Genomic DNA, 281,329 nt, shown 5'->3' with positions numbered 1-281,329 from the left:
GTATTTGGAGGAAATTTCTGTAAGGTTCTTGGGTGGCTGCTGTAGACAGTACTGCACTGTAGAATTACGTGTGTCATTTGTCCAAGTGGAAGCCGCTGCTGTGCCCCCAATTTAAGCTCATATACAGCACTACAGATATTGTGCCAGGATGGCTGGGTGCTAACGATGTCCCTTCTCTTCTTTTAGAGATGCTCACCTGTAACTTTCACTTACCCTTTCATGCGGACATGTAGGTCCCAGGAAAAAAAGGAAAGCTTACATTCTCTGGAAAAGGGGGTTGGCAACTTATGAGGACTATCAAGATATAACAAAGCTATGTAGGGGGAAAATGAGAAGGGCCAAAGCTCAATCAGAACTCGGCTTGGCCACTGCAGTTAAAGACAATAAGAAGAGATTCTTTGAGTATATCAATAGAAAAAGGAAGACTAAGGAAAATGTAGGCCCACTGGTGAATGAGACGGGTGCCCTAGTGGTGGAAGACACAGAGAAGGCAGAGTTACTGAATGCCTTCTTTTCTCCGGTCTTCACTGCTAAAGCTCTCCCTCATGAATCCCATACTCTGAAGGAAAAGGGGAAGGTCTGGGGAGAGGAAGATTTTCCCTCAGTTGAGGAGGACCAGGTCAGAGACCACTTGGCCAAGCTGAACATTCAAGTCCATGGGCCCTGATGGCATGCACCCGCGAGTGCTGAGAGAGCTGGCGGATGTTATTGCTAGACCACTCTCCATCGTCTTTGAAAGGTCATGGGAGAACAGGAGAGGTGCCTGAGGACTGGGGGAAGGCTAACATCACTCCAATCTTCAAAAAAGGCAAGAAGGAGGACCCAGGGAACTACAGACCGGTTAGTCTCACCTCTGTCCCTGGGAAAGTAATGGAGCGACTCATTCTGGATGTCATCTCCAAACACGTTGAGGAACAGGAAGTGATTAGAAGTGGCCAACATGGATTTACCAAGGGTCAATCATGCTTGACCAATCTGATAGCTTTCTATGATGTTATAACTGGTTGGCTGGATGAGGGGAGAGTTGTAGATGTCATCTACCTTGACTTTAGCAAGGCTTTTGACACTGTCTCCTGTAACATCCTCATTAGGAAGCTGAGGAAGTATGGGCTAGGTGAGGCGACAGTGAGGTGGATTGAGAGTTGGCCGTGGGACAGAACTCAGAGTGTTGTGATCAGCGGCACAGAGTCTAGTTGGAGGCCTGTAACCAGTGGTGTCCCCCAGGGGTCAATATTTGGTCCAATTTTGTTTATTATATTCATTAATGACCTGGATGAGGGGACAGAGTGTATCCTCAGCAAGTTTGCTGATGATACCAAACGGGGTGGGGTGGCTGACACCCCAGAGGGCCGTGCTGCCATCCAGCGTGACCTGGACAGGCTGGAGAGCTGGGCAGAGAAGAACCTAATGAGGTTCAGCAAAAGCAAGTGCAAGGTCCTGCACCTGGGGAGGAAGAACATAAAGCACCAGTATAGGTTAAGGGCAGACCTGCTGGGAAGTAGCTCTGAGGAGAAGGATCTGGGGGTTGTGGTAGACAGTAAATTATCCATGGCCCAGCAATGTGCCCTTGTTGCCAAAAAGGCCAATGGAATCCTGGGCTGCATAGGGAAGAGTGTGACCAGTAGGTCGAAGGAGGTCATTCTCCCCCTCTACTCTGCACTGGCGAGGCCACAACTGGAATACTGTGTCCAGTTTTGGGCTCCCCAGTTCAAGAGGGACAGGGAACTGCTGGAGCAAGTCCAGTGAAGACCAACTAAGATGATTAAGGGCTTGGAGCATCTGCCTTATGAGAAAACGCTGAGAGAGCTGGGACTCTTTAGCCTGGAGAAGAGAAGGCTGAGGGGAGACCTTATTATGGCGTACAAGTCTCTAAAGGGTGGGTTGAAGGAGGATGGAGCCAGGCTCTTTTCAATGGTTCCCAGTGACAGGACGAGGGGCAATGGGCACAAGTTAGAACACAGGAAGTTCCGTTCAAATACATGGAAAAACTTCTTTACGGTGAGGGTGACAGAGCACTGGCACAGGCTGCCCAGGGAGGTTGTGGAGTTCCCTTCCCTGGAGATTTTCAAGACCCGCCTGGATGCAGTCCTGAGTAATGTGCTCTGGGCAATCCTGCTTTGGCAGGGGAGTTGGACTAGATGATCTCTAGAGGTCCCTTCCAACTCTGAAACTCCGTGATTCCGTGAGAAAGCATTGCATTTTCCAGACTTATCAGTGGATTAAAGTTAGCAAGGCAGTTGAAAACCCAGTCATTTCTTTTTAGCTAGCTTATGATATGTAAAGGAACTCTGAAGTGTTTCTTTTTCTCCCCAGATGAGGAATGTCAGGTAGACTATTTCCTGCCTTTCCTCTCTTAAGAATATGGCGTGCGAGGTCTCAGAAGTATAAAATTGCTTTTCCTTAATCAAACAGACAAGAGTCTTGGAGCTTTAATAGAGACATATTTTCTTCTCAACAGTTCTCAAGCATTTGCGCTACATTGGATTTAATGCTACAGGAGTTTTAATGGGGCTGAATAAATCACTTCTTTTGCTGTTCATCAAGTGACACACTGGTGATATAGCCTCCCTTAGAGATCTGGTAGACCTTTCAGGAAAAAACAGCATTAAAACCAGACTGAATTTACTGTGTTTAAAAAATGGCAGTGGAAAAACATGCCTCAAATACATAAATGTTACTGTTAAACACAAAAATGTCAAATGTGCATGAGAGCTCTTCTATTCTTGGAGACCTAGGTTATATTCGGTAAATATATTCAGTTACTAGTGGTAACTTGGAAGACACTTAAGTGTGGGGAAGAGGAGGGATAGCTAAACAGAAGGCTGACAAGGGGGTGCAGCTGCGGAAGCACGCGTTGGCTGGCTGAAGCTGCGGCGCAGCAGCCGAGGGATGAGTTACAGCTCTTCTAGGTCACAGCACAGTTTGTTCTTTCTGATTTATGAATCCCACGCTTCGAGTATGTCTTTGCTGTGTTAATGGCTTCGTTACTCAGGAGTGTGTGCGTATCTTAATCAGGCACTGGTATATTGTGTATGTCAATCATCAGGCAGCAACAATATGCAAACACACTGCTACATTCTTACCCGCTTGAAGAGGCTTTTGCTTTGCAGAATGTAAAGCCAGGGGTATGTCGCTGTGTCTTCCAAACTGGACTCTGAAGAGAGTTGTTAATAACTAGTAAGGACACAAATAGCTCTTACTTGTTTTACAGTTAGATTAAGCTTACGGCGCATTACCATGCGAACATTACGACCTGTATTTCCAGCACAGGCACTCAGCTCATGCATAGATGCTGTCAAGCCAGGGAGAAGGAAAATCAACAATGCTGAAAATAAATAAAAAAATACGCTTACGTGCACTGCAAATACATCGCATCTTGTTTATTACGTACAACTCCTCTTCTGCAACTCCTCCCACCCTATTAATAAAATGCCCTTAAGGTTTCAAAGTGGAGAGCTCAGCAGTTGCAGATGCAAAATGACAGCGGTAGAGTGATCATGATTTATACCACCCGCAGATCAAGTCTGAAGGCTTCATTTACATGCTGCAAGACTCTGCACAAGGCTTTGCCCAATCTGGTGCATGGGAAACCTGGCGGTGAAACAATTCAGTTGCGTTATAAAATTAAAAAGCGTTCTAAAGACTTAAGGCATTAAGTGCTCTTTGCGTGCTGCTGTATTAAATTCATAAAATACCCGAAGCCTGGCTCTAATGGACTGTAAACGAACTCTTGGTGAAAAATATATCAAAATAAAATTACAGACAGCCTGGGAGAATGCCTTCCAGGTTCCTCATAAAGACTTCATACCAATTAGCAAAGCTAGTCCCAGAGAGCGCGGAACAGGCTTTACACTAGACCTTGCAGATGCTGGGACAGGACTTTGTTTTTTACAGTACCAGTATTTACACTGACTATGGGCTTGAGCGATGCAAACCGCAAGATTTGCGGTGAGAGCAAGGCAAGTGGTATTATTTGGAAGGGAAGATAAACAATATTGTTACTACCAAGAAACTAGGAAGTCAGAGCTGCGTGGGCTGAGTTCTGTCCTTATTTGGCTTCAGGGAATTATGTGATTTTATTCTATGACTCAAGAGTTGTTTTTGCAGCATTTGCGTCACCCAGAAAAGTTGAATCTGCATAAGACCCAGCATGTTCCAGGAGAGAATATTTTGTTCTGTAATGTGAACTCACTAATAGACACTGACAGCTTTCATGTTTTTTCTTTTTTTTTCCCCATTATTGTCATTCAGGCATAAACTGCAAAATGTGTCAGAGCTATCAGGTTCAGCAAGTACATGCAGTATCAGGGAAAATCCGAACACTCGGAGAATCATTTTACAAATCAGCAACAGTGACTTTAGTTTCTTGAGCAAGACATAAGCTTTTAATTTGCCTCCTTCAGTCTCTGTTCACATGTGGAAAAAACACAGCCTGTGCATGAATTTGATAATTTAACCTCCTCCCTCAGTTCCACCCAGATCTGACCATATTATTTCACTTGCAAAGCCTCACCCATTATAGTTGCCACAAATTAATCACTGCTCTGAAGTGTAAATGTTTGTATTTTTCCATCCAGGAGGTTTGTTAGAGGATTTGGCATATAATACTGTAAGGAGATAGCAGAACTGAAAGTAGGTGAGCTTGGGCATCAGTTTGAAGATGCTGTAAATCCAAGCAAATCCAAATTTAGGGCTTTGAAGGCTGGATCGCAAATGCTGCAGCCCTGTGATGCAAAGTGCTGATCCAGTATTGGCTCACTCTGCTTGTTCAGACGTGTTCAAGTGTTTCTGAGAAGTTATTTTTGCGCTGGCAGGCTTTATGAGAGATCAGGTGGTTTCTGCCCATGCGGCTCTGTGTTTCTACAAGGCTGGGTATCATTTCTCTTCCTGCAGCTGGCATGGAGCTGTCGTAAAAGCATGACGCTGACATAAATACCGCTCTGGCTAATTAGACAGAATTGAGGTTGTGTGCCCACACCCAGCCTGGAGCAAGTTGGTGGCACCACGCAGATTGGCTTTTATTAACAGCCATGGAAGAGCCTCAACCTCCCATCCATCGCTCAGCACCGGGTAACAGCTTGAACGTAACTGGAATCTCAAGCGAAATGAATTTTTTCTTGTTCCAAGTGCCTCGCCTGCGTCTGAGGGAGGGATGCTCGCCTTTTACCCCTGCTCTTTGCTGGAGAGCTCTGGCACCAGACTTTGACTATAGTTCACTCTGTCGTTTGGCACTGAGCTCGGGCAGGAGGGTGCATCATGACCCTGAAAGCCATTTATGTAAAGAAAACTTCCTTCTCTCTCACCTACTAATTTTTTTTATTTTTTTTTAGCAGCTGAGTTTTGCCAGTGATCTTCTCTTGGCTTTTGCTTTTCATTTGCTCAGGTTTTGCCAAGAAAAAAGGCTGAGGCTGAGTAAGGTGTGCTCATCTCAAGCTGCAGCCTTGGGCAGGGGGGGCACTGCACTAATCTCCCGGTCTCTGTCTCGCCTCTTGCGTCCAGAGGAGAAGAAAATGAAGCCGACACGATTATCAGATCCCATATTACCCCATCAGAACTGGTCACTCCACAAATTCTTGGTGATTTAATTCCCCCATTTAATTAATTCCTCCCCTAGAAATGATTAGCTCACATTAGAGACAAATTACCTGTTAATTTTCCATTTGGTAATTAGTGCTCTTCTAGGCCCTGGTTAAGCTTTCCTGCCTTATGTCAGATTTGTTCAAAAGCAGACACTTAAGTCTTTTGATTTGGGTTTCTGTTGATCTTGCTGTTTCCCGTTTCGTGTATGGGGAGACAGGCTGCCTTGTAGTCAAGGCAGGGGTCTGATAATGCCAAAGGGGCTTCCTGGAGAGGTGGGTCCTTCCCCATCTCTGCTGTGGACTTCCCGTGTGTCTCGGAGAGATGGAAGACCAAAAAAAACCCAAACCCAAATTAATTACAATGCAAAACTTTGACCTTTGCAGCTTCTGCTCTGCTGGTGCCCAAAGTCTTTGAGCCTTGATTTTTTATCTGCGTGAGCGTTTGTCAGGCACGGGGCCAGGGGCATGGTGTCCTCGACAGGGGCTGCAGCAGTGAGGGCTGGCTGTGAGGGCTTTCAAGGTGGATGGGGGAATTTTCTTGGGGTCTGGTCTCTGCTCCTGAGGCTGCTTCTGCGTTTTATCTACAGATTGGTTCAATGCAAAATGCAGAAGCTGTGCAGGAAACAGAAGGCAGTGCTTCCCCCCCATGCTGCCCCCCCCCGGATGTGTTTGCAAAGCCCGGTCTCCTCTTTCAGTATGTTTCTGCCAGGCAGAAGCCTGCTGGCATTATTTATTAATTTTGCTGCACAGTGTCATGGTTTCGACAGGAGGGGGGGATAGTCCCCTTTTGATCCACGTTAGCCTGTCGCTTCTGCTGGTACAGCACTTCTTTAGGGGAGAGGGTGCTGCGGGTTTGGCTCTCCCCTTAAGGTGGAAGGCAGAGAGCTCGGATCTGCCATTTGTCAGGCGAGCACTCAAAAACCTCCTGGTTGTACAAACCTTGGGTGATGTTGCTCACGTTAACTATTGCTGCGTGCCACTGAGCACAGTTTATCCCTGCGTGCTCCCAGGGGAGTGGTGGCAAATGCTCTCTTCAGCTTCACCTGGGCTGGAGGTCAGAGTGCTTGCCAGAGAGATTGCCCTCCTCGAGAGTGGCTGCAGGGCCGAGCTCCCGAAGAGAAATAAGGTGGAGGAGTGCAAGGTCTGTGAGCAATGCCCCAGCGATGCCTCATGGAGTGTATTTGGACTGGGCTGGTTGGTCATGTGCGGCCATGACGGAGAAAAGGCAAATGCCCAGCTGACTTTTATGGAAAGGCAGGCACGTTCGATGCTTAAATACACATAATGTTTAGATCTCCCTCAGTTGCTGCCTAAACCTCAAGACTCCCAAAGCACTTCTGTTCTTAGGTGGTTCAAACATTCAGGCCTGGAGCCTCAAGGGTATTTTAGCATCTGTGCTGCTGACATCTCGTGAATGCCTAATCCCTTTTAGGTCTCTCAAATGTAAACAGAGCCACCTAAATGCAGGTATTGCCCGGCACAGCCCCAAAGCTGCAGGGAAGGGCTCAGACGAGGCGTGCTCGGATCTGGGCTTTGCTGGCGTAAGCCAGCCTTGCAGGACCATGTTACTGCCCTGGCTGCCCATCCTGTTCCCCTGCAGATGCTGCTGTCCTTCGAGTGGGGAAGGACCTATGTGTGCTCTTTTCCATACCCTGTGGCAAGGCCTGATGCTGTAGCCCTTCAGCTACAACACGCAGCCAACCTGTAGCACTGGCAGGGTCCCTCAGACCTGTCAAAGGCACCTACCAAGCATCTACCCAAAATAATAGGCTGAGGGTATGCTGGCTTGGTGCTTTAATTCATCGCTTCCACAGTCCGCTCTTTTGTTTTGCGATTTTAAATTGCACTGCTAAAAATCATAGCAGCAGCCCCAAGCAGCAGAAGTTTCCCTATCCCATTTAAGGGCAAGACAGAGGGAGAGGATGTGTTTCGGATGCCCCGGCGGCGCTGCTGAGCAGGATGAAGGGAGGTGCAGCCCTGCACAGCCAGGCACGCTGTCCTCTTCCCGGTCCCCACACCCTCACATGCCAAATGTGTGACCCCAGCACAAGCACAGTAAGTCTCAGAGGAGAAGTGTGAAAGCTCTGCCTGAATCAAAGGGAAATAATAACCTTAGTGAGAAATTCTGGGTAGAACACAGTTTTTTTTTGAGGGCTGCGGTGTCTTGCAGAGCCCCGGTGTGATTTATTTTTAATGCTGGATGTCTAGCCCTCCTTCGCATTTCCCACAGCTCAGCTTCATCAATGTGCTTCCGCATCATCTCCCTCCCCCTGCTTCATACGTGTGGTGTTTACCTCCTCGTTTATTTTGTTTCCCCGCGGTACTTGAAGAGCAGATGTTCCTGACTCTCTGTTATAACTCAAATCAGGTTGGGTAGATCAAACAACTTGTTGCAACGCACTTGTTACTGAAGCGCAGGTGTCATAGCACAGCTTTTCTGACAAATGCAAAGAGGGTTTGCCCCCGTCTGCAGGCTCCTGCGAACCCAATGCAACCTGCATGGCATCTCTAGATGCAACCTAGAAATGCAGGCTGCAGCTTTGCTGCTATCGAGCTAGCAGGAGTCAAGCTTTCTCTTTACGTTGCCAGTTGCTAGGCTTGGGACTCAGTGCTGATCCTATCCGAGAGCACAGAATTCGCCCTGCTGCAGAGGAGCTATTTCCTCCATCCCCGTCGATTTGATGTCTCAGAGAAAGCTGTTGTGCCCCTTCTGCCTCAGATACTGTGGTCTCCTGCAGCTGGCAGGAAACAAAGCCTTTTGCATGAGCAGAAGTGAGGTACTTCTGCGATCCATAAATACACCCCAGTGTGGGGGATTTGCTGTGTTTGCCCATAACATGGCCACGGGGCTTTTTTGGTGATGCCCAGGATTGGCACCGAGGAGCTGTCAGCAGACCATAAAATCACAGGCAGGCAATAAGTGGGAAGCAGAGTATGCAGGCATAAATCATAGAATCATAGCATGGTTTAGGTTGGAAGGGATCTTGAAGATCACCTAGTTCCACCCCCCCTGCCATAGGCAGGGACACCTCCCACTAGACCAGGTTGCTCAAAGCCCCATCCAGCCTGGCCTTGAACACCTCCAGGAATGGGGCATCCACAATTTCTCTGGGCAACCTGTTCCAGTGTCTCACCACCCTCAGAGTAAAGAATTTCTTGCTAATATCTAATCTAAATCTACTCTCCTTCAGCTTAAAAACATTACCACTCATCCTATCACTACACTCTGTGATATAGTGTCCTTCCCCATCTTTCCTGTAGGCCCCTTTTAAATACCGAAAGGCTGCTGTAAGGTCTCCCTGGACCCTTCTCTTCTCCAGGCTGAACAGCACCAACTCTCTCAGCCTTCTACCTTGATGGCTGTTGTCCTCCCTACCCCAAACTCTGCTAGCTTTAGTCATCTTAGACTCATGCAAAAACTCTGCACACATCAAGTGGTGGATGTTTGAGTAGCTGCATTACTGTAGCTGGAGAATTTAAACTTCTTGCAGAGGAACTTGGTGGAGGCCTGGAGAAAGCATTGTGGCAGACGGCTGCTGTTGGCTGCACCAGCTGCTCCCAGAGCAGCTCCCGACCCCAGCAACTGCTCTGTCTCCCCTTCGCTGTGCCCTGGAGCGATGCTGGGTTTCACACCAGAGTTTCATGCACTCCATGTTTGGGCTTCTTGAGTTTCTTTGTCCTTTACCCATGACACATCCTTTCTTAGTGGTCCAACACATGCTGTTCAGGTGCACTGTAGCATGTGAGTAAGCTTTTACTCATGCAGCTGCAGGGAGGAGCGCTAGAGACTTTCTCATGCCCCTTTCCTTTGCTAGGAGGGGGCACGGGTGAAAGATGTGGCTATTGGTATTGTAACATTAGCTGGAAAGAGGACTCAGCCATAATGAACAGTTCTTCGTAAGTTCTCTTGCTGTGTTTTCAGCCCATTCCTTTGACTGCTCCGGGCTTGATTATGCACTGAATGCATTGCCATTTTCATTACATGCTCAGGAAGGCATGATAAGTTCATTTAACAAATCTTCCACATCATCTCTAAGTGTATACTGCTCTAACCTTCTGTTTAGTGTGCGGGTTATTATGTTATTGAAGTTTATTCCTGATTTGATGATTGGCTTCTTTCCTATCTGCCAACATCTTTGACAGACAACAGAATTATGTTTTTAGATCTATTACCAGGTAATTACTGCTGCTTCACATGAGGGAGTGCTCCTTGTTACTTGGTGTTCAGAAGCGTTAGTCAGGCAGGGGAAAGCGCCACAACAGGTAGAGCAAAAATCACACTGCAGCACAGTTAGAGCCCCCCAGCTCCCTTGATCCAAGAGTCCCAGGGCTTCTGGCTAATTCTCCCCAGGTACCTGACCTGGCTACAGAGCAGGCTCCTGACAGAAGCACCTGAGCTAAGCGGAGACAGGTAAGTGATGAACCTGCCCAAAATGTTGATGCTATACAGTGGGGAGAAGGTGGCACTGGTCCTGTCACGGAAGCAGGAGAGATGAATCACCAGGAGGTAAATAAACTGTCTGGCGATGCCTGGAAGGGCTGTTGGCTTGGATAACGTATTGCCTGTTGTGTGTTTAGAGCAGAAAAGCTGCTTCAAAAGGTGTTTGAGTGCTGTATTTTAAGTTCATTGTGCACTGCCCGTACATAGCTGTGGAGGCAACTTTATTAAGATTAATGGCCCCACTAGCCACTAAGGGGGAATTAAGCAGAGCTCATGCCATGTGTCCTTGCCTTTGTGTGCATACCATACAGCCTTCCCATTAGATAACATGGAACTGCAAGTAGTCACTGCCTTGGGCAGCAGCCTGGGGAAAGCACTGCGTGAGGAGTTAGGCAGGAGACAAGCAGGTCTCTGTTTATGACACAGGCTGGAAATGACCCCACAGATGCCAAAGGGCTGGGGCAGAGCACCTCCCCAACTGCTAGTAAAAGCAGCATGAGCCCAAAAAACCCCCGGGCCTCCCCTGCTGTGCCTGCCCACACCACTGGCACCCTCGGACCGGCTTCAGCAGGGAGGACAGGTTGGCTGGTACGGGTGCTGCCAGCCTCGACTTTCCCGGTCTGCTAGTGGGACACACGAGCAGTAGCTGCCCGCTCGGCCGCACGCCAGGCAAAAGTGGTGGTGCAGCACAGCACGCTCAGCTGAGGGCTGCTCGAAAGCAGAAATGAGGGCAGGGCTCCCCACACCTCACACAGAAAGACAGGCAGCGCAGCCCCTGTTCAGGCTTCACCAGCAGCGATTCATCTCTGAAATGAGACATTTGAGTGGGGCCAGCCAGTTATAGAAAGAAAAAAAAAAAAAGTAATAGAGGCCAAGAGTCACAGCGCCGATGTGGGAGATGTAGATTCAAGTTCCTCTTTAGCTTTAGTTAATACAGATCTAAGACCAGCTACCCTCTCCCTCCCCAAGGCTACTCTGAGTATAGCGGGGAGTCACCCAGTAACCCCAATGATGTTGTTTTTCAGCATGGGATCCACACACACGTATTGCAAAGGGAAGCACGAACTTGCTTCCCAAGTGAGTGCCCAGCCCCTCACTGCAGAGCAGCCCACGCTGCTCCTATTTCACTGGAAATGTTACTGTTCGATTAGCACAAGTGAGATGTGAAACCACATCCGCAGGATGGGCTGGGAGAGACCTCATGAGCTGGTGTAAAAGCCAGTGGCCTGGACAGTCTTGGAGAGGGTCTCTTGTTCCAGCCCTCACCAGCAGTGGGAAGATTTGACCTTGATGGAGCTACACTCCATCCCCCAGGCTCCTTGTTCCCTTTGCATGGGGTCTCCGTGATGTCTAACTGGGCTGTTTCAGAGGTTTGGGCTGACAGACAAATACACTAGCCTGTGGTTTGCTGTGCACTGCAACTGCTTCAGTCTCCCTACCCTAGAGTGTGCTGTTCCCTTTCAGAAGATGCTCCTGCTGCAGCTGCAGGCTCCTGGGCCTCCACTCCTGCTGCAGGGCTTGGCCATCGTGCAGTGGCTGGGCTGGGGCTTCAAATCTGTTCCTACCTTGACCCTCTTCTCTTTCTGCTGCTTCATCAGCCTCGCTTCCTTATGGTCCCTGTGGGTAAGCAGCTTTTTGGCGGCTATTTCTTGCCGAGCATTGCTGCTGGCTACCTTGTCTCGTCCCTGCTTCCTCCTCCCATGGACCAGGATGTGAAGACTCCCACAGAGTTACTCCTGCAGGTAGCCCACAGTCAGCTGAGCCCTGCCACAAGCTTTGCCCTCGAACTCGGTCTGGGCATTGCAGCATGCCCAGCACTGTCCATGCTCTCGGTCCATGGGTAGGTGCCCACTGAGGGCTGTGTCTGCATTGGGGCCCAGGCTTCAGCAGGAAAATCTGTTTTTCTGGCAGTGCCTGGGTTTTTCTGGGAGCTGCTGGCACAAGGATGGGCTGAGGTGCCTCAGACCTCGTGTAAAATCAAGGCATGGGGGGTAGGCTGTTGTAGAGGGATTGTAGATACAGGGTCTCTACCTAAGCACGCACACAGCTGTGCAATAGGTTGGGCTGGGGAATCCATCCCCGCTCAGACCAACCCAACAGCCAAAAAAAATGCAATTTTCACCTAGATCAGCTCTGTGGTGGCAGCCCACTGCTGGGTGGCATACCTGCATGCCTGCACCACCATGGGGACATGGATCAGCAAAGTGGCTGTGGGCTACCGTGTGCCACACACAAACCCAGGCCAGCACAGTTAATGTAAAACTGGGCAATGGGCTCTTCTTTGGTTTGTGGTGTCCTGCCAGGGAAGCTTGGACATTTTTATGTACACCCAGCGGAACAAACCTGGACACTTGGCAGAGGCCGCTGAGGGAAAATGAGGGTCCAAAATCGGTCTTTGGGGTGAGATGGGTTTATTTCTGAAGGGCTAAAATGCAGGCACCCAATCTTCTCCTTGCACACGGAGGTCTTCAGCTCCATCCCAGGCTGCTACCATGCCGCACAGCCCCTGCAGTGCTGCCGGGGAGGCAGGGAGCAGCCAGAAGAGATCCCCTCCAGAGACCTCGCTGCCAAGGGGCCCTCCTGCAAGCCCACGGAGGCTTTCCGAAAGTGTGGCCGGCAGTGGCGGTGGTCACCAGCAGGGTCTCCTGGAAGCAAGTGATGTTCTCCATGCTGTGCTGCCTGGGATCTGTCCAGTCCTTCTGACCCTGCAGAGGTGGGGAGGGGTGGTGGGACTGAAAGGGAGCAAGCAGCTCCCCTAAGGACCTCCAGCAGCACAAATAGGCACTGAAACACAAATGAAGAACTGCAGATTTGTCATCTGGCTTTAGGGCAGAAGTACAATGTTTCCAGGACATGAACACAGCACCCCCAGCCAGATTATTTGACCATACTGTGGCAGTTTTGCTCCCCTTTTTCTCCCTCTCTGCTCTTCTGGGGCCAAGCTGCACCAGCCACTGCCTCTGTCATGAGACACAGTGGGGGCCATTTTGACAGCCCGGAGGTACTGTTGCTGGTGGCAGCCCTCCTTGCTGAGGATACATGGGGACAACATCGCAGGGGGGGACACCACAGCAGCTTTCTCTTCCCAGGGTTTTCTTGAGGTGGCGTGGGTCTTCTCTGGCTGGGTTGACACCAGACAGCATGATGAGGGCACGGCACAGCAGCCTGAGGGGTGTGGGCAGGCTGCGATGGGGCTCCAACATGAGGCAGACGGCTGCTGACAATGTGCAACCTGCAGCACCCAGGCTGGACAGGGACTCACGGCCATGGGCTGGGTTGAAATGAGACTCCTGGACCCTTGGGCAACTCTCTAAGTTGGCTGTTGTGCCCTCAGGGCCCTGGAGCTAATGCCTGAGCAAAGTCTGGGGGCCTGACAGGCCGCACTGAGCCCTGTTTCTGGCGGTGGCACAGGCTGTGCTGAAGTTGCAAACCCCAGCATGGCTGCATTGGTCCGTCCTGTCTGCTGGCAGCACAGCAGGCCCCTCCGCAGAGGAGTCCTCCTCCCTGCCCCTAAACCTATACTGTCCGGAGTTGTGCACCAGCTGGGTGACTTCCCCCTGACATGCAGCGCGGGTCCCACAGTGAAGAAATGCTGAGGCAGCTGCTTCAAAGGTCACCCCGGCGATTCCGTGCGCCGGAAAGGCTCAGATGCGCAACACAGTTGCTGCTGTGAGAAGAGGGGAAGTATGCACCCAGCAGTGGCTGCTGCGGCCGCTATTACAGAAGCTCAGGAAACCAAAGCCCGGGGCAGGCGGAGGGGCTCAGGCGCTCTGTGGTGTCGAGACTTCACCCCCCTGCACGAGTCCCATGAACGCAAGCAGCTCTTAGAGATGAAACACAGGGGAGCGAAGTTGTTCAGCAGCCTGCAGAGTCAGGCAAGCAGCTCTGCCTCTTCACTGCTCTAAGGAGGGCAGCGTTTGGCTGGAAGCATCTGGACGTGCGATGCTTGAGATCCAGCTTAACCCAGCGCTGGTGTCTAACAACGTGGAGGTGTCCCAAAAACTGCATGCCCTTGGCTGTCTTGTCATCCTCTGTCGGTGAAAATGGGCACTGCTGAGGCCCATGGTGGCCCCCACAGGCTAAAAAGGGTGAGATGAGACCTCTCTCACCTTCAGTGAGGTGAGAAGAATCCCACCAGCTGTTTTTAGCCAACGTTTGAAAATAAAGGGAATATTTTAACCTGCAGCTGAACCAGAAGAAGTGGTGGCCAGTGATCGTTTTAAATTGTATCAGTGCTTGTTGATAGAGATAGCTCCTTAACCCAATGTCACGTGAAATGCCCCTGGCCATAAAGAAATGGGTTGTTAGAAGCAATTTTGCATCAAGTCTGTGCTGGCTTGCCCTGCAAGGCAGGCTTATCCTCACTGCCAGCTCCTGAAGCTGTGCCAAGGCTTATGTCCCCAGCATACACTGACAAAGCAGAGCCGGCTCCTCCGGTCAAGGCTGAATTCTCTGAATTCTTTTGGTGGAAGAGCAGATATAAATATCTATTTTCTTTTTTTTTTCTTTTCTTCAGTGGCAGCGTACTCTGGTGCTTTCTGGGCTCGGCTCTACCACTATGTCGACGTCTGGCTTCTCTGAGTTCCCAGATATTAAAAAGGGCAGGACAGGTCATGAAGAAGAACCCTTGGTGGCAAAAAAAAACAACGCAGATTTGCAGTAGCAAGATCTGTTCCAAGTCTGCTTCCAGCCTGGCAGCCACAGCAGCTTCCCAGCCCTGAGCGTTTTCAGTGTGCTCAACTCTCGGCATTAACCAGCCATGAGTCATGCTCTGAAAAATGCTGAGGTGTGGTTTAAAGCCCAAGTTTGTTTCTTTTAAGAATAAATGCAAGGCTTCTTTATGTACCCTCTGGTATTTAAGTTTTTCTAGCTAAGAAGACTAGAAACTCCTCCTTACCAGGCCTCTTTCTCACAGTCGTGCCCTTTCAGGACCAAGGGTTATCAGGAAATGAATCAGGAGTGGCAAGAGCTGGCAGAAGTTCACAGGAGGTGCTGGGTGGCGAGCTTGGTGCTCCTGCAGTGCTCTGCTGCTGCTGAAGCCACCCGCAGGGCGATGCTCCTGGACCAGCTGGCTGCCTGCAGCAGGACACTTTCCTAGAAACTGCGACCTCGGTGTGTCTCCCACCCCCAGCCCTACAATCTTCCCCCGTGCATGTGCTGAGATGTTCTTATCTTCTCCCTGCTGTGGTCTGGAGGTGCACAAGGCTCCTGCCCATAGATGATGCACAGAAATATACTGCTGTAAGCCCTGGAGCTGCTGCTGGCCCAGCAGGAGCTCCAGGTGTGCCAGCACAGGGTGGCTGGTGAGGCTGTGGGTGGGAGGGCTCCTGCTGGCTGTTTCAGCTGTTCCTACCTCCAGCTGCAGTAGAAAAGGCCGGAGTGGGGCCTGGGCTGGATCACCAGGCCAGCTGCGGCCATTGATCTATGTATGTGGGATGCTGACAGCAGAGCTGCTGTCAGAAGCTCCTGCAGGAGCTGATAATATCTGCACTGAGCTATGGTGAGGCAGCCTGTTGCAGTAGCTCTCCGAGAGGTGTTCCCTACCAGCCTTCCTCCAGCTTCCACTGGGGCCGGCTTCTGGCAGCGTTGCTAATGACATCTCTGCTGATTTTGCTATAGGCACCTACTGCCATTGTCCTCCCCCCACCCAAAAGTGACTACTGAGGCGCATACAGCTCCCAGTTTAACAAGCCCCACCAAACCCCTCAACCTACCAGCCCCCTACCCCACCGTTGTGCATAGCGGAGGTTCCCAGGGTCCTCCTTTAGGGGATGTGTTTTGCCAGGTCCTGCAAGCTGCCCCTCTGGGGGAGGTGGCTCTGCAGAACATAAAAGCGCGTTCCAGGGTCCAGGGCTCAGTGGTGCTTCATGTCCTATCCCCACTGGTCCATTACTGTGGAAGAAGAGCAGCGAGGCACAGGAGAGCCCCAGAGCCTCAGCAATAATCTGGTGCCTCAGTGCAGACCAGTCCCTCCTCGTTTCTGGCAGCAGATTTAGCACTGCTGTGCAAACCAAGCAGCAGGTCTAGTCCCTGGGGAGCTGCCGACTGATCACATGCCAAATTGTCCCCAGGTCCCATGTACCCTCCTTGCCCACTGCTTCCACCCCTTGTGTCCAGCATGTGTACAGCTGGGGAAAGACAAGATTTCTGGTACCACCTTTAGGGCTCTGGTAAATGTTGGGGAAAAAGGAGCTGCGAATAGCGCTTCCCCCTCCTCCCCCCTAGTTTTTTTCATGGCCGAAAGGCCGGTGATCTGCTTTCTGTGATCAGACAGGTTGTGGTTTCCTGGTATTCTGGGTCCTTCAGAGGAAACATCAGCTGCCCCAGTGCTGGTGAGTGCCCAGCTGGTGCCACTTCTGTCCCCACAAGGTCTCCAGCAGCTTCTGTTCCGTGGTGGAGGCTGCAGCATCCCTGTGTGTGGCTTTGCAAGTCTCATTCCTCCTCTGTGCAAAGCAGCGGTGGTGCAAAGTGCAGAAGTGCAGAGCTGGGCAGTTGGTATCCTTCAGATAAAATGAGTGTTATGTGGGTCACCCCCTTCCATCCAGCCTGCCCCCCAGCACCAGCCTGCTTATACGCTATTTAGACAGACAAATTTCCTGAGGTGCTAGCCAGATGCCTTAAGGCTGAGGGAAAGCCAAAACAAAATAAACCTGATGTAGCTGTGTGCTTTCATTTGCAGGAAGAGCCAAGCAGCAGCAGGCTGGTTCCCAGCTGAATCTTTCCTGCTGTATCAGGCATAAATTCATCAGGTATTCCATTTCCAAGGAAAAAAAAAAGGTAGGATAATTCACTTAGAAATAAAGAGTAGAGCTATTTTTCCCTCTGACATGGTGAATGCAATTACCTAAAGCATGGGAGGCTGAAATAACTCACTTATTGAGCCCCCACTCTCCAAAGAAACCATCATCATTCCATCAGAAAAGGCTTTAAAAACCAATTCACATCCTGAATGCTAAAACATCACCACATACAGAACCTGTCCTTACGATTTCCACGCAGCAACTGCAGCATCACAAGGAAAACACACACATAGGCAGGGTAGAGTTCATTATTATCAAAGCCATATACACTATGCAAGCTCCCCGTGTTTGCTGGCCCTTCTCCCAGTGCTGTTGGCATCTCCTTGTCCTACAGGAGCAATTCCCATCAAAGGAAAGCATGCCGATGTTAGCAGCGTGTGAGCCACACTGGGGCTGGGAAAGTGTGCACAGGGGAAGAGAGTCCCAGGCTGTGTCGGTTTGGAGAGCTCAATGAAGGGAAACCATAAGCCTGTGCTTGCCCCCGAATATAATCACATTTAGGCTGGATCCTCTGCTCCCACCTCCTCTGCCATTATATAATGGGGAGTGGAGTAATGACTTTCAGCAATGCTGTTTGAATGGCAGCGGTCCAATTCTGGAATATATCTTTTTTTTTTTTTTTTTTTAATGGTGGGGGGAGAGTAGGTTGGCAGCGGAGAGAAAGCGTCAGTTTGGCTTGTCTGCAATCTGTATTTTGCTTTGGGAGCTTTAGAGGACAGACACATTCTTCCATCTCCGTTAATCTGATACAGAGGATTTTCCTGCCATTAAATGATAGCTTGCGAGAAAAAAATGCCAACTTTTCAGAGACTGACTCGTATGGCTAATGGCAGCCTCATGAGCAGGAGAGAGGACACAGCTACTGCCCAGCTAGGTAAGCAGTGTATCTAAGATGATTTCTGTTGGGAATTTTAGTTTTGGCTGTTTGGCTGGTTACGCTCATCTGTGCCAGCACCTATTTCCTGGGAACATGGGCAGTTTCTTACTGTTGGTGATCTTTTCCCACCCCAGATGATAGGACCCTGCCCTTGGCACGGCCGGTGGGAAGAATGCGGACGAGCTCGTGAAAAGGTATAACAAAAAGCTGCAGGATTCCCCAAGAAGGTCAGTGGTGGAAGAAAGATACTCACCAGGAAGGTGCTGGGGACTTCTTCAGTTTGAAAGCGTGTGGAAAGGAGCTTTTTCCTTGCTCTTCCTTTCTAAACATAGACCTTATTGTGGGAAAGTGATGCAGGGAAATGACAGAGGATGAAACCTGTCTCTGCTCTTCCTGTGTGCTTTTAGATCCCTCAAGTTTGCTTACCACACCTGAAATGCCACTAGTGAATAATCAAGGTAATGTTTGCCATCATTTTAAATGGTGAGTATATTCTTATTCTGCATTACTCAGTAGGGGGTTAGACAGCTTGTTTGGAAAAGTGTAGGTGAAATACTCAATTATTGCAATCCTTGTCTCTTTACCCTTCTGAAAACTCTGCAAACATTTTCTCGGTCTCTCACTCTTGCTTTCAAATACTGAATTACTGTAGTATTTAAAAGAGCAAAAGACATCATCCCTGGGTGGAATTTTGTTTATTCCTTAATCTCACAAATATTTTTGACCTTATTGCTGTATTTCACCCTTTTTCTTAAACACTCATTTGAGCACCCTCTGTGTCAATGAGTTGGAGGCATCTTCCAGCTGCTGCCCTGTCTGCTGCCATGGTGTAAAAAGCAAAGAACATCCTTTTTGGGGAAGGGGAAGGAGTAAGGAAGGAGACGTGGGAACGTTTCATGCTATGTTGGTCAGAGGAGATTTGGCCAACAGTGGAGAGCTGAGCTCCTGTGCTCCAATCAGTGGCTCTCCTGAGGATTTGGTGGGATTCCTTTGCAAGAGAAAGAGGGACAATTGCCACAAAGACTCTGGTGCTGAGGGGCTCCTCTGAGCTCCTGTTGGCAGGGGTTTGTTCTCTAGTTGGATGGTCCTCAAGCGTTTGTTTTCCGTGTACTGCACAATGCAGAGAGATACACTTGTAAATAGAGATCTTAGAAGTGTGCTGTGAAATGCCACCAGCAAAAGACCCTGACCTGGCACTAAAAACCCCTTGGGTATAAGGAGAACAGGCTGGCTATGGCTTGAGTACGGACATTTCCTTTATCAAGTGATTAGAGAACAAGCAAGGGAGGGCAAGGATAGGATTTGGTTAGCAGTGTCCTCATTCCTGCGCTGCACAGTGTACACAGCTGCTGGGGGAGGTCTGCTCCAAAGGCCAGAGATGTGACAGAGCTTGGGGTGACTGTAGCTAAACATTGAACTTGCTTGGGACAGTCTCACATATAGGACAGCCTGTGCACATATGTCCCTCTGGATGTCACCCTGAGCCCATGCAAAGCTCTCATTTCAGCAGCAACACTTGCATCCATCGTGTCCAGACAGCCACCTGTGGTCAGACATTTGGGAACAGGCAAATCCTTAATCTGTCTGGCCCTCAGTTTATGTAACTGCCTAACAAAAACAGCATATGCCCCTGTTTGCAAGCAACATCGTGAACTGGTGCAAAGGGTAGCAAACGAGGCAGCCTCTGGGCCGCCTGCATGAAGAAAGAGCAATCTGAGGCCGGTGTGTTGTCCCCCATCTTGTCCTTAGGCTCCTCACCTGTTGTCTACCCAGGGCCCTGACTGAAGGGGGCTTTCCTTCAGCCGTGGCTGTTAGATAAGGGTTCAGAAAAAAGGAGAAGAGCATACAAACAAACAAAATGACCACCTGTCTTAAATCCTTCCCTCCTTCACTATCATTTATCTTTGAAGTGATAATGTTTTGCTAATTCTCTGGTCACAGTAGCGTGGCCAGACTTGATGGGACCTGAATTTCGATAAAGAGGTCACAGCTAAAGTCCTTTGGGGATGGTCCCTCCACATATCTTAATCCCTGTTCTACATGCAGTGACTGGGTTGGTTCGAACAGAACCAGGCTGGGCAGCTTCCGGGTTGATGGCCTGTCAATGGGGACCTGCCCAGCAACTGGTTTTGCAAGTCTCCTGCTTGAAGAAGCCATGGGCAGCGTAAATTCATAAATACAGTACCGTGCATGTTGCCTTTAAAAAGGATGGAGAAAGGGCAGTGCAATTGCAGTTCAAGCTGTAGTTTGGTCTGTACATTAAAGCCTTAGGGGCTGCAAAAATAAAAGCTTGACACTTGTTGAAGCTGATGCTTCCTGGCATATCACCTCACAAGTCTGTCTTAATAAAAATGGCCATTGGGAATACAGCTGTAGTGGGCAGTTGCTGTGCTGCAAATCAGTGGGGAGAGGCAGCCTGGCTGCTGGGACCTTCCCTCTCTGGAGAGTCAGCAGGAGCGTGGGGGAACGCCTGTTCCCTGTGCCTCAGCCCTTGGGGCTACCAGGCACGCAGCAGCGGCGACGTGATCCCAGCAGTGCTGTAATAAAGGTGCTGTTGGTAAAGACGGTATCTTACGTCTTGTTGAAAGAAATATAAAAGGCTTGTGCTTGTGTGGGAGCCAATGAACGGCAGCAAAAAAAACAGTCAGTAGCAATACCACTGTTTCTTGCTGGTGACTACATGGAGAGTTTGCTGGTGTGGCTTCTCATTTTGTTGAGTGGCCAATAGGATGTTCCTTTGAGACTAGTTACAAAATGAGCTCTGCCTTCAGTTCTGCCTCTCTAATGAGTTTATTTCGCAGGCATCTGGATGACTGGATGCTTTTTCCTCACAAAAATGCCTGTCCATGGAGACTGATGTCTCCTGTTCCTTTCGGTCTTCTCCGATTTGTTCCCAAGAGCTTTTACCTTCTCTTCCTCTTTGTACATCCACCTGTGTGGGCCTAACTTGAAAAGAAATCACAATAGCCACACAACTCCCATGTCAGCCTGATAAAAGGACAAAGCAGCTGCTCCTATCAAGAGTAAGACATGATTGCAACTGTCTTGAGAATTTTGGCAAAATGGTAAAAACTGTGCTGGAGGTGCAGAGTATCTTATCTGTGGTGAGACCATGAAGAAAGCAGCTGACCAATATCCCTTAATTTGTTTTTCCTCCTGTCTTTCTACCAAAACACGATGGGAATGTATTTTAAAACACTGCATCCTTAGCAGCTGATAGTTCCCCTTGCAGTGCTGCACCAGCTCATGGCTCTGGTGGAGAAATGTTAGGCTGAATGAACAAAGAAAAGAAAGAAGCAAAAAGCATGAATTTGATGTGCCCCAGGGAACTAACTGATTTCCCCTGCCTGCTGCTGGACTAACATATGCTGCCCTCCCCTCTTCCCCACCCAGAAATACTGCAACCCATCCACAGCTGTTGGCCTTCAAAACATATCTCTGCTTGCCTCCTGGCCAAACCATGTCCCCGTCAGCTTGCAAAGAGACCAATCACAGAGACACTGAGAAATGCTTCAGTCTAGGTGATTCCCTGCCTTGGGGACAGAAATTAATCAGAGATGACGTTCTAGATGATGTTTTATATAAAAATATATATATACACACACACCAGCAACAGGTTTTTAGGAATCTTTCACTAGAGCTCCTTGGTCAGCACTGGCGTACAAGTAGCGAGTGGCAATTAGCCTGGCTAGAAGGGAGGAAAAGACAGCATAATTTCTTTTTCCTGTCATGACTAATATATTTGCTAACGGTGCATCCTGATTCTCTCCTCCCATGCCTCCGTGGGGACGGCACGTTCCTCTCTGACAGTGATCCTTTGGGTCCCCCATGTCCACGCGGTGTGGGCCTGCGTGCGGTCCTGCCCTGCCAACTGCGTGTGCACTCAGGAGAGGAGCTGCTCTGTCCTCTGTGATCGTGCTGGTCTGGGGCAGATCCCTAGTGAGTTCCCTTGTGAAGCCTCCTCTATCAACCTGGACAAAAATAGTATCAAGTTCCTCTCCGAGAGAGCCTTTGGGACCTTGCCTTCCCTCAAATCCCTGTCGCTCAACCACAACAATATCTCCTTCATCACTCCAGGGGCTTTCAAGGGACTGCCCAGCTTGACCGAGCTGAAGATGGCCCACAATGAGTACATTCGCTATCTCCACACGCGGACTTTCACTGCCCTCAGACGACTGGTCAAGCTAGACCTGGCAGACTGCAATCTTTTTAATATCCCGGACAGGATCTTCATCGAGCTGCCTGCTCTGCAGGAGCTCTTCTGCTTCCAGAACAACTTCCGGAGGATCCCAGGTGCCATCAGGGGCATGGAGAACCTGACCCACGTTTACCTGGAGAAAAACAGGATTGAAGCGGTAGCCTATAACTCCCTGCAGGGCCTGGCCAAGCTGAGATACCTGAATCTGCAGGACAACAGGATAAATGTCGTTCACGAGCGAGCTTTTCAGGGCTGCCAGAAGATGGAGTACCTGTACTTGAACGACAATTTGATCAGCGAGCTTCCAGAAAACTCCTTCGATGGTCTGAGGTGCCTGAAGATGCTCAACCTGGGAGGGAATTTCCTCAGGAATGTTTCCAACACCTGGTTCAGGGACCTGGGGGAGCTGGAGGTCCTCTACCTGGACCGCAACAGGATCAACTACATTGAGGAAGGGGCTTTTGAAAACCTCACCAGCCTGGTCGCGTTGCATTTGAACAGCAACAACCTGACGACACTGCCCTTTTCTGTCTTTCAGCCAGTGTACTTCCTGGGGCGGCTGTACCTCTTCCGCAACCCCTGGGAGTGTGACTGCCGCATTGAGTGGCTGAAGGAGTGGATGGAGAATTACAGACTTGTCAGGGATATTCCCTGTGCCTCCCCCTCCTCAGTAGCTGGGATTGACCTGATGGATGTGCTCTACGAGAGATCGCCAGAAGGTTACTGTCTTGACCCAGTGGAGCTAAACATCACGTCTGAAGGCCCAACCCCAAGTGAAGAGCCTTGGTCTACCACAGAGAGCAAGTTCAACAGCCTTATCTCCAAACTCTTGCTCCAGATGGGCCTTCCTGAAGAGGTGGCAAACACCACTGAAGTCTACAGTAACACCACGCAGTTGGATGGACTTACTGATGGGGTTTCTTCTGGGGTGGGGGAAGACAGTATCAAGGCTGTCTCCTTCTCTTTTTACCTCCCAGCGCTTATTACAGTGATTGTTTTGCAGTTCAAATAGTCCAAGGGCTGCCTGAAGCATGGGTCCTGCTTAAGCATTTAATCCCTGTATCTACCTAGTCATTAGGGAAAAGTTTGTATTGTGGGCCTCGGAGGCATATCTGGCTCCAAACTCTCCTGGTTTGGGTTGCTGGGATCTGAATCCAGATTCCCCCGGGAGCTGGTGGGGTCTGGTTGAAGGCCGGGTCCCACTCTGTGTGAGAAACCTGCCCTGTGGGATCTCAGAGCCTCTTGGACACTTGCAGAACTGTGTGGAAGAGGAACAATGAAAGAATGGCAGTAGGATTGAGTTTCGCTTAGAGACATGCCATGTGCCCTGCTGAGAGCAGAGACAAGAGTGTTCTGTATGGATGGTGATGCGGCACTGTATATTCCGTGACTTTATGAGATCAAGATGAGGCAGCAAAACCAGATCCCTTCTTCATATCCTGACAGACACCCACACTCACGGCGGGCGCTGCTGAAGGCTGGCGAGCTATTCCTGATTTCCACCACTGTGTGCGGGGGGAGTAGGGCTGTCCTGGGCAGTGTCCAGGGATGCAGCACTAACCCTTGTGAACAGAAGAACAGCATCTGGGGAGGGCACCTGCCACAGGTGGGCCTGGGACAGGCACAGTGTTTTGGCCCTGATTACAGACAGGATTTTGATCCTTTCTCCCCCTGCTGCACAGGTGCAGGAGAACCCAAGACGGACCCATGTTTGTCAAAACATTCTTCTCTGAGGAAAAGCTATTTCAATGTAAGAGCTTACTTATTGATATCCATTTCAGATGTGTTTTTATTTTTCAATGAATATATTACTTCAAGGAATATATTGTTTTTATTTGTAGATTATTTCATGGCGTGACAGCATGGGCAGAACATGGTGGTGACAAATGCAGCCAGGCCCTACTAACTATTTTGCATTTCCACTGCTAATGTGTACCACATACCATGTCATATTATGCTGTACTAACCAACTAGGCTCTCACTTTCTCTTTATACGGCATCTTACATGTTTTATCTTTGAAATCTTCAGTGAAAGCTGCTACTGTGACCAGAAATAAATATGTTTTCTCTATCAGAGGACATTAATAAAATTATTTGATATTTTGCTCTCAAAAATAAATTAACTGTTCAAAAGAAATATTTTTCTTGAGATCCTTGAATTACTCTGGTAGGTTTTTTTGTAGGCTACTCGAATGGGTACACATGAATGTCCTTTTTATGCTGTAGAGCAAAAGGCGAGCTATTTGTTGCAGCATAAAGAATAGACACTGTCTTAGAACATGACTGTGCTTACATTTATGTTAAGTAGCAATGTTTATAAAGTAAATGACTATATAGAAATACATTTCTGTGATATTTTAACTATATTAATTAATTATACATGGCTTATCATACTATGGTGTGCATGTTCATATTAAATGATACAACATATAGAATCCTTAATTGCTGCTAAAATGTCATGAAATAGGAATAAAAATGGAAATTAATTAAAAAACCCCTTTCAAACATTTTCCTAAACCATTCCCACCCCCAATTCCTGCCTTTTCATGAGCAATTTAACATGAATGTGACCTCCACCCTGCCCTGGCTCCGTCCCTGCAAGTGCTGGCGCAGCAGCAGCTGAGGGTGAGCTGCCCTGGCTCATGTTTTGCTAAGGTGGTGGTTCAGTACGGACAACATGTTGGCTATAAACAACTGAGGGTGGCTGTCCTTGCCCCTTTCCTTTCCCACAGTGACACGTTGGTGGGTACCCAAAAACATAAGCAAAGGACAGGCCAGCTGAAGATGGGTTTCAGGCATTGAATGACTGAAAAACATTGGGTAATGTACAAATTCAATGCAGGAAGACCTTTTCTTAGCAGCCCCTGTGCCCTCTTACATCTGTGATTGTCTGGGAGAACTGGAGAAATAAATAAACTTTTTCAGAAAGGGCTCAATGCTTCAGCAAAGGTGCCTTGGGTTGGGTCTGTTCACATAGTCCGGGCCAGGCCAGCTGTGAGTGAGAGTTAATGCCGTCGGCCTCGAGCAGCGCTGTCACCCCAGCGCATCTCTGAACAACCCTAGGGAGGGTCCCACAGCCCATAGGGTAAAGAGCTCTGTCGAAAGCCAACATCGGCTCACACAGAAAATGACTGCGCGTTCCTGACCTGCCGCAGCAGCCGCCACATGAGATGGGGAAGCTGCTTTTTTGCCTGCGCATTTTGCCAGCAAAAAGGCAGCATCTCCAGCAGCTTCAAGACAAATGCCTCGGGGCAGCATGCTTTGGTCTGCAGCACGCTGCCCAAAACGACCCACTGCTTTCTAATTAGCACCAGCGATTTCTAGAGGAAAGCTCAGTACAGGGAAAAACCGAACCTTCCTTGTTGCGATGTCTCCTCAGCTATCTGTAGCTCGACCACAGTTTTTCCCCCGGGAAGAAAGATGCCAGATGGTTTGATAAATGCCTATTTGACCTGTTCCATGAACTAAATTCAGTGAGTTTGGATTTCCAGGCTATTTACGAATCCATTAATCTTCTTAAGTGCTAAATTCATCTGTGCATTATAAAAGGCTGTTTTTCAAACCCAGCCCAGCCCAATGCTGTAGAGGCGTATTATGTTAAGGACGCCTTTACAAGAGCAGCATTTCATCCTGTCAGGGAAGGTTTATCAATAGGCTTGGCACAGATGGTAGGACATTGGGCACAAATGGTTGTATTTCACTTCCTATAAGTACGGATGCCTCATGACTGAATTGTTTTTATAACCCGCATTTTCATTTTCTGCACTGAAATACATTAGAGCTGAAGATTGTCTTACTGTGCAATTGTTGAATGTGGCTTTCAAGTTAATTTGTGCTTCAAAGGTGCTTCTGCTTTATCTGCAAGAATGGCAGATCTGAATGTGAGGCATCTTAAAATGTAGGTTTTAGCAGAGATCGCACTGTCAGGTGACAGACAAAGGGACTGTATATCGTACTTCACTGTGCGACAATGGGACCAGTGACCTTGGGCATTGCTGATTTAAATGTCTCTTGCAGTCAAATGCCCTAAGTGCTTGCCCCAGAAAGCTTTCCCTGTGCTGCTGTAATACAGCTGTGGCTGCCTAGAAAGTGTGTGGCTTCCCTGCGGTAACGGGGACAGACTCCATGCTCTTCCGCTCTGAAATCCTGCACTTCCCTCTGAGCCGAGCGATCAGCAATGTGCGTTTCCAGCCGTACAGAGCATCTGGCACATGAGCGCTCCGAGTCGATCAGGAAAAGCCCGTGAGTCTGTGCATTGCTCTCGCTTTGCTCCCCTCGCTTCCGCGTCGCTCCTTCCTCATAACCCTCTTTGCTCAGCTTGGGCATCGGCTTTTGTGGGCGCTTATCTGGAAGAGCAGCAGTCTTCTGGGAAGGACGGTGAAGTACGGCCCCTCAAAAGCCCTGACAGGACTTCCAGCACTGCAAAAGCTTTGATTAGATGAGAAGTGCCCGGTTCATTCTTTCATGACCCTTGTTTCTGAGCTCTTAGCAAAGGGCTTGTTTCACTGATTACGTGGGTAGATGCCAACACATAATTGCATTTTTTTCCTTCATTTTGAATGTCTTGATTAGAAAACAAGTTAAATTAGGGATCTGCCTTTTGAATGTATAGTTTGATTTGTTTGTTTTCTTTCCTGCTGCTAAATTGTGCTTCAGCTGGTAAACCTGAACTAGCTGTGGTTCCAAGTCCATGGCTCAGAGTCCCTTCACAAATCAATGCTGTTTTCAAAATCTGCTTCTGGACAAAGACACCTCCAAAGATGTCACAGAACTGCAGTTCAAGCCCAGCTGAGATGCCAGTCTCAATTTACGCTGCCTTCGGGATGCCCATGTCGCTGTGCCATGGACTGAGGTACTCATAAAGCAGTTTCTGCTCTAGGAGGTACAGTGTTGAAGGGCCTGAGGCTGAGGGCGAGAGGGCAGCAGGAGGGAGAAATCATGAGTACAAGGGGTACTTCATCACTGCTTGAGGCCACATCATCTGCCAAGCACCCTGTTGCTACTTCCACAGGAGCACATGGGCATAAAAGCACCATGGTGCAGTTGCACTCAAGTCCTCCATTGCCCTGCTCTCTGTGCACTGGGGAGGGCAAACCCCTAATGGCCTCACAGCGATGGGGTGAGCATTTCATTGGTATTCATGTGGATGTCCTTCAGTTGAAGTGATGTGATTCTGTGTGTGTGGGAGGACATCATTCTAGCTGTCACCCATGATATCCCTTCAGTAGGGTCCCAGCATACAAAATCATTGCCCTGCACAGATTCTGCACTCCTGTCCCAGGTCAGGCAGAAGCTGGGGCGGGAACTGGTAGGAAACCTTCAAACAAACCTTTTTTTTTTTTTTTTTGACTGATTGGTCATTTTTGATTGCATTGACAGCCTGTAATCTGGAAGGCATGGAAAATGGCTGAAAGCGTCTGCCAAACTGGTGTCTGTTTAGACTAACTATGAACATTTTCAGCAAAACCCCATCTGGGGGGTGATGATGGCACTCTTCAATCCTGCCCTCAGTGTGAGGTGCCAGGCATTTACTTGAAGCAGTGGGGAGGGGTGTTCATGAATTGCCTGGTTTTAGGATATACCTCCTGATTGAAGTTTATTCAGAGAGCTGGTGTTCCCAAACTGAAGCATCTGAGGCAATTTGGAAGGCAATTTGTTTTAATGTGTGGTACCTGTTAACACAGTGTTCTTCACTGTATTCTATGCTCTATGACGATTGCTATTAAATTGGAAAGGACAAGTGGTCAAAGTAAATAGAAAAAAGAAATGACCTGATTTTGGATATCACCTCTTGGTCTCAGAATTCTGCCGCCATGTTGCATTCCTAGGGGTCGTAGTTGGTGTTTAACATGAACATTGGCTTTATGTCCCCTTTTTGTTTACTTTAAACTTACAGCTGCGGCCAGTAACCTCCTGTGAAATGTAGCTATTATTAGTTATTTTGCTTATCTCATCGAGTCTTGCATTGTTTTTCTGTTTTGGAAAGAAATATGAAGTCAAGGGTAAGAAGAATCACAGTAAATAAAGATAACTTTTTCTAGAAAGGCAGCAGATGCCGGCCAGCTAAGACTCGAGAACTTCATCGCCAATTTTGAAGCGGGTTATTGTGTATTTTTAGCTATTTTTTGTCTTTACGACATCTGGCTGCTAGCTCTTAAAAAATTTTTGAGTTTTCGCCTGATAATTTTTGTGGTCACAAAGTCAAGAAGGAACCAAATCAACTGAGTTAAAGTTTCTTATTCCAGAAAACTGCTATTCCTCCTTTGGAGTATATGAAGCCTTGCAAGAAAATAGCCTGTAATGATCACTGCTGCCCCAGGGTGGGCAAGAAAAAAATACTTTCTAGTTACATCAAGCATACCTTTCTAAATGTCTGCCTTTGTAGAGTCAAGGTATGGGTTTGTTGCACAAACACTAATAATCTTGGTCCTTCCTTTCCCCCCACATGAATGTGACAGAGACCTGTGGAGTTTGAAGAATCTGTTGCAGTGATCTCCAAAACAGTTTTAAAAGAGCTTTGTGGAAAATGTTAACCATGGAATAATAACCAAAAATAATAATTAAAAAAAAGCACCACGAGTATTACTTTAAAGAAAAGCATGTAGTTATTTTTTAAGCATAACAATATAATCTTAATACTGAAAATGAAAATGCGTGACGTCTAAGAAGCAACTGTATCAAGGGATACTACCAAGTGGCCAGCTGTTGGACATGCTTCAGATATTATATGATGAAGATGTACCTATAGGCCAAAACCTAACCGTGCACAAGATCAGGACAAAAAGGTCTCTTTGTTTTGGGGCAAAGCTGGTCTTAAACTCTAACATAAAGATGAATACAAATAAGGCAATTGGGTCTTTCTGGACAGAGTAGGTCTTGCCCAAAGCCTGATTTTCTTGACCGTGTGGTTAGTTGAACCAGTCTGATCTTGTATTCTGTGGTTAGTTTTTGCCTTGAATGTGAAAAATTCATTACTGTTGCAGTTTTTCTCACCTTTGACCTTCACCACATCCTTCGTTTTTTATTGTACTTCCCTCTTCATCTCTCTCTTTTAAGAACTGGTTTAGAGTTAATTCTTAAGTCGTACAGCTAAATCTTACATTCTCTATGAAGAATCCCAAGGCACTTTAAAAAGACGTAAAACTTCCATTAGCTCTACTGTACTCACCCGTCCCATGGTTTGCTTTACACGCATACCCTATTTATTTGCTTTTTGGATTAACAGCTAATTTCACTTTGTGCTTATTCAGCAACTAAGATGAGGGTTTTGACCTGTGACAGGAGCCTTGTGATGTGGCTACAGGTTTGCAATGAGACAAGCTTAAGGTGTCCTTCTTCTGACTCCCCCTTGTTCCCCCCCACCCCTCCTTTCCCCGCTTGCAGCTCCTTGTTCCAGTTCCAAGCCAAAACTTACCCGTGCCCTCGTTGTGCTGCTGCAAAGAGGGTGGCTGTGCTTGAAACCAGATCACTGAAATGTCCCAATTAAAACCAGCATCCTCCCCCTCCCTCTTTTTTAATGGTTAGGAGCCCAACTATTTCCCCTAAAATTTTATGAGTCAGCTTGGGCATAAACGGGTTAAACAGGATAATAAGAAGAAAATGTAATTGCTATATCTGGAAGGGGGACAAGCTACATTGGAAAGATCATACTCAATTGGTGGTTTGCACCGTATGATTTACTCATGCCAGCATGGCTCTGGTGCGAAGGTACAGGGAGAGATGTTCTCTTTTTTCAGGACCCAAATAAATTAACAATTGAATTTTAGAAACACTTCAGCAAAATAGGCCCTACACTGTAGTTTAAGACAAATGCTAAAAATGCTCTTATTCTAGGACATTTGTCGTTAGCTCTACTTAGTGCAAACAGCTTATTTTGAAGATGACATCTTTGCAGCTCATCTACGTCCTCCTGCATCTTCCCTGAACCAATACACATGCAGCCTCTGAGTTGGTTACTATTGTGCTTTAATCAAAATGTTGAAAACCAAGTAAACATCTAACAACTGATCAGATCTGACCACGTGCTATGAAAATGACCACTGGGAATTATCTGGCTTCAACCGGAACAGGGTCAAGCCATGCCTTGGTCTAAGAAGAAAGGAGGAGTGCAATTCTGCGCGAGGACACAGAGCTTGTTGTGTGGGATCACGCAACACAGAGCTGTGGTTGTGTGTGATCTTCAGGGAGCTTCAAACCACCACAGCCCGCACCTGCACTGTAGCCCAAGTGAGGTGGAGGTCTCAGGTAGTGGTCCTGTTCTCCCTCTCTCCTGGGCTAGTGCTAGCATTTGCACAGCTGTGTGACAGCTGGATTAGGAACGGCTGTCCCTGGGTCAGTCTTGGACAAAACTGGTTACCTGAACTGGCTCTTGGGGAATGAGAACAGGGGGAAGGGGCTGTTCCCATCAGTAGCAATGGGGATGGATAGTATAGATCCATGGGGAGTATAGATCCATGGTATAGCACGGATTTCAGCAGAGAATCTTGTCTGAGTATTGTGGTGAGGGCTGCACCAGTGGGCTGTTAATCGCTGGAGAGGGGTGAGCTGTGAGCGGTCCTGGAGGAAACAAACCGCAGGGCTGGCAGGAGCTGTGCCGAGGCAGAGTTCGGCAGCCAGGGCTCCCCCCCACACTGCCCTGCCAGCTGGCTCCCACACCCAGCCTGGAGTCCCACCTTGTCTCCCCCGTAACTTCTGCTCCTCACAACCCTCCCAGATGCGTACAGCCCTTGTGTCTGTCCTGGGCAGGAGCTTGGTGGCAGGAGGAGCAGCAGAGGACAGGCAGCAAAATACAGGCAGTGAGGTCTGGACATGGCAGGTGTTTGCTCCAGGTCTGGATGGGTGAAACGGGGTTATGCTGGGAACTCCGTAGGACATGCCTATAGCCAAGAGGACGTGGACTGTGGGCATTGATTTTTGGATAACAGCCAGGTGTAAAAAATACACGTAGCTCAGTGGACTTTTACTGCTGGGCTTTTGATGATGAAAACAAAGCTGAGTGCATGGTGCCAGGAGTAAGCAAGTGGGCAAACATGATAAATCAGTAACAAAGGACAACTAGCTGTGTGCATATAAATTGGGATGGAGTTGGCAGCAGCAATTCCTCACCGTGCTGAATGATTATGTCTCAATGTGCTGTGACAATGTGATATATATCAGACACTATGTGGACAGGCGCTTTCTTGATGTATGAGACTGGCAAAGAGTCAGAAGACAAAGTGTAGAAATAAATGATAAACGTGCAATCAGACAAAGCTTGTTGTAAATATCTGTGCTGAAACAGGCGATGATTGATTATTTTAATAGGCAAAAAGTAGCACTAAAAGTTGTAGATGCAGAATTTTTTTAGGTCAGTAAAGCTTAAAGTAGGCTTTGATGAATTCCAAATTACTGGAAAGCCAGGTAATTTGGAGCCACGTGATAGATAAAATAGATGTTGCTATATGTAAGGTAATACATATCAGAAGACACATGAACTGTTCACAGGCATGGCTGGGCTCTTGGGGAAAAAAAGACCTGAGAATTGCTGGGAAGGGCTGGTAGATCAACGGACATAAACCGAACAAAATACTGTAAGTAACAAAGACTGGGAGAGGAAAAATAGAAAATGATAATGCAATAGACTATTATGGCATATTATGGATCCTGATCTGGAATATGTCCAGTGTAGGTCTTGCCACCTCAGAAAAGACATAGCAGAAATGAAGTGTGGTGACAGAAGTAAATGACGAGTCATGGAACTAAGATTTCTCATTCGCCAGGACTGATAGGACTGGCTTAGTTTAGAAGGAGAGACCTAGAAGGTGGTAAGTCTTGTGGAAGCTATGAAGCTTTGTCTCCTTTGAAAGTGGCTGTGAGCCAGCCAGTTAACCAACACTGCAAGATCATGGGCAGCATGGGACACAAATGATCACAAATTCTTGAGACAAATGAGACATCTGAGGGAGCTTTTGGAAGTGCTCGCCAAGCCCCTTTCCTTCATTTATCAGCAGTCGTGGCTAACAAGGGAGGTGGAGCTTAGCAAATGTGACACCCATCTACAAGAAGGGTTGCAAGGAGTTTGGGTTGGGTTGCAGTCCCACCATGTTGGGCGGGACTGTTGATCTGTTTGAGGGTAGGAGGGATCTACAGAGGGATCTGGACAGGCTGAATTGATGGGACAAGGCCAAGCGCACTTGGGTCACAGCAACCCCATACAGCACTACAGGCTTGGGGAGGAGTGGCTGGAAAGCTGCCTGGAGGAAAAGGACCTGGGGGTGTTGATCAACAGCCAGCTGAATATGAGGCAGCCATGTGCCCAGGTCACCAAGAAGGCCAACAACATCCTGGCCTGTGTCAGGAATAGTGTGGCCAGCAGGACTACGGAAGTGATTGCCCCATTGTACTCAGCACTGGTGAGGCTGCACTTCAAGTACTGTGTTCAGTTTTGGGCGCCTCGCTACAGGAGGGACATTGAGGTACTGGAGCAACGAAGCTGGTGGGGGGTCTAGAGTACAAGGCCTGTGATGAGCGGCCGAGGGAACTGGAGAAAAGGATGCCGAGGGGAGACCTTACTGCTCTCTACAACTACCTGAAAGGAGGTTATTGCAAGGTGGGTGACAGTCTCTGTTCCCAAGTATCAGGCAATGGGACAAGAGGAAATGGTCTCAAGTTGCACCAGGGGAGGTTTAGATTGGATATTATGAAAAATTTCTTCACTGAAAAGGTTGTCAATCGTTGAAACAGACTGCCCAGGGAAATGGTTGGGTCACCATCCCTGGAGGTGTTTAAAAGTTGTGTAGATGTGGTGCTGAGGGAAGAGGTTTAGTGGTAATTTGGCGGTGCTACGTTAACAGTTGGACTTAAGGATCTTAAATGTCTTTTCCAACCGAAATGATTCTATGATTCTGTGATCTCTGCTCTGTACCATAGGGTACAATGACCTTCACCAGAGGGTGCCCTGGGGACGTGGAGGTTCACTTAGATTCATGGTGCTTTTCTACTTTCTTCTTCCTAGCTGTCACTTTTAAGAGTGGAGTTGCATTTCCCAGTTCTTGGCTCAAACCTTGTCTGTGGTGGGTCCTCCAGTGACTGGTGACAACCATTATAACTGAGTCAAAACACGAATTGCTGCGAGAAAACAGCTGTGAAGTTACTTACATCCCACAGACTGCGAGGTCCCTCTTTTTAAGCTCTGTGAGCAGCTGCCTTGGCACAGTGAAGCCTTCCTGATGAGCACTCACCCTGAGCCAAGAAAACCCTCCTCCTTTCTTCCAGCCCTGGGAATTTCTCATTTCTCAGTCTTTGATCAATGAAAGATCTTAAACAGGACACTGCCCATGCAGCTTAGTATTAAAAAAGCTAGTCAGTGTTTAACATCTCTGATTTAAATACTTGCATACATATATCTCACACTGGAAAGCTGCCTGTCTTTTGGGCAGACAGTGGAACGACGCCTGTATCTGCAGCACCTACTGAAAGCCGTATCTGAACACCACCGAATGTTACTGTGATGGCGCAAAATCTGTGATGAAGCCCCAAGTTACTTTACGTGGAGCGTGCCTGCAAACGCTGCTCAGGGGCTGGGGACTGTTCAGCCTCACCATCAGCTTTAAGCTCCAGAAGAGTTGTTAATACCTGTATATCCCGGTAACACCTTGTAGCCTTACCTATGCTTGACACTCTAAAACATGTGGTAAGCGTCAGGTCCTTATCCACACGGCTTACAACCTAAACAGACAGCAAGTGACAATGCAGGAGAGGACTTGTAGGGAGAGGTGACTTACCCCATCTTGCACAGCAGAGGAGTCCTGCAGTAAAGCACAGCTCTCATGCTGCCAAATCTGCTGCTGTGTTTCTGAGCCTTTATCTATTTATTTTCTCTGTAGGCAACTTTTACATTTCTCTTTGTTCATTCAATCCTACTGTTTAATTTCTATTGACAGGTACCTTATAAATCCCAATGGGGTTGGGTATGAACTGTTGGAAAGAGCATGTGGATTACTTAAGAGAGGTTCAGGGATTTTCAAACGACAAGAGGAAAAAACCGTAGTAATTCAAGTCTGCCTTGTTCTGTGGATTGAATTTGTAACATACAATCACCTTGCTTCTGATCTCTGGTACCCAGAAAGATGCCTAGTTTTAATTAGTAAAACATTTTCTGTAGCATTTAAAATTTTGGGCTTTTGTTGTTGACTGTTGCCCTAGCCTGGGGCCAAAGCTCTCCAAGTTCTTCTCTGCTATAGCAGTTTTGCAACCGGTTTCTTTTTCACAGGCACATGGGAACCCTCAAACTGTTGGTGCTAAAACCCTTCCGAGGCAGACCCTGGCAGAGGCAGCTGCTCAAGATGCTAAAACCAACAAGGTATTTTCCTGAAAGCAGGATCGCTTTCCTTTTCCTTTCCTAACACTTAGGAAATACCCCCAAGGCTTTACTGAAATGCTTATTTTGATAAGTGAAAAACAAGAATACTTTACTTCAGGGGAGTCATCATGATTAGCTAATTTGTTTTTGAAGCAAATCTGCTTTTTATGCATTATGGAGTCTATTTGTATGTATTATATGAAAAAAACACCCTCAGTTTTGAAAATTTTCATAATAAACAGAAAATAACCCCGTGGAATTTATCTTCTTTCACCTACTGGGTGACTTCATAAATCTTTACCGATTTATTAAATAATAATCTTTACTGAGTTATGCTTTTGACACAGAGCTTTTGTTTTTATTATATCCATCCTAGTAAACAGAATGGCTGTAAGGCAGAGTATGGAGATGCTTAGACATCTAAATTGCTGAATTCAATGAAAAAGCACTGAGATTAAAAGGGAGTTCAAAATACGTAATTTTTGTGTAAAACGGGGATGGATCCTTCAGCATTCAGTATCATGTGCTGTAGCGTTGTAACCTGTAATACTTACTGTTAATTAAGATAAAATATTCTACAAAACTATTCATCAATATCTCTCTCCTCCTCAACTCCCTCTGGCTAATGTGGAGATGAAACTTCAAAGGCCTTTTGTAATAAGGATACTAAGGAATATAGAGGGGCAGGACATGTTTGCCGACTGTTGGGAAAACGCACCTTGACATCAAGTTTCCAAGTGTGATGCCACCTGCTCCCCCTTTCCTCAGTAACACAAAGATGGACCCAAGCATAAGACAATTCTGCTGTTTTGCATCTATTTTAATTTCTTTTTGTGCATTCAATGGATTTTGCAATTCATTCAATGCATTCAATGCAACCCACAGCAGATCTGGTCATGGGTTGACACCATGGAGTTCTCCCTACTCTGCTGCGTCTCTTTTAAAGGCTTGGTCATTGATATATTCCCCGGTTTGTTAACTGTGACAGTCAGCACATTCCATGTGTTATCCCAGTTATTGTCAGGACTTGGCTCACCACTGTGACCATTTTGTGAAAAACAGTGAAAGAGAAGACTCCACCTGGATGGCTGGCAATGGAGACAGAACAGTCTCATGTTTCAGCTTCAAGATGAGTTACGCTTCAAACCACGAGCAAATTGCTTCCTTTCCCTTGGGTATTTCGTTATGCAGATGGCAAAATTGGCTATGGCTATTGATAAGGGAAAATTTGCAATTACTTTCCTAGTACTCAACATGAACTCTTTCAATGATACAGCGTGGAATATGCTACTAGTTCAGTTATCTTCCACAACACAAAACCAGGCTCAAGTTAAACATTGGTCATAAGAACATACGGTAGAGATGTGGCTAAATTTAATTTGCTTGTTACTAATCTTCTCACGGCAGTTGCTAAGAAGAGATACAGCAGAATGCATGGATGTGCATAGACAGCCCACACCCCCTCTTTATTTTTTCTTAGAAAAAGGTTAAGACTACACGAAAAGTGATCAACTTTCTGTCTAAAATCTTAACTGAGATTACAGCTACAGGAAACATATTTCAGAGGTTAAAAATAAATTATTTACGTAATGTACAGGTCTGGGAAAGAGGCCTTAAAAGCCTTTAACTCTGAGGCTAAATCAAAAGAAGTCCAAAAGCTTCTGTACTTGCTTGAGTCCAGCTTCCACAGGATTGGAGCAGAAGACCGCTAAAAATCACTTCAGGGGAAGAAAGTAAAAATTACTGTAGGTGCACTAACTGTGAGTATCATTAGAAAGAAAACCCTGCCCTCTAACTTAAGCTTGTGCAGTCATCCTCATGGTATGCACACAAGGCACAGTCACTCAGAAGTTACTTGTGCCCTGCTTGTCTATGCTATGTTTCCTGTTGTGCAGGTATTGTAATTTACACGCGACTATTTGACATAATGTGCAGCACTCTCCTTGGTAAGTTACGGGTAACTCTTAGCTCAGTAAAAGCACTGAAGAAACTAGACTGAGAGACAGGCTTATTAAGAAAATGAATATGCTTTACATAAAGACAGCAGACTTTCTGTAATGTCTACTTTAGCTCATTCTCTGTCAATTTAGCTTATAAAACCAGATGACTCTTACTCAAGTCAGTTGAGAAATGCACTTTTCCTGTAGTTTTCACAAATCCTCTTCTACCAAGTATTTTAAAACCCAAAATTGAGTTCTGTCTTCTTTAAAGATGCTGGGAACTAATTCCAGTGGAAGAGAATGGGACCAGAACCATTTGCATCGAACATTTCAACCTAGATTTGCAAAAACCAACATGAGCTTTGGAAGCATTTCCAAATATCTGTTTAAATAATAGCACTCTGAAATAATTTCCTTAGAGAAAAGAATAAAAATGGAAAAAATACTGAAGTTAGTTTGTGCATTAACTTTTCCTAATGGCTCTAGTATCCAGTTCTTGAAGCATACACTCCGGTTCTGCGCGGCTTAGGCTGTAACCTCTCATCTTCTGTGTTGTCCTTTCAAAGTCAACTGAGTACCCCTGCTCACAAAGCTTCTGAACTAGGTAGCAATATTTTCACTTAGAGGCTGGTGGCACAGCATCTTTCTTGACCCAAATCAAATAAAAAGAAAACCAATGCTAAATCACATGGAAGAATTCAGATTTGGTGATGAGAGTAAAAATGTCCCTCTGATTTTAAACAGCAGCGTGCTGTGGGTTGCATGACAGTGGCCGGGATTGTCTAAACTAGGTTACCATTTCCATGCAATAATCTTACCACTCTGAGACATTGAATAACCTAGTGTACTTTTATTAAGTAAATGGAAGCAGAGGTTAATGAACATTTATTGGACCAACTTAACACCTTGAAATCACAGGCATCAGTCAGACTGAGAGGCAGCATACTGATAAGATCAAGTTTTCTTTACAAATCTATGAGCCCCTGTACAAAAATAAAGTATAAAAGGGGCAAACAGAAATATGTTTCTTCCCAATCCCAGGGCTGCTTCTGAGGTCACATTCAGCATAAATTTAGAGAAGTCCAAGAGGCGCTCTAAATTATGCAGTGATATTTACAGTATTAGGAGGACCCTTCTCCGGTTGGAGATTAAAAAAAAATTAAACAAATGATAACATTAGCTCTGCACCTACATGAGTCTTCCCTATGCAAGTGAAACTTCCAGCTGAACGTATGGCAGCCTTTTGTCTTCTACGTACCACACAAATAACACGGACGCATCAGAAGGGTTTGGGCAGGGCGGGAGGCAGGGCAGGCGTGGATGGGGCAGACTGAGGAGTCCCAGGCTGGCTCTGTGCATCCTGGGGGGACTGCGCTGAAACCGGTTCACGGAGCTCACTGGGCTGCGTGGGTCAGCTGTACTTAAAGCCTAGGGGATTCCAAGTTAATCTTTTGCTACTGAAGGTTCCCACAAAGAAAACAGTCTGTGGTAAAGAGGAGGCAGGTCAGTACACTACCTGATGTGCTTTACAGTTTCTGTCTCTCGACAATAGGCTATACAGTAAGAATAAAAGACCCAAAGCTCTCCAAGTCAGTCTTTCTACTGTGTAATATTAACTGAATGGTAGCTCCACTTGGGAGAAGAAAAGCATATTAGTTACATTAAATCACTACTCATTGTCATCTACATAAGGCAGAAGCACCCTCATGGGCCTTATGAGTTTTCTTTCCTTACAGGCTGGATACACAGAAACTTCAAGAAATTCACATTAACAGAGTCAAAAGTACGTAGTCAAAACATTTATGGTGGACTATATCCCAATTATCAAAATTACTTTACCTGTTTAATGTCCTAAACATTTGAGATGAAGAATGTGTCACTGAAGTCAGACACCAATGCTTACCAGAGAAGTTTGTAATTCTAACATCAGAAACACACCACTGCTTGATTTTCAGTAGGTCTTCTCATCTTTGTGCTTTACTGGGAAAAGAGGTAGTTTTGAGAGTGAATGAACCTGTCATTTTGATGAGCTCGGCTAGTGCTAATACTCCCATCGCAAGAGCTGATCTACAGGGACACTTGCTAAGGTTCATCCAGGACTAAAATGACATGGCACAACTACTTGAAAAGTTACCTCTTACTCACTAAATAGTTCACAGTTTGTACCCATCCCCTTTTACAGGGGCTAAATTCAGAACAGATGAGCAGCTACTATTACTCCAATAGGTTCTCTCTTACTCACTGGCTTGCTTATGCGAGGCCCATACAGATAGTTCCTCGTCAGCTGTTTTCCAACATTCCGCAAACTACAAACTCAAGGGACTCGGTTATGGTACTTGTTTTAGGACTCAGTCACAGAACTGCGATTCCAGCCGTAGCGTAAGTGGGTTCAGCAGGTGGGGTAAAGAGACAGATCAAGTTCCCTTCTGCACTGTAGGCTGCGAGCTGTGCTGGGAACGCTGCACAAAATAACCACCTTGCCTGACCTGGCTGGATGGGATGCCTTGCTGGACTGAGATTTCGCCTAAGGATTTTACAAGAAGGACAGAGATTTGACCACCCGACCAGCAGTAGGAGTAGGCAGAAGAAAATTAGCAACCTATGCACTTGATGGTAATCACCCCTATGATAAAGGTTGGGCTGCGAGAACCTTTTCTGATTACACGTGCAGTGTTGCCAAACAACCGGAACAGCCCACAGATCAATTACAGCTGACAGTTCAACTTTGAGGATAAATCCTTGGAGAACACAGTATCATTTTAATATAAACACTAAACTTCATACTATACAACAGCACAGCCAACCAAGCTTTTAAAATAAATAATTTTCAGGAACACCTCTTGGTGGCAATGCTTGCTTCTGGTAACCGCTTTCAGAGAAGAAATGCAAACCATCTGGGCCAGCGAGAGCTTGAGGAAGGGAAACAAAACACCGGGTCAGCACATGGTTAAATTTTTTTTTGCTTGGCTCTGCTCTAATTCTAAATTTGTTCAACCTGTGCCGGTACAGGCGGATCAGAGCTCCTGGAACAGCCTACAGGCTGTGCCCCTGGCGGGGCCTTCCCTTAACAGACTTTAAGAAACCTTTTCTCACTGCAAGAGTCACTGAGTTGTTCTTGAAACTCCCTGTGATGAAATGAAGGACCCAAAAGCATTAAATTGTTGAACACATAAAAGGAAGTATATTTAAAATAAAAAAAATTGGTCAGACTGTAGAGTCAATTACCATTTTGAAAGGAATTTACAGGGCTGTTGTAGATGAGTCTTTTGGAATAGTCAGTTTATCGCAATGCCTAAACTGGTTTCTTCATTGCACAGTATTTTCTTTTAAAATGTGTGCATTTTTTAACAATTACATACATATTAAAAATCAGCATATCTTTGCTTAAACTTAATTAAAACGTTAATACTCTCAGACAACACAGATCTGAAATGGTGAAACCAGTAATTGCCCCCTCCCACCTTACAACAAATTAAATTGAGACAAAATTACAAACACATTTCACTACATGATTATTATTAATAAAAATCAGTTTGTTTTTTTTTTTTTTATAAAGTTGCCCAAAATGCAAGGGATGTGCATAGGTTTACAACTTAGTCAGAATAATATTTTACTTTATTCCCTTGGGTACGTGTTCCCATGAACGGAATGTACTTTGCTGTAGATTACAGGTTTTTTCAACACAGATACACCAACGGCATGAACGCTTGCGACTGTCCACATGCATTAAGAGTCAAGACCCAATTTCAAATTTCTAAAAGTTTTACAGAGTTCTTCAAAGAGACAGTATCACATTATCTGGATGTTACACAAAAGTACTCAAAAATACTATCCTAGGAAAAAAAAAATGAAGGCCTTTAAAATTTATGAATTTGTTTCATAACCACTAGACTAATTATTTCAAATAAATAAAGGAAAGCAAAGTATTCCAATCCATAAAATCAGACTCTAAAAAGAATGTAGTGTTCCACCCCCAAGTTAAGGTAACAGAATCATATTATTATTACTATTAAAATAGATTATAGAAAGCAGCATCTATTTTGTGCAGTTTTTAGGGGCCCTTGAAATAAAAAGCTATGATTTCCAAAAATATAACATTCCAAAGGACTGAATAATACATATATTTAAAGATACATTTTATTAAAGTTTAGGAGAAATGATTTAAAAAAAGATACTGTCTCTTTAAATTAGTGTTTAATTTGTTTTTCCCCCTCCTCCTATCTATTCGGACATGACAATAATTATAAATTTAGGTCACACTACATCTAGGTAGTCTCTAGGGGCCAAGACCTGTTGACACAAGGTCAAGAACGAAGAGGTTTTCCATGTATGAGGTGGTTCCCAGTAATGACAGATTATTTTTTTCAATTCTCTCGTGACCGGTCTAGTAGACCCAGGAGACCGGGACCCACTGTGAGGCTGTACACACAAGCTCGATGGCTTCCTCCAGGTGCCTGATAGTTTCATCAATTTCATTGTTGATAATTGTTAGGTCAAAGTAGTGTGCATATGTTCTCTGTAAGATTTCAGACTCCTTCTGCAGGCGCTGAAGAGATTCATCCTGTTCAGCGGTCAGAAAAGAAAATGGAGAGAGAGAGAAGTTGGATCCTTTCATATTCCTCTGCAATAGCTTTCTCACGGTTGCTTACAGAGAAGGAAATGGGCAAAAAAGCCTTTGGGAGGCCTAGGTGGTTTCGATCCCCCACCTAAATCTATGGAAATAACACGGGAGGAAAGGCGCAATTTCTCTCTTGAAGCTGACATTCAAACAGCACTCGGTTATTGACATTACTTGAGACAAAACGCAAGTCTAGCATTAAAAAAGCAAGGCAGAGGATGGAAGCTTAGAAAAGCAGCACAGACATGAGCAACGGAGACCACATCTGAATAAAACGTACAAAGTGCACAAATATGAGCTATTTGGCCTATGTCCAGGTAAGAACACGAGAAACAGGAGAGAGTATATTGTCAGGTATCAGCTGTTCCTGGTTTTGGTAATGTTTTCTGTTCAATGTCAGTCTTCTGGGTCTACTTCCTTTAATAGTCATTTACTGATAAGGAAGTTCTCACTCCGCATTACTCTATGGTTCCTATTTCAGAGCATGCCATTTCCAGCATCTCTTAGTGTGACGTCCCGAAGATGAACCACACAGCCTACGCTCAAGGGCCAGCGACAGCAGACTGGTGCTCTCCATGGCTTTGTGTCAATGTCCTTACAGAAACAAGTGCATCCTACTTTGTGGGTGCCCTGATTTGTGGGTGTGCAGCCAGTGACGCTACAGCCATGGGCTTTGTTAGGGAGGGCTGCCTTTCTGAGAGCGGGACTGCAAAAGGGTTCTTTCTAGGGCTCTGCGGCAAGTCTAAGTTTGAATTCCCCTCCTGAAAATTCCCTTAGAAATTAAAAATAAAATAAAATAATTTGCTGCTTTCAAGAACCTTGAAATCACCACGGGAAAGCAATCAAGTCCTTCGTGCCCCACAGGTTTGGGGTGGATACATGGCAAAATTACATGCGAACAGTACAGACTCCTACTGGTCTGGAGTATCTATAGAGTCACTCTACTTGATCAATCAACTGGGATACCAAGAAATTATTCTGGGAACAGGATTTTATCCATCTAATAAGAGACTCCCGCCTCCCCTTTCTTCTGTTTAAACCTCCCAAGTACTTGTAATTACAGTGACAAGTAGCTGTGGAACAGTGGCTTTCAGGTCCTCTGAAAGGAAAAACCTGCACTGAGACAGTTCTCCTTCCCTGTAGCTATGAAACCAGCCACTTCTGGGAGGAGAAGTTCTGTACCAAAGTTACAGTTCTGCTTCTCTCCTGAAGCTGTTGCCTCATATGAGGGGGGGATGTCACCTTCACTTGAGAATCACTACAAATTTCATTCAAAGTCAGACAAATACTCCTCACATGCGCTTCCGTACAAGGGATGGTCCTTGTATGGGCCATCATGCATTGTGGGCAACACCTGGAACTTCGTAGAAAATACCAGTGTATGCAAATTTAATTTATGCTCTTAAAAAGTTGGACAATATGGATGAATACTAATATTAAATATTTTTGTGGAACATTTCACATGGCCCAGTGTCTTTAAGCCAAAAACCTCGTTAGGTAAACTGCCAGCTTCTCATAGATTCCAAAAGAGACATCAATTTCTATCAGCAGAGGATCTAAAATTTTCTGCTTAAACTAACCTACAAAGGAAAAAAACCCATACTCAGCAAGCAGAATATTTTCAGTGCTTTAAACATTTCTAGCTTTAAATTTTATATTTAAAGCCAGTCTTAGCAAAATCATGTTGCATCTTTAAAAGAGTTTTAATCTCATGGCACAAGGCTAACAGTACCTGAAAAACACCCACGAAGCCTTACAACCGTTAAGTCATATGTAGCTTTTTAACTGCTATTCAGATTTCCCAGTGTGATCTTTACCTACAAGTATGAGAATGAACTTTTCTCACTAAAGCATCTATCTTACTGTGACTGACAATAAAAATCTGAAAAACTTACGGCTATCTCATTTTAAAAAAATAACTGGTAGATAGAGAAGAATGAATGCTAATATTTACCTTAAACACATAGGTGTCACAAACAAAGAGTTTCAAAAATTCTTTAGATTTTAATATTTTTCTGACTTAGCTTTCCTAGATCCAACTTTACTGGGATCAAAGTGGGTTGTATTTTGGAATATCTGATTTTTCTAGCCTGTTGGAAATGTAAAACATCATTACTTCTTTCAGATACTTTTAGGGGCAGTAATAAGTTTGGGATAGGCCATTGCAGCAGTTTTCAAATAGGTTCAAACTTTCTCAAGTTCTGCAAAAAGAAAAGAGATTACAGTTCTTGATTTTTGTTTTAATCTGGGACCAAATTTCACCTGTGTTTATGACAGAGTATCTATCTGTACACTCAAAACCACGTCAGACTTGGCTAAGTGTTTCCTCTGTGTCTGTAAGTCTTAAATGCCAAAATTCATCTTCGAAGCTAACGCTTCCTCAAAGTTTTCGCAGTAGTAAGTTCCTCTCAATTTCTCTAAAATTTCTTAATTAGATTTTGAAAAGTGAACACCCCAGATTATTCTCCAGGAAGAATATTCTTCAGCTGTTGTGCTCTCAATAGTGTCAAGAAAGAATCTATTTATCAAAATGTTCAGCTAGCTGCAGACAGAAACATGAATGGCCACAACTTCAGTAAATTCACGTTTGGGAGCGGAACATGTCTCTCCTTCTTCCCTCAGCTCTCATGCAATAGGCATTTCATGTGGGTCCAGTTGCAATGTGTCCATTACTGAAACAGACTTTTCTTTCCCATCACTAGAATTCAGTTCACTTTCCCGATCTTCTCTCCTTCTCCACCACAGCTGGGACAGAAAGGAGTGAAACATGGCTTTTATCCATGAAATCTCTCCCATGTGCATTATGGCAGCCAGCGATATTTTCAGTCTCTGAGGTCTGGGGGTTTTTTTTGCCTTAAAGTACATAGGACAATAGCTGCCGCTTGTGACGGTCAAAGCACAACCTAACAAATTACTAATATTCCCTTCTAAGGCTGTGAACAATGTATAAACACACCATCAGGCCTTTGCCAATTTTGCTCCAACAGAAAGAAATTATCCTCCATTTAAACAGCTGGTGGACTGCAAACTTTTTAAGAAAAACTTCTATTCTTTGGCTGTAGGAAGGATAATTTTAGCATAGCTAAAATTCAGAATAATTTAGCTCAATAAAGATTTACACATGGCTCAACAAAGATTTATATCAAAAAAAGAGGAGCCTGCAAACTCCTCTCTGCTCTTGTCTGGGAAATGGGAGGTAGAAAACAGCCGGAGGAAAGAGGAACTACTCCAATGTTTCCCGATATGCTCTCTCCTCTCTCTGTTTTAGCACAGCAATAATATTGATTTAAGTTTCCTTTGTGATCAGATAGGTGGGTACAATCTGGGAGATTTCCTATATGACTTAAATTGGTTTTGTGCTTTGCAGAATTGCTCATAGTGCACTGCTATATTCCGTTGGAAAGCATAATATTTAGTCTCCTAACTCTTGCTGTGCGGTCCTTGATTATTGAGATATTTTGTGTGGTCTACGATAGGCTAAAATGTCTCAAGAAAGATACTTTTAAGATCAGGCCTCTGCACTGATTTTACCGCAAAGTTCAGATGTACAGCTGTAAGAGTAGAAATTTTACTCTCTAAATTTTTTTAGTAGCAGATAATTTTAGCACAGGTACCTGAAGTCATTATTACATTAAATTTTTATTCCAATGGAAAAAGTAATGTTGAAGGGGAACGAACATATCTACATTCTAAAACTACTGAAATAACCAGGACTACCTTGTCAGCCCCTAGCTGGTACTTACAGGCAATTTTCTGCACCATTTTGGCAGCTATGTACAATTAGTACGAGTGCAGGAAAATGAAAAGAAAAGCAAAGATGAAATTTAAGAAAACATAAAGGGGGAAAAAAGGACAGTCATTTACAGAAGTGTTCTCAAAAAGCGTAAGTAAAATAAACAAAGCAGGATAAGAGGATAAACAGAAAGGGATACTCATTATGCAGATGAACCTTTCACAAAGGAAGCATGAATGGGAAATATGGAACACACTCTCCACCCTTGTTTGCTGCCTTGCAGGCTGCTAACACACAGACACAATTTGCATATCTCCCTTCATGCAGCCCAGTAAACCCTGGAAAACGGGATCTTCTATTTAGGTAAGGTCTGTTGCTACTACCATTTCCCGCCCCTCCCTTTCCTTAAGTTTAAATGATTCATAAATTAGCATGCTTTATAAGTGTGGCTTCAGTTCAGCAATTCATGTGCCTGAGCGAAACCCTGCATGCATCGAGACTTTAGTCACAAGACCTTAAAATAAAGACACAGTTTTACAGCATGAATGCAAATATTTTGAACATAACACTTCTACTAATATTTCTTCGGCATGAACAAGTATTTCCCCACCATTACTATAATAGGTACATTTCTGTCCTCTTCCCAGTGTACCACCGAAAGCATTTTCTCCCTCATATGACTCTATATGATATCCTACAGCTGGAAGATTACAAGTTAAATACCACTGGTAGATGAGTGAAGCCAAGGCAGACTATGTGGGAGCAAAGACACAGATATGGAGGCAACAAACCCAGACAATTACACAGTTCCGCAGTGTACCTGGCTGCCTGAGCGCTGCTGTAAGCACAATGCTTGCCTGACACATCCTAAGAACAATTCTAACTATTTTTTAAGTGATGCCATGCCATTTGCTTGCACTAAGGCAAATTCAGTGTAGAATACAAAATGTTAGTATTTTCTCAAGATCGTACTGATTTACAGCATGCACCAACACCAGCAGTTAGACAAACTCACTTCACCAACATTGCAAATTATGATGTTCTGAGAGATCTTTGTCTGTACACTCGTGTGACATTTACCAGTTAGGGCATGGACCCATTAACATGTGGTGAAATGACATAACTTACTGCTCTTAAAAGACCCTTCTTCCCCCTCCCATCTTCTCTTCCTGGCTACACGCTTTCACTGCTTGTTCTGGCGTGTGTGCTTGACAGAGCCTTTGTGAGCTGCTTGAAAACTGACAAAAATGCAATTTGGAGCGAAAGTACCTCACTAAAGGATCTAGTAAGTGCCATGGCCAGTGCAGACTGGCAGTACGTGTCCCAGAAGCAAGTTAGTGAGAATCACTTGCTTCAGCAACACTGAACTAGCAGAACGCCTCAGCTGCCAGTAAAATTGCAGCTCGAGGCCAGTATTTTTCACTTTCCACTTGCTATTTTAGTAATCATTCAGGATATTTGCATTTAAATGCTTGTCTTGTTCCTTATTTTCCTGCAAGCCTCTGCAGTGATGTCATAGTTTCATACTTATGATACTGTAATTACATTTCTATAGAAACAGGCTGTAGAGACAGGGCTTCTGACTTTTGCGTGATCAAGGAGACATCTAGGAGATTTGGAACAGATTCATGGTAAAATCCAATTGATTAAATAGCTTGATATCGGTTTAAAAAAGGCTGAGCAGATAAAAGTGTTTGTATAAACACTGTTTACCCTGTTGTGAGCTAAATCCAGAACTGCTTGATATCATCTTTGAAATCAGTAGCAATCTGCAGAGCAGATGCTCTACAAAAACTAAGTAGGAAATTCAGGATGTGGACCTCCACGAATATTTAACATTATTCCACAAGCAACTACCCCTTTGGTCAAAGCTTCCAACCCTTAGAGAACAGTCTTCAAAATTAATAAGCCTACTCCTGATATATATTTGCTGTATAGAAAAAATCCTAAAAGATAAAAGTGGGATGACGGCACAGTCACGCACACCCATTTCTTCAGTTCCGGTCAGCTGTAGTCTCGTGCTAGCATTGCAATTCAGAATTGAGTAATTTGTGCTAATAATTTGTCAAGGATTTGGAAATGGATCTTTGAGCTGCTTTCTAAAACTAAAAATATGTAGTTTTAGAATATATCACGTGGATCCTTCAACTTGAAGTTCAAATTTTGAATTAGAAAAACCAGCTAATAAACAATAAATACATCTCAATCAACTTAATAGTGCTGCCATACAACTGTCTTTCTGCCTCTCCATTTATAGACAAAGAAACAATTAAAGAGTCTTATCTGCATATTTGAAACTCATCCTTAATTCTGTCTCTGATAGGACATTAGATTACAACATGCCATACCTCATTAATGCCTGGGGTAATCGTGGGTGCAGCAATAAAAACAACAAAAGGAGCAAACTCTGCAGTTCTCAGGACCTTCAATGCCTAGGTGAAAAAAAAAATCAGGTATTTTAGAATCCCCCAAGAATGAGAAATAATTTTAGTCACACAAGCAAAGGGTACAAAATCATGACATGTTATTTGTTTTTAAACTGATATGGAGTCAAGACCTTAGTAATACAAACACCTAACTTTCTGCATTATTTTACATTTATAGTGGTCAAACTGTATATTTATCCTAAATTAAAGTGAGTTTTCAAGATGATGAAAGCTTTAGCATTTTCAGAGACTCTTCCCATACTGTCTCAAAGAGTGCAGATTTCTGTTTGCATTTAAACTGAACAATTAACACCAGGTAAAAAAAAAATCAGTCATTCCATAAATAGGGAAAAGAGCCAACTGTATTTTAGAATGAATATTGATTAGAGTATAATTTTTTGTCTGACTTTTTCTACCTACCAATTTTTTTTATTAATATTTTCTGAAACAAATGAAAAAGTGATGCGAGAGGTTTGATGTTTTTAAAAAGTAAGCATAGTGGAGTTTTAAAAAGGTGAGCATAGCACTAATGCAGTAAATGCAGCACCAATCCCCTGAACCAAATCTATGCAAAAGAAAAGAGTTCTCATTAAAAAGTTGACTTAGTCATAATTTACTGAATGACACACAGAGCTGCCGTATGTGAAACTTTGGTACAGATCCAAGCTAGACTGCAGTGCAGGACAGCAAGTAAACATATCTCAGCTGAACACAAACGGACGGTCAAGATAAAGTAAGACTACTAAAGGTCAGTCTTTTTTTGCTCCTTCCACTTCCTGTCTTCTCCGAAGTTTTTTTTTTCCTTTTCTTTTTCTTTTTTATTTAAAAAAACCCAAACAAAATCCACAATCCATCCTTTTCCCATACTAAAGAGGTTTTCATCTCTGCTGCTTGAAACCCACCAACATCTATGCCAACCTCCTCTAAACTAGAAATAAACCCCATATGTGAAAATCAAGAAAACTCACATAACTGCAAGTACCCAAGGGAAAACAGGCAAGCAGTGTAAGATAACTAGGAAGAAATCCACAAACAGGGTGGCCTTAATGAGCTGAGATGGATGCATGAGGAAGCTGGTTAAGAAAGAGCCTTGCTAGACACAGGCTGGAGGAAGTGTAGCAAAGGCGGCTGCTACCAAATGTAAATATATTCTAACAAAGATTAAAATGGCATCTGAGAATTGTAATGCTTCTGAATAATGCAAGTTGAAAAGGTTTACCAAGAGAGTTTGCTTTTAACAGCTGCTCCGTTTGAACTAACTATAAATGCTCCTCTCCCTGAAAAGGGTTAAATGTGGGATTTTATTTTTCAGAACAGCACCACACCAGCAAGCTATGTGAAGTTCTTGAATCCATTCACACAGAAGAAAGAAGGCAGTAAATTTAAATAGACAACACCGGTCACAATTTTAATTTGTCTTTCCTCCCATTTCCTTCAATCTGCTAGAATAATATCATGTTTGTCCATGTTCACATTGTTCCACTTAACAATACATATAAACACATCCCTGTGAATTGGAAGTCATGACTACATGGATGTTTCAAAGGAATCATAACAGAAGTTTCCACTGAAGATTTTATATAATGAATGAACAAACTACCTGTGTTTCTTGAGAGCCTGATTCTCCTCCCTGTCTGCTTCCAAAAAGTATAATACCACAACACAGGAAGGAGTTTATAAGTAACAACACTGATCTGGTCATTGTGCAAGCAGGACCAATATTGGTGACTGACCACAAATGTTTCTGACGATGCTCGATAGTGATACGGAGCCAAGAGTCAGTTAGGAACAAGATTACCCTCTAACACAGCATCAAAGAGAAATTTTTGAAAATATCAAAACATTACTCCTCGCAGGCAATGACAATCAGTTGTTTTGATATGTTTCACTGGACATGAGGCGAACATAGTGAAAAGTTACATGGTAAGTAGATTTTCAAGCCACAGTGGTTGCATACAAAGCTAAACTATGTATTGGTTTCTGCTGTATGCTCTTCTAACCAGATGATTACCAGAATCCTACTTCACAGATTGATACCTTGTTGTTCCAGGGACTTTTTTTCCCACATTACTGTGTGCATTACTTATCAAGTGTGCAATCAATAAAAATAAATATATCTCAATAAAATAAGGTTGAAGGATTTGTGATAAGTCCCCTTTTCATATACTTCTAATTAGTTACCTGAGGTTCTACATCAAGTATTGCAATTAGTCCCTGCTCATGGATCTTTCGTATTGTTTCCAGTTTTGTCCCATACATTGCATCCTCATGGCTGCCATATTCCAAATATTCATTGTTTGATATATCCTGCATCATTTGGTCATGTGATACAAAGTAGTAATTTTTCCCATTTTCTTCATCTTTCTTTGGAGGTCGAGTTGTGTCTGAAAGTACAAAATTTTTTTAGTACAAAAGCAATATTAATCTTATATATGGCTTTTTGTTTGGTTTATCAATACTTATTCAGTGAATGATGACCTGTCAAATCACATATAGAACAACGAAGGTAGGTAGAATGACAGAGCTTGGGAAAAGCAGGAGCCTGGGGGATGTGTGCTAGGAAAAGCGAAGATGAAGGGATGAGGAAAAGCTAAAAATAAAAAGGTAACAGAGGAAGAATAGAAGATCATAAATAATCTTTACCTGGTTGAGACAGTAAGACACTATCATCTGCTTTCAACAGCAAACAAAGGCTAGATCTCACAGTTTTTAGAAAACTATCTGAAACACCACTTCTCTTCCCAAACTAATCCCACATCTTCCAACAACTCTATCATAATTTCAAACAAGGTATCAAGAAATTGAACTCATCTTCTATTTTTAATTATACCTATTACTGTTCTGAGGATTATTTAGCCATGTTCTAAGGATTAATTATCATATTTCAAAGATGAAAAGCTCTGTAGAAATATTATTGAACATGGTTATTATTTTAAGGAATTCAAGAACAATGGATTATATAACTCATATAATATCACTGTACTACTCACTGCTGCCCCAGGTCTCCTGAACTTGCATACTCTTATATTGCCCCTAAGTCCTCTTCTGTAAAAATATTTCTGTATTTTCCTTTTTTATTTAAATTCTTATGAGGTTTTCTTCTTCTGAGTGTGAAAGTATAAGTCTAAAGAGTAGGCGAGGGCCTGATTACTTGTTGCCAAGTGAGATGAAAGCTACTTAGCAATAATATACTTTATGAATATATTGCTTCTGCAGACCTATGTGTTGAGATGTATGGCCTACTAATCCTTTTAATTAACTACTATTGTGTGTGACATGACCTTTATGATCAGGATTTCAGTAGGTAGATAATTTCTTCATAAAACATTCCCCCAAACTCCATACCCAACTAAAGGCCTATCTCAAAAGCTACCTAATCCTACCATGGTTTTGTAAAAGAATGCAGAAAATGCAGTAAAATGCAGTTGGAGAGAATAAATTCAATTACCTAGAGTCAGCTGAAAGACAGGTCAGGTTCCCATAACACATAACACTCATAAATATATGATTTATTTGTACCACTAACATAAGGAAGTAATTTGGGTCTCCAAACACCAGCATAAAGTGCTATTTTAAATGCCTTAAATCTGAAGCATATGTATAGGACTATTAGATATAACACAGGGGTTAAAGGAGCCCATTGCTCTTCTGGACTGGGGCTGGAAGTCAGGTGATGTCTAAAACAGGCATCTAAACATCATACTGATGATTAAGCACCTGAATTTCATCCTGATTTGCAGTCTACTCTTTTTCATCTCATACAATCAGTGAAGCAATTTCAGTGCTTCCACAGAGCAGGAACTTAATGCACGAAATCTAAGGCATGGTCGTCACGGAATAGGTGAGACCATTTTAACAGGTATTTGAAGATAAAATAACTAGTTCAGCTTCTACCTCACCACAGCAATACAGTTAGTACTTGAGAGAGACTGGGTGAAAAGCATACTGTAAAACATTTGTTACTCTTTGTTTTAGTTCTTTGTAACGGAGAACATATTTGCAGGGTTACCCCCTTCCCCCCATATAATCTTGCCTGTATTGAATAACACGGGTACAATGTACATCACATACTCCTGGCACTGCGCTTTTAGAGTGTCTAATCCAGGATTTTAGTGTCTCATTATGAACAGTAGTGTGACAAAGTGCAGTTTCACATTGCTCCTGGGGTAATCTAATGGCTTGTGCTTTCGAAAGGGCTAAGTCTTTTTGTCTTCCTTCTGCTGGCACTGGTCTTTGTCTAACTCCTTGGCAAGCAAGCCTGGGGGGCTTAAATCAGCAGCCAGCTAATCCTTTTCCCCTTCCAAAAAGGTTTACAGGCAAGTTTTAGCAACAACAAAATCCTTAAAGGTAGAAAAACACCTTAATGCTATTTTAAAGCAAAGCACTAACAAGATATAAAGAAAGTTAAATTAAGGCATAACGGTGATCAATGTCACTTGGAGCCATGTATGGTGTTTCTGAAGTCAGCCTGAAACAGAGCGGACAGAGTTAGCTGCTGGTTGCTCTTGTTTCAGAATGCCTGGCTTGAGGAAACAGGGTGCATCTCCAAGAGATCACGTAGTAGAATATGCAATTCCTGCCATGGTATTGCTAGAGTTTGTCGCGAAGGGAAAACAATCCTCTGTTCTTCGTAACAACCCACTTGTAAGCAGTGAAGTTAATTGCGTTTTCTTTTTCTTATTGTCATCTCTGGGAAGTTATTTTAGTAAAACACCAGACCTCAAGGCTAGGCTGTGAAAAGTAATTTAAAACATTCAGATAAGCTACAAATAAAGGGCTTCCTCTAAATCCAATTTATATTTCTTCTCATGGAAGTTATACACGGTTTTAAATGTCAAGGCTGTTCCAAGTCTTACCTGAACTGTAAACGTAAAATTAGCGCAGAAAAACATTTTAGCCTTCACTCTAAATTAACAAACATTTGGGGTAGAGAGAAGTATGCCTAACAAGAAATTTTATGAATACTAAGAAAAATTCGATGTAAAAGTGGTGCTACTTGCCACCCCTCTGAAAAAAAAAATAAATAAAATATACCCAGTCCTATCACAGTTCCCACCTTTAACATAGAATTCGTCTCAGCAGAACTGAACACATGTAGTACTACAATGGGTGTGTTGTCAAGGATGATACAAACACTTTTGCAGTACATTGAACATTGCTACTTACGAGGAATAGGGTAAGCAAATCTGTCCGGGTGTTTTGTGATGAGTGTGTTTTTTATGTGTCTTCTTCCAACACCGTGTGCACCTAATCCACAACACAAAAAAATCAATTATAAATTTTCCACCAGAAGGGGTTCAAAACTATGCTATTATGTTCAGAATAATAACTCGAAATTACCTAGTAAGACTAGTGTTTTCCTTTTGAATGCTGGCAGTTTTACTACTTCTTCATATGTGACGAGATCTAATTGATCAAACACTAAAACACAAAAGAAACCCCCACAGGGATAAGAAAAAAGGCATCTTAAGGGTGATAATTAATTGCGCTACAATTTATAACTTTAGCAAGTTTTAGATTTACAATACAAAGTAACACGTTATGGAAAATAAAACCATTTCATTATGCAACTTTAACAAAAGTGTTCATTTAAAAAACTGTTAAAAAGCAATAACAAAGCTACTGAAATGCTCAGGAAGATTTGCATGTCCTCTCATGCAGTATTCAGCAGACCACAAAAATTAGCTAAAACAGCATGCCATTCACGTTTGCATTCCTAGGAAATAGCAATACTAAAGAAAAATCTGTAGACGGTGACCAACACAAATACAATATGAGAACATCTATTTACACTAAAGATAGAGCTACTTTCATAATCATGTTTTAACAAGATCTATGAGAAATGTACAGAGAAGAGCGTTAATACTTGGTGGTATTTATTCTTCAAAACTACCACCATGTAAATTGTAATTAGAGTTCTCTTTAAACACACGTGCTAGTTAAATTGACATGCTTTTACAACTTGCGACAGAATGAAGAATTCTAACGAAAAGTGATAGCATTACATAAAAGAACCTCTACCATATTTAGGGAAAAATTGTAAAAGTATTGTTTTAGAAATAATTTCAACTGCAGTTCAAATTGGATGCATTCCATCATGCTTATCAATCTATTGTCAATTGCCAAGGTATAGAATGATTGACAAATCAAGTTTTGTTCATTAAAAGCAACTTATTCCTCCCGTGCCCAATAACACAACATCTCTGGAAATTCTTGCAGAATTCTAATGAGAAAAAAAGCCAGGAGGCAGTTAATTATATTTATAAAGATTACAGCAATCAGCAATTGTGAGCAGAATAATGAACAAGAGTTTTCAGTTCTGTATTTATGCATGCTATAAAAAGAAGGGAGGAGAGACTGCATCTGAAGTATGGGATCTTCGAGTGTTTCCAAGTCCTAAGCTGGTGTGTTCACCTCAAGTATATACCATTCATCTTTTAGGATCAGTCTGGATATATCCCTCTCCCCCTATCCAAAACCCCTTAGGAGAGCAGGCAGTGGCAGAAGCTTTAGTTTGCTTGCTCCAGAAGTCCCTAGCCACCAAGATCAGCATTAAGAGTGTGGAGCCTACCAGAAAGCACATACTCTTCGTACTAAAGTCCCAGTTAAACAGCAAAGGATTTAACTCAATGAATTTCTTTTTATAGGGCAGATTTTTCAATTCACTGGCAGTCTTTTTACCCTAGAGGAAGAGTACAACTACTTCAATTTGGTCAAACTATAAATTAGTCAATTGACATACTCAACTCTCTGAGACCTTGAAAAGATACAGATATGAAAACTTCCTAGTCCATTTGAAGCATTTTGAATTTCATCCTAAAGAAGAATCTCTTTCAACCTTTCCCCAAATATTACAAGCAAGAATTTAGTCATCTTTTTCTTCCATTCCACAAACACGGAATTCTTACTACTGTTTTATTTTTTGCAACTTCACACTATTTAAACTAATTAATAATTAATTTCATATTAGAAAGGGTTAAAGACCTACAAACATGTTAAACAGTTTTACTATTCTAACCATCTAAGCCTGCAAGTCTTTTTTTCCATTAAAAAAACCGTAATTTAAAAATCAATCCTTTATTTTCTTCTTGAACAAAACCACATCATGTTAGATACAAACAACAGGATCAAACAACAGAAATGATACATATTAATGCCTTCATCACAAACTAGCAGCATGGAGATGTGTCTCAGTCTACATGGATTTAACTAATGATCGTAGGGTTTTCAAATGCAAAAGAAAAATGACTAAGTTTTTAATATACACAAGATACGAGGAATACAGGGCACATTTAAAGACTGAACTTTGATGCTTCTGTGTTACTAGCTAATAAAGAAAAGGAATTCTCGAAAGGAAACAGTAAGAAGCAAATAAAGAGGCATTGTCACTTGACAGGTTACTTACATGCACAGAGGCCATTGGGAGTAAGACAGCATGAAAAATGTACAGGGGTCATTGAGATATGGCTTGTAATATATTAGTAAAATAAAAAGTATATGCACAAAATAAACTTTACCATGCAATAGTCTAAACACAAGGCAAATAAATCACATTAAGAAATGATAAACATATTTTATAAAAGCTTGGCAGTCTTCTACATTATGCATAATATGAAGCATAGTTCTAGTATGTTCTAAAGAGGGTTCTTTTATGAAGTCCTGCAATAACATGTCAGTAAAATAAAAAAATGTATCTAGATATCACTGCAGTATCTCTAGAGCATTTATAAAAATGTCAGTCAATCTAATAATGAAAAATATTTGATTTTTACTGTGGGCTTTGGTTTAAAACTGACTTTACAATGATAAGATGTATGATCATGACATTGTCTCCTGAAGGACACAATGCTCTAATATCAGGTATGGAGGAAAGAAAAACAGGATGATATTCTTCTCGTAAAGGAGAATATATTTGCTTTTAATTATAAAAAGTAACTGAAATATTCTCCTCTGTACTTCACAAACTGCCTGATTTGCAGAATAACTTCAGTCCTACTTTCAGCAATATCCCAATATATCAACACCAAAATCTTAGCTCCCAAATCATTAACCAGCCACACAAATCTTAGCTGACAATGAAGTATTTTACTAGGTCATTTCTCAGCACCCCAGTTCACTCTCATCCCTAAGACAAAAATAACAGGGAAGTCCAAATAGGTTACATACTGCTAAACGATTTATTGAATTTTATAATAGGATATAAGAGAATAAATTCTACTTCCTTCTGAGAGCAAGATTTTGACATCTGGATTAGACTTCTCAGTTCAAAATTAATGATACTTATTTTGGATCCAACAGAAGAAAAGATCTGTTTTTTATTCTGAGACAGATACACTGAAAGCTTGCAAAAACCAGTGTTGGCATATTTCTGACTAACAATACCAGCCGAGATAGGTAAATTCAGTACCACCTTAGTTAAACAAACTCATGCAAGCACCATAGCATTTCAGTAAACCTCTTTATATCCTACATTGGGCATAATTCCCTGGAATATTACTGGCATCATCTTTAATACCTCAGGGACACTAAGATCAATAAACATTCCTAAGAGAAACCTTGATTCCAATCTGCGCTTTCATTAACTTTTTGACTTCTTAGGGGGAAGGGGAAGCGTCAGATGGTATTCTGAAAAGAACAGTTTCTTTTATGGATCATTACGGTAATTTTTAATGTCCATGTTTCTAATTTTTGGCAAATAACGTGCTCTGATGTAAAGTGACTAACAGCACTGATGGTGGCAAGCCCTAAGGCAGGCAAACTGTGCAACTGGAAGTGCTGTCAACCTTTTCCAAAATGTCCCCCCTACATCAAGACAGGAAAGTCTAGATTACCTTCCTTTCTGAGATTTAATTGATATGAAGTCTTTGAGCTAGTTTTGCTCCTAAACATATTGCCTGCTCCTTCTCCTTCCCTGGCCATCCTCTTTCTTTTGCTTATTCCTTCGTAGCACGCCGTGCTTAGTCACACTGACATTATTAACTATGTAGCTGCACTGTGAACTGTATTAAGAAATATATCTGCCCTGAAGAAAAAGAATCAATGTTTTTCTGTTGGGTTGTTCTTCAGCTAGTCCAGTTAACAGCACGGCCATGCAAAGTTATACTGGCACAACTCAAGGGAGTAGCAACACTGTGGGAATGTATGCCAGCAGCAACTGATAATACTTTAATATCAGTATTGTCAAAGACTTTAGGTCATAAAACCCAGTTTAATCTCAACAGTTTTTGTTAAGGTCATAATTAGTAAAACATGGTTTAGTGCTCTGCAATGAAGTGAAAACATTAAAACAACCAGAATGTCAAACCAGCAAAATGAAGGAAACAAGTTAAAGCTTTCAATCTCTACTTGCCTCATAATTAAATATTTAGAGACATTCCAAAAGGGTTTTCAGGGTAATGAGTAATTTTATATTTAACTGTGAACATCTTACATGTGACAGTGAATTAAGGAGTATAAATGACAATTACTGTTCTTTGACTTTCTCAGATTTTATTTTCAAATGACTTTTAAGTGAATATAAATTCTGTAGTGCTGATGTGCAGTACTGATATGTAGTACTCATAGGTACCCAGGGATGTTGTGGATGCCCCATCCCTGGAGGTGTTCAAGGCCAGGCTGGATGGGGCTTTGAGCAACTTGATCTAGTGGGAGGTGCCCCTGCCCATGGCAGGTGGCTTGGAAATAGATGATCTTTAAGCTCCCCTCCAACCTAAACCATTCAATGATTCTCTGATTCCATGTATTATGAGCTCTGATACTGCACACAGATTGTACAGGTAAGGAGAAATGTGAAGATATGGATTTATACTGTTTAATCTGTGCGTTCAAGAATGCAACTGAAAAAACCCATAAATCAATGCAATATATAAAATACTTTCATCGCACTGGTATATCTTTTAATTCTAATAAAAATCTCTGCAAGTCTCCTAAGAGAATACAACAACATACTTATCATCACAGTATGTGATAACAATGCAAAAGCAACAGAAACAGTTTCAACACATTGAGTATTTTATATTAAAAGAACTAAATTCCACTCATGAATGAAGCGGTCTTCCTTCTTTACTGCTAAAACTAATGAATTTTGCTCAGCGAGGATCTCTTACTCTACAATTCTGCTTTCAAAATTTTCTAAAACAATTCCGTTTTTCAGCAGTCTAAATAGAAAACCAAAACTTAGGATTCAGGCAGAAATCACTGCAAGGAGGATGAACTTCCACAGTTGGTTCTATTTGGTAGCTGTAAATAACACACTGACTACACAATGGCTCTTATTCCACTTCCAGCTGTAACACTTCAAGAAAAATCCCCTTTCATTATGTTTTCACATATATAATCTATAACTACAAACACATACTAACAAGGATGCAACTGAAGAGTCTTCTGTAGAGCACAGTAGTTATAGAGATTGCAAAATTCATATCCTGTTGGTTTCTAGGGCTCCTTCAAATATAAAAACCAAAACAATGTAAGCCTTTATTAGGATGTATTATGAGGCATTTATTTTGTTGCAGCTCATCTCTCACTGATTAAGCTGTGTGTTTAAATAGCAAAGAACAAGCAGAGTAATGTTGGCACAATTAGAATTTTACTTATATTTTTTACTTATATTAACTTATTAGGTTTATGTAACAGTGCCAGCTGAACAATTAATGGCAAGATTTAGATTGGGAAAAATTTAACCTGTTAAAGATACTCGCCTTTTTTTTTTTTTTTCATACCTGCATTGTGCTTTGCCAAATATTTGTCTTTGTACTGCTTTTTTTTCTTTCCAAACCAAGTACAGCTGGCCTGTTGCTCCTGTTTGGTCTTCTCCATGGCAATACAAGCAACTCGCCTGGTGTATGGAGGAGAAAAAAAATTTTTTTGTTGTAATCAATGTGTTTTTAAAAAGCCATACAGAATGAATTGGAAAAATAAGACTTTTTAATAGTACAAAAGTACAGTAAAACTTTTCAAAATCTTTTTTTTTTTTATTACTTAAAAGCACTTCTGTACAGAGGTATTTTGATATAAAGAATATCTTCTTTGTGGTAGATCATTAAAGCTCACAGGGAGGAAGAGCAGCTACTAAAATTGCTGTAGACCACTCTGCAGTAGATTAGACTGGAAGAGCATGAGGACTGAAAAGACCACTATGGTCTAAATTACTTCACAGCACGTTCTGTTGTGGAACTATCTTGAGGTGGATCTTTAGGATGAAGTATGGCAAGTGCTCCTGTTGCAATGTATAGCAGTGTCTCCCTTTTGTTGGGGCTTGCAAGGGAGCTCTCGAGATGGAATGAAATGTCTTGTCTTTGTTTCTCTTCTAGCAAAATCTCCCTTAGCCAGTCCAGGTGGCACAGGTGCTGTTAAACCCTTTACAGCACTCTAAATCTTTTAGGCAGCAAATCTTGTATGAAATATTTTGGGCTAGATTATCCGTATTGATAAACTTTCCAGAAGTATGGCCGTAACATTCATGGCCCAGGATTTGCGTGCCACAGTTTGTGCTGATACATTTAAAATATTTACTAAAGACCCTCTCAAGAGCTCTGTGTTGCTTTTGCGGTACTCAGTGCCATTGCTGTTCATTGAATCTGTCATTCAAGAATCTTTTCACTGTGATGTCTTTCTACTTGTCGGCTTTCACATCAAAAAGGAAAAGGAGAGAAAAACCCCAAAGTCCCTCAATGACCTTTGTGCTTGATGCCCTTCTAACACCTTACTCCTGCAGCACTTGCATACAAGCAGTACTAATGAAAACAGTGTAGAACGTAAAAGAGAAATTAATTTGACCCCCTTACAATTTGTATGTAGCCTTCAATCCTAGATTCCTAGTGTATTAGAAAGCAAAACCACAGGTGTTTATTTTTCTAATGTAACCACACATATGATATTGTATGCAACCCTTACTGCTATACATATTCGAGAAAAAAAGAATCAATGCCACACAAACTGAGGCAATATATACTTTTAAAAAACAAAAAAGAAAAAAATTGATACAACAATTAGCTATACAACAATGAAAAGCATGTAAGACAAAAATAAAAGCAAAACTAAATTCATTTTTACAGAAAACTTAAGTCATACCATTCTTGAAGTTCAGGAGAAGGAATAAGACCTGCAGTACCATTTTTGGAGTTCTCAAGTTTACCCTGCCACCAGTTGTGATCATCTTTGCTAATGATTTGGATAATATCACCAACTCGGAATCTGATGCCAGCTTCTTTGCAAGGAATGAGGTCATCCTTTGCTGGATCATATTCAAATTGTGCTCTTACATATATCTATAAAAAAGAGTTTATAAAAGACACTGCGACATTATTTCTGGGACAGTATTAAGAGTAACAGGTGAAAATTTGATCTGTGCATGTAGCTACACATACCGTTTGCAACAAGCAAAGGAAGAAACAGAATGGCAAAAGCGTAAGTGATAGTTGAAAATGAAACAGAACCCCTCCCCCCAGAAAACAATGGAGATATATGATGTTATTTTGAAAGCTCATGCCGTTTACATACTGTAAAACCTGAACAGCAAAAATGAACACGTGTAATAAACCAACAGAGTCCCCCAAATCACTGTTATCTATCATGAATCATTACAAACTAAAAGCCAGCAGCCAACACCTGAGCTGTACTGTGTCTTCCAACTGAAGTCCCATGGTATGGGACTTATATTACAGGGAATTTTACTGGACAGTACAAAGGACTTTGGCTACCTCGCTGATCTTTAGTATTCAGAATGAAAATTTAGTACCTTTTTTTAGTTTAAATAGGAATTTTTGTGTTGCACCTATCACATATAGTTATTTGGGAGGAATTTTCAGTAAAAGTCTACTCCTGTATAAGTGAAAACTAACAATTTGAGTAAGTTATTCTCCAAAGAACATTAACAGAAAGAATTCAGATTCTGACTTCACAATTTAAAATAATACACCAATACTTGCTTTGTGTGTTAGTGAGGTCTCAACCTGAGAAAATAAAAGTGATCTCCAGTGCTGGTTGCTAATTACAGCCTTGATACATCCAAGGATCTTAATATTGGAATTAAATGTCACGTCCAAGATGGGTAATTTCTACAGTTTATGAACTTCGACCATCACCCTATAGCATCTCAGACAGCCATGTATATTCTACTGCTGATTTTCTTACTAAAAATTGACCGATTTTTAAAAAAATAAAATACATTACAAAGTAATATCCTTCATTTAAACTGTAACAAACACTTTTCAACTTTTCTCAAATTCTGCTCCAAAAATAGCTGTAACTATGCAGTGTTAGCACCATTCATGGCACTTTAAAAAGTTCATTCCTACAGTAATCCAATCTTCAACCCAATACATGAATAAATTAACTTAAAATGGCTAATCACTACTGTCTCGTACCTGATGCATTTTTATCTGTTTAAGTGACAGCATCAGATGGTAATACCAATATAGAATGCAAATTTTAATATACTAAATCTGACCCTTGTTCTGCTGTGCATTGAGTCTGTGAGTTTGGACAAGCAACCCAACTTCTTTAATCACTTGAAAAATAGGATATTTTGAAAGCAATTATGTTTATTTACTAATTGGCTTTCTATGAAGTAATCAGTATCGAACCAATCCTTTATTTCCCCTCAACCTTATCTAACATAGGTCCAGAAAAGGGAGTGGTATTTTTTCCACCTAGAAAATTCCTTGCTTTTCAAGTCCCTGCTCCAGTTTGAGCCATTATCCACCATATATTGGCTGTTCATGGAACGTTAAAGAATTCCTTACAGATAGCAAGGTATCTATTATCTAAGCCCTTACTATCTTCAAGGATGACAAGCTACCAGAAAAACATGGTGGTTCAACGGGAAAAGACTCTTGAAAAAAACAGGTAACTATAAATATGTGAGTATGAGGAACACCATTATTCTGATACTGCCTTGAACAAACCCTCTTCTCCTGGGAAAAATACCTTATGACAGGAAACCTCAAACCTAACACAACAGCTTGGAAGGTCTTTCATTGTGCCTTCCCAGGACTACATTCAGGCAGCTGGAAACTTCAGAAGACAACAGAAAGCTGAAAGAACCATGTAGCTATAAGCTTTAACAAATGGGAAATGAAGTGAGAGTAATCCATCCTTGTAACAGGTATTGCAGCCAACTTAACCAGATAGTACCATAAAAAGATTGTCAAAGGCAACAGATCATGGAGTCCATTGACTCTTTTGATTGAAATTGCAAGAGTTATTATTAAAAACCTTGGCAGAGTAAGAGGTTGAGCCCACAATTAAGATTCAGATGCAGATTCTGGAAGGGCTGTATATAAACGGAGCAGTTACTGAAGCTGAATCACAAATCACTTGATGGTATGTGTTGATTTGGAGGCCGCAGTAAAAAAATAGTGTTTTAAAACTGCAAAGGGAATCACAGGGAATCCTCTGCAGAACCCTTAAGTGCTTTCTTGGAATCCTCTGGAGAGGGAAGGTCTTTCTTTGGTCCATGACGACATGTACTACTGTCAAGGTAACAAAGTTAAGAGAGGTTGCTGAATCTGGGCCGTAGGACTGAAAATGTAAGAGGCTCTCTTCAGCCTTACCAACTCTTACTAGAAACTGTCCTTAATGTTTTTCTTTGAAGAGCTTTCTTAATGTTAAGAGCAAGTTATAGGCCACCTCAAGCTTTAGAATCTTTGTCAGTACAATGTTTTAGAGTAGCGTATTAGACACTTGCCATACTAGTCTCTGTTTCAGCTAAAATATAAACTTGAGCTTTCCTCTAAGATGAAAATCTGCACAAGTCACTGCACAACAATAAGTCTATTAATGCATTCTGAACTAAAACATCTCCAGTTAAATTCATAATGATTTTGTAACTCGCACACATGGACACATGAAAAAACGCTATTTTGAATTAGCCACAAACAAATGAGTTAAAAAGAAAAATGAAAAAAAATGGAAAAAAATTTCCAAGCTTAAATGTTTTAGTCCAGCACATACAGAATATGAGGGGGAAAACAATAAGCAGGGATGTTCACTAGCAGCTAGGTTTACAAAAAATCCCATGGAGGATATCTATTCACCTGTCGTCCTTTTGGTTGTGTGGTCGATGGCAAGTCCTGCAGAATAAAGTCAACCCAGGAGAAGAAATTTTCATTTTACTTTTTAAGGGCATACAACACCATGTGTTAGTGATTCATACAACATTACAGTAAAATGGTAAGTCAGACAAAAGTATAAAGCATTGACCCATGTTTAGAAATATTTTTTTTCTTAAAGAAAAATCAAACCCAGGCTGTTTAGCAGCAAGCTGAAGAAAGCAGGTAAAAAGTTTAAGCAGATAGAGAATGTGCTTTTTAATAAATAATTCAGCATCTTCAACACAAAAGCACCATCAAGTGAAAGAGGCTCTTTATGTGAATGCCTTTTCCACTTAATACTTAGCCTTGTTTTTAAAAGAGAAGGATGTCTATTATAAATATTAAAAATTATTATTAAAAATGTATAGTGTGATTAATTGTGCAGAGGAATAAGATTGTAACTGCAAATTCAATTTAATTCACAAAAATGTCTTGAATTTTTCATCCACAATTATTTTTCATTGTATTAATTAATAAGCACTTTACCTTATGGCAAATAATTTCCAAGTTGTAATTTTTTAATAGTTAAAGGAGTAGTTTCTCAGTTTTTTTTTTTAGCTAGTCCCACGAACTCATGATATTGACAGCACTCTTACTGAAAGAACTTGTGTGTACAGTTAATACATTGGTCCAAACAATGACAAATGATAAACAACACAAATTTTAACATTAATATACTTTAGAAAAACAGATCAACGGCACCTTTCAACCTGAATACATACAAAACAGAAGTACTTTGTGTTAAAGATGTGATGGTAATAGCTTGGTTTGTAGTGCAGTTTAAAGCCACTTCCTTTTGCTTTTCATATCCAGGCAAGGCTCATATTTCACAAAGTATGTGCACGTACCACAACAGCAGAGGGCACACCAATTCGTTAACTCAGATAGCGGAAACCAGTACACGTTCCAGAGGTCTCTCGAAACACAAAACTTAAAAAAGTCTAAAATGTCTTGAAATACCAACTGCACAGTTATTCTTTCTTCAAACACTGCTTCCAAAGTTCAGGATGGAAATAAGACTTCTACTTTAAACATTTGCTTAGTTTTGAGGAAACTGCTAGCAACAATTTAAGGATGACTGAAGTGTCACATCACAGTCATTAACATTTAATTCACTATATGGCTTTTAATGAGAATATGTTGGAAAAAAACCCTTAAAAAAGAAAACGGGGAGTTACATATGTAATAAACTTGGTTCTATCGGCAGGACAAAATTTTCCACTGACCACACGATAACTATAACAGTAATGGCAGATGAGCACCAACAAAACTTTCACACTTTCTCTGTGTGGAACTGGAAATCTTACCGAAACAGAATTGTTAGTGCTGCTATGACCATTAGCTGGGGACTGTCTGGATGTAGAGGGGGAATCTCTCTGAAATAAGACACAAGGTTCATTAACAACACAACACTATCACAGGAACACAGATATATTTAAAAGAACAGTTACATCCACAGCCTTATAACCATTTGCTTAGCTGCTTCATCTGTGAAAGTTTCCACACTACAAACTCTGTAAATCTGAGAAGTTTTTCCACAGTTTAAGATTCAAGTTTGACATTTTGATGCATCCTAGGTAAAAACTATTTTTATATTGCCTTAGCAATCAAACAGCTTTTTAATTACTGAATATCTGGGACCTCTTGGATCCCATGCGGCTAACAATGCTAAAGGCCATTAGTCATACAGATGTCTTTGTGAAAGGTAACCACCTGAAGTTATATGCTAAATAATACTTTGAATAGAATGAGGCACATACTCCATTTTAAAGATGCTTCTAAATGTTTTTTTCAGCTATGTGGTGGAGGTCAGTGTTGATTAGTTTCTACTCTGTAAGATGCGTGTCTGTGTAGTGTCTTCAAGACACTAAAGCTAATGCAAGAGAAGGAAGTTAGATACTCTCTTCTCCCTCCTTATCCACTTTACACCATACCACGTTTTTTTTTTCTTATGGGCTTAAAAACATGAAACTTTGCCAAAATATAACACTTTAAAAAAGCCACCTCTCTTAACTCAACCAGTGTGGCGCTACCCTTCAGTGAGGAGACAGCAGACACAAGGTGCATAAGGGGAAATTCTGCAGAAAGGGTAATAGGAATTTCTGACTGGGTCTTGCAGAGGCAAGGAAGTCACTTGTAAAGAAGTCTTTTTCACACGCCATTTTGATTGTATAGTACTTATATCAGCCTTCCAGTACCTGAAGGTGGCCAACAAGAAGGCTGGAAGGGACTTTTTACAAGGGCATGTAGTGACAGGATGAGGGGGAATGGCTTCAAACTGGAAGACGGTAAATTTAGAATAGATATTAGGAAAAAAATTTTCACTACGAGGGTGGTGAGGCACTGGAACAAATTGCCCAGGGAAGCTGTGGAGGCCCCATCCCTGGAAGTGTTCAACTGGTCTAGTGGAAAGTGTCCCTGCCCATGGCAGGGGGTTGGAACTAGATGGTCTTTAAGCTGCCTTCCAAACTATGATTCTACTTAATTCTGTAAGATCAGATAATTGAGACACCTCTTCAAGAAATAAAATAATTCATTCATACATTAAAAAAAATTAATCCCCTTTACTCCCAAAGGTATTTTGGAATATAATATTCCATGTCAAAGGTCAATTTAGGAATGTCTGGTGATCTTACATAACGTCAAGGATAGCAGAAAAAAGGGCTAAAAGAGTTTTCAAAGAAAATGAAGTTAATTCTGTCCCGTTTTATCAATACAAGTGCCCCTCGTGAACAAATTAAAAACAAGAATTGGAGCTAAACTGTTCATGCAACAATTTTAATCAGGTAAAGGTCCTCAACTACTCTACTTATACTAATTATGTGATAGCATTCACAGGTATTTAAAAGCATCAAGAGAAGTTAAAATGACAGGCAATACTTTATCACTCTTGCTGCCTGTACGCTTGATGCACAACAAACTCATTTAGAACTTCTGCACTTTTTTGTGGACTCATTATATATGATTTCATAGAAAGGTCCATATACAGCTATCTACATGCTTTTAACACAGTTGAGGACCGATCTGACATTATTATGGCTGTAAAATCATTGTGGTTCCAAGCACGTAGGTCTGTATACTTCTGCTGTGTGCCTAGAAACAAAATGGTCATTTGTCTCTCACAGTTATTTGCAACTGGCGGAAATCAGCTCTAATTCTATTTACAAAATCACACCAGCACAACAAGTTTCAAATGTTCAAATGAGACCAAATAAGCTATTCATTCCTGGAGAAAAAAAAAAAGAAAAAAAAAGAGAAAGAATAAAGAAAAGCCTAAAGGCACTGTTATTCAGGTTTTTTTTTTGTTGTGTGTACAGGAGTACCAGCATCACCTTTATCAAATAGCAGCTCAGAGATATTTCTCCAAAAAAGCAGTGACTTCTTTCTTTTACAAAGAGATTTTTTGCTTGCTCTGCAATTCTGTCTCTGCGAATTTCTCATTTTCAAGAAGAGGCAAAATACTTATTTTACTTTTTTTTTTTTTTAGACCTGGTTTGTTATGATCTGCTTAGTCAGTGATGGTTTAGCAAGGGAAACCTTTGGCAAGCGATGCAAGCACCCAAGTCATTTGGAGAAAAACAAGTTGAGAGTAACCTGGCGATAACCGCTATTTCCAGACTCTCTTGAAGGCTCCTCTCCCTTTGAAGGAAGTTTTCTCGTTTTGAGAATCTTTTAATTTGTATTCCTCCAACAATTCTCAACAGAAGACAGCATATTACTCAAAACAAATGTTCATCATAACATACTGAGGAAACGACACATTTTTCAGTGTTACTGGTGATTTCAGTACTAACTAAATGAAATTAATCTATCAAGCTAGTCAAGAGGCGCGTGTACAATTTTTAAATAATTAGACAGTTCAGCCACAATTTCAAAGGCATTTGGATTTTTAATTTCCTAGGGACCTGGTCTTTCTTTGAAAAAATACCAGACTCAAATTTTAAGAGAAAAACTGTAATTATGCACAGTTTAATCAGTCAAATCAATGAGTAGAGAGACCCCTGTAGAATGCTAGGACTGCTTAGAACTGGACTGGAAAACTTGAGCTTTGGTTGTGAGTTTGTTTCACCAGTAAATCAGAAAAAGCCCTAGTTATCCCCTAGTTCTCCTGGGGATAAGTGCAGAAAAACACTTGGAGGATCCAACGATTCTGACTAATGTAGAAGTGTTATCATCATATTTCAGTATAACTTGACTATATAGGCTTCCCAATCTTGTCTAGCGCCTAGCCAAATAACAAAATGGCAGTCTTTTGGATCCTTGCTCTTCAGTTTAAGTACCACAACCAAAGTCTTAGAGGAAATAATCATAAGTATTTCCAAATGATGGCAAAACTAGTTTCCTGTTGATTCCTTGTTCTTAGGTGTGGACCATGAATGATAAATCAGAGTATTTGAGATGCAATTCTACAGCAGAAGTCAATTATGTCTACTAGATGTAGCCTGATCAAATTAGATACCAGTAAGAACAGTTAGATTAGAAGCAAGCTTTTTCTGTCTTAGTAATATCCCTCAACATTTGCTTCTAGCTTTTATCAATGGTTAAGAATTTGATTCATCATCTGAATCATAATCCTGAAAAAATTTGTGAAAGAAGTTCTCATGCTAAACGCCAGTGTGATAATTAGACATGTTTTGCTGTTTTTTCCAAAGGAAGGTGAGTCCATTTTCCTCTCTTCTGTGAAATAGATAGTCCTAAAGAACCTAAGACACAAAGCTAAGTAAAAGAGATGAACTGCTACTACTAAAATGACACCTAATGGTATTAATTTAAAGCTGTATGCTGAATTATCTTCTCCAAATAATCATCTTTCTAACAGGTATATTGTTTAACCAGTTTGTCAGCATAGTCTAGAAATTCAATTTTAATTTTTTTTTAAAGCCTTTGCTTTTAATGAAAAACCTTTGCTTTCACATTTATACCTTCTAAGAAAATCAGCCTCATAGGTGAAAACTGTCAAACCTTCTACCTCTAAAACCTTTTAGTTCTTGTTGACTTCTATTAAAAGTACAGAAGGCAACGAAAAAGCAGTAATTTTTTTTTCTTTCAAACAGATTGTTCTGACAATCACAACAGCAGTTTCTGTGTGTTCTAGCATTTGCTGAGACACAAAAACAATTAGGGTGAAATCACAGCTCTAATTAAGATAAGGTGCTTGACTTCAACAGGGATTGTGATTTCACTCTTGGAATTCTAATTTGGGAACTGTTTGCGCAGTTAAGCATGTGGCACAGAAAGACTGGCATCATCTACATCGCGCATATGCCATCTGTATGCTTAAATTGGAACAGTATCTCTCAAGTAGCCATTTTCTAGAATTTAATTCCCTTCAGTTGCAATCCGGAACACAACTTTGTAAGCAGAAGGGAATTAAACGTTACTGTGCAAAAACCATAATACCAAGTTTCTAGTTCAACAGGAAGTAACTCCAAATCTGTTTTTCTTCTGTAGTGACAAATACCAATTTTTCATGGAAACATAATATTAAGCCACATGTAACTGTTACAGACAACCATCACAAATTTACCTCAACAGGGTTATACAGAAACAGATTCTTCAATTAACCCTTAACAGCCCAAAGCAGTAAAAGAATGTTTAATGCCTAAAAAAAGGAGGATTGTTTCTCAGCTTAGCAACTTTAAAAGACTTCCAGGAGAATGAGTTTAAATTGTAAATTTTTTTGAAGGGGCTTCCTAAATGTCTGAGTTGAGGATCCCCTTGCCTGTTTTTTGGTTTTTTTTTTTTTTTTTTTTTTCGGATAGGCTGTAAAGAGTTAGTTAAGGTGCTGATGAGATGAATATGAAGGCAGGGCTGAGTAGGTAGATGGGACCTACTCGTGTTCCGTTATCTTTGTTGTAAAATTGGTGTGCGTGATCTAACAGGACAGGCAGAAACAATTTCCCAGAAAGCAGTAACATTCAGCCATCAGCAGGCAGTTAGTTACAGGACTGAGGAAGAAATGGGATGGTTTCTTAAATTCATTACCTCACAGGATGAAGATTGTGTGCGATAACTTGGCACAATCTTAAAGGTGATACTTCCACGCATTTCCCTCTGCAAAAAGAGAAGCATTTCTTTAAAGACTAAGGCACTGAAGATAAAATCTCCAAATCACTAATGCTTGAAAGTAAAGCATCATAGTTTGAGAGCAGCAGTATGTTTTCCTAAAGTAAATGTTCAGAAAAGCTAAAATGCTATGGTTAATAATGTCATTTCACTTATAAGCAAACCTTTAAATCATCTCTCATTGATTAAAAAGATAAACATACATTTTAAGTTTGTTCACCTGACCAGTTTTCAAATGTCTAGAACCTATAGCTTTATTTTAAGGTGAGAGATTCAGAGATGTGTAGGTTTCTTCCACATCAATCTTTTCTTTGTAGCTATATTCTTGTGATCCACAGTCTTTGCTACGAAAGTGACATTTTCTTCCCTTTCATCATGTTGAATAGAAAAAGCATATTCAGGTTCTGGGAAGTTGCATATTACTGTACTAAAGGTAGAAATGTAAGAAACACTCTTTCATCAGAACAGAACATGGGGTCTGCTAGTTTGCATTTACTGTAGTATAAGAATATTCATAACAATTAGTAACTGCAGAATAGCAGCAGATTGTGGCAACATATTTGCTCAGCCATATCTTCTTAAATGACCATTTGAATACAAGTGTCACCACATGGCTGACAACTGCAGGACTCGATATGGGCAGAAAGGTAAGAAGATAACTTCAAGTGATCTTGGAGTTTTTCCACTATCTCTCTTTGGCTGGCTTATTGTGAGTCAAAAAAATGCTATTTGCCTGGACTCACTTAAGCTTGTCTATATGAGTTCTGGACACAATTAGTGATACCATCCAAGATTCCAAGATTAGGGTTGCATGCAGAAAAATTTGCAAGTGTTACAGAGTATCAAACTGACTCTACTAGCAAGGCCTAAGATGGAGTTTTCCTGCAAAAAGCCAGACTGTCTGAGCTGAAAATACTTGTTTTTCTTTGGAATATCAATAATCATGAGCCACAATAGTTATAAATTGAAAGAAGGGATGACCCAGCTACATATAAGGAACACATTTTTCCCTACAATGATAAATAAGTATTGGAACAGGCTCCCCAAAGAGGCACCTGTCCTATCAAATCTCTGCCCTTGGATATTTTCAAGGCTTAACCAGAGAAAGCCCTGAGCAACATGGGCTGAATGCAACTTTGACCCAACTTTGTGCAGGAGATTGGACTGGAAACTCTTGAAGTTACTTCCAAACTGAACGGTTCTATGATTTATTTTCCATGTATTTGTGTAGCAATTATACCGATAGTTGAGAAAAGTTTCTTTTCTCTCATAGTATACTCAGTGACTACACTTGGTGTAGACTGGAGATTTAAAACAAGGGCATGATGTTTATAGATTAACTTAGGATGAGTAACAGGAGGCAAGCAGTATTTTTTCTGTTATGTCTACTAGAGACAAGAGAAGAAACTCCTGCATTGAGTGGTCAACATGGATTCACCAAGGGGAAATCCTGCTTGACCACTCTCCGATAGCCTTCTGTGATGGCATGACTGGCTGGGTAGATGAGGGGAGAGCAGTAGATGTCTACCTTGACTTCAGCAAGGCTTTTGACACTATCTCCCGTAACATCCTCATAGGTAAGCTTAGGAAGTGTGGGTTAGATGAGTGGACAGTGAGGTCGATTGAGAACTGGCTGAATGGCAGAGCTCAGAGGGTTGTGATCAGAGTCTAGTTGGAGGCCTGAAACTAGCGGTGTTCCCCAAGGGTCAGTACTGGGTCCATTCTTACTCAGCACGTTCATCAACGGCCCAGATAAGGGGACAGTGTGTACCCTCAGCAAGTTTGCTGATGACACAAAACTGGGGGAAGTGGCTCACATGCCAGGAGGCTGTGCTGCCATACAGTGAGACCTGGACAGCCTTGAGTGTTGGGCAGAGAGGAACCTGATGAAGTTCAAGAAGGGCAAGCGTAGGGTCCCGCACCAAGGGAGGAATAACCCCATGCAGCAGTAGAGGAAGGGACCTGCTGGAAGGTCCCTTCCAACCTCTACCATTCTGTAATTCTGTGATTTCAACAAAGGAAACTCAGACATTAGAAAATCTTTCAAAAATGTGGAAGAGTTATACACTAAAGTCAACTGCCCAGAGAGTTTGGGGAACTTCCATTACTAAAGCTTTTTAAGAGCTGGTCAGACATACATCTGTCAGGAATGGTTGGGTGTCAATGGTCTTTTCCATGGGACTAAATGGAATAAATAAAATGATACGTGGAGGCGCCTTCTACTATTCCTGGGTATAATGTGCAAACAAGCCACTACTAAAAAACAGGGGAGAGCCTGTAGAAGGCTTTAACAGCTGAACAAAGGAAGACTTTTTGTTACAGGCACACACAGTCTATCAGGAATAGAAGAAAAAGGGGAAGTCACAATGCAATTACATAAAAGTTCTGTCAAAATAAGACAGGCACTGTTACAAAGAACATGAGAAAGATTTCAGGCACTTACAAGCATTTTTTGTAGTTGTTCTACAGTTTGATTTGCCACACTGATTCCATTTATTTCTCGGATTTCATCCCCTACATGTAGCGTACCTGTGGAGTTAACAAGACACATAATGACTTCAAACACATTTTTACAAATGGAGATAATTTTAAGACAGTACTAATATTCATACAAAGGCATAAATACGAAGCAATATTAAAATAACTTTTTCAGCTAGATTCAGAAAAGGACTTTGGTAGCTATGTATTAAGAACAAAAGATTATGAATCTGTCTTTTAGAGGGCAGTCAATACACCAGCATGAGATGCCCAGGTACCCTATAAAGTACATGGGGAAGACATGAGTCCCTTACAAGGACACTGCAAAAACCCACACATTGAAAGGAAAGTCACCTGCAACTAGTCAGCTGGAAATGTTGAACAGAGATATTCAAGCAGTATTTTGACAGATGACTACTTAATGCAGTTTGGCTTCTGGACATAGCCTTAATTTTATCTGTTGGACTGCTGTATTTTTTCATTTCTCTGATTTTGATCTGCCATAGGTACAGTATGCATTTTATATACATAAACTTGACTTGACTTCAGCTTAATGTAAATGATTGGTGCGACTATGTACAATGTCAGATGATGAAACAAACACCTACTTAGCTTAGGCAGGTCACAAACTGACCTGCTGAAGCTGTGATGGGAATGGCATGCTACAACATGGCTTTAAGACACTACAAAAGCTCAACAGGGAAGAGGCACTGAATGAATTAATTATCTTCAGGATTAGAAGCCACCTAGGAGGCTCTTTTTGGATGATAATTTCTGACTTGAGCAGCTCAAGCCCATCTAATTCTCTAGCAGTTCTCAAAAAAAAAATTTCCATGGGTTATTATTAGCCAGAAGATGTTTTTCGTTTATAATGAGTTATGACAAGACCATTTACTTGACATACATTTCTTTCGGCTGTATGATTGAAATAGTTGGGGCAAGCATCCTTTTCTAAATACTGTACCTAATATAATAAATCTTACTTGGAAAACTAGCAACTGGCAAACTTTTCCTAAACTAAAACTTACCTATGGAGAATTACCTGAAAAATCAACTAGAATCCTGAAAAATCCTTAAAATACTTTTCCTGAACCATAATAGTCAGTTTTTCCAAAGAATACCATGCAAGAAAAAGTTTCAGTGGGTAAAAACACATGAAAATCAAACTGTGTGCCTGCTAAACACAAGCACAGCCTGAACCAAAGAGAAGAATCCTAAAAAGCTCTGTTGCTATGATTCCCTTTGGCCTCTCTTCTGTGAAACAGAAGCTCACTTGGCAGTGCTACAGGAGAGAGCCCAATGTTTACAAAAACTTTCAGTACTCTTATGAGTAAGTCCTTCAGCCACATTAAACGCTCCAAACAGTTCTACAGGAGCTGATCTGCTGGTAGTGAGATTATAAAAAAAGACTCATCACAATTCTTCTTCCACTCTTCAGCGGAAAAATGATCACAACTGATAGTTTACAGAATGTGAATTCAAGTCCTGCATCTGCATTTCAAATTAATCTAGTTCACATCTAGAATATTAATAACCAAATCTCTAGTGAAACACTTTGAGTTTTGGCAGACTTTCTCAGGAAGGCATTCAATACCCAATTCTTAAAAACATATTCTGAAAAAAATAAGGCTCTGTGTTGACTGTATCAGGGCAAAATTAAATTGTGTTTGAAGTGAGTGTAATTGTTATTAAACAATAATACTGAATCAGAAACAGCATATGCCCTAGAATAGTATAAAGAGTCTTTGGCATTATACAAAATATAAATCTGATGGAATTAAATATTAGAATGAGAATCAGACTCAGTAATATCCCCATATCAAATAATTTCAATAGTGGACTTAAATAAAATCCCCTCTTCTGGAGCATTTCCCATTTCTGTTACTCAGACAGAAATGAATATTGTTCTGTTCATGCCTAGAATGGCATGATAGAATTGTCTAGGTTGGAATGGAGCAGTATACATAAAAGTTAGGACACTTAGCAGTAGATGGTAATTCTGTTTTTGGGGGTGGACACATTGATAAACCACAGGAAGACATTTTCAATCTGAAGGAAGTGGCTTTTATTATTTGCAGAAACATTTTATTCTTTATAACTATTCCTGTTGGAAAATAGTATTTTTGACATCTTTGAGTAATGATTCTTCTGCACCATTTGTAGATCCTATGATCTTAACCATCTAGTTTTAGTTGCTTTTGGTTCCTTTCCTATTGACAATGCAGTGTTTATTTAGAACTAAAGCTATTCATGACTTACTAATGTATAACACATCTGTAATAACAAAGAATGAATGTATTTCTGGAGTAAATGATTTCCTTCTTTGTCTTTGCAAATCAGAGTGAGGACAGTTTTAGGAGGTGTGTGCTCTTGCTCTGCACAGAAATATGAGAAATCCTACCCTATTAGGAAGAAGACAGAACAAATTCTTGGAGTCCTTATTCGTAAACATGTTTTGTAGCCAAAAGAAAATTCTGTTGCTTGGAAAGGCTGTGAATGTATAATCATATTTTCACCATATTTTTTTAGAATTGAATAAACATTATCAGGGGCATCGGTGTTTAAAAAAATCTGTGTGAGTTTTACATTAAGCTACTTCAAGAATGTAGCACAGACAATGTACAATTGCTGTTTTTCTGGTGAGGTTAAATGTGTAGCCCCTCCTCTCTCTTCTTTGGAAATCTTTTAAAATGCCATATTGGTACCTCTTCTTAAATGCACCTTAAGAATGAATTCACATTTAAGCACATATGCCCCAAAACCAGTCAGCAGCAAAAAACCTATGGTTTAAGATACTGAGAGCTGATGATAACTCAGGCTATATGCAGATCCCCTGAAAATAATATTTACAGTATGAGTAGTGTGAACAGAATCCACAGGTAAGAAGTGAATGGACAACTGAGCTAAGTTAAGGCACAAAGGTGAAAGCCAAGACATAACTAAAAGCCTGAGATCTAAGATACAATTCATTTACTTATCCTAAAAAAGCAGGCAAGTTTAAAAAAAAAAGACAATTTTTAATGACTGAAACTGGTGTTTCATTTTCATTGAGCTCAATCCTCTGGAAGGTGCAAGTAGAAAGCATCTTTACAAGCCTGTCTCCCTACTTCAACTTCCCCACCTTTTGAATAAGGACAGCTATAATCAGCTGGCATAGAGACAGGAGGCAGACTTCACAGCAGTTACTATTTTGTGATTGGAAATTGTGCCTTTTGTCCTTAATATTGCTAGACCTGAAATTATACAGTTTCTGTAGCCCTCCCAGTAGATCTATAATCTAGTCATTGCTGTTATTGCCTGGCAGTTTTCCACATAGCAAGAGGAGACAGCGGAAACTAAAACATTAAAAAAACCTAAAACAAATAAAAGCCACAGAACCTGTCAATAGCATTCAAACAGATGCTGTGCTTGAGATCGCTGTCAACTTACATTTGTCTTGTTCTAGTCAATAAAAATATTCTAAATATAAGTATTGTGAATGAAGTAGTGAAGCTAGGAAGCACCTACAGCACTAACAAAATTATAAACACTTTAAAAAAAAGGATGACAATACTATGGAAACACTATAGTTTGAACAGTATAGTTCATTTTTAAAATAATCCTATGTGCAGAAGAGCTACCTCAGCTAGATGAAGCACATATAGAATGGGTTAAATTTCCCAAATTTTTAGAAATAAAAGACTGTATCAATTAAAAAGAAGAGAAGAGTTCTAATGGGCAGTTGAATTTTTTTTACCCAGTTTTAACAGGTTTTAAAACTTCTATTACCCCGATTATGGATCACAGTCATGTGAAACAATGCTCTGTAGAGGATCATAGAATCATGTAAGCGTTTTGGGTGGAGGCGACCTTTAAGAGCATTGAGTCCAACCATAAACCTAACACTGACAAGATACCACTAAACTGTGTCCCTCAGCTCTACATTTACATGACTTTTAAACATCTCCAGGGATGGTGACTCAATCAATTCCCTGGATGGTCTGTTCCAGTGCTTGACAACCCTTTCAGTGAAGATTTTTTTCCTAATATCCAATGTAAACCTCCTCTGATGCAACTTGAGGCCATTTCTTCTTGTCCTATCACTTGTTACCTGGGAGAAGAGACCGACCCCCACCTTGCTACCACCTCCTTTCAGGTAGTTGTAGAGAGCGATAGAGTCTCCCCTCAGCCTTCTTTTCTCCAGGCAAAACAAACCCAGTTCCCTCAGCCACTCCTCAGAGGGCTTGTTCTCTAGACCCCTCACCAGCTTTGTTGCCCTTCTCTGGACAAGCTCCAGCACCTCCACGTCTTTCTTGTAGTGAGGGGCCCTAAACTGAACACAGTATTCGAGGTGGGGCCTCACTAGTGCCGAGTACAGGGGGACGATCACTTCCCTAGTCCTGCTGGCCACACTATTCCTGATACAGGCCAGGATGCTATAGTCCTTCTCGGCCACCTGGGCACACTGCTGGCTCATATTCAGCTGGCACATGGCCCTGTTGAACCTCATACCATTGGCCTTGTCCCATTGATCCATCCTGTCCAAATCCCTCTGTAGAGTGCTCCTACCCTCAAGCAGATTGACACTCCTGCCCAACTTGGTGTCATCTGCGAACTTACTTAGGGCACACTCGAGCCCCCCCTCCAGACCATTGGTAAAGATACTAAAGAGATCTAGGCCCAATACAGAGCCCTGGGGAACACTACTTGGGACTGGTCACCACCCAGATTTAACTCCATTCACCACAATTCTTTGGGTCTGGCCATCCATCCAGTTTTTTACCCAGTGAAGCATATGCCTGTCCGAGCCATGACCAGCCAGTTTTTCCAGAATGCTGTGGGAAACGGTGTCAAAACCTTTACTGAAGTCTAGGTAGATAACATCCACAGCCTTTCCCTCATCCACTCAGCAGGTCACCTTGTCACAGAAGGAGATCTGGTTAGTCAAGCAGGACCTGCCTTTCATTAACCCAATGCTGACTGGGCCTGATCACCTGGTTGTCCTGGACATGCCACATGATGGCACTCAGGATGATCTGTTCCATAACCTTCCCCAGCACTGAGGTCAGACTGACAGACCTGTAGTTCCCCAGATCCTCCTTGCAGACCTTCTTGTGGATGGGCACCACATTTGCTAACCTCCAGTCACCTGGCCCCTCCCCAGTCAGCCAGGACTGCTGATAAATGATGGAAAGGGGCTTGGTGAGCACTTCCACCAGCTCGCTCAGTACCCTCGGGTGGATCCCATGTGGCCCCATAGACATGTGTGCATCTAAGTGCTGTAGCAGGTCACTAACCATTTCCTTTTGGATTATGGGGGCTTCATTCTGCTCCCCATCCCTGTCTTCTAGCTCAGGGGAGGTGTACCCAGAGAACAACTGGTCTTACTATTAAAGACTGAAGCAAGCAAGGCATTAAGAACCTCAGCCTTTTCCTCATCCTTTGTCACTATGTTTCCCCCACATCCAATAAAGGATGGAGATTCTCCTTAGTCCTCCTTTTGTTTTAATGTATTTATAGAAACATTTCTAGTTGTCTTTTACAGCAGTAGTCAGATTAAGCTCTAATTGGGCTTTGGACCTTCTAATTTTCTCTCTGCATGGCCTCATGAAATCTTTGTGGTCTTCCCGAGTGGCCTGTCCCTTCTTCCATAGGCCATAAACTTACCTTTTCTTCCTGAGTTCGATCAAAAGCTCTTGGTTTAGCTGGTCTTCTTCCCTGCCAGCTCATCTCACCGCACATGGGGATGGCTAGCTCCTGAGCTTTAAAGATTTCATTTCTGAAGAATGTCCAGCCTTCCTGGACTCCTTTGTCCTTCAAGACTGTCTCTCAAGGGACTCTGTCAACCAGTCTCCTGAGCAGGTCAAAGTCTGCCCTCCTACCTACCTACTGCTACCTAAGTTCTTCCTGCAACCTTAGAGCAATCTGCTTTTAATATTTACTTTTAGAAGTCAAATAAATTTCAATTCAGAGGGTCCTCTAAAGGAATATAGAAGTCTATATGAATTGCATCTTTGCTTATATGAAAAGTTTTACCTTTCCTGCTTCTTGACAGGTTTGATCATGTCAAGGAGACAAAGTGAATACATCAGGGAAAGAATTACTGTACCTTTTCCGTTTCATGTTTTGCCTTCCTAAGTACCTGTTCCTAGCTTCCTCTGAAATAAAACAGTAGGCTGGAAGGAACTTTGCTCTGACAAATGACAAAAGTCTTTGTGTCCATCAAAATAAAAAGATGGCAAACTGGAAAAACTAAAGTAACCCTTTTAAGGCTGCAAACCAAACTTGCAGCTAACAACCTAACAAGGAAGTTTACCTGTTTAAAGTAGGACAAAGCCCAACTATTTTTTGACATCTGATCTGGATGTACAAAATGGAAAAAAAGGAGTAGAGTGGAGATGAGAAAAGATGCATGTCTACAGGGTTTCCTATAGTAGTGAAAACTGAAAATAAAGATTAAAGGTCTAGGCACAAGAAACATTTTTATTTTGCAAATCGTTTTATGAGCCTCAACATCAAAAGTACAAAGATTCTCAAGAATTCTGTGAAAATATATGGAGAAATTTCATTTTTTTTGTTGATAAAAGCTCTTCCATTTTTGCAAGGAAAAGTATTGTAACTAGCTTAAGGATTTTTAAGTTTTTTTTTAAACGGAGGATTAAATAGGTACACTTCCAGGAATTGCTGGCATTTCAATCTTTTACTGAGCTATACTCCCATTATCCTAATTAAGGCCTAAATGAAACACAGTGGGCCCTCATCTCAAAATGCTCAAAGACATCTGCAACTGGAAGGTAACAAAGGCAGTTAACAGGACTCCATCCAGATACAGAGGTACACTACTATGGAATAGTAGCAATCAAAATGAGGAGTATGTACCATTACCTGGTTTGTACAAAATGATCTAAATAATTGTGTTTGAAGACAAAGCTATTTATGACACATGATTACCTTGCCGGTGAATCATTCCTCCGTGCATAATTCTTGCCACAATGCAATGGTTCAGCTCATTCATCTTTAAAGTGATTCCCTACAAAAATAAATGTTTATATTCTTAAAATAAAATATTAAGCAGTGTGATTCTTGAGTGATTAAGAACAGTCACTTTTCCTAAAAGCTTGAAGGCAGGGTATAAATTTTAAGGTTAAACCAAAAAACTTTGCTGCTCACTTAAATATGAGCAATGAAAACAGATACTATTTATAAGCGAAGATGCAATAATTTAATATATAAGCATATAAGATTCTGTTTTGTTAAAAATGTAATTTTGTATTGAAGTGCAAAGTGTCCAGTTCGGTTTAAAGTGTAATCTGCAATACCTAATAGAAGATTGTTTCTAAACAAAAGCAGCTCTAGTGGTACAGCAGTATTATGAATGCACACATAGCACTTTAAGTTAAGTATATACACAGTACAGGTATCTACAATGGCTGCTGAACTATTCCAGTTATACTGGCAACCCTACTTTAAAGTGCAGAAACTGTCATTAAAATCATTATAATACTGGTCTTCACTGGTACAGAGTCAAGAAAAAATACTGAGGTTCCCTCCATACCATTGGTTCATCTGTGTTCTTCTGGAACTGCACCAGTCGAACTCGTGTTACATTCTCCATATCCATGTCGCCGTTGGCGCTTTCTGGAGAATCTCCGTTTAAGTATGGAGATGTGGGAGGAGGTGTAACTCTCAGCGCTTCATCACTGTAAACTTCATGTGCCACTACATCATGAGTTTGAAGTAAGGCCTAGAGGAGATTACAGCAACAAAACATCAGTCTTCCATCTCTGATGGCCCCCATTCATTCCTCAAATATTTTTTAAGCTTTCCAGAAATTAAAGGAAATTCAAGATATTTGTACCTCACTTTCTATATAGGAACTTTTGCTTTAAAGGAGTATAAGAAAAACTTCAGTAGACTGCAAATGCACACACACGTACCTAGCCTTTAAAATCTGCATGAGTAAACCTGATTTTCTACTGTAGATACGTCAATGAGAATGCTGCTGCTTCCCTCTCCCCTGCCTTCTTGACACCCGCAAAGTGTCAGAATTAATCCATCTTTATTTATGTGCCTAGACACGGAATTAGGAAGCTAGCTTTCTGAGCAAACTATTCTATAATAAATACCCTAGTAAAATGAAAAGGTATTCAGATCCTGTGGTATTTCATTCTAATAAAGACAGACTGTGGATCGGCACCGACTGAAAGAATGAAATACAGTTGTTTGTTGTTTACTAGCATAATCAATTCCATACCCTCCCCTTCACCTAGAGCACAGACCCAGCACACCCACACTGAGTTCAAACCACCTGATAAAAATTACAATCTAAACCAACAAAGTGCTGAAATACTACTTAATTAGTTTTACTCTGTTTCCTGATGCAAAGAATGGTACAACATGTAATTGATTCAATGTACTTAAATATCTTTGATAAGCAGAACAACTGGCTGTGAAAGAACTCTAAGGTCGGGCAAAGACATGAGGCCTGTGTAACTGTGAGAAACGTACCATAGCATTATGAGATAAAAGTTGGACAAAGTGTAAACATTTGCAAAGCAGTATTCAATAGTACCGGGCTTTTTAATGGTATGACATTCCACTGCCTCCAGGATATCTTGAAGAGCCCCGTATCACATCCATTTCACAGTTGCATTCAACTCTTAATAATGAGTATATTATAGCTAGCTTGCTTCTGTCCAAAAACTAAATACGATTTGTATGTGAACATGCTAGTTCTACTCCTATACTAACTCATCGAGGATCAGAGAGACATCCTGCTTCTATACCCAAATGGATGGGTTTTTCAGATAAGGATTGATAAATCAAGCCTAGTTCTTACGATTTCTCTACAATAGTGGAGTTATCAGCCACCAGCGCTCCAAGGTCAATCTATTTTATAGTTAATTTCTTGTTAATTTTCATTTTAACGCTCTTAGCTCTTAACTTGCAAAACCCATCAATCTTTCAAGGCTTGAGATCGGCCATCTAGAATTTGTTCTGGCAGAGAAATCTGACTCTGCAACATCTTAGTCTTCAATTAAAATGTTTAAGCAGAACTTAAACTGAAAAAGTGATAAAACCTCATCACTACAAGATGTATTTCTGAAGTGGAATCCAAGTCAGAAATTTTTGAGGCCTCTACAAAATCCTAAAATGGTTCCCAAGCTAGCACTTCTAAAGCATACCTTGTTATAAAAGATAACTTCATAAACAGTTTAAGTTCCCCTTCCTCAAATAACTTTCAAACTACAGTTGGGAATTCAGCATTATAATGATGGAACAGAACTCCCTAAACTAGCAATGTTCTGTCCACATTCTCTCCTGTGTTTCCAGTGTTTCGAGCCCTACACAAATACTATTTTTAGCTAAATACTAAACTGTATCTGCATTTTGGTTTTCATCTTATTTTGTCACTAAGCTCAAACTTGCAACAATTCCTCTGCATTAGTCTGTACTACTGAAGCAACATTTCGTATTTAGAGATCTGGACCATATATGTAAGTCAAACCACTTTAATTAAACAAATCAAATTAAGAATTTATTTAATTGGGTGTCTACTTTGGCGTGAATGCTCCTATATAGGTTAAAGGATTTAGCTTAATTCTCACTCTAGTATCTGAAAACTGTTTGCAGTTGTCCCAACTAAGACAAGAGCATCCATGTGCAATCACGCCTTAGCTCTGGTGGTTATAAAAGACATCCACTGTAAGAGCGTGTGTGGCCTTGGCTTTGCACGCGAGCACTCTTTAACAGGGCAGGGCGATCTTCTGTGTTGCCTTCAGCTCAACCTACTCAAAGCTACTTACTCAACTTCACGCACCTGCCTGTATCTGTTATACTCTCCATGCTTTAATATTACGTTTCTTATGTAACTCAGGGCCTTACATTTTTTTCACACCAAATACTTGCCTTGCTTTTAGCAATAATATACACCTGGCAGGAGATTCAAATATGGTAATTTGAACATTTTTAAAGCTTCGTAATTAGACTAGATAACTTCTCAATGTATTAACAAGAATTAACACAAATTCAGAAACACCAGTTATTAAAGTACAGCAAGCTCAATTTAAATATCGAAAACATTTAATACAAAGACTGCTATTGGTTTTTACTTAAAGATACTTGTTTTCATGCAGTTCTGTTAATTTTGATAATTTAGATTTTCTTTCCTGTCCCTTTTTCCTTTGCAGAACATGATAATCTTGCTGAAAACAAGCAAGAACTTATGAGAACAACTGCTTTCTACTATATACTGTCTGCAAAGAACAGTGTAGGAAGGCACATGATGATGGATAAAACTTCCAATACGTAAAAGTCTCCTCGTACAGTAAACATTTCAATTGCTGCAACATACTAAACATATATAATAGAACCTTTTACAGATAAAACTGGAGCATTTGAGAAGCTATTCAAAGTTGGGTAATGGAATAAAAGCTCCTTGAAATTTATACACAAGAAACTAGATATCTGGTAATCTTTTTAAAGAATTCTTAAATTAATTATCTCCTGAAAGACCCTTAAACAAAATTTCCATACATTTCTTTAAAATAAAATGTTAAGTGTGTACAGACTAAATTTATAATTTATTCCCGTACCCATATGGCATACAACTGAAACAACAAAAAACTTTGAACTCTAAGATCTCAGTCTCAGTAAGAGTACTTACAAACACATACTTCGTTGGCTTTGGTTCTGTAAAGGTCTATACATAGTCTAAACTACTAACAAATGAGACAGACTATGCGCCATTACTAAATAATAGTAAAATACTCTGTTATCACACAGGTGTTAACACACATGATCCTACTTATTATACTCTACAGCTTCAGTCTCTGTGCATCAGAGCTCAGCAACTTACTAACCAGAGTATTGCTCTGTACAATGCTTGGTAAACACATTGAGTGTGGGCTGACAATATTGTTTTATACAATTATTTCCCTTCTTAAGAGTATATATTTTAAAGGCTTTGGCTCTGAAGAAAAGTTTGGCAGAACGCCACATACATAAGAATAATTTCGTACCTTATACAAGGTGTGTCTGGGAGCAAGAGTGGGACTGATGGGAGCGGACGGTATTGCCTCTTTGACATCTGGAGACTATTTGGTATCTGCACCCTAAAGTTATGGTTCCACTGCAACATATGCTGATTCAACTGCTGCTTTACATGTTTGTGGCACTCCTCCCTATCACAGACTGCATGTTTCTGTCCCCTTACTCATTCTGGCTCTGGCAGTATTCCACTTGTCCCTAGTTCTTTTTGCTAGACTGGTCATTGTTTTGTTGGAGCAGTTTTCTACTAGTTTAGCACAGTGCAATACTGAAGTGCGGTGTCAGAATAACTGCAAGGGAGAGGATGAAGCAGGGGGAGAAGGGATGGAACTCCATCAACAAGCAATTTAGCTCGGGATGCCATAGACTAACTTACTGAAAATACTTGTTATGGAACTGCAGCTTATTCCCTATAAAAAACCTAAGCTTTTATAGAATCGCAGCAAAAGAATTCTGACAGATGGTTTTAAGTTTATGAGGATATCGGGTGGAAATAGAGATACCTAGAAAATATGATTTCCAACTCACTTTTCCTGTCCCTTGATTGGATACATTAAGTTTTTATATGCCACAATCATTTTTATTGATGCCTAGTCTGAAAATAATTTATACTTAAAAAAAAATGCTCTTTCTCCACAGTGCCTGTTTTTGCAATACTGTGTGGCATTATGCGAAAAAGTAAGTCAAATGAACTCATCAGATTCCAAATAAAGAAGCTGAGTACCACAGAGTATTGTTATTGGACTTCCCCCCCCCCCCCCCCCCCTTTTATTTTTTAAATCATTCTTACAATATGGCTAAGTACCATTCCACCTTGTTTTAAGTTCTATTTCAAGCAAGCGTTCCTGTCAAATGTTGAACGACATTTGTTACAGACTTCAGGATAGGTATCATCTCCAGGCAACGACATATCAGTGTGTTTCTGAGTACAACATAAAAAGCCAATGTCTGCATTAGCAATTAGTGCAATGAAATAGGAATGGATCAACAAGTAAAACAACTGGGTTAGTGAGGACCCAATGTCCAGACTGAATGCATTGCAGGAGTTTTCACTTCTGACCAGCTTCCATCTTGCCCTGTGGACTAAGTGCCCATCAACTGCTGGATTACACTGGCTGAGCTTCTGGTGTATATCTTTGAGTTTAATTTTATCTGAAAGGAGTCTAGTTTGCATGCTTTGAGACTTTTACATGATACAAGCCAAAGCGTTGTAAGGGGCCGATCAGGAGATTCACTTCAAAAACACACTCCTGATCTGATTTAAAGTACTAAAATAAATGCACTCGAAGCTACAGTGGCCATCAAAAGAACACACTGGGACATGCAGCTACCCAGATTTCATCTTATACCTGAATACGAGGTGGGTTTCAGCTCACTCTTTCCTGGAAATTAGGTTTATCCTTCAGACTTACAGTGATTCAGCTTTCAGGTAAGCAAATTCCACAAAGCCCCCTGCATATAATCTTTATGTTAGGGAAAGTCAAATTCATGATTTTAAACTGACAACAGCGTATAGCAGATTTAAGTGAACACTTTTATTTCTCAACTTATGAACTTCATCCACAGCATGAACAAAAGAAATCCTTTAAGTATTTTCAAAATACTGGACCTCAGTAACCCGAACCAAGTTATTAAGCAGTCATACCCCTGAATTTAGGACAATTACTGCCCACAAATCAGGTTTGTGAAACAGACACAGTAGGAGTTGATATGTAGCACAAATTCACTAGCCTATACAAGCTACTGACTTATTGCAAAATAATGTTAAATAAACACTTATTTTGCAATAATTTCATACACCTTTACCTTAAGACCACCTTGGGAAAAAGAAAAAAGAGGACCCCAGCTCTACCTATGAACATCCAAAACGATTCATTCTTTCGATTCTGTTATGATTACAAGTATCTAAAGGGTGGGTTGAAGGAGGTTGGAGCCAGGCTCTTTTCAATGGTTCCCAGTGACAGGACGAGGGGCAATGGGCACAAGTTGGAACACAGGAAGTTCCGTTCAAATACACAGAAACACTTCTTTACGGTGAGGGTGACAGAGCACTGGCACAGGCTGCCCAGGGAGGTTGTGGAGTCCCCTTCCCTGGAGATTTTCAAGACCCGCCTGGATGCAGTCCTGAGTAATGTGCTCTGGGCAATCCTGCTTTGGCAGGGGAGTTGGACTAGATGATCTCTAGAGGTCCCTTCCGACTCTGAAACTCCATGATTCGTGATTTCTATGTGCAACACAGCTTCCCCCAAAAAGACAGTGAAACTGCTCCATAATTAGATTATTCCAAACTCTTGACAGTTCTCAGCACAGTAGTGGGGCCCAATAGTAGTAGTAATAGAAACTATTTTGCCAGACCAGGAGATTAGAAATATTTTTAATAGGTATATTGTATTGTATGCAGTTTCATCACCTGCAGATTTTAGGGAGAACTTACTGAAATTCAGTTTTCTACTATAAAGAATATAAAAAAACCCCAACATCCTCCTCAGCCCCAACAGGAGTAGCATTTACTTACCATGAAATGAGGTTGTGTTAAAATACGCTTTAGCTCCTTTGCATCATTGTTCTCTGGGTAACATGAAATTTCTTCCAATACCTGCAAAACAAGTAGGAGAAATGCCCATAGTAACTTTCTCTTAAATAAAGCTATTAATCAGACAAATGAAAGTCCTCACTGGTCAGTCAGCTTATCTCCAAATAATTATACAAAACAATGTTTTGACAGGAAAGGCCTTAGGAAAATGTGCCCCCTCCAAGTGAGTAAAATATTTCCTTTGAAGGAAACAGTTCCTCTTTTTTTCAACTCACAGCATTCCTCCAACAGCTAAATATATGGAGACAGAAATGAAGTGCTAACTTATAGCACTCCCCACCTCGAAGCTCCAGATTTCAGCTTATTAGAGGGAGAAGGAAGCAGGAGGGATTAGCCTGCAACCTGATACTTTCACCTTTATTTTCCACATGTAACTACTTGGACAATGGAAGTGGAGTATTTTCCTTCTGGAAGCACCTCCCAAGACTAACGGTGAGGAAATTTTGCAGAATAGGACTACAGGGTGTCTATCAGTGTGACTACAGTTATTACACAGTGATTTAGTCTCCCTGTTCATTCTATTTAACCCTATTCTAACAGCACTATAAACAATGTTCTCCTATGACATTACCATCAACAACTGTACTTTTTTTACTAATAATACATAATTTTACTTTTTTTTTTACTACTTGCAATAAATAAACAAATCAAATACTGTTTGTCAGGTACAAGAATTAAGAACACCTGTGCGTATTCATCTTTCATCTTAATGGGCCACCTTCATTGCATTTCTAGCTCTGTTCTTAGAACTATCTATGATAAACTTGCTTTTCAAAATACCTGGAAACATATCTTTTTGAGACTAAGTAGTATATAAACTGAACAAGAAAGATATTGCATTTACCCAAGAGAAGTATTCCTTTTAAGACTTCTATTGTTGCAGCAAAGATTAAATGATGAAACTAAGTAATATATATAATCCTTACAGACATAATGGAATTATGAAAGTTTATGCAACGTGTTATGTAACTTGAGTAAGCAGTGGTAGAATTCCAGGAATAATTCAGATTGTAAGCCAGAATACATATCTGTATCTTAATGAAGAAAAAAATCATTCCACTTTAAATACAGTCAAACTTTCAAAGTAAAAAAATATATTTTAAAGCCATTACCTCTTTGGCTCTCTGTACAGCATCACTTGGAGGATTCCTGATTTGTGGTGAAGATTTTGTGTTTATTTTGTCATAAAGCTGAAATAGCAAGAAAACAAACTACTGAAATCATATGCTACTTTATATAAAGTAATGATGAGTGCTAACAATAGCCTGCTTATGTTACCACGATTAAGATGATTGTTAAACTGCAAGTCCCACAGATGTTTTGTATACAAAACCGCGCAGCTTTGGGTTTTGGCTTTTCATTTTTAAACATTTCCTGATTTGAACCGCGCCATAGATTCAGAGTTCATAGGATGACATGGGAAAGTTCAAGAGGTTAAGGGTTTCTGCAAACCTCCCATGCTTTTTCCACAGATTTACAGAAACTATATTCTTCTACTAGAAGTGATCTTATGAATCTTGAATAAATGCTGTAAATTATACATTCTGCTATAAAATCAAATTGATCTGCATATCCCACTTTTCTCAATAAATCAATCATTAAACATTCCAAACAGTAATTTAAATAAACCTCAGAATATGGGAAAATGCTCTCAAAGATAGAAAGCCTCAAAAGCCTAAGTCTTTGGAGAAAACCAAATCTTTCCAAGAAAGAGGACTCACAGAAACAAACAAACAAACAAAAGAGTACCCTTATTTTACTAGGATTTTACAGAAGAATGCCAATGAATTTAAATAGGAAATTGTAAGCATTCCAGGTCAATTATTTAAAAAAAAAACCCCAACTTTTAACATGCCCTCAACTATGCAAAACACAACAGGAGAGAGATCTATCTGCAATTTCAAATTAGAGATGGCTATTACACACTCTCTTTCATACAAACCTAAAAGATTGTACATGCTTTGAATAAATGAATGTATACTTCAGAATAAAAAGGAACTGTACGAAGTACTGTTTTCAAATAAAAACACTTTTGGCTTACATTTCAAACAATATAAAGATGGTCATGCCTGTAATTAATTCCCATTTATGTTAGACTACTTTTTTGAAACCTAAGACGGAAAAATGATACCAATAGCTATTTTTAGGATATCCGAGAAATTTTTATCACAGTAAGGGTGGTGAAACCGTGCAACAAGTTGCCCAGGGAAATTGTGGAATCTCTCAACTTTGGAAATACTCAAAATTCAACTGAAATTCAAAATAGTGTATGTAAACAAATATACAAAATACTCAAGGGACTCTGATACCTTCAGCAAATCCTAATACTGTGAAGGATGAGGTGATAAGAACCCCCCGTTTAGGCTGCTCAGCAAGGAGTTCTCAGGAGCTTTCTCTGAGAAGCTTACAGCTCCATCACTGCCTGAGGAGAGCCTCAAGTGTTTGAAAAAAGGAATCATGTCAAGCTACAGAAGTGCCCTCTTCTTTTTCTCACATGAAATACCATTCAATTTTAGAACAGCTATAAATCACAATAAATACAATCCAATATCATCATAATTTTCTTTGTGTTCCTTAAAAATCTAGTGCACATGTTGAACATTTCAGGTCCACACACAAATAAATACAAAAAGAATAAACAATGTCACTTCCAAAAAACATTGCCTGCAGGACAGTTATACCACTGTCTTGGGGAAAGAAAAGTAGGAAAGTCAAGCTAAATCAGTTCCTTCCACATCCAACAACTTCACATTATGCTGCCAAAATACTGCTATACTCAACAGCTTAAGCAGCCTTGACAACTGTTGAAGCTTTTAAAATAAAAGCCTTCTGCTAGCTTATAGTTCAGGAGATAATTTAGTTGTTGCATGAACAATTACTTCTTTTTACCTTTTCTTCAGTAAGTAAACAAAACCTACCCAAACTCCAGCAACCCCAAATTATTAAGTACCACATCTACACACTTGTTAAGAAACTGCATCAAGCACTGTGTACTGAGTAAAGTACAGTTGGAGCTGTTGAAAATGCACGATACCAAACAAGAATATTATCGAACATATTTTTCTAAGAGTCACACATGCATCCTGTTAAGGAAATTACAGAAAAGTTAGCAAGAAAATATTTTCATTAGTTATTTCTAGCAATTGTTTAAAAGCTGAGTCACTGAAGTTGCTGATTTCACTCAAGTCGCTATGTTATCATCATCCAGACAGAGAAACATTTTTTCTCACCATCAAAGATGGATAAGTTATCTCCTGAGACTAGGAAGGAGGCAAAAAGGCAAGTAGGAAGCAAAGTACCTCTAAGAATGTTTAGAAAAAAACAAGGTGAAGTTCAGACTAAACAAGGATGCATTTATTTTTCTGCAGCGCCTTCCTACAGAGGTATGGCACTTAAATTTCATCTTCCAGGTGGGCCACTTACTGAGATTTGCTTCCAAGGCACCAAACCATTAGGAGGGACTCTGACAGTACTTAAAAGAAAAAAAACCTTCATATATGCATTAAGTCTTAAAGCCTATCTATTACCCCAGCTGCGGGATCCATTCATTGTTTCTGTAAGTAGAAGACAGCCTCAGCTAGAGAAAGGATGTATTTTTGGTAGCTTCACTAGCATGAGCAGATCTCTTCTAGAGAATCTTGTTGGGTACTCTACCTACAAAGCTCATGAGAGTGGAAGGCACTCTTTCCAGTGTATAATGGAAACACTGCAAAGAGCCTATACCACACTACATTTTTACCATGAGTATAATGTTTTTTTCTCTAAAATTCTGTTCAACCTTAACTCTAAAAAGCAAGAAGCAAACAAAACCCACAATAAATCTGCTAAGAAACTTGAACCTCTCCAACTTGAAATGCATTTTTAAATGGTAAATGCCTAATTAAAACCAGGGACATTTCATGAAGGTATACTGATTTAAGAAAAAAAAGAAATACACTTTTTTCAGTTGTTTAACTGGGTTACCATCACTTAAACTCTACAAGCAAGGAAAAATAAAAGTGCATTTTCTGCACAAATCATACATGTAAGAACAAAGACAACAAGTAATACTTAAAAGAGGAGGAACTATGTTGGCAGGGGGAAGGGGGAATCTCAGGCAGCCAGAAAGCATAAAGTCAGCTACGTATGAGTTTCTCCCAGTGAAGACTACAGCCAAATACCATACCATAATGAGAATATCAATTAAGAAATAAGATTGTTTTATTTGTTTGTGGTGTGCCCACAATAGATCACTGTTCAGTTCCACATTCAAAATACAGGAAGGATGTCAAGAAGCAGAGAGGGCTCAGAAGAAGTTTTCCAAAAAGATCAATCATCTCTCCCTCTAGTATATTATAAAACGCCTAAAGAAGACAGAAGTTTGCTAATATAAGGGAATTCAGTTTAAATGACAAAACTATCACATGATCTGAGTAAAATGAAGTAGTCAGGACAAAGTCAGAGTAGAATTAAAGCACAAATATCAACATTGCAGATAATTAAAGATGTAACTGATTTAGTCTCTTGGGAATTTTTAAAAAAATCGGAAACGACATTTTTGAAATGGTATACTCTAATTCAAGGTAGTTCAAGGACTTTTTAGCTTGCAAGGGGACCAGGCTACATAATTAAAATTGTTTCTCCCAGTCACATATTCCATAAACAACAGATTAAGCTTTAAAATTTCAGTGTAAATTTGTTGGCAAATTATATCTGTATCAATAAACCCGGTGTTTTATGAATTATCCTAAAGGGAACCAATAGCAGTAGTGAAAGATTTATTTTTGCATGTGAAGTTACAGAAGATATCCACATGAGAAAATCCAAATAACAAAGAAACATGTTGTTTGTCAATTCCTGTACAGTATTTTTTTTAAACACACTGTAGATGTTCAGCTAGTTGTTACTATCACTGTGATCTGAATTACTTCTAAAACAGGAGCTGACCTTGGCTCTTATCATATCAAGGCTTCTTTGTCTTTTTATAGATGGGCCACAAATTTTTGGGTTTTAATTGCGGTTCTTGAAATGACGGTTAACACTATCTTGACCTAAAACTGTTTTTAATCCCTTTTTAACAACAAAACAGCAGTACTTATTACTGACATTTCATGTTAGCGAAAGAAAAATTTCCTAGTAGAGACAATCAGTATTGTTACCAAACTGCCTCAGTGTCTATTTTCACATCTCATCTGGAAACCACCTTTTGTTCAGGCCATGCAATTTCTCTCCAGTATAATGCATTATAACACTAAGTGATTTTGGAAAGTAGTGGCACAAATTACAATAGACAAGACAAATGCTATTATTACACACTGAAGACAGTAAAATGACAAGACTGTTTTAAAATCTGTAAATACAGACACACCAATACCCCATGAACCGTTTATCTTGTTCAGGTTCACATGTTACTAAGTATTTTAACACATCCTTAGGAGAAATTAAAATAATATTATGTACAAAATTGAATCAAAAGTCCTATTTCTACATTAACTGTTTATGTAGTCAAAGCAAATATAATAATAACATCCAACCAAGATATGTATCTTTAAAAGCATGTCAAGTAATAGTAAGTAAATCCAGAATTGTGTGTTCAGTCTGGACAGAATTTTTTAGCATTATGTTAATAAGGCGATTTCAAAAAACACATTAACTCCAACAATAATTAGTCTTCACTGGTTACAGAAGATGATTAGAAGCTTTCTGTCAGAACACAGCAGAAGCTGGTAAGCGGAACAATGTGTATACTATGCATTAAGGCAGCAGAACTGGTAAAGCAATCCTACATCCTTTGCAATCTTTGAAAAAAGACTGTTTTGCAATACTTTTCAAATATTTTTGCACTTAAACAATAGCTACAGCAAAAGCAATTCAGAAGAAGGAATTTACAGCTCCATAATTCGTCTCCTGAAAGCATGTGAATTTAGAGGTTTCATTTACATGCATTAACAAGAACATTTGTTCGCTTGGACATAAGAATCCAACACACCTTTACATGAATGTTTTACAAAATGTTTAAGAAAACGCAGAACACGAAACCTGTTTGCATACCTCATAGATTAAAGTAAATATTAATGACAATTCCAGCCAGACTTTATATACTCCTGTGGTACAGAACACATTACTATGTGCAGTTAGCTACACAACTTTAATCACAGAAAACCAGCCTGTTCACAATGCTGTTGTCTTCCAGCAGCCCTGCAACCCTCAGTCCTTCAGGGACCATACCAAAGGCGGTTTCTTGTGGAACAGAATTAACTGGTTCATTCTCGACTGTCCTCAACAGAATGCTCTTCTGTGTGACACCACCAGATTTTCAACAGGGCAAAATCTGTATGTGCCCTAGTGATGGGCTTTCTTTTTGCTGGGACACTCTATTTTTAAGTGATAAAAATTAACTCTGTCCCCTCCCTCCAGTAACCCAACCTCCAACAATTTCACTCAGCAATAAGCAGAAACATGATAGAAATTTTCTACTAATTAAAAAAAAAAGTTGTAAAATGCCACAGCAATTGTAACCTTTGGAATTTCCAGACTTTTGAATACTTAGCATTTCAGCCTCACTCCTCAGCACCAGTCCTTCTGCATTTGCTTCACAGAAAATCAAAATTAAGAGCTTGCTCTAGAAAAGCTCAACAATCACAACTGATATATTAACAATTCTTGATATAACAAACATAAACTGACATTATAGCCAATTAACAGAATAGTACTGCTTCTTAAAAAGACAAGTTTTACTTTAGATTTTGCATGCTAGAACATAAATGCTATGAAAATAATACCCACAACATGCCAAGTAGTGTCATTATCAGTTGACCAGCTTCGCAGGAGTCGAGACTTTTTGTCTTCTGCCTGTATAAAGGGAACGCGTTTCTTCTGATATTTAAAAGCAGGCAGCCCAAAGCCTAATCCACAATCAGGCAGGCGAGACAAAACAACAAACTCTTCTCTTCTGACTAGTTTTTCAGATGTGCAGAAATTCCTTTTTAACCATTTCCTGTAAGAGGAGTCAGAATACTGTCCGAACGCAACCCCCGTTCAATGTCACACTGAAAAATTGAGATACATGACAACTAGCAGAAATTTAGCCTCACTGCCTGGTCTAATCTTGAATGTAATCAAAGTTAGATCACGCAGGGAAATCAGTAAGTATTTTGTCTATCCAAAATCTGTAAGTTTATGTGATGCAAATGAGAAACTTTTCTTAAAAAAAGAGCTACTGAACTGCTAGAGCATAAAACCCCATGATCTTTCAACACAAATACACACTTTGTGAGAATTCAGTTGTAATTCACACAGATAGATACTGGGTTGCCAACCTCAAATATTAAATCCCCAAATTGAAACATCTAAAAAGAATTATTAAAACATCCTTATATTTTGATTTTTTGCTTTCTGAACAATATGACCATATGCAACACAGTGATATTAGAAGAGTGTTTTTCATCACTTTTAGGTTTTTGTACCATCTAAAAATTCTCGGGTGGAGGTGCTGCCCCTTGCACAGCAACATTTTCCAACAAATAGGCTTGATGCTCTGTTACCTTTCACAGCTCCCTGTTGTGGTACTCCATTTACCCCAGAGGTTTAATGTGCTGCAAGTCTGAAAGAAATCCATGACCTACTGAATTAAATAATATTCCCAAGCAGTAATATCAAAGCAGCACTAAAATTAAAGAGCCAATTATGATAACTGAGAGACTGTTCCATTCTTTCTTCTGCTAGTTCTGTTTCACATCTCCTTTTCCATGCAAAATGTTATGACCTTTCCATGGGTGCCTCTTTCCTTGGGATTCTACGCCCTCAAGGAAACACATCCCTGAAGGCAACAAATCCTACTGGAAAACACACTGAATAACAAGATCACAGTCAGCAGGGGCTTTATCTTTGTTTAAAGACAACTTGTTCTTTTAAACCCTGTTTTTCACTGTTAAGGACTATGCCCGAAGCTCACTGCTATTAATTTCCCAGCACAATTCTACAGTACACAGCCCCGTCTTGTAGGAAAGTTTGAAGCATATTTAAGACTCTACTTTGTGACCTCTACAGCATTACAGGTTACAGCCCTCCACAGCTTCAAACTTTTTTCTGTGTGATACACTTTGTGTATTGTAGGACAAGAATACAATCAACCTTTGCGTTCAAGTTCCTTACACAAGCTGTGCAATTAAACAGTCAACAAAACTACTTCGACAGAAGGTTTCAGGAAGTACTTTATCAGCTAAAATGAAGATTCTCTGACACAATATTCACAGAACAAGACAGTCTGAAGCAGTACATTAATTCTGTCTGAAAAGACAAGAGCTTGCTTCTGTCATGCCACAGAATTGGCAGCTGCCATCACTGCAGCTTGTTACTTCAGGCACTGACTTTCAGTAGCCTGACAGAGGTTATGTTAATTTGAAATACTCAATTTCTTTCTACATATTCACATTCATGCAACACAAAAATTATCTTTTATGTAATAAAAAATATAATCTTATAGTAGCAAAGAGAACCCTGAATTTAACTGTGATTTTGATTATTTATGTGATAGAATTGAAATACACATATCCTTCTTTTACTTTTTCGAGGAACTTTTGTCTGCAAAATGTAGGCTAACTGTAATTTGTTTTTAAAAGTCATCTGTATTCTTACATATTCATAATGTGTTCCTTGTAGATCAGGGTTACACTTGCTGCTACCTGTGTCAGAAATGAACATAAAACCAGATTTTCTTACGCCTTTACCTACAATAACAGGTAAGAAAAAATGGTGCCAGATAAACTCACTCAACCCTATGGAATTTCAACTTTTACTCCAAGCTGCTTCCTTTTTTTGGGACCATTCCACATTTGGGATTCTTCACTTGTTTTATTTTAAATCAAGAACTTAACTTTGGCGGGGAAAAAGACAGAAGAGGAAGCCCAACCAAACTGGGCAACACATTTTTCTCTGTGTATTAGTTCAATTCCCACTGAATACAAACAATTGTATTCTAGACAGTAAGAATGATGAATTTCATCATATTGCATACACAAAACCTGAAATTCTGCCCATGCAAATCTGACATACCAATGAAACTAAGTGCCAACTGGAAAATGTTTAATACATGTTAGCAGGTTGTTAATGAGCACATTTTTGATGCACAAAGAGGATACTACATGTTTCTTAGTGGTGAATGCCTTACTACTGGAGAAGGAGGAAATACATTAACTGATCTATTTCAAGAATCACAGAATCAACTGCTAGAATAAAATTTCTTGATCTTACAGTTTGCTATACATGACAACAAACACTGCCTATCAGATGTGGCCCTACTGAGTTGCCAGAACAGCATCTCAGTAAAGCAGAAATGATCGAGGTTCATTCTACTGAGGATGAATCTAAAGCAAAGGACAGAAGGTGACAGATATGGTATCCGTTTTATTAAGGTGGAACCCTGAAATGATCGTAGGCTTCCTTTCTGAGGGAAAACACATCCCACTAACCCCCTAAGAAGTGCACAGCCAAAGGACTGTGTAGGCATTGCTACCTTACTAATCCAAGGGATAAAAAGGAACCCAGAAGGAAATCCCCCTCATTGCCTTCACAGGCTCTGTCTATTGGTAGCAATTTGGTTACATGACAGTTGGAAGGAAATCATACAGCCCTTTGCCAGTGGTGACAATAGGCAAAGATGCCAAGTGGCATTACATACGTTACCACTCAACATTTTATCATCTAAATCTTGCACTGACTTATTTTGTATGCTTGGAAACACCAGAGGAACTAGAAGGTTAAGGCATAGAGCACTGAAAAGGTTTTCCATTCCATTATGTAGCTAACCATTGGGATATCTGTTGTATCTAACTTTTGATCAAAGCTTAAAAAAGTGAAGATGTATCCAAGTTTAAATTCTATAGGTTATAATCCTGTAGCAAAACTGCAGACAGTCATGAACTGTGGGGAAATCACATAAAGTTCAATCAGAAAATAAGACTATACAAACCTGTGCAGCTCTATACACTAAATCCAATGTGCTTACATATGTGGGTGTAACCATTTTTTAACTGTAGTTCTTATACTGCTGGTTTGGACAAGCAGCAATTTTAGCTTTCAGAATTATAAAGGAAATATTTATACTTATGTGTATTACCTCAAACCAGGACATTATGGCACATTGCTTTTTAGAGTCTTCACAGAACATCAAATATTTTCAGTTTGTTCTAAGTCAATCTTCGATCTAATTTTATTTTTTAAACTGATATAGTTAAAAGCAGACTCAAAGACCCACTTATGCTTATACGGGCTCAGACCACCTGGTCAAGTGTGATGATGTTCAGTAGTATCTGACTTGTATGTTCTATTTTTTTACAAGGGGCTAACTTTTTACCTTCCAGCATACATGAGCTATGAACAGTTTAGCTCTCTTGTAGAACATGTTCCTTTTCAGCAGAAACTACCACGTGCTATGTGCTTACTCTGTACATTCAAAGCCTTCACACTTCAGAGGTAAAAGAGCTGAGGAAAGGACTATACTCTTACTAAATAAACTGCAGGGTGTGTGGTTTTTTTTTTTCCCCACAACCATCCCTTTAAATTATGCCTCTTGATTAGCTTTGTATTTACCAAGAAGTCTTTTTTTTTTTGTTTTTTAATTGTGTCACAGAAGTACGGATAATAAATAGTTATGCTACTCCTCAAAAATCACACAAGACATTATTTCCTTCTATTTAGTTTCAGGTACCCCTAAATGCCTCATTCATGTACAATGAAACCAGACTCCAGTATCTGACAGCATTATATTTCACTATAAATTAGGACTCCAACCTAGTAATTTGTCTCATATTTTAAGAGAAACCCATATTAATACTCATCATAAAAATTCTATTGACCGTAGAAGCAGCAGTTCTCAACAAGTGACAACAGATGTTCAAAAATATGCCAGACAGTATATGTACATAGCTTGACAAAGATGAAGAAGTTGCAGTTTAGCAAAATTCTACATCATAAGCGATACATGTAGATAAACATATGTTCTCTCAAATTGGAAAGTATGGTAAGCAAAGCCTGGTATTGAATAATCTTAAGTGAATACTTGCTACACTTTGAAACCATAGTGACAAAACAAAAATTATTTAGATTTAAGTAGATTGACTAAGATGTTTTCCTACCCCCTCAAAGGGGGTGGGAACTCTTCAATTTCTGCTGCCTTAAGCTGACTGCAGATACCCAGGACACCCTTCAGTCCTTCACCGTACACTACAAGACATCTTCAGTAAGCCATCTAATCTTTTTCTGTTTCAGGAACTCTCTGCCATAAGCCCCTCCAGCCATATTTTTTTGGGGGGTCTCAACTCCATTCCTGTATAATAAACCAGGTTTTTTTCTCTGTTCACATTGCAAATGTTTTTACTTCTTTTGGAAAGATGAAAGAAGTAAAACTAGGGTCAGATAAAGGTACTGCTTTGCACATAGCGGTACCAAGAAAACAAGCACAGCAGTCGGAAAATCAACACAATGACAATCAATGGTCCCAGTAAAAAAAAAAACAAAACACTCTCATTCTGGAATGTATCAGTAGTACTGTTGTGAAAGGTGTGATCTTAGATCATTATTTCACGAGGTACTTTAGCATATTTGTAATTTTAAGGACACAAACCCCCTGTTATTGAAATAACATAGTCAATTTTTTTTTCTGCATCACATATGTAACTGAAGCTGATCTTAACAAAAACAAGGCAAATCACCCTTTAAAGGGAGAGCTTATCGCTCTCTACAACTACCTGAAAGGAGATGTTAGTGAGATGGGGGTCGGTCTCTTCTCCCAAGTAACAACTGATAGGACAAGAAGAAACGGCCTCAAGTTGCACCAGGGGAGGTTTAGATTGGATATTAGGAGAAATTACTTCACTGAAAGGGTTGTCAAGCACTGGAACAGGCTGCTCAGGGAAGTGGTTGAGTCACCATCCCTGAAGGTACTTAAAAGCTGTGTAGATGTAGTGCTGATGGACATGGTGTAGTGGTGGACTTGGCAGTGTTAGGTTGACGGTTGGACTTGATGATCTTAAAGGACCTTTCCAACCTAAATGATTCTATGATTCTATAAGCACCAGGGAAAACTAATCCCTCAACACAGGAAGGGCTATAAAAAGAGTTACGTTACATGGACAACAGCTTGATACATCCCACAGGATAACTTTTGCCCTGTCTTGCCCCCCCCTTTCCAATGTGGACAAATAACCTATAGCAGGAACTACAGAGCTGTAGTTAAGCCTAAATAGGCTTCATTCCCAATTCTGTCAGTTGAATTAACTTTTCAGGGTTAGATCACCATCTTGAAGAAAAGGATGTTAATGACCACAAACCTCATTCCAGGGGGAAACAGAATCCATGTAAAACTAGATAAATCCACAATGATTACAGAAGGTTGGCAAAGAACACAGCTTTTCACCTACTTTGTGACATTGAGCCTATCTTGCACCAAGAGGTGCCAATGTTGGAGTTACAACCATTTTTGTTTCTCCCTATCCACGTAAACTTTTTGTAATGATATACTGAGAATTAAAATACATTGCAATGAGCTCATTAGTACAAAGAACAGTCAACACGTACCAGCCAACTACTTGAATAACTGGAAGTAGGAGGCAGTGAGGCCTGACTGACTTCAAAGACAGAAGCACAGCTTACTGGGTTGTTACTATATTGCCTTTGGGTATTTCAATGTAAACTAAATGCAGACTGAAATACCATTCTGAAGTAAGCGAAGTGTTATTCAAGATTTGTTGGCTGTATCCCAGGTGCTGTAGCATTTCTTTCTTTTTGTCATTTCTCAGAGTAAGTCCCAAGCTCCTGGAGAAATAATAAAACCGAGAATCTGAAGTTTTAAAAGGAGAAAAAACCCAACAGGTAACCCTCATGGTTAAAAAGGAATTGAAACTAATCTGAACTACACTTAACATAAAAAGAAGTGAAGAAAATGTAGAAAGTCAAATAGGAAAATGATCCTCTTTACCTCAAAACAATATTGGTGAAGTTAATTATAAGTTCTACAAGTGTCAGGAATACAATTGTAGTGTTCTTTGATAGATCAGAGCTCGGTAACATAAAAATACACTGTAATCAGGTGGATTTATGCTTTTGGAGTAAGATATGTTGGTGCACAGACACACATGCTTGCACAAACACTCACAATAACACACCATTGACACAGAGGATATGACATTAGGTCAAGAGGAATGGGCTAAACCGTACAATTCTCATTTAAAGTACATACTTTATTAAGCTGAATTTCACTTGACGATTCACCACATCAGTACTATGCTTATAAATACTCAGAAATTACAGAACATTAGAAAGCAAATGGGTTAAATGCAAAAAGCAGCTACCAGTGTCATGCAATTTGACCCAGAATTTTGCATAAATTTCTCAAAAATGAATCTTAATCAATATAAAAGTTACTGTTAGCTCTTATTTGTATTAGTATTGAGACCCAGTCATATATCAGTGTTCTATAAGATACTATAAAAACACGGAACAAAAATGGTTTCTGGTCAGAAGGCTAAGTAGAAGACAAATTCGCTATATAAATTTGTAAGGCAGAGAAATAGGAAGAACAAGAAAACAATGAGATGATGTTGACTAGCACCATGACCTACACATCCCAGGAACACAGAAAATGAAATGCAGAGATATGAAGGGAGTGGAAAATGGAAGGTATTTTAGAGAATGAGTATGAAATAATGCAGAAGAAATTCTAGAATAGCCTCCGCTCTTAGTATTCTTTCAGATATGGCCTTCCAGAGAAGTTACCTTTTAGAGAAAAAGCATACTGCACTGGTGATGATGATCCAGCCCACCGGCTGAAGGAATTCTTCAAAGAGTTCTCCCTAAGGCCTGGTCAATGTTCTTCTACACTACTCGGGAAAGGAATTTCCACTGCAGTGTGAGACAGTCCCTCCCACTCCCTGGGGCTGAGCATGCTGCCTCTGCTGGACTGGGATGAAAGCCAGACTTGGTTCCCCAAATAGCAAGGTGCTTTCCTGCCAACATAGTTTCTTTGTTTGGTTTTTTTTTTTAACAAATATTTTCCATTTGCTTTTGTCTTACAAACATATCAATTAATTAAAAATAGGAAAACAAGGTGTTTTAAAAATGAGAAAGGATTATTTCACATAGGCATAACATGTTCTGAGGGAGTTTAGCAAGACACCTAGCACACATACACTTTCTGATCTGTTTTTGCAAAAGAAACACATTCATGTTTCACAAAAACACGTTCCACTTATTAGTTTTAACATAATCAGTATTCTAGAGGTTAAGGACCAACGTTGATCCAACAAACTTGAACCATGCTGTGTGATTCACATAGAAAGCCATTCTTACTCAAATCAAAACATAGAAAAATTAGGTGGTTCATGAAATTATTTAAGCTTTTTATACACAGCTGCTGGTTCTACTTTATTTTCTATATCACATGATATATATGCCATCAGTCTATTCATGATTTAAAAGAAAGGAAGAAGGAAATGAAAGCATCCTGAACACAGAAATCAAAATCTCTCTTGCTTTCTTTTTTTCCAAAGGATAAAAGAATTGTTAAATTAATACCCTTGTCTCAGAAAAGAGCAAATCAGGGATAAATGTATGAAGAGCTTAAAACATTTTCAAATAGAGAACTATAGTATCAGCCATGGCTAGACACTGCTGAATAATGGATGCTCTTACAAAAGACATTCAAATTTACTGTGCCAACATCCAACATTGAGAGGGTAAACAGAACAAACCCAAACAAATCCAGTAGAAAGCTTTAGCCAACCATGTAAGAGGCTAAACTGAGGTCCAACAACATTCTTTCTAGCAAAAGAGAAAATATGTTTCCTTAAAAGTCTGGACTTCAGGACCAAATCTGTTTGGATGACTGAGCTCAAAAGAAATACTAAGGGAATTCTGAAGTGTGCATGGATGCATGTTCCTTTGAAACATTACCGTTAGCAGCAAAGGATAACAGACACAAAAGCAAGATTCTCTGAAAAATCAGTATGCCTTAAATATATGCCCTATAAATATAAACTAAACTCTAAAGAGAAGAAGTGGCTACACATGTAGATGTGACACATATAGCTACTCCAAAATTCATTTAATCTCATTTAGTTAAAACCGTACACGTGTAATGCGTTGCGCCAGCAAAAGGTAAAATAAACTTTCTTCAAAGTTTGTAACGCTTCTATTGCAGATATACTTGCAAAAATAACAACACTTACCTTCACGATTCCATCTATGAAAATAATGTAACAAACTTCTTAAATTAACAGCCAAAAGATATCAGCCTGGAGAACTATCTGACTCGGGACAGACAGACGCAGACAAAGCCAGTAGCATAGAGAGGCCCCAGTCACACAAAAGCTGATATTGTTCTCCTTCTGAGTGAAAATCTCACTTGTAAATCGAACGACATCTGCATTCAGAATCACCCACAGAAAGCCTCCCTGGAGAGGTGACCAAACTACTTGACTCAACAGAAGAAAGATTTCTTGTCTCCTACAATGTAGGCAGCTACATAAATAGCAGCTTCTGGTTTTACATTTTAGCAAACCTAACCTCCTTTGATGCACTGATAGAGATGAAACAATGTAAAGATCTTCCCCGTGAGGCACAGCCTTGAGCCCCAGTACACTTTTCAAAACAAATAATCATTGAAGTAAAATACAGAAAATAGGTAATGTCTCCACAGTTAGTAACCTCTTCACATTTACTTTCAACTTCTTTATCAGTACTGCTGATACAAGACGGCAATGCCTCCCAGGATATCTTTCATGAAAGTCAATAAAAATATCTTAATCAAAGCATTTTATAAGGCTTCTAAAAATCTGTCAGCAGTAATAAAAACTGCTTCAGTACTTAAATTAAGCTCTCTTTTTCTGTAGGGTTATTTATATCCTTTACTTAACTTTATTACATTCTTTATTATTTAAATTGGATACCAGAATGAAACAATCTATAAAGCTTTATATAGGCATAAACCCAGACAGTTCTAAGTCACACACAGGAATGCCCTACAGCATTCACCAAAATTCTGATCATCACATTTCTAACAGAAGTGTGAAAAAAAAAAAAAAAATCTGTCCAACCCAAAGTTACGCTTTTACTTTACAAGAAAGGTCAATTATTAAACAATAAATTTTTTTAAGGTAGTGAATATTTCTAAACGGTTGTTTCTAGAAAACCCTGTTCTTTCCTCTCCACAGTAAACAAAATCCAAGTTTTTAATAATGGATTGTGTAAATTTTGTACAGGAAAATGCCACTCAACACAATAGAGGGATTCTGTAAAATTACAAAAAAATCACATGATGAAACTATTCAATAAGACCACATCAGGATATGCTGGTGTATTGGAGGATTTGACGCAGATTAAATATAAATTACTTTTTAAGTAGTTGGCACATTTCTCCCCCTTGTTTTGAACCGCTTCGGAACCCAAGTGGAAGATAGTTTTAAGACAGCTATCTAAACAGATATATATAAATGAATCAATTAAAAACAACCAATAGGGTGATAGGAACCCTGCTTTCTATGGCCTTCAGAGGTCCCTGTCCTCTTAACGCTGAAGTCAATGAATTACTGAGAAAGAGGACTTCTATTTTGTGATCTATATTACCTGAAACAAACACCACGTGGGTAACTTGCACTCTTAACGCAAAACCTGTCCTTTCTTTTTTTTGCTTTCAGAAAAAGAGTTAGGCCAGAAGCAAAAGAAGGTATTTAAGCAGCAGTACTGAACTATCATCACATGCCTAATCTAAAAATAAGGATAACTCCTGAGAAAGAGTAGGAACATGAGAACAAATTTAACTGTGGAAAGAGGCCAAGGAAAAGGAACAGTAGTTTCAATGCAAAGTAACAGCCACAACTTCACAACAGATTACAAAATTCCTACTTAGTGGAATATAACGCTTTACAGGTGGCTTGTTCTGCTGGCCTCATTAAACCCAAATACTCTGAGACGAATAAACAGTTTCCCTGACAGAATTTCATCCAAGTACAACTGATGATTTTTGCAGAGTTCCGAGAGAAACTGGAATAGTATCAATGCATAAACAGAAATCAATCTCCCACATTCAAGTTACTGAAATAAAAAAGCTGCCCTTTCAAATAATACTGTCTGTAACTGGCTTCAGTCTTTCAAATATGTATTTCCTGACATTGCAATCTTTTCGAATTTCATTTTGTATTATTATAATCAAAGTATCTTTGGGCAGATTCTACCATCCCCTTTCCACATAGCATACTAAAACAAAAATGCTTTTTGATAGCATTTTTTCTCACAAATCATAAAATCATAGAATGGTTTAGGTTGGAAAGGACCTTGAAGATCATCAAATATGTTATTATAGTGTGCATTTAAATGTATCCCTTTCTGTCTAAGAGAATGACCGTGACTTTTAAACAAAAGAATAGCAAAATGGTATGAATTCATTGCAGTTTTTTCTTGTTTAAAAAGCTACAGCAGACCATTACAGGAATATGAGATCATTAGTGAAGTACTAAGAACCAGACCGGTACTGTAAAGAACAGAAAAAAGCAAAAGCATTGCAGAAGTGTGAGTTAATGTCTGGTAGACCCGTCATATGGCAAAACTATTAAACTAAGGTCCTCTGGTTTACCAAAGCCCAAGAGTTATATGACAACATAATAATGCTTAATAAGTATCTAAAACCTTCCCCGCATGAGAGACACAAGTGTTTTGGCTCTTCTTAAACTCATGTTATTCCCTCCCTGTCCAGATCTTTATTTCTCATTCTTATGATCTGATCACCTTTCTATACTGCAGCATGCAATACAAAAAGACAGAGCACTTTAAGCATTTGGAACACAAGCTACGTGATCTTACACTGGGAAAAAAAGAGAGTCATATTTTAATGCAAATTGCAAGATGAGTTGTTGGAGATGCAGTTGAGGGAAGTCGTGAGCTCCTAATTCCTTCTTCCTGCATGCTTCGTGTCATTTTATCCAATGACAGTTTAACGTAAAATGCATAAACAGTTATCAAGAACAAAGATTTGAAGAACTGTATAATCTTGTGCCAGAGTAATGCCCTCATCACTAAACAGCTAACTATCTCTGGTCTCTTGAGTCATACAGGCAGCCACCTTGTTGGGGAAGCTTTACCAGAAGGCTTATGTTCCCATGCGGGCCAGTTCAGAACCCTGCAGCGGAGTCCTCTTCCAGAAGGAAGGACGTGTGAATTTGAATCTTTTAAAGTTGAAGGATGCACAGAATCCAGGTGGCCCACTATTCACCAGTCACTAAACAAATTCTAAGAAATCATCTACAGATGGTGAGGGATGGAGCATTAGCCTGCAGTGATGCTGAAGGTCCCTATTTTTTGAGAGAGTTGAAACTCAGCAAATACTTCTACCTCAAAACTATATGTTTGTTTTCCCAAATTCACGTGATTTTGCCGAAACTACAATGTATTTGCTTGTTAGACCTTCGCAGTTAAAAACTACTGGGAAATATAAACAGGACTTCTGCATGTGACAAGATAAGAAGAAACTCTGAAAACAGGAAGCCCTCAAGGCACGGAAAGATAAGCAGCATGCAAGGCTTTTTCTCTCAAACACCAGACTACTTGCTTTGCAAAATTATTTTTGCAAAATAGAGCGCTTTATATTTCTGGAAGAAAAAATAAAAGAAAATCTATCAACCACCTGGTATCACAGCTGTACGTGTAGCCGGACAGTGAACTATGCTTACAGATAGGCAGTGAAAAAATGGGAACCAGATCCTGATTATACCTAACAGGAGGCATTAGCCTTTATCTTGCAGCTTTGTAATTTTTGCACACTTCCTTGTGGAACACCCACTGCTGTCTTACGGACTAATAGCTCTCATGGACCACAGAATAATACAGATATAAATGACTGAGCCTATTACAGACTGTGCTCAAGAATAGGACAGAGACAGGCATACATAGGTATTTCACACAAAAAATGTCATACTCATAAGAATATGCATAAAACTGGTCTAAGATTATTACATTACTTTAAAATAATAAAAAAGGAACGAATCTGTACAGTTATAAAGTTACAATTCACATTTAAAATAAAAAAATAAAATGCAGGCCGTATCAAAAGAAAAAAGCCTTTTCTGATAAATTATTTTAAAGCAAAGCTGTATTTGCCAAGTCATTAAGCACTTACATATTCTAAAATATTCTGTATGTACAGTCCTAAAATGTATTTTTGTGTAAAAATGCTAGTTGACTGTTACATTTCACACCTAAATAAATTCATTTTGGTATGAAACAGAAAAAGAGAATATATTCGGGATAAAACAAAATATTATCCAATAAAGAACAGATAGAGAAACGCATTCAAATTGTTTGTCCCAGAAAACTTACATCTAGTAGTGTATGAAGATGCTGATCCTGGAAAACACTGTGAAGAAAATCTAAATCTTTTTCGCTGCAGTCTGTAAGTGCATGAATTTCTTCCAGGCTGTCCAGCACCTGTGAGACTGCTCCTATGGGGCAATGAACAGGAAAAAAAAAGAGAAAGAATAAAAATCAATAAGGCAAAGACTCATGGTAAACTGAACTTTGGAAAAGGAAACTTTCACTTCGTCTGGTACAGCTGGAACAGGAACTCTAAAAAGCAGGAATTTTTACAGGAAAACTCACTGAATAAACTTTATGTATGTCAACAGTGCCCATATATGGTGTAATTATACATAAGAAATGGTTTAAGTGAAGAGAGGTTAAAACCTGTTTTTATTAAGCTTGGCATTATTCTATTTTAGCCTGGTTTCCAATGATGTCTTATGAAGTTACCTGGATTATCTGCCCAACTGCCTGTCCTCAGCATTCTCACCCCAACCTTCTCTTTTTTCAACTTTTGAACTGCTGGCCAATTTAATCAAATACATATTCCGTACCAGTAAAAATTTGAAAGAACCAAAGCTCTCACAAATTCTTTAAAAATCAGCATCTGTATAGAGGAGGGAAGAGAGAGAAGGACCTGACTGCTGCGTCCTCTGGAGGAGAAAAAAAGGCTGTAACGTGAGCTCTGTTTTTTGTTCCATTTGTTCTGCTTGCCTGGTTATCTCAGACCCAGTTATAGCACTTGCTTCCTTTTGACCAGTGGATTGCTTTGGGCGATGGGAAGACGGGGATGATTTTTATATGGCATGAGGGTGAAAAGAGAAGCGAGGGATATGGGCACAAAAAGGAGAAACTGGAGGTATTATGGAAGGTGGAAGCCCACGAGGAGAGTATCACAGCAGGGGAGGATACAGAATCACAACACAAATCCATAGTAAACCAGCCCATATTGGTTCCTTGTGGAACAATTTGTTTTAAAAATCAGTTATCAGTGGTGGCTGACACTTGTATACGCTACTAGAATGCTAACCTTGGCTTATCTAAACACCCATAGCCCATGTCTTCAGTTTTTCCACAGTAGTATAAGCATCTGGAAAGATGGTAGCATATCCATTGTTAGTCTGCAAAAATGGTGGTGTCTGACAGTGACCTGCCGAATGCTTTTTCATAAATAAATTTTGAATTCTGGGTACAGAATTCTACACATTCTGTATTTCACTAATTTTTCCTTAATATGTTTATTCTGTTTACTTATTCATTTACTCTTCCTTTTGTCAAGACAGATAATATCTAAAAAATCGCTACATTCCTTGAAATTCCACCCTCCACTGTATGAACAATCCTTACCAGCCTCCCTTAACTCAAGCCCTTTTGTAATCTATTGCATTTCCAGAACGTAATAAAAACAAATAACCCAACCCCCTCTTAACAACACAAGGAAACAAGTTAAATTCACTTATTTCTCTGAAAACCTCAAAAAACTGGAATAAACATAACAAAATACACAAAACCTAATATAAAAAGACTTGTGACCTCATGGCTTAGAAGGACAAGTGAGTTAAAAGTCCAGAAACTCTTGCATCACATTTAGTGCAAATCTCAACCTAGGATTTTCCTCACAGTGCTTTGTACACCAAGGTTAAGAACCGCAATATTCCCTTCACTCTCAACTCGTGGCTCAGGAAGAATAAGACTACTTAGTCCTCTCCCATTAAGCGTGCCTGACTACTTATTTCCAACTGATATACTAATTTAAGTTCCTTTAAAAAAGTGGTGGCTGGTCAGCAAATAAAAAAAAAAATAATAAAATGGTTTGCCTTATCGTAGTTGCATGGGGTAAAGTGCACTGAAGAAAAGAAAAAAATGTTCCATCTTTAATAACGAATGACACGCTCAGCCAAAAGGAACTGTCCATATTGCTCTGCCTGCGCCACAGCTTCCATGCTGGGAGACACAGCAGGAATCCTCAGAAAATACAGGGACTAGGAATCTGCTGGTAAGAGCATGGAGAGATCACAGCTAAGCCTCAAAGACAAGGAGGAAAAACATTACGTAGGGACATAAGTTTCTGAGTTTCTTTTAACTTTTTCAGTATGTCAATTAAAGCTTGATGAACTTTGAGATCTTCAAGCCTGAAGGAATGTGCTTGACTTTCCAGGACGCAGTTGGCAGAAGGAAATCTGTTAGAATTCTCTTTTATTTCTCTTCTTGTCTTGCTCAGAGTTTAAATTAATTATTTTCTTTTCTAACAAAACTTCACTTTCTGGGTTCAAAGCCCTTTTTGTGTATTCAGAGTGTTTACTTTAAGGAAAAGTCAAGAGACAATTCCCTTCAGAGGCCTGGATATCTTAAGAGTCTCGAATACTGCTCAATGTTGCTCCTAACCACTAAAACTTGAGCTGAAACCAGAAGCAATGAGAAGTATGTTCGAAGTTGTCTGCAGTGCTGTATTGTTGTGAAACACTGAATGCTCTGGACCAACACATTATTTATTTAACAGTATTACTTACCGCGGGAATTTTATTTTGTGGAATACTTTGAGGTCTTTGAAACAGAAATAAAAGTTAGCATTTTTAAATATTTGCATCTCAACTACTTTTGAATATCTGGGAATTCCAAAATGTTAAGCTTTGTTTGTTAGATCTTTTTTCTCCTGTCCATTGTTTGCATTGAATAGACGGCTGTAAAAAAAAGTTTCCAAGAATATCCTTCACAAATTTGGTGAGAAGTTCAGTGTACGGTGACTTTGTTAATCCCTCAAAATCACAGTTCTACCTCATGATTTTTTTACCTACAATCTTATGCTGTATCTACTACCATGTCTTTCATGCATTTATAAATAACAGGCACCTGCATGAGAAAATGGCATAGCAGCAATATACTGACAGCATTTTATTGCATAAAAGAAGTGATAGAACAATTCTACAGGCATTTTTGCGAAGCCGTAAACTGTGTTACAGACATCTGGGTAACGTCTAAGAGTATCTTTCTGAAGAGTTTTAAATTCAGATAAAAGATACTACATAAAATAAAATTAACCAATCTTTACAGCACACCTTTCCCTAAAAAGATTCATATTCTATCATATTAAAGCTAAATTTCTTATCTTTGGGAAAAGTGTAAAAGCACTCAATATTTATAATTAAAGCTCGTACCCACTAGAAATAAGATTTAATCTCTCTTCTTCATTGAAAATGCGCCCATTTTAGCCTCAGCATAGATAATAAAGGAAGGACTTAAGTGGGTTATTATACAGTCATACAATCGAAAAGCTCAGATGTCTCATGGCCTCTAGCAGTTACAGACAGCATCTATAAATATAAAAATTAGAATGATGCATAATTATCAAGAAGCCAGGAAAAAAAAGGAAGTTGACTAACTTGACTGGCTTTGTTAGTTTGTTTTTTAAGACTCACTAAAGTAAACTTTATTAGAAAATGTTGCTTTCTGCCACAGAACTTTCAAGTGGCCCCAAACCACTTAGGTGAGATGAATCTCACCCTGCACCTTAAGTTACTATAAAAATATATACACATACGATTGTGCAGGAAAGGCTGCAATTCCAGCGATACAAGTAGAAGACTCTTCTCCACAGTAATAGTAACAAAATCTGCATCAAACATGGTTCTGTGAGAAGACTGAGCTAACTGTGGATCCATATATGTTCTCAGTGTGCAAATGAGCAGTGATATTCTGGGCCACGCACACAACCATGTCTTTCTTGTATTCCCATAAGAATATTTGAGAAAGGATGGCTGCAACTATCTGTAGTTCCCTTGGGGCTGATAAGTCTGAAAAGTCGGAAACCATGGCCTCTCACTATATTTAAAAAAAAAAAGCCAGAACGCTTACGACAGTGCTCTGCAGACAGAATTAGTACGTGAAATGTTTTTATAGTTAGTGGAATGACTTCTTACGGATCATACCAAATTGCTTCTAAGAACATGGAGATCGACTGAACAGCTTTCTGCCTACTGAGGCAGATCAATTATTTGTCTGTTAGACGTATTTGCTTTATAAGGCAATAACTTGGGATTACTTCGTCACCCAGTGTGTAGTGAAAGTTAGCATAGGTATTTCCTGCAGGTTCCGTTACCTCATTTATGGAGATGGCCATTCAGAAATAGTTCTCTTTTACAGCTGAATTCTTTCTCTAGAGTCTGTGCAGTTTTCATAGAGTCCCCTTAGTACCACCTGAAGTTGGTACAGACACTGGTTCATCAAGTTGCAAGCAGACAAAACTCTGGTAAAATAGAGTGCTGTTACTATATCCTGGCATCTAGCTATTCTAATCCGGAACAGCTGGTTTTCCTAGAGAAACTGAACTTTAGAGGTAGGTAGGAGTTACTTACTACTCCCTGGAAAAGGAGAGAAGAAAATAAAAGAAAACAACTGAGAATAAACTAAAAGAAATCTTTAACGCAATATTCCAAGAATTGTCTACATATTCTCCGATAGTAATATGTTCCCACCACGGAACACCACAAAAGTTTGCTTTTCCTGCAAGTTTTCTGCGAACAAGGCAGATGCAACCGACTTCCTCTTATGCAGGAGGCAGTACAGAGAATTACTAGCTTCTTTTCATGCAGAAGTGATCTGCGACAGCATATGACTAAAAGAGTGTTCAGGTAAGAAGACTTAGGTCTTGCTGCAAAGCAGAAAGACTACATTCTGGCTACAAACACATTCTGAGAGAGGGTAACAGAATTCTTGGTTTTATTTTTTTTAATATTGAAGATTACAAATGCGCAATTAAGTCTTGGTCAGTCATAAACCCTCTTCTGAGCAATGAAAACTTAAAGGAAGCCTGAACTTGTTTAAATACAAAACTATAAAACCATGACCTTTTTGCAAATCTCCTGCAGTTAGTATTGCAGGAAATGACTCTGCAGAAGACCTTACAACCACCATTATAATAATAGCACATTTTTATTAAAGGGACACTGACAAAATCTAAACCTCTTAGATTTGTAGAACTGTATAAAAATAATTTCCTGAGACCAACAACTCATTTCAATCCTCTTCATTCTTATAAGCTACCTTAATTTGGATCGGCTTTTCAATTATATGTTGCATACAAAGGTAAGTAACTATGCCTTGAAGATTTTACAGTGGTTTTTAAATTACTAACCAAAGCTTAGCTGCTATTTGCAATTTCTCTATATATCACAATTCAGTCCTTATGCCAGTCAATCTACAATTACAACAGGCTGATTTCTCCCAGCTTCATCTCTTGGCTGCCTTCTTGCGTGCAGCTGCTGGAAATGAAATTGAAAAACAATCCTGGCTCTCAAAGCACAGACATTTCAGAAGGTAGGATTTATGTTTCACTTTGTTCACAAAGAGGTCTGAGGCTAGCACATACAGCAAGGACAGAAGAAAAACCATCAGAAATCATCAGATTTTAGAGAGACCAAATATTAGAATCAGAATCAGACTAAATGAAGTGACTGGACAAAAATCTCATAAAAAAGCAAGCATGGGCATTATTATAAACTGCAGTTATTTTCAGAAAAAAAAAATCTTATAAATATTGTGAGATTCTGACAGAGCACATCTGGTGAAGTGACAATGAGATAATTTTACCAACTCAGTAATGTGAGATTCAAGTTTCATGGATTTTATTTGTTTCATGTATAACAAATAAAACAAAGATTCTTTGCTTCTGTTTTAAGACTCTAGCAACACTTATACCCTTAAATGACCTATTTAGTGATAATTGTATACATTAGTGCCTCCAGTAGTTTTGTTAGCATGTGATTATGATACCCTAAAAAACCACAAGGCATAAATATTTAACACATTAGGTAATTAAGTACTGTATCAAAATGCTGTTGAAATGAAGGGGTGTCTGTCAAATGAAATTTTCAAATCACAATCACATATGCATTTAAAACTGTTCACTTTAGCCAAACATGGAAGTCTAGGCTCAATATCAGCATAATTATAAAATACTATGCCAGTGTTAGATACAAGACCATGTTTGCCTTAGTAGTAGTGTACAGGAGTTAAAAATTTATAAGAAAGAACACCCCTCTTTCGTGTTGGTCCTGTAAAGAAAACACTCAACATTTGTTGTTTCCATTAAAGGCAAAAAAAAGAATCCTTTACAGAGACGGGACCTTTCCACTACTTGGGCTGATGTAACTTCTTAGATTAAAGAAAGCCAACTGAGGACCAGATGCTCTTCATCACTTTAAACTACATCCGCAAGAATCACTGGAGTTGCGATGCCTCTAACCTCACACAGTAATTTGTTGCTCTTTGCTGTTCACTATATTCCAGAGCAACTATCTCTGTAAGGGCATATGACAGCCAAAGCATGTGTGCATATACATGCCTATAATAGTTTAAAATAATGTAAGAGATACATGTTTCACATATATACACAACCGTGTAATTAAAACACAAGGCAAGTAAGGACTCTATCCTCCTCAAATTTGAGCTAGGTAGTGTTTAATTACTTCTTCCTTCTTGGACAGAAACCAAACAATCAAGTTTAGACACTCTAAATTTACAAATAAGCTACATTCATGCAGTTCTGTGAATGCTACTGCGAAGCAATTAAGACAGCAATAATATATATATACACACTATATAATATTTTTATACATGTATATGACAATCAGGACATGTCTAAATAGAGAACTAGAAAGATGGAGGTTTATAGAGACTACAGTGATATTGCAGAAAGAAGGCAGTTGGTGTGATGGAAGGGTATTGTGATTTACAACTAAATTAAAGAAGGTAAGAATACCTGTGGAATACAAGAAGGGAAAGAGGGCCATGTAAAGTCAGAGACAAACCCCAAAGCAAATAGGTGCAGGAGATAAAAACAGAGAGAAAGAGGAAAAAAAAGAAGGAGAAAAGAAGAGATGAAGGTTCCCAAACATAAGCAAAAACGCAGAGGCGAGCACTATATATAGAAATACAAAAAAAGGAGGGGGTGAAGGGAAGAGAGGGAAGGGGGCAGCGGAGAAACTGATGCTTGATTTTGAAGATGGTCTTTGTTTTAATCTGCATGCACAGGGGCACAGTGTGTACGCATGTCTCCAGCTTTCTCCTGTCTCCATACTTGGGACCTTTACACAGAGTTTGCCAATTCCTTTTCCCAGTTATCTCTCACTGACAGAAGGCAGTCTAGTGTCGTGGTAAAGAAATACGTAGAGAGAAGATACTGTTTTTCAGACCAGACCTACACATTAACATGCAACTAAATAAATAAATATTTTAACAAATGAATGTCCTTCCCTATTACTTCCTTAGACACTTTCTTCCTTATGGCAAAAATACATGGAAACCCTCTTCTGACCAATGTGAGGGCAGCACGTCTTATCAGTCAGTAAGTTTACTGAAGAAAGCCTCTATGTACAAAAAAAACAAACCCAAAACCAGTGGCAGAGGATCTGTATGAGGTTTCTCTTTTTCTCTACAACTGTATAAAACGAATACTGTTGCAAAACTTCTCTATATAAATCCTTTGATTTCTCACTCTCACATTACTGGACAGGCATTCTGAGATGGGGAACAACATTCCCCACAATCTATAAGATCAAAAGAATGAACCAAACAGCAACAAAAAATTCCATGACTTTGATTACAAAAGGAGACATGGACATATGTCTTGCTGCCCTGACCTAGGACAGAAAAAGAACTGTTAGCCTACAAATCTTAAAAACCTGAAGGAAAAAAAAACACTTTTTACAGCTTGTATTTTGAGATGCTGAATTGGTTGGTTTTGAAATGGTTGCGGTTTGCATCAAAGTGTCTAGAATTTCACACCTTCTCCTCAGTCTAGTATAGTCTGCAGGTTTTAAAAGTGCTTTTGCTTTCAGTCTCTCATGAAGCATGCAGCTAACTTGCAGCAGAACCTCCCCCCTACATGTCAATAATATTCCTTCATTAAGGAGACATACATTGCAGAGTTATTTCTATCAGGTGTATGCACATACAGAATGCATACGCATATATCATGTATCACACCAACACAGAATGATCAACGAAGTTCATGCAAGAGTATCGCAAGAAAATAATATATGACTAATACTACAGGATATGTTTAGTGTTAGGAGAAAAAAGCCCATTAGCCCATGAAAACATTAATTTTGGAACCAAAACCGAAAACCAAATAATTTTATTCTTTATTAATTTAATGAAAAGTACATTTTATTTCAGTTGTGTCGCAAATATTGAAAACAAAAAATCAGGTAATTTTAATACTGCCTCTAAACTAGAACCTTCAGAATTCCCTGGAAATCATATTACTTCTGGATGATTATACTTTCGAAGTTATAGACAGATTTAGTCAACAACATACAGGCTACTTTTCTTGAACAGGCAGTATTAAAACTGAAAATAGCAAAGAGAAGAGAAGAAAGCTGATTTTTAAACATGCAAAGACACACACCATAGCTGAATGATATGCCTTAAAGGAAAACAAAGGGATACCTACTTTCTGCTGCTAGAAGTCCTAGTAGGAAGGCAGCATTTGGACAAACAACAAACAGTATGAAGATTTCAGAACAAGCGATTTATAAAGCTGCAACCTAGCACACTATTTTAGCCACAAAATAGTATGAACAAACTGACAAGACCCTCCACCCCCCCCCTTTTTTAACATGGTTTCTATGTGGGAAGCAAATGGGACTTGTGGACTGGGATGGGAGGAAAACAAACACTTGGCATTGGGAGGCAGCACATGTACGCAGTGTTAGGTACCTATAACATCAGACTTTTTCCAACATTGGTTAAACTACTTTAAAAAACTCATGGACAAAATTATTTCAATTAAGAATATCGTAAGACGTGAACTGACGAATTATTTCAACATACTGCAACAAAGCATAACATTGTATTAATTAATATACTTATATTTACTAAAATTTAGCCATATTATATTGAAATAAATTTTTTTTTACAAAAGTTTCAGTGAGAACAGTTATGGGAACCGTTTAGAAATACAACCACTTTATTATTAATTTTAATTAACAGTGACTTTATCTACTTAAAAGTTTCTGTATTTAAACATAGCGGAACAAAGATTAAATAGCTGAAAAATCATAAAGATAATAATGGAGTACTGGAAACGCTCAAACCCATGATCTCAAAACTGGTAGTCAGTTATACCTGTAATACTAGATAAGGAATTAATAACAGTAAATTATAAGGTGAATGTAATTTTTTTTTCCAGGCACTTATACTTAAAGATGTTATGCAATACTCCTTGTGAATATTTACAAAATTAGTGGTAACTTTTGCATAACAACAAAAGTTGTCATAACAACTTTTGCATAACAACAAGTGTGTCGATGAGACTGACCGTTTTTAAGATATGGGCTTATATTGCACATATTTAAAGGAATCTAAATCCCATGAAACTACTAACCACTCACTCATTTGTGAGTTAAGCTAGTTCCATGTATGTTGGAAACAGTCATCTTACAACTTGGCCATACGTTTGCTTTTCAATCCCGCTCTGAAAGACTATCAAATTTAGCTATTTTCCCATTATTACTTTCAAATTTGAAAATCAAGATCTCATACTGTTAAAATTTTCTCATTTGATATGACAGTATAGATTCTAAGAAGATAAAAAAGAATGAAAATTTCAATTTACATACAGCAATCTTGAGACAAAATATCAAAATGCATTTATAAAAACGCCGTATGAAATTTGTGCCTTGCCATTTGAGAAAACAAGCTAGAAACACTGATGCGGACTTAACATGCTGGCTTTCTGTGCAGTGCAAAAAGCGTTGCTTCTATGCTCATCACCTTACACTGCTACCACAGAGCTCAGAAAGCACATAGATGTTCAGGAAGTACTGCAGCAGTGCTATATGTTAGCCTAGGCTAAATAAGTACATTTGGTCAGTCAGTCTGTTATAAAATATGCTGCTGCACTTTCTCTGTGGTTAAACCGAAACACACCGCTATAAAATACCTTACAGGAATTTAGAACTGTTTGCAGCAAAAAGCTATTCTGAAACTTGTTAGTCATGTTTCAGAATATGAGCGCTATAAACCAAGCAATTCAAGCAGGCATTATAGAGGAAAATCCTTTAACCAAAAAGTAAGATTTGCTTTAAACTAAAAACAAATTATGCATTTTTCCAAAGGCTATGGACTACCCACTGGCTTAACTCTAACACTGACTCAGTAGTTCTGGAAATGTGGCTACGAAAAAGTTTTTGGAAATACAAAGTTATAAAAGATCCTCTTCAATTTATTGCCTTTTCTAACCAGCAGCCTAAAAAACCTAAACATCCTGAATCTACTTAAAACTCCAAAGTAAACTAAATAGTCTTCCTGAATTCGGCTTCCCGAGTCAAAATTTCAAACAATTCCACAGCCTTTCCTTGGGCTGCCGCAGAATGGGGGACTGAAGAAGTAAAAGGAGGAAAAACGGAAAGCTTTATGCTGGTGATGTTCATTCTTCAGCCTGAGGTGTTGTTAACAAAACACTTGAAAATCATCTCTCCGTCCTCCTGTTAGGGGACAAATGGTCAGCGTATGACCCAGGCAGAGGAAATCCTCTGTCTTGATCTAGTGTGCAATCAGGTGATAGGAGAGCCAGGGAGGGCGGGGGAGAGGGGAGGAAGTAGGATGGGGAAGGGCAGCAGAGAGCAAACTGATGGTGAATTACTCTAGCACCTAATTAATTTCATGGTCCACTTCAAATACTCTCTACCGGCCCAATTTTTCTCATGTGCCAGATTTAGCCTTTAGGGCTGCTGATTCCTAACTTCTGATTTATATTTGTTTCAGCATATTAAAAACTTCCAAAACATTCACTGCTTTGGGAAATTGATATTTTACAGTGTCTTGAAGACAGGCAACCTGAAAAGCAAATGTTTTACATTCTAGCAAAACACATTTGCAAGATGCTCGTCATTTCAGCTGCTTAGTGGCTTTACTAAAGAAGTTACTGAACACAGCCTATCAGCAATAAAGTAATGTTTTAGTTTAATAAATAATTACCTATTTTTTCCAAACATTTCAAAAGCTTTTCTCATACTCCCTGCAAATTCAGCAAGTCAGTCTGTTAGCAACAGAATGACAGCGGGATTAAGTCCCTCAGAGGACAGTCGCTGACAAAAGAGAAAATAGATCACCCAGAACAAGCTGTGGGAACCAAGAATTACTAACACGCTCTGTTCAAATGAAAGGAAGATATGTACAGAAAAACGCCTGGTTGACTTTAAATGAAATTTACCTGTGTTCATTCCCATCTAACTTAGTTATGCAATTTGCGGACCCTCATTGGAAAGCTCTCTGAAGAGAATATCCTTTGTGATTCTGCATCTAAGAAAGTCATCTGACTTGCTACCTAGAGTGCCTTCATATCCCAGGCTGTTACTCTGGTAGTATAAGATGATGCCCAAAGGGTCCAGCAATCCCAGGGTGACTGAACTCTGAGGAAAAACACTTCTAGAATTATCTGGAAAAAGACAGAACTGAAATCTTCTGTTTCTGTGATTAGAAAGACCTGGAGGAGGCCAGGATATACAATTTGCATAACCTAATAAGCATTTACATTTCTGCATTTTTTTCTCAGTAGGGGTTCCACATTTGCGCATTTCTGACAAATCATGTAATTTTAATGGCAAGCTTCACAAAATTTTATGGGAGGATTAAATAGGCAGTAACATTTAAAATATTAAACGCTCTTCATTAGAGTTTATGGTCTGGAATAACATTATGAGATATTAGGAAGGAAACTTAAATAACCTTAAGATAGTAAAGTTTCTACTGCAATTCAAGAGTTTTGTGTCTAATTCCTATAAACTAGTTCAGTTTACAAGCTAGAAATACTTGAAAGCTTTATTAGTGTATTTCTGAAGAGGAAACGGAATATATATCTGTATCTAGCAACTTCAGAAGCTGAAAACTGCAGTATCTTTTCTTGCAAGCCTCAGTGTTTACCCTGAGATATTAACTACTTTATCAGCTAACGTAGCTGGTCAGAGAAGCATCATGAAACCTACCCACTTAGTATGGTTTCCTGATCACTGTGATCTCCATCAGTGAGACAAACAATGCTATTTTAGAGAATAACTATGCTTTCCTGAGCAATTCAAGCCATTGTTTCAGTTACTTCAGAGATGAACACAAGATAACGGTGGCTACAGCATAGATATTCTGTAGAATTTACACATGTACTGGATTCATGTATTCTATGAGCAGAAAAAAATAGAACTCGTACCTTTGCTCTATACTGATATCTGCAATTACATCATCCTATGAGGAAGACACATGCCCTGTTGATGTGAGACTGAAACTGGAAAGAGGAACTGCAGTTTTTAGATTAGGAAAGTTGCTACTGCGAATCATGTTGGTGGCCTATTCGTTTTACTGAAATGGGGGAACTAGCTGGAAACAAAATTAAAGCACTGCGAGTAATTCTGGCTGAAATAAACCCAACTTATTCTTTCTTTAAAAGAATATATGGATCCTTACTCACAAGTACATCAAGTATTCAAAAGCTGGCTGCCTGAAGTTAAGCCATGAGGCTGTGATTACCCATTTGCAAGAAATGATCTGAGATTCCCATTCACTTCTGTGGAAATTATGAGCAGTGTGCATCTCTAAGGACGAAGCAATCTTTTAAATTAAGTACTTAAACTTGAACTCCGAGAAGCGACATTTAAGAATTTCAACAACAAAAAACTTGCACTCAATTCCAATATTAAAGACATTGAAATAATTTATAAAAATTACTTGCTTATATGAAAGAGCAGAAAAAGAACACTTAATATATATCGATAAGACATTTTCTCACCTATAAAAATACTGGGAAAGAGAATTATCACACAGCAGTTCAGCACATGTAAATTCCTGAACTGTCTTCTAGTAAAGTTAGTGTTATAGCTAAAACAATCTGCCATTACTATTTAGTTGTTTAGAAAAATAAAAGAGATAATCCTATGGGCTTTAGATTTTTCTTAAAAGTTCATTTAATTTGATTCCAAATCCTAATTTTAGGTCAGATGAGACCAACCCAGACTTTTGCACTGCAAATGTTGTGAATAAAGCTCTGTCAAAATTAAGATACATAACTATGACAGGGCTGTGTTAGTACAGGGACTGCCAGGTTATTTAAATTTCTGAATACGGGGCCGAGGACAAAAGGACAGCTTGGAGTAAGACCACCATCCTGGGAGGCCTAGCTACGTGCTCATAGCACAGTAAAGGTATTATCTTCCCCTCTGAAGTTTGTTGGGAGGTCCATGAAGTACATGTCCTTGTCTCTTTCTGAAGATTACAGGTTACAGTATCAGAAATACTGTCCAGTGTGCTTTAAAGAGGAGACGTCTTAATCATACTGTTCTCTAAAACAGGAGGTCAAGAAACTCTTGTATACAATGGTTTCTTTTTATAAATAACTATTAGAAAGGTATGAGAACCTTGCTCCTGCCTAAGAATTCAAGACAAAATTTCAATAAGATTTACACTCAAGCAACATAAAAAGAAATATGAGGTTATAACTCTATTTATAATTAAATGTACATACAACAAATAAAAAAATCTGACAGAATTTCTGTAGAAACTTACACTGTGCAGATATTTTATCTTCATTTTCTCCAGTCACTAACACTATTATGACCGAAAATTATTTATGCTTTCATATTTAAATGTTAACTTAATATTCAACTTTATGAAATCACGAGAAATTAGTAAACACTTGGTACTCTAGTCAATATAGAATTAAGACAGGTTGACTGCAGTAAATATACTTTCTGTTAAAATACCTGAGGAAGTGGGGTCTTCAGAGAAGTCTGGCAGCTCTTCAGGGGGGTCACCATAGAAGGAGTTGAATTTGTGGCTTGACACAGCTGCTAGTACTGCCCCCTGAATAAAAATACCCACAAAGTCTAAATTACACAAAGAAGGATAAGGAAACATTTCCAGACAACTTAGATAACTCAATCTCCTGAGGTCTCCTGTGTGTTGACCTTCTTATTGAAGAGTAAATAAATTTTACAGTCTCCGGCACTGCTTCGCTGTTACCACTGATCATATCTAACAGAAGAACTGGTTGTACACTACTCTAATAAACGGTAAATATATTCTTTGTGAGGGGACTAATGAGAACAATTATTTATGGGAAAGCATTTAAAAACAGTAAGTGTGAGACAGTCCCATAGTACAATGTAAACAAAATAACTAATTTATTTCTCTTTCCCTCCAACCTAGACTGGGTGGCTTAGAAAGCATAAAAATTCACTCTTTAGAGTAACACAATGCGTTGTTATTTGAGAAATTGTCAGAATCTGACACTGACAGCACTAGGATATTTCACATCTATAAAATATCTATATGAAAATGTAATAATCTCAGACTCCCAGAACGAGTGTTACATGGGAAGCTACAAAGCCAGAAAAATGGTTATCCAGTCTGACATGTATTTACTTGTTCAAGTAAATTACAGTTTAACCATTCAGGTTTTAATGTCTTACAATTGTATCAGTAGGCAAAACGGACAACAAATAATTTCAGGAAACATTCTGCAGAACAGCGCTTTGGATAAAATGGTAGAAAACAAATAGCACAGGTATAAAAGCTTTCAGGAGACTAAATATAGTGGCCTCCCCAGGAAGAAATCTGGGAAAGACCTGATACTGCTTCTAGAGCAGGAAAACAGGCCATATTCTAGAATGTACTAGCAAACATTTTAATGAAAGCATTACCTGGACATACAGACCACCTAAGAGAAAGTGCTATTTATTATGAACTACAGCAACTGTTGCATCCTAATCATCAGTTGTTTTTGCACTTACACGTAACTTTTGCAAAGCAGCAACTCAGTATGTATATCTGTGTTTTATTACAAATTATAAAAAAAATCTCATGAATTCTAATGCTGCTTGTTTCTGTTAAAATTTTCTCAACCTTTTGGTGAATTTAAAAATGTTTCTGTTAAATTTTCTAAGATAGGACTGAAGGGAATTCATGTTGTTTTGGGCTAAAATGTTAAACTTGGCTGAGAAATAATATTGTATATAGTTAAACATAAAGGCGATAAACTGAAGAATACATCTTTGCTCTTCTTGAAAAAAGATATTGAAACATTATGTTCCTTTTATTATAAATGTAACACAATAATAACAGAAGCCATTGCTCTATTCTCTCTTCTCCAGTTCATATTACACTGAATTAATTTAGGACGAAGACCTCATATATACACCTCGGTTGATACCAGACAATTCGTGCTGAAATTTAGTTTGAAAACTATGCATTAAGAAAAAAAGGACAAACACCCTTAACAAGACATCACTGCAATAAACAACTGTGAGGGTCTGTTTTCAAGTTTTTATTTTATTGCTGACTTCAGAGCACAGATTTCTCTTACCACTTTTAAAATGTATAAAGTATCACACAAAATTCAAGTTACCTAATTACACTGTTTTAACACTACATTTATTTTACCTTTAGTTTTCTTCTTGCATTAAATTTTCTCAGTTGTTCTACTGTTTCTGGAAGATGAATCTTGTATGCATAGCGATCCCTTTCCTTAAAAAAACCCCACAAAAAAAACCAAACCAAAACAAAAGAAACATTAAATACAAGCTCTTAATATTCTCTGGACAATAACAAACTAGACAAGAAATGTACCAGCTAGTAAGTATCCTAAGGGGAATGAGGATTTGTTGCAACTTAAGGAAAACTTCAAGAAACTGAGAGGGATTAAAATATTTTGAAAGAATTCTTAACTTGGGCCAGGGATATTTTCTTTTTGTAATTTTGTTTCCCACTTTGTAGCGAGACCCATGCCTTTTGTTTTACTGTTGCGTTGTTAGTCTGTGGCTAACATTGAACTTTGAAGCTGGTAAGCACAAAGCAGTTCTGCTTCTTGGGATTCACAAATCCCAGTGAAGCAATGTGTTCAAGCACTCTTTTTAAGCTCGATGGCTGGTGGCACCAGGTGCTACCTTACAGGAAGAATTCTCCATTGTCGATGCAGACAAAAAATTTGCCAATGAACAGGTGACAGTGGGGGCAGAACTTGCAGCAGCTGACTACTTTCTTTCCCTGCTCCAAATCATCACGGAAGCTACATAAACATTTACTTTAAATTAATTAAGTGTATCACATGCACCTCCTGAATCAGACTGAAATCACCAGCAGAAGCAATTCAGTCTCTCTACAGAAGTAAAGCTGTCTCTGTCTCATGCTGTATTTGGCTGCTATCTATAAAACTTTTAGACAAAAATTCCGAGTCAGCAGGGAAGGCTGTTTATTGTAGGCAAAAATAAGAGAGGACTGACTGACAGAATGCTGGCCTAAGCTTGGAAACAAAGTTGTCTCAAACTAAATCTTCTCTCTCCTTGCTTGTCTTTCAACAAATAATGGCAACAGCAGAAAGACACCACAGACATTAAAAGTGCTATGCTATATAGGCAGAACTTGCAAGTTCATGTTACAGAATTATCTTTTTAAAAAGCCTAATCAGCTTAGTTGCTCAAACAACAAAAATGGCAAAGTTTTCTGCCAAAATAACCCCTCAATGAAATCCTTGCTTTGGCATCTAAACGTGGGTAAACTCACAAAGTGAGGAAAAAGTCAAATTACAAGCAGGTAAATACAGATCACCCGTGTTTACTACATACTCAATCACTGGAGTATGATTATTTAGGAATCTAATGTAAGAAAGCAGCACAGTTAAGTAGTATAACGTACTGCAATAAACTGCATGGCTACGTGCACAATAGGAAACAGGTCTAGATATGACTGAGCAAAGAAGAGATCAGAAATTACTCCTCTGGAGTTTGAGAGCCACAGAAAGACCCATGAATACCTTCTTCAAGCTTTATTCTATGCAGCCCTACTCCCTACACTCTGAGGCTGCCAAAGATGCCTAAGTGAGTTTGCTCTGGCTGTTACACAAGAGCTCAAGCTCCAGGCTCTAATCTTACAAAGCATTTAAAGCATATTATAGCATATTTTGTACAATGTCATGTACACTTTGAAAAGTTCAAAGAAACAAATCTTCTTCTCCCTTGAAGAGAAACTGGTATCTAAACTGCTGCTTTTACTACCTTTAACCAGGGATGATTCAGTGCTTCGTATACTGTTATCCTTTCTGCTGGATCCAGCATAAGCATGCGGCGTACCAGATCTTTGGCACTTTCAGAAATATGGCTCCATTGCCTAGGGTTCATCTGATTACAAGCAAGAAAAAAGAAATTAAATTAGTAATAAGAATATAGAAAAGAATCTGCTTTTTATGTAAAGTAATTGCAGAGATTTAACAGTGGTTGGTACTTGTAAACATTTTATTATAATATAAAAAGAAGTTTCTAAGTTTTTTAATAACTTACAAAATTGTACATCAGTTGCTATTGAAATGACATAAAAAATGAAAACAGCGAGCACTGTATCACAAAAGCTGACATATCCTTGGTATTATGTTATAATCACAGTATAATTTTCTACCTATGCTACATTTTGTTCAGATAAAAGTGACCCTTCAGTAGAAAAAGAAAAAATAATTAGGCTTTGTCTGACACTTACCAACGTATATGATCAATGTAGAAATGAAATCTACTCCTGTAATCAATATAAGGAGGGGCATGACAGTCATCTATATCAGCCCACAATTTCATGCCAGTAATGCTGACTAAGAAGGGAGTCAGCTAATGCCTGTTGTGAGTGTTGAGAGTGAACTGCTCTGGTCCTGTCCCACGGGTATCGTGGACAATGGCTCTTCCCTATAAATTCCTTTCAATTTTACAACAGTTAAGCCTCTTCAGCCACTCAGGTAGGAAAGCATACTGACATGTGATAAACAATACAAGCAAATGCAACACTTTCTAGAGCAGAACTGTATCTTTACGAGACTACAATGTGAAGGATGATTTAGAATATATTTGCATCTTATGCATATGTGGGTTTGTGTCCAACTAGTCAAGATAGGACACCTGATAAAACCATACTAAAGTAAGAAAATTCCTTCTGTGATAAAGGACTCTATCCTTAAGCTATTTCTAGTATTTCTTTAATTTATGAGGAACTTAAGTTTATTTAGTTGGTACACTACTAACTTTACAAGTTACTGAATGAAAATTCAAAATTATAACCAGACTCTTTTCAATGTTATAACCTGTTCATTTTAAGAGGTCCATTTTATTTAAAATCAGTCTTTATGAAAAATGATCGCCTTAAATTGGAGCACTCAGGAACATTATCTGGCTATGAAATGCACATTTAGAGTTGTGATTTGTCATTTCTTTTTCAGCTCTAATAAAATGAAGGTAATTGCAAATTTGCAGCAAGACTGTTTTGAAATCCTTATACTATTTTCACTGAATAGACATATTATTGTGGAAACAGGAACAGAAAAGGAACTGAGAAGACACAATGTTCTGGCCACGACTTTTTTTTAACAAAGAAAAGTTAACTTGTACACTTCCAGATGGTTTTAGCTGCTTAAGAGATTCCATGAAGAAATCTTCCATAAAGTGAAACTGGACCACCTACCAGTTTATGCAATCCCAAAACTAGAGCCATGAAGAAATCCTGCTGGTTTTGGAATACAAAAATTTAAAGAATGAAAAAACGCACTCTGACCAAGTGCAGTACCACTGCTGTCATTCACATTTTAGCAGAGTACTGTTAAGTTCATGCAATAAAATACTTCCTAAACGATATTGCAGACTATCAGACAGTTTTAGGAGTTTCCATTCTTAATTTGCGAATACGCAGCCGATGCATGACCCTGGTTGCAAAGTAGAGCAAAACGGATCTTAGACAAAACTGCAAGAACAGTGAAGTCGAAGCTTTAAATTTGTCTCCCTAATGGCTCTAGGATGCTTTTGTTGCGAAACATACTTGTCTTGCACACACATCAATTAGCTTTCAGTTGCAAGTGGCTCCTTTTGAATCATCCGCAGCACTTTACTTCACACTGCACTAAAAAGACAAATGTATAACTACATTTTTACAGTGACATGCATTTTGTTTTAAATTGAGACAATATGATGACCAGCCTTTATGATAGTTCTTTTAGTTGATTAAAAAAATTTAAGTGGTCTATAAACCTAAGGTAGCATACCGTATGGTATACTTCACAGCTAAACCTTATGGAATCCTAATGAGCTCAATGTACAATTAGGGACTAGTTGTTGCACTCATTTATTATTTCATCTGAGTAAATACTTCCATACTCTAATTCCTAACATTGATACTAAACACAGCAGGAACAACATATACTGGAGAGAGAAAATCATCTCTCTTCCTGTGCAACACAGACAGGCTTCTATAAGCTTCAAATTTAAATCAGGCTAAATACAAAAATCAACTTCGAGAAATTTTACCAGCAGAGCTCATCTCACTGGAAAAGGATTCAGGTATACTGTCATTTACCTTGTATTTTCCTTTAATAATGCCTTCAAATAATCTTTCCTTGGTTCCATAAAAAGGCAAACAACCGCTTAGCAGGATAAAAAGGATCACGCCACAACCCCAAACGTCTACAGGCTTCCCATAAGGTTCCCTTTTTACCACTTCTGGGGCCATAAAATGAGGTGTTCCTACACGTCCTAAATGGAGATAAGAGCAAAACTGAGTCAAAGTGATGCATGTCAAACAGGGAAATGAAGAATATCACTGCATTAGACTAAAACAGTTTTAACAAGTTTTGTTCATGGGTTAAACTTTTAACACAATTGTTTTTTCCTGAAGTTTAGTATTTATTAAATATATACAGTGAGACAAATCAATAGTTTCCCTTTTGCTTGTTTTATAGTTTTATAAATTGAGAAATATTCTATCTTACCCTGCAGCCTGCAAAACAAGACTTATATAAGAGCACTAAGATTCTTCAGTGAAACTTGTCATATAAAAGTAAAAATACGAATTTGGACAACCTTTGAAACAGGAATTATTTATCCGGAGAGCATGTACAGAAAGATATTACAGCGTTCTAGTCTACACTGCTTACTTGAAAAAGCTGCCTCTAATTGGCAAGAGCACGGTTTGGTTTGACACCCTGCCCCAAACCTTAGTCAGTCTACTGAAGCTGCCAACAAGAATGCAAAATGCTAGCAAACGTGTTCTTCGTTTATTTGAAGTAGTCAATATCTTACTGTAAATAAAAAGATAATGCCAATTTGTTTCACAGAGTGGTTTCAATGACTGTTACACAGTAACGGTCCTGGGACAGTACTGATGTTGGATTGGTAATGAATGTACATCCACGGAAACAAAACATACTTAGTACCAACTAATCTTTTGAGTGGGTAAATTGATTAGAATGACTTCACTCAATTTCTGCTTAACACGCTAAGCCAAATAAAAGAAACAAACAATTTACCTCTCCCTACAAATGTTTCCCATTGTAAACAGGTTTGTTTACACTGCAAAGGATTTGCAAGAATTAATCCTTGAATGCTCAGGACATCACTGACAAATACTGTAGTCTTTGGACTACCCTGGTTCCACCAAATACCAGCAGAAGAAAAAAACCCCACAACTGCAGCAAACCGTTACCGCTTGTACCGACTTCATAAGTTATTCTTGCTCACTGATACTAAAGTGGACTTCCGAGACTCCATTCAAGGCTTGCAGCACCTTTGTGCTGGCTAGGAGAGTTTACAATGCAGCCTAGAGAACTCGAGCTGTTTGCATGGCACATATTTAATTCAGTCTTGCCTTGTGAAGAGACTCTTGCTAGACTAGCCTATCCTGCACACCACTTGAATGCGAGCACAGCACTGGTCACAAACACCTAGGAGACTACCTGGCCGTCCTTCATCTATACCACCTAATCCAGGAATATGATCTGACCACGCTTTTTTAACTAGTCCCCACTCCTTTTCATCTAAAAGGATTAAAACACTGACAGAAAGACGGCAGATTTTTCACCATACTATTCTTAAGGAGAAACAACACGGTCGTTAAACTTCTGAAACTTCTGCACCTGGCTTTGTGTTAAACCTTTTCATTCCCAGTTCATAAGGCAATCCCTCCACCAAGCAAACGTTAGGAATCTGCCTGTGACAAAGGAACGTTACCTCACCACTAAGCTAGGTCAGCACCTTAAAAAGTCCATGCAGTCTAGGCTGACATGATAGCAAAGGGGAAGTTCCTTCCCAGGCTAAAAAAGAGTAAATCAGCAAGATGCTGCAAGTCCAGCTCATTCCTCGTACCACTGGGGGAAGGGGAAGGACATTTGCTCTGGACAGAGAAAGACAGAGATGAACATGGGAAAAAATTACTAACTCTTTGTGTTGGTTAGACACAATTTATAGGCTTATGATGTATCTTTCAGCCTAACTGATAAACCTCAAAGCCAAATCTTCAAGGTCACAAATATGAGGTAAAGAATTATCTCCTTAGATGACCCCAAGTCTCTCTCTTCTAGAAGCCTGGTGACAGGGAAGGGAAGGAAAATGGAAAGTATATATACCCAGTATGCACAAGTTGCTGAGAACTCTGTTCCCCCCCCCCCCCCCTTTCTTTTCCATGTGCCTGCAAATCTGTATCTGTAAGGGTTTCCTAACTTTTTTCCCCCTAAGATGCCATCATTTGCGACAGCAAAAGCATTAACATTTCCAGCTCTGTCTCAGGCTATGCGTGTACATAAGCAGCAACACTTGCCTGTTCAAACAGTATTTGTATATCATTTAGCCTGCTCACGTGACATCAGTGGTATGCACACCACAGCCTGGAAATCTTTAGTACAGAAGACATCATGCAAGACCACAGAGCAGCCTGGCTTACCAAGTCTTGTTTATCTCAGTGGTAAACTTCCTGGCATTTGGGTGCAGAGGTACCCATTTGCAATTTTGGACCAGCTGTAACCTTTCTTATGCATTTAAAAAAAAAACAAAACATTTGTGGTAATAAAGCTTGTTTAAATCTTTTTTATCAATACAAATGAAAAATCATATATACTCTGAAGATTCTGCCTTCCTACCAGTCTTTCTAATTACTGTTATGAAATATGGCAAGTCTAGAGAAAAGTGATTATTCAAAAGACAAGCAGCAGAAATCACTAGAAGACAAGATATCACAAGGACAAACAAATCTGTTTAAAGGAGGCATTAAAGTTCAGGGAGATACAGAGTCGTCTGGATCAAGTAGCTAATGAAACTAAGAGTCCTACATATCAAATGGTATCTAAGTTGATTTAATGTGTATTTCCAATAACTGTGTGCCACTCCTCTCAGCTTGGGACCTTCTTTGTGTCTTAAGTAAACAATTGCAGAGATGAACATGGTAAAAAAGAAAAAGACTATGTGCTGTGTGAAGCAGACCTAAAGGTTTGGTTTTTTTTGTTTTGTTTTGTTTTGTTTTGTTTTTTTTTTTGCTAATGCATTTAAGTCTGCTGGGTATTCGCAGTACAGTGAAGATCGACCTATGGAACATCTGCGGAAAATGTGTCCTTGCAAACAGTTACCCATCCTACATTTTCTTGTACAGTGTAAAACAGCATATTTAGCAGCAGCAGGTGCTACATGAGCAATACAATAGCATTATCAGGTGTAGGTGTTTAGCTGTCAAGGTGCCGGCAGTGGGGGGGGCTGCAGCGGTGGTTTCGGTGAAGAGCAGCTGGACACAGACAGTTCCAGTGGACCTACTGCAGGGCACAGCTGAGCCTGGCAGGCAAGATGGTGGTGCCTCAGGGAAAACAGGTGTAAGAAAGGCAAAAACATTGCCTGGCAGCGAGGAGAATGGAAAAAAGTGTGCGAAACAGCCCGTGAGCACCGAAGTGAGAGCAGGAGGAAGCAGAAGAGGTGCTCCATGTGCCCCGGTAGAGATTCCCCTGCAGCCCCCCATGCCAGAGCAGATATCCACCCTGCAGGCCATGGAGAACCCCATGCTGGAGCAGGGGAAAAGTGTGAGGAAGAAGGTGTGGCAGAGAGGGGGTGGTATGGACTGACCACAGCCCCATATTCCCCATCCCCTTGCGCCCCCCGGGCTTGGAGGGTGAGGGAGTCAGAAGCGAGGGCGTGAAGTTGAGCCTGGAAAAAGGAGGAGAGGAGGTAATGTTTTCATTTCTGTCTTTGTTTCCCACTACCCAAATCTATTTGAAACGGCAATAAATCAACCCGGGTTTCCCCAACTCAAGTCTGTTTTAACCGTGACGGTAACTGGTAAGCAGTTTGCATGTATTTACCTCGACCCATGAGCTTTTTCATCCTATTTTCTCCCCCTGCTCTGTTGATCTGAGGGAGTGAGTGAGCAGCTGGTGGGGGTTTGGCCCTTAGCCAAGGTCAACCCACCACACGTGGTTATGCTGGTATTAACACAGAGAATACTGATTAAACAGGGAAAAATAAGATTAATCTTCCTCCAAAGATACAGCTTGTTTCTTTCATTTCTAGTTTTCAAATATCACCTTACCCGATTTAATCACGGGCTATATAAAATAAGTAATCTACAGTGACAAGAGTATCAAAAGTGCGTATTTTATTTTGCTTCCTTCTCTCCTTCAGCAGATAATGTTTCAAATTAAAATTACTTTGCAGGAATTGATAAGCAAGAAAAACCCTTCATTATTTATATGCACTCATAAATACATGCAGAACAGAATAGTTTCTTGAAACTGAACATTAATCAGCTTCCCTAAATTTTGCAAAGCAGGGTCCTAATGGTGGACAACAATTTCAGATTTCCTTTCCCCCTCTACTTTACATCCTGACCACAGGGCGAGGAAATACATAAATACTTACAAAACTACTGAATATCAACAAGAAGCAAACATAACTTGCAACAGTACACTTATCAAAATTGCAGACAAATCACAACTTGCAAGCATTTCTTATGCAGTAGCCATCCACTGCCAGCGCTCTGTTCATTATCAATGACCTTCATCGTATTATAATTTTTTTCCATATACACATTTTTTTCTAACAGAACAAGCTTCTTGAGGTTTATTTCCTACTTTCTATGTGACAATAGACAAATTATAGCCTCTTGATACTTCAAGGCTCTTATTTTGCTTTATCTGTTGACCTCACATCAGAATGTGAGGCTGCATGTTTACTTAGTACTCAAGAGCTCTTACAGACAAACTGATAGATTTAGAAGTTATGATTAAAAACCACTGTCCTTCCCCCATCATCCCAATTTTTCCTTCTCCTCCCTTGGAAGTTAAAGAATTTAGATCATAGGCAGAACAACAGGATCTTTGTTGCCCTGGTTTAAAACCAGTATACCATAAAATCGACTTTAATGAGCTGCTTGACGTTGAGCAGAAGGAATAGACCGGTTCAGTAATAGGTAACATTCTACACAGCCGTTTAAGACCCCAACAGAATGCTGCTATAAACTAGATGAAAAATGGATGCTACTTAATAGCATGCTGAAAAATAAGTACTACTAAACATTAATATGCACTTTTAAATTTAATATGAGAACTCCATAAATAGAAATGAAATGAGAAAGAAGGCTAAGCGAACTTAATATGATTTGGTTTCATAATTCTTTTAGTGCAGATTACAAGATCCTGATACTTTAGATGGGGAGGGCTGTGGTGGTGGTGGAAATCCCAATTTCATCTCCATGAAAAAGCAAACCCAGAACAAACAAATTTAATTGGTTGAGACTGAACTGTCCAGTTAAACAAGGTAAAAAAATGCATATATATGTGTATGTATGTATCAGAAACTCAAAAAGGCTAAAGTCATTTCTGGGGCAGCTGTCATCCTCGTGACAACTAACCACTTCACTGTGTTCATTAAAGGAGCAAACGATGACTTTGAGGTTATCCTAAAAACTGCCCTACACAAGGACTGCCGAGCTCCACTTCTGAGCTGCACCTAGCTCAGCAAAATGAAAAGAGTGAACATATGTACCTACATAGACAGAGATTTTTCCTGTGTTGCAACTACAAGAACTGTAAGGTGAGTATCAGTAACAGGATAAACAAAATCTATACACAGCAAAGTTTTCTAAAGTTGGGGTACTCACTGCTCTTTACACCACGTATCACTTCTGCTGAAAATTATCTAATAGAAAATTTGCCTTCCAAACACACCCAGTGTAAAATTTTAAAATTGTTCTCAACAGTTCAGTCATTTAAAAATATTTTATAAGCTCTGGAATTTTCTTTGGTGTTTTGGGAGAAGCTTTGTAACTTTTTGGAGGCCCTGTGAGGAAGAACAGTAAGCAAAGGCATTTTTCTCTCTTTAATAGATAACTTCTGCCTTCCACAGGTCCCTTACTCTTCAGGATACAAGAACATTCATAGATATATTCAGATGACTGCCCATGAAAAAATAACATTGATTTATTTAAATAAGTGTTGCATGCATGCATACACACACACATGATTTTTAGTTGCATCTGTATGTGAGAAGAAATCACACGGAAGACTGGAATCAATTTTCTATCTATGTGCTTCTAGGTTCTTCTTACCTGTTCTAGAGCAGCATTAACTGAAAATCACCACTATATGAAGACTCAGCAGTGGTATGCATTCAGTGTGATACTTTCCTCCATCCAATTAATTGTAAATAAATGCCTACATCAACGTGTTTTCTGACTTCGGAAGTACTCAATGCCTGAATAGGTACAGACATTAGACATCTTATTTCTAGAGGTAAGCTTTCTTATCAGCCCCCTTTTGAGGTACGTTGGTAGTCTGGAAATTTATAAAATTGCCAATTTTGCTGATTTTTCCTGTGGCTAAACAGAGAGCTTCAGTCTTCAGGTGCTGTCAATCTGATATCATTCACAAGCACTAAAGATAAATATTGACTTACCTTTGATAATTTAGTTTCTATGACTCTTTCCATATTATTCCAGACAATAGGGCTATGCTTCCCACAAGAAGAAGAGTATATACAGAGACCCAATCAGATTTTGTCATCCCTAAGGCAGGGGATTGATGACCAAGATATCAGAAGGAGAGTCTTTCAACAGCAGTAGTATCTGAACGATGTATAAGGAAACAACTGGAACAAATAATTTTTAGGAAAAAAATGTGAGGTACTAATAAACATCACCATCTGACCTCTCACAATAGTGTAATAAGAAATATGTTCATAAATTAAGGAGTTTCTAAAAGAGTGGGATGTCCAGAATAATGTGGAAGGAATCGAAGAATCACACATAACAGATGAGATAGATCAATACTTTACTACTTTTAATTCCTTTCCACATTACTCCAGACAATAGAGATGTTTAAAGCAGGTGTATAGAGGAGATGACTATATTAAAAAAAAAAAAAAAAAAAAAAAAAAAGGAAAAAGGCAATTCAGCTTCAGAAGATTGTCTGAAGAAAATGTATTTTAAAGGATGCATCAGCAGGCAACTGGACATGAGTGTCCAAAAAATGAGCAAAGCAAAGATCACATGTTAACCAGACAAATTATAATAATTGATTCAATGGCCTTTTCAGCCATAAAACTATGATGGAGGAAGTAAACCTAAACTGACTTTAAAACATGTTAGCCTCCTGTAAGCACACAAATCGACCCAGATGTGAAGTGGAATGTCTGAGAGTCAGTAAACCACAGTTGTATCTTTTAAATAAACTTTTAAATAAAACAAGAGGCAAAGCTTTGAAACAGCTCACATTTTTTTAATTTTCAGGAAAAAAGATAGGGAAATAGTGCTCTTGCTTTGCAGAGGAAAGAAACACTACAATTTAAATGAAAGAAAAATACTCGTGTAGGACCTCAGCTTACACATTATTTACCTCTCCACGGAAAACAAAAGAAAGATTTGCCGTATCATTCAGACACTGATGATGAAAAGGAAAAAAGTCTATGCAGTGTGAATAAACAACATTTCAAAAAATATGGGTTTTAAACTGGGGTTTATCAAACCTCCAAGAAGATCCAGTTTGGTGAAGCACTGGAAGAGGCTGCCCAGAGAGGATGCGCCATCCCCGGAAACATTCAAGGTCAGGCTGGACGGGGCTTTCAACAACCTGATCTAGTTGAAGATGTCCCTGCTCATTGCAGGTGGGATGGACTAGACGACCTTTAAAAGTCCCTCCCAGCCCAAACCATTCTATGATCCTTTTTACATTGATGGGAACAGAGCAAAAATAAGCAATTTAAAGGACACCCCTGATTCCACAGTCTTATTTGCACGGAAATTTGCGGTAATGCCTTCCTTGCTATTTCTGTAGTCTAAAAGTGTAGCTGATGAAGAACCAGGAACACTTGATATTGACTTGCTGTAGTTCCATTGAAAACATACTAAGATGCTTTCCAGTAAGATGATGGCAGTTTTGTTAGGATACTGGAAGATACTATAGGATTCTGAAGCAATTTAGGGGAGTTAATAATACAGAAAAATCAATACTGGACTGGATTAGCACCATGGTATTTGTGTCATTTTGCTGCTAAAGTTAAAGAGTGAAAAGCAGTTAACTATCCATAGATAAGACTTGACAATTAGTATAGAACCTCATACCATTTAGGTCTACACAGTTATCTTATTTTGCACTCCTTGAAACCAGGAGAAAATAAGTGGATTCAGTGGAGGAAATAGCACTTGTGGACTCAATAGCTTTTGTTCCTTCAGACTTTTATACCATATACTAGCTAAAAATCTCAAGATTTAGCATCCAAGACATCTGACATCTGATAAATCTGTTGTCACATTTATTTACAAAAATATTGGGACAATTCATGCCACATTCTGAAAGAAAAATTGTCCAAGAAAGAAGACAGAGATCATAATGTGAGACTGCTATATTAAATCACTGACTTCCCAGAGGTTCCACTACTCCAGCTGCATCATAACCATGCAAACGCAGATTGTTTCCTGGCTACACCCTGTTCCATAAGAGAGAGTACACTTATAAATTACGTTGATCTGTTAACTACTGTGTATACTGCCAGAATTTACTCTTAAAGCACCTACTTCAATTCTTTAAATGAATACACTTAGCAAAATTTTCCACTTCAGATCGTAAGAACTGCAAGAAAAGACTTTCAGAGATTGGTAGCTCGTGAAAACAATTTCCTGTACCTCAGAAGATGCACATGCTTCTTATTCATTGCATTGCAGCTTATGGGCAAACATAGTGCAACAGAAAGTATTTCTTTATTTTTTATTCTGGTCTTATGAAAAATGAGTTTTAAATACTTCTTTTTCTTTAATTACTTATTTAATAATAATTAAACATTCTTAAAAATAAACTCCACTGGGTTGTTGGCTGATAAAATGCAGTCATATTCTTAAAATCTATTCCACAGACATTTTCATTAATGACATCTAGTATGATGTCATAGCTTGTTATCATGAGCTCCTTTAGACTTCTGTTAAATAACCCTCTATCTGCTACACACAATCTGGTCTTGTCAGGCACAGGTGTGCCAATGTCAAAAGGTAAGCAAAATGTCACAAACACAAATGCATGAAAGCAAGAAAAAAATTTTTTAGAATACTGGTAACCACTGAGCGTTTTGGCTATAGCAACTGCTATTTTAGGAGAAAAATACTACCACAAAAGAGAGTGACCATCATAGATACTGATGAGCTTTTGCATAATGGCTGGGGTTTTATGCAAGATGAAGGGAAGAGTCCTATCAGTTGAACTTTACTACAGTTGCATTACTTTCAATGTTGACATCCTTTTTCTAAAGGAAAGCTGTCCTTATCTGGTTTAAAAGGTAAAATACTCCTAGTACCATAAAATAAGGAAAGATAAAAATTTTTTGTTCTTGAACACCATGGTCATCTACACAGGGTTCACACTAGTAACGAGTATACTCTGCTAGAGTATTGTGGTAATACACATTACCTAGATACAAAAAGATTAATACGCTTTGCACTTGCTGTAAGTGTAAGGCAATGTGTTCTCAGTATTGTAAAAATTTTAAGGTGTTCTGAGCACTGAAATGGGTTAGAAGCACAGGAGGTTTTAGGGTCAGTAAGATATCCTTAACGCCATAATACCTTTTATTTAATAGAGAACTTCTTTTTTGATGTGTTAACCACCAAATAAAGGAATTGCCACGCTGAAAGAAAATAATTGACTATGTTAAGCTGAAATCAATGTTTTTTCACTAAAACTTAGAAAAAGAATGTGAAACTGGACAGGTTGGTTCACATCTGCTCATAAACTTCTCTATAAGTGAGAGTTTCTATTTCATTTAGGATACAATTGAAAATAAGAAATAAGTAGTGCCTGTATTTCATCATCAATACAAAACAAAACTTATCCATATGGATAATTTAATTTATATATAGATAAAGAATTTTTTAACAAGAAATTCATAGCCCAGTTCAAACAGACAGCATTGTTGACTTTCATATAACACATATGGGATGATACTGTAAAGTTGAAGAAATAAAATCTTGCAAGTGCTGTGTAGGGGACTGTCTAGTAGTATGCCTTCAGGTAGGACTCTGGAAGGGAAAAGAATTGCCAGATAACAGGTGTAGTTTGTGGTATAAAGACTGGAATGGAAGATGAAAGAGATAAGAAGAGAGAGATGGAAAGAAGAGATAAGGAGTCTGTTAAGGAGAAAGCTTCAAACAGGTAGTAGAATTGACACCTTCCACGGTATTTAAATAAAGCGGAATTACTCCGGGCATCCCTGAAAGCAAGAGGAATTTGAAGCTGAAAGTAACAAGTGCTAATGAAAAGGCTACAAGTTGGAAATGACAGTTGAGAGCAAGGGGAAAAAAACATGAAGGCAGACTGATACGGCAGAAGGCGACATGGATGAGGCAAAGGATACAGATACAGAGAAAACTATACTGACGAGGTTTAAGAAAGAAGCTTCTGTAAGCACTGCAAACAGAACCAGAAAAGAATGAAAACATTTTTACGTAGAAAAGGAAAGACTAGACCAGCACTGATAACTGCATGGAGGTTGAGCACATGAACGATGAGTGGGATCACAGAAGAGTGAATGGTAACAAGAAAAGAAGGACGTGATAGATTTTGGGAAAAACACCGGACTTTTTTTCCAAGTTGAACTTGAGGTTTCTTGCGAGACAGCTAGTAGCCTGAAAGAAAGTACACTGTATCTGGCTACCTCCAGAAGAGTAGCTAAAACCCAAGAAATGGATGAAGTTGCTCGGTGAGAATATAAAGAAGAAAAATGAAAGAATCCTAAACAAAAGTGTAGGAACTATCACTAAAAAAAGCAGTGGCTGAGATACAGAAAATTTGAGAAACAGGAAAAGTTAAGAAAGGAGTGACCTTTTTATTAAGGAAACAACAGTAGCTTAAGTGAAAGGGTATTTTCTTTGAAAACATGTATCTAGGTCTCTGGGTAATAAGATACCTGAACATTTCCAGCATACTAGTGATATCTGGAAAGAGAATGGAAGCTGTCGACATGCTTATATTGGATTTGCTTTTTATTTTAAAGAGCACTGAAAAGCCACATTGACGCAGACCTTTAAGTAGTTAGATTAGGAAATTTGAGTTTTTGAAAAAGCATGGTACTGAGAGGAAGTTACTCATTTTGAAGGAAAAAAACCCATAAAACTAACAAAATCTTTTGTTGTGATCTCCTACTCTGGCAATGAAAGCATCAGAAAATTGATTGGGTCTTCATCTGTGCAGGCTGATTAAAGCATAACCCTATTGTCTGGAACAATATGGAAGGCAGCTAGAGGAAGTAAAATCCACAGAAAACCAAAACACACTTAGTCAAAAAATATACATACGTATCAAGATTTTGATGTCTTATGCAATAATTACAATGAAATATTAAAACACAGAAAAGAGTCACATGTGAAAACTAGTAAGATTTTGCTATTAAACAGCGTAGCATTCTGACAGAAATTGCCAAAGAAACACAGGGGAGCATTGAGGATGCTGTAGTAAGTCCTTACTCAATTGCTTTCACATACATTTCAATCCTGATAGCATTTTCATTTGATTTGCTTTGTCAAGCATGGAAGAATTGTGACAAAGATTGTATTAAAATGGAAAATTCTTTGCTTTTTTTCAATTTTATTTTGATCAAACCAGTGTAATCTCCTGTTGAGTAACATTTAGAGGAATTTAATACTCAGTACATGAATGCACAACAATGTTACATTCTATTACCAATTTAGATTAACTCTGTGCATTTATAATGTTAACTAAGTCTTTAGTGCAAGATTATTTTTGAGCTCTTGTTTTGCAGGCCAGGCTGTGTCAGAAGAACAGAACTCTGCAGTACAACATGCACAACATCATATAACGTTGAAGGAAAATTTCTTACCTCCAGCAACTAGCCCAGACTCTCCTAACTGAATTGCTACCCCGAAGCCACCAAGCTTTACTGGGGCTGAATTCTCTTTTGAGGCAAGCAGTACACAGTGTGGCTGAAAAGACAAAAAAATAAACCAGACAAATTATTACATTATTTGCATTTAAGAACTTGTTTTCATAAACTTGCAAACAGAAGCTAGAATTTTTCGGGGTTTTTTTGAAAGAATTGCTTAGTTTCAGATTTATTTTTTTTCTAGCATGAACTGCTCTTTCTTCATTGGCTTCCCTTTCAATTGTCCCGGGCACAGCAAAATCCTTTCAGGACTTATCAGAACTCACAAGGAACACAAAGTGAAATAATAATAAAATGAAGATAAAAATTAACACCTACAATTTCTTACCTGGTATTACTTTTTCTTTTTACCTTTCACCCTTAAGCCTTACACTGTTGCAATTCTCCAGCAGAAACATCCTGCCTATGATACACTTTGTGGGATCTTATCCTTCATAGAGAACATAAACCACTATTTTGAGCCTTAATCACAGAATTCACTGATCACTTTCCAACTACAGAAAAGAAAGGAACATCCCTGTGATGTTTCTAATAAATATTCCAGTGAGGGGGGGAAATAGCTTAGGTTTCTAAACTGGATTTCGGGCGTAGTTTTCCATACATTTGATTTTCCACAGTCTTTCCACTAATAAGAGTGAGGTGTAACTTATAAAAATGGAATAATATTACACAGCAATTTGGATGGATACCGACTCGTGTAGGGGGAAGCAACATACAGACAAAGTCTATTAGAACACAATTTAATATTTAATTCACATAGCCAAACTAGTGCATTTAATATAGAACAACTTCCTGCATTTACTCAAAGCCTCCCTTTGCAGTCAACCATATTACTTAAAAGGAAGAATGTCAATTTTGTATACTGCTTCTTGAGAATACATTACTGGTTAAATTACAAAACTAGGAATGCAAAATTATGCAAAGGAGCTACAACAAGCTCAATCTGACTACCTGTAAAGTCATAATCTGTAACCATCCACGTTTTCTGTTAAAAAGTTTCAATTGTATGAGGACAAGCAGCTTCACGTAAGAATGCATAGCCTCTTTACAATTCTAACTAAAATCTGTAGAATTCCATAAAAGCTTGATTCCTAAGCAGACGATGTATTAAGAAAGTTAACATGGAAATTCTCATTTCAAATGCTAAGGAGAATATGAAGCCAAGACAATGTTCTTGAGATGATCATTAAATTTAGGCTACCTTATATCAGGACTGGTAGAATTCATTCTTAAATTTGCAATTTATGAATGTAATTTCCAATCCTTTACATCCTCTTTAAAATAGTATTACCAGGTGGTATTATCTCTGCATACTGTATTTCACTTCTGCCTTACTGAAATTGTTAAGATGCACACTTCAGGCACTTTTACATGTTCTCATTGCTGTCATTTCTAGTGAAAAAGATCAACCTCAAATTTCTAACCCCAGGCAAGGAGGAAGGTAGATGGGAGAACACCACCAACATAAGCAAAATGTACCATTTCACTGTGATGTTGATTCCTCTTCACCCTACATTTGAAAAAGTGATACTAGTTCCGTGACAGTATTAAAAAGAAGACAGGCTGTACCAACATAATTGTCATCCAAAAAGGAAGTCACTGACACAGCTCACCAGAAACAAAGTTTCTGAGAAAAAGATCCAAATCTCCAATTCAGACTGAAGCTCATAGAAAACTTTAACATAGAACCTCTCCCATGAAAGCCTAAATTAACAGAAAAAACGATCTTTTGAATAGCCTGAGTTTTGCTATAAAAATATCTTTTAAAAAAAACCAGTTGCAACACTAGGTAAACTTCCCCTTGTTGCTAATTGTACTGTGTCAGCTGATTCTCATCACTTTCATAGAGAAGCTGGTGCTTTAGCTTTCTAACAAGAGGACTTGCACGTTACTCCTCCCCGTCTTCACCAGCAGTTTTGAAAACCAGCAGAAGTTCTTACGATAAAAATGGTAAGTGGCTTGTTTTATACTTACACTACAATAACTCAAATTTCTATTAAAATTTCCCTTAACTGCAAAGGTACTACTGACCTTCAAACCTGTCTTGATTAAATATACCTATGTTTAAGCATTCCTGCTTGCTTACAGATAGCTTTTAGATATCATTAAGTTTTGTCATGTTTCTAATGTACCTGCAGTGCAATTAATATTTCTCTCATTGACCTAAAACTTGTCACTACTTATGCAAGTCATGGTGTCATGCATTTTTTTAGAAAAGCAACATAAACAAGGAATTATAGTAGTAGACAGGTTTCAAGATGTATTTGAAAGCATCGTTTTTTTTTAAACAAACTTTAAAAACTACTTCTTGCTCTGACAATATGAAATGCCAAATACAAAACCAGAAATATTCTAAAAACCGCTAACTTATTGTACGAATTAAATGCAATTGCAAGATCAGCCAATGTAGGATGTGAAAACTTTCAATAATTCAGATTCTGTATGTTCTTACTAAGAATTTTACCTAAAATGCTGCGATTTTCACTGCTGTAGCTATATCACACATTTAAATGTAAATCTGCATTTTTAAGACATAGCATGCAAATTTTGTTGTTGTTTTGTTCTTGTTAATGTTGTTAGACACTAAGTTCCAAGTATCAAAACCAATTTGTGAGATTAGGGGAAAAAACACTGCCTGTTAAAAAAAAAAAATCTAAATAAACTTTTTTATGGAATCTTTTATCACTATGACATACTAATCAAAGACAGAAGTTGTATCATTACTAGTCAGTGTTAAGCATCTCTCTAAATAACTCATTGTGATTCTACCCTCCTAGCAACACACTTTTTGCCTTTTTTTATTTGGTCAAAGCTGACTTTTATCTTCCAGATTGTACCTTCCTGGTCAAAAATAAGGTTAGCAAAATTAAAAACTTTCACACAACAACAAGGAAGATGGGAAAACAATCTCTTACTGCATTAATGTGGTTTCCAGCTAACACTAGTTTTGTTGCTTAATATTGATTTATAAATAGTCAAAAAAAGGAAAAAATACTTACATGTGCATGAAGATATAAATTATTAAAAACAAGCTACTGTAATAGTACTGACTCCCAGTGTTACTTATAACAGATTACATAGACAAAGAGATATTAATTTACAATTGCTTTTATAATTGAAAACTAGAGACTTGCATGCAAGAGATCCTGGGTACTTTTTTTAAAATTAATACTGATGAGTTTAGAATTGTTTTGATATATTTCTATGTACTTTGTATCAATACCAATAATACTTCACTTAGCTATGCTTGCCCTCCTTTGCATCTTAATTAAACCATTTTCTGTGTCAGAAAGTCTAATCCTAACATCAGAACTTAAAAAAAATAAATATTTGTACTCTAGATAAACAAAAAAAAATTCTAAAATTTGCAGCAAAACATAATAGTTGGTTTTTAAAACAATACAAGGCAGTAATAAAGATGTAATCACAAAAATAGTTATCTATGTGAGTGCTCTGTACCATCTGCTCTTGCCTACTTCACATGAAGAAAAACAAGGAACCAACTAGTGTAGACTTATATTGTATCATGGTATCTGGCTGAAAGTCCTTCTTCTAGTCTGCTACTGCAATACTTCAGTGCATTTACCTTATTTAGTTACTGCCTTTTATGTTTATATCACATAAGACTGTATGCAATAAAGTAAGATAACATGAGAAAATGGTCCCACGGCAATCTAATTCTTAAAAATTCTCTTTGCATCCCTACAGAACAGCTAAGAAATCATCACAAATGATGGCTGCAGCTTTAGCTGATTTAGTGACCATTCTGCCATACAAGGAAGTCTTCTGGAGTAACGAAACTAACCTGGCCATAAATGCCTCGGAAATTCAAAACAATGACGGTTGTTCCTTAGATGACAACTCACTGTCACTTGCTTTAATAGTTTTTTACTCTATTATTTTTGTAATTGGATTGGTTGGAAATATTATAGCCCTGTTTGCTTTCCTCTGCATTCATCAGAAAAGGAATTCTATCCAAGTTTACTTGCTAAATGTAGCCATTGCAGACCTTCTGCTGATCTTCTGTCTTCCCTTCCGAATACTCTATCACGTTATGAAAAACACCTGGATGTTTGGACTGATTTTATGTAAGATTGTAGGAACTCTGTTTTATATGAACATGTATATTAGCATAGTACTGTTGGGACTAATTAGTCTAGATCGTTATATAAAAATAAATAAGTCCGTTAAGCGTCCTAAAATGTTAACTACCACACGCAGTATACAGATTTGTTGCATGGTGTGGGCACTTGCTTTAACAGGATTTATAACAGTAGTTGCACCATCTTTCTTTAAGAGTGAGGACAGCAATTCTACTATGTGCTTTCACTACCGAAATAAACAGAATGCAAAGACAGAAGCAATTTTAAATTACATTATTGTAGTAATTTTTTGGATAGTTTTTTTCCTTTTGATACTTTCATATGTCAAAATTGCCAAGAACCTTCTGAAAATTTCGAAGAAAAGAGCAAATTTTCCCAACGCAGGAAAATACACCCAGACAGCAAGGAATTCCTTCATTGTACTCATTATTTTCACCATCTGTTTTGTTCCTTACCATGTGTTCCGGTTTGCCTACATTACATCACAGTTACAAAATCCATCTTGTTATTGGAAGGAAATCATTCACAAATGCAATGAGGTGATGCTCATATTTTCATCTTTTAACAGCTGCTTAGACCCAGTTATGTATTTCCTAATGTCCAGAAGTGTCCGTAAAACTGTATTCCAACTTATTTGCAGAAGACTTCATGGAGATTCAAGCCTAACTCTGGAAAGCACTTCAGAAATAAAACTTGGACAATATACACACGAGCGATTATCTACCACTACTCCCCACTCAAGTTCTTTAAAGAAGAAGTCTCTGATTTGACCGTTTAAATGAATGGATAATAGCTTCTTTCTGTCATTGCAGGATAACAATTTAAGCTGTACCAAATGCAATACCGCACAGCTACTAATCCTGCCTCTTTCTTCCTGTTAGAAAATGAGAAGTCTTACTTCTGTTTGTGAAAATGAGAAGTGACTTTTCCGAAGTATTTTGCTCTTGTGTATCCAGGAAAACAAAATAGGAAGTTCCAGACATTATCTGCTGGGCTAAACTAGAACACTAACTCTTTAAAGAAATTTCCACTAAGTGGTTTGAACTTGTATATGGAATCTTGTATACAGAAATTAATATTACCAACTTGTGTATGTAAATAATAGATGAATTTTGCAAAACGTAAATTGTATCCTATTCGAAAGAGCTATAGAACACATTACATATTTTATGTATTTCTCTGTTTTAACAGGTTTCAAAGAGATCAACATTTTAACTACATTTATAGAAGTATTTTTTCCAAGAAAATATTTGAGATTTTAGCAACATATGTGGCTTAAAAATGAGGTGAAGAATACAATTGCCATTAATTCAGTTACAATTACAGAAGATACACCTTTTTTTATTAAGTAGCATAATTAAAATATTAAAGCCTCCTAAGCCCCTTATATATTTTCAACATTTTAATGAATGTCAAGGTTGAACACCTGAGGAAAACTAAGCAATGGTTTTGGAAAAGTAGAAATTAAAGGAGGGTGTTTTCAATTACCTAAGATTTCCTCCAAACTCTGACAAATTTGGTGACTGCAGCTACACAAAGCAGTTCAGTGAGGAAAATAAACTCACAGAACTGAGTACACAGAGCAGAATAGAAAAATTAGCTCTTGTGCACACCTGATTCATCATCTCTGATCTTTGCTCAGGCTCAGTCACTGATTTCCAACGCCACACATTTCAGCTGCACGCTTCCTCCCTGGCACAAACCTCTTCACGTGACTAAAATAATCTTGATAATTGCTGATGCTATCTAAATAGCAATGTAATAGCAATGTCCCATAGATACACCTATGGGATTCTCAGATTAAAACCAGTTTCATGTATTTAGGCACAAACAAAAATTTCAAACTGTAATATTGTTTAAAAAAGAGGGGGGCTGAAGGCGGGGGTTGTTAGACCCAAATATGAGTAAGGAGGCAGTTATACCAAGAATAACTTTAATGTCTGGCATGACAGGTCAGAAAGGTGAACGAATTAGACACTAGCTGTTAAGCTCCATAAAATAAGGATTTATTATGCTGCACACATACAAGCAATATTGTTCAAGTAAACCGCTGTAAAGAAGTTGGGTTTAATATAACTACCAGTAACTTCTCTGATGGATCATGTGAATTTTATGCCAAATCTGTGTCAAAACTTGTGCATTTTTACTAATTCTGTACAATACTTTGGTTTTACAGAAGCTACTGAGCAAAGTAAACATAATACTTCACCTCTGCTAGATATAATTTTGGTTTAATTTTTATGTGATTTTACTCCATTCAGTTTTGGTGAAACTGGGTATAAACATGTTAAACAAATTACAATGATTAGACGGTGTATTTTTTTAAATTTTTTATTTTTTACCAAAAAAGAATGGGGTTTTTTCATCTTCAAGAGAAAGATTCCTACAAATGTCATTTTCATAAAAGTGCAATGGTAACTGCATTTTTTCTTAAACATTTCAGCATACAATTAAGACATTTTAACAATAGTTTCTGTTTGATTCTCACAATAATTGCATTGTATTTTTTCACGATCTTTTATCTGTCATCTTGTCATCCTATTATATGCACACTGAAGCAAGAACGGTCTTGGCTCTGCATTTGTACAGTGCAAGGAACAGCATGTTGCTTTTTCTCTGCAATTCTCCTATGCAGTATAGTAGTTCTGCATAGTTACAGCAACTCTGGTAAATCTAGTGGAGTTTATAAACCATCGTTCTACAAGATATATACATTATCTCATCATTCATTCTTTGCCTATATTTATTCTACTTTGAGTACTTGATTGATGACACTGATGACCAGGCTGGGGGGAGTGGGGAACATGGGACAGGACGGACTCGAATGACATGGTAGGGCTTGAACACTTTTGAAGAAAGTGTTTCATTTAAACCAGAATTTTCACTTACAAGGATTGCAATTCATGGACACTGCACGATTGCAAAAATAGACTCAGATCTCTTCAGAAGACCAAGTAATAGTACAGGGGTTCAATGCTACAAATGAAGTTGACTTCTAAAGCCAAAGGCAAATAGAAATGTTTTCCATAGGACAAAACCCAGACCACCTCAGTATTCTGGGCATACTTTTGTAAATTACGTAATGTTTACTTGGTTACTGTAATATTATTTTATAAGCAAATAAATACATTAAAAGGACAACAGGAAAATAGTCTTGCAGAACAAGCTCAAGATTCTAAATAGTATAACATGGGCTTTTTTGGTTTTAATAGTTTTAACTGTGAAATCTAGTCAGTATTTTCTTCAAGAGGAAAGCCTTTAACAGCCATAGCTATTTGCATAGATCAGATGTATTCTACATGACACCCATTCTTTACAGATTGTAGAGAAGGAGCACCAAGGAAGCTGTGCACAATATCAGCAGACAAGGTTTCAGAAAAAAATATTTTTGAAGAGGTATCGAAGAGTAACACTTTCCCAGGACTATATGCTAGTTATTAAAATGTTTCAAAAGCATTTTCATACAGGATCATCTATCGCTTAAACCAGCCTCTGTACACAAGCAGCAAATATGACCTAAATCTTTTAAAGAGAGTTCAGGAGCTACAGTCTAATGTTTGTATTAGGCAAACCCACAGCACCTATAAAGACAAAATTAGGCAAGCTTGGGTGTATAAGGTATCCTAGGGAAAAGTGAATAGATTTGTTTGAGGGAAGCTGTGTACCAGAATATTAATAACAAAGGAGTTCTCCGGAAGAGCTAAGAGCCACTGGGATAAAGATGATATGGTGTACTTGAACTTCAGCAAAGTCACTTACTAAAGGCTCGAAGAAACCCTAGGATGTTAGATGTTAATTTTTGGTTTAGAAATTCTTAAAAATCAGAAAGAAAGCTTAAAAATATATAGTCTCTTTTCTTCACGATATTCCCCAAGAATCCACAAATATATATGTTTACGAACACATTTAACAATCTGGAATGAGTGAGAGTAAGGCGATGACAAAGTTTTCAAACAACACACAATTATTCAGAGTAGTCAAACCTTAAAAAAACTTAAGATATAACTCTCTACTCAACAACAATATAAAAGCAATCAGACTTAAAATTAGGAGGAAAAAACTGAGAACTCACCATTGTGCTATTGTATAATTTAGATGACACAGATTCTGCACAGACTACATTAAATAAATCAACTCTTCAGCTCTGAAATTAAAATCTGAAAGCAACCACAAGTCTATAACAGCAGGTATGGCACAGAAGAGGGGAACAGGTATGACTATATGATCTTTTTCAGAGTGTAACATTAAGGAGTAGCAGTTAGATCAAAAAAATAACCCCCAAAAGCACTCAGATAAGTGGAAGCACTTATGGATGTCCACAGCTATGTAAATCAGTGCTTCAAGAAGTTAAAAGCCGGATGTACCAACTGTCTCAGAAAGGGATCTGAAACTAGACAGCACTGTCATGTAGGAAACAATTACTACTGACCAAAACCGGAAAGCAGGTATCTTTATTATTTTGTAAAAAAAAATATTTAATCCTTACATATTTTTTTCTGCAGTCAATTTCCCAAATTTGAGGGTAAAACGTCAGGCTCTGCAAACCGGTATTACTGATGAGCAAACAGTCCTAAAGCATCTTGGGACGTCTGCTGAAAGTTACACTGTGACGTGTCAAATGACCATATAATTAGTCACTTTAATAGTGTCTCTTACTTCTTGTCTTAGCACTGCTTCCTAAGGGCCAACTATAGCAATTAGTTGAGTCTTCAGCTGAATTTCAACATGAAAATCATTCTATTTACTGTTCTTTCTGTAAGTAGAGGTTAACTCAACACACATCTCCACATAACCTGCATGAACCTCATTTTCCTTCTTTATTCAAATCTACAACACATCCTCAAACTTCAGTTGGTGTACCAAAATGTCACCTCTTTTTTACTATGTAAGAAGGAGCGCGTATTCTTCATTAGAATAAACACTAGTTACAAAATACATATAAAGTATACACGCTAGCTACTCACTTCTATACCTTTTAGACTTGACAAATACATTAATAGCTATATCATCATACATATATTCCTTAAAGTGAATGGAAAACATAAGCTAAGAAACAAAACTCTTTGCCAGATACAAGTTTATAACTTGAATCACAAACATATCAAAGTGTACCTAGTTTGAGCAAAGAGCTGCACTGGGACAGAGTTAAACTTCTTCACAGTAGCTTGTATCAGGGGCTATGTTTTGGGTTTGTGACGAAAACAGTGTTGATAACACAGGGACAAAGAATAGTCCTCGCAAAGCGTCAAGGCCTTTTCTGCTTCTCACGTTGCCCCACCAGCGAGCAGGCTGGGGATTCCCAAGAAGTTGTGAGGGGACACAGCTGGGACAGCTGACCCCAACTGACCAAAGGGATAACCCACACCACAGGACCTCGTGCTCAGCAATAAAAGCCAGGGAGGAAGTTTATCAGGGCTGCCATTTCTCAGGAACTGGCTCGGCATCACTCAGCTGGTGGTGAGCAACTGGGGTTTCTGCACCACTTGTTTTTCTTGGCTTTGGGTTTGGTTTTTTTTTTTGTCCACCCCCCCCTTTCACCAAACTTCTTAAACTCTCTTTATCTCAAACCTTGAGTTTTCTCACTTTTATGCTACCAATTCTCCCCCCCCCAGCCTACTGGAGGGGGAGTGAGTGATTGTGTGAGGCTTAGCTGCCTCCTGGGATTAAACCACAACACCGCTTTTTGGCGCCCAACATGGTGCTTAAAGGGTTTGAGATAACAACAGATGTGACCAAAGCGTGTTAGAGGGAGCAGGAGGGAGCATCACAAGAAGCAGCCTATTCTGCAGCAGAGCAGCCACAAGAACAGGAGGGGAAGAGACAGAAATCATAAACAAGTTCTCGCACTTTTACCCTTCCGATTCTCTTCCCCATCCCACTGAGAGGGAGAAAGCAAGCGGCTGTGTGGGGCTTACCTGCCTACCAGGGTTAAACCACAACATCAACTTTCATTTTTACACAGCAATTAACTGTAATTACAGTTTTAACCTGCAAATTGGTATTTTTCATGAGGGCAGATGAATATAAATTGTTTTGATAACACAACATGGAAAAATTCAATTGAACAACTTCCCTTGCAACATCAATCAACGAAACCATAAAAGAGGAGTGCAACTTACATCACTGATAAACAAGTCACATTATTTCTGGAATTGGAAAATTTACATATGGACGCTTTAGTTTGATACTCTCTGAAAGCATAAAATGAGGGTGGAGAGGAGGAAGTTGGGTTGCACAGTACAAATAAAGCGTACAGAGAAAAAGAACCCATTGATAATGTCCCACCAATCCAAAATGCATTTTCAGCGTATTCTCTGTAGCACTGGGAACCTTCTGACAGCCTTATTTCCATCCCTTACACAAAATCCCAACTACTGAGGGCTCTGTGGAATCCAAGAGAACGGAGCAGGTGCTACAAAGCTGTCACCATTCACTGCTTGTAGAATGAATAGGGAGGAAAAATCCTTGCACAGGAGTTGTTCACAGATATCACAAGAGAGAATAACTGGGGTGAAGGGATGAAGCTGGAAAAAGCCTTAATATTCAAACTGCACAGTTATAGCAGGAAGTGTAGAAATAAGAACATGAATGGCAGAGAAATCGCCAATTGTGTATTGGCTCTGCAGAGGGATCTGGACAGGCTGGACAGATGGGCTGAGGCCAATGGTATGAGGTTCAACAAGGCCAAGTGTCGGGTCCTGCACTTGGGTCACAACAACCCCATGCAGCGCTACAGACTGGGGGCGGAGTGGCTCGAAAGCTGCCTGGCAGAAAAGGACCTGGGGGGTGTTGGTGGACAGCCGGCTGAGCATGAGCCAGCAGTGTGCCCAGGCAGCCAAGAAGGCCAACACCATCCTGGCCTGCATCAGGAATAGTGTGGTGAGCCGGACTAGGGAAGTAATCATCCCCCTGTACTCGGCACTGGTGAGGCCTCACCTCGAGTACTGTGTTCAGTTTTGGGCCCCTCACTACAAGAAGGACATTGAGGTGTTGGAGCGTGTCCAGAGAAGGGCTACAAAGCTGGTGAAGGGTCTGGAGGACAAACCTTATGAGGAACGACTGAGGGATCTGGGGTTGTTTAGCCTGGAGAAGAGGAGGCTGAGGGGAGACCTTATCACCCTCTACAACTACCTGAAAGGAGGTTTTAGAGAGATGGGAGCTGACCTCTTCTCCCTGGCGACAAGTGATAGGACAAGAGGAAACGGGTTCAAGTTATGTCAGGGCAGGTTTAGATTGGATATTAGGAAGCATTTTTTCACTGAAAGGGTTATTAAACATTGGAATAAGCTGCCCAGAGAGGTGGTGGATTCACCATCCATGGAGGTGTTTAAGAAAAGGGTAGATGAGGTGCTTAGGGACATGGTTTAGAAGTGGTGGTGTTTTTATCAGGGTAGGTTAATGGTTGGACTTGATGATCTTAAAGGTCCCTTCCAACCTCACTGATTCTATGATTCTATCATAACATTGCAAAGAGAGAAACACAATGAGGAGAAAAAATAGTTAGGGTTTGCTTACAAACCTATGTTTTAACAAGCTGGATCAATTATTTAGAATATACCACATTAATATATTCTGGTACATGCTACCTTCAAAAGTTATCTTTCTGTTGTCTGTAAATGGTGAGTCCTGGTTCCTTTAAGTTTACCTACAGAGAGGGGTAGTACATCTTTGCACTCCTTAGAAATCAAGGCCAGCTTCTTCACAGAACTCAAACCACAGACAGCTCTGTTTAACATCTTTGTTGATGACATGGATGTTGAGATTGAGTACACCCTCAGCAAGTTTGCAGATGATGCCAAGCTACGTGGTGCAGTTGACATGCTGCAGGGAAGGGATGCCATCCAGAGGGACCCGGACAGGCTTGAGAGGTGGGCCTGTGCAAACCTCATGCGGTTCTACAAGGCCAAGTGCAAGGTCCAGCATGTGGGCTGGGGCAATACCAAGCACAAATACAGGCTGGGCACAGAATAGAATCATAGAATCATAGAATCAGTGAGGTTGGAAGGGACCTTTAAGATCATCAAGTCCAACCATTAACCTACCCTGATAAAAACACCACCACTTCTAAACCAAATAGATTGAGTGCAGCCCTGAGGAGAAGGACTTGGGGGTGTTGGTGGATGAGAAGCTCAACATGAGCCAGCAATGTGCGCGCGAAGCCCAGAAAGCCAACTGCATCCTGGGCTGCATCAAAAGAAGCATGGCCAGCAGGTCGAGCCCCTTTACTGTGCCCTTGTGAAACTCCACCTGGAGTACTGCGTCCAGATCTGGGGCCCCCAACATAGGACAGACAGGGACCTGTCGGAGCGGGTCCACAAAGACGATCAGAGGGCTGGAGCATCTTTCCTACTGAAGGCAGGCTGAGAGGGTTGGGGTTGTTCAGCCTGGAGAAGGCTCCGTGGAGACATTTTAGTGGCCTTCCAGTACTTAAAGGGGGCCTACAGGAAAGGTGGGGAGGGACTCTATCAGGGAGTGTAGTGATAGGACAAGGGGCAACGGTTTTAAACTGAAAGAAGGTAGATTTAGAGTGAATATTAGGAAGAAATTCTTTATACTGAGGGTGGTGAGACACTGGAACAGGTTGCCCAGAGAAGTTGTGGATGCCCCATCCCTGGAGGTGTTCAAGGCCAGGCTGGATGGGGCTTTGAGTAACCTGGTCTAGTGGGAGGTGTCCCTGCCCATGGCAGGGGGGTTGGAACTAGATGGTTTTCAAGGTCCCTGCCAATACAAACCATTCTACGATTCTACGATAAATGACTGTGCTTTAGAAACAAAAATATACTTTCTATTCCTTCCACAAAAATTCTCACTGGGTAAAGATGTTAACACAAGCATGATCAACAACAAACTAAAAGTCTGATGAAAAGACAGGAACATTTTTGTCAGGGGGTACAGAAATGTTCTTCATCAACAAGGAATTAATTTTGCAGCCAGAACTCTGCAGCTTGCAGCCAACAGAATCTACCTTTTAAATATCACTTTTGCTTTTACGGCCATGTTTTAGGTTTTTATTTTTGCTTTATTACTTCTGCGTTTTCACAGAGGCTAAGAACCTGGAAAAGCCAAAAAACCGTTATACACAAACATGTTTAACTTGAAAAAACACAGATTATAGTATGGTGCAGAAAAACACAAAGAAAGCTTTCCCATTATGATCAACGCAGTTGTCACATTAAAAACTGATTTCTGAAGTTAAAAGTAAAAATCATCATGACCAATAAACAGCCAATTTTTTTTTAGAAGCAAATACAGTTAAAGAGGCCTCTGGGAGCTGCACAAAGTATGACATTGGGGAAAATACAAAGTATTTAGCATTAAAGACCTGAAGTATAAAAATACTGGAAGATTATTTTTGTATTGGCAACCTCAAGCTAAGTTTTCCTGCCTAAAAAACATTGCTTGGCTTGTGTTTTGTCTAAGTAAAACAGCTACCCAGAGCCTGTGAAACTGTTAACGTCGCATATTTTATGACAACCAAAGAATTGAAGCTATGAGTGCAATATATCCCCATTTCTATAACCCTAATGATGCCACAGAGTTATACTGCATACACTTGTAATTCATCAAACGTAAGAACTTTCATTCTGGGTCTACTTTGCTGAACCACAAGGATAGTTCTAAAACTGGTGAAAACAAATCATTACTGAACAGCAAACACAGACCCAGCTCAAACCTGCCAACTATTTTATCTTCACTGATTCAGCATAGTATTTGACTCAACTAGAGCAGATTTAAGCATGAGCTTAGATGATTTTGCTTTGATAAACACTTCTTACAATATTAATATATATACTGACTACAGCTAAAATTCGCCTTATATCAAGTCAGGAGAAGAGCTACGCTCCGCTCATGTTGGGTCACCCCTGCATGGAAAGCTGATGAGCAGGCAGAGAGGAACCATGGTGCTCTGCAACAACTCTCCTGATAGAGATGTCCAAATGAAAATGGTTATCATGTAGTGCATCTGTTAAGAGTTTATGTGGCCAAAAAACCTTTCAACTTTAATGTTTAAGGAAAAAAAAATCCCCAACAAAACTAAGTCAAAAGTCAAAGTCAAAGTCAAAAAGTCCAAGTTCTAGGCAAGCTACTTGGTAAATGATTTTTTTTGAAAGAAAATATGGATTGCACTTGTGTAGTAGCCAGTGCATCTTGGAGACTTATCTTGATATTAAATGCCATAGAGTAGATCAAAATCAAAGTACATGAAATTAAATCCCATGTTAAAGGCTGCTGCACGCTATACATTTGTTCAGTATCATTCATCCTCAACATCCATGGCAGCCATACCCAGGGACGCACACTTTTCTGTGACCTATCTTCAGCAGTTGCCTTCCATCCTTCCAGATGCAGAGACTGAGTGCATCTTTTGGGCCTTCCACAGCAGAGAGAGGAGGACTGCTCCAGGAGGCAGAGGGAACCGAGCTGCTGCCTTCTTCCATCCTACATGGGGCAACTGCTGCTAACACGTTATATATTCCATTGCACAGCAGGAACAGTCCACTTCTCCATTTGGTTTGTGACAGGCACAAGGAGATCTGAGGTAGACTAGGCTGTCTTCTCTCATCTCAAGCAGGCAGAGGGGAGAGGAAGAGGCCAGGCAGCCTGCAAGTGGATCACTTTGTCATATATGATTGTATTACATAACATGCTAGGTATGGGTTATAAATGGCTGACTGAAATACCTTTCACCACTGGAAATTTCCCTGGTTTTTTGCTTTGGAACTGCAAAATAAGTTGTCTGCACACAATGGCAAAATGCAACATAACCATTCTATGATATGCTGCTTACTGGTATCTAAAACCTAGCAATGTGTATAAATTAGAAAGTGACCGTGGCTTAAGACTACAGAAAACACAAATAACTGAGGTGAAGAATGCATGTGAAGGTCACTATGAAGAACTTAATTACATAAAAGATGTACTTGTACGATTTGAATATCATCAAATATATTTTAGATAAAATATGCCGTTTATAAGTTAGGTGAATGGAAATAGTCCACTAAAAGAATAAGGGAGGTGCTTACTACAGCTTAGAACCAGCTCTAACTGTATTTTTCTGGTTGTTTGTTTTTTTAAATTTATAATATCCCATTCCTTTGTTATTCATCTCATTAATCAGTTCCAAAATGTAGTCTGATAGACTGTAATTCACTATAATCTATTATCATACAATAATTCAGAAAAAACATGTAGCATTGTCTCTTCCTACAGCAAGAGTTATGGTCATTGAATTATAAATACCAAAGGCTACAGTTAATAACCAATCAAATAATAATTAAAAAAACCTCCTGACAACTGGAATTGCTCACACCATTTTTTGGCATGTATCCTCTTCACAGTTTTCAGGATATGCATTCTTGCGTCTAAACCTGGATGGAACACCACAGTAACAAGGACTTCTGAGAATACTTAAGAGATTATTAAATATTCAAATAATCCAAGACTCTTTCTGTTAGAACATTTTTAAATATAACTATACATTCAAAAGTGGAAAAAATAAAAATAACGTATAACTAAATCTAACAGGAACAAGAATTAAAGTACATGCAAAGTAATTACTGCCATTACAAACTAACAACTAAAACTTCATAGCAAGTTTCCCTCACTTAAATTAAATCTTAAAAGAGATCAGCTATGTAGTCTAAATAGTAGGCCAGCATACATGTCCATCATTTTAGTAAAAAAAAAATAAAATTATAATGAGATTGAACATTAAAATTGATACTAGATTACTGAGGTAGATTCTCAAAGTGTATGTTTCAACATAAACCAAAGCTAAAAAAACAAGAACCTTACCAAAATTGCAGAAGTTTTTATATGGTATCTCCTCTGTTCTCATAAAGGAACTTATTTATAGCTGTTGAAAAGCTGTATCTGACAACCACAGATGTATCAGACAGAAGGAAATTCAAAGGTCTCAAACTCTGCAGGGCTAAAGAGAGTTTGACCAATCTGTGATCAAGTCTTTCCTGTGGAGGAGGGAAATAGTCTTGTGCACGTTCCTGGACGATTTGTATATAATACTTTATTTTTTGGATACCGAGTCAGTTTTCCCCAACTGATGACTAGAATGCATCAGGTGCAAATTGCTTCCACAAAATCCATCACCTGACTAGACATATGAGATGTGTTCATTTGGTTACTTATATGAGGACACACATGGATACAGTATTATTGCATGTGGGCTTCAGGAACAGAGTTAGCTTTGTGATAGCTCTTGGAGCTGAAGAACAGTTAAATGCCATTGAAAAGACAAGTTTTTTGTGGTTAAAATAGCAACTTTCCCCCCCCACACACACACTGGAAAGTGGGCAGTCCTGTAGAGAATGACAGCAACAATCTCTCCACCCCTCAAAAGAGGAAAGCACTATATAAAGGATTGTAAGGCGTTTCTGTGCCGTAACTACATGACCAAAAGGACTGTTACAATCACTCTTCCACACTATCTCATTCTTTTTATTTCTCTAATGGAGCAGCATCCTGACCTAATTTCAGAGTCTTTTTTGCACAGACAACATCATCTTGTCTGAACTTTAAACGCCTATCTGCTTTTTGTCACTGTAAAAGAAAAGTGTACATTCTGAAAACCTACTTATGTCAGAGAGATACTGTTCTTAACTGTGCTTTCCAGATTCAAATATCATCCTTTTCATTGCAGCAGTAGAGATAAAAAGGACATCAGACAGAAAAATTTCCTCTGCAAGGAAGGTGCCTGCAGATTGCATAGGTAAGCTTAAAACTACTACTTCTTTGTTTCACCTGACAAAATTTGGTCACTGACACAAAAAATGATCATTAGACTTCTAAATGACTGAATTCAACAATTACTTTGTGAATTTAACTCATTGTAATGAAAGAATTTAATACATTTTGGTTCAGCAATCCATATGGGACTTAGTGTACACTAAATGCAACAGCTATAAAAGTTAATTTAATTTGCAAGTTGCCAAACATGGCCAACAGCATAATTTTTAAATATGATTTTTACAACTCTTTGCTATCTAACAAACTTGGTGTCTGGGCTTTTTATCATAGCTACACTGAATCCTTTTGGGTATCTGAGTTTATTTGGTTACAGCTTATTAAAAAAAATCATTATCAGTCTAAGTTTGAAATCTTTTTTTTCCCCATATAATTTTATATGGAACAAAAGCTAACTAGAATACACTTCACTAAAATAGTATCCATACAACAATAAAATCCCTTTTCACTACAGGTTAGTAAGATGAAATGCCAGTTTTTATATGCAGTCACTGTATAGATCTTTGGTTTCTTATTTTCAGTCTGGAAATGGAGAAAAGATTGAAAACTGAACTTGGGAAAAATACATATAATGCAGTTTTCAACAACCATTTCATATGTTTAAAAATACAGACTGAATTGTTTACATAATATGTATATCTAAGAGTAGAGCTCTGAACAAAGCAACATTAAAAGACACCAGCACAAAACAAATGCATCTAGTCAGATTCCTGCATCATGCACAGTTTAATTTGTACCTAAACAGAGGTACAGGATATCCTGCACTTCTGCAAATCAAGTAATACTTTGCACTTATTTTGGTTATTTAAAATAGAAATAAACCAAGACCACACAAGTTATTGTCAGACCCTAGCTTGAACCTCCTGTTTCCTCATTTATTTTATTAGATTCTATGTATGTAAAATCTCCGGGGTTTAACATCAGCCAACTTTTCTTTACAAAATCTCAGTGGAAGAGAACATCCAAACAGTAATCTCATGCAAACCCAAGAGGATAACCCCAGAGGGCAAAAAGCAGTTAGTAATACTGAAAACTAGGGGAAACAAAGGGACAGTTAAAATAAGAGCAAAGAATAAAAGAGATGTTAGATGCATGTTACAGAAGAATAACTCTTTTAATTGTATTTCAGTTCTGAGCATTCATTCAAGAAATACCGGCATAAATGAGAAATTCAACGTGTCCTCTTCAGCCATCGTTAGCTACTACTGTAGCTCTACCAGTCATCTACTCTTTGCTATTTCCTGCTGGAAGTTTTGGAAATATTCTTGCGGCCTGGATATTTTCAAAGCAAGCACCCGCAAAAAGAACACAGTACATTTACCTGGGAAACCTTGTCGCTGCAAATTTACTCGTATGTAGCACAATGCCTTTTCTGGCTGCCTATTTTGCAAGAGGGTACCAATGGGCATATGAGTCTGTAGCATGTAGAATAGCAAATCACCTTGGGACTCTCATTATGCATGTCAGTATGTATGTTACGATTATAATTCTATGTTCAACTGCTCTAAGTCAGTATGCAACACTGAAGAAAAATAGTGACACACAATACTCTCCAGCAGTTAATGAAAACTTTCACAGATGTGTACTTGAAAAGTTTCGTCAGCCAAAATTTGCTAAATATTTGTGCATCACTATATGGCTTACTGTGGTTTGCATAACAATAATAGCTATAACATATAATGTCCAGGCAAAGGCTACGGAAGATGTTCAGAAATGCTACAACTTTATGGTAGAAGTTGGTGAATTTACCACAAGGATTGCAGCTTCTGTTGCCACTGCATGTTTTTATGCATCTTTTATGACTGTTTTGTTCTCATACTATTCTCTTAACAAACATCTGAGTAAAATACAAAAAAATACCTGTATTGGAGAAAAACATCTAATTTACAGTACAGTGAAAAGAAATATTCTTGTCATCCAGATGATATTGACTGTCTGCTTTCTTCCATATCATATTTTTAGGCCAATTTTTTATGTACTGCTTATAAATAATGACTGCCCAAGGTTAAACTATCTAGTGGAAATTAAAAATTTCCTTACTTGTCTTGCTGCTGCTAAGAGTAGTTTAGATCCAATTATAATCCTTCTGCTAGACAAAACATTTAAGAAAAGTCTGTATGGCCTGTTCACAAAATCCGCACCAGAACACCACAATCGTAAAGCTGATATTTTCACTAAAAAGACTCCCGAAATGTGAACGAATATGGAAAGATTTTAGTAGAATATAAGTAACAATAAACTTATTTTAACTACCTAAACCCAAACTTTGATATGAAATGGTAAATATTTAAATAAAATGATAACATATTACCTGTATATTTTTTTTCAAATTATCTTTGCTTGCTACATCAACATTAGCCATAATAAATCCAATGTGTATATTCAAATGAATCCAACCAATGTATACAGTGAACTGTGTAATATCCCTTTATCCACGCAATGTAAAAGACATTTTATGTTTGACTTATAGACAGTTTTCTACATAAATTCCAAAGGCGGCAGCAGAAACTAGGCTTAAATTGAGAACCCAGTTCTCTTTTCTCATCAATAGGAGTCCCAGGTTTTAGACATGGGTTTCCTTCATAAAAAAGGCTGAACAGGTGTTTTCACTGGAATGGGTGACCCACGTATCAAAGGCTTAAGGAAGCATACACAGAGAGAACTACAAACCATATTCAAGATTAGTGTTTTGTTTTTCCAGGAGTTTTTGGTTAGAAGGTTGATTATTATTCTTTTTTAATGGGGAACGCATCACGAGATGCTAAAACTCTTTAGTGCATAAAGAGTTCTTGATGACATCTTACTCCAAAGATACTGAAAAATGCTGTTACGTGCCCATCACATTAGTTTTGCTATAGTAACTTTTTTTTAGAATTAAGAGACGGTGTTAAGCAATTATGCTCTTTTTTTATTCTAGCCTTCACAGGAAAAGCTTTACTACAGCTTTGTACTAAAATAGCAGAAATCTCAGATTTAAGATTTAATTACTTTATCGCCCTGCTCTACATTTCCTATTGTGGTTGCAGTGTTACTGAAGTTACATCTGCAACAGAGTGACTCTGAAGAGAAAGTTTTGATGGTGATGGATAACCTGCAGGAGTGAAGCATCCACAGACGAAGAGAAACTATGGTGGCCTAAGATTTTACTTATCGTTTGAGAAGAATGGGTTTTATACATGCTCTGTAGCTTCCTCAGGAATCATTTATTCTTGCAGTCTTATCCACTGCAGTCATGTTCAACAGCTGAGGCAGCGGCTTCCTTATTGCTACGCAGCCTTTGTGTACTCAGGACACCACACTCACCCAGAAGTGCTATATACTTATTCCATATAATCTGGTACTACTTACGATTTAAAAAAAACCAAACAAACAACAAAACAAGCCACTGGAATTTCCATATTCCTAGCCTAATCTTGTGAGGTAAATTCTATGGCTTAATTAGTAAAAACATAAATACTTATTATTTACTGGTATACAAAAATATATTTAATGATAAACATTTAATTAACAGTATGAGAGCAGTGCAAAATGGGAGATTGTGGTGGGGTTTTTTTCAAACTTTAGAAGTTATAATATCATGATGACTTAAGCAGAGATTTCAATTATTTTGAATCATTTTGTAGAAGACATTTAAGATTACATAATGGTCTTTTCCCTTTTACAATCTTCTTTGCAACTGAGATAAAGCAGGGTTTACTAAGTATAAAAAGTGCTATAAAATACTAGGTATTCTAAGAAACCTATCACTCACCCAAAACTTCACAACAAAGTGAGCAATTCTGTCTTCCCAACCTTACTACTGAGTTGCATGACAGGTACACTAAACCGACCTAAGTGCCAGTAGACACAAAATATTAGGTCTTCTCTAGGAGGGACCTCACGACTTCATATCATTGGACAGCTGCTGCGTGTTCCGCAGAAGTTAAATAAAGGAGCAAGTGAAAAAGACAGAAAGTCACAGGAATGTAGTATTTTATTTAATGTTACCTGCGATAACAGAATTTAGTGATTGTTTATTTCACAGGATTCCCATGTGATGTCTAGCACATGACTTAAAGAAAAACCCGAAGCGGGCAGCTCTAATTCTACAAAGCACTGTAGGAAAGTTGCTCTGCGAACACAAGTCCTTGAGCATGGGAAGCTGGTTTGTGTGGGTGGGTGTTTGACTTGTGCCACACAACCAATGGCCCAGTACCTATAGCAGGACAGAATCAAGCAGTTTAATCCTCCAGATGGCACAGTGCTGCTTAGATGACTGGTTTTAGATCAGCTGTCAGTCTGGGTGAGCAAACTTGTTCACTACCAATGTGTTCCTATAATTTGCACAGGCCCAAACTGAGAACCCACTAACTTCTGTCCCTCCTTTAATATATTTTATAGTGAAAGCAGTTGTTAGGATATCTCAGCAGAGTGCCTGCCTGTGGATGTTGTTCTAAATATAGTTTTTGATGGCAGCATAGGTTAAGCCATTCTTTCTCCACTTTTCTAGTCACAACCACTTGTCCCCCAGTGCTGCATTTATCAAAAAGGCGACAAAACGGATGAAACTTCAGGAACTACTAATGAAATACAACTTTGCGATAGACTCTTAGCAAGATCCCATTCCACCATTTCGACATAGTATCAAAAAACATACTTTATTTTTTCCCTGTGTAGTGTGTTCAATATATCTCCTTTAATTTTTGAACTGCATGAAAGTTTTTCTTGTTTTAAGAAAAGTGGAAAAGCCTTTGTGCAGTATCAGGCAATTTGAGAAACTACAAATTGAGTAATACATCAGTCTAGCATTTGACAGAATAGTTCATGGAGGAAAAATCCCCCAGAACAGAAAGGCATGTGGGAGAGAGAGAGAAATACTTCAGCAAAACACAGCTCATGCGCTGAACTTCTTGTGCTGCTTAGACATCCTGGTGCCAAATCAGAAGTTAGCAAGTGATTCTGAATTTCATAATAAAAAAATAGAATAATTCCTTTCCCTAGCAGGGAACACAAAATCCTAAGGCAAATATGCACAGCACATGGTTTCCAAAGTATTTTTAAAGGCTGCAAGTGTCCGGCTACATTCTGGTCAACCCATTCCAACGTGCTGCATAGGTGGCCAGCTCATCGATTAGAAGATGCATGTTTTCTGTCTGGCTGCGCAAATGACTGGAATATATAAACTTCCTGGTCAGAGAGCATGTAGAAGTTGAGCTCTAAACAGGCCAAGCAGCATAAATATACTTCACAGCAAAACTGCCTCTAAACACCCAGCAGCCAGCTAAAAGTACACTAGGACAAAACAGGAAAAACAGGGGCAGGACAAAACAAGAAATAGGGACTCTGAGATAGGAAGTGTATGCACACAAGTAGACATAAATGGGGAGTGGGGGGTGGAGGGGATGGGAAAGCACCACCTGAAGAACCATTGAGAAAAAAATATAGGTTTATTCTTGGAGCCTCAACTTCTGCATTGAATGAGGAACTGCTCCTCAAAAAAACATGGCCAGATAGAACACCTTAATTCTAACTCAGCTATTGATTCTGCGGCCTTAACGACATTTTAACAATTTAATATCTAACAAAATCCTCACAAAGCAGTTGCCACTGTTTCTCAAGGAAATAATAGCTTCTAGAAAATACAGAAAAAGCACCAGTTATTACTGACTGTCCCCGGAAAGCATAAAACAGGTCCCATACCAAAGTGAAAAGAGTAGAAGGAACGTAATATGCAAGAGATTTCGTGTTTTGGATATCCAAAGATTGGAAAGAGAAGATAGTCTTAAAGAAGAGCTTCTATTCTGGTTATTTTTTATATAGTTGAATATACACTTACATAAACAAACACAAACTCATATGTACAAGCCTTACTCATTTTCTAGATATACCTAAAAGTAGAAGTATGAGAGTCTTGAACTCTACTGGAGAAGTCTGAAGTGCCTAACCACAAGTAGTTTAGGCAAATCAACAAAAGTGGTAACTGAGCGCGCTATCAGAATTCACATAGTTAATTAAGTTCTATTCACAGATCAAGTCTCAAGTCACCTGGACCAACTAAGATTTGTGTATGACGCACAACACTGTGTAATGCTTAATCCTGCTCTCTGGAAAGTGTTTTTACTTCCAGTCACTGAAATATTGAACTGAATCTTAACAGTAGAGAAGGCAGAATCCGTGTATTTTTGATTTAGCAGTTTTATCTATTTAGATGATCACATGTTGGAAACAAGCATTCATACTGATTGAGATAAACCTACAATAAAAATCTTGGATATCTACATTTAGCCCACAAGCTTGCCCTGACTCCAGCCGCACACCAAGCATTTTACTGATCACAGAAACATATACAAGCACTCAAACTACAGGGAAATCATAGAACAAAGTTGGAGTATTTGGAGTGAATTAAGGATAAAACCCCAGCAAATAAAGCTCTTGATGTGATTAAACTACTCTTGTATCAATTATATTAAAAGTTTTTTTTATAACAAGATTTCAGCAACTATATAAAATGATACATAAGCATCACAATATAGGCTAACTGCAGATTGCAAAACCTCTTGATGTTATACCGATACAAAAAACATTCCATTGAAGTTATTGCATAAATGAACGGGTGACAAAATATGCAATAAACACTACAGAAATGCACGTTTTATAGAAAACTGTCCTGCTTCATAACTTATACAATACTTAAACAGTCTATATCTTGAGCTGAATCACATTCTACTTTCAGTAACTAGCACAAAAGTCTTCTATCAAGATCAACGTTAGTCTATCCTCTTACTAACAGGTAACTCAGTGAAATTGTCAAGACAAGATAAAGCAACTTTTTCCCATGTGCTGAGAATATAACAACTCAAAATATTGAACGCTGACCAAATGTGACTGTGCTAAAAGCACAATGCTGCTTTAGGTATTCTACACCACATTAATGGCCATAGAGATTCGAAATATTCAAGTTCACCTACTTATAACGAAACCACCACTTCTAGCTTTTAAAATCATAATTATTACAATAATTCTATAGCACAAAACTTAAGGAAGTTCAACAATCAGTGGTACCCTTCGCAGGTAAGAGTTGCAGAGTCATACTCTTAATTTTTCTCTTTCTTGAAGACAGATTACAGCTACAGAGCACATTTTGATTACTTGGTTTTAGTTCCATTATATCTCAAGGTATGCATTATTGCCTGTAATAAAAATGTTGTCCCTTACAAGGGAACTATCTTCAGTTGTATTTACTTTAAGAGAAGAACCACTTTAATGCAGAATTAACCCAATTTGTTACTTTCATGTTCCTAAAGGTGAAGTAAGAGAAAACACTATTTTGCAGGACAGAATACAGCATGGTAGAGATTTGGAGGAAAGAGATAGGCCATTTTCCTCCTAATTCTTTGTCCTGTTTTAAAGGTCCTCTACCATTCATCACTTTTTAATGACTACCTTAACAAAATACTTTCATTATTGTCTAATACTAACAGCTTATGAGAAAGTGGCCGACTTCAGTGACAAATGGTGCTCATACTCTAGTAAGTGTTTTATGGAAGAAGGTAGACATCCCATTTCAGACCCATATTACTCCTATTCCCCTTCTTTTGTTCTCTTACATGATGATAGTTCTGTATATGAACTACTGTGTAATAACATTCTGTATTGGAAAAGACCCCATTTCAATGTTGCTACTTTTGGTAACCATCTTTTGGGTCTTTCTGACACAGCAAGGTTCTGAAAGAATAAAGGGAATGGCTGAGTTCACTAGGTGAACCTATATGAACCTATATCACTAGGTTGGCAAAACAGGAATAAATGTTGTGGTAAGGGAAAATGTTTTTTATATTCACATTTCTGATGCATAGCTGTCTTGAGTTTTCCACCTTCCTGCATTAGCATTTTCTACTTTCCTTATCACATGATCCAACTTCCAAGCAGTGAGTGAATGAATGCATGATCGCATCAACTGAAGGTGAAGCAAAGGTGCAATTGTCACTGATTATAAAGCCTTTAAACAGCATTGAAGGGGCTCAAATGATATATAGAGGTGCAAGAAGCATCTGGTCTCACAGAGCAGTGAAGGAAATTAAGACAACTACAGGCCATCTTGTGAAAGTTTTCATGTTTTAAATCTGCCATAAGAGGTGAATCTGGGGCACATGAGAGTTTATCACAGGCTGCAGTCATATAGTGCTCCAGAAACTTCAATAGATCTTGTCATTTACAGAAGTCAGGTGAAGTTTCTGACACAAGACTACAGCAAACTGAAGTATTCCTGTCTAACTCTTCCTAATCAGTTGAGAGCTAAGGGAGCACAAAAGTGGCTAAAAGATACCTAATTCTTACAGGGACTATAAGATGCAAATTTTCCTGTGCATCAGATAACAATCAAACATTTTGCAGTTCAAAATAACATTTACAGAAAACTTAAGCGGGGAAAAAAAATGTAGTATGACTATATCAACCTTACAGATTTTTATTAATACACTTTCATCCATTTAGATAATTTGGAAACGTGTCATTTAGTCCACTTCCTTTCAAAACAATGTCTACAGTGACATCTAGAGCTGGGATATTGCAGTTAGCTTAATATGTTCTACACCCAAACCCTATAGTTCTATTTCTGCACTGTTTTTTCCAAAATGAAATACTGTGCTGGTTTACACTACTTTAGACTGATTTGAAGAGAGTTAAGCCCACTTAGGTTAAAACTCCCAATTACTTTGGGATAAACTAGTTCCATAAATAACCACAGAAATAGTAGAAAATTCATGAGCTCAAAGAGTATGTACATATGCTGTTCTTAAACATTGTATTTCTTGTCCCAAACTTGTTTGTATTAGATAAATTTTCACAATAATAAATGTTTAAGACTGCTTGAAAAAAGTAGATAATACTACCAATATTGTAGTGTTTAACCATGCATATCTCTTTGAAATCTTAGTTTGGATGAAGACTGTCATTACACTGTCAAAATGATGCCATTAATCTACCAATTCCAGTTTAATTTATGCAATTAATTTATACACACATTTTCCTAACAAGAAAAAAAAGCAAGTGGATTTCATATGAATATTCATAAACTAGAAATTCAACTGACTTTTAAAGTAAGTTGCAATCAAATGCGTATGTAATATGTGAATAAAGACCTCCTAAATGTTCTTTATTGATGGAATTAGAGATGGGCTTTAATCTTACATGACACAGTAAGAGTAAACACACATTCAGCAAATATAGCCTCCTTTTCCACAGCCTTCCCTTCCCCTAAATTACAGAAATCAAAATTAAGTAGTTTGTATTATTGTGGTGAAGAAAAGAAGAAATCGAAACCCCTTACCTTCACATCCCTGTGAATTATATTATTATCATGACAGTAACGTAGAGCTTCCAATATCTGTCTCATGTAATGACTGAAAAAACAAAAACATCATACGTGACAAGCCTGCAGGAAAAATTACTATACACATAAAACAAACTAAGTTTTAAGACTCTAATTATATAAAACTAATCAACCAACTTAAACTTAAATATTCAGCGTTCAGGACAACGGAGTTTGTGTTTATAATAATGGAATAATAACGTCTAAAGCTTGAGGATTATTCTGACAGTAGGACATTAGGTTTTGTTGTCCTTCTGCAATTATATAGAATCTTTGATTTTAGTTTACCTCATAAGTGAAAAGCTGAAGTAACCATAAATAAAGTGATCCATAAAAAAAGAAAAATAAAAAAGACGACTCCATCTAGCAAGACCAATAAAACACACCTGTCAGGGAAGTCACCTAATGCTGTTGTATGAGAGATCCATAAGAGGCAGAGGAGAATTAAGTATTGGATGTGAAATACTTTTTATTCAATAATCCCATCCAAATACACAACTAGGAAATGACAAAATGCTCCGAATTCTACATTTATTGTGCTAATTATTTTAATAAACATTCAGACTATGGAAACAGGATTATTGATAGTATTAGCTAACTTTTAGCTACCAGATTGTACAACAGTATATTCCATTCTTTTCCATTTATCCTGTGGGATTAATTAAAATTATAATACCTACCTGGCTACAGCCTCGCTGTACACAAATCCAGCATCTGCTCTCTTCACAATTTCAAAACACAGGTCTGCTCCATCCATACTGCAGGTAAAAAGAGGAAAAAATGGTTAAGACAGATAACTACACTCAGTTACACAAAAAATGCTCCCAAAATCTATTTTATCCACTATGTAAATCTCTGTATACATGTACAATGCATTACTAACTAAAATAGTATTTAATAGGTAATCTAATAGAACATGGCTTGCCACAAGTTAACCATCATGTAACAGTTGTCTCAAAATATTAGCAAAACCAAACATTTCTTCTATTGCTTAAACTGCTCATTGAACAAGGTATGCAAGACAGCAGAAAGTCAATGCCCTATACAAGAAGATTCTGCATGTTAACAATTAATACACTTTATTACATTGTGTTCTTAAAAGCATTCGAAGTGCAACTCTATAATATAGACTGTAGTTAGTTACAGAAAAATCTTACTCAAACTGAATTCTAAATGAAGACTTTAAAAAATACCATAGAAATGTAGTATAGTATTTCCAGTAACATTCTCGTAAGGCTAATCAAGGAGTCAAGAAGATATTTTATGCCTCACAGCCTCTCTGAAGGCACCTGAAAACAGTGACAGCAGGCATACTATATCACTAGCTCTGATATTTGATACTTTGTTCCTGTTCTTCCTAACTGTCTATCTTCTTTCTGATAACCTAACTTCCCACAATGAGTAGTATAACACTTTTAGATGCACATATATTAATAGTCCTTAGGCTAAAATTAGAATACTATTTCTCTAAAACCAAAACAGCTTGGTGTGGCATAATTGCCCTCCTTTTCTTTCTCCTGTAAGTAACATAAGGCAGATTTAAATCTAAAAAATATTCATTGCTTGGTGGGGCAAGGACAGAATACAAGACTTAACAGGAACAACAAAAATCACATAATTCATGCTTAACAAGGCACTTGTGAATATATTGATTGTAATGTGTCATTTTCAGGCTTCACACCTTTTCTTTTTTCTCTCCACCAAAGACTCAAGGAGGCACGGGGAGAAGCAGAATTTGCAAAGCATCTAGAAAGCCAACATTATCAGGGCCATTTTCATAAGCTATCCAGAATACCCACTTTTGCTTTGTTATACACCTGCAATGCAAAACTTCTGCTTCAAGAGTCACAAGCAACGTGCAGAAGTTTTAATTCCCAAATGAATCCAAAATGTATCTCCACGCAAAATACACTATTGTGCAGACAGAGCACTGACAACTATAAGAGAGACTGGTGACCAAAAGAAATGCTTATTCATTTAAGTAGGTGAAAAGAAAGATTCCTTATTTCAGCACCTGGTACCATCTTCAGATTTAACAAGTCCCACAAATCAAAACCCCATATTGCCAAGCCATGACTGCTCATCACTGCATCAACATATTCCACTGCATGATTTTTTCCCAGTAGTGCTGCTCAAATTCATACAGGTAGTCTGTATACATAGCTAAATATCATTCAGACGGAGACTACCCTGTGTGGCACCATACATAGTCCTGTAGAGCAGCAATGGGGTCAGGTTCAATGAGAACAGCATAAATCTGGATTTAGTTAGCTCACTGAAAAAAACCCTCATGTCAATCGCCCTTTCAATGCTTCCTCACAACAATTTATTTCAGCTAAATGGGAAACAACTGAAACCTGAGCAACACCAAGCACTGTAGGACATACAAACTGTGTGGTTAACTACCAAAAATTAGAAGGTGACATTCTCATGAAGCAGCAGAACCCTTTAGAAGACTAATTTCACTCTGACTTCTTGCAAACTACAGACGAATAAAGATCCAGAGGCACTCTAGACTTTTAGCAGTATCAGTAGCTGCTGAGACACTGAGCCAAGAGTGCCATTGCTTTACACTAACTTTTCTATTAAACAAGGTGTTTATAATCAGAATGGTCTTTAACATGTATTTCTGCCTCCCACATATACATACCAACATTTTTCATTTAAATTTTGTAACAGTAAGTGGCAGTTTGGATTTTTTTTTTGGAAATATTTTTCAATTAGTTTAAATTATGTTGATATTAAAAACAGCTACAGACTGTGAGCAGTAAGTAACGTTTGAAAGTTTTATTCCATTAAGATGAAGTCTGTTGATCTCAAAAGCAGAAATATATGGCAGGTGTATTTTAATCTCTGACTTCAACTGGCTACTTTTTCAAGGCAAAAATCTTACTTTAAGAGCAGATTTTTCTTTATGTATAAATAGGGATTTGTATAACCCCGATGATGTTGAATTTTATCTGCAAATCTTATGAGACTTTTATCTAGCTGTGGCTGCAAAAGCAGGAATCAGCCTCAGTTATAAAAAAATCCCAGAAAATTCAGTGCTCTAACAGACTAAGAACTGAGCAATATCATAACCACTTCAAAGATGACTTTACAGAAACTGAAAGGCTTACACGATGCCAGAGCATTAAAGTTTTGAGATATGGATGAAATAAAAGTTCAGGAAATCTCAAGGTTTTGCAAGGACTACCAGCGTTAGGCATGTGAAAACCATAAAAATAATAATAATAAAAAAGTTAAAATTCACTAAAATACACACACACACAGATATACGCCTGTTGAAGACATAAGTGGAAGATGCAAAAAAAGTTGGTAAAATTACAGGACACTCGTCACCTGAGAGAGAATCGTCTGATACCAGTAGAGGGCAGTCACGGAACCCACATAAACCGACTAGGCCAGTTTATGGTATTTACACTGAAAGTGCCAGCTAAAGCAACTCTGAACAGGGAGTTAACAGACACCACCACACCTGAATTGTTTAGGGTATCAGTATGAACTATGTCCCCCAATTCCCCATATTCTACTACTGATTTTTAGCAGAACCGTGCCTGGATCTCAGCCCTTTGAATTAATGTTTCTTTCCACAGCTCTCATCAGTGCTACTGTGCACCTTGAAAATCTTTCTACTGTTCTGCACAAAGCTGATGCTAAGTTGCAGATTGCCCAGAAAGTTTACTCCTGAGCCATATTCAATGCAGAAAGCTGTTTTTAGGCTCATAGTCACTGTGAAGAACAGACAGTATACTCCAGAAGAGATCTCCATTTTAATACTGGTGTATGATATCTTTGAATTTGCAGATGACCTACTAAGGTGTGGCCTTCAACTTTATTTATTAATGAAGAATCAGAAAGTTTGAGAAGCACTGCTTTAGGGAATTGAATATTACCATAATAATAATAATAATAATAATAATAATAATAATAATAATAATAATAATAATAATACAGACTTGGTGTATTGCTTATAACCAAGTTTACTGAATTTTATACCATGTATGTTAAAGGCCTGTGCACAATGGCATTTTTTCCTTCACTTGGTTTTTATATACTTACCATTTTCAATTACTACAAATAAACTGCCACAAATTAACTTAAAAAAAAAATACAGTGTTAACTTTTCTCGAAGCCCTGTGTAGTAACATAGTAACATGAAAATCAGAACAAAAAAGTACAGAAACTCTTATTTCCTATATATTGTCCATGCATCCAGGGTTTAAATGAGTTCACCATCTCAACATCTGTGTAGAGGCTTTTCGGTACTTTAGATTGAGACATTTTTAGAACCTTGCTGGCAGCCAAGAGATGAATTTCAGTGCTTTTCCTACACTAACTCATTCCATTTAGTCACAAACAACAGACAAACTTCACTGGGTAATACTTAGTTCCTAAATCACTGTGTAGAAGATGATCTTAGAAGTAAGTAATTCTAAATAGGTGTGCTTGGAAGCAATTTCCTAGCAATGGTCCAACCAGATTATTAACTACATGAAAGAAAGAACATATGCATCCTTAAAAAGCACTGGTTTTGGTGGTAATATAAAAGCAGTACTGCACCTGAGCTGAAATGTTTAATCCATACTCCAATTTCATGTTAAAAGCCCCATGTGTCAGCCACTATCATAAGGCCATATACTCACTTTATAGCAATGCTGTGTGAATTACTTCATGTTTATACAAACTTTTGAAAATACAAGTATATGCACCAACATTTTATATTGACTTCTACCAGTTAATTTTGCTTAAAAGTGGGTCTTCTGAAGCTTTGCTGAAATAATGCAACTTAGCAGCCTGTGACAATTAGTTCTAATAAATGCTGAAATCTCAATGCATCAATGTCTCAATGCTCTGAATTCTCAGTTGCCCTGCCAAATTTTGCTACTTACTATGAAAGAGCCAAAATTTCATCCAAGATAAAAAGCTTGATTTCAAAGTCTGGCCTTGTCAACAGAAAAGCCCCCAAGATTGCTCTTTAAGCATTAAAACTAATGAAGTCCGGTTTCCTATTATATTAATTCCTGTCCATCAAATGAATGAAATCAGGAAATATTAAGCAAATGTAACATGAAAACCTGCTATCTCTTTCCTCAAACACAAGTTAGCTTTAAATTCTCTATCACTTCCTTTGACTGTAATCAGTCAATAGGCTATCAAGAGGCTACTGGGGACAAAAGAAACTGCATACACAGACCAGATAATTGCCTAAACTTTGCGTCCACAAGTAATATGCATAACACATTGAAAAAAGAACAAAAAATCTCCAATACAAAACACAATGTAAATGTGAGTTTCATCAAGGTCAAAGAGTAACCACAGCAACCTGTTTCGGGGTGAAAAATACAGATTTTAGTTTCTTTTGATTTTACTTTTAAAAAAGTTAACACTTAGACTTATTTTTATCCTCGATAATGCATTATGCAAGTATGAAAGAAGAGAAGTACAGTAAAGCCATATAAAAGATAAAGGACTACAGGTGAGACTCCTTTTAAAAATAAAACCGTAACTGGATTCCTAACATGATTAGGAAAATATTAGTAAAATAATCAAAAAAATGTTTCACTCCATAAACTAAGAAGCTGTGCTATTTCACAGTATTGTAACAAAGCAGAATAAATAGATAGCATTATTTTTTTTCCTTTATTTTTTTCTTAACACTTCAACAAAGCCACATGATTAAACGTCATTTAAACACTCATCAGCTTATGCTTAACATAAACCTAAGTAAGTGCAACCATTTTAAAGTATTGCTTTTATGAATTTGAGATTTTAAAACTAAAGCATTTTTACACGTTAGCTAAGTTAAACAGCAATGTTATATATATATAACTACATATACAGCCTAACTGGTAAATTTAAGGAAGATCATTTCTTCTAATGTCCCAAGAGATAAATCTCTCTAAGAAAAGCAAAACCACCTATGTATAGTAGTGAGACAATATTCTGCAAATAACCAGATATTAATTTATCTGCAATCCACTCACTACTCCTATACCCGAGTTCTTCAGCACGAAAGGTAAGTACTCTAAGTCCACATACTTGATTACACTGAGGATAAACTGCATATAATGTACTCCAAGTACAAAACATGGTTTTCAGACACTTCAAATGGAATATTTGCTTTGTTTTACAAATATTGCAAGTAGCTGACCCGTCTCAAAGTATTCTTATTTATAAAGACCAATGGCCATTAGAAAAAAAAAGTAACAAGCAATAGACTATAAAAGCAAAAGTGATAGTTACATATCAAACAGAAAACAGCATTCTGTGTAATACCAGTGTCCCTCCCCCCCGACATGCATAAACTAGCAAGCAAACATCATGTGACAGGGACAGCACTGTCTAGAATAGCACATTATTGAACAAATGCAAAAGAAACCAGATTGCACCCCATTTCATAAATGGAATTCTTAAATAGCAGGAGAGTTTTGCATATTAGTTTGTTCTTTGCAAAGAACAGACTTTAAAAAAAATAATCGCTTTCATCTCTTTTAACATTGTAAAATATCTGTTTGATGTACTTGTATTGAATACATGCTTGTATTAGGTAAAAGGTCACAGTTAACTCAATACTAAATGATTGATCACTTGATATACAGCTGTCAGCAAATAACACCGCAGAACGGGAAAGAAAATTGCAACTGTGTGATAAAGACTAGAGTTGGCCCTACGTCAGATGCAAGGTCTCTCTAGAGCATGGAAGAGATGCCTTCCATTTGTGGAAAGAGTCCATTACCCTTCTGGGGAGCAGCTGGGGGGTATGCGTGGGGGAAATCACTTGGCACAGGCACACACTTCTAAAATAATAATTTTACTTTAAGAATAAGACTTTCTGGGACAGGTACTGCTTCTTACTCTACACATGCGCTTCATCTATTACAGCCAACTGCTTCTATGCAGTTTATTACAGCAGTACCTAATGGCTAATGGCAACCTACTGGTAACGCAACATGTTAACCACATTCTAAAAAATGCTTCAATTTGTGTATAAGTAGTGGTTAAAAACATAGCTGATTTTTTGGTGTTAAACTTCATTGCTACTGTTCGTGTCCATCAGTACTTCTATGAATTGTGACTTTATTTTTTTGATGTTTATTGCAACAAAATTTTTCAAAATTGGGCACAGATTTTTTCTGTATTTTTTCCTGAGTGGTATCCTCTCTTGTTATCAGATACATGCTGCATTTGCATATTTAACTTGTACTTCTTCCTAACAATAGATTTGGAAAGATATTCACAGCCATTTTAGCAGCCGCTCCATGTAGCTAAAAGCTCATGAAACAGTAGTGGGCCTTTGTATTATTTATCTGCAGCTGATGGCACGAAGTTTTAGGTTTGGTTATTGCATGCATTTCATGTGCTGGACATGAATTAATTTTCATGCAAAGCATCCGCCAGTCCACAAAAGGCCCATGATCAGCTGGGCTTATATCTCCTCTGCAGATCCCTGTTGTCTTCCACTTTTCTGTCATTTCAGAATAACTAAACCCTAATAAAATATATTTTATCACTGTAGACAGAACTTAGTTGCAAAGCAGTTAAGTTTGTTATAACAATAGCATAATAAACAGAAAGCAGTACAAGGGAAAATAACTTGCCTACAAATACATAGATGCTTTTCTACTAACTACAAGTTTCTTAATACGGTCACAAAATGGTATGGTCACGTAAGAGAGTATACCACTCAGACAATGCAGTCTTACTCCACAGCAAACATCAGTCTTCTCTTGAATCACTTTACTAAAGAACCCCCTTCAGCATAACACATCACGCCCAAAACTCTTCCGTTCCCTGCTACATTTTGAGCACAGGTGTTCCTATTGTCTCATTTTCTATCACTGTTACAAAAGAGTGACGTCTTGTAGTGTACAAGGGAGACAAGGACACATGAGATGGTAAGGCATTATTATCCTGCAAATCATTTAGCCTCATATTTCCTTCTTTCATGTGGCCTGAAGTCAGGTACAGTATTTGTGTAGTAATCCTAATCGTTTAGACTTATTTTTTATGTATACAAACATAAATGATAATAGGCTTGTCATTAAAAAATAATTACTGCTTTTGTCTCATATTTCTGAGCTATTGGTATGGTAAAAATAGAAGCAAAACCTTTTTTCCAGTTCAAAATCTCGTTAATTATCACAGTATGTCTCCCCAAGTTGTACATAATTATTTCATAATAGTATAATTAAAGTCCCTTGGTCCACGGTTTGGGATTTACACAATGAAAACCAAAGTCAGTATTGAATCAAAACTTACAGAAAGGAAAGCATGAAACAATTATTTCAACACAATCATAAGTTTATAACTCACCTAAAAAAAAGCAGAAGACTTTCAAGCAACAATTTTCAGATTTACAACTTTTTTTTTTTTTTCCTGTTACCATTAAACTTCTTCTCTGCGTCAAAGGTAAAACTAACGTGAGAATTATTTTTAAGTGCATATCTCAAGTCAAGTATTCGGCTCTAGTGGACATGCCAATTTGACCTAACACACTGGCATGATGTGGCTTGCTCCAGTGTAAGCAGGCCAAATGCATTAGAAAAAACAATGCAGGAAGATTAGAGAAAGTAGAGGTATAAACACATATGCCCAGCCACCTAGGAATGCATGCATGAGGAACATAAAGAGATGACCTGGTAGGTACAGAGAAGACAAGGAAGATAAATACAGAAGATGCACAAATTAGCACTCTGCATGTCTGTTTTTGTCCTTCCCAGTTAGCTAAAACCTAACGCAAGAAGGACTAATAATTTTCCCTCAAAGAAGGAATATGGCCATTTAGGAGCTGCCCTCCATTTTGTTTCTCACTGTCGATTGAAAAATACCTGCACACTGCTGAAAAGTCATTCTTTGTTCACCCTTCCATATGCCAATGGTAACTAAATTCTTACATTCAAGCTTCCAAAACATATCTTTTAGTCAAATGCCTCTTTTCATGTGATGTGCATGGGTATATCGATTTACAAGAATACTTAAATACTCCAATAAGCTTTAATTTCTTATCTAGTAAAGGGAAAGCAGTGCTAAAGAAAGTCTGGATAAAAAACAAACAGAATTTCACAACTGGAACAGAATACCATCAGTTACCCAAAGATGACAACTAGGAGTAGATTTTTAACTTGTTCTCATATACCCTATTAGGGATACAGTAGCCATCAATGAACACCATGTCTGCCCTTAGAAAGCACACTGTAAAGAATCAGCCTGATGTTAGCCCCTTAGCCAGTATGACAATTTTTTTTGTTTGGGACATTTTTCATAGCACTCAAGACTTCTGAGCTACAAAACCACCAAATGGAAGCAGACATACTTTTAGGATTTTATTTAGCAAATGACAACAAAGAAAGGTAAAATCAAAGACTGAAACTTACAACTCAAAGACCATATAAAGCATTCCATCTGAGCTGTACGTCTCCAAGAGTTCAACAATATGAGGATGCTTCAGCATGTGACAAATACTGGCTTCCCTCTTCAGATCTGTGGAAGACAATAAGGTCATGTATTAGCTATATAATCAAGCTGTTGAATAAAAAAAAAACAAAATTGAAAACAATTAGAACACAATGTTTGGAAACACAAACACATCTGAAAGTTCTAATAAATTATTTAATCTTTATTAAGAACACTGACGAGATGACATTTAATTATTGTCCTTCAGAACTGAAGTGTGAAATTAAGTTTAAAAACTCACATAGATCTCAAAATATAAACACACAAAACTTAACAGGTTTTCTTGTTTTGACCTATTAATAAAAGATCTCCTTGGTTATAATCTGAAGAACTGTAGGGTAATAAGTTCCTTTAATGCACATTTGCAGACTACATCAAGATCTTCATCCTAAATATCCAACGTCACCGTGAAATTATCTCCAAATACAGAAGACAGGCTCTTTCACCACACTACAGAACTATTAAAACCTTGAGGTCTCTAGTCTGATCCCTCACTCAAAGCAAGGTCAACTAGAGCAGGTTGCCTAGGACCACATCCAGTTGGGATTTGAACATCTCAAAGAATGGAGGCTCTACAACCTGTCTAGGAAACCTATACCAGTATCTGACCACCCTGGTAAGTAAAGAAGTTTTCATCTTATGTTTACATTTCTTGCCGTTTACTTCTTTAATAGTGTTTTTTTATTATTTGTTGTTTAAAAATCACAATGTATGAAATTACACTGGCATAAATTTTAATGAGCATATATTAACTTGCATCTCTGTTCTGGAGAAGAGGAAGAAAAGCAGAAACAGTTGTGAATAAAGAAAGAGCAGAAACCACTGTGACATCTCTCAAAGCTTGAGAAATTTTGTTTTTAACCAAACAACAATTTTACTTTATCTGATCACAAATCAATCCTTCTGCTAGTACAGAAATGCAAAAAACCCAAACCACTCTGAATTTTCTTTCTTCTTTGTTGAAACTATTTGGTATTTTTGTTATTTAATTATCCTTAAACTTTTTTTTTCTTTTAATTTACCACTAGTATTCTAGAAAAACAGCAAAATCTTGAATGATAATTTGAAAAGGGATGGAAATATCAGTCTGTATTCTGAAGCAGACATTTTAATTTTCTATTCTCTTTCCATACAATTGTTCATTGTTCAAGAATGACCTACATATGTATTTATGGGAAAATATAAATACAATTTCTTGGTTTGTGAATGCTTACCATATTGTTGTGTAGAAAGAAATATTTTTATGTGTGCCCTTATTAAATTTCTAACATAAATCAATAACATTCAAAAATATACGTAGTGACATGAACATTCTTTCATGTGAAGCATTTAACAGTAGCCATCAATGAACACCAACCAATGAACTCAGATTCATGCTAGACTTTTGATCTTTTAGTCATCTATAAATGCAGAAGAAATGCTCAGAATTTGGAAAAGACTGAATTCTAATCCAGGAAAAATTTTCAGATCCGCAAAGTGCAAATTTTCTTACTAGAACTTTCGTATTACATGTGCATTACGTACTTCCTCCCTCACATCCTTGCAAATATAATCTAAAAGCAAAATGAGCAGAGTAACCCCTTAGAAACCATTATGTAATGTCATCTTAGGAAGTGCAAACAGAGCAGTAAAAAGAAGCAACTGTCTCTCACTGATGCAGAAGAAATTAAGATAAAGAAATTCATGTAAAAATTGTCCTTTATACAGTGTTTCTAACAGGTAAGAAAACAGCAGTACGTCTTTCACATATACTCACATATCAGTTTTTACACCACCTTCATGCAGAGGAACTACTAAACCCACATTGTAATGTTCCCTTCCATCACACTTAGGCATTGATTCGACACTAAATGATTACCACCTCTTTTCTAGGCAGTGAGGTTCTCCTCATTCACTGAAGTACAAATCCAGTCTTTCCTAAATAGGATCACAGGTAAGCCTACTGATGGATAGCATAAGAGAACAGAAAACTATGTGATTCTGTGAATGACTATGATCTTCAGAAAATACGGCACTTTTATTTTGTCTCTTACAGTATAACGACATTAATGCTACCACACTTCACCATGGTATCTTATACCTATTTTAGATGGAAAGCAAAGTAAAAATCTAATAGGAAACTACAGAAAGATTCTGCTTTATTTATGGGTATAAATTGTGTTCAAAATAGTTTATTTTGGCCACTTTATTAATTTCTTGTGGGCTTCACTTATATTTTGAAGGGAAGTAGAATTGTGAGGAAGAAACTATATGCTGTCATTTACCTCGTTCCTTTGTGCAACATTGCATGAGCGAAAGAATTGCTCACAGCCTGAGAATCAGCAGCAGAGGAAGGAGAAACAGAAAGTGGAAAATAAAAGCTCCAAACAGGAAAACAAATGAACAGAAGTCACAGAACAAGATTTTGTATTACTAAGGGGTCTCGTGGCTAAGAGCAGAACAAAGTCCTATTTTAAAAACAGCAGGGACTTGTTTAACAGTAGACCTATTAAGGAAGAAGAAAACTAGATATAAAGAGACAGATGAGTACATACCACCTTGATTCAGCAAAGCCACGGGGTAGAAAAGAGATGACGGATTCTGAAGTCCATTTGGACTGTGACCCAAATGTCAAAATATGTCACGTTTAAGACCAGTAGAAAGGAAAGGAGAGGGAGGAGAAAAGGCAGAGATGGCACGTATATTTCATGGTTTTCACTTAAAAAAATTACATCATCATCCAATCAATCCTTTATCAAATGTTTTTACCAGGCTGAGTCAAATTTCATCTCCACATGTTCCTCAAGAGGTAATTAAAATCTCAAGTGCCTACAGATACTGTTCCAGTTCTGAATATGACATAAACCCAAGCAGATGTTTGGCTGCAAGCAGGTGACTGAAGATTTCCTAAGAAGAATCCCATTATTATCTTGTGAGACACCATATTATCTGCAATTTATCATACTGAATATAACATCCTATGACCTATTTGCTACTCGTTAAGTTTTCTAAACCTGTGCTGAGTATTTTAGCCATGTCGTTTAGGAACAAAGGTTGCACACATCCCATATCAAAACAAGCCTTTTGTATTCCAAACAGCTAAAAGAGCTTCAGGACAACTATAGAATCTGCCAGTGGAGTAAGTCAGCTTTAAGCAGCAAGAGGTGACATGTACCATTTGCTAATGTTTATGTATCTCATATTTAGAACAGTCTCCTTCACTATTAAACAAAATTTAGCTAAAAGAACATACACTAAGCCAAGATAAGGTCCTAGAATCTAAAACAAACTGTCATCTTTTAATTACTGGACTATTTTACTTTACATTTGAATCCTTTTTGGACACTTCATCTAATAATTTTTGTCTTTTGATGTGGCTGAAGAAATGACTTCCCGCTCCATTCTTTAAGACTTCTCTGTCAGCACTTCTTTCAAAATTAAACATTAATGACAACAGTGATAATAAATATAACAGCAAGGTTTAAAAGCACAAGCTTAAGTTTCTCTGCCAACTGCATGAAAGGTATTGTTATACAACCAGAAATAGGGGGAGAGATGTAGTGTTTCATTTAACTTCCTTAGCACACAGTCTGATACACCATCCCTTGAAAAGCACTTAAAAGTTGTCAATGTACACCACCATTACCAATAAACATTCCAGAATTTCAGTCCGTTTACAAATCTCTGAGATATTTTTAGCTACCAGAGGCAAGTTCAAGTTTCCATTATATACATGGCTGATTATTTAGAGAGTCACTGAACTTGTTAAAATGGCATGAAAGTTCATACTTCTAAGATGGAAAAGAGAATTCCCAGCGATAATCACCACACAGAGAAAATGCAGCCTTGTGTTCAGATAGTGACACTGAAAATGAATTGCTGGAAGCACTAAAAAGATAACTGCTCTAAATAATTGTAAAGGAAGATCTGTCAGTCTTTGATAGAAAATATAAAACATGAGCATCACTTAAAATTTCCATGGGAGTTAACTACCTAATATCCTACGCATCTCTGACAATTCTGGCAAACACCTAATTTCCTTTCAAAATCTGATACCTGAGGTTTTAAAACATCTCAAACATACTGAACATATTTTGAAAGTAACCTCATGGTATCCTACAGCACGGAAGAATTAGATGCTCTCTAGCAGCCTAGATTACAGCACCATTTTTAACATCTTAAAAGTGACATGCACAGACTGTAGCAGCCACAACTTTTTGGGGGAAGGACAGCATCAAGTTTCTTAGCAAGCTGGAAGACATACATCATTTTTAAACACACAGCATTTTGATTTTTCAGGCCCAGTACTTTAAATGATTAGTTCTCCAGCCACAGCTTGGGTATGACGGTATTTTGAAAGGAAGTATCTACATCAGTAGTAAACTTCTTGCTTAAAATGCTTCTATGTATTTTGTACAGTGAGAATATGATTATACATAATTTAAATAGATGTGGTAGTGCTAACTTTTAAAGGAAATCAATATGCTGTTTTCATTTGGTTGTGTCATTCTCACCTACCATCCTTTGGTGTGCATCATGGAGAAGTTGCTGACCACTCCAACTGGAATTTTTCCAGATACAACTAAACTGAATGATGTGCTTCAGAAATGTGTCTGAGGCACTCATCTTGAACAGGCCACAAGGCCAGACTAGTCCTAATTCAAACTAAGCCACCCCCCCCCCCCCATACATGCATGTGTAAGGCAGACACCGAGACCTCAGCACCAACTGTTTCAGCCTACAAAAATACATTGGGTTTTGTCTTGTGGATAACCCTTGGCTAGCTGCTAAACTCCCGCTCAAGTCTTAGCTCACTCTGTGCTCTCAGCAGGGCAGGGAGTAGAAAATACAAAGAACAGGAACAAAAAAGCTCATGGATTGAGATAAAGACAGGGAGATTTCTTACCAGTTGTTATTGTGGGCAAAATAGCCTTACTTGACAAAATTAACTTAATTTATTGCCAATTAAAATAAATACTTAATTATTGATTTGGGTGGAGGGAATCAAAGAGATAAACATTAAACCAACAAATTCCCTACCCCCAATTCCGAGTGGTGCGGGGGTGTGCGTGTCATACTCAGTACACAGTGGTTTATTCCTCTTTGCTTCTCCTTCTTTCTCACACCTTTCTGCTGCTCCAGCATGGGTCCTCTACAGGCTGCAGGGGATATCTGCTCTGCCAGGATGAACCTCCTCCTCCTTCTTCCCTGATCTTGGCATTCCCTCTTTTTGTTCCACACTCCTCACACCTTGGTCCAGCGTTTCCTACCCTTCCTTAAATATATTTTCACAGAAGCGCCACACACATGGCTGATGGGTTCAGCTTCGGTCCACTGGAGCCGTCTGGAACTGGCTGTGTCCAGCACAGGGCAGCCCCAAGCCTCTTCCCCCAGAAACCACCCCTGCAGCCTCCTATTACCAAAAACTTGCCACTTACATTTAATAAAGGTCTGCTCTGTTTTCTACTTGCCAAGACTGCACTAGACACCATGCTTCAAGGTGCTCCAGAGGAGCTGACTACCTCCAAGCTGAGCACACCACTATACACCTCTGCCTCAAGACAGCATGCAACAAGCACATCACATCTTGCACGAGAGCAAACTCTAGTTTAACCAGTCATACTGGACCTGAGGTCACATGTCCAAAGCCAGAAGAACTTTCAGGGCAATACTAGCTTAAAAAGTTTCCCTATCCCCTTTCTGTTTGATCATTCTTGTTCCTCTGTGAAAATTTATTTTAGGCTTTATTATTCTAATGATATAGCAAGGAAGTCATAAAAGCTCTCAGCACAGCCAACATACTGCAACAGGAATGAGCAGCTGGAGGCTGGAACATCCTATACTGACACTGGCAGTGAAACTCCTATATTACAGAACCACAGTGATATTTCTGCCCCAAAGATGTTTGGGGTTTTTTTCTTCCACAAGAGAGTATTCCCTTTTCTCTTAATTAAAACCGCACTGCCTGCCTTCCTGGGATATGTGACTGACTCTTCATCACACAGATACATCTGACCAGTTAATGACTCCTTGCCTCAACAAGCAGTAAAAGCTTTCCTGCCTCCCCTCCCACACACTTTGGGGTGGCTAAAGCTCCTCAAGTAGCCAAGCTGATTTAACTGCTGGCTGTTTCTCCCTTTATCCCACACACATTCTTGCCCTCTGTTCCACTGTGCAGCAGCCTGGAGCTTGTCACACCACCCAACCAAGCCATTTCAGTGTTAACTCAGTAAAAAAACCATTCTTCCCCCCCCCCCCCCCCCCACTAGCTCGGCGTCAACTCAGTCTTACCGTGTGAAATGGCCCAGTGAGCAATCTCAAGTATAGAAGCTGGTTTAAAAGAAAGGAAAGGAATATGGAAGAAGAAAGCAAATAAGAAAGACTATGAACTCCAGCACTCAGAGCTGCTTAGGATGTTGCAAAACACAAGTACAAATACTCACCTTTCCCTGCAAAGTGTCTACATCATCGCCAAACCTTTTATTGTATAACCAATCTGCACCTTAACAAACATGCTTAAAACATATACTAAACTCCCCCCCACAAATGTATATGGCTTGTGAATGGCCCTTGATAAAAATACTATGGTAATCAACAATCGCAGTGATCACGTGAGATAATCCATCTCCCATCAGTATCTTTTATTTTACTGCTACTGTAGCATTTGGAAGCAAAACGATGACACGAAGAAAGAAAAACAAAATGCAGTTACAGCTAATACTCGTCAACCAGAATCCATTCCTGAGCCCCACATGCAGAAATCTAGGGAAGTCTCCATTTCGTGGACTTTATAGACACTTGCTAAATCCTGAATAACTTCAGTTTTCTACTCTATTCTTTCTCAGTGTTTGGAGAAAAAGATTAGCATGTTCATGGTTTTTTAGCTGGAACTGTGTGTCTTGGGAGACTTAAAAAGCAATTTTCCTTCCTCAGTTCATAGTCTGTCAGCTATAAAGATCATGAAAGTGCATGTGAAAAAACATTTTCCTTTCCTTTTCTCTCACAACTTCTGATACACCCACCAGACTTGTCCAGAATCACGTATCTGACTGACACGGTAAGTTGGTTTGCACAGTTGTGCCCATGAAAGCAACCCCCCCTCCTTTTACTTGTTTTCTCTTTTTTATTGGCATACAAATAAGCAATGCTTCATAAATAAGATGATGTATTTTGGATAATGAATCAACTTGAACTACTAAAAATGTTTAAGAATGTCTGAAAGAACGGCTGCCTATTGCAGATAGTTAAAACCAAATAATTTGATTTTATTTAATTAAATGATAATTCTTAGCAACTTTTTATAAAGCACCCACCACAATGAAAAAAAAATAATCAAATCTAATCTTTCTCAAGCAGGAGCAAAGATTGGATAAGCCCAACTCTCTCCTCTAAGATTTTCTACATTCTATGTCCTCTCAATTTATATTCAACAGCAGGTTCAGTGAGGTAGAGAAACAGAGGAAGAAGAGGGGAAACACAGAAAGTGAATCAAACACTTCCCAAATTATTTTTTTTTAGATGCACAATCTGTATTTCAAGACACTGTTAGTAGTTCTCCCTGCTGCAGAGTAGCAGTTTCAAAAGTGTTTCACAAACTCAAGTAGGGACATGATAACCAGAAGTAGTGTTATCAAATCCATAAATTAATTTTAAAAGGAATAAGGAGGGTTCCCTCTGTCACAAGTTTGGACTTCCGAACAGAAATGGAGTTGCTGCTGAAGACATTTTGGAACCTCTGCTGTAAAATCTGCAACACTTTCCTTTTCTCCTAACATTGCTCTGTTCTCAATAATTAATGAAAGGAAATTGAAAATAGTCATTGACTCTCAAGTCGTGATCAATCAAATTATGAAAGTGGGTTCACTACTAATAACCATATTATATTAAATCCCATGTTCCCACCTATTATGCAGTACTGTATAATAGTCTGAAACCCAACATCTTCTCAATTACCATAGACCACATGTTGTTACACTACAAACCACAATTTTAAACACTTTGTGATAAAATGAATTCTTTAACAAAGGGAAGGGTATGCGCAGTGCTGATCTGTTAGAATATGCTGTGAAACTTCTTTAAAAATATAAAACAAAAACTGGAAAAACAATTGGACACAAGGTGTGGATTTGGTAAAAGAATGCTACACACTTGCTGGAGCACTGAACTGGCAAAATGCCCAGCTGTAACGTCAAAATGGTCATCTGTATTGAAATGACTGCAAGATTATAATTTCATAAAGTTACACAGATTGTTTTTTCTTGTAGGGAAAACTAATAAACACTTAAAACTAGCAGCCCCATTAAAAGCAACAAATGTTCCCTTTTCTGACAACTCATTCTCCCCTCTCATCCTGCACCATCTCTCCCCTTCATGCTAGTACAACTGCTCGTGCAACTGCACAATAAACAGAATCAAGGAATCTATCCAACTGCAAACAACCTTTTTTCCCCTCCCCTTAGAGCTATTTTTCAACCTGACTAGTTCTGGCTAGTTCTGGGTATCTGCACAAACACTTCTGAGCACAATACAGCACAGCAATAGAAACAAATGGCCAGATTAGAGCAGCATTGCTCATCTCAACAGCACCACTAGCTTAAAACGTTTGACAATATGTCAAATTACAACTGTCTGTAGCATTGCCGTACTCCTCCCAAAGACTAAAGAAGTCAGAAAACTAAGAACACTAGATTTCACAGTCTTAGCAGGAAATGCTAACTTGCAGTAGCTTTATATTTTCATATACATAACTGAAACTCAAATTAAAATTGAAAATGAAGTTATAAGTCAGGTCTTATTTGTCCTTCCTCTCTAATTTGCTATGTTTATGCAACTCCAAGTCATAGAATCATAGAATGGTTTAGATTGGACAGGACCTTGAAGATCATCGAGTTCCACCCCCCTGCCATAGGCAGGGACACCTCCCACTAGACCAGGTTGCCCAAGGCCACATCCAGACTGGCCTTGAACACCTCCAGGGATGGGGCCTCAACAACCTCTCTGGGCAACCTGTGCCAGTGCCTTACCATCCTTAAAGTCAACATGTGTACCTACAGATTTCTCACTAGGTGGCAACACAGCTCCTCCTTTGATTTGGTATGTAGTCAGCAACTGAACACAAAAGGTGGCTGCATTTATTTAGCCGCAGAGAGCTTTACATTTGACCAATTTTATACCATTGATCTTATTAATGATGATTACAGTTCAGACCTAAGAACAACAACAAAAAGTATGCCACCCTAAAATAATTAAGGTACACCGAGGGCTAAGAACCCTTTTATCCAGATTCTGTGGAAAACCATTCTCTCCCCTCTGCCTAATGAGCCATTCAGAGCTGATGACTACACCAGTAATCTACTACACTGCACACACAGATAATCGTATTACACAACAGAATACATTTAAACACAGTTTGCTGCTGTGAGCCAGAAGTTCTTTGTTTAATCCACAAAACTGTAACAGAGTAGTGTGTTTATTGCTTTGAAGTCCAGAAAAAAGCTTTAGAAAGCTAGAACTTGCAAGTAGTTAAGTTTAGATCACCAAAATTTCTCTTCGTTAAAGGTTAATCACACAGGGTGGGGTTTTTTGTTGTTTGTTTACTGTTTGTTTCAGGGTGGGTTTTTTTTTGCTGCGGGGTGTGTGTGTGTGTGTGTGTGTGTGTGTGTGTGTGTGCGCGCATATGAGTGTTTTTCTGTTTTCTCTCCAGCCTTTGGCAAATGCAATAGAAGCAATGTATCTCTCAGAATGTGCTAAGAACATCATTAACAATTTTAAATTGAGACTGGCAAAAAATTTTTACACCAAACTATGGCATCTTTAATATTTTGGCCAAAATTCACTTAGGCAGATCAGGTTAACTAAAGGTTAGACTTTGCAGTCTTTCAAACGAGGTTTCTAGTAGTCGTGTACTAAAATGTAATGACATAACATCAAGTGCCCTTGAAGACAATGCAACATTATCAAGAAAAGAATGTTATTTGATCCTGAAAAATTAAAAGTTGTTTCTCTAACTGATCATTATAATATTTGCAGTTTTCTTTTTGTTTGAAATGCCTTTTCTTCTGTGGCCTTGCCTTTTCCTGAACATAACAATATGGAAATTTACTTTCTGATATTAACGAAGAATCTCAATTTTACAGGAAATAATCTGGAATTTGAAAGACACAATGGAAATCTATTCTTAACAGATTCAGCTATTCTAGATGAACTGTCCCTAACTCCTATTCTAGGAAGGGTTAAATAATCCATTACACTGCTGCTGTTGAATACTAACAGGCACTCAGAAGAGCAAACTGACTGTCTAAGATACAAGCAAAATTTACTTGTTTTTTTGTTTGCTTTGATCAAAGTTTATTTTGTCTTGCACTGGCAGTGTCTGCATAGCCAATACATACAAATCCAGTTGCTTGCTAATGCCGGAAAGGAAATAGTCTATTTTGCCCATATCAAGTCAACCCAGGCAAAACCAGCATCTAAAATATCAATCTACTCTGATGAAATTAATTCTACAATGTCACATAGCTCAGTGAATGACAATGTTTTAGTTCTGGTAGCTGTGACATGCACCACAGGTTACTTTAGTTTTTCCTCAGGTAAAATAGCACAAGCTGCATTACATGCTGCTGTACTGGGACAGCCCTAGTACGGAAAGCTCCCTCCACAGCACCCTGAACTTTAGGACAAACAGTATCTACAGTGCACTGTGGAGAAGCACTCTGAATAATAGATAGCTACCTGGCAATTTTAAGGATGAAACCAATTCTGTCTAACTAAGAAATCCTGTAGCAGAGCGATGTCTGAATGCTGGAGAACAATTACCTTAACAAAATTTGTTTCCTGGTTCAGTGACAGAACAACGTCAGGAACCAGAAAACTCTTTCCAAGCAGTAGTAACTGAGGATAAGAAAAAAGTTAGTTTGGGTTTGCTCCACTTCTGCACACACTTCTCCTTGCAATTATTATCAAAAGTCGTAATACTTTTTTTTTTGTCAACTGACACATTATAAAGCAAGTTTGGTAAAATAGGTTTGCATGTCTTAATTCAATAATAAAAAAAAAAAACACTACAGAATTTATTCTTTACCAGCACTTTCAACAAGTCTAGTTTTAACTAGACTTGGTGTTACTTCCACATATTCATAAAATACTTTTAAATACTGTCTATTAAGGTTGTAGTGCTTTAAAGAGCACATTTTCCCTTTTCTGCTTGTGCAGTTGCAATACTCTTCCAAGGCCTCTGAAACCAGTGCCCTCAAAATACATCCCTCCTTTCATTCCACAAAAGTCAAATGTTAGTGATGAAACCAGTGCAACTGAGCTCAAACTTGTTTCTAGCAACATTCAAGTCACGGTTCTATGAGTAAGGTTTTCACTTGCCTAATTTGTCTCGGATTGTACAACAGCCTGAAAATACTGCAAAACTTTACAAATAATCACTTTTCTCTGTAAAACAGCAAAAACTGACAGAGGTCACATATCCCCACAGCGAACCTATCCAATGGCAATGTTGCCTATGAACTGATTTGAATCCTATTGCAATTAAAGGTAATCTGAGAAATATCTTCTTTCATAATACTCACACTTTTCTCATTATATTTAAAGGAGAATTCCTGGACCAATACAGAGTTTACTTGGTTAATCTCACCCAAGCATTAAGAAAACAGTATTTCATTTCCCTTCTTTATTATCTGATGATGAGCAAGGAACAAAAAATACCTAAAATTCATACTTAGCAAAAATTCAGTTAGAAACAGTCTGGTCGCCTAATCCAATCTGTAAACTTGGAAACTGTATCAGAGAAAAGGAGATACAGACTTGGAAACAGTACATCTGCATGGCTTTTTAACTAAGTTCTGAGAGACTTTCCCACTGCCTCTGAAATTCCAGGTGATGCCAATGGCAAGAACCACATAGTAATATACAACAATTTCCTTCACCGTCACAGTGTATTTAGAGGGACTGACATGGATCTATAAAGCCTTGCAGTAACCAGCTGGGGATAATGAATTGCTCCTCCTGCTTGACAGAGTAAAGATTATTTAAGTACTTACACACATAGCACTTGCATGTAAAACACTTTCAGAACTGAATGAACCTTCTTCAGGTGTTAAAAGGCTTGACTCAAATTTGTTCCAACAACTAATCTGTACTATCTCACTCCTGCACGCTTAGCATGAGATCCATTTTCTTTCTTTGGTATCCAAATGCGAAATGATCAATTAGAGTAAGAACAGAACCTTATAAATTCTGCCTATTTTTCTTGCTCGAAAGCGCAAGAGCAACAATAAACTTGCACATATATTAAATGGTCAAAGCGTACGTCCACTATTATATTTTAGAAGTCCACAGAAGTAGAATAACTGATAATAATCTGTATAAAGCTCTGTTTTGCAGAGAGGATAAGGGCACTGGAAGAAAGAGTTAACAGGGTTCTTTTGTTAAGAGAAAGAACCTAATTTCCCTTCCTCACAAGTTAAAAAAGAAGATTAAATATCGGTCTACATTAAAATCCCACTAGGGTAAAGAATTTCATTGACATGATGGGGTACATGGAAATGTAAAACATAATGCTCACATAGGTCAGCTGAACTAAGAGGGCCATGACCCATTCCACAGACTCTTTAGAGCACCTTTCCTGTCTGCACAACAAAACCGAAAACATGTCTTAACATGACAACATATGACTCTCAGGCTGAACGCAGCATTGTCTAGATCCTGAAACCATCTGAGGCACAGTTAGTTGCACAAGATGTCCTCCCCACCCCTTCCATGAAGGAGGAAGCAAATACTAGTTCTGAGCCTGACCTCCCTTCCCTCACAAACCTCTTCAGTGAAACCACCTGTTCTGTGTGTCTCACACTGGGCAACCACCTTCTCGTTTTTCCAGAGTACTGCAGCAGGCAGAGGAAGACGAGAAACTGAGGCAAAGAGAGGTGTACCTAACACTATAGGAAAGGAATGAGTTACGCACCTGTGACTTTGACATAAAAAGTCAAATTTGCAAATCCTCGAGCTGTTTATGCAGGTTGTGTATGCATCTGCAACAACATTAAGAGCCAGCTGAGGTCTAGCAGAATTTATTAGCTTAAATGCAGTATATGCAAAACAGCTATGCTGCTTCAGGGCATAATGATACAGTATACTCTTTCTCAGTCAATACCTGAATTAATAAACCATGATTGTCTTGAACTAGCTCCATGTAAGGTCACCTGAAAGTCACAGTGACCCCGATTCTTGAGGATTTATTAGCCCGGCTAAACACAAGCTGTGGATACGCCAATAAACACTCCCAGAAATGGAGTGCCAGGAAAATGGTACTGATACTCCCCGAACAGTCAGTTCTAGACTGGTACTAAGCTCGAGCTCACAAATCTCAACAGATAAAAGCACAGCGTACATGTTTTGGACATCCACACGCTTTCTAACGCGTCCCACTGTACCTGTATTATTGCGCTTTTTTCTTATTAGCTACAGTACCTCAATCTCCATTTACCATAGAGATGTAAGATTTGGCTGCTTAAATCATCCTGCTGCATAAGTCTTCATCCATGAGCAACTAATTAGGGAAATAAAATGGCCTCAGAGCACAGAGAAATTTGTATGGTTTATATATATATCCTACGTTTTACACATGCTACAGTCAGTTTGGAAAGCCTACTTGAAATTTCTAGGTAAGTAGGATTTTAAAACAGAATAAACTGCATCATAACATTCTTAAGCTGAAAAAAATAATAATTAAAGCTCTCAACACATTTTTTTAAACCTTTGATCCTCTGGCATTGAACCTGAGCCTAAAGCTTTGAACTTCTCAGCATTCTTGAGATGTGCTTTATTAAATGAAATAATCTTTTATCTTTTGTTTTCCAAATGCCACAGAAAATCATGAAAATGGAATCCATTTAAACCTTTTGTTACCACAAGCAATATTATTCAAGTGATGCTTGTGCCGACTAAAGAACAATCATAGACACAAAAGTGCCAGTTTCCAGCAATGAATACTGGAATCAAAGAATGGTGAAAGCAGACAACCACATATCTGTCATAACCCATTTTTAAAAGTTTTTGCAAAAATGCAAAAGTCTAAGAAGCTATATGCCAAATTAAACTTTGAGGACAGTTACAATCCCATGGATTTTAATGAAAACATTTACTGAACTTTAACTTACTGTACATAAGTATAAATGTAAATAATGCTCAAATGTAACAACCATTTCTCCTACAGACTATTTTCTGTTTTGCTGTCTTTTAACAGCAAATTTATCTTTGATTCCAAAATACTGATAAAACTCACATGATAAAAATAACATAAAACCAGTTGCTTGCTAATAGCAATGAAAACCGATTCATCATCTCTAGTTTGGAAAAGGATGTTAATATACAAATTATTTACACATAATGTAATTAGTAAGCACAAAAAAAAATTGTAGAGAACATGTAGTAAAACTTCCATTTTCTAATTTTTCAAGTTCAAATTTTTTCTTCTGCTTCTTGTGTATGCATATCCCTCATTACTATAGCACATTTTCAGTATATTCACCTAATACTTTAATTCACAAGACCTTCAGCAAGAACTTATCTTTGAGTTGGATTTTGACTACTTTTGGAGTGGTTAAAATCTGTTGAAGAATGGACTTGGACATTGAAATAAAGTATCAGCATACTATCAGATGAAAGGGAAAAAAAAAAAAAAATCACTTTCTATAATCTTTCAAGATCTAAGGAGCCATGGAGTTGCAACAGGATCCAACAGGGACCTGCCCAGACAGCAGGATTAAGAAAGAAAGGCCTAGAACAGAGCTTGCTTGTTTTTACAAGCTCTTTGTTGAAGTCCTGATACATGAAACCCGCCATCCTTTTCAGAAACAGTTCAGATGGATAGCATAAACTCCATTGCTACAACAACAAAAGCAAACCACCCAACCTCAGAACACTCCCATAACACCAAATGAAAATGATGATTTACATCTCAATAACGGAGGAATAACATAAGTTACTCTACACAAACAAAACTGTTCCTTTTCCTGTTTTAGCACAATGTTGTTACAATGGCACCACATCAAAATGCAACATGTAAATCACCTAATGCCCAGGAGCACGTCCAAAGAGCAAACAAGGAAAGCATGCCCATCTAGATCATGCTAGTAGATGTGAAAGGAAAACCGCCCAGCTTTAACCCTCTGCAAACTACGTGCTAGCAGAATGCATGACCTACAATTACAGCAAAAGAAACATGGCAAAGACACTTCTTTTTGTTCCCTTTTGAGCCTAATCAGATGCTGAAGGAATTTCAGGGCAGTCGGAGAGTGGAGAGAAGAGGCAGAAGTGAATGTACATGTAGCTTTCACTGCTTAAAGAAACTTGTTAATAGTTTAAAAAAATGAGTCTTCATGAAATTAGGTGGTTTTTTTTGTGTTTTGTTTGGGTTTTTTTTTTGTTTGTTTGGTTGGTTTTGTTTTTTTTTGTTGGTTGATTGGTTTTGGTTGTGTGGTGGTTTGCTTTTTGTTTTGGGCTTTTGTGTTGTTTTTTTTTCTTTTTAAATCAGATTTGAGAGACTCCAGGAGCTCATAATCATGATTTCTTGGAAGTGGAATCCCCTCAAACTGCAGGACCACCTCTGTCAAAAATGGACAATTAAGCACAACATATCCCTTGCTTAAAATGTGAAAGGAGCTCCAACTGGCTGTTTAGCAAATATTAAGGCCGGAGATATTACTGAAGAAGGCAACCAACATATTTTCTGCTTTATAGTGTATTTTTACAATTGAAAAGTGGTCCACCTTGACAGTGTTACAGTAGACCTTTATTGAGGTCGTTATTCCTCTTGAGTCAGTGTGTGGGAATGGAGATTCCTATATGAACATCAGTGAAAAGAGCATTGGGCCTGCCTTAAGAATCTTGTCCTGTTATTATTCAAAAGATTCTTCTGCAGGGCTGTCATGTAAAACAGAACTGCTCTTTTGTGGTCTCAAAAAAATGTACTTCTGTGGCCAAAGCTAACATCCTGTTTCAGGTGGAATTCATCTTTGGAAGAATACTTGAGGAAACACCACATCTTTAAAGAACAACAGAAGAATTAACTGTAGGGAAGTTTGTCCTCCCCATATCCCTTCAAAGAAGTGACAGCTACCAAGATCACTATTTACGCAAAAGAGTAACACACATCACATGGCAGAAAAATTTAAGTGTTGCCCTGTTGTAGTCTTTAAAACTGCTAAACTCTATTGGGAATGGGGTCCTTCTTCAATAGGTTCAACTTCTCCTATACGCAAATGTTTAAGTGAACACCAATTAACTTCCTACTAACTCAAGACAAGAATTGCTGCCAGACAGACTCCATGCAACTATGAAAGAAATAAGATTCTTTTAGCTCTCTCAGCCCCAGACAACTGCAGTGGGAAGTTCAATCTGTAGGAATACTAAGCCAGAATCTAGCCCGCTTGGAGAGGTAAGGAACTCTTTATCTTCCCCATAAGAATCCTTCATTGCAGGAAGGGCAAAACAAAATTATACACAAGTGCCACCCAGCATCTACAAAACATGTGTGGCAAATGTGGGGTGATGCTCAACTTAGAAATTCCATACTAGCTGATACAAAAGGAGGACAGAATCTTCTGAGACAGATGAAGCAAATACTGAAATAGATCTCATCTCAGCAAAGCCAGTGCCCTCAAATGTGGCCCTTCCTACTCTTTACAAGTAACCTCAGAAATAGACCAATTGCATTAATTTCTTTTCTAGGCCACTGGATCATGAATACAGCCAACAAATCGAGGAAACAAAGCATGTACAGGAACTGAAGATCCAGACTTGTTACTAGGAAGAGTAATCACAATTTCAGAAAAGCAAAGGGTAGCAGAATCCACTTCATCTGACATGATATTCTTCAGAGGAGCTATTTCTCTTGGGCAAGTCCAGCGATCCAGTTGCAAGAGGAAAAGGTAATAGGTGAAGAACAGCACTGAGAGCAAGGGGAAATCAAGTTACTGCAATGTCACATGAGGGTACAGATTTGATTCAGGATATAAACCCGCCTTCCTATCAGCAAACAAACTGTCACCGCTGCATGACCAGCTCTAAAGTTGTTTTCTACAACATAACATTTCTAAATACTAACCCAGAAGATACGCAATTTTATAATTAAACTATCTCTCCCCATAAGTTTTTATATCCCTGAAGAAACCAATTGGCATGACAAAGACGACCTAAAAAGTTTTCAAAATGTAAATTATTTTTATTAAAAAACCAGAATATTAAAAGATTTTGGGTTTCCCCCTCAAAGATCGTTGCATACTTTGGCACGTGTATGTGCCCTCAGTCCTCAGACCAGCATCTGCAACTCAGATTACCGTCCCAAGCAGGTCCGAGACCTACAGCTCCAGAGAGGCTGCTACTGCTGCAGGAACCAGCACGTGCTGACCCCATCTCAATCCTGCTTGCTGCCTCTCCGAAGGGACTGAGATCTGCTTGTGGCCAGGGGAAGGGAGCCCAGGAAGGGGGGAGGCAAAGGGATGTTTTGCCTAAGCTTGTGGGTGTTTGTTTTAATAACAGAATGGGTAATTAGAAGTTTGTTAACTGACAATGAATTAAATTGATTGAAATTTCCCCCAAATCAGTAAACTCTTGGTTTGCCTGTGCAGATGACACAAATCCCAACTGAACGAGTGCCCTCAGTGAACCAGGCAGGGCCCTTAAGGAGAGTCCACCACAGACAGCTCCACACTCACAAACGAAACAGGACATGGCCATAAATAGAAAACTGTGGGAAAAAGGCCTGGTAATCCAGACAATTTCTGGAAGGGAACACATATCTTCAAATCCTTAATTGATATTTAGCTGCTGACCATTCCTACCAGGTGGATGGTAGCACAGATAAGAATAGCAGCTTTGATAAGATTTGAGGCTTTTTCCTCTCACCCCCTTGATAATGTCACCTTGTGCATGCACTTTCTTCAGCTAGCCTGTTTGCTCGTTATTTAAGGCAAAAAGATAAAACAAATAATGCCTATGAGCTGTTTAGGAAGGAACTGAGGTAGAAACCACAGCTATTTACAAGACGTGCTCCTACAGTTCTTACTCCAACCCCAGCTTGCCTTCATGCATTAAACAGTCACTGGTAGCCCTTACAAGTGGTGAACTTCTACTTTCGAAGGATCCCACACTGGTTTATTATCTCAGATTCTAAACTAACACACAAGATACAGAAATATTTTAATCTAAAGACAATATAAAAATTCCCAGCTGAATAAATTCAAACTATGCTCACTTTTGCTTTCTCATTAACAAGGTAATTCTTCTTTAACCCTAACAGGTTTCTAAAGAAGGTGTAGTTAAAAAAGGAAGCAAGCCAATTGACAAGAAAGTAGAGACTAGGAGACTTAGGTGCAAGTCCTCTGTTCACTTTTTCCCCCAACATGAGTTAAAATAAATCAGTCCAAAGGTAAAAAAAGTACCAAAGTCGATGCAAATGAAGCTGCATAGTAAGGAAGCTGTGTTGAAGGAATAGGGCTCCCCCCCCTTCAGCAGCCAGGAGCTGTTATATCAGCTCAGCCAGTTTTCTTGACAGGGAAGGGGAGGAGATGCAAAGCAGTGAGACTCACCCACACACTGCACAGATGGTTAAGTGGCATCTAATAATCCTAGATGTTAGCATCCTACATTTCCAGGGCATACTAGTTTCTTTACTGTTTTTTCCTCTCAAATAGATAAGCTTCTGAGAGACAGAGACAGTAGGTGCCCTATCACTCTGCAGCACAAGAAGAATAGAGGTTCTTGTAAAACTACATCAGGAGAGATGAAAAGCTTCTTTCCAAACATGTCAACTGCACTTGTCCAGCCCTGAGCTGGAAACACAGGCTCCAGTTTGGCACCGCTTTTCAGAGAGAACTATGAGGACAAAAGAAAATACAGTGATGATAACCTTTACAGACCTGAAAACACTGATGTGTAACACATACATATTGTAATAAATGTTTATGTGGTGGCAACTTGGATTCAAATACTTACTTCAATTGGCAAAGGAAAAAAAAAAATCTACCGTACACAGGCAAAGTAGTATTTCATAAGCCATTCTCACTATTTATGACGCTATAAACTAAGGCAATATTTTCACCAGGACCTGCAATTGTTAATTGTCACTATACCACAGGCAATGTTTAAAATGACAGATACTAAGAAATCTACAGTAACTGGTTCTGTCACAATATATTTTTTAACCTAACTTTATTCAGTTAATCTTCTGGGAAACCAGAGAAAAATCAAGAAGCTTGGGTTTCGTATCGCTGATTCTGCTACTAACTTGCTGTGGAACCTGGAATATATCTTTAAAGTAATTTCTCAGGTCTGTAAAGTATTAAAAATAAATCCTCATTTAAGTGCCTTAACAAATGCTAAGACATACTGAAAGAATAAAAGACTACTTTTTAGCAGCAGCCTCATTTGCAATCGGGCTTCTTCTACATCAGCTTCAAAAAAGAAAGAATTTGACCACTGAATATTTTAGGCAAAATAAATACATAGAACAATCCCCTCCCCCAACCAAGAAATACACCACAAGTCTTACTCATATATGAAGTGATCTTAAAAAACAACCTTCAAGAAAAATCTGTCACAGATTTTAAGTAAACCAAGTATAGATCACAGTATTTTTATTTACATTGCCACTTTATTTACTGTCACTGTGAATATTCGTTGGTTAGATTCATATTAGGAAATCAAATACATGCAACACATTCAGTGTGAGTAGGCTATCCAGGTGTCTGTGGTAAGTGTCTTCATTAAAATAAATGACTTGTAGCAGGAAAATGCCATGCAATAAGCCCTGTTTCAGAGAGCACAAATTGCAGTAATACACAGAGCTGTTAAAAACAGGTCTTCTCCTAAAGTCTTTGGCACTTAAAACCCCCAAAATGTCTAGGCTATAACCATAAGAAAATGCAAATATCTTGTAGTGCTTAGTTAGATACGATTAATATAATATTATCATCTTTCTTTCCTCTAGGTAGTTAAGCAACCAAAGTGTTTTAAAACCATACATCTTCCATTCCATTACTCTGCAGTGGGGCAAATGATGGTAGTTTCACTCAAATTCTTAAAGTTACTGGTTATACATGTCATAGTTTTAAAACATAGAATTAGGAAGAAATTCAATGCAGTATTAAAGTTAAAGATAAAACTGAATTCATATAGCATGTTCATTCAAGATTTTTTTAAATGGATTTTTATTTTAAATTTAACTGTATAGACAATCACTTATTGTTTGTACCTAACTTTTCATTAAAATAATTAATCTACTGGAAGACAACTGACAATAATATTTAACATGGTAGAATAGCAGATAAATTGTAGAAAGTCTTTAAGAAACAGAATTAAGTTCACAGGTCTCCTCAGGACCTTCAGGTCCTTGATTTATTTAAATCAAACTGCTTCTCTTCATTGAGAAGCTAAAATCTCCAATATTATACTCTATAGGTTAACCAAGATCTTTACTTTAAATTGTTTTACAAGCTAGCTTCCAAACAACAAACACTTTCATCTGCCTTCGTATCAGGTAGACTTAATTATTTCTTTTAACATTTTCTTTCTTTTTCCTCCAAAGATTTTCTTTACTCAAAAAGATTACAATATTTATTTATTTTTTTCCTATTGAAGCAACTCTTATCCTGGAAAACACAGCCATTGTTTGGCAGTGTTTACAATTGGACAAAACTCATTGACTCTCACTCAAGAAAGGCAGATACCTTTGCATCTGTACAAGTTAATATGTGCTAATATGACCCGAAGTGTGTAATTCTCACAAGCAACTGACATACTGACAACTTACTGAACCCCATACATTTTGAACTTTCTCTCCTCAACGTACTTCCATTCTCCCACATAATAACATACTATGGAGATCTCACAACTGCTATATACTTCATGTATTAGTCATAAATATTTCCTGATGCAGATGTTAGAATTAAAGTTTCCATGAAGATCAGTTTCTACAACCACAGTATGGATTGTGATAGTTTGTCACCGGTCTTTAGCTTTACCATGTTTTCCCTTCTTAATTTTTCAGTTTGAAGACCAGTTAGGTGGTAGGAGGATTATGCCATGTGTTTTGATTTTAGTAAACTGTTCTTACCAGCACCAGTGCATATGCAGCCAATTGAAGCACAAAGGTAAGAGCTTCTATGTACAAAGTTTGATATGACTTACAGCAACTGTTATCAACCATTGGGTAGCTACTTTGTATTTTCTTGAGCAACTGATCACTAAGGAGCCAAGATCAAAAACCATTTTGATTTGACTCAAGGTATGGATTCTTGTTTATCTCCTGTATTTTCACTGAATTACAAGCAGGGATTTTTAGTTCTGAGCTATGAAATACAGTATCTGATCCAGACGCTTTTTACTCTGTATGTATATACATGGATATTATTATGAATATACAGACATACATGTATTACTTATTAAAAATATGGCCCCATTTTCAAAGCTATTGCTTTTTCTCCCATCCTATTATTTAGGGGGTCCATCAAGTTTTGCTAACACATCTTCAGTTTTGCAAATTTCCATTGCCTATAGCTCAAAACCATGTTCATCTATAATCCAGTAAAAATATCAGTACATGCAGAAAAGCTCCAAGTGGAATGTTTGTAGCTGATTTGAGGAAATATTACCTGAGATCATGAAGTACCTATCTGACTTAGCAGAAAACTCAGGAGAGTACAAAATAATAGGAATCTATGCATCACAAACCATGATATCTCACTTTCGGAAAAAGAAAGATTTTAGACAAGGTTTTCACAGGAGGTAAACTATCCCAAGCAAAAAATCTCACTACCTGAAGACTGAGTTTTTGCCAATGTCTTACTACTATGGCAGGCTACAGATTTGTAATTCCAACAGGAAATGCAGTTCTAGAAGAGTGATATTGCACAATGATTATATTTATAATATCACAGTGACATATATTTTTAGATTCACAAAACAACAAAGCCCAGCATTTAAGAGTCAAAGAAAGTTCTCTTTGGATCAATGAATTAACGGAAATTGCAGCTCAGCTGCAATTAATCTTGAGTTTTGTTGATTGCACAAACCAGAACAGAACACATGCTCGCATCCAAACAGAAAATATTTGAAAATACAGCTGATATTTATTATCTTCCCTGTGTTTGTAACCAGACCGAATTATGACAAGCACAGTTAGAAGCCTATTTCTGGACTTTTGGCAAGAATCATGCTTCATTAGATGAGTACAGACTGTGTACAAAGACAGAAGTGTTTTGGAAAGCGTTTTCATTTTTCAGAACAGAAGTTGGACACACCTCATGCATTTTATAAAGAGATTAAAGAAAACAATGTTTAAGAATGAAGACTTGAGAGCGTTCTCAGAATAAACCTCTTAAAAAGCATATTTCCAGATTCTTTGCATAAATTTAAACACACCTTTGTCATTTGGCTTATTGTACTGGTAAAAGCTCCACGCATTGCTTACCACTTTAGGAACACCAAAGCAGGAATATCCTTGCTTCCCCTCCAAATTAGATTTCTTTTTCAAACAAACTTGCTTTTCTCAAGCTCTTTCACAAACACCTTGCCATCTTAAGCAAGAAGGCAGCTATAATTAAACTGGGGTTTTAGAAAAGAAAAACGTTGTTAGGTTATGTGATAAAACCTCATCTGCACAGCCACAAAGGAGCACAGGGAGACAATGGTGTGTGGGCAGGGGGAGCCCAAATAATACCCTGCTCAGCTGCTCCCAGGCCCATCACAGGAGAGCCATTCACTCATCAAAGTTATAAAGCTGCCTTTGTAGGATCACAGAATAGTTGAGGTTGGAAGGGACCTCTGGAGGTCATCTGGTGCAACCTCCCTGCTTAAGCAGGGCCACTTAGAGCACGTTGCACAGGACCATGTCGTGATGATTTTTTGAGTATCTCCAATGTGGAAACTCCACAACCTCTCTAGGCAATCTCTGCTAGGGCTCAATAACCCTGCTGTATAAATTCTGCTTAGCACTAATTACATAATTATTTCATTATTATATGTGTTCTAAGAATTTCAAGATACAGCAATTTTTAAATTAATACTCTAATATGCTATTCTTAGAATAAACAATTCTTAAAATGACAGTCAAATACACGTCATACCATTACATTTTGAAACCTATAAGGGGTACTGTTTACATTAATAAAAGTGGGAAATGTGTTGACTAATCTTGAAGCTCAGATGCATGATACCACTCTCAAAAGCAGTTTCCTGATAACGCTACGTAAAGACCTACCTAATCTGGCAATGCGTAACTAGTCCATAATGGTTTCAGCTACTAAATATAATAGTCACTTTTTAAATGTTGGCACTATGGTTAAACCAACAACAGATAAACAAAGTTATCAGAGCAATGTGTAGCCAAGTAGTAGAGATTTAAAAATATTAATGGGGGGGCGGGGGGGAAGCACAGAAGAAGAGGTGTGTTCTTCCAAAGCCATTTTGTGTTCAGTACTATAGTAAATCCAGTAAAAACAGATACATATTAAAGCCAAGGAACTAAAGTCATACAGCAAACAAAGCTGCCCTTGCTTTGGAGATTGATTAGGAGGAATAAAGAACCAATTGCTTGCAACACATAAAAATTTAATGATTTTCTTACTATTTAAGCAATAGTTCATAAAAATTAGGTAAATATTCTTATGTGTTTTTAAGTGGGTGTAATAAATCCACATGCTATGCTTTCTCTTCTGAAAATGGAAAGGGAAAGCATTATGTCAACACTGCTGTGAGTATGCTTGCATCAAATTTCAAGAAATTTTATATTTTTGAAATAAAATAATACCATATAGTAGATCCTTATTACTCTTTGCTTATGGTCTAGATGAAAGGCCATATTTCCTTATAAAACTTCATATTTGCTTCCCTGGACCAATTACATTTTTATGTGGGACTCCAAAAGAGGTAAAAACCATGATAATTTGACCAGTGACACAGTATCCCACTCCCAGAAGCATGTATCTGGGCACATGCTAGAAACAGCACCAAAAACCGGCCCCTAAAATATAACCCTGTATTTTACACTTTTAAACAACTTATATTAGGTGAAGTGTTGCCCAAGATTGAATTCTGTATTTCCAACCAAAAAACCACACGCACCATTTCTGCAGCGAACTAACTGACTTCCAGTAGCACGAAAGACACACAGCACGCTTACAGAAATTACTTCTGGGGAAAAAAGCTTGGTTCCATCTCTCATATTTCTGCACAGGAGTATTTAATTCTAATGACACTTTGTTTATGAAAGTTATGGCGGAACTATAAAACAGCTAGATCTTTTGCTGGAATCTCTCCAGTTCTTTAGCATCCCTCAAACTGTGAAGCCCCAGTAGCTCAAGTGTGAGCCAAATAATGCCACACACAAGGAAGTATCTTGATCTGTGAAATATGGCACAACACAGAACTGACAGCTACCGGGAATTCCAGGTAAGTTGGCAAAGCCCAAGAGTCACTTGCTCTTTCTTCAAATCCAGTCTACACATAGTATAGTATCATAAAATTTGATGACATACAGATTTGTAATATTTTTTACTCAAAGAGTTGAGTTCAACACTGACACTGCATTTTTTTGCTTAACCTCTTGAAAAAACAGGGAGGAACAGAATCTTACACACATCTTTGCAAAAAATAAGCTGTGATTTACTGCAGCCTTCCAATATCAAAAGGTTAAGACACTGCCGTGGATCTTTACTCAGAGTTAAACAAAGCCTTTCAAATGAACTGCACTGACAAAACGATTTAAAAAATGCAAGTCTAAATAAAAAAATAAAAAAAAAATCAACGAGGGTAAACTATTTAAGGAAATAAGCAGACTACGAATATGGTCTCAACTGTAAGAAACTCATTCATAACCTGAAAATATGTCAGGGAAAAGATCTGTGGGCCCTTTGTAGAAAAAAAACAAACTGATGCCAACTTTCACATTTTTCTTTTCCCCCAATGAAATATTTTTGGAATTCTTCTACAACGGAACATTCACAGCAATACCAGTTTGGTTCAATTATCTTGCCCTTCTCAGTGCTAGAAGTAGTTCAAGAACTATATTCAAAACTCTTCTTTCTTAGCTATAATTTTGCTCTTTGTCACAGCCAAAACATTTTGCAGAGACTGTCCTCATAGATCACTTCCAGCAGAACCAGTCAGGGTTCTGAAGGAAACCTGAATCTTTCCTTATCAGCTTATCTATTCAGCTTCACAGTGGCTTGTATGCATACAAACCTGTGTATGCATATATCAGTCTAATAAATAAGGTCTAGCCTATTAGAAGGTTGTGGAAGTAATAGTAATCACTTTCTCTGTGAGGACATTTCTATGAAAATTAATTACAGACAACTGAATTGAATATACAGTGAATTAAATCTTGAAAAACAACTTCAAAGAGACATGCATTGTAAGCACAGTACACTGCCCTTTAAACTGCTTAAAAAAAACACTCAGCATTTTACAAGAGAACAATCTGACACCAAGAAAAGACACACAAATAACATATTGACTTTTACTAAGTAGTAAGGAACTGATTACCATTCCCTTCCTTAGAAATAGCGTTTGCACTTACAGATATTTGGTGTTAGAACAGCTAACTAAAAGCGAGATATGCAAACCACACAGAGAAAAAGAAAAGAAAAAGAAAATGCATGGGATGTGGAAGAGAGCAGCAGAAGAAATGGGACAGTAAAAGGTAACCATGGTGTGAGCTGTAACAAATTCAGAAATAAGAAACACGCTTTTTACACTTTTCTATACCAAAAGTTCTGGAGTATAGCAAGTAAGAGCTGTATTGGAAAATAAATTTATTTAGACTGATATTTTTATTAGACTTCAATGAGTAAACTAGCTTCTGAGAGCATCATGAATCCTCTAAGTTAAACTGTACAAAATAGTCTCTTTTACATCTAAAAATATTCAAGCTTCAATTTTCTTATGTATATTTTTAATTTGTTTGTATCTTTGTGACATGAAAGTATAGTGAACTGTAGTAGAATCTGTCATCATGTAAAGTAGCCAACATTAATCCAGCAGATCATGTGGACACTTGAACACTGACAAGGTGTCAATATACTTTATTAATATGGTTGAATTACAACACTACAGAGACCGATGACAGACAGTATGCAAGACCATGAATACTAATACTTAAATCCAATAGAATTTATCCTAAATTACATTTGTTAGCTGTCAGGCATCGTTATATAGAATTAATTTTTTTTCCCTATTATCAAACCACTGCAGAGATGCACACAGACGTAAAAATCACTTGAGATGTCCATGGATTGAGCAGCCTTATGAAAATAATGCTATACTAGATAAAAATTTGCCTCACAAGCTAGTAGCTTCTCTATCAAACTCCAAGAATGATCAAGATAGTACCAATTGATAAACACAGATTAGCCTAGAGAAGTATCAATTTATCAAGCTTGATTGCTTTTGTTACTGTGGTAAGGCAGATAACATTGTGATAAGAAATCAGTATAATCATTTTTTTTTAATGGATTGTTTAGACTAGCAAATAGTCCTTTTAAAACATTCCATGCCCAACCACCTCACAAGTTAAAGAATTGAAACGTTGTGTCAAAACCAGGTTTAAATTGACACATTGTATGAAACACAGTTAATTTAACTATTTTTTTAAGCAAAGTACTGTTAGACCTAAATTTTCTCCCTGAATAGTATTAAAACTATATTGCCCCACAGATTACATGTAGACTGTTGATACTAATACCACAAAATCACAGAATCATGTAGGTTGGAAAGAACCTCTGGAGGTCATCTAGTCCAAACTTGCACAACGCAGGTCCAAGTAGATCAGGCAGCTCTGGGCCCCATGCAGCCCAGTTCTGAGCATCTATGAGGATACTCTCCCACAATCGATCTGTGCAACCTGTAGCAGAGTTTAACCACTCACAAGGTGATTTTTTTTTTTCCTTGTCTCTAATTGGAAGTTTCTATGTTGCAACTTGTCCGCATGGCCTCTTACCTTTACACTGTGCACATATATGAAGAGTTTGGCTCCATCTGCTCTATACCCTTCTATTAAGTAGTTGAAGACAGCACTAAATCTCCCCTTAGCTTCTCTTCTTAAGGCTAGAAAAACCCAGTTCTCTTAGTCCACCTCTGTTGAACACATACCAGTACATCATTGTTTTTGTTGTACTGGGGAAACCAAGACTGCCACAGTGCTCCAGATGTGGTATCACAGGGGATGAACAGAAAGAATAATCACTTCCTTTGACTTGCTGACTACACTTTTGCAACAGTCTACTAAGCAGTTGGCTGCCATTCCACAAGAGTACGCTGCTGACAAATGTAATGATGAAGTTCTTACCCATAAACACATTTCATCCCACGTGGGTACTTATGCAAAAGCACTCAAGAACAGAGACTTTTTGGATTTGATCAGTATGCATGGAGGCATACTGAGCCCTTTACCTCTCAGCACTCTATGTGTATGTGAAATTAATGGAAGGAATTGTCATGAGCTCCCTCATGTACAGAATGTCCTGTTCTCCCTCTCCCGTGCTCCAGAGAAAGACTGGAAGTGGAAAGGTGTACAAAGACAAACTTCAAGACCAAAATGGTCTTGCAGAGGGCAAAATTTTGAGGTAAAGAATGTTCCTAAGGATTAATCTTACTGTTCCATTCCAGCTTATACTTTAACACAATTTATAAACACAGCTTCCTCCCAGGTAAGTTATCTAATACTTATTTTATGCAACTACCACCATGATTCTGTGATTCTATCACAGCTCCCCACTGATACGTTTAAGGAATGCTGTATCAGAAATAAGCCAAACAAAAAAAAAAAAAAAAAAAAAAAAAGAAGAAAATCTTAGGAAAAAACAAACCTAAAACCTGGATAGAGGAGAGGTCCACAAAAAAAAAAAACCCAACCAACAAACCCAAACCCAAAACACAATCAAAAAATCCACAGAGGAAAAACAAAATAAAGACTACACAAGTTGGAAATAGTTTGGGAAAAACAGCCTCTGAATCTTATGTATTAAGGACTTGCTCCCCATTCACTTATATGACTTATGTGACTTAATATTATAAATCTAACACATAGCAATTCAAAACCTTAAAAAAAACCCAAACCAATACCGACAAAGAACAAAAAAATCCAACCCACACCAAAACCACAATAAACCCCAAAATTCCACTAAACCTAGGAAGTGTGTATGATCTGTTAACTCAATGGCCTGCCAGCTTGAATTCTAAATACATCAATATAACACAAGTGGAATAAAAACCCCCCAAATTTCTTAGTAGACTCTCAAGCCTTTTCTTTAGACCCAGGTAGCAAATGCAAACTATCAACAGCTATCCCTCTTTTTTTTTTTTTTTTTTTTTTTTTTTTTTTTAAAGTAAACCTATAATTCCTGTTGGCTTCTCTTTACCTCCTGATGTGTCCCTGTTCCTTTAGTTATTATTTCTCTCTTTTAGCATTTTCTTCATGGCCCCAAAAGGTTGAACTTTATTGTCATGGAGTGAGGAAAGCAGTACTCCGCTAAAGGAAGAAATGTGTCCTAGCATCAGTCGTTAAGATAAGGCTTAGAAAAAGACTAGAATACAGACAGAACTTCTTTCAAAGATACCAAATCATTTTAGCAAAAATACGCTAGCTCAAAATGTGATGGTTTAGCTATAACCTGCTAAAAGCATAATGTGACTATATACAAGCTGAATACTATGGAAAGTGTGGCTTATACTTTGTTGAAGGACTAGGAAAAAGAAACTAACTATGGCATTACCAGATTTAAATGAAAATGTTTGGTAAAGTCTGAAGCAAGACCTGAGATTTACCTTGTTAATCAAACTACTCATTAAGGCTTAATACTGTTTGTTATAATTACCAAAAATATCATTGACCCTTTTTTGCTGCTGAAGTTGGGTTCATAAGAACTTAGATGGCACAACTGGAACCCCCAAAAAACATTACAGTTCAAAAGACTATGACCTCCAGCAAAAATATACTGGACGTGAAATACACAGTGATTGTGATTCAGTTACAATGTTTGTTGTCAAATTGTGTGAAAGAAGCACCTTATGCACACACGAGTTCCATATTCAACTTAGAAAATAAGTATTGTTTTACCCTAAACCAGGAAATGTTAAGAGATACAGACGCTGTAGCAGTTCTGCAGCATTGTTTTAAAATCCCGACTATATGAAAAATGTATACAGTTCTTCACATAATTTCACACACTTTAATCTCAAGTTTTCACCCATTTTGTAGCAAATTACTTGCTAAATCCAGACTAGTAAAACTAAAATTGATGTCTTCTTACTTTACTTCCTTTGTATGCTTTTTTGATTCTGAACTATTTTTTCTCTAAGAAATTCACTTTCTTTAAAAAAATTTAAATATCCAAACAGAAAGTGCAATGGCTTAGAGTTAGCATAGATCTACTATTGCTTCTAATATGTATTATCACAACTGAATAGCTGTAGAAACTACTAAAGATTAGAAATGTATGCCCTAATTTAAATCAAGTTAAATGGAGATATGACTTTGCTTTAAAACTTCTAAAATAATACAAAACAGAATGGACCTTACAAAGCAAGCAAACACAGAAAAGGCTGACAAATCAAAAAACTTGTCTGCTTAAAATTTGCTTAATTGTTCATCCTTACCTTCCGTGCTTAATCCAGGACTTGAAGTGAATTTTGCTACATCGACAATCTTTACAGCAAACTGTTGCCCTGTTTCCCTGTTGATACATCGCCGCACAACACTGAACGGACCCCTGAAAGACACACATAGAAAACAGCAATAAATATCCCATTCTCTTTTATGTGTTGAGCTACAATTCCATTATTTCTAAACAAAGTTTAGATTTCAACATTCAAGTGTAGTATTTACAACAGAAACTTACACCTCTCATCCTTGCTGCCCATTAAATGTAAAATTAATAATTTTAACTACAGACTAAAGAACACCAAATGAGTTTTGTATTTTCCTATATTAAAGACATATTCTCTTGCCCTGCCACTTTAGAAAGGCTATACTCTCAGAAACCTTGTGTAATATACTGACGTTATTATTAAATTTTAAGTGGACTTTATTTTGATGCATAATCCAAATAGGGAAAAAAAAAAAAAAGAGGCGAGAAACACCTTCTTGCTTTCAGTCCTAAGCTAGAGTTTAGAAATTACTGTTTGAAACAACTGAAAGGATATTCCTTCAAAACAATACAAGTAACGGAATTTTTAAGTCATGCTGTTTGGTTTTATTTGTTTCTCGATCTTACAGAAACGAGGTTTATTTTGAGCTTATTTGACACCACTAGATATAAACAACCTCCATTACAATACTTCAAAATTCCACAAAAGCTTATAATTTTCTCTCATCTATGGCACTTAAAGAACCCCCTCAAAAGTTACAGATAAAAAAATTTATTAAAATTAGTTCAAACAGATGTTAGCATTGCACTCACTAATAAAAAGCTGGTTATTTTTCACAATTGAAATTACGTTTGCCAAAACTCGAGTTAGAACAATGGCAACCTTTTAAAAACCATCACTAACAATATGCATTTTTCGAAGCTTCTTTTAGTAGAAGATTTAAGTTCTTGGCGCCTTGCCTTAAAACACAGAATCTGCTATCCAATGTCAAGAACAAAAAATACAATCAGATAATTATGGAAGGTCAAGCTTTCAGACATGAAAAATCAATAGGTTATGAAAAGAGAATAGGATTGTTTCAAGACTGCAAAAGTTGTGGCAAATCAATCCTTTTTTAGTGGTACTTATTTAATGACTGACATGATAGTTCTAAAGAAACCCATTCTAAAGTCTTCTCAAAAAGATGAAAAGATGGAAAAAGCCTTTGCTCAGAAGTTCATCCATTGAGTGAACATGTACCTGCTGAATGAAATAAATGCTTAAATATAGCTTAAAAGACAACTTCTTAGATTCAAGAAGTGAACTGGAAGTCAGATTACAGGCTTCTGAGCAATGAGATGACAAAGTAACACAATTCTCAAAATAAAAAGTTCCCTGAAAAGGGAGAAGTGTCCCTCTGAGGACAAACCTTTATAACTGGCTTTTGCTATTCCTTTACCTACCAGATGATTCAAATAATGTAATTAATCACACTACCGAACCTGCACTCCCTTAGCTAAAAATCCGATTTTTCTACTCTTTAAACAACAAATTTGCAAAGATTTTTTGAGATAGGATCGTTTCTGACACAGAACATGAATACCAAAACCAGTCAATGAATCACAATCTAAACATTCACAAAGAAGGAAAATATTTATTAGCACAACTATATACTTGTGAATTATGCTGATGTGCTCAAACAGAACTAACTATACAAGAAAACATCTGTTTTTTTTTCCCCCACTTTCCTTGCTCTTAACATATAATCAAATCCCCCATATTGATGACTGTTTTCTCCTCTGAATCCCACACCCCAGTATTATTCAGTATCTGGTCTTAAAAATTACATGTGGTAACTGTTGGTAAAAAAGATGTTCACTTAAGATTCTAATACATAGAGATCCACTTATATCTGTAAATGCAAAAGGCTCAACTGACTTCATTTGGCATCTCAAGGACTACAGCTATTGACTTGGAACCCTTCCCCCCACCCCTTTTTCAAAAAGCAATCTTTTATTAAGAAGTCTCATTTTATGTAGATCAGTGTCACCTTCTCATCCCAAGTCTCTGCTTACTGTTTTAGTATCTGTCAAAGTAAAATTGCTTTAAAATAGTATAAACACATTTAAATTATGGTAATTTAAAAACATTTCAAAATCTAAACCACAGCTCTGGAATAACATTGGCAATACTTGTTTTTATTCATAAATGCCATAAGTTACTAGAAACTAAATTTATTTCATTAAAATTATCTTTTTTCATTCCCATTGTTTTTTCCCCACACAAAGCCTTTCTGAAGACATTAAACAATGCTTTTAACCTAATCTGATACAGAATGGTAGATCACTAGAGTGTAGAGATGCCTGACAAGACCATATCCTTACCTATAGGCAGACCCCTGACTTGAGTTCATTGACTTAAACTCTACGAATTTAAATATTTCTTGGTGTTGACCAAGCTACTTCTAGATTTCCTGGTGTCCTCAAGTCTGGGCTAGAGATCTTGTCCATCCATCTGAATATGTGTACATACTTTGAGCAGCCAAGGAGAGATAGTCAGGGGATTCATAAATCAAAAAGGAGCATAGAAACTGCAGCTCCAAGGGGGATCAGGCTTGTGGTCATGCCTACTTTTCTCTCTCGTAACCATGACTTATTTTTTCTTTCCATTATGTTTTAACATTTTAGAACCCTGACTGGAAAGATTTGCTTCCTACATATTAAGTCTTGGACAAAAAAGCATTTTAAGCATTAAGCATTTTACTCAGTTCTGCAACAGAGAGAGTACAAGAGACATCGTCTGTACAGTCTCACCCTTTATGGCCATATAAGTTATGGTTGCAGCAAGCTTTTTGACTTTTTCCTCATAGCTGCAATGAAATACAGCAATTTTACAAATAAAGTTGTAATAGTCCACAGTGATACTCTCTAATCTGTCAGAAAACAAAAGTCTGTGCTTCCTAACACAGTAGTTTCAAACTTTATTTGGAAGTTAAGTAACAAACGTCTGTCAGGCCACCCTCAGTACCAGCACTAAAATCATACTCTTCTCAGTCAGGAAAAGGACTACACTATTTCACCTCTCAACCAAGACAAGGAACTATTCAACAGTTTTGTCTGGCACGGGGGAAACACATATCACGTCCTCATTAAATGACAACTTCTATAGCTTACTTTACTAACCCTGCAGCTCAAATCATACAGATCTAAAATACAGACATGATGCAGATAGAGGGAGGAATAACCGTAACTCTAAATACAGATCATCAAAACTGTTATAGATAGATCAGACTACTTAGTCGTTTATTTCTTAAAACAGAGGAACTAAGTTGCGTAATAAGACTTTATCTTGTAACAGTCATACAAACTAAAATTATAATGTAATGTGTTTTGTATTTCATTTCTCTCTGGGCTACCCTTAACACATACCCGTTGAGATATGCAAATCTTTGGCTTCAGACCCATTCTTCTGCCTCCCGATAAGCTTCCAAAATCTTTCACTGCAGTTAGCATGCACACAACAGACTACACTAGCTCAACGTATGAGAATCATTAAAATACGCAAGTAGTAAGGACAGATGATTTTTTCACTGGTATTTTGTCAACACTGGCAACAGCACATTCAAACACCTGCAATACTTTGAGTCCCACCTGCAATGTATACCAAAAAGCAAAATGTATTTTCTTAAACTGAAGTTGGGATGCATGACAATTTTTGCTGTCTACTACAGCTGGAAACCAAAGTATCACAATACATTATTAAGGAGGTTATTGACTATATGTAGGCCATTAAAAAGTGGATAGGAATGCTGAAGAAATGCCTCATAACCAGTTCTTTTCATGCTTCCAAAATTTCAAGTAGGTGGGGCAGGTCCTGATGTAACCTTAACCCTAGTGAAACCATTTTCTGTTCATTACCTTTACTGTTAGCACAAACCAGTTAATTTTATATCAGCTAGACACAAACTTGAAGAAAATAAATTATTAATTACTCTCTCCTTCGGGAGTACAACACCTAAAATAGAATAAAAAACTAAAAATTTGAGACCATCAAAGCTGTTTTTATCATCTCCTTCACTTTAAATTATTTTATTTAATGTATGTCATTAGGACTTCAAGGATAAAGATCGTAAGCTGATATTTTGCAAACTTTATTTTTTTATACTAGAATCTTGTTGGTTTACCTATCTGATCTGCTTCCTCTCCCCTTTCCTCCAATCCATGTTGGTGTGCAAGAATGAGAACTGGTTGTGATTAAAATATATCTTGTTGATTACTAACAAACACAAATACTTGAAACCAGTTACTGGAACTGGCTGTTCCCTTCCCATGTCCTGAATGAACTGAGCTGACCTGTGGGAATGAAGTTTCTACTGATGGATGATATAAAGATGCTTTCTGAACCCCCTATGCTTCAGAACCCCAGAACTTGAGATTTCAAGTAATTTACATATCACATCACCAATAATTTGGTCAACATCTATCCCAAGTGAGTCACAGTTTTTTGAGGAACTTAATATAAACAAATGCATTTTGGCTTTCAAATTCAGTTTCATTAATTTAAGTTAAAAAAAAAAAAAACAAAGAAACACAAGTTGAACATTTTGTCAGTAAAACCAACAACAGTGAACAACATCTCTTCCAATGAACAGAGTGCTCCTTTAAAAATGAACTCCCTTTATAAGTAAAAAGCCTTAGAATCCGTCTCCTTATTTAACACGGCTTAACTATTAAAAACTTGAAACATGCAATACAGTTCTTAAAGTTACCTTCAGTCAACATTTTAAATGGAAGATCAATGTTTCCGAAAATGTACTTTGCCAGTTTGTTGCATTAAGATACTATAAATGTATACAGATAAAGTCACATAAGAAAAGACATACATACCAAGATTTATTTTTTTTTTAAAGCTATGCATTTGCTTACCTAAGCAGCAGACAACACTGCTTTGTACTAATGTGGTTAATATTTCCAAAACAACTGTATCCAAATTGACAAAATTGTTGGAAAGAAAGCAAATTACAACCACATTTTAGAGAGATAGATCTCTTTCCCTCTCCACTCATCCATGTAATTTATAATATATACTTGTTCTTTAATTTTCCCTTTGATTTAAGTGAACCTCTTTTGAAAATAAACTATTTCCAAGATTAATTAAACCTGCAGTTAGTCACTATATCAGCTCATTTGCACATGGAACTGGAGCTTAAAACAGTCATTGAACCTCTCTGTGAATAAGAGGAGGCATCCACATTTAAACAGCCAGCACTGGCAATGTTGGGTAGACATTCTTTTTTTCAGTCTCAAAAGAAAAATTAAAATACTACATTGTGACGACTGTGGCACAGAAGAACATTTGGGTTGAAGATTTGATACTTTCTTAGAAAATTAGATATCCCAGTATGAGTCACAAAACTGATCTCCCCAGCAGCAATATTTCTATCACAGGTATGCTTCAACAGTTCACATCTTCAAAACCAAGTCTGTATTTTAACTCAGCTTTAGGACGAAACATACAAAGAACAAAGCACAAGACAGCGGTTCACTGGATCTCAGCCCAATATGAATACATACTTTCTAATATTAATCCAACAGAAAAAAAAGAATATACAGAGTACCGAAGCTGTGGTTCTAAAGTAGGAAAAAAGCCCCAACTCACAAGTCTTCCTTCACTTACATGATCATTTTTGAGACATGATCACTTGAACACCTTTGAAACTACTGAATCACAGTGCTTACATAATATTTTAGTACAATGTAGATTTTCTTTTCTAATGATATTGTAAATAATGAAATAACTGGAGAAGGGCTACTGAGTAAAGTGGTACGTTTTGAAACAAGTCATTTAAAACCAGTAAAATAAAAGTCAAGAAAAGATTTTGAAATGACAGGTATTTTTAAATAATAGCATTTAAAGAATGTAAAAATATTAGCTGAGTGATAAAGCACGATTTACGAGAAATTATTGTTACAGTTTAAAAATACTCAACTACGATCTATTTTAAAGGCTTAAGCAAGCTCTTATACACAGGGAGAAAAACTTCAGGGAAAATACTTGTCAAAAAAAAATAGAGTAACTTAAACGTCAGTTTTTCAATGTAGAAATACCTGATGAGGGGGTTAGGGTGGGGAAACATGCTACAAAAAGTATAGTCATATCAATGTAGTGTGCACTATCGGAGCTAATTAGACATCCAGAGTGACCTTATCACTCTACAGTAGAAAGACTGAGCTCAGTGCAACTCCAGATAGGAGTGGCTGATAGTGTGGACCAGAAACCCAGTCATGGTCCTCCTTCCAACCTACTGCCCTTCCGGCAGTATTCCCCTCATTGCAGTATCATTAGAACCCATTTTTTCAGCCCTCCTCAAAGCCTTATCTGACACAGAAAGGGAGGAAATGAAAATTGAAAAGACCACCACACAATTATTTTCAGCACCAAAACGTTGGCAAAGCTACCCCACAGAAAAAGAGACAGCAGACAGAAGGAGCTTCCAAACCGTTTTCCCCTTATTTTTCCTTAACCATTTCTTTTCTTCCATATGAAACTATAGGAATAGTCACTCCAGTGCTTGTGAAAGCAAAACACTCCTCAAGAAAACCTTAGGGTATGCTTCAAAATTATGTGACATACTGAAAAAATATTTGCTTTGAATTTTAAGATTTTCTTTTCAGAAGATTGTTTTTGTCACCATAAAAGCAGAACACTGGCAGAAAGAGATCTCTTCTGCTACCCTGTCTTTTCTTTCTCCAACCTGCAAGGGGGATAAGCTATCCTTAACTGATCTGTAACCCCTATCAACAGAAATGGTAAGTTTGTGGCCTGATTTTTCTTCTTACCAAGCAAAAAAGCAACAATGATTTTATCAGTCATTCTACATTTTAATATATTAGGTATCTATGTACCAAATTTCTTAGGCATACATATACTATAAACAGATGCTGATATGTAAAAATATCATTAATGTAGCAGTAGTTTGTAAACAACGCTTTATTTACATTGACTGGCTGGGATATTGAGGGGATTGGAAAGAAAGAACGTTGAGATAAGAGGCTCGCTGCATTCATAGAATCATAGAATTGTCTAGGTTGGAAGAGACCCTTGGGATCATCGAGTCCAACCATCTACCCTACTCTACAAAGTTCTCCCCTACACCATATCCCCCAACACCACATCTAAACGTCTCTTAAACACATCCAGGGATGGGGACTCAACCACCTCCCTGGGCAGTCTATTCCAATGCCCGACCACTCTTTCTGTGAAAAATTCTTTCCTAATGTTCAGTCTAAATCTACCCTGGTGGAGCTTGAAGCCATTCCCTCTGGTTCTGTCATTAATTACCTGTGAGAAGAGACCAGCACCAACCTCTCTACAGTGTCCTTTCAAATAGTTGTAGAGAGTGATGAGGTCTCCTCTCAGCCTCCTCCTCCTCAAGCTAAACAGTCCCAGCTCCTTCAACCGCTCTTCACATGATTTGTTTGCTAGGCCCTTCATCAGGTTCGTTGCCCTCCTCTGCACTTGCTCCAGCACCTCGATATCTCTCTTGTATTGAAGTGCCCGAAACTGGACACAATACTCAAGGTGTGGCCTCACCAGTGCTGAGTACAGGGGCACAATCACCTCCCTACTTCTGCTGGCCACGCTATTTCTAATACAAGCCAGGATGCCATTGGCTTTCTTGGCCACCTGGGCACACTGCCGGCTCATATTCAGCCACTTGTCAATTAGAACCCCCAGGTCTCTTTCTGCCAGGCAGCTCTTCAGCCACACTTCCCCAAGCCTGTAGCGCTGCATGGGGTTATTGTGGCCCAAGTGCAGAACCTGGCACTTGCCCTTGTTGAAGCTCATACGATTGATGTTGGCCCAGTGATCCAATCTAAGTCTCTCTGTAGAGCTTCCCTATCCTCCTGGGAATCAACACTCCTGCTTAACTTGGTGTCATCTGCAAATTGCTGATGATACACCCTATGTCCTTATCAAGATCATCAATAAAGATGTTGAACAGAAATGGTCCCAACACTGAGCCCTGAGGCACACCACTTGTGACCGGCCACCAGCTGGATTTAAATCCATTGAGCACCACTCTTTGGGACCTTCCAGTCAGCCAGTGCTTGATCCAGCGGATCGCATGCTCATCCAGGCTGTGCAAAGCCAGTTTTTCCACAAGAATTGTATGGGGGACAGTTTCAAATGCTTTTCGAAAGTCCAGGTATACAATATCAACAGCCTTTCCCTCATCCAATATTCTGGTTATCTTGTCATAGAAGGAGATCAGGTTCGTCTGGCAGGACCTGCCTTCCATAAACCCATGCTGACTAGGCCTGATCCCCTGGTTGCCCATTATGTGGGTTTTGATGGCACTCAAGATGACCTGCTCCATGACCTTCCCTGGTATTGAGGTTAGACTGACAGGTCTATAGTTACCTGGATCCTCCTTTTTGCCTTTCTTATAGATGGGTGTTACATTTGTCACCCTCCAGTCCATTGGGACCTCCCCAGTTAGCCATTCTCTATTCCACTACCATCAAATAAAAATTTCAGCACCAGTCACAAACAACATTCTTCACATGCAAGCTACTCAGAAAATATTTTTATGTTCACATATACTGTAACGTCCTTCATTTTCAGAATTCCATAATTATTAGTTAGCACTGACCTTATCCTTGTAAATTCTCCCATTTTATTCATAGACACATGAAACAATTAAGGCTGGTGGGGACCTCTAAAGGGACATGGATAATGATTTTTGTCAGAACATCTACTCTTGTTGCTATCAAAAATGATACTACTACGTTACTTTTTTTTTTTTTTAAAGAAAAACAGCAGAAACTACCTCACTCCCTGAAAACAACCCTTTACAAATAATTATTCACCTCCGCATAAAGACAAGCAAATTCTGCTTTCAATAATTATTGTAGTAATAGGTTTTATGGTCTTAAAAGAGTTGGTCTGAAAGCCGCAGCGGCAGCAGGAATATTAAGTGTACTTTGTTAAGACCTATAAGCTTTTTGGAACAAGATCAGACATTAGCTGTGGGGCAGCTTTCCGAGGGGCATGCTTCCACAAGAAAGGCAACATGATACATACAGAAGATTGAAGGGTTTTTAGAGCAAGATTACAGTACATCATTTCAAGTTCATGTTTGGATGATACTAAAGTATGATGACTGTTTTAAACAGAAGCAATAGTTATTGGCATAAAACAGCTCTTTCAATAGACTGTCCTCAGATCTTCCTTTCCGTCCTATTTTGCACCTCATTAAAGGTTATTTGCAAGAGAGAGGTCAAGAACTCAAATTCAAGTAACTCCTAACAGCCTTCTTAAAGAGTTCGGACTTCTGGCTTTACAGATTCATGTTTTAATTCATTTCTTGCTTGATAATCTGTTTCCAATGATTCACTACTAATTTGCTTTTGCTGCAAGTTTAGACCTTGGATACCACTTTCACTTTTCTGAATCAGTACGTAGGTCTAAAATGCTATGATAGCAGCCTTAGTCTTCAACAAAGTGACTGATCACGTGCCCCATTTCCAGATGGATGAAAGCATGAACAAAAAAATATTTCTAAGGCATGTATGTACTAAGCATACACAGGTAAGTTATGAGACATTTTCTTAACTGAGATGTAAATAATTATAAAGGTCTCAGAAAATGCTGCTGTTTTTTAAACGCTGGTGAGAATTTCACAGAATTTCACAGAATTTTCAGAGTTGGAAGGAACCTCTAGAGATCATCTAGTCCAACTCCCCTGCTAAAGCAGGATTGCCTAGAGCACATTACTCAGGGAACCATTGAAAAGAGCCTGGCTCCAACCTCCTTCAACCCACCCTTGAGATACTTGTACGCCATAATAAGGTCTCCCCTCAGCCTTCTCTTCTCCAGGCTAAAGAGTCCCAGCTCTCTCAGCCTTTCCTCATAAGGCAGATGCTCCAATCCCTTAATCATTTTAGTTGCCCTTCGCTGGACTCGCTCCAGCAGTTCCCTGTCCCTCTTGAACTGGGGAGCCCAAAACTGGACACAGTATTCCAGTTGTGGCCTCACCAGTGCAGAGTAGAAGGGGAGAATGACCTCCCTCGACCTACTGGCCACACCCTATGCAGCCCAGGATTCCATTGGCCTTTTTGGCAACAAGGGCACATTGCTGGGCCATGGATAATTTACTGTCTACCACTACCCCCAGATCCTTCTCCTCAGAGCTACTTCCCAGCAGGTCCGCCCCTAACCTATACTGGTGCCTAGCATTCTTCCTCCCCAGGTGCAGGACCTTGCACTTGCTTTTGTTAAACCTCATTAGGTTCTTCTCTGCCCAGCTCTCCAGCCTGTCCAGGTCACGCTGGATGGCAGCACGGCCCTCTGGGGTGTCAGCCACCCCACTCAGTTTGGTATCATCAGCAAACTTGCTGAGGATACCCTCTGTCCCCTCATCCAGGTCATTAATGAATATATTAAACAAAACTGGACCAAGTATTGACCCCTGGGGGACACCACTGGTTACAGGCCTCCAACTAGACTCTGTAGTTCCCTGGGTCCTCCTTCTTGCCTTTTTTGAAGATCGGAGTGATGTCAGCCTTCCTCCAGTCCTCAGGCACCTCTCCTGTTCTCCATGACCGTTCAAAGACGATGGAGAGTGGTCTAGCAATAACATCCGCCAGCTCTCTCAGCACTCGCGGATGCATGCCATCAGGGCTCATAGACTTATGAATGTCCAGCTTGGCCAAGTGGTCTCTGACCCGGTCCTCCTCAACTGAGGGAAAATCTTCCTCTCTCCAGACCTTCCCCTTTGCCTTCAGAGTATGGGATTCATGAGGGACAGCTTTAGCAGTGAAGACCGAAGAAAAGAAGGCATTCAGTAACTCTGCCTTCTCTGTGTCTTCCACCACTAGGGCACCCGTCTCATTCACCAGTGGGCCTACATTTTCCCTAGTCTTCCTTTTTCTATTGATATACTCAAAGAATCTCTTCTTATTGTCTTTAACTGCAGTGGCCAAGCCGAGTTCTGATTGAGCTTTGGCCCTTCTCATTTTCCCCCTACATAGCTTTGTTATATCTTGATAGTCCTCATAAGTTGCCAACCCCCTTTTCCAGAGAATGTAAACTTTCCTTTTTTTCCTGAGGTCCAGCCAAAGTTCTCTGTTTAGCCAGGCTGGTCGTCTTCCCCGTCTGCTCGTTTTTCAAGACAAGGGGACGGCCTTCTCCTGCGCTTTTAAGAGCACCTGCTTGAAGTATGCCCAGCCTTCTGGGCACCTTTGCTCTTCAAAACTGCCTCCCAAGGGACACTCTCGACCATGCTCCTAAACAGGCTAAAGTCTGCCGTCCTTTGGAAATCCAAGGTGGCAGTTCTGCTGGCTCCCTGCCTTACTTGATCAAGAATTGAAAATTCTATCATTTTGTGATCACTCTGCCCAAGGCGACCTCCAACCTTTACATCCCCCACAAGACCTTCTCTGTTAACAAACAGTAGGTCCAGTAGGGCACTTCCCCTAGTTGGTCCCTTCACCAGCTGTGAAGAATAAAATGAGAATGAAGAATAAAAATTGGTTAAACTGAGATGAAATATCCTGCCCCCTCACCAGTAAAGAACTCGAGAAAGCAATGACAAATAGGATTCTCCCCTCTCTCTGATTCACCTTAAGGTAGGTGAGAATCTCTATCTCACTCAAGAAGTGATTTAGGGCAGGGGAAGACTGGTAATCAAAGCACAAAACCTACTTCTTGAGCAGGAGAAGGGAGAAATAAGGAGAGCTTTGTTCACTGATAAATACCCACTGGAAATACTACAATAAAAGCATGGAATCAAGATCCCCAAAATTTTATTTTTAACTCTAACACTTCACACAAAAATACAACACACCAGCAGCTGAATCAAGAACAAGAGTTCAAAAGTGTTCAGAAAAACCGATGCTCTTCTCCTAACAGACTCCTTTAATATCTGACCAAATCTTTTGCCCCTTTCTCTTCTTTGTGAAGAAGGACCTAGTGCACAAAATCACAAAGCAGTGAAGGAAATCTGGGAAAAAAAACATAAAACTACATTAGGTATGAAATCATTCAACAGTAAGAAGAAAAACAACAAGAATGAACAAATGTGTAAAAAAAAGAGCACTTCCATCACAGGAACAAAATACAGTATATTAGAAATAATAGCTTTGCCTCCAAAAGAATATAGAAAGGTTGTAGAGTATCTTCAGTCTCATCTGCTAGAGACAATGATAGTTACTTTTCTCTTTTCCCATTCAGAGAACTTGTTTATCCCATTCACGTTAATAGCCCTTGTTCCATCTCAGGCTGTGGGTTCACCAACATTTCTTCAGCAGCACTACTGGCCAAATCAGGAACACTTCTAGCTATTGTGTTGTCCTGAAACAGCTTTGGCATGGTTACACTGACCCAAACCAAAGAAGAAACAAAAAAGACCCAAATATCCAGCACAGACCACTTCTCCTGCTTTTTTTTACTGCTTTACTTTTCATCCAGAGCAGTTGCTCAATTTCGCTTAAAGCATGGCTACATAAAGAGCTGTGTTGAGACAGTCAAACCCAGGAACAAATGGCTAGGACACAGGAGATGCTTAAGCGGCACGGCTGCTAAAAGTGAATCTATTCTCAGACCACAATGATTTTTCATACGGTCCAACAGCCACCTGTAGGGCCTGCACTAACATAGCACACATGCACTCGTGCAATGAAGAAAAAGAACTCATATACTGAGTAAATCTTAGGTAAATCCACATATAGCTGGCTCCACTGTGCACAGTTTGTCTTGCAACTACAAGTGCTGTCGATAGCATAGCACACAGAGCAAGATGATAAAAGAAGAATAGGGATATGTCAGCCACCACTGCTGCCAAAAATTCCTTCATGAGATTACACCCTCAGGTGAACTTACTGCTCCCTACATCACATCTACCTCTTGCGTTGTGGTTCTATTTTAAATTTCCACTTTAAGATTATTAATGGCTGCTTTATATTTATTAGTCCTGCTAACAAAACTGAGCTTACATACTACTTCCTTTTCTCTCTCTCAGATTTTGCCAAGCCTAACAAAATGCACTTTTTTATGATGAGCTCTCTCTTTTCAGAATCTCTTCCCTGCCTCTGTTCCAGTTCTAATTTTTCTTAACAAAAGCAACCAGACCTGTGAGTAGTACTCCAAATGAGGTCTTAGCAAAAGTTTGCACAATGTTAACGATGCTTTCTTCTCTGCTGGAAATACTGTGCCTGGTACAATCCTGTACTTGCCTTCTCCACACACACATCATACAGCCACCTAATATCACTACGTTCTTCTCAGTTGTTTCCAGCCAATCAGCCTTAGCCTACCCCAAAGCCTATTACTAGTTTTTCCATTCTCAAGTGGAGGATCCTGTTCATAATTTACACGAATAAAGTCCTTGGGCTTTTTCCTTTCTGGATGATGTCCAGATCTTCCTGTGCAGCAATTATTTTCAAATGTTGCATTAAAAAAAAAAAGCACAGATTAAGCCAATTTAGTGTTTTTTCTTTTAAAATAACCTGACAGACAACTAATCCAAAACTGACCAATGACAAACCTTCAGTTTTTTCCACTATTTCCTCTTTGAATACCCCATTTCAATTTCTTCTTTAGTCCAATATGGAATAATTCACATTTATCATATTGTAATCTTATTGTTTGTTTTAAAAAAACAGCAACCCAAACTACAAGATGGAAGTGAGAAGGAAGCACTAGCAGATCTGACTGGTAGAAGGGGTTTTCTCATTGCTTGGAATACACCACCACTAATTCAGCTGCCCCAACACTACTGTGTTACAAAAATCAGAAGTTTCCTACATGTTCATGACAACAGAGAAAGGTACACTTAACTCGCATGAACCACTACAGAAGTAGAGAAGAAACTTAACATTTTTAATGGAAATAACCTCATTTAAATACTGTATTATGTCAGTGATAACAAATGACAGTTCCTCAAAATTGAGAATCTATTACCTTTATATTGTAGTATATGCAAAAGGTTCAGAAATTCTTTGAGGGCCTCTCTCTTCCCCATATCTGACTAAGAACAAAACTCCCATTTAATTTGCTACCGCTAGACAAGTTAAGTTTCAAACTGGAAAGATAGCATTGGTCAAACAAAACAATGTTTTTAAAACACACATATACTAGAAATCGGTATCCCCCACAAAAACAATACCTGAATCTAAACAGAACTTACTCTGGTAATCAGTTCAATCAGAATTGCTTCCTGTATAGCTCAATATTTAAATTTTGATTAAAAAAAAAAAAAATCATCTCAGTTTAGTTTAGCCTCAAGGATATTTGTGTGCATACCAATTCACAAGACCCTTTGGAACCAATAAATAGAAGTTACTGAGGTCCACGACAGAGACCAAGTTTTTAAGTGAGAAAGTTTTTAAGTGCAGCACTAATTAGTAAAGCTAAATTATCTGTAGAATCTTGATCCAGGCAGAGAGTTTCCTGTACTTCTTACAGGAGCCTGGCCTCTGAACTGCCAAACACCTTCATGTGTTAGGAGAACAAAAAGTATCCTGAAAAGAAAGTCTGTCTTGTATGTCTCAAAAGTATGCAGATTAGTATTAAATTTCATAAGTTGTCATAAAGATCATGTATGAAGTGAAGGAAAACATAAATACTTGAGGTTTTCTTTTAAAGATTTCGGAAGACTTCCGGTATTTCAGAAATTGAATTTATGACTCAAATCATCAGCCTTTATGGTGACTCATAACATTTTAAATTACAGAAGGATTATGGGATTTGTTAAGAACATTCAGCTGAATATCGGGGAAAAAATTTCCTGGTTATGATATTTATAGAAGGTTGTTGAATGCTCTCTCCAGGGAAGAAATGAATGAATTCTGATCTCTTGAAATCTGATGCTTTCAACAACGTACTAGAATGAAAAATCTACACAGAGAAGTTAAGAAAATTTAGTTTCTCTCTTCCATCTGGATGTGTTAGGTTTCTGAACAGATCCTTGTATTTTTATATATTTAATGCATATATACTACAGTTCAAAGTCAGGGTGTGGTTTTTGGTTTTTTAATTATTTTTTTAAGTACAGATTACATCTCAACAGCATAGACATCTCAATGAAAAAAACATTAGCCTATACCACTTGTACTAGCTGAGCCTTATTCTAAACTTTAAACAAGCTACTTTTTAGTAATTTATTTAGAAATGTCATCTCTTACTACCTTCAAAAATTAAAGACGTCTTGGGAAAAACTAATGCAGCTACAAGAAAAACCTTTAAAACTAAATAAGGCTATTCACCTTACTAAATATTTGGAAGGTATATTGTTATAGAAGTATAGTAGGGAAATTAACCACTGTTGCTTGTGAAAGTAACAAATACCCAAGTATTTAAACATGAGATACTAGCTTCCTGTAAAACAATTGTTCATTAATTTTAAATTCAACTCTTCTCTTCATGTGGTAATTTAAAGTTATAGGTATCTCCTTAGCACAATCTTGTCATTAGAAAGACTACCATACAAAGTATCTCATATTAACTACTGGACAATTATTCCTGTATGAACTATAAACACCTACAAGACAACTATTAATACACATACAGCATAATGTATTGTATGAACATTTCACAATTTCTTTATTGAAAAAGCCACAACGTTATTTTTCTAATTGCTAAACATTTAATAGAACTGTTAACAACCTGAACCTAAATGTAAAGCCTTTACCTTAATTTTTAAAATATTTTTTCAATATTTTATTTAATATTTTTCCTTTTTTTCATTACAAAAAAGGATCAATTTCCCAGTCAGCTCTGAGACAAAGTTGTACTAAAGCACCAACATGAAGAGAAGACAGCACAGGGGTGCTAGCAAACTGCCAGGAGTTTGGAGAGGACAAGGTTTTTAGTACTGCTTTTTCAAAAAGACAAAACAACAAATTATTCCTGGAACTATGAAATTAACAGGAATCAGAGCACTGCCTTCATATCTGCATGACCATTTGAGGTGCACACACTGAAAGATCCCACACTCCTGCAAGTGATTATTTGACCTTTGGGACACTGACAAAAATAGGAAGCTGAATTCATGGTCCAGGTCAGGAACAGCATCTGACATTTCATCAGTTTCCAGCTGGTCTTTATTTATTTTATTCAAGGACTGAATAGTGAAATGAGGTGGATGAGCAACACCTTGTGTCCACAAGTAGATCTCTGTTTCCTTACATAATCTCACACCAACAAGCAAACACATCACTCTAAATTCAAATCAAAATAAAAGTGATTTCAACTGCAGTGATAAATACTGCGATCCCCGATTTGAACCACAGAATCAGTCATTCCCTAAATCACCGTCTCAAAACACCAATCCACCTGTGTGCTGATGTTCTTAAAAGAAAAAATAAAAAACAGTAAAACATAAAAATCTAGTGACACTGGTAGAAGTCCTAAAAAAGGATTAGAAGACACTTCAGTAAGAAACTTGCTGCTGCCTATTTGAGGCATTCCCAAGCTTAGCTCGCTTGGCTGCCACAAGTAGCTGGTGGCAGCTGCTAGTGCTGTCACCAGAAAGGAGCCCAGTAGCAGAAACGCAGCTTCCAGCTTTGTTCTAGGCTATGTACACACGAAGGAGTAAGCACATATCCGCACCAACTTCCCCATCTTTTAAAAATGAAAGACAAAAATAGAGAATTTAGCTAGTACTATGGTTTGAATGATGACACATTCTTGGAGCTAAGAAGAATCCAAAGTATTCAAACAGTGAGGTTACAAATTTGAACAAAACTAGGATTTAAAACTGCCAATTGCTTTTTGACTAAACAAATGAACATGTGCTACAGAACCCTACCATAGCACCCTCCTGCTTTGTACTAGAAATTTCACTGTAAATTTAAGTCTAACCATATTTTTGTATTAATTAGGGCTATGCAAAACAGAAGCAGAAGTTAACTGCTAAGAAAGGCAGCACTTAGGAAAAAGTGAATGAGGAGAAAAGCGCTGGCAGTTGAGGATGGGGGAGAGGGAAATGGGAACAAGACGTCAAATTATCATACTATTTTTTTCTTTATTATGCTTCTCTAGTCAAAATAATTAAGAGAGAGAAAAACAGAAAAAGAAGTGCTATAGATTGCAGAGAATACATACAGTATTGCTCAACCACAGAAAGAAACTTCCAGTTGGCAGGATTTTCAAATAACTGTACAAACCTACTTGCAAAGATATAAAAATATAAATACCTGACATGCGATACTTTGGGTGAAACACATACAAGTGAAAACCAAAACCCAACCAAAACCAACCCCCAAAACTTTAATGAAAACTTATGATGATATTTTTTCCCTTCAAATACTTGTCCAGCAGCTTTTAAGTCATACTAACTGGGCAACTGGTTGTGTAGCTGAAGTTGGCAACAAGGATTTATTTGGCTTTTAGGAGCACAGGACGCTCTTTGAGGATCAAGGGCTGTCAGGAAGTGACAGGTTCCCACCCCAGGAGGGCAAAAAGCATTTTTGCCAACAGGGTGGCCATCCTGGTAAAAGAGAGCTTTCATTAGGAATGACAGGGGAGGGAAATAAGGACCAAGGTGAGCAGGGTGATATGGACAGCAGAGGCCTTGTAATGACCAATTTCAATCTTAATAAATAAGGATGCACCTACTAGGCAGCACAGGGACAGCTCTCAGACATCTTCTGGGAAAACACCACAACTAGGTGTCTTTCTGAAACGCCTGTACAGTAACACATGCTGGGCTAGCTCACACAACGGGACTGCTGCAATGGGTACAAGGCCTTAGAAAGGACAGGCTGGGAAAGTAAAGATGGGGAGTTGCTCTTCATGCAAGAGAGCAGTTTTATGGATGGCGCTCTGCCTTGAGACTGATGAGGAGCCAGCCGAAAGACTATGGGTCAGGATTAGCATACAGCCAACATGGGAGACACTGTGGTCGGTGTCTGCTACAGACTGCCTGGTCAGGAAAATTCAGAATCATAGAATGGTGTGGGTTGGAAGGGACTTTTAAATGTCATGTAATCCAATCCCCCTGCCATGGGCAGGAACATCTTTCACTAGATCAGGTTGCTCAAACGCCCATCCAACCTGACCTTGAACACCTCCAGTGATGGGGTATCCACTTCTCTGGGCAACCTGTTCCAGTGCCTCACCACCCTCACAGTAAATAATTTTTTCCTTCTGTCCAATCTAAACCTAGCCTCTTCCAGTTTAAAACTGTTGCCCCTTCTATTGTCACTACAAGCCTTGGTAAAATGTCTCACTTTTCTTATAATCCCCCCTTTATATATTGAAAGACTCCCTGGAGCCCTCTCTCCTTCAGCCTGAACAACCCCAACTCTCTCAGCCTTTCTTCATAGGAGAGGTGTTCATGGCCCTTTTCTGGACCCACTCTAACAGATTCCTGTCTTTCTTGTGCTGGAGACCCCAGAACTGGATGCAGAACTCCAGGCAGGGTCCCATGGGAGGGGAATAGAGAGGGAAAATCACCTCCCTTGACCTGCTGGCCACATTTCTTTTGATGCAGTCCAAAATAGATTAGCTTTCTGGGCTGCCAGCACACATTGCCAGCTCATGTACAATTTTTTGTCCATGAGTATCCCCAAGTCCTTCTCTGCAAGGCTGCTCTCAATCCATTAATCTCCCAGTCTGTATTGGCACTGAGGATTACTCTGACCTGGGTACAGGACTTTGTACTTGACCTTGTTGAACTTCAAGTGGTTTGCACGGGCATAGTCCTCAAGCCTGCCGAGATCCCTCCGGATGGCATCCCTTCCCTCTAGCCAATCAACTGCACCTCTCAGCTTGGTGTCATCTGCAAACTTGCTGAGGGTGCATTCAATCCCATTGTCTTATATCATTAATGAAGATACTAAATAGTACTGGTCCCAGTATGGACTGTTGAGGGATGCAACTTGTTACTGGTTTCCACTTGGACATTGAGTCATTGGCTATAACTCTTTGGACACAGATATCCAGCCAATTCCTGTTACCCATGTAACAGTCCATCTGTCAAAACTATATCTCCCCAATTTAGAGGCAAGAATGTTGTGGGGGACTGTATTAAAGGCCTTACATAAGTCTAGGTAGATGACACCTGTAGCTCTTCTGTTGTCCGCTGATGCAGTCACTCCATCATAGAAGGCCACTAGCAAAACTGATACAATATTCAAAACGTTCACTCAAAATAACAGCAACTTCAAGGAGATATCCAATCTGGATTTAGCCTTTCCATGGAGTTTCAGCTGAGGTAGTTGAAGGAGTACATTATTAATATTAATAATATAAATTGGCATAGATATACATGATGCATATATACACACACATAAACCTCCCCCCCACATATGTATGCACACTCACAGCTTAAACGCAGTATGCCAAAGCAATTCCAACATATGTTCAAGTCGAATCTTTTGCAAATGCTTTTGAAATCTAGTTTTCTTCTCTGAAAATTAAGTGCCTCTGACACTGAATTACTGAGCCACCATTAAATAGCTCAGATCATTATTCTATATATAATCCTACTGGAGTTCTTATTCTGCATAGCCCAAGTATGCAAGCAAACTCATGGTCACAATAGAAAGATATCGGATAAAGTTGTTTCCTTGTGAAAAAAAGCCTGATAAAAGAATCATTACAAGTTTTAAGTTTTCAGTTCCATCCACTCTTGCATAAAACAATTTTCACTACCTTAAAGTTACATATTTTAATTATTGTAGCACACCAGCACAAAAATATATTGTGTAATGGGTGACAATGAGGCAAAACCCTGGTAATTTAAGACCTGATATGAAATTTGAGTGTTCTGTAGCATTTATCAACAATGCAGTTGCTGATCAAACAATTTAATCCATCCTGTAAAAGTTATAGCTGAGCAAAATTCAGTCACAGATCTTAGTTTGCTAAACGATAGAAAAGTGCTAATGTCTATGAAGGACCTCAAGATTTAGCTTCACAGAACAGCAAAAAACAATTCAGCAGGATTGACTTTGATACCTCATCAGCTTGTCAACTGATAAAACCTCTTTCATTAGCTGTCCTTTGTTCTTTACTTTTTTGACCCGTTAGCTAAAATCGGCAAATTAGTACAAATAGAAAAACAATGACAGAAGTTTTCTTGCTTTTTCAGGAAAGTTAAAAAAACTAAATCCCAGTAAAACTGTAAACTCTGTGCATTACTGAAATTTACTATTCCTCCAGGCAGTTACTGCTGTGTAGTTCTAAAGAATAACTGTCTTTAGCACACAGAAGACTATTCTACTAATTGAAAGCTAAATAACAACACAAGGAGCCCATTCCAGTTTTGCAAAGTCTATATTCATGATTTATAATTAATACTTTCTTTATCGTATTTCAGTCAAGCACAGATTTGGATTTTTGGTTAGAATGCAGTTACGTCCCATCTCCTCTGTTTCCCTATCCATCTTTCTCATCTATTGAAAAAGGTTTAGCTTCAGATCACGATCTTACAAAAGACAATCCTACACAAATATTTTAATCAATATTTTTATGTTGTGCATCAGATCCTTATCCAGGAACACCAGGCACTGAATTTCAGTTAAAAAAATAATTCCTCTACAGACAGCAGAAACGAAACAGCAGAACACATTTAAAACACAGACTATTTTGCAACAGCTGACAGTTATTTAAATCCATAGGCAAGATTTAAAAAAAATAAACGAAATTATCTGAGTACTGTACAAGTCTCATTTCTGAAGTTCTTACAGAAAAGGCATGCTAAAGGCTTTGAAAGTCAGTTATGTTTCTATGTTGATACGCATACATATTTACAAGATCACACTGTAGGTATGCAATGACATCTGGTATTCATTCATGTTCTCTCTCCCTGGTAAAACTTTGATATCAGTTGCAGAAGAAAATCACAGGGGACATTGCTCCTTCACCTCTCAATTCTTCAGGAGGTATGAGTGAAGTGTAGAGCTATAGAAGTTTGCCACCTACCAATATTATCTAGAAGAATCCCCATATTTTTTTATTTCTCAAAAAAAAAAAAAACCAACAAAACCCTAAACATTTTAAAAGCCACATCATAATCTGACTATTAATTTCCAATTAATTTCCAATTAAAAGTTTCCAATTGCTCTCCTGAGAGCTATAAGAACATTCTGGGGGAAGAAAACAGCAGTTTATGGAGTTTTTCGTTTGGAATTTAAACAGTCTGTGATACCAACAGAGAAAAAGCTAGCTACTGTGCTTTCACGTATACTTGGGAAAGAAACATGGATATCACAAATTTACCAATAATGAGAAAAGGATCATCATCCATTTCTATTTTCTCTGAGTGTTTTACTCATCTACTGTTTGCAAAAGTTATGTTGAAAGCTATGAAAACAAACAGAGCTCCCTATACATCAAAAGATTCGAGAATCTGCTCGAATCTCCTTCATATTAGGAGAACTTCTTAGCAAGCGCTTAAAACTCTTCTCTTCTGTAGGGTCCTGAAGTTTGACAGAACCATGACAGTTCTTCTGCTATCCACCTTGCAGCACCCAAAACTACTATATTCTCTAGTAACCTTTGGAAAAAGCTCCTTCATCGAATAATGTTGCCTTATTAATGGAGGCACTTCCTATTAGCAAGAGCTCTGGTTTCAGTATATTGTTTTTCCCATATAATCCACATATTTGTAACATAATAAAAAAATTCTCCATAAAAGCTAGACACTCAAAAAAGTAAAAATTGGAAAAAAATTAGTCACAGGTTAACAACTACGGTTCCTGGAAATGCATGATTTTCAATTTTAAGCTGACTGCTTGCCTTACACATAGCATCCTTCTTTACACCCTAAGGTCATCATAGGCAACACCAAGGTCGTTAAACATTACAACCGTGACTGAATGACAAAGTTAAATAGGCTTCACAATTCAATATAAGGCGCAAAAACATTCATACTGTATCTGAACAGAAGTCTTTCAAAACTGGCTGCTTTCCCAGCAACTTTCCTTCCCAAGAGCAACTGTAGAGCACGTTATGCATTGGACAGACTGTAGGAGCAGCAGTCTACTAATAGCTGTCAGGGGCCTCTTAACCCCCTGGTACAACCACTCTCCTGCGAAACACAGAATGGGCTATTTATAATCAAACATCAGGCATAGTGAACCTCTGCCTACACAGGAGGTTTGACAGCCCTTCACCGCAGTCCCCTACTCAAGTATTGCAACAGAACAACTCCTTAAGGCAGGAACAAGTTGAGAGATTCAGGCTGACAATGAAAGTCAAATATTCTAGCACATAACTATTCTCCTTCTTCACTAACTGTCTCTGCTGCACTTGTATCATAGCTCTGCCAAGCAACAGGGTTAAAAAACACCCTGATGAAATTGCAAATCTTCACAGATCAAAAAATTATCAACACATTCAACCAAGATTAACACCTGCAGCATATCCAGTTCCTCTCTGGAGAACGTCAATCAGTTCCATGCTGCTTCTGGTGCTTTAAGACACAAGTACTGAACTAGACTACCTGTAAGAAATGTATTGTCACAAGTAAAAGATTTTTTTTTTAAATTTTTGAAATGTAAGTCCTAGGTTCTGCCTATATCTGCAGCTTTTATCACCTCCTTGCCTCAATAACCATCTCTCTTCTGCCACTGACAAGTGGCTTTAGCAAGCACTGTCCAGAACTTCAGCAAACATAGTGTAAACATTAATAAAATAATCTATGGCCAAAGCTTATTTACCCAATTAGTTATCCAGAAATTACAACAAAAAGGTAATTCCCATATACATAAATAGCAAAGCTGAGAATGTAAGACTTATGCATGACTTGGTACTATGATATTTATCAAGATGAAAAAATACACTATGTTGTATTCCTTAACAATTTTGTACATGTTAGAATTCAGACTGCTTATTTGCGGCTAAAATACAGATCAGATGTTTTAATTTTATTAGAAAGCATATTTCCTGCCCTCAATGCATCAAATAACAAACAAAACACAAACTTATTAAAAAATGGCATAAACATTTTAATAGATGCTTTAATGTAATTTAGGTACCATATTGGGTCAAAAACAAATAGCATCAATTAAAAAAACCTATTACTTAACATGAATTCATAGCACAAGCAGACAGCTTTCCATGCTAGAAAAGTATGCACCTCATTTACACACAAGCAGATTATTTTCTCCAGACTTCAATGACTCTTTCCTGTGTTCTACTGCACCTCTGGATCTTTTTCAGAAGCAGAAAAGTTGGGGAGATGCCAAAAGTGACTCCAGCTGCCACCTGGACTACAGCTTGATGACTGCTTTAAGATGAACCATTAAACAGGCAGTCATCAAATGAGGAAATCCTGTCGTTCCAGGCACGCGCTTCTGCCAGGTACTGGCATTGGCAGCTATAAGGCCACGGCAGTGAAAAAGGTAAGAAATATACCTAGTGAAAAACAACACATCACAAAGAATTGGGCTCAGACAAGTTGGTTTTCACTTCTCTACTAGTCACTGGAAGGACCTCTTTCAGAAACATGTTACTTCTATCAGCTTGAAACAAAGAAACTCGAGTGCTTGTCAATGCCAAAGGACAGAAGATTGTTTGCAGAACCAGACAGGTCTTAATAAAAAAGTTTGAAGAAACCTATTTACAAAAAAGGTTTGGCTTCTCTTTCATATCAATACTCCTCTGTTTCAGACAAATTAAAATTACAGCCACTTCTATCACTAAGATTACTCCAGCCAGAAACTCAATTATAAAAATAAAGCAAAGATCTCACTGGTATACAAGCAAAATTGATATTCCATGACTTCTTTTCTGACAAAAGGTAATTCACTTTTTCTTAAAGTTTAGATGCAAAGAATTAACCTACCACTCAGAACTATTTTTAAAATACTTGAGAATCACACAATACAAAACCCTGAAACAAAACCTTTTTGCAGTTCCCACAAGCAGTTATCAAAATAGCCATGAAATCTTAATATGCTTTAGTATGCAATCAGATGATCACAAAAAAGTTCTCCAAAACCTGTACTTCATTCTCAATTAGATCACTCACACTGCACTTCTGTAATTATGCAAGTTCAGAGGTTATTTTAGGCATAACATCTTCCTGAAATAATCTTGCAAGTCATATGCCAAATGTGACAAAAGGAAAACTATTTTAAGTGAGCAGTATTTGATCAATCTTCAATATATACTACCACTTAAATAAATTTCCTAAACAACCTCCATAAAACTCTTCTTTTAAAGTAGAAGCAACTATCTAAACCAATCTCATAAATTTCAGACCACCTGCATTTTTTACATTTCTTTCCACATTTGCTTTTTCCACTGTAAAATGTACATCACAGGCTGGAAGGGACCTCTGGAGGTTACCTGGTGCAACCTCCCTGCTCAAGCAGGGCCACCTAGAGCCAGTTGCCCAGGATCATGTCCTGATGGCTTTTGATTACCTACAGTGATAGGCACCAACCTGTGCCAGGGCTTGATAACTCTCACAGAAAAAAAGTGTTCCTGGTGTTCAAGCAGACCCTCCTGTGTTTCAGCTTGCACCCATTGTCTCTGGTCCTGTCACTGGGCATCACTGAGAAGAGTCTGGGTCCATTTTCTTTGCACCCTGCCTTCAAGTATTTGTACACATTGATGAGATTCCCCTTGAACCTTCCCTCCCAGCTCCTTACAGGACAGATGCTACAGTCCTTTCATCATCTTGGTTATGGCCTCACTTCAGTAGCTCCATGTATCTCCTGCACCAGAGAGCCCAGAACTGGACCCAGCACTCTGGGTGTGGCCTCACCAGTGCTGAGTAGAGGGGAAGAATGACCTCCCTCCACCTGCTGGCAACACTCCTCCTAAGGCAGCCCAGGATACCATTAGACCTTCTTTGATGCAAGGGCACATGGCTGGCTCGTGTTCAACTTGGTGTCCACCAGGACCCCCACAGCACCTTTCCTGCACAGATGCTTTCCAACTGGTCAGCCTCCAGCATATACTGCTGCACAGGGTTGTTCCTCCCCACCTGCAGGGTATTGCACACTTCCCCTTGTTGAACTCCATGAAGCTACTGCCAGCCCATTGCTCCAGCCTGTCGAGGACCCTCTGGATGGCAGCACCACCCTCTAGTTTATCAGCCACTCCTCCCAGTTTGGTGTCATCTGCAAACTTGCCAAAAGTACACTCTGTCTCACCATCCAGATCATTAATGAAGATGTTGTAGAGGACTGGACACAGTATTGATCCCTGGGGTACAACGGTAGTTACGGGCCTCCAACTAGACTTCGTGCCACTGATGAGCATCCTTTGGGCCCAGCTGTTCAGCCAGTTTTCAATCCATCTCATTGTCTGCTCAACCAGTCCATACTCCATCAGCTTCTCTGAGGATCTTATGGGAGACAGTGTCAAAGGCCTTCCTGAAGTCTAGACAGACAATATCCACTGCTTTCTTTCAGCTACCAGGCCAGTCGTTTCATCTTGGAACTTCGTCTGTCAAGTATGACCTCTCCTTGGTGAGTCCATGCTAACTACTTCTGTAGCACCCTTATTTAATTCAGATCGATTTCCAATCATTTACATAATCCATCACATTATCTTCTCAAATAACAAATGCAATCTGACAAAAAAGACCAGTAACACTACAACATTTATACTATACAATACACTGTACATTAAACTACAGTATTTTATTCTGCTATTACAGAACCACCCAACTACTCATTAAGTCATCTCTTCACATCCGTGTTGACGTAACTTATGAACAGGTTTCTGTGAGTCTTGACACACATCACAGCCAACATCTGGAATGTCGCAAATCAAAAGTCACCTCTCATCCTGATACAATTCGGTGACGTGCACACACAGAGGGGCAGAACAGTTTCCCTAGATAAATCAGAGTAAGCTACCTTCCCCATCAATTCTTCCAGATGGTAAACTCCCCAGTAAAAGTTACCACCACATTTACATCTGTCAAGATAAACAGAACAGAATTCTGTAGTCTCTTTTCAACATCTAGCCTGGCTAACACAGAATTGTGCACTGAGCTATGTGAAGTCCAAAATTCCAGGAAAAGGAGAGTCAGTTTGAAAGCTCTTCCTTAAAACTATAAAAGCAGACAAGGGTGACAAATTTCTGCATTCTCAGGTGTCACTTTACTTCCCAGCTGGGTATGATAAACCCATCCCAGGTGGCAACTGATAAACCAAAAGTACAAGACACAGCAACTGAGCCAATAACTACCACTAGACGCACCCATAACCCACCAGCAACATCCCTGACTTTGGCATGGACTGTCCTTTGTCAATGTTTCTCAGGGCCAAAGAAATCTGTCTTAACCATCTGATCTGGCCTTCAGCACACCAGTTGCCTATCCTGGTTTACTTTAGCTTAGAAGCTGTCAGTCGCTGCCTCGCTTTTCTCCACAGTACACTTTAGAAGTTAGAAGCAGCCAAACCACAGAGCAGCACAGGTTTTCAACCTGCTCACTGCCACACAGAGGACCCAGAGCACAGGTGCACTGCCTTTGAGCAAGCCTGCTGTATGCTGAAGGTCCCCCCACAGCAAACGCACACCCACGCAACAGTTTCACTTTGATAAGAAACCACACTCTGGTAATGCAAGAAAATGCACAAGTTTGTCTTGAAGGGCAAGCTCTATCTAAATAGACCATTAATAATGAAACTTTCACCTTTGTTTTTCTGGTTTGAGATATGACCAAAACATGATGAGGTTTAAATCGGTCTAAGCTAACCAAGTCAAACCTGTGTGCCTTCCCTCTTTGGAAAGGAGAGCTGTGGTGAAGGTAATACTGGAAGAAGTTGGTTATCCCTGCTCCTTCCCACACCCTTCAGAGTAGCAATAGCTCCCTACCTTTAAATGGTAGTAGTCAAATATCTAATGCAATACAACCACTACCCACCCCAACATCCCTCATACTTTATTACCATTGCAATCACATGCTCTATAAAAGTTTCAGTAAATCAATTTGTATTGAAAGTTTGGTACCATATATATCTGAAAAGAAAGACAACCTAAGAGATAAAACCATTTGTCAAATTCACTAGGACAGCCAAAGATGAATATTCTGCAACACCTCTCCTGTCAAAAAATCACTTCAAATTATGTACCAGAGCACAAGTCTACAGTAGCAAGAGGTGCAGTGCAATAGGAATAGACTGGTAGAGTGAAAGAATATTGAGAATCCAAACATTCACCCTGAAAGTGTTTTCAGAGGTTTTGCTCTGAACTAGCTCTTGTCTGGTCCGATGGACTGAATACTCACTAAGAGTTGGAGAGCACTATATTGACTTTCAGAGCACATTATTCAGTTTAGCTTCATTCAAAAATAATTCAGTTCACACACACTGAGATCACTCTACCATATGAAATGCAGCAGAGCACATTAAGATTGGATGATCAAGAGTCTTAATTCAAAAGAGGACTCATGACCTGAAATAAAACATGAATGGAGGCACACCCATATTGCAGGTCTGCTGATTTAAAAAATATTTTTCTGTTACAAAGAAATCTAAAACTCATATTGGAAATACAGAAAAATATACCACATACTTTAAAACAACCTACACTGTAAACAGAAAGGGATTTACAGTGCTGTATCTTTCTTGCACGTTTGTTCTTGAGGAAAGTGTATGCTAATTTTCATGTATTAGATTCTAAAGTATTTAAAAATGTTTTGATGAAGTCCAGAGAAGTAGTATGGCTTACACATTTCTGATAAAGCCCTATGTTAAGAGCCATCCTCTTCTCTCAAACACCATTAAGAATTAAACTATGAAATACATTGATGTGACTCAGAAACACTGTCCTAGTACTGTGAGGCAGACAACTGGGGGAAAAAAAAAAAAAGCCAAACAAAAAAATCCCAGAAAAGATATCAGACAAATGAAAAATTTTAACAAACAACAAAAATTTTATTGTTTCACTTTTAAGAATTAATACAAGAAGTGACTGGAAAATTCAATATGCTCTGTTTCAAATTTATTTACATCACTTAATTCATCTCTTGATTTTCCTTTTTTCCACAGTATTCACAAGGGGAACACTCAATTAACTTCATCATTTAAGTGCTTTTGCAGCAATCTTCTAAAGATACTCTATCAAGAGATGAACCATGTAATCTGTGGCAAAAATACTGTTACACTCTTTCACATCTCCACTGTTATTAGACCTCAAGGGATCATATCTGGTTTTCTGTACTCTTGTTATTCTTGCTATTTTATGCTTTTTTTTCCTTTTTAAATTTTTTTTTTTTATTAATTCTGACTGGCTCCCCACTTTCTCCCTCTAAACACACCAACCTGCAGTTTAGATAATATGGGAAAAAGATATTTAAAATACTGAAACCCATACTGAACTTATTACAGACAATCTGCTATATAGTCTGGAACACTGCGTTTGTAATTGCAAGCAATAATTAGTGTTTATTTTAGCTAATAATTTTGAACATTCAAATGTGAGAAGTTCAAAATTGACCTTTGAACTGTTGAACAGACAAATAAGAGACAACCAAAGACCCATTCCTGCAGTCTAGGTCAACCAACACCACCTGGCTCATAGATGCATTGTTCACAGCTAACTAGCTCTACAGAAGTTATTTTTGGAGAGAGGCAGTGGGAGCAATCAAGAACTAAGCCGTGGAGAGAGTTAACAACTACAGAATTTAAGCATTTGGATTTTATATTTGAACTTATTTACTGGCTATTTTTTTTAGGATCATAATACGTACAGTTCAACCATCTAGAGGGCAAGATGCATGCAATTTGTATGAAATCTATCCACATTCATTGTATCAGTGTTAAAAAATAGTGTTAAAAAATACATTAAGATAACTTCTTTTACTGGCTCGCATTCTCACTGTTAGTTAATAATGGTACTATGCTGATAACCAATACAGGAGTTTCCAAAGTGATACTTTAAAAAGTTAGTGTAATTTGTTTAGCTGTACACTACAGAAGTTCATAGAAGTTTTGGTCCCAGACAGCACTGCTCAAGTTACAGACTTAATCTGCTTCCAGCAGACTTAATCTGCTACCAGTACAGGTGATATTTCAGCTAGGATGCAACATAAATACATTCCACAAAAACAACAAAATCGGCATACAACTCCTCTTGTTCTTCAGTTTGAAGTGTCAGACTCCAAAGCAAAGAGCAACCTACTGTTTCCAGTGCTTAGAACAAAACCCAGGTACTGTACTTAATGCTTGATCAGCTTTAAACTGCATAGGTATGTACAGATAATAACAGTAACACAGTAATGATAGAATGCTAGAAATTTAAAACAGTCCCATTTTGCTAATAAAAATCAATAAGAGAAGTTTGGTAGATATAATATTTCTCAATTTATTCATAAGCACAAGTACCAGCAGGGCACAGTTTTTAGTAACAATGATGCAAGTTATTGAAATAATTTTTTATAGTGAAAATATCAACCCTAAGTTATCTCCAAATAACCTTGATATACTTTATATTTACTTCCATGTATTTAGAAAAGACAATACAGAATTCTATTTGGACAAGGGGTAACTCAATTTACCCAAAGTATTTTAACTGCAGGAGTAAATTAAACCATAATCCAGAAATGGTGAAATCTACTAAATGCCTGTATATCTGAGTTATAGTCTTACTGTTTATCTGACTGATAGCCTTATTGTTACCAATATCAAAGAAATTAAGCAATAGTGTAATATGCTTAGACCATAACAGCTATGAAAGAATAATGTTTGTAGGAAGAAGTTACATGAGTCCTACTCATACAGGTTTAAAAAAGCATCCAGACAATCCTTCCTCTAATGAGTTCTGACAGTAGAGTTTAATGTAACTTTAATCCCATAACAACACACATTTTACTGATTGCATTCCAATTTTGTTAGAATATTTTAGCATGAACAAGCAGTTATTCCAACAATATGAAATTCCCAAAACACACACAAAGTGTAAGGCCAAAACACTTGTTCCAACTAGTAAAAATTCTAGGCAACCAATAGTTTTGTCTCAGAAACAGAATTAAGTAGCTCTCATTAACTCCCAAAATTTCATAGGCAGAAATGATAACATCAAATAACACAAAGCAGGGCACCTTCTCCTCTGGTCCAGTTTTAACCAACTGTCAGGACCATGGACATGCTAGAAAAGCTACACACTGTTACAAAAGAGAAGTTCAGATAACTGTAGTCTGTGTATCTAACACAGAAAATAAGATGCTACTCTTCACAGCCATGACAAAATAAAGCCCCTTGCAGAGCAAAGTAGTTTATTTTGAGACACATTTAAAACTAAATACATAGAACAAAGTTCTGCACATATTCCTTATGGTCACAATATTCACTTAATGTTATTACTTGAATCACTGTAAAACTTCCATACACATGGAACGTAGCTCTTCAATACAAAACATGTATTAGTTTGCAGGGGAGGACTGCGTGCTGTGTGTGTTTGAGGGGTTTTGCTTTGTTGTGGGTTTGGTTTCTTTGTTTTGCGTTTTTTTTTTTGTTGTTGTTGTTGTTGTTGTTTTCTTTGTTTAATTGTTTTTAAACAGATGGACGTTTAGATCACAGTTCATGCACAGGAGTATTATAAAAAGCATCTTTAATCACGCTTTTAGAAAAGCTTTTCAGTATTTGAGAATTATTTTAGCTGTTGGAGAAGACATATGGAGATCAGTTTATTATATTATACAGTAGTGGTACAGCAATTTTTACAGCTTGCAATAGAGCTACGTGGACATTGTACAGGAATTCCATAGGAACTTTAATGATTTTTATCTGTTTATAGAATCATAGCATAGCTTAGGTTTAAGATTATCAAGTCCAAGCAAGTCCAAATGTTTGGTGCATATTCACATCTACTTTTATGCTGTATCTTAAATTATTCTTCGGTTTTGAAGAGAAAGATTAACAGATCCATAAGAAATATAAGCAAAGCAGTTGCAGGTAAAGTTAAAAAGAAAAACTCAGAGTTAAGAAAGTTGTCAAGAAAGTTGTCATTGTGTCTAACTTACACCATTGCGCTTGCAATCAAAAACAGTAGCACTGTTGTTTTATATTAAAGAATCACTGCTCACTGGTAGCTGAACTGGAAACTATTTCATTTCTGTTTTCACTTAATTGAAAACGGTCTGGTCATTCATAAGTAGCATCTGCTCAGGCCACAACCTTGGGTTTAGAGAACCTTAAACAAAAGAAACAATACCACTAAAATTACTGTTCAAGTACTTGTGCTATAAAGCATCACCGCATGCAGGATAAACTCACTTAAACATTGCCCATGTTAGTAAATTACACAGTTTCAAAAACAACAGAACCTAATTATAATATCCATTTGCCTCTGCTAGCAATGCTTCTGTCACTAATCTCTTAGATTTGTATTTCATACGTAGATCACATTGATGAAATAACATATATGGTAAAATACATCACTTTGTGGAAACATATAAAGCAAAAAACACATAGTCCTACGTTTCTTGGGAAGGTTCAAGCCTCACAAAGTATCTAACATGGTTCAATTTTACGTACATGGAGTTCCCAAGACAATGTGAAAACGCAATGACAAGTGTTTATTTTTCTCCATGTTCTAAAATTAATCTTGACAAATTTGTATCAGACATTTTTCAAGAAGACACTATTAGATACCCTATAATTTATATTTACATGCATACAAAGTACAGAACGCAACTGTGCATGGTGATATCAATATAGAGCCAAGCCTGAGAATTTTTTTATTTCTCACCTATCTTACACAAAAAGAAAATGAAAGTTCTAAGTAAAATACCCAACTAATACATTCTCCAATTATTAGTGAAACTAATTTCTTTATTTCACTCTGTATTTGCAAAAGTAGTACTTTTCAGGATTGGGAGGGGAATGCGCTCACAAAATTAATTGTCTTTTTGTACCAATATTAAAAGTCTTTGCCACAATTATGTTACAAAACACTTTTGTTACAAAATAATATAATTTTCTGTATCACGGCTGGCATTAAGGCCATAGCCATCTCCTTAAACCCCAAACAAATTATGTTCAGAGGAAATGCATGCATGCTTTAATAACACTCTTTGCATAAAGGAACACATTAAAAAAAACACAACTTTTCCCAAATTGTTATTTGCGGCTATACTATTTTTCAGCTCACAAACATAACAAGATACTATTAGTTTCCCAGCTGTTAGTTTCAGTAATTTTGCTTTAAAATTAAAGTTCTCTGTGACTGGGTTGGAAATCAGAAACATGCCTAATGTCTTAGGTGGTCAACACTTCTAAGCAAGTGGGTACTACAACTAATTTCAGTATTAGGTACAAAAGCAAAACCAGCTTACATACAGCATATAACTGACAGGTTTCAATATTACTGGCCATCAAACAGAAATCTTGGAGCTGTTAATCAAGAAGCTGCTTTGTCTCTGCTGAAATTCCTCCCTCAATTTATTGCTGTACTATACAGATGCAAAGCAGCAAGTCTTGTTTTAAAACAGTTACAGTGTAGAGTATATCATCTCAAATACACATCTTGGGGTGTTTTTTTTTGTTGTTGTTTTTTGTTTTGTTTTGTTTTTTTTACAGATAACGCATAATAGAGAACAATTTTGATGCACTTTAGCCACTTCTATATATGTATGTATACTCATTTTAAGTAGATTCAGAAATGAATCTAAACATACACTCTTTAAGGACCAAATTATTCATCAAATGCCTACAAGACCATTTAAATGACAGAAATAGCATCATGCTCTCCTGAAAAGATTTTTAAATTCTATCTCTTGGTAAGAAAATTATTTCAATCTGAGCCCCTCCTATTACCTTAACAATTCTCTAAAAATTTAAATTATGTATCTAAAACTGTTCAGGTGATCTCTGGTCTCCCATTCCAGTGCAGCAAATTTTGAGGACATTCTTTTCAATTATCTTTTTTGTGCTCTAAATTGGGACACATGCTCAAGTATAATTTAACGATGGGAAGGGTATTTTCTGTTTACTCTTCCTGAGTAGCAAGTTTGGAGCAGGTGATCCTTTATGGTCTTTTACACATCAAATTTTTCCTTCTGTCTTTTTCAACCACTGAGGAAATTATATAAACTGTGGTGCGTTAAGTGTGGTATATTCAGAGAAAAACAGAATACTCCTTGGATATTTGACAACCAATTTATTATCTAATTACTGAGGTAGCACAGGCATGCTGTTAACTCTTGAAGATTTTAGAAGAGCTAAAATCACTAGATGGATCCAGCCCCCTCCCTCTTTTCCCACGACTATAAATTTTACTTCTTTTCTTATTTACTTTCACCACTGAAAAAAAAAAAAAAAAGGTCCTTTTAAAAAGTGAGCTTACTCACCAGGTGGGTCTCCCAGACATACACAGCTCTAGCTGTAAAGCCACACAGAAGCCTGCTAAGCGGCCTGCTGCCAAGGACTGGCTTTAGATCTATTTATAGCATAAACATGGTGAAGGCCAGATAAATCTTATTAGCCTATTTAACAGTTATTTGAAGATTTGTTTATTTAAGATGCAATAACTTAAAAATAACTGCATAAGCCTCAGTTTCTTCAAAACTTTTTAAAGCTTAAGTAACACTCTATTAAGTTTGTTACCAACACTACTCTTGAAAGCCCTTCACACCTTTAATAACTACAGAGTATGTTAAATTAAAGGATGTCGTGAACTCAAACAAACAATTGCAGCAAACAAGCCATTCATTACATCACCTTCAAGTAAAAGCCTGTATATGCATATTAAATCAGCAAGACAAATTCAAGAACTAATACCGTTTTATAACTGGATTTAAATAAGCCAATTTTGGTTTTTGGCACTGGGTCTCAGTAACAGGAGAGAGGCTTAAAAATCACAGACGCACGTGGCTAAAACAGAGAAGAGTAAACATTACTGCTGCACAGATGTCATTTTAGGCAGAAACATACAACTCAGAAAAAGAAGAATGTGATGAAAAGATTTTTAAAAAAGAAAAAAAAATAATTTGAACACAGTGTATGCAATGGGGTAAAAAGGAAGCTACTTGAAGAGCATGCCAAAAAAAAAAAAAAATCAAAGAAAGCTCTATTAGAATCACTCATGGCTACATTAGTGTAAATCAAAGTCTTAAGAAAAAACTTCCTCTGAGGAAACACAAATTCTTGAATCACAATTAAGAAAGGAAAAAAAAAAAGAAAAGAACAAGCAGAACTGAAAACTATTTATGAACTGCAAGCAGCTGGGCACCTTTTGTTACAGGAAATAAAACAATTAATGACGAGCCAAGTTTACTATGTCTCACTTTCAATATGAGGTGTATCTTAGTGTATAACATCCCACTAATTTAACATTTCTGTTTAAATTCCACTGTCACTTGGGGGAGGAGGGGGAGAATCAACTTTATAATTAAACGAAATTAAATAATGGTTTTAAGATAAGCTCATTTTTCCCACTCCTGTGCAGAAGGATATTCACTTCTGGTTTGGTAAAGGTGGTCCAAGGACCTAGTCAAATGTCTACTTTAATTTAGTGGGGACTGAAGTGGAAAAAAGAACTACCTTGTACCCAGGTGTTTCACCTACTGTTATTATCTCCCTTCTCTATAGAAGTCCACATAGAAAATCTCTAAGGAACATGTATGTTCATTCATCTTTCTGTGACAGATGCAGTGAAAGACTGCCTTCCACAAACATTGCACTTCTTGCTTCTGTTTACAATGCAAAATGAGAGGAGGCTGTGGAGCCACTAAAACTTTAACAATAATTAGGTTTACTAGCACATAACTCCATGAAAACCTTGTCCATACTCACAGCTTCTATTATAACAAACATAAGCGGAATGTGGTGTTCAAAAGGGGGAAATTATTAGGATCCTTCTTAGCTGTAGTCCTATTGACATATACGCTCTTAAAGAATGATTTATTTCAGTTCTGTTGCTAGCTTTACAGAGCTAAACACAATAGCACCACACTGTGGGAGAAAGCATCGTCATTCATACATACATAGTGAATGAGGCATCAATTAGGAATTGAGGCATTGTAAGAAACGGTTTCAAACGTTTTGGAAGCTGTCTGTGGCCCCCAGGTTTAGAAAGATGAGGTCTGGAATGCTGTCTGATAACTTTCAGTACTAAATGAAAGATCCAACTTAAGATGACAAACTTAGAAGTATTTTACAGCCAGATTTTCAACATATTTCCGACCACAGCGAACCTGAGCGTGTAGAACTCTGGACCCCATTCCCACTATTTTTATAAACTGGAAGATATTGAATTTAGTACCAGAGGTCATTCCACTCCCAGAAACATCAAAAGCAACTGCCACATACAAACCTGGGTTGGATCCAATTAAAAACCCCAAGTCTTCAGCCTACTGCTGAGGAAACTTGCCACAGAGCTTACAAAAACATGAGATGTACCATTGTCGTGGTTTGGCCTCAGCCAGCAACAAAGAACCAGGCGGCCGCTCGCTCAACTCCCACAGCTGTGGGAGCAATCGGAAGAAAAAGGCAAAACTCGTGGGTTGAGTTAGGGCAGTTTAACAGAACTGCAAAAGGGAAGAGAAAGACAATAACACCAATAAAGGGATATACAGACATGATTACAGTACCTCCGCGCACCGACCAGACCTGGACCACCACAGCCCACCCCGAGCAGCAACTGCCCTCCCCAGCTAACTCCTCTTATAGCCCTGCGATGGAATATCCAAGTCCCCTGCTGGCTCCTTGGGGAAATTAACCCCATCCCTGCTGGAACCAGGATGACCATTTATTTCTCTACACCATGTACACAGAACCAGAGAATGGCTGAGGTTGGAAAGGACCTCTGGAGGTCAGCTGGTTCACCCCTCCCTGCTCAAGCAGGGCCACCTAGAGCAAGCTGCCGAGGACCATCAGCTTTTAAATATCTCCAAGGATGGAGACTCCACAACCTCTCTGAGTAACGTGTGCCAGTGCTCTGTTATCCTCACAGTAAATAAAAAACAAACTGTTTCCTGATATTAAGACAGAACGTCCTGTGTTTCAGTTCGTGCCCATTGCCTCTCACCTTTCTCAGCCACCTGGTAGCACTCCTCCTAAGGCAGCCCAGGATACCATTAGACCTTCTTTGATGCAAGGGCACATGGCTGGCTTGTGTTCAACTTGGTGTCCACCAGGACCCCCACAGCACCTTTCCTGCACAGATGCTTTCCAACTGGTCAGCCTCCAGCATATACTGCTGCACAGGGTTGTTCCTCCCCACCTGCAGGGTATTGCACACTTCCCCTTGTTGAACTCCATGAAGCTACTGCCAGCCCATTGCTCCAGCCTGTCGAGGACCCTCTGGATGGCAGCACCACCCTCTAGTTTATCAGCCACTCCTCCCAGTTTGGTGTCATCTGCAAACTTGCCAAAAGTACACTCTGTCTCACCATCCAGATCGTTAATGAAGATGTTGTAGAGGACTGGACACAGTATTGACCCCTGGGGTACAATGGTAGTTACTGACCTCCACTCTAGGCCTATCTGTTCAGCTAGTTTTCAGTCTACCTCACTGTTGGCTCAACCAGCCCATACTCCATCAGCTTCTCTATGAGGATCTTACGGGAGACAGTGTCAAAGGCCTTCCTGAAGTCTAGACAGACAATACCCCTTGTTGTCCCATCATCTACCATGATCATTTTTTTCATAGGAAAAAAAAAAAAAAAAAAGATGGAGACGTGCCAACTGCAAGTAGGGACGAAAGGGCCTTTAAAAAAACCTGACAAATCTGGCATCTGATTAAATTTCAAACACTTGGCCTATGAGGTCAAGTTAAGGAAAATGAGCTTGAGTAGCCTAAAGAAAAGAAAGCTTAACAGGGTACTGAGCAGTAGACTTTCAACACCTAAGAGTTTATCAAGAAGATAACCAAGGTCTTTGCCTAAGTATACAGTGGACCAAAGTGCCACAAGAGTCAAAGAGAAACAGTGAAGGTTCCATCTGGATATAAGGAAAATAATTAAGCACTGGAACAGGCGGCCCGGGGAAATTATGGCTCTTCATCCTTTTCTAGACCCAAGTGGACATAGTCTTGAGCAATCCGCTTCTAGCAGATCGAACTGACGACCTCTCAACAGCCCTTTAATCTGAAAGATTCTATGAAATCAATTTTACTTTATGTTTGCAGTGGCCTAACAGCACACACATAGAGAGCATACACAGCATAACTCACTTATTTCCAAAACCTCATTCACTTATCCGAGTCTTCAGGGGTTTTGTTTGTTTTGCCAAAGGAACAATGCAACACAGACCTTATTTATCCATCCTGCTGCCTCTGGACTGATGGGTGACCATACGGGAAACAAAACTCTCACAGCAACAAAGGGATATTCTTCATTTTCTCATCCATAAAACTACAGATATTTGAACAGGCTAGCAGCAAGAGAGTTTGTACTGCATTCATACTATATAATACATTAAGCATCTCCAGTCTCATTAGTGTGAAGCAGAGAGCTGAGAACTACCCGCTTCTTTCCAACAGCATAAAAGACAGAAAAAATCCGTGGGGAGGAGGGACAGAGCACTATTTCCTATTGTTGACTGAATATAAACAACTGCCTGATTGACACATAAACTCATCCTCTGACTACATCTATACACTGGAGTCTTCTTTTTCAGTGACAGATAAGACCATCACACAATTCTAGAGAGACATGGAAAGCTGAGTGGCATCACAGTATCTTGCATGTTTTTAAGAAGGAAATGCAAAAATTACAATGCCTGATTTCTGCTAAGCCAGTATACAAAAATACTATATGAGCAATGGCTAAATTTTTATTACATCTATATAGAAGATTCTTTTACAGAAAAGCACCACTTAAGTAGAAGGTAATTTTCAGGTTTATATTTGTAAAATGGGTATTTCTATATGGCAACATCCTTCCAAGAACGTTTCATCAAGTGCTCTTTCTTTGTAATGTGCCATCAACAGCAGCACTGCAAGCTGAATTCTATCTTTTGGTAACCTTGCACAATCTTATCCTTAGTCAAGGAGACTGCAGGGATATGATATAGGAAATCATTACCAGTTTTAACAACCACATGCTGACTTCTGTGCAACTCATTCAAGGCTAGATGGTAGATTTAGAAAGCCGCTCTGGTTATAGTATTCACAATGCACATCACTGGAAAGGTAGAAAGAGTCATATTTGCTAATTTTAAGAGTCACACTTACTAATTAGTCCTGGCTAATTTTAAGTTTGCAATACTAACAGGATTCTTTTCCATTTTTTTTTTCCCCTAAACCAATGACTTACATAGAATCATAGAATCATAGAATTGTCTAGGTTGGAAGAGACCCTTGGGATCATCGAGTCCAACCATCTACCCTACTCTACAAAGTTCTCCCCTACACCATATCCCCCAACACCACATCTAAACATCTCTTAAACACATCCAGGGATGGGGACTCAACCACCTCCCTGGGCAGTCTATTCCAATGCCCGACCACTCTTTCTGTGAAAAATTCTTTCCTAATGTTCAGTCTAAATCTACCCTGGTGGAGCTTGAAGCCATTCCCTCTGGTTCTGTCATTAATTACCTGTGAGAAGAGACCAGCACCCACCTCTCTACAGTGTCCTTTCAAATAGTTGTAGAGAGTGATGAGGTCTCCTCTCAGCCTCCTCCTCCTCAAACTAAACAGTCCCACATGCATCAGGTGGAAATGTTAACTAAGAACAAAATACAAAGAATCTCAAGAAGTCAAGAAATTTAATTCTTTCAGAGGAAAGACAACAGAAGTACCAGGATGTAACTAAAAGAAATCCACAGGACTCAGAATCATGTTAACACGGAATATATTGAGCACCCAGCTTTAGGAGAATTAAAAAACCCCACAACTACAAAAACAAAACACCAAAAAACCAAACCAAACAAACAAAAAACCAAATGAAGCATCTGCTGTGACCTCAAGATTTAAAGTCTTGACTGTCAAAAGTAAAAAGTCTTCTATTTTCGCTGTCTGAAAATAATAAGTCTGTCAACTGGGAATAAGGCACCAAAATTTTAAGCTAGGTTGTATCAACAGATAAATATATTAATAATATTTTAATATATTAAAAATCTGCATAACCTTAGCATAATGTTATGGAGTTTGTATTAAAATAAAAACAAGCAACAACCTAAATAACTTTTACTAAATTGTGAATTTACATGTATTCACAAGACAGGTGCAGTAAGATGCATGCATACAGGACCAGAGAATCCAAGCTGGCACCGAGCTGTCAAACCTAGCTATAACCAACTATTGTTTCCTCTGGCAGAGACTAAGCATGCTTTCATACCTCACCTCGGCTGTTTGTGCAATTGTTCCCTAACCTGTTTTAGTCTGAATGAGCTATGTTAGCAAGACATAATATTTAAAACATTTACATTAAACCAGTTAATATATGAAATGAAAGGAGCTATGCGATAAGCGTTGGGGACAAAGGGGAAGGAAGAGCAAGAATGAAGATTCAGATGGAGTCATTTAATCAGTTAAAATATAGGATTAATAAACAGGGAAAATATAAGTTGAGATGGCTGACAAAAGACAACTGTTACCACCCATGATTAACCCCTATGATTCAGCTCAGTACAGTTTCCGAAGTCAACATTTTTGTTCATACTTTACCATACTAATAGTCTCTACTCTGTTTGCTTATGTGGCTAGACGGCACACAAATAACAAAATAAATCACTGTAATCAAAAAACATTTTACTTAAAAGCCACTGAACATTGGAAGAAGAACCGATGGCAATAACCTTGTCAAACATTCCATCTCTACTCACAAATCAATCCTTACACCCTTCTGCCTACTCCACTCTGCTAAAATGGTCTCTCTCATGTCCAATTATCACCTCACTAATCCTAATGTTGCCTTTCATGACTCTCCTCTCACTTCCATTCCTCTTCCCCCAGATCTTCTCAGGCACCAGCCGCTTGTTTTCCACAAATTTTAGCTCAGATTGGATGTCTTCCCTCTCACTTCCACTAGACCAGGTAGCTTAAAGGCCCATCCCATTTTCTCTGTCCTTGCAGGCTGGCAATCACAAATCATCCTCCTCTGGTTGGTTATCCAATATCATTTTTCAAACACAGTTCTTTATTCATTCCTTCCTATCAGCCTACTCTGCTCATCCTTTTCACTCCCTCCTCCTTCCATATTCACCCCCACTAGGAATCTTTCCCTCAGCAGCCTCCAATTCCAACTTCTGTTTCCCCTTTTCTCATCCTGCAGCAACTGCAAATGCACTCCTGAGTGGAACTGGGCTGGAACATGCTCCACTTTAAAACCAAGCTTCCAAAATCCACTTCACCAGGATTTCAACAACTCCTGCTCCCTGCCTTTCAGGAGCAACAAAAAGAGCCATAACCCCAAGAATTTATGCATTTATTTTAAAACAGGATTTAGTTTTTAGACAAAACATACACATTTTCACAGCCTGTTATAGGAGTCTTAAAATTTGAAGTCCTTCACTTCTAAAACACACATAAATAACGAATCAGTCTTATATCTAGAAACTGATAGGAGAACCTTTAGAATGCTTTTTTTTTTTTCTGATGTATTAACTTTATATGTACCAATGGCTGCTTTTTCATACTTTTCTCATAACATGTTAAAATACCGTAATTCTTAATGAGAAAATGAGGTATTCTTTTACATTTTAAATTACCTTACTTAATTTACATATTTAATCTCAAGAACATATTTGCTAGTTCTTTCCTACAGTCTTCATTTCTTTGTATGTATCCTTCTTACCGAAATTTTGTATGTTGAATGTAGAATGCAACGATAACTAATTTCACAGAATTCTAAGAACTTAAGAAGTTTATGTCATTTAAATATTGACATCTATTCTACACCTTCCTTTTCCTAAGATTTCTTCTGAAGTTATTAAAGCTGTCTTTACGACAGCTAATGAAATTCTTCAATCTTTACCTTTACTACTTTAATTATGAAAGTGTTCAAGGCCAGGCTGGATGGGGCTTTGAGCAACCTGCTCTAGTGGAACGTGTCACTGCCCATAGCATGGGGGTTGGAACTAGATGGTCTTTAAGGTACCTTCCAACCAAAACCATTCTATATACCTTATATCTTTTTGTATGAGCTAAAAATAGGGTTTTGTATTATTGCATATAAGACAGTTCACCTAAAAAACTGATTAAACCAATCTGACTCTCCAAAGGAAAAAAAAAAAAACAAACAAAACAACCAAACCAACAACCAAAGAACAGCATTCATGAGCTGAACTGTACACAAACAGCCAGAAGCAGATCATACTTTTACTGATATACGGAAATCCTAGATGGATCTAACACTTCTCCTGCTCCAAAGACTTAAGTACTCTTCATTACAACAGCATTGAACACTATGCATAAACAGCACTAGAAGCTCCAACCTGTATAGTGCAGTTCTCTTCACTGGCAAGAATATAATCTAACCCCCCGCCTACCTGTAGCCTTCTAATAGTGTATTCTTGGGTACCAAGTCACCCAGCTACAACAGCACGATTGCAGAGCCAGCAATGTGCGATCAAGCCAGCAATGTGCGATTGCAGCCCAGAAGGCCAACCATATCCTGGGCTGCATCAAAAGAAGTGTGGCCAGCAGGTCAAAGGAGGTGATTCTGCCCCTCTACTCCACTCTCGTGAGACCCCACCTGGAGTACTGCATCCAGCTCTGGAGTCCACAACATAAGAAGGACATGGACCTGCTGGAGCACATCCAGAGGAGGGCCATGAGGATGATCCGAGGGCTGGAGCACCTCTCCTATGAGGAGAGGCTGAAAGAGTTGGGGCTGTTCAGCCTGGAGAAGAGAAGGCTCCGGGGAGATCTTATTGCGGCCTTCCAGTACGTAAAGGGGACCTACAGGAGAGCTGGGGAAGGACTTTTTACTAGGGCGTGTAGTGATAAGATGAGGGGGAATGGCTTTAAACTAGAAGAGGGGAGGTTCAGATTGAACATGAGGAAGAAGTTTTTCACTGTGAGGGTGGTGAGGCATTGGCACAGGTTGCCCAGAGAGGTTGTTGAGGCCCCATCCCTGGAGGTGTTCAAGACCAGGCTGGAGGTGGCCTTGGGCAACCTGGTCTGGTGGGAGGTGTCCCTGTCTATGGCAGGGGTTTGGAACTTGATGATCTTCAAGGTCCTTTCCAACCTAAACCATTCTATGATTCTATGATCTAAGTCTGACTTCTAACATACTACTCAGACAAACTTGGGTCTCCAACTGTTTGCTGGACAAAAAGCAGTTTCTTCCCATTCTCCTTCCCCATCCCACCTTCCCCAGTTTTGATCAAAACTAACCATGCTCGATGAGCTCTGCACTGATTTCAAGATATTCTAAAATGGTCAGACATGACCCGAGAAAGCTTATGTAAAAACATTCAAGGGTTGAAGAGAAGTTTTGCACTGTTGCCTTCACTGCTGCAACACAACAGAGCTCAAACTGATCCTATGCAACTACCTGGGCAGACCAGTAGATCCGAGGCATGAGTTTGTAGACTTTGCTGAAGCACATTGCTGATTTATTGCTCCAAAACGTAAGTATCAATTGTTTTCAACACCATGTGAAATTAAGAGACATATGAAGTTTTAAACAAATGAATAAAAAAGCCAACAAAATAATAGTGACAAAAAGTGAACCACAGCCTACAACTGAGGCTCTGCTAGGCTTCTGAAAGCAGAGTTTGGGCAAAATCCTTAGTCTAAATGTAGCCCCGAATCAATTCCGTTTAACACACACATATATTTTTCCTGGACAGGTCTATTCAAGCAGCAATTGGAACTGACCAATAATTTCAGAAAGTACATGATACGACTAAAGCCAGTTCTGTGGGAGAGGAAAAATTAAATGACACTTCAGAAATATTAAGACGTTTGTTTTTTTTTTTAATGTAGAATTTCATCCCTAGAAACTGCACATTTACTGTTATAAGGTCAAAAAGTCCAATGATGAACTCAATGTCATTAAACCACAGGTAATAATCCCTTCAGTTTGTGACAATATAAAAGCTCAAACTTTTAATTTGCTTTTACACCTTATAACCTATAAGAGATGTAAATACGTTTCAAAAACATCTGCACTGGAGATATTTGGAAAAACAATCACTTCAGTCACCTTAAAGCAGCAATGGCAAAATATTAATCAAGATAAAATTCAGCAGCTCAAGATGAGTGATAGGTACAAAAAAAAAAAAAAAAGCAAAAATTACATCCTTTGACTGGACAGAACAGCATGATCGTATTTTAGCAGGTAGTTTTCTCTCTCCGGTTACATTTTGAATAAAAAAAGGTTTGCAGATACTACAGTAAGTGCATCTACCTGCCTCGAGTCTGGGTGCAGACGAGGCTCAGCCTACAATGAGTAACTGGCAGAAGAGAACTGAAGCATGCATCCTGACTGATGGTGAAAGCCTTCTGTAGACTTGCTAGCAGATGATAAATCTGACACAGCCTTTTGCAGAGATGCAACTTCAGTACAGCTGCAGCAAGCAGAAAAAGTTCTAAGGCTGTACTGCATGAACCTTCACAGCTGGAATAAGGTTGAACACTGAAAGGAAGGATTTACTGCCAAGCAGTTTCTACAATACTCCCATTTTTTCCCCAACATGCTAAAAATTATGCTATGCATGCGCTTCAAAAATAAACAAATTAATAACACCCCCCCTGACAGTTATCAGCTTATTGTAAAACTCTCTTGGGTAAACAAGCCATATTTCAGAAGTTAACGTACAAGGACTTGCAGCAGCTAAGTAAAGTTTTCTTTAATCAGTTTGTCCAAGCATTTATTTCAAATCTATCTTACCTTGCAAAAAACAAGTCTCATCTACTTCTACCTGAAGACCCTGATATGTTAGCAGGAACTAGGCAGAAAGATGGTCACTGCTGTTACCTGCTTTTTCTTTCCACGTTCAATTGAGAAGCAGCTGAACAGGTCTGGAACTGCCACCTTAACTAGCCTTTACTAATGGAGATCCCATTCCTGATTCTCAGTGCAAACACATACGATAAATTGAAACAAAGTCCCCTTCCTCATTTTTAGGTTCAAGTGCAAAGGAAAGAACTAAAGCAACCCTCTGCGTGCAAATCTTGCTTCTTTTCTCCCCTCTGGCTGCAGATCCAGAATGCAGAATGCAGAATAAACAAGGTCTCCTCTATACCTGGGGTATTTTCCCTCTGAATACAGAGAAGCTGATTCCCCCATTTGTTATGGAAATGTTACTCAACACCAACTGCTATAGCCAACACCAGATCCTACTATGGCCAAAACCAGAATACATAATCCATGAGAAGAGTGCTCCAAGACATCTAGATATCATTTTACGTAGTTCACGGATGTCTTAGTTCAACCATATGTCTAGGCTAGCAGCATTTTTTTTAATGGTTGAGGCACACTTTCAAAATTGATTATCTATTTCCAGTTGATTGCTCATTTCCTATCTGAAGGAGAAAGGATTCTCTTCATAAGGCTAGAAAACTCCATCTTTACAATCTTGTCCTTTCTGCAAGAATCTGTCCCGAACAAAGCTTTAAAACCATTACTTTTATTATTGAGAATCTAGTCTGAATGTGGCTTCAAATAGAAGCTGGAGGAAGATTATGCCAAACTAAAAGAAGTTTTTGTAAAATATGTATATTCAAAACTGCTAATGATGTCCTGGCCCTTTTAGCTTCTCCTCCTCTTCCTGGGCTTTTTTTTTTTTGGAACATTTAAGGAAGGTGCTGGCCTAATTCTCAGGAAAACAATTTCTACACATTGGATACTCAAGGGATAGATAAATCTGTTTACTATACGACACCCCTCCATGACAAACTAGATTCCAAATATCACACATTCCATGCATCACTAAGGTAGCATCGCTGAAAGGAGCCAACACCAAAAGCATCTTCCTTCACTAACTTTTTCTAGCATGTGACAACCACACGTAATCCACTGAGAAGCAGAAAATATTTGCCTGAGATGTAAAAAAAAAAAAAAGAAAAAAAGATATAATCTGTACTTTTAAAAACAAAGACATGTATCTTCTTTCTGATAAACTGGTTTCCTGGCTTAGCTGTTTTCATGAATACACATGGCTGTTCACATAGCAATTTGCTTTCTGACGCTCCCTGTTTCCTACCCAGGTAAAGATGAAGGTTTTAAGAGTAATTTGCTCTGTAGTTTGAAAACTGACCAAATCCCTGAAGAAAATGACTGGGTGGGAAACTTATGAAAGGGGTGGGGGGAGAGACAGAGACTCTTTTTAATCCTGGGTTGTTTGTTTGGGTTTTTTTTTTTCAGTCTAATTTAGGCCCCAAAACAGTAAGAACATGAACAAAAAGCGAGGGAGAGGAGGGGACATCTGAAGGAGCACTGCTTGACAAATTTTTCTTAGAACTTCATTATATACATTTTACTCTAAAACGTAAAGATCTTTGAAAGTGAACATTTGCACAAAAACTCTTTTCTGGACAAAATGAAGATTAAGTTGATCTGCAATATTAATATTGTGAACATTTACTATTTGCTGTCAACTTCCTTACAAGGAAACAATTCCCACTTTACAGAATTACCTATGTAAATCTGTAAGATTTTCATGTGCTACATAAACATTACAAACTGTTTACGTAGACCAACATGCACTATAATTTAAATAAACTGTTTTTATGACAACTGTCTGATTACAGTTAGCATCTTCTACTACTAGACAGATTTTCTCAAGAATGTAAATCTAGAAACCGTATTAACTGATGAAGGAGCATATACTAATCAATTTTAATTAGCAAGTCACCTCAAACATAATACTGAGAAGCTGAACATGATTTTTTCAGTCCACTCTGGATGGCACCAGACATTCATAAATACACTGACAGTTCTGGACACTGGATCATTTCGAACTGTATCAGCACATTTACATTGTTGATTACTAGTTTGCTAATACTGAGCAATAGCCCTTCCCAACCTACCTGTTAGAAAAGAGGAGGTAACAGATTACACATGCTTTAATGAGAAACAGAACTAGGGAGCATACAGAAAACAAAAGAAAATACAGAAGAAGAAAAAAAAAAACACCACCAAAACCCGCCAAAAAATAAAGGATACCTTCACATTACATCAATACTGTCCACATTCTCATTCCTACTATATGCATTAAGTATGCCAGGATCAAAAATTTCCTCCTGACAAAGACACTGACCATAACAACTCAGCTCACATCCATTAAAGCACACAAGAATACGTGGGGTTTGCATGTTTTGCAGGGCCTTAACTCCAAACAAGAAAAACAATTAGTACTTGGTCAAACGTAAATTTGGACTTAGGACACCCCTGTGCATTTTAGCCACTCCAAAGAATGCTGATCAAAAGATTTTTGCATGTCATTAAATAACGGCATACTTTCTGAAGGTTTATAAACAATTAATTTCCAAATGCCATTTAAGCTGATAGGCTGAAGAGCATATTTTTGTTTACTAGAAGTGAAGGAGAATGGGGCAAAGCCCATTTATCATGTGGATAAAGTTTTTTTAAAAAAAAATACAAACAAAGAGAAAACCAAAAAAGTCCCAACCAAACAAAACCAAAAAAAAGTACATTGTTGATATCACCTCTCATTTACTAACAGGGTAGGATCACTCTCCTTCAAACAAGCTTACTGGTGTTAACATTTTCCACAGAACACATACAGTCCTGCAGAAGACATGTTACAGTTTCAGACTTGGGAGATAAAACTTTCTCCTTTCCCTTGGTGGCTTATATTTCTAGAAGTAACAGGACCTTGAACATGGGCAGTAGGCATGCAAGTTTCTATTTCCTGAGATTTCAAGAGTTATCTTGTAAAACAGCAGCAACTTAACAAAAGTAGCAGGAAGAAAAAAAGAAGCACTTTTTAATCGTTCTTTGAGGACTCATCCCCCACCCCCCCAAAGCCACAGAGATTAGCTAAAGTATAAAAAAGTGAAAAATATAAGAAATATTTACTGGTAGTTACAGTATAAAGGAAAGATTGGAGTAGGTTTATACTAATTAGGTATAAAACATGCTCTGTGCTGAAAAACCTTCTTCTCCCCCACACTGACTAGGTAGGGAAGCATGATTGCTCAAACAAGAAGGCCAAGAAGGCCATCTTTCCCTGGTGAGAAAAGATTAGATAAACTTCCTTCTTCCACACATGCTCACAGGGACACAATTAGAGTGCGGAGAACTACCTCTCTTCCTTGAATTCTAGGCAGAAGCAGTGAAGCCACAAAACTTCATTGTTTCCGTGCTGCAGAGGCAAAGTCAACCTGAGGAAAGAAAAGCTCTTTCCCCTACAGCTTTTACAAATACTATGGGGGATGAAGGGGGGGGGTGGGGGGGAAAGCACATCACATATTAAGTACCTGAACTGTCATCAGGACTTTCAGGAGACAGTAACAGAGCAGATTACTGTGTACCATTCCCTCTAAGGAAAACAATCCAGGTTGCAACACTAAAGTCTGCAGTTGGCTGCAGGTTCAAAAATAAAACCATAATCATGAAACTTCTTCAAAGGTTCTTGTAACTTTGAGGACTAAAGAAACTTTTTGTTAGTTTTGATTTCAGAAACTGAAATTGTAGTTCGATTCTGCAGCAAGCCAGTTTCCGTGGGAGCAAAATTCTGATTGACAGACATCATACAGTCTGCTGGGAGGCCAGTGAGTCTGAAGAAAACTAAACAAGACCTCAGTGTAGACCAGCAGGTATAGGGTGAAACAATGTATAAAAGTATTGATATGAAAAAGAAATGTAACACAAAGTGGGGAAAAAAAGCCAGAAAGAATCTTTGGCAGAGCTACCAAGGAGTTTTATATTATAAAAGAAATGCTGAATGAAAACTGGCAGAGAAACCCTTAAAAAACATTAAGGTATATTGACACTCAAACTGGAAGTAAAATGTTGGTACTGATGAGACCAGTAAAAAATAAAACTGTTTTATATTCATTAACCAACCAACAGAGAAGGCAGAATCAGATCCAGGTATACTCTTTTCTTCAAGATATTCTGAAAGCACTCAAAGGTGTAGGAAGGAAGAAGATGAACAAAACTACTTTTTACAAAAGATACAAATACGCATAAAAGTAGTATAAGACAATATATTAATCTCTAAAACCAAACTATAATCTTTCTGAAATATGCCTTAAAATTACAGAAAATAAACTAAGATTAGAAACTTAAGGTACTGTATCACAGTAAGAACAGTAACAGAAGTGTGACTTGCAAATTTTCAAATTTTTCACAGTCAAAATGAGAGCAAAAGTGCTAAAAGTTTGCTTATTAACTACAACTGCATCTGAAGATGAGGCAAGAAAGAATATGAGGTATTTCTCTTTAGAGAAACTCCCAGATGTTTTCTAAAGGAAATAAACACAGGACATAGCTGTCTTCTTCACTGATACAGCCTTTACAAAACAAACTCCTCAAGCAGCCATCAGTCATGAAATCCAGCCAAAATTTGTCTTTTTATGAGTACAGATGAAAATGTAGGACCAAATAGCAGCTTAAGATAAATTTCAACAAGAAACTAGAGATGGCAGCAAAGTCTCAAGCTATCAGTTGAGAGTAAGAGAAAATGTTAAATGAAAAGGAAAGTTCTGAACAATTCTTACAGCTTTGTTCAAACAGTAAATATTTCAAGGTTTTTTTTTTCATTTTTTTCCTTTTTTAAACAGTGACAAAAGAATTGGAAACCCATTAGAAAGAACAAGTATAAACCACAGTAAGGCTTTATTTTTAAATGCAATGACTTCACAGATCAATTCTTAGCACATATCAGAAAAAGCATTTTAAAACAGCTTTCAACAAAATATATATTTAAATCTGCCACGTATCACCATTCACAGAAGTCACCACTGATTTCTGAACATTCCAGCTATGTATCTGAAACCCCATTTTCAGGAAGTTATTATTCTCATGTTTTTCCTTGGCTTTGTAACTGAAACAAATACAGAAAAGTTGGGTATAGGCTCAGTTTCTGGAAGAGAATTTTCAAATCTTAGTTTTCGGCAACACTTTAATTTTTTAAAAAATACACTAGCAATATAGGAAAATAGGCCCTATTCTGAAGAAAACAAAACAAAACAAAAAACACCTAAACCAACAAATATTCAGGGAAAGAATCACAAAAGTTTCACAAAGTGATCTCACCTTTCTGCTAAATTGCATCCTTAAGAATACTCTAAAATTTTACACTTCCAAGTTTGCTGTTTAATTCTAAAACTAAATGATCCTAGCATAGTGAAAAACACTGTCTCAACAGCAACAAATAGGTCAGTAACTCACAACTAAGGAGAATACTGAAACCAACACCTAGCTATTAACCGGGACACATTCTCAGACCCAACTTGCTGGTCCATGCCCATGCCACTCATCCATCTGTGCTTGGAACACTCACTCTGAAACTGTGAGGCACATATTCAAGTCCTTCCCTAACACACAGGGCCTGAAAATGCACTCACCAGGCAAGAAGATATGGGTAACAAAGGCATTCTCAACACTCCCAGCTGATGTTTTATGGAATCATTTAATATTTATCAGATTACTAAAAAGGGGAAAGAAGCATCCATGATGATCATACTCGATAAACAAAAAAGAATAAACCTGATTCCCAGTCCCTGTTCTGAGAGAACTGTAAGCATTTCATAACACACAATGCAAGCAAACCATCTCTACAGCCAGCAACTATTTGAAAGCAACTCTAATCGGCAGAGCAAACAGACAATTCCCACTTTTGAAAACTTCAAACAACTAAGAAACTAATAATCCGAGAAAAAAGATACATCTGCAAGAGCTGAGAAAGTGTTCTGTCTCGATGGCAGCTATGAAGTATTGAATACTTTCCAATTGGAAGTGCCTGCAGCTGATAAAAAAAAAAGACACACTTGAGATCTAAGATTAGAGAAAGAGCTCCTGATATTTTAAGCACCCTGTTTACTTTATGCTTTTAAAGATAATTGAACCTTAAGGGCTGAACATCCAAGAAAGCCAGCCAACAGGTAACCATTTTTTCAACAAGGGAGACAAAAAAAGAAAAAAAAAATCTTAATCTAATAGCTGTAACTGAGCAGAACAGTTCTCTCTGACCTTCAGTTTTGAAAGCCCCTTTTTGTTGCTTTCATCTCTGTAGTGCTGAAACTCTGGAATTAATGCTTGCAGGAGCACACCAAGGAAGAGATTACCTCTAGTTTGGGGTCTGTAGAAAGGAAAAGTGTTTTCTCTAAGGACAAGTTGGTACTTTTCAATCTAAACTTGATCTAGGTATACCAACACAGAACCGTTACTAAAAAAAAAACCACCAACAAACAAAAAACCCCAATATTTTAATTGAACAAGTTTTTGATCAATGTAACACATTTTAAATTTAGGTTTAGAGCAAAACAAAGTCTGAAAAAGGTAATTCAGGAAAACTTTGGGTATTAATTTTTTGAGTTTTCTGAAACATGCTATCAGTACTTTTGCACATAATCGCATCAGAAGCAGAAGTAACAGATTTGGTTTCTATAAAAATTAGAAGCACTTACAAACAAGTTTGAGGTTCAGAGTACATCCAATTGGTAATAGTTAAGTCCTGAAGGACCCGACAAAACACATGCACACTTGAAGAGCATCTAAGCTGTCGTAAGTTAATATGCTTCAAAGAATTAATTCAAATATTCAAAAAATAAAAAACCCAGACTTAGAGCTGTCTTCCTCATTTTAATTTGACTCTATTGTGTATCCAATTTAAATCCTGAATGAGGTGAGGTCCTGACATAAGGTTAGTGCTTGGTTTTAATTACGGGGAATGCCTGTGCGTATAGAGAGAAGGAAGAAGCAAATTAAGAATATAAAAGCAACCAAGTGTGATTTTTGTGTGTGTGTGTTACTAATTATTAATTTGCAACTGGGTTTTTTCCTTAAAAAAAATAAAATCAATCCCTTTCACTTTTTTTCCTCCCCTTCCCTTATCATTTTCTGACTATTGCAGGAAAGAGTTTGGAGGCTATCTTCCTACTTATTATGCAAAAGAGCCAAACATGCTTTAAAAAACATCAATAAAGCATTTTATGATACAGCCTAAGTTAATAGTTCATTGTTGTGAAAGGTGGGGAGAGGGGGGAGATCCTGCACACCTTATCTCTCTCCATCCCTAAGTCTTATAACTTGAGCTAGCCCTGACTGCATTGTAGGTCTAGTCAAGCCAGTGAAAACAGCAAAAGAATAACCCATCCAACAAGTGAATATTTTTGTAGTACACCTGGCTTATACAGATCAGATGAATGCTAAAGCTGGCACAAAGGAAGGGTGAATCACGCAAGGCATGGAAGCACATTAAGAGAGCAAGATCTCCCTCTTCCAGCAGCAGCAAACTCAATTCAGTTCACATCACAAAATTGCATTTGTATACTCCCTCAATGCCTCACACAGGTGCAAAAAGAGGAGAAAGACTACTAATACCATGTTTACAGAACCTACAGACCAGCTACAACTTGATACAGCTCTCCTTCAGGAATCACAATATACTTCAAGAGGCTGCAGGATTATGGAGATGTAGGATTTCACTTAAATTCCCACCCTGGTTAGCGGCTCTGTACAGCTAGACCAGCACTGACCAGAGAGATGTTTTCTCTATACCCATCTGAACCCAACCTATCTGGTCCTGCTGGTTTCAAGTTTAACCCTGGCAAACCTAAAGAGTTCCACAAAAGTCTGCTCTGTTCTAGGAAAAGCTACTAAGTCAGATCAATATTGATGCAGGAATGATCCTATCACTTGTAATAAGTAACAGAAGATCATTTGCTGATCCAACCAGTCGCTCAAGGACCGTCTGGACAGTAGGTTATCTCAAGCACAATAAAAGCTCAAGCACAAGCGCTTAAGCGGTTTGATGAACAAAATAGTAAAAAGTAAAAGGGGGGAATTGTGATAAGCTCAGCGCTGTTTGTTCACCAAACCTAGAAACTCGCATTGTCACATTGTTTTACAAAAAGGCAATTGCTGAACCTGCTGTTGCAAGATAGCCCGCATCCTGTGAGCGGGCAAGGCTAAAACTGCAAAGGTCAGGTTATGCAAACAAAGTAGGATGTGAAAAAGACTTGGAGGAGGGGAGGGGGGCTCATGAAGACGAAGAGTACATGATGTGAGGAAGACATGAATCTTTCATCCCTGCGACAACCAGGAGGAAAAGGAAAGCAGAAAACGACCCCCTAGCAACAAGTCGTGTCGTGCAGATGCAGAGTACCTCTCTACCGGAAAAAGAAGAGTATAAAACCAGGGACTTTCGGGAACCGGGCGCGAGCCGTCGGTGGAGTGAGACTCCCGGGCCGCCCAGCGCTGTTTTGCTTGCTGCCGCTTGCTAAATAAATATTCCAAATTTTAATTGACTCTGTCTCGCATCAATTTGTGGGATCAACTTATAACAATTTTGGTGCCGTGACTCGGATAGAGGCAATCTGGTGAGAAGCCCCATACGGGGAGGCGCCCCGCTGAAATTCAGCGGCCCTGGCTGGGTGCTATCGCATCACATCCTCTACCGACGAACCCTAAATTCGGCAACAAGCAAAAGAAAGCCGGCAAACCCTGTAATCTTTGTGCACGAAGCCCCGAACGAAGACGCAGGAACGCGTGAGTATAGGCCGGTTATCCGTTCGGTTGGGGTTGGGTATCCCGGAGTGTGATAATGTGAGACGTCCACCGGACTTAGTAGTCCACCGGATGAAGCGAGTGCGGACCCCTTAGTAGTGCGGTTCCCATCTCCCGCGAGGGACTGGGCCACGAATAGGGGGAGCGTGTGTGTGTGTGTAAGAAGGCACTCCGGAAGATGGGACAGAGGAAGAGCAAGCCCTCTGATCCCATGGGTGGATTGGGACCTCATGTGAGACTTCCCCAAATACCACCAGACAGTCCGTTGAGTTTAATGATCAAATATTAGGATGATTACCCCTTCTAGGCGGGGTAAGGACAAAGTGAAATTGATTCACTATTGTATGGAAATATGGAGAGAAAGAAACAAATAAGAAAATGTTTATATTGGCCAATTTAGATTTGTGATCAGTCTGACTATCTTGGTGCAGATTAGTGGTAACAGTCTGACTATCTTGGTGCAGATTAGTGGCAAACGGCAAATAGTTTAAGATTTAAGTTACACGTAACTAGCTATTGTTTTAATTAGAAAATCTTTTGGTGTGAGTGAGAAGTGTAATAGGCTCTTTTATATGACTGAGTGAGTGTTTGAGTGAGTGAGGTGCAGAGTTTGTGTGTTCGCCCTAAGCAAAAAAGAATTTTTATAATAGAGGAGAGTGAACATCGACATAGTCCAGGCGCAGACATTAAATGGCTACTACAGCGGCCAAACTGGACTAATCAAGACACTGAACATAAAACTCATATGGTGGATCTGCGCACCAGAGTTGATCAAGAAATTAAAGAATCTGTTCCTCAAAGACAGAATATAAATAAAACTCTTAGTGAATATCAAAGGAAAAATAACCCCCCCGACATTTATAAAAACATTGTTGAAAAGGAATATAAGACAAAAAGATTTTAATGAAGATTAGAGGGGTCAAAGTTTCTATTTACTGGGGACTCGTAAAGTCACCGAGCCCTAAATGAAGTTAAAATTGAGTCCCCAACACGAAGTGTCCGAGTTCCTTGTGAACTTGGGCGCCAAAAGATCAACCGTCCAAAGGTTACCATCTGGATGTGTTGAATCAAAGGAAAAACTCCGAGTAATTGGTGCAAAGAGGAAAACTTTTAAAGTGCCCCTGATAAAAAGTGTAACAATAGAAACTCCAAATAAATATGGAGTGAGAACATTTTTATTAGTTCCAGAAGCTGAATATAACTTTTTGAGATGAGACCTGATAGTAAAATTAGGAATTAATTTGAGAGTAGATCAGGAGAAACTAAAAGTAAAATTATGCTTATTAACTGCAGAACATGAAGCCACAATTAATCCAGAAACCTAGTATAGCCCAAGATCGGTGAAAAAAAAAAATAAAAAAAAAAATAAAAAAAAAAAAAAATAAACCGATCACAGTCTCCATAAGAGACCCAGACCAACCAATTAAGATAAAATAATATCCCATCTCCAGAGAAGGGAGAGAAGAGTTGCAACCAATAATCTAGAGATTTTTGACCCAAAGACTTTTAAAACCCTGTATGTCTCCTCACGATACTCCCATCCTGCCCGTAAAGCAGCCGGATGGGTCCTATTGTCTGGTATAACACTATACTTAATCAATTAAGCCCAGATTACAAATGGTATAGTGTCATAAATTTAAAAGATGCCTTTTGGGCCTCCTCCTTAGAGGAAGATTGCAGGGATTATTTCGCCTTCAAATGGGAAAATCCCAAAACACATAGAAAACAACAATTACGGTGGACCGTCTTGCCCCAGGGGTTTACAGAATCCCCAAATATGTTTGGACAAGCTTTAGAGCAATTATTAGAATCCTATAAATTAAATCACGAGTTGATTCTGATACAATATGTAGATAATTTACTAATTGCTGGAAAAACTCAAGAAGATGTTAGAACTGAAAACATTAAGTTGCTAAATTTTCTAAGTCTCCAAAGACTAAAAGTTTCAAGATCTAAATTACAGTTTACAGAAGTAGTAGTAAAATATCTAGAGCACTGGCTTACAAAGGGGCATTAGAAATTAAATCCCAAAAGAGTAAAGGGAATCTTGCCTCTAACAATACCTACTAATAAAAGGCAAACAAGACAATTAGAATTGTTAGAGTACTGTCGACAATGGATAAAAGATTATAGTAATAAAGTAAAATATTTATATGAATGAAATTAACTAAAAATGAACTAGTAAAGTAGACCTCTGAGGAAAAGAGGCATTGGGAAGAGATAAAAAGAAAATTGATAGAAGCACCTGTCCTCAACTTACCTGATATCCGTAAACCCTTTCAAATTTTCATCAATGTGGATAATAGAACAACATATGTGGATTTGACCCAGGGATGGGCAGGGCAGAGAAAACCTGTAAGATATTATTCTAAAATCTTAGATCCTGTAAGCCAGGGGTGGACCACTTGCCTGCAAGTGGTAGTGACAACCGCATTATTAATAAAGGAGGTTGGAAAAGTCACCTTAGGAGGTGAACTGAAAGTATATACCCCCCATAACATCCGGGGAGTGTTGCAACAACGAGATGATAAATGGCTTACTGACAGTCGGTTGTCGAAGTATGAGAAAATTCTGATTAACTCCCCTAGATTAGAAATGGAAATGACTTCCATTCAAAATCCGGCCCAATTTTTATACGGAGAGCCCAAAGAAAGACTACTGTCTCCAGTTAATAAATCTACAGACCAAAATAAGAGAAGATTTAGAAAAAGAAGAATTAGATGAAAGAGAAAAATTCTTTGTGGACGGCTCCTCATGAGTAGTGGAAGGGAAACAAAAATCGGGATATGCCATCATGGATAAGTACACTTTTCGAATAAGAGAATCGGGGCCATTGAATACGGCTGGGTCTGCAAAAGCCTGTGAATCATATGCTATGTTGAAAGCACCAAAAACTTTTAGAAAATAAAATTGGGACTATTTATATGGATTCCAAGTATGCCTTTGAGGTGGTACATACCTTTGGAAATCCTACCAAAAGAATTAGCCCGGGGCATACTTAACAAATTACACAGCAGAACCCATTGAGGAATTCAAGCCCTTGTAGATCAATTTGAAACTAACTATGCCTGTGTCGAGATATACGGTTTAGCAAAAAGGATCTTAGAAAGATGTTTAACCTGTCACAAAGTGAATAAAAGACAACTTAAAGAAAAAGTACAAGAAGGGCGTGAATTGGCTAAAAGACCATTTGAAAAAAAAAAAAAAAAAAAAAAATACAAGTAGATTTTACTGAATTACCGAAGGTTGAGAGATATCAGTATCTATTAGTCTTGGTTGATCGTCTTTGTAGAAGCCTTCTCGGTGGTAAGAACTACGGCGAAAACAGTTATTAAAGTTCTCTTGGAAGAGAGGCCCACATTTTACCTCCAAAATAATCAAAAAGCAACTAAATTATTTAGGACAAAATAGGAATACCACACTCCCTGGTATCCTCAAAGTTCTGGGAAAGTAGAAAGAATGAATGAGGAGATAAAGAAACATCTAACCAAGCTAAAGGTAGAGACGAGAATGAATTGAGTTAAATGTTTGCCATTAGCCTTATTACATATTAGAACTCAACCAAGAACAGATACTGGTATATCCCCCTTTAAATTGTTGTATGGGATGCCTTACAATTTCAGAATATTAGTAAAACACCTGAAAGTCGAAGATGAAATCTTAACGGAGTATATTTTAGAACTCACTAAAAGAAGAGACCTCCCTTGGACATTTCCATACACTGAATCCAACCTGGAGATCAGGTGTTGATCAAAACCAGGAAAGAAACATCATTAACGCCCCGCTGGGAGGGACCTTTTTGTTGTTTTACTTACCACAGATACAGCAGTATGGACAGCGGAGAAAGGATAGACTCACACTAGCAGAATAAAAGGACCTATCTTCCCAGAAAGGTGGACTATGATGTCGGAACTGAGAGACCTTTGAGTAAGATTAAGGAACAAGACTGGTAAATGCACTTTTCCAGAAGAGAAGTAACGGATAGTTTAACCATGTATAAAGCACCATACTTCTGGATACCTATGTTACGTTGTTTGCAAGTGTGCAAAGTTTGGTAAGAAGTGGTCATGTGTCTCGTTTAACATGCAATCTTGCTGTATGAATTGTCGCAAAAATCTGACATATCAAGAATCAGAAAGTCAAGCAAAAATCTGTAAATTATTTTGGGGATGAGAACTATCAATATCTGAACCCTAGGAGGTATATGAAATGAACTGGTATTGAGCCTTAAGACAGTGTGCTGTAAGATTCCTCTGGAAACAGGTCCAGCAACAAAACAGGTGGAAATATATTTAAGAATTATTGATAAATTAACAGCAGAGTTACTAAAGTGAGAAAGGCGTGGTAAAAGAAAAGCCAGAAAATTCCCCTGAAGACTACCTGCTGCTGCCGAGAAGATATTGATATCCCGTTGCTCTCTGCAAGAGAGTAGACGAGGACAGGCAGAGAGGTATTAAACAGTGGGGAAATGAAAGCTGGTATCCTTTCACTACCACGGCCTCAAAAAAAAAAAAAAAAAAAAAAATGAACACCAACCCTTCAATTGGCACCATAGTTAACTACCTTAATTTCCACGCTGGCGGGGCCCCTCATAATACTGTGGTTAATTTTAACCTTCGGGCCTTGTTATTGTTAACAAATTTGTAGCTTTTGTTAAGAACAAGTTAAAAACAGTGCAACTAATGGTAATAAAGCAATCAAAACTAGAAATGAAGATTATACCAGATGAAAACTCTGAGTTAAATGCAGCTTGTGAAGTACTGTCCAGGTTTGATCAGCAAATTTCTTGTAAATAAAAGAAAAAGAGGGGAAGGATTGTAATAAGTAACAGAAGATCATTTGCTGATCCAACCAGTCGCTCAAGGACCGTCTGGACAGTAGGTTATCTCAAGCACAATAAAAGCTCAAGCACAAGCGCTTAAGCGGTTTGATGAACAAAATAGTAAAAAGTAAAAGGGGGGAATTGTGATAAGCTCAGCGCTGTTTGTTCACCAAACCTAGAAACTCGCATTGTCACATTGTTTTACAAAAAGGCAATTGCTGAACCTGCTGTTGCAAGATAGCCCGCATCCTGTGAGCGGGCAAGGCTAAAACTGCAAAGGTCAGGTTATGCAAACAAAGTAGGATGTGAAAAAGACTTGGAGGAGGGGAGGGGGGCTCATGAAGACGAAGAGTACATGATGTGAGGAAGACATGAATCTTTCATCCCTGCGACAACCAGGAGGAAAAGGAAAGCAGAAAACGACCCCCTAGCAACAAGTCGTGTCGTGCAGATGCAGAGTACCTCTCTACCGGAAAAAGAAGAGTATAAAACCAGGGACTTTCGGGAACCGGGCGCGAGCCGTCGGTGGAGTGAGACTCCCGGGCCGCCCAGCGCTGTTTTGCTTGCTGCCGCTTGCTAAATAAATATTCCAAATTTTAATTGACTCTGTCTCGCATCAATTTGTGGGATCAACTTATAACATCACTGAACTATATCATTCCCTAATTTTTTTGTAATCTTCCCAGGCTACCCTCACCCCCACCTTCTACATCACCTTTTCCAAACCAGTAAGGCGGAGACGGGGGTGGTTTGGAGAAGGGAGATAAGATTACCTCACTTGCTTCTTCACTGCCCTTCCATTTACAGGTATACAGATCCCTCTAATCAAGTGTAAATTAGTGCTGTTCAGAACTGTTCCCCTCTGCTCAGTATCAGGAACAACATCTGGAGCCAAAAAAAAAGGAGAAAAGTGAGCAGCTGACAATTCCATTTGCAACAACAGCTGCAGGATTTCCCAGGAGCGGCATGGACATACAGTAATAGGAGACCCTTTTGTCTGGCTTCTAAGCTAGAACATCAGGAGTGCAGACAAAGGTTTTATATAGACCCTCTCCCCCAAACAAAATTGGGAGAATAGAAAAGATAGAGGAACACGTCTGAAGATCTCGTGAGGACAAGTTAAACTTCTCTTTAGGAGAAATACTAAGAACTTTTTTCTCTTGGTTTGTGCTTTTATGTTGTGTTTTGTTGTTTGGCCGTTGTTTTGTTTCTTGTTTGTTGGTTGTTTTTTTTTGTTTGTTTTTGTTTTTGTTTTTTTTTTACTCTGGAAAGAGCAATACCATACTCCATCAAAAAGTTAGAAAAGTTGAGTTTTCAGGGTGACAAAAAAAGATTAACTGGGGACCACTGGTTTGGATTTTTTTGTTTGCTTTTTTTTTTTTTTTTTTCAAGGCAACAGTTCTAATACTGGGAAGGTTCATAATGAATCCTGAGAGCACAAAAGAAAAATGGATACTTTCCATACCCACATAAGAAAACATCTAGAGACGGATTTCATAAAGTTCTGAATATCTTAAAGGCTATCGTACCAGAGAAGCCTCAGCCTCACTACAGCTAAGTCTTTTTTCCTTACCCCTAGATCTCTTTGGTCAAAAATTTCCAAATGTGAACTACCTTCCAAAGCGCGGTAACAATGAGTTTAAATGAAGTCGCGAGTTACCTAAGAATCATGTGTTCCCTAGAAAAGGCACACTTTAAGATTGTAAGGGTTTCTCAATCTCAAGTACAGCAGAACTGACACTTTGATGAGATAAAACTAGTTTTTTGACCTAGCTGAAAGTGCTTCCTAAACAACTGAACTGAAACAGAACACATTTTGTACCACTTTAAATGCCCATATAGGACTTATACCTCAGCTTTTACTTCTAAAAATTTTGTTCAGAAGCAAGCTCTTTACAGCTTTCTTTATTCACATATCCTAGGAAATTTACTCAGTATTAAATGCTAGGAGTAACTGCTTATATCCACACTATCTAGAAAAGAAAACAGGGATGTTAGTCAAAAATGAAATCACAGTACCTGCAAGCAGTTACACATGCCATTGGGTAGCCAAAGAAACAGGTGAAGGAGCCAAGTGAAAATCTATTTAACCAAATGCTATTTAGGAACCTCTGGTGGATATACAGAACATAAGATAAGGGGCACACAATGAATTTCATAAGTGTGTAAGAACTATGCATCAATTATAAATGTTATCACATGGTGAAGACATGTTTTAACTATTGGTTTCTGAAAAAGCTAAGTCAATACAGAAATTGACAAAATGTTGACAATACAAGAATTCTTACAAATCCTAAGCCTGGAAGGAAAGTACAACCCCAGTGTACCTTGAAGATTGCAATAAAACCCAGAAGGTATGTAGTAACTTTCTGGCAACCCCTTCTTACCCTATTCCAGCAAAAAGGTATGCAAGTAAAAGAGCAAGGCACTTATTAACCAAGGGAGGGTCATTTCTGTCACTTGAGAAACATTAGGAAATAGTCCTTAGTCCTTTTAGTCCTAAATTTATCCTGTAACAATTTACTAGTCATTTATCTGAAAAGACACCTTTGCTTCTCAGCCAAACTGAAGTCAAAAGTTAAACCCTTATTATAATGCAAAAGTCTTTCGTCGTAAAGCTCCAAAAATTATTCCGAACCTTATGCAGTTGTTTTCATTTCAGAAAAAAAAAAAGATATTGGTAAGAATGGGGCTTAAACCTAGTAACACTACTGTACTGAAATACCACAGCTTGCTGTGCACTTCTTTTTGCGACAAAGGAGGTATTTCTTTTACCAACAGACATCTCCCAAGAAACACTGTAACTCACTGAATACAGCAGAAGTTTATCAAAAGAAGTTACTAACTGACACTCTAAAATACAGTTCAGTTTACAGCTACGCTGAAGTGAAGGCTTTCTCTTCCCATGCTTTGGATGCCTTACCTTGGCATCCTCTTATATGCTTATCCAATACATGCAAAGGAAAAGTGTTTCTGGGGTTCTTTCTTTTCTTAGTGTGCATACCAACTGATTAGTATACTATCTTGAGATCAGTCTAACTTTTTAAGTGACTAGGGATGCTAATTCTGGCCATGCATGTAGTATGTCCTGTACACACATTTTCACACTATATATTAAAAAAAAAAAGTAGTCACTCCTGGAAAAAGTAGAATTTGTAAGAGGTTTGGTTGGGTTTTGTTTATTTTTTTTTTTAATTGACTCCATAATTTGGCATAAAATACCTACTTTTAACAGCCATCACTTTCAATTATAAAGTCACCATTCTCTGAAAAGTGATCTTTGGAAACATCATATTAGGGTTAATACTGCTTGATTACCTTTCATTGTCATGACATCTGTATAAGAGATTATAAAAAGGGCAGTGTATCAGACACAGGGCTAAGTAGATGAGTGACTGTTGACAAAAAATACGGGTCTTTCCTTAATATTTCTTTATTCTGAAGCATTTTATCTCAAGCATTGTATTTGAATTAAAATGATTATCAGAGATCAATTGGGTCATAAAACCTAGCCCCCATTCTTGAAGGCAACAAAGTTTCATACTGTTTTAACAAAGATCAAACCCTTAACTTAGCAAATGCTCAAGACAATGTAGCTTTTTTGTCCCACAACTTCTCACAGACAGCTCAAACTAGGACGTTATATCAGTAGTAAATCGGTCTAAAATCTTCTAATTTTCAGCCTTAAATTACTTGGGACTAGTCTGCACACATTTGCTCATCTGCTCTTACCTTCAAGGGCTTCCTCCTCTTGGGTGTTTAAGCACAAAACATATTTGCAAAGCCCTTGCACCATCTTTCTCAGTTTGCATTTTCCTCGATCAAGTTCCTTCAAACTCCCCTCTTAAGCAAGCCTCTACTTACCAATCATTACAGCCGTCTTGCTCACATTATAAGGATGTATGCAAGAATGCAGCTGCTTATCAGAACAACACAGAAAAAGCCACACAAATGGAGAGTACTGATTAAAATGTTGTACTCTGCAACTAGGTATATTAATTCTACTCTGTGTTCAGCTACAGTTGAACCTCTTAAGTAAAGAGAACCTCTTAAGTAGAAACAGGTCATTACTACAGTTAAAATCCATAGCAGAATAACTTAGCTAAGGAGATACTCTAGCAACTATACACTTTGAATAATCTACTGTTATTTTCCTGAAGCAATGCACATTATGACCTCATGCTTAAATCAAATATTCACTATAATCTGTTCATCTCAAACACTGTAGCACAGAAAACAGCTGAGAACATTTTATTAGTACACTAGTATTTCAAGCAGTACTAAGAAACACAAAAGCTAAACTAGACAAATCACTTTCCATATCCCAGAGAAGTTCCCTTCCCTCTCCCCCTTTTCCAAACAGTGAGTACATAATACAATTGTTTCCCATTTTCTTTTGGTTTGTCAAAATTACATCCATCAGCTATTTGCATCTGTTTTACAGGAGATGCAAAATTTCAATGGTGTACTGGAGAAAAAGTACATTTGAGAACCAACAGTATTCTCACTCCTGTGCAGAGAAAATGGAGGCAATAATGAAAAACAGTATCACTGAAACCATCAAAATACTTCTAGATGGTTTTGTTATCGCAATACTTAAAATTATTAAAATATTTCTTGAACAAGGAATCTATGAATTCTCTCCTCCCTTTCCTAAACACTCCCAGACTGGGGCATAAATCTAAAGCATCTCCATCTCAAGGTAATAGCTCACAATGGAACTGCAACCACCATCCTCTTGTCTGACTTCAATGGGATACAAGCCTTCATTCTTTAATGCAAAAAAAAATCCCCTGACCCACTTCCCACCCCCAGACCTTGCATCCTCCCTTCACATCTCATGCAGTGTTCCAGCAGTGCTGGTATGCTGCAGAAAGAGAGGAACACTGGCAGGCTCTAGGCAACTCCTCTTTACTATACGGAAGAGCCCAAGCAGAGAGAATCATCCCATCACAGGGGTAAGAGGGATGAAAACAAACTAAAATCCTCAGTGTTGCAGTGCAGAAAAGGACTAGGCTAAACCCAGTCATATTACAGAATCACAGAATGGTCAGGGTTGGAAGGGACCTCTGGAGATCATCTAGTCCAAACCCCCTGCTACAGCAGGGTCACCCACAGAAGATTGCACAGGATAGCATCCAGGCAGGTTTTACATGTCTCCAGAGTGTGAGACTCCACCACCTCTCTGGGCAGCCTGTTCCAGTGCTCTGCCACCCTCAAAGGAAAGAAGTTCCTCCTCATGTTAAGAGGGAAATTCCTATTTGTGCCCATTATATCTTGCCCTGTCACTGGGCACCACTGAAAAAAGACTTTTCTCATCCCCCTGGCACTCTCCCTTTGAGTATTTATAAGCATTAATAAGATCCCCTCTCAGTCTTTTCTCTAGACTAAAAAGACCCAAATCCCTCAGCCTTTCCTCATAAGAGAGATGTTCCAATCCCCTAATCATCTTCGTAGGCCTTTTCTGGACCCTCTCCAGCAGTTCCCTGTCCTTCTTGAACTGGGCAGCCCAGAACTGGACACAAAATATTGCAGAACACATTATGAAAGCTATGATAGTAGCACTAATCATCACATTACGCTTTGGTACTAAAAATACCAACGACTGTACTACTACTATGCACAATGATTGTACATATGTATGGTCCACAAATGGAAGACAAAATTGCAAAAATTTACAGTTTAAGTGACTATTAATATATTAAGACTAATGATTTCAATTCTGACCAATGTCCCTTTCAATGCAAACAAACTTTAATCAACTTTATCACATAGTATTTACAACTTAAAAATTTGGAGAAATTTTTAAGCAAATTGCAGTCCTACTGCTAGAAAGGTCAGACAATCTTTATGATACTCCTCTATTGCTAACATAAACCGATACGAATCTTAAAGAGGTACAGAAACTCAAAACCAGTTAATGTAAAATAAAGTCCTTGCAGAACAAGGACTCTATCTATCATAAAAGCCATGGTTCAGTCTTCTAGATTCAATACCAATTAAAGACAGGCATTCTCTCTTTGGCATAAAGAAAACTTGCTATGTGTATGTGGAGCTCCTATGATAAACTCAGCACAGTTTTCATCTCAGATGAACACCCAAAATGTTTCAACTCTACACCTATTACATTTTCTAAACTACTCAGTGCATTCTGAATGAAAATTTTAATAAAAAATAAGGAAGTATACTTAGCACTATTATCTGTGAACTGTCAATCAAATGGCTTAAATATTTTTGCTTGTGTACTCCTCAACCAATATACAAGGAGAATCTCTTCAAAGTCACCTGGAAGCAAGTTTGGAAAAAAATGGCACACCTGTGTTTTTCATAACTGCCAGTTATCCTGAGATACATTAACACATATTTGAATGCTAATATAGAAATCCCCAATTTACTTCTTGCTTGAAGTGTGTTTGTGTCAGACAAGTGTGAAGACAAGACAGTAACCCAGACCATAACACATCTGGTAAAGTAATGCTACATGACTAATGTTAGTGTCATAAATGCCACTTTAAAAAGTTCAACAAGAAATTGGGATTATTATTCCGATTTTTTTCTCTATACAGGTAGCAACAATGGAAAGGTATACTGGAAATATACACAAATGAAGATTTCCCTTTTTTTTTTTTTTTCTAAAGGAAACATGAACTACAACTTCTCTCTATCCCTCCTGGCCTTTCTTTTCTCCTGCATCCATTCAAAATGGAAAACGCATGCTTGCAGAACTTAAACACATTAAATGTCACCTAATAAACAGTTTATCACTATCATTCCAGTCAAATCATTCATGTACTATTGCATTGTAATTGTTCCACAATCCAGCACACCAAAAGCTATCATCACTGCATTTACACAAAGTGAGTCTTATCAGTTTATTGTAGTTAGAAGTGTTTAAAGTTTATCCTAAAGATCAGAATATGCCTCAACAAATTGGACCTCACACTGTCAGCTAAGAAACCACCTCCTTATTTCTCTAGTAAATTGTATGGGAACTTTGGGACTTCTCAGACATTTTACAGGCAAAGATCTCTTTCCCACACCCTTTGTGAAAATACCTTTTACTACTTTAAATGACAGTGGTAACTACCTATTTAGGAAAGATAAATTACACGTTTTAATATTTCATGTGTCTGAAACGCAAATCAGGGCCAGATGTGCTATTTGCAAGAACTAAATTACTGTATCAATCAATAATAAATCACAGGGACGTGCAGACATTTAGTGGATGTTTCACTGAAAGATGTTTAGCAAGATGCATATGTAGCAATTCAAAGCAGATTTACAGCAGCTTTCCTAAAGTTGCTTAAAGACAGGCAAGGTGGTACCCAAAATCTGCAAGCTAAAGATGCTGCATCCCTGGTTCCCTGGAAGTCACTTGCATAGTATTGCAAAGAAACAGGAATACTACTTATACAACTGTCTGTGAAACTGTGTATTTATTTTAAATGGGGTTTTTTATTAGAGGACTGACATGACATCTGTGTGGAAAAGCCTGAGCAATCACAATGAGCTATCAACCCTTCACACCATCACTGCTGCTATTTTCAGTGATCCACCCTGTTTTTGCTACAGCGCTCTTGGCATCATGATGCTACTGTGATTCAATATTTATCTGTTAGATCTAGTTACATCACAACACTATCTATACTACCTAGATCTCATGTGGAACTTCTATAGTTAATACCTAATCCATAGTTTTTGAGCTCTCTCTTCAAAATTCTCCAATCACAAAGCAAAAAGTCACTCAAGATGTGCAAACGTCTGGACCCCTGTGAATCATCCATTCTCGAAAAGGGTGTGCAGTCATGTCAAACATAATCACTGCACCTTCTTTCTAACGGTAATCAGGTATGAATAAAATAGTGTGTGAACTGCAGTGGTTAGCATAAAACCACTTGTGAAAGTAGTGTGCCAAAAATGGTCTTCAAAACACATTTAATAACAGTTTTGTTTCTCAGCTACGGAAGCTCCTCACCCACCAACAACCAGCATTAAGCTAAAGCAATCGCTTACCATTTATGACAGCAAACAACACCCTTGAAGGTTAGTATTTTTAAAAGTTGCTTGTGTTAAGAGAAAGGTAGTAAGCCCTTGTGAAATGACAGAACTGAGTGCTGAAACTTCTGCTGGCAACAAAGTCACCTGCTAAATCCAAGACTAGCATTTTAGTATAATCCTGAGGAAAGATTAATTCTAGAATATTTTGAGCTCTAGCTTTGAAAGTAGACAGCACTTGATATAAACTGCAAACCATACCGGTGGAGAGAGGACAAGAGAATACATGCAGAAAAAAAAATATCTTTGTTTATAATCAAAACACAGTGAATAATTACTCTTATAACATTCATTGTCAGGAAGAAAAAACTGCAAACACACTGAACAGGGTCACTACTACTAAGGCTTCCACAGCAATCTCAGCTTCAGAATTAGAAACATACAGAAAATTTAGTAAGTTACAATATTGCCACATCTTTCATGTCCATTTTGCAACACAGACACAACCACAGAAAATATGTGAAAGATGACGAATAAATAAAAAATTTCTTTCAAATTTCTAATTTCAAAAGCGGGCAGTCACAAAAATATTGGGGGAAGGGGGGCAAGCTCAGCTTCAATTTTTTATCAACATCTGATCTGGGGGATTCTATGTATTTTCTTGGTGCGATGACACAGACTGAGACTTGAAGTGTCATTTTCACCCGCCCTACAACAGTGGTAACCCGAAACAGGCAGCTGGGGAACGCTAGCAACTACCTCAACTCCTAGGTTTGATACAAGCCTCGAACATCGGTTTAATAGCAGTTGCATAATAAGACCCCAAAGGCCAAGCACTCCTACTGCCTTATACATCTCTATTTCTACACGAATGAGAGCGGAGGGAAAGATCTGGACAAAAACCGAGCGCTACCCGCCCGTCACCAGTACTGCCACTAACAAGCCGGTTCTTATGCAGCAAAGAAGAGGAAAAACCAACACCTGGCGCACAAATATGCAGACGCCCAGTGAATAGGTGGATCTAGAGAGAGATATCGTCCCTTTCCCTTCCCCAATAGGCAATCCTTGATGGGTGTGCCAGGAATGGGATATAGGGGGGAGGAGAAGAAAAGGGGTGGGAAGCGGTTGCCGCTTGCTGCAGCCAGCCTGAGTGATGGTTCGGTGGTTAATCATGGTGGCTGAGGAAACATGGGGTCACTTCTCCCCCTTCCGCCTCCTCGTGTAATAACGAAGGTGGGCAGCGGTCGCCCTGTCACCGCCACCAGCCAAAGGGGGGACGCGGACCCCGCACCGCTCGCACGGACCCGCTGGCGGCGGCGGCGCCGACTCAGGTGGGTGCCGAGCTGAGCATCCCTCTCTCCCCCCGCCGCCGGCGGGAGGGGCCGGGCAGGGGGCACCGCCGCCGCCACCACCCCCTATACTCCCCCCCCTCCCCCCCCCGCTCTGCCCGCTGGCGCACACGCCCGCCCGGCCCGGCCCTGCCCGCCTCCGGCTCCCAGCGGGACTCACTTGCCGATCACCTCGCAGAGCTCGTACACGTCCTCGAACAGCACGTCGTCGTCGGCCATGGTCCGGGCGGGGGTGATCAGCCCGAGAGGAGGCGGCGGCGGCCCCGGGGAGGGGGGGCGAGGGAGGGGGGAGGGGGGGCCGCGGGCACGGTCCCCGCCGCGCGGCGCGCTCCCCCGCCGCTCAGCGCCAACCGCCACCACCACGGTAAATCCCGGCCGCTACGGCAGCTCCCGCCGCCGCCGCCGCCGCCACCTTCCGGGGGCGCCGCCGCCCGCCCGCCCGCCCAGGGGCTCCCGCGGCCGCGCCGGGACTCCCCCGCTCCTCCTCCCGCGGGCCGCCGCCGCCGCCGCTCCCCGCGCGTGTCACACGCTCCGCGACCCCACCTTCCTCCGCCCCCCACCCCCCTCCCGTCCCCTCCCTCCCTCCCTCCCTCCCCTCTCGAGCCGGCTACTCCCCGGCGGCAGCGGGCGGCTCCGGTTAGCGGGGCGGCGCTGGGTCCATGGAGAGGATCGGCGGGGAGAGGGGCCGGCGGCAGCGCCGTCTGCCTCCCTCGCCGGGCGGGCGGGCGGGCGGGCGCGCGCTCCCGGCCGGTGGGGGGGCGGGGGGGAGCGGCGGAGGGGGGGGAAGCGCGCGCGCCGGGGGAGAGTATAATAGTGGGAGGGGGAGGGGCGGGGAGTTGCAGGCGCAGCCGTTGATTACGCTCCTAGGCGCGAGGAGGAGGAGAAGCAGCAGCAGCAGCAGCAGCAACGGCGGCAGCGGCCGCGATAGGCGCTCGCTTTACTGGAGGGCGGGCGGGCGGGCGGGCGCGCGCGCCCAGCCGGCGTCACGCAAAGCCGTCACGGCGCGCGGGCGGGGGCGGGCGCCGGGGCGGGCGCGCGCGCGCGCGCGTCCGGCGAGAGCGGGCCGAGCAGGCGCGGCACGCACGCACGCACGCACGCACGCGGGGGGCTGCGTTCGCTTCCGCTGCCTTTCTCCCCCACCCCTTCGCCCCGCCAAGAATCGCGCGCGGGGCCACGCCCACCACGCGTTTGGGGAGGGGGGATCGGGCCGGTGTGGGCCGGTATGCGCAGGCGCAGGGTAGGATGACGTCATGGCGCGGGGAGGGGGCTCAGCGGTTGTGGTGCGTGAGGGCGCGGCCGGGCCGGGCTGGCGCGGGGGTAGCTCAGGTACCGTTCGGCCTACACTCCCCTCCGCTCCCGCTGAGCGCCAGCGGCTGGCGTGGGGCCGGCGGCGGAGGAGGAACCGGCTGAGGCCGCGGGGTGCGGAGGGGGGGAGCGGGGTGCGTAGGCAGGTGCGGGGAGGGGAGAGAGGAGACCCGCCGGTCCCTCGGCGGAGTCCCGGGGCCGCCGCTGAGGTGAAGGGTGCGGGGCCTGGGCTGCAGGCAGGCGGGTGGTCGCTGTGGTGACCGGCGTCCCTTGCCGGTGTCACGCACCGGGCTGTAGTAATAAAGTATTTTCTGGAGCACAGTTTGAACCCTCTCTGTTATTAGGAAAACAGTCATCTTCTTCGCCCTAAAAGTAGTGAATTCAAACAACCTTTTAGCAGCACTCTTTGATACACTCTCCCAGTTGGGCAAGTATCTGGTGTCTGTCTTTCTCTTAATAGCTGCTTTAAAATGATGTCTGAGACATCTGGTGAATTTTAAAACACTAAGTACATACTCGGTATATGCTGTTCCCTGATTTTTAACATGTTACACAAAAAAACTATGTATGAAAGATAGATGTAAATTGCATGTGTGCTTTTCCAAATTTTGAATTTGATGGTTTGTAGAAGAAAGCAATTCTCTTTTGAAGGAATTAGTCAGGAACTGTTGCAGTTTACAAAGTTTTTATTTTTGCCAAAGTACTTTAGCACACACACAACTTCTTAAAACTCATTAACAAAGGTAAATTATACAGTTGTTCCCCACACAGAAAAAAACCTGTCAAAGCAGAATTATCTGATTAAATGGTTTAAAGGTTAGCTTTAAAATGCAGAGCTGAAGACACTTCACCAAGAACACCTTGTTCCTGTCTCCAGACGAATTCAAAAGAGAAACATAAATCAAGAAAAGCTGTGAAAATAATTACATCTATCTCCTGCACAATTGTAGCATATAAGGTGAGAGACGTTCCGTGAGGCTGTGCTCTGTGCCATACAAACCTTTAAAAAGTGATTAAACACCATCTGCTATTTAGCATGCAAACATAAATCAAATATATCTAGATAGTTCCCTAAATCTCACAGAGCTAAACATGTGGGCAGCTCTTTTTTGCTTTTGTGGGACCATCAGGCTGAGTACCACATATTCATGATGGTAGTAAGTGTTAGAATATGGGTGAGTGAGATTATGGTTCACTTATATTTTGAGCAGAAATTGTCATCTGACTATAGTCTGCATATATGCAGAGCCATAGTTAATAAGAAAAAACAATTAAAACAAATGCACAAGGAAGGAAAATACTCATAATAGATCCCTTCCCGAGCTGAGGCAAATGCTGTTGCCACTGTAGCAGTGTCACTTCATGGAGGTCTCACCTTCCTCTGGATGCCAAGCACTGGAAGTCACACCAGGCCACATCACCCAGGTGTGGCAGATTAAACTGAAACAAGGAATGCCGAGTATAATACATGTGGGCTTTTGATCTGAAATACTGTAACAGAGCAAGTCCTTTTGAGAGCCTTGGAGGGCATATGGCTCCGTCTTGGCAAGACGCAGCACATAAATGTGCTCTTTCTGCTAATGGACGGGGTCTCAGAACCCAGATTGGAGAGTTAGAGTTGTAGGAAGGTAGTTTCTTGGAAGATGCTGAGCAAAATGGGCTTTCCCTAAGAGAAGTGGCTCGTTCCCTGGCAGCTAGCCTACTTGAAGGGTCCTACTACATTCCAGTAAAGAGGGTAGTGGCTGCTTTTTTAATCTCGTGAGCTGAGCTTCCTACTTTTTTTTTTTTTTTCTCTTTTTTTTCCATTCAAAGAAGACATGCTTGTTAGAGCAGCTGTAGCATTCATTGCTTAGGCTGGCAAGAAGCAAGGGAAATCTGTCAAAGCCGACAAACGTATCAGTTGTCCACATTCAGTGCAGGGGGAGAGCAAAAACAGGTGCTACCTACCATTTCAGTTGCATGAGAGGAATCTGTCTGAACTAGGATTTGTGTGCAGAGATGTATCGTAAAAAGTTGCATACTGAACCAGCAAAAGCAGCAAGGATACCACTACATCAGCAATTACTAGAACAAATGAGAACTATGCTGTAACTCAGTTTCCGATTGAACGGGCTTAAGAAAATACGAGCGTTAGTTTGCCAAGTTTGCCTGCAGCCAATACCCAATATATGACCATCCAAGCCACGGATATAGAGGGATGTGTGTGATCATAAATTTCAGCCATGAGTTTGAAAGTATTCATTCCCTTTCCCTTCCACAGGCAGGCATTCTTGATTTTCACCTGTGTATCCAATAAATCTCCTTACAGATTCTGTGTTTTTTAAGGTTAAATTCTGAAATAGGCACATCTAACATCTTAATAAAAAGTACATAACAATAATGTTTGAAATAAAAGCAGAAGAAACTTTACACTTGAGACCTGGAATGATTTGCTTGCCAGGATAGTGGTTGGTCTGAAAACAGTTGAGGGCATCCGTCGTTTCAGGGATGGGAGAGGGACTTCTTCATAGGGAAACAGGAAGGAAAGGGCACTGACCATTCACAGGAACGAAGGCCCTGTGGTAGCCCTACCCCTGGTAGCCCTCCCCCAAACCACTGCATGTGTTTGAGCTGCCTGTCTGTCAGATTCTGAACTGCCAAGTTAAGGGGGTGTATTTTTAGGTAAACCTAGACTATTCTTGTTTAATTTAAAAGTTTTTTTTACAGTCCTACAAAATAGCTAAGTTGGGGCTTGGGCACTAGAAAATCCATTTCTTAAAAATTTATGGGGTTTTCAAGTTTTCTTTGGCTGCGGTCTTCGCAGGGCATGCACACTGTTGGTGAACCACAGAGCAGGTAAGTTGTTCAAAGGTTGTTCATGGAACCATAGTTATCAGTTACGTCCTAACAGCCTTTATAGTTTTTTTCACTTAAAAGCATAATGTAAAAGGTACATGATGATGAACAAGAAATTTTAAGGGTGTGACTGTGTTCTGTAATCCAAAAGATGTAGGAAGCACCAAATTCTTTGCCTCAGATTCCAAGTAGAATGGGATCTTGAGTACTTTGATCTGTAACACTCCCTCTTACAAAGTTTGAGGATGAGACTGACAGTGAAGGTGAGTATGAACTGTTACTACTTCGTAAGAGAGAATATTGGAGGCCTACTAGATTTCTGACAAACTGTGCTGTATTGTTTAGGAGTGCAAATTCTATGAACTGAAAATAGTTCATAATTTTGGGCAATAGAAATGTATTTTGGTTGCAATGAAAAGAGACGACATTTTGATTATGACAGACAGACATTTTCAATCCTTGTAAAAAAGGTCATTCAAAAGTACCCCAAAAAGCCATCGGCGAACCCTGAATTAGTCTGGCTAACTTCTTACAGAAACGTATAATTAACTCAGCTTGGAATTCTACTGTGTGGCAGGGCCGTCTGCAGCTGCAGAGCTCAGGTGTAGCACACTGCACAAGTCCTGCCGCACCGTAATTAAGGAGGCCGGGTTTCCCACAAATGCATGTCTTGACAGGTCAATGATGTTTGTCTAGGAAGATAAATCTCCAACTGCATTTTCTCCTTAGTGGAGGGTTTTTTTAAGTTCCTCCACGGTGTCAATTCTCCATTGTTCGATGAGAAGTAGACTTTCATTGCCACCCTTCCTCCCTGAAAGCAATATCAGGTCTCTCTCTTTTCTGCAGCCCTCTGTCTTCACAGGACGGTTGGAGCTTATCGCTGGGATCTGTACCTTGCCCCCGTCTAATTCTGTTGAAACTGACCCCTGGGTTCAAAAGTTCCTGGGAAAGATACAGGCTCGTATGTATATGTGAACATGGCAAAGCATCAACGTCATTTCCCCAGGCAACTGGCTAAGAGCTGCCTCCTCGGAACGAAGAATTCTGTTTCACTGCCCTTCAGACATGGTGACCACATCACCTTCGCCAGACACTCGGCTCATACTGACCCAGCCACCCAGCTGGGAGAGAGTGTCAGGTCAAGTAATCAGCCAGGTCTTGGTCCTGGAATGGTAAGGGAAAAAGCCACATTCCTCATCTGTAATTAGACTGCAGTCACAATTAAACATAAGTTACAGTAACACTACTGAAGATAGGTAGCAAACCAAACCAAAGCTGAGCCTATCTGATACTGCCAAAGAAGCTCACGGTCACCTTCCAAAATCAATTTCCAAAGGTGAAACAGTCCCAGGTAGGAACAGCTGGCAACATCAAAAGAGAGGGGAAAACTTAAAAATTACACAAACCCGAATTAATGGAGTTTCTTTTTTAGCTATTTCTTGCCATTCTGATTATTTTTTCCTTCCTTGTGTACTACGTACCTGTGAACAATCTCGATTGGATTACTGGAGATGCTTATTTCTTTTTTCCCCAGTTGCAGGTTTTCCTCATTGGTGGGTATGGATTAAATAATAAGAATTGTGGAGGAAATCTCTCCATGATCCTGTTATTGAAACTTTTTTAAATTAAAAAAATCTTACAAGATGTACAGGGGATAAAACCAGGTAAGAAAAACTACTCAGAATTCGAGTTACCTTTTCATCGTTATCCTAAACAGAAATTTGCAACTATATGCTACAGTCATGCAGCTATATACAGAAAAATAGTGAAAAACCACATCATAAGGACAATATCAAAATGCTATGTCCTAGCACTGAAATAATAAAAAACCAAACACATTTTCCTTTCATATCTTTCTTTTCCTCTCTCTTGCATTTCTCACCCTCCTACTAGCTTTTGTAGAAGCATATTAAGGAGTAGATGGGTGCTACCCTAATAGATAAGAACTACAGAAGGGCCCCACACAGCAGAGTAAGTGCTCAGAGGAGGTTTGGTGTAGATAAACGGCACGGAATACTGCGTCTAGAGGAAATCCTCATCTACACCATCCATGTGAGACGCTGAACTTGGAACTGGCAGTTGCAGCTCTGGAAGGAGCCCTCAGACTCGCCTTGGCAGTTCTCTGCAGGGTGCAGTGACGATCAAAAAAAAGCCAATAAAATACTGGGCATATCAGGACAAGCATGAATACCAGGCAGAAGGTGTCATTTTGCCTCCATATAAAGCTCTGGTGCACCCACAGGTGGAGGGCTGGGGCATTTCAGGCCTCCCCATCTCCAGAAGGACACAAAGGAGTTTGCAAGGAAGAGAAAGTGAAGGGCAACGAAAAGAAAATAAGGATGAGTCATCTGCCTTGCCAGGAATGGGCAAAAGGCTGAGACTTGGCAATTTACAGAGGAGACACCTGAGGTAGGATATGATCGAGGTGTATAAAATCATGAAGGTGGTAGATAAGGTGGAGGCAAAACTGCTCTTCACCAAATCCTGCGGTACTAAAACTAAGGGGCACTCAGTAAAACAAGTAGGAAGATAGTTTAAGTTAGATATGTAAAAATATCGGCAGGTTCAAAAAGGAATTAGACCATTTCAGGGATGATGCATCATTATAAACAAACACTGGAAGGAATAGGCAGGGGAGTGCCATGGAGCATCCCTAGGACAGCAAATGTAGATGCTGGGGAGGTGGACAGGGAACTGACTGCAGAGAGTGGCTAGGCTTTAATGCGCTTTCTAAACTGTCTCCTACTACCACTGCTCCATTTTCCTTTTTAAAGGTGTAAGTACAGTCTTTCACTACAAATTACGCAGTCAGCTTCTCCACATTCAGAAAAATCACAGGAGTCGGCCTACCTGGAATGCAAAGAATATTCTTACCCAGGAAGGCCACGTTACTGATCTCAGTGTATCCCCTGTTGGGTAAGTAGGGCTAGGTGGACCCATTAGGGCATTTCTTATATTCTCAGCCTTTTAGTTTCATCCTAGGTTTCATTTTTCATTCCCAATTTTGTCCTTTATTTTGTCCTCGTTCTGCCACCAATTTATTTTCCAAACCCTATTTATGAGGTTTGAGATACCTATTTTTTCTTACTGCGTTTCCCAGATTGCTATTTCTGTTAATGTGCAGTAATGCAATCCAAAAGCTGACAAGGCTTACAGTTGAAGACTTCTAAGACATAGCTATGGCTTTACCACTTATCCTATAGCTTCAGGGTAAGCCAAGCTTACCACATTTTATAACGTTGGAAGAGAATACTAATTCTGTAAACAATTATTTGTGAAGTATTCCGCCTTCTTCCTTGTCATCTAGCTTTTCTTCCTTTCCTCCTAGTTTTCTCAGCCTACATTTTTTTTCCAGATGGGATATAGCTTCACAGAAGAGAGCAAACATCGCTCTGCCTGGCCCCTTAGTCACTTCCCACTTCCTTCTCCCCCTTCCTTACACTTTCCCTTTCTGAAATGTTATGCTGACACTGCATGATTATTCACACACAGACTTGGAGGCTCTTTCATGCATCAAGTACAAAACCACCTGCAATGGAAGGAGTTAATATTGACTTCCTGATTCAGATTGGCCAAGTTACCATTGAGAAAGCTTCTTGTAAATCTTTTGCCTGCAGAAATCCGATTGTTTGCAACAGATCTTTGAAATTTAGCAGGGAAAAAGTCCTAGAGGGCAAAGATGTATGTTTTTCTGTGTCCCATGAAATTCTATTCAGGTCTGACAGAGGGAGAAACTGGGAGGAAAATATCCTTTTTTCATATGGCTTATGTTGGCAGCAGCACTCTGGCAGCCATCCAAGGGGACCGGCCATGGGCATTCTCGTCCCAGACAGCAGCCACTGCACACATCATTGTGCTGGGAGCCCGACACACCGGCTGTAGCTAAAAAGCTGTCATGGAAGTGAAATTTGGAGGCAGCAGAGAGATAAAAAACAAAACTACCCTCTGTAATAGCTCTCTCTAAACCTAGCACGTAGTATCTCTTTGATCTCTTCCCTTTATGGGCTCAAGAGCACCCTTATTTTGAAGAAATTTGAGCCATACTCCCCTGATGATCACCTGTGTGCTGCACATGATTCAAATCTCAGCAGAGGTTTTTATGAGTAGCTTGGGGCCTTTTCATTTAGGAGGAAAAAATACTTCCACGAAGGCAAAATATTTTTTTCTTTGGGAAAAGGCATTTGTGTGCTATGTGTGAGATTATTTTCAGGACTGCTGCCCTATTTGCTCTCACTATTGGAACGTCAATGGAGAATGTAACAGAAGGTGGGAAGAAGTGGGAGGAGGACCTTGATGTTAGGACAGGAGATTGATACACAGGTGAACAAATTGTTATTTACCTTGTAGTAAAGTGTGGTCCCTGGCGATCCTTTGCTCACTGTTTATACGTGAGGCCAATATGCTCAGCTTCAGGTTTTTTCGGCCACCAGTGCTCATCTGGAGACAAGACTTTACCTTCAGTTTTCTCACAGCTCCAGGTGTCCAGCAACATGAAACACATCTCTCTGATCCTTCACCAATGTAAAATCCATATGTTATCATAGGAGCAGAGGAAACCCGAGGACCACCAAAATATATAAACACTTTTTAAAGAACTGTGAATACCTATTCTAACTTGGTATGCATTTTACAGATGATGACTCCTAATCAGAAGCTCTGATGCTGGTGATGTCCTTGGCACAAGTAACATAAAAGCATCTAGCAGAACTAAATTCTGAAGATTTATTTTTGCTGTAAATTAAGGAGGACAAAGCTTTAGTAGTAATTATGTTTTCTGTGAGGAAAAGAGCCAGAAATAACACTTTTTGATGAATTCTAAATAACTTCTGCTTTAGTTACTCTAGAGCAGGGTTCTGGATTCAGTGTATTGTCTGCTTCTTTACAAGGAATTTAAGAAAATTAGAGCTCTGATGGTGAAGAAAGGGGGATCTTTAACATCTCTTGTCTTCCTCAGCGTATGAAACCGCTATCTGTGTTGCCTGTCACCCAGACTCTGAACTGCCCACTTACAGTGCAGTGTTTTTAGGCTAATTAAAGACATCCCTGTTGCTGACAGTCCACCCAGACCTCTGTGCCGTAACAGGCACAGGAACAGAGAAGCATCTCTGAGGCCAGCCCGGAGCAGGAATACACACTGGTGTCCTCACTATGCTGTCATCCCTCGGACTCCCTTGCTGTTTGGGTTTTCTTTGAGGAAGATTTACAAATACCACGATGTCCCTTATGTGGGTCCACACCCACAGGCTTTGGGTGTGCCTGTGCTCAGTCATTACGGTTTTGGATAAAGGACTACTCTTAGACTGAGTTCAGTCATAATAACTGATTCTTTCAAACAAGAACAAAATGGGATCAAATATTTTCTTGTTTCACATGAAAGGAGATGCTATCTAAAAAAAGTTCTAACTTAGCACTGATATCTAATAATTAACTGCTAAGTACTTATTTACAGTAATTGTCAGGACAATGGGTAAATCCTACCGTGAGTGGAAAAGCTGTGACTCATAGGACTAGACCTGATGGTGCTTGTGTTGTCCCTCCTTTGGTGCTTTTGGTTGGAAGTATGAAGATAATCACAGAGCAGCTGTGATAGTAGTTGTACCTGTCCAGAAGTAGTTGTACCTGTCCAGAAGCATGTCAACTGAAGAATGTGAAGGACATGCACACCAGGAATGGAATATATATAGGGAAATACACTATTATTGCCTCTGCTGTATAGCTACAGCCAATGCCCAGCTGGTCAAGTAAACCAAGATTTTGGCAAATGAAAATTAATTCTGTTTTGTCATCTTGTGAGTTTCTAACACGAATTGTCTCATGTAACTTTAGACACCCATGGTGCAGAGGTCTACATCTGAGCTATTTATCCGGGCTTCCTTTACAATCAATCCACAGATACAGGCATTTCTGGGGCATAATTACTCTGGATATGCCGGGGAAATTTCCCATATAAAAAATAGGGACATTTTGCCTTTGGTCTTTCAGAGGGGGTGCTTTAAACTATTCCATTAATATAGTAATGGGTGCCCTAAAAGGAAAGGAGAAAATTACTAGCTTTTTCAAAAGTAATGAGAAACTTATTATTTTTTCCTGCTTGGGCTTTCACCTTCCACAGAAGTGAAAAAGATGTCTTCTCCATATGTCTGGGTCGTCCTGCGACTAGCAGGCACCGTGGAGGTTGATAGGGATCTGCCTTACTCAGAGTGTAAGCTCTTAACAAGAGCATTGCACTTTGTAGCTTGTATTTAGCAACTGGTTCAGGCCAGAACCTCTTAAAGACATGTTTCTCAGCAACTTCCCTCTGCATCCTGAAATTAAACATTAACATAATAAGGAAGTTCAGATACTAACTTAATCTAACTTAATGAACAAGCACACATTCAATTAGTCTCTGAGGTACTCTGAACTGATTCATGGAATTGGAAATCTCTCCCAGAGTATCAATACTCTTGCTGTCAGATGGCAGCAAGTCTGTTAGTTCCAGTTGTGCTGTGTCCTGAAACTAATTCATCTCAACCTGCCGCGGCTGTTGGCTGTCAGAAATTCTCAGGTAAAATGGCTGTGTTGGTACTCCCCCTTTGGAGAAAGTGTCACTTATTCCTCTGCATATGTCCACCCGGTGTGCCAAGTTTGTCTCTGTCCACAGGATATTTCTTGTGACATTATTGCTGTTTGCAGTCATTGCTTTTCATTATAGGTACTCTCACAGTTGCTTTTTAAAAAATGGTGACAGCTCCCAGTACCCCAGATTATGTTTCTCTTTTTACCTTCCCCCCACTCTGTCTTTTTTCCCATCTATCCGCTGGTTGCCATGACTTTGACATGAGTTCCTAATAGGCGCTCAAGAGCAGGCACTCGTGTTTTCAGTTTTCTGTTGAGTAAAATGCCAGCAAGTAACAAGTCATGTTATGTTGGTACCGCTCCGTTATTTAACAGTACCAAGTACGGATCAGAATTGGCATCCCTTCCTGTATATTCTTTACCATATTTTCTGCTAGCCCTCGGAGGCTGGAGATAATGGAGGTTATGGTTGTATTACTAAACTTATATTTCAGAGCGGAATGGTTAAACGTGAACCTGATAAATGTCAGACATTACTATATCAGGTATACCAGGCCTAGCATATCGAATCAAATTTGGGATGTTATCTTTCTAAGCTGTTATGTTTCCTAGCAATGCTATCTCAGGAAAATGGGAATACTCTAAATACATATCTAGCAGTAAGGGTCTGCTGACTGTAGTATTTTCCTTTTCCAGCCAGGACATACAAGTTTGTTTCTCCTTTGCGTTGGGAACAACTACTTGCTATGCGATGTGACAAGTCTTACCATTTCCTTAATGGCATCGTTTGTTTAGGATCAGGACAAATCTCTAGTCCCTATCTTAGAGTTTTCAATCCCTAAATGAGTTTCCTCTGCCCATTTTATCACTTTTCAGTAACATCTTAAAAATGACCACTCCGGTGTCTTTAAGCATCCATCTGGCAATAGGAGCCTCCCCCAACCCTAGTGTGATAAAGATTATCCGTAAAGACAGTATAATGTGCTGGGTATGGTATGTAAATAGTTTTGATTACATTTTGTAAGAAACTTATTTGTAAGAGCAGTTTTGATAATCAAAGTCCATATTCTGTTTTTACTGTTGCTTTTTATCTGCCCGATTCACGTAAAATCTGACTAATGGACTTTGAACCACGGCCCTATTGTTAAATAGGAGAGCGTGCCTCCAACCCCCAAAACTTCTCTAGGTTTACATTTAACTAGCAAATCCCTTATCTGTAGCTGAACGTCCCTCTTTAAAGTACTATTTCCCAGGTCCCTGTGGCTGGCAATCACTTTCAGCTAAAGCTGGACTCTTGGGGATGAGAGGGGGAACCTTTCTAGCTGCGGGGCTCTCCACCGCTGCCTCCCTCTCCTTTCGAGGGCACTGGCGTTTTGTTGCCGTGCAGCTCAAAGAGGACTCGTGCCACTGCCTTCCTCCAAGTGGGTGGCTGAAAACTTCGTGTTGGGATTACTTTTATGGGCCTGTCTTAAGTCCTTCGCTTTCTCAAAAGCTTTGTCACTAGCGGTGGCGCTCGTTTCTCAAGCACTTTGCCACGTCTTCTGTTTTGTAGAGCGGCAGGCTTAGAAAGCTGGTTCTGGCAACTCTGTCAGGCACAAATTTGCCTACAACATTCGTCTCTCCAAGGAATCTTTAAACCCTTTCTTGTCTGTCAGGCTAGGTATACTAATGATAACATCAGCCTCCCTTGTGTGATCTTTCCTAAACCATTCTAGAAAATGAGCTGGATTAATGAAGACTTATTATTTAAATTGCTGAAGCTTCCCAGCCCATTTTGACTGAACACATGAGCTTCTGCCACGACTGCTACAACCAGAATGGATGTCTATTGGTCCCTAAGCATCCAGCACGCCCCAGTTGCAAGATTATATACCTTAGTTTAAACCTCATAAACTAAAGCAGCTATGACTAAATTTCTGAGAGCGTGCTCATATGCTAAGCTAGTTGTATATTAGAGCACGAAACTCTGCATAGGTTTATTTGTTCTGCTGAAAGCTCACTAATTTAAATTTGGCTCAGATATCTGTGCTGTCTGTTGCCATCTTCGGTGAAGTTATACCTTTAATTCACATATTATTTTTGGTCCCAGGCTTTGTTCTGTAAGCATACAGAGCCAAGGCCTTTGAGTGCAATCTGATTCATCCCCCATCTGATATCTCACCGACCACCATTGCTTAACCTGGCTCTCTGCAACAGCTCCTGGCTTCTTCCAGAGCTCTGGAAAGCTATGGTTCTCCGCATCAGCCAGCCTTACAGCTGATACTGTCAGCTAACAGTGGCTGTGGCACAGAAAATGTTCTCAGGTCTTGTACTTTGAAGTCTATGGATGACACTCATAACTATCACTCATCTCTGAAACATGCTCCCCAACGCTGGAAATGTTTACAGCAATAATCTGCAGTGGATGGGAAAAAAATGCTGGCAATTTAAATGTAATTAGAAAAATTTCATTTCAACACTCGAGGGATTCCATCTTGAATGTGAAAATGTCACAGGTCTCAGCAGTCCTGTTCCCCTCAGCAGACCTGTATGCTGTTACTTAACATACCCTTGTTTTACTAGAATTACATTTGAAATCAAAAGTTAAGATTTTCAAAAGAACTTCCACTTTTTGTTTTCTTTTAGGTTTAACCTCTCACTTCAAATAAGAGGAGGCTGGTAACATCGTTTGCTCTGTTTCTTAGTTACTATGTTATGCATTTGCCGGATTTTTCATTTTACTTTTTCTTCTTTATGCTTTGATTTTTCATGTCACACAAATGACACAGTAGCCCTAAATATAGCAGAAGATTGCTCATGAGACTATTAAATTAATCTTATGAAAAGAATTGATTAAACTTAGTTCTTGACTAAAAATTAAATCTTTTTTTCTCTTTGTTTGACTCAAGGTCAATTTTAAGCACCTTTGTCATTCTTTGACAGATAGGCAAAATGTTTTGGAAAACATTTTGAGAAGGAGAAATGGCATAGAAAAAGACTTGTTCCCACACAATCTTAAACCCCTGGGGTTCAATCCTGCAGCACACTGAAAGATCACATACATAATCTGTTCCTTAAACTTGGGAATCTCTCATATCTAAGGTTAAGTGCGTGTTTAAGTATCTGAAAACTTTGTTTTGTCTGTTTAACTGAATCAGCCTTCTCTATGGTGATATCAAACTCAAGTACACTCTGAAAGCACGCCTGGCTCATTTTCAGCCACTGCAGTAAAAAAAGCCTCTCTCCAAGGGGGAGATAATGCAGGAGAGATACTAACCAAGGAATCCCCCACCAAATTCAGCACGTAGCCTGCCCTGGATAGTTATTTCTTTGCTGCTGCTTCTTGCTGCAGAGCACCAAGCCTTTAGGATAGATCTCCAGGTCATGCAGACTGGACATAAAACATGAAGAAAACATTACTCCCTAACCCAAATCTGTGTGGTTTTACCCCCATCTTCTTAGTATGCTAATGGGAGAGATGCCGAGTGAAAAGTGACCCAAGCGGGATCTTCTTTACAGTATGTCAGGTTGTTGCCAGGAATTCAGAGTGAACGATCAAACAATTTTACTCTTCTGTCTTTAACACAGCATACTGAGATAGGGAAAAATAGTGTCCTACGCAAATATAGTACAAAACCGGAATAATATTTTCTAATTCAAGTCCCAGCATGTGGAAAAGAAGAGAAAAAGCTTTGCCCTGGAGTCAGCCATTTAGATGGTGCTTTGTCAGAGAGAAAGTGAAAAGTTCTGCTGAAATAAGGAAAGATATATGGGGAACATGGAGATCAAAACCAGCCTGCACTGTAGGAGGACCAACTAGCATTGGCTGGTGTCTTTGTGATGTATTCATTTAAATACAAATTTAAATACATATGTATTCAAATAGTAATAATTCTACATTTCTAAAGTGCTCTCTCTTCCGTTTGCATATTGGTCTTGCATCATTTTGAATGCAACTA

At 39.0% G+C, this 281,329-nt stretch overlaps 4 protein-coding genes across 5 annotated transcripts; 3 read left to right on the top strand and 1 right to left on the bottom strand.

The window, feature by feature from the left end:
* Nucleotides 1-18,158: 18,158 nt before the first annotated feature.
* On the top strand, nt 18,159-22,971 carry NYX (nyctalopin; the record flags this gene model as incomplete). The annotated part of the gene is made up of 2 exons (XM_082484889.1): nt 18,159-18,180; nt 21,508-22,971. The coding sequence occupies 2 exons, from the start codon at nt 18,159-18,161 to the stop codon at nt 22,905-22,907; spliced, it is 1,422 nt and encodes a 473-aa protein (XP_082341015.1). The 3' UTR covers nt 22,908-22,971.
* A 16,210-nt stretch (nt 22,972-39,181) lies between these two features.
* Nucleotides 39,182-266,912, bottom strand: CASK (calcium/calmodulin dependent serine protein kinase; the record flags this gene model as incomplete). Of its 2 annotated transcripts, XM_082494540.1 has the most annotated exons (26): nt 39,182-40,736; nt 46,875-46,958; nt 49,134-49,336; nt 52,119-52,199; nt 52,293-52,373; nt 57,674-57,789; nt 59,025-59,221; nt 61,991-62,026; nt 63,355-63,423; nt 68,033-68,101; nt 70,557-70,642; nt 77,522-77,600; nt 78,126-78,314; nt 84,135-84,215; nt 85,325-85,402; nt 103,557-103,678; nt 117,272-117,386; nt 118,965-119,048; nt 120,575-120,697; nt 122,901-123,076; nt 134,672-134,774; nt 160,907-160,979; nt 161,629-161,706; nt 170,326-170,431; nt 200,042-200,154; nt 266,854-266,912. In XM_082494540.1, 26 exons carry the CDS (start codon nt 266,910-266,912, stop codon nt 40,560-40,562), a joined length of 2,778 nt encoding a protein of 925 aa, XP_082350666.1. In that variant the 3' UTR covers nt 39,182-40,559. The 2 variants fall into 2 exon arrangements, with proteins under 2 accessions (XP_082350666.1, XP_082350667.1); XM_082494541.1 differs by lacking the exon at nt 63,355-63,423 and having other exon boundaries at nt 117,287-117,386.
* Nucleotides 136,663-141,029, top strand: GPR34 (G protein-coupled receptor 34). Its single transcript, XM_082498274.1, has 2 exons — nt 136,663-136,684; nt 138,443-141,029. The coding sequence occupies exon 2, from the start codon at nt 138,465-138,467 to the stop codon at nt 139,605-139,607; it is 1,143 nt and encodes a 380-aa protein (XP_082354400.1). The 5' UTR covers nt 136,663-136,684; nt 138,443-138,464; the 3' UTR covers nt 139,608-141,029.
* Nucleotides 152,762-153,871, top strand: GPR82 (G protein-coupled receptor 82; the record flags this gene model as incomplete). The annotated part of the gene is made up of 1 exon (XM_082489493.1): nt 152,762-153,871. The coding sequence occupies one exon, from the start codon at nt 152,762-152,764 to the stop codon at nt 153,794-153,796; it is 1,035 nt and encodes a 344-aa protein (XP_082345619.1). The 3' UTR covers nt 153,797-153,871.
* Nucleotides 266,913-281,329: the final 14,417 nt, after the last annotated feature.

Source organism: Vanellus vanellus, assembly GCF_965231255.1.
Source record: "Vanellus vanellus genome assembly, chromosome: 1".
NCBI classification, from domain to species: Eukaryota; Metazoa; Chordata; class Aves; order Charadriiformes; family Charadriidae; genus Vanellus; species Vanellus vanellus.
The sequence above is the reverse complement of the archived record's forward strand: the minus strand, read 5'-3'. Positions and strand labels throughout refer to the sequence as shown.

Bases quoted from the DNA above. Each gene is read 5' to 3' on its own strand.
- GPR34 (XM_082498274.1), top strand. From the start codon at position 138,465: ATGATGGCTGCAGCTTTAGCTGATTTAGTGACCATTCTGCCATACAAG.